Source organism: Giraffa tippelskirchi, chromosome 9 (genome assembly GCF_054371585.1).
Source record: "Giraffa tippelskirchi isolate mGirTip1 chromosome 9, T2T-mGirTip1v1.2.pri, whole genome shotgun sequence".
Taxonomy (NCBI): Eukaryota; Metazoa; Chordata; class Mammalia; order Artiodactyla; family Giraffidae; genus Giraffa; species Giraffa tippelskirchi.
The window spans coordinates 52,373,957-52,658,626 of record NC_137283.1 but is presented as its reverse complement, the minus strand read 5'-3'; the positions used below and the strand labels follow the sequence as shown (position 1 = coordinate 52,658,626).

The following is a 284,670-nucleotide window of genomic DNA, read 5'->3' as shown; positions in this document are numbered from 1 at the left end:
CCACAGAATTGTGCTGCATGAACAAAGCCATCCCAGAAGGTCACATATAGCTTGCTTCCGTTTATAGACATCTTTGAAGAAACAACATTATACAGATTCATGACTGCCAGGAGTTAAGGGTGCAGGGGGCTTGCCTGGTGGCTCAGTGCTGAAGCTGAAACTCCAACACTGTGACCACCTAGCGTTAGGAGCCGATTCATTGGCAAAGACCCTGATGCTGGGAAAGACTGAAGGCAAAAGAAGGGGACGACAGAGGATAAGATAGTTAGACAGTATCACCTACTCAGTGGACTTGAATTTGAGCAAACTCCAGGACTGCAGTCCACGGGGTTGCAAAAAGTCAGACACGACTCAGCAACTGAACAACAACAAGGGTTGCAGGTGGGTGGGGTGGCTTCAATGGGGCGGCCCAAGGAAGCTTATGGTGACAGAACAGTTCTGTATCTTGATTGTGACTGTGCTTACATAACACTACACGTGATAAAACTGCTCACATACATTGCCCATGTACATGAGTGCACATAAAAATAGGTATTATTATCTCTGTCCTGCAGATGGGGAAACAGAGGCTTGGAAAGGTCCAGCTACCAGCCCCAGGGCCTCTGTCCTTCTCCTGAGCACAGGCCTATGACCACTCTGCCTCACTTCCTCTGCCCTCGCAGGCCATACCAGCCATCAGACAGAGGACAGGGAGACCTCACCCTAACACTCCCCTGGCGGGTAGACCGGTTCCCCCGAGATGGGGCCTGGGAGGGGGTGAAGCCCACTCAAGTGAGTCTTGATGGAGAAGGCAGGAGTGGAGTCCTCCTGCTTCTCTCCCATCTCCACCCCCCTGCCCCTGCTGCTAGCCCAGTGCCAGCACATAGGGACACGCCCCACCACTGTTCCCTTCCCACTCCTTCCTGACTTGAGTCCCTGTGGGGTCACCCATCCCTAACCGATGCCTTCTCCCCTTTTCCAGAGCTGAACTTCATCACCCAGTCCCCAGAGGCGGCAAGACATGGGCCCCATTTTCCAAACCCTGACACCTTTCATTTAACCAGAAGACATGGACGGGTGAGTTGGAGACGGGTTTTGCGGGAGCTGGAGGTGGGGAAGACCTGGGAGGACAGCACTGGTGCAGGGTGCTGACAGAGGGTCCGCCAAGCGGGAAAGCAGTGGTTGACAGCAGCCGCCTTCCCTCTGCTGCTCTGGTGGGGGCGCGTAAATTATTTATGCACCATGGTGCAGGTGTGGGAAACTCCCCCTCGCGTCTTTGCGTTTGAACAGAGAGCATAGTGAGAAGGCATCATGGAAGGAAGGCAGGATCTCTGCACAGAGTGAACTGAGTCTTGGGTCCCTCGACAGTGAAATGGGGTGGCAGCAGCGTCTCTTTCTTGTCAAGGTCAAGCAGAGATGATCCGTGTAAAGTGCTTAGCGAGTAGCTGGAAGATGGGAGGTGCTCGGTTGAATAAATAGATGCCTGGTTGTCTAGTGCATGTTAGTTAAATGGGCAGCTGTCTCTCCAGGGTCACGATGGCATCCGGCCTCCAGAGCCAGCCCCTGTGGGAGCTCTGTGAGATTTCTCTGGCTCCTAGCTGGGATTAACCACATCTTCTGTTCTCCCAAATCCCTTTCTTTGGGCTTCTGTTAATGCCTTGCTCGATCCACCTTGCATTGTATACCTGTGGACCTCAAAGTCCGTGCCTGCTCCCCGAGATCCACACCTGTCAGGGACCAGAGGTCACGGTACTCATCTTCTAGCATCAGACCCAACTTACTTTCCAAAAGGACAGCCTCTGAGCCAGAGCTCAAGTCAGCATCTTCTCTGACCTCAGAAGGTGTCATCAGTCCCTTCCACAGGTGAGAACACTGAGACCCAGAGAGAAGTAACTGCCAGCCAGGAGCTGGGAGATCAGGGTGCAAGTCGGAGATTCTGAGCTCACTTCGTACTTACCCCACCCTGCCTGCACCAAGGAAGATGAGAGAGTCCAGAACCAAATAGGGGAAGGAGACAGGCAAACGGGCCACGTGCCTCTGTCCTCAACCCTTGGAGATCACCCAGATGTCTCGCCTCGCTGAAGTTCTGTTTCTTGCCCAAGCACTTTGGGACCAACCAGATTGTTTCCAAACACATTACATAATCATGCACATATTTATTTAATGCCATCTCTTGAATATTAAACAATCGATAATGCGGAACAGAAACATGGGTGTTTAAACCCGGCAGCTTTTGACAGGCGTGGGTGCAGAAGGAGGTTGAGGAGAGCCATCTATGAGCCATCCACAGGAACAGGAGGTGACACCCACCTCTCCTCCTCTTCTCAAGACGGGTTGAAAAGCTTCCAAGGCTCACAGGGTTGGCAAAGATTTAGTGTTTTCACCACTGGGGCTCAACCTCTTTTATTACATAATACCAAAGATGCATGAGCTCTTCATTGGAAAAGACCCTGATGTGGGATAAAGACCTAGGAAAGATTGAGGGCAAGAGGAGAAGGGGATGACAGAGGGTGAGATGGTTGGATGGCGTCACCGACTCAGTGGACCTGAGTTTGAGCAAATTCTGGAAGATGGTGAAGAACAGGGAAGCCTGGCATGCTGCAGTCCATGGGGTCGCAGAATCAGACACAACTTAACGACCCAACAACAACAAAGGGTACTTGGGGGCAGGGCTTGCTCATCTACCTCTTTATCTGTTTATGAGTGTTTATTGAGCATCTTCTATGTGCAGTCTCTGTTATGCTCTGATTCACCTTGGGGTACCCTTGAGAATGAAATACATGAGACCCACTCCTCATACAGTTGACCAAATAAATACAAAAGATGGCTTCTGGACATGGCCAGCACTGAATAAAACAAAGTAGAGCAGAAGGGTGGGAGTGGTGGGCAGCCCCTAAGGAGGGGACTTCTGCCCGGAGGTCCCTATGGTGGAAGCAGCCAGCCATGCAGAGGTCTGGGGCAAGGCACGGGGGTGGTGAGGGGGGCAGGTTTGGGGAGAGTGTTCTGAGCAGATGGGGGTGGGGGCAAGGGGCAAGTGGCCCTGATGGAGCTAAGGAAGAATGAGGAAGGTAGTGGGCTGGGGAGGGGTGAGTGAGGCCCCCAAGTAGGCTATGCAGGCAGGGGGATACCTCCTCAGCAGGGCTCTTGGGGCCAGGCCTAGAGGACCCCCAAGAGGAGTTTGAATTGCAGTCTACATGCAGTGGCTAAGCTGTTGGAAGGCTCTAGCAATCTGATGAGTGTTAGGAAAACAACCCTCGGCAGCTAGGAGAGGACTGGGGAGTGGTGGCATGCTGGGAAGGGCTGGGTCAAATTTCTAGGTCTGGAGTGCTGGGGGTGGGCAGAGAGAATCCAAGGAGGGGCTGAGGGGACCCCAAGTGCTAGTGGATCTGTCCAAGGTGATGGTGAGTTCCTCCCAGGGCAGCTGTGGAGGGCCTGGCCTGACCTGGCAGAAGTCATGGTAACTCAGATATCGATGATAATAATAGTACCTAGGATTCACTAGGCACTTGCTGTGAGCCAGGCACTGGTCTGAGCCTCTTATCTTCACCACCAGCCTGTTATACATGTATGTTCATTATCTCCATTTCACAAAAGAGGGAGGGGACCAAGGCACAGAGCAGTTAAGTGAAATGCCCAGGGTCACTCAGCGAGTTAATAGCAAAACTGGGATTTGAACCCCATCCATCTGACTCCATAATATGGCCCTCCATCCACAGTGGGTGAGTGAAATGGTAACAGTAGCAATGCTAACAATGATGAAAGCAGTTGCTTAATATAGTGCTGGCTACATGCCAGGCCCTATTCTAAATGCTTTAACAAATGCTAACTGGGGACTTCCCTAGTGGTCCAGTGGTTAAGACCTCGCCTTCCAGTGAAGAAGGTGGGAGTTTGATCCCTCATTGGTGAGCTAAGATCATACATGCCTTGAGGCCAAAAAAAACAAAGCATAAAACAGAAACAAGGTTGTAACAAATTCAGTAAAGACCTTTAAAGTAATCCTCATTTAAAAAAAAAAAAATTCTAATTATTTAGTCTTCACAACAGCCTATAAGGCAGGCACGAACTTTATTCCCATTTTACAGAAGGAGAAACTGAAGCAGAGAGCTTTCCCTAGCCAAGATTTGAACCCAGGAGTTCTGGCTCCAGAGCCCAGGCTTTTAGCAAAATGCAGTGTAGGTTGGGGAGAAGTCGACCACCTACAATCCAACCTGGCTCCATCTGCATTTCCAAGTCTGGGGCCAAGCCTTGGCTGGGTCAGAGTCCCAGCCATGCTGGGGAGTGGGGCAGGCACTCCAGGAGCCGTGGGAAACCACAAAGGGCTGGACTGTCCTCCCAGAGCCTGCTGGCTCTTCAGTGGCCAAAGCAGAGGGCCTCCCAGAGCCTGACCCACCTGCAGAAGCAGAGACGAGCCAGTATGCACAGCCTCAGCTCCTTGACACCACTGTGGAGACATCCCACCACCCTCTCTGCTGACAAGAGCATCCAGAGAGAAGTGAACCAAGAGGTAGGGGTTCCTCAAGTCAGATAACATCCATGAGAAATGTCTATCCCAGGTCTGTTCAGGAACAACCCCCCAAACAGTCCCAATGGAACCTGTTTTAAGCAAAAACTACAGGCATCCTTCTCTATAAATAAATCCAACTGGCAGGCTTTCCACACCAGAGCAATGTATTAGGCCATAGGAACTAACACTAGTTTACAAAGCAAGTCAGCCCTTCTACAGAGGTAGATGGTAGTTCCTATCTGAGGGGCAGTGCTGACACCAGGGGACAATGTGGGCAGAAGTGCCATGTGATACATGAAAACTTGTGCACATGAGGGCTTTAACAGTACTCAAAATGTTTCTATAAGTCCTTTGCCTCTCTTTTGTTGTTAGGTTGTTTGTCTTATTGGTTGGACTTCCCGGGTGGCTCAGTGGTGAAGAGTCCACCTGCAATGCAGGAGATGTGGGTTCGATCCCTGGGTCAGGAAGATTCCCTGGAGAAGGAAGTGGCAACCCACTCCAGTATTCTCGCCTGAAAAACCTCATGGACAGAGGAGCCTGACAGGCTCCAGTCCATGGGGTTGCAAAGAGTTGGACATGACTTAGCAACTAAACACCAGAATTGTCTTATTGAGCTCTTTATAGTATATGTTTTATATGAATGCATCCTTTGTTATCTTAAAAGTGTAAGCATTAGTCTCTCAGTCAAGTCCAACTCTTTGTGACCCCATAGACTGTAGCCTGCCAGGCTCCTCTGTCCATGGAATTCCCCAGGCCTGAATGCTGGAGTGGATAGCCATTCCTTTCTCTGGGGATTTTCCTGACCCAGACATTGAACCTGGGTCTCCTGCATTGCAGACAGATTCTTTACTTTCTAAGCCACCTCTTCATAGTATATATTGTCTATGAATATATCCTTTGTTATCCATATGATTGCAAGTATTTTCTCCTAGTTCGTGACTTGTCTTCCTCTGGCCAGGCAGTCTGAGAGTCTGGAATGCCAGGGATGGAGCAAAGAGGTTGGGGCCGCGCACCCTACACCCCAAGGCTGCTCAGCACAAGTTCTGTCTGGGGAGGCGGGCGTGGCGGGAACTGCACAGTTCTCCCGCTGGTGGTTTTAGGTCCCAGTCGTGCAGTCTTTAGCAAGATGTTTACATTTCTGCCACCTCAGTTTTATATCTTTAAAATGGGAGTAAGAAGCCCTCCGTCTTGAGACTGTTGAAAGAATTGGGTGGGAGAGGACATTTCAGGGCATGGAGTGTCACCAGCTGCTCAGTGGGTCTCTGGTCCCAGTGGCCCCAGGGGGAACAATTGCCCGCTCTCAGCCTGGGGTTGAGGGCGCCCTTCCCCAGAGTCAGTGGGAGATCTAAGAAGGGACCCACCTTCCCTTCACTAGGAAAGAATAATAAAACTCATAACATCTTATTACTAGAAGGAACCAAAGAACTCCTCAACAACCCCACCCAGTGACCGGTGCCTTTTCAAAATGTCTTGCTGGTTACTTCCAGGGACAGGGACCTCACTACCTGTTGTGTGGCCAAGAGCAGAGATGACCCTCAGTTCATGCACCTCGTTCTCAGGCATTTTACGCATAAATAAACCCAGGGCTCCTCACTCAGGGCATCATGGCTCTTACTTTACACACAGTTTTAACCACACGAGTTATGTGGTTTCTTAAGCTTGAGAATGGAAGACCCTTCTCACGTTTCACCTCTCCTGGAACCATCCACCATGGAAATCAATTACTCTCCTTGTCGGTCTTTGCAGCTCTTCAGCTATGCCTCTTCTGTCGTAGAAGGTATTCTGTTGTGTTTTATTTGGTTGTTCAGTTAGAGCTCTCTCACTAGACTAAATTCTCCAAGAGTTGGGGGCAGTGGAAAGAGCTTGCTTGGGCCTGAGAGTCAAATAGGTATGACTTTCATGCCTTATTCCCTGCTGGCTGTGTGACCCGGAGGAAGTGATCCAACCTCTCTGAGCACATGGATTACGTCAGAGTCTTCATGATCCTCCCTCCCTGTATGTGCGTGCATACTTAGTCACTCAGTCGTGTCCGACGCTCTGTGACCCCATGGACTGTAGCCTGCCAGGCTCCTCTGTCCATGAGATATCCCAGGCAAGAATACTGGAGTGGCTTGCCATTTCCTTCTTCAGGGGATCTTCCTGACCCAGGGATCAAACCCAGGTCTCCTGCATTGCAGGCAGATTCTTTACCATCTGAGCCACCAGGGAAGTCCCTCCCTGAGCAGAGTCCACGTCTGCTTATCCGTGTATCCCTAGTCCCTGACCCACAGACGGTGCTGAGCCCTGGTGGAGTAGAGGAAGTGCCAGGAGGCCGTGAGTGCCGTAAGTTATTAGGTTGCAGGGGAGGAGTTTGCTGCTAGAAGTGTGCAGCCCTGAAGCCAAGAGACAAAACAGGAAAATAAGATCCAAGGACCGGCCACGGGCAGTGGTCCAGGGCTCCTGAGGGAAGGGGCAGCGGAGGGAAGCACGGTAACGCCACCACCCAGGAGCCAGCCCATGGGAACTGCCTGCACCGCGGTCCCTGCGCCAGGGAAGTGCTCATCTAGGACCTGTGCGACTTAAACTGTGCTTTAAAAAGCAAAAGCCTGGGAAGCAAAGGAAGTCGCTGGGTTGACTAAATAATATGTTTGCCACATAGACGTTCTACTGTTTGTCAAATAGGAGCTGTTGCGATTAGCAAAATATCAATTCACGTAAGAAGAGAAAAACAGAGTCAAGGGCAAGTTCCTTACACCTGAAATGTTTAAAATAAAAGAGACTGTCAGCACAGAAGGGGAGGATGACAGGAGCTGGGTAGGCCCTCAAGTGGAAGTGTTCCTTCTCCAGAGACGCTGGTGAAAGTCTGTCTCTCTGCCCAACAGGAAACACGTGTGTTTTCTTCCTGCTCTCTGTCAACAGACAGAAAGGAATCGGGCACATTATAAGGGGACAAGCAAGGAGTACCATGGAGATATGAGACAGGATGAGCAAGGGGCTGTGTCATCTTTTTTTCCCTTTAATCGAGAAAGGCTTCCTGGAGGAGGCAAGATCCGGGCTGTTTGGTCCAGGCCCTCCCCACCACCTGGCCTCTCCTCAGCGCTCACACTCACGTGGCCGCTTCATTGGCAGCCTCTGTGCTCAGGGTCCAGCCAGATGCACAGATGGTGGCCGCCCTTTCCTCATGATCCCAGGGCCACTCGACACCAGCCGATCGTACAGGGAGTCCTCAGAACAAAAGGACTTCCAGGTAACAGGACTGGAGCCAGCACACCGCTGATAGGATCAGAAGCCTCAAGTGAACAGTGGCCCAGGAGGAAGCCGGGGCCACAGAGAAGCACCCACCACCCACACTGCTTTTGGCAGAGGCACTGCTTTGCCAAGCATAGGCACTAGGGAGGCCAGCCATGCTCTCCTGCCCCTCCTCACCCTGGCCTCCTCCTCGATGGTCCTGAGAGAGACCAGAAAGGGAGGTGGCCCTGCTGGCAGCTGGACTGGCCACCTCGTAGGGTGTAGCCACAGGCTGGAGACTTCTACAGTGGGGACCGTCCATGCTGAAGCCAAGAGGTCAGGGTGGGGGTTTGTGTCCATGGCCTGATATGCAAGGGGGGACCCTTGGGGATTCTCCACCATCTCCAGCCCAAGTATGGGTGGGTGGTTCACCAGCACTGCCCACAGTCCTGCACTGGCTAGGCCCCTCGAGAGTCTGGGTCCCCAGGGCCAGGGGGCGCTGAGAGGGAGGCGGCTCAGTGTGGAGGAGGGACCTTAAGCCTGCGAGTCCTGGGCCAGGAGGGAGGCTGGAAGGCAGGTACGCCCTTTGGAAGTTGATGAGGAGCCCCGAGGGGCTCACTCAACTCTCTGGGCACCTTTCCTGCAGAGAACAGCTGACTCGAGCAAGAGTGTGAGAGATAGCCCAGGTTCAAATCCAGGTCCCTGTGAGACTCTGCATGTTTACTAGTGCCTCAGTTTCCCACCCTGTACAATGGGGATGTGACAGCAGGACCGATTTCATAAGGCTGTTGTGAAGATCAAGCAAGACGGCAGATGCAGCTCCACAGCTCTGAGCATCTCTGCTGCCCACCCCCTGATACTCCCCGAGCATGGGGCACACCTTCAGAGCCCATAGGGTCAGCGCTGGAGGGAAAATGAAGAGTCTGTAGGCTACTTGCCCATTTCACAGGTGCAACTGCAAAGGAGATGATCTAGGTCATGGCCCCGGACTCCAAATCAGACAGACCATGGATGGAATCCTGTGTCTGCAGACCTTTCATCTGGAAGCTATAGACAAGTTCTTGACCCTCTGACCCCCATTTTTCAATATGTGAAGTGGAGATGATTGTAGTGGATATGCTTCATGGGGGTGTCTGTGAGGATTGAAGTCATGCCTCACACATAAAAGGCGTATCCTGTGCTTCATACTAAAATTGGGAGCCAGCACCAGCACCAGCACCACCATCGCTGTGGTTACTATTATTGTTGTTGTGGGAAACGATGTTGTTGTGAGGAAAGGGAGACTCAGAGAGGGAAAGGGACTTGCTGGCAGTCGCACAGCAAGTCAGAGGGCAAGACAGGTCCAGCCCTGGCCTCCTAACCCCCAGTGCCCATTCTTTCTGCTTCCCTCATCATCTCATTGGTCTTTGCTGCCTCTCAGTCCATCCTGCCTAGAGCTTGGTTTCCCCATGCAAGAGGTCACCCTGAAGCATCTGAGACCTGTCTCTTACTGACCTGGTTGCTTCTGGGCACAGATTTGGGGTCACCACACAGGGGAAGCTGACATCCCCCGAGACAAGATGCTGGGCCATCAGCATGCTGGTAAGGCTACCTTCTCCCTGTGGTTTCCGCAGTGCCCTTCCAAAAGCCCACAGCTTCCCTGCTGTCCTCAGGGGTCCTTGGCCAGGGGGACCCCTGAGGGGATCAGGATGCAGCTTTTGAGGGCTGACTCCTTTATTCCCCAAGAGCCTTCTTAGGGAGGGGAGGATTGGGATCCCAACTTCCACCAAGGTTTCCCTGGGTGTTGGGATCAGATCCAGGGTCATCCTCAGGGGGTTCCTGATTCCTTAGCCAATAGGCCACCTCTGCAGGCTTGCGTCTGTCTCTTTACCTTCCAGCCATCAGAGCTTGGGCTTTCCTGGCAGGAAGGGACAGAGACACAAGAGGAGGCTGAGGAGGGAGAGGATGGAATTTGCTTTAAGGAGAAAAAGGAGTTTTCTACTTGTTTTAATAATATAAATATTACATGAACAATAATAATTATTATGATTCCCACATATTGAACACTTACTATGCACCAGATGGGCTTCCCAGGTAGCACTAGTGGTAAAGATCCCACCTGCTAATGCAGGGAATGTAAGAGATGTGGGTTCGATCCCTGGGTCAGGAAGATCCCCTGGAAGAGGGTATGGCAACCCACTCCAGTATTCTTGCCTGGAGCATCCCCATGGACAGAGGAGCCTGGCGGGCTCCAGTCCGTAGGGTCGCAAAAAATCAGACACGAGTGAAGTGACTTAGCTTGCGCATGTGCACCAGGCACCCTGCTGAGAACTTTATATATGTATCATTTCAGTTAATCCTGACTACAACCATATCAGGTAGAAAATATCATGACACCCATTTTATAGATGAGTAAACTGGAAGAGACTTATTTATATGCCGTATAGTAGCTATAGATGGCAAGCAGATGAAATAAAGAAGGATAGACTCAGTGGGATCCTAGTGGCTAAGGACTTCAGTTGGAGACAACTGAAAAATGCAGTTGTTTTTTTAACTGGCGCATGATACACAAAAGGGCTTCCCAGGTGGCGCTAGAGGTAAAGAACCTGCCTGCCAGTGCAAGAGACGTAAGAGACACGGGTTCAATCCCCAGGGAATCTCCCCTGGAGAATCCCACAGACAGAGAAGCCTGGCGGGCTACAGTCCATGGGGTCGCAAAGAGTCAGACATGACTGAGCGACTGAGCAGGTACACACACACACAGACATTAAAGTAGGCAGAGACCACTCATCTTAATTGTACCATCTGATGATTTTTACACTTATTTATACCATCCAAATAAAAATACGTGTAGAATATTTCTAGTACCCCAAACATTGCTTCTCAGGCGTACAATTTTTTTTTTAATTCTGCAAAGCTATCACAGCCAAGAGCCACCTAAGGAAACATGATGATTAAAATATACTGTGATATTCTGGATGGGATCCTGGAAAAGAAACAGGACTGGAGGTGAAAACTAAAGAAATGTGAAACAAGCATGGGCTTTAGTTAATATTAGCATATCAATATTGATCCATTAATTGTGAAAAATGCACGATACTAATGTAAACTGTTAATAATAAGGAAAACTGGAAGTGGGGTAGGTGAGAACTCCCTGTACTATTCTTAGCAATTTTTTGGTAAACCTAAAACTGTTCTAAAACAAAAAGTTTATTTAAAATTTAAAAAAAAAAAAGAAAAAAAGGTGTTCTGTAGATACTTAAGCAAAAAACATCCATGGACTGGGTCTGGCTGCGTTTGAGCTGCCCGTTTGTGACCTCCAGTGGTCTAATGCCCTTACTTTACGGATGAGGAACCTGGGGCCCCCATGAGCGAGAGTGCTCGTACAGGGCCCCACAGGGGGCCAGTGGCAGAGGCTGGTCCAGGCTCCAGCTGTAAGGGAGGGGCTTGGGGCACGGGTGCAGGGCGGCCGGGGTCTCCCTGGGTCCTGGGTCCTGGCCGAGGGCCTGCCCCGCTGGAAGCTGCCCGGTGCCGCCGGCTTCCCTCCGCGGCTTCCTCCCAGGCTCTCCAGGGCTGTCAGTTGGAAACCAGTTTTCCCACTGGCCTCGGCCCCAGAGGGAGTGGTCACGAGCAGTTCCTGTTCTGGGAGCAGGGTGCCGTCTTCCCACTCCCGCCCGTCTCCACGCACCTGAGAGGTGTCCCCATGGCCAGCCCGGGGCCTCGGTTGAGTGTTGGACGGATGGGTGAGTGAAGACATGAAGGAGGGAAGAAATGAACGGCAAGAGTGGGTGGGTGTTTGGGAGCGGGCGGGGGGGAGAAGGAGCCAGGAGTGCAAACGCTGCAGCCAGATGGCCTGGGTCAGACGCTGGCCCGGCCACTGCAGCCACAACACCTTGGACAAGTCACTTAACCTGTCTGTGCCTCAAACTTCTCATCAGATGGCGGAGCTGATGGTAGCTCCTGCGCCCTACAGGAGTGTGGAGAGGGTTAAAGGAGTCGACTGACATACCAGGGGAGGGAGGGACATGATAAATAGAGGCCAGGAGAGAAGGAGGGTTGGGGGAGGGGTGATGAGTTCGTTTTCATATTGAGATGTGGAAACCTGGACGAAGCCACAGGACTGGCCGCTGACCCAGAGAAGAGGTTGGGTAGCTTCACACGGTGATCAGAGCACAGATTCGCGAGCCAGTCTGCTGGGAGTCCAGGCCCAAGGCCCCCCCTTACTATTATAGCCATGTAACCTTGGGCAAGAGCGTTGACCTCTGTGTGCGCCCGTGTCTTCCTCTGTAAAACAGGTGCGATTACTGCAGTACTTGTTTCATGAGACTGTCATGAGAATTAAGGAGCTGTCTGGTTATGTGTGCATCCCCTGGGACTGTACCTGCTGTGTTTAAAACAACCTCTGGTGTATAGTGTTAGTTGCTTGGTCGTGTCCGATTCTTTGTGACCCCATGGGCTGTAGCTCCCCCAGGCTCCTCTGTCCCTGTGATTCTCCAGGCAAGTGTACTGGAGTGGGTTGTACTTCCCTTCTCCGGGGGATCTTCCCGACACAGGTATCGAACCCAGGTCTCCTGCATTGCAAGCGAATTCTTTACCATCTGAGCCACCAAAGAAGCCCATGGCATATGACCAGCATTTGTTAAATAACTGGGAGAGGTTTTATGCCGGAAACCCACTCCCTTCTCTAGAGGGCATTGACTCACGTGAGAGATGGAGCCCCCGGCGTTGTGAATTCTCTTACCTTCTGAATCCAGGTAGGCAACTGCCCTTCACAAAGCCAGACAGGGTGAGGGCCGAACTGCTGACCAGCTTCCCATTGCTATGGCCTCCAACCCCTCCGGCCAATCCCAGGGTGAGCAACACTTGCCATATTTTCAGAGAAGCCAGAAATCTGGATTCTACACACAAGTCCCCAATTTTTAAACATTGGCACTTGGTTCAACTTTATTTTAAGCTCTGAGCCAAACAAACAAATGTATTTTAAGCTGGCTGCTCTCCTGAGCGGTTGGTTTGCAGCTTCCACCCCAGTCTAGCCCTGCCAACTGGCTTTCTTCTATTATTTTTGCCCTGCGTTTTAGAGAAAAGGAAACTGAGGCACAGAGAGACACACCTGGACTTGTGTATCTGACTACTCAGGGGAGGCCACAGGCAGTCTCTTCGCTCCCTTCTCCTGGCTGCAAGCGACACGGGACTCCCCAGGGAATCTACCAGGCCTTGCAGCAGGTGAGGGAATGAGACTCCGGAGGGAATTTTCCCCCAGCCTGGGCTCTTCCAGGGGCATATTTGAACTCTGATGTCTGCTGACCACATGCCATCTGGGCCATGCCTTCGGAAGTAGCTGATATGAAGCAGTTTCCCGACTTCCAAAGCCATCGCAAAAATTAGGGAGGCCAGGACCCTCATCTTTGCTTCCAGCACTGGCCCAACAAATGGAAGGCTGTGATTACAAGGGGTTCCTGACCCTCAGGCTTTGGGAAAGAGCTAGCAATATACTCTGTAGTAAAGGAAGTCGCTCAGTGAGAACTCAAGGGGTTAAGGAAAGAGATGAGGCATGTTCTAAAGCCTTGGAGGGGTATTTTTGTTTGTTTGTTTTTGCAATTGATTTGCAGGCCTGTCATACTCTGAGCTTGAGTCATTTTTTTTTTCTTCTCTGTTAAAAAGCTGCTCTTTGGTTCCCACTTACTTAACTTGTCTGCACCTCCGTTCCCTCGTCTGTAAAATGGGGATAAACATTGTCCTGACCTCCTGCAGCTTGTGATGAGAATCCAACGAGACAGCACCTGCCGAGGATTAAGCAGTAGAAGCCAGTGAGGTTGTTGCTGTCAGCCATGGCCCGCCAGCCTATCTGCACAGGTGGTGGCCGGAGGAGCTGTCAATCTCGGCCTTCCTTCACCCCAACCCTCGACACGTTTGTGGTCTTAGCTGTGTCTGGAGAGTTAAATGCACCCACCAGCTGTGGAGCGCCTCTTGTGGGTCAGCTTCTATGCCAGACCCTCCCCCCTGTTTTGTCTTCCTTACGCCTCAGAGCAGCCCTGGGAAGCCAACAGTACCACCATCTTTGCAGATGAAGAACCTGAGGCTCTGGGAAGTCACCCCCACGTGGGGACCTGATCCTGAGCACGCCCTGTTACCTGCCTGAGCCTCCAGCTTCCTCGTCTGTAAAAGGAAGTTCAGGACACCCATCCCAGGGCTGCTGTGAGGATCGGTGAGGTCACGGCTTGGAGGGTGCTCTGTCAGCTGCGAATTCCAAGCAGATGGGCAGCAGTGGTGTGAGTCCTGCAGAGGCCTGATCCCATTCAGGATTCAGGGCGTTTGGGCAGCAAGAGCTTCGGAGGAGAGTTATTCCAAGTGTCTTTTCCTTGGGTGGGTTCTAAAACGCGTCTTCTCTCTCCGTCTGACAAGTGCAGAGCTGGCCTCAGCAGAGGCTACGCCTAAAGGAAGCAGTTTCCAGTGCAGTGACCTGGGAGGTGGAGGGAGGTGGGCATGATGGCCTCAGGGTGAACAGGGTCATGCAGAAGGTCTCAGGACTATGGCTTCAGATGGACGTGGGATCAAATCCTGGCTCTTTCACTTCCTAGCTGGGCGACCTTGAACCTGCTAGCTAAGCTCTCTGAGCCTCACACAGGATGGTTACGATGGGGTAGCTGAGCCTGGGTGCTGACAAGCACAGCGTGAGGATCCACTGACATCCGATGAGACAAGTACCAGGTCCAAGGCTGGGGCAGCAGACCTTATGGGGGAAGGAGTGGGGAGCAGGATAGAAATCAGCCACAGGGCCAGGGGGGAGAAGGGTCGCTCCTGAACCCAGGAAGGGAAGACGGCTGAAGCAGGATTTAGCAGGACACACACTCTGGGAAGGAACGCCAGCCAAGTAGGGCTTAGCAGGGCATGCACACTGGCCCATGAGTAGCTGCAGGGCAGGCGCTCTTCGTCCCGGTGGCCTGGCTCCCAACCAGGGCACAGACTAGATTTTACAAACTGAATTACGCATCCAGTTTCCTTTCTACCTCAAACCCACCCATTTAATTCTCCTAGTCCTGCCATCTCCAACCCCATCACCCGCCTCTGTGAAGTGTGGAAGCACATGGGCTCTGGTATCAGACAAATGGGGGTTCAGATCCACACTCTGCTCCTTCTGGCTGAGTAGCCTCGGGCAGGTTACCTCCCTTCTCTGACCCTCCGTTTCCTCTTCTATAAATGGGCTGGTCCTGCCCTTCCCCCCAGCAGGGTTCACATAGGAGAGGTTGTGTATCAAAGCACCTCGCATGGTCCCTGACACACAGTCAGCATTACGACAGTGGCAATGGGCAATGCTGCTGTTCCTTCCCAGCGTAGCACGTGGCTACTCTGTTTTTACACAGAGTAAGAACAGAGCCCCAGGGCATTCGCGATTTGGCTTTACATCTCAGTTGACACAGCACAAGCACCTAGGCTGGACAGGTCAGTGAAGAAGAAGTGTCACCCCTGTTCCCACCATCTCTTTACACAATTTCCACACTGCTCCGATGTCGACTGGACATGGTGGGCTTAACAAGGTCCATAAAACACCTCGAAAATGAATGTCAGAGAGCAAATCACTGGAGACCAAGAGATAAACCACCCTTGGGGTCTGAAACACACATCTGCAAGGGCCAACAGCATCCTCTGGCCGTGGTAATGTGAGAATTCATCAGTGTCTGTGAACGTCCTCAGGCTGAGAGTTCATGAGTATGGGCTTTGTGGTCCCAGACCCAATGTCTTACTCTTGAGGATGGTCTGGAAACCCCACAGCGTTGCTCAGCTGACTCTTGATGGGTGCTTCTCTGGCACATCCTGGTCAGGCTGCATTCCTGAAAGGTGGCGCTGGCTCTGATCCCCGAGGCAGGAAGCCCACAGAGCTGCAGCCAGTGGGGGGTGGACCCAGAGAGGGGTCTCCTACCCGTTTGGGATGCATGTGCCCTCAAAGCCTGAAGCTGGCGAGGGTTTCAGGCCAGACCCTGTGCGTGCCTGGCTTGCACTTACCCTACATGCAGTGCAGACCCTGTTCTACAAGCCTCCCCCTCAGAACTGGGAACAGGGTTCACCCTGTTACTAGCTGGGAAATCTTGGTTTAATACCCGGCATTGTTGGAGGAGCCCCGTGGCCACCGGCAAGGGCTTCGAAGAGACTATCTGCAGCCCCTGGGCCTTGCTGCCACCCCCTGAGCACATGGTGATGTGTTACTTGGAAAGGTCACCACACAGTTTGGTCCAATGTAATCACAGCATAGATGGTATCAGGTTCCATCAGTTCAGTTCAGCTCAGTCGTGTCTGACTCTTTGCGACCCCATGAACTGCAGCACGCCAGGCCTCCCTGTCCATCACCAACTCCCGGAGCTTGCTCAAACTCATGTTCATTGAGTTGGTGATGCCATCCAACCATCTCATCCTCTGCCATCCCCTTCTCCTCCTGCTTTCAATCTTTCCCAGCATCAGGGTCTTTTCCAGTGAGTCAGCTCTTCACATCAGGTGGCCAAAGGATTGGAGCTTCAGCTTCAGCATCAGTCATAGGCGATAATCATTCTGCAACCATCATTTTTGGGCTTCCCTGGTGGCTCAGACAGGAAAGAATCTGCCTGCAGTATGGGAGACCAGAGTTTGATCCCTGGGTCGAGAAGATCCCCTGGAGATCAACCCACTCCAGTATTCTTGCTGGGGGGATTCCATGGACAGAGGAGCCTGATGGGCTAGAGTCCATGGGGTTGCAAAAGAGACACGACTGAGGAACTAACACTTTCCACTTCCCTTTCAATCTCAACATAAAGGCACAATCCCTACCCCACTCTTGGCCCCTCCTGCCCGTCTCTTTCTGTGTGTTACTTAGGGTTTCTTGCCACTCACCTCCCACGGGCATCTGGGGGTTCACCCAACCTCCACCACCTGCACAACTAGGCATCCGAGCTTACAGCCAGCCCCCACCCTGTCCTCACTTCCTGCTCTAGCCCTGGCTTCCACACCCAGCCTCTCCCTCTGGGCCCCCAAGCTAATTACAGGCTTCCCTCAATCATTCTAAGGAAAAGCTAATTAAATCAGGGTCGGCCATCAATTTCCTGGCTAAGGACAGGCAACCTGAGCCCTCTCCTCCCTTCCAGGATTCTGCAGACTCTGATTCTGATCTGACTCCATTCCATGGCAGTGGCTTTAGCTTGGGTCTGAGAACAGGGTTCATCTCTCAGGGCTGATGTGAGAATGAGCTGCAGGACAAGGCAACTCCCACTTTGCTCCTCTGCCCCAGGTCAGGGCGCCATGGCGGGAGCAGGTGGGGGGGCCTGAAGAACTGGGGTGCACCAGAGCTGAGGAGGCGAGTCGAGTGACACAAAGCAGCCATTGTGGAGCAGGGGCTGAGCCAATGTCTGTTGAATGAAGGAGTGACTACAGAGCGCCTGGCCCCGTGCCGCATATAGAGCAAACACCAAATGAGAGTCGTCCTCTTGTCCTTCCTGGAAAATCCTCATTTGTAACTATACATACTCATGGGAAAAGGTGGCTAGGTTTCTAAAACCTTGGTGTGAATACGCTTATTGCGCATGTTCCCCCTTTGACTTGACAGGGTGAGAGAGGTTGGGGTGGGTAGTGGCTGTAGGGATGGAACCGAGGGGTCCTCTCCCATCACCGGAGCTTCCTGTATCTGGGCCTCAGCATATCCCCTCTGTAGAGAGGGCCCCTGGACTCGAGTCCCACCTGTGATCCCCAGCCCCCTCCTGCTTTGTCCCCTAGTTAGCCGTGTCCTCCTAACCTCTCAGGGCCCCGCTATCCGGGACCAGCACGTGGCCGTCATTATTTGTTTACTCAGTGGCCACTTGACTGCAGACAGTGAAGGACACACTCAGCTAACTAAGGAGACCCCAAAGGCCAGTAACGCATGGGGGCTAAGGACCCACGTCATATGCCAAGCTCAGCAGAGCACTGGAGGACACAGGCTCTAGAGTCTGGTTTGAATCCCAGTGAGCTGTGTGACCTCGGGCAAGTTACCTAACCTTTCTGTGCCTCCGTTTCCTCCTCTGCAAAATGGGCATGATAGTCAGAGTAACGTCCCTCATGGGGTTGTCATAAAGACTTTAGGTGAGTTCGCTGAATCCTCATCAAAGCCCAGCCTGGCCCTTATGATGGCTCCCATTTTACAGATGAGGTTCGGGGAGGAGGAACTCCCTGGCCCCTGGTCGCCCACAGTGAGGTCCCAGCTCCATGGCTCTGTCCAAAAGGGGAAGGTCTGACAGCGCCTGTTGGGACGAGCAGGGCTGGGGGAGGACAGAGGTGCTGAGAGAGGAGCCGGGCCTCCCTCAGAGGCGCAAGCCGCGTCCAGAGGTGGCTATAAATATGAGAGGCGAGGGGCTTTCTAACTAGGCCAAGAATGTGTGCTAATCATTGAGGTCACCCGGGCCGCGGCAGCTCTCTTCTGGAAAAAGGTGTTTCGAGGAGTGAGTTGTCCCCGAGAGTGGAGCTGAGGAGAGGGAGGGCAACAAGTATGCCCAGCGAGGGGCTTGCTGGCACCCGGCTTTTGTTGTGCAGCGGGGCCGACCCCAGGAACACCTCTCCTCCCCCTTGTGATCCCCCAAAACTCTCCTGTAACTCAGATCAGATCGACTGCCTCAAACCCACCCACCGGCTGCGGCCACAGCTGTGGTTCACCAAGGGCTGACCCAGGCCGCTTTCTGGGGAGTGAGCACTTATTTTATTGTGTTTGGGGAAAAACACAGTGGCAAAGCAAAGTCATGATCCCGTGGCTGTGAATGCCTAAGGTTATAGTGAGAAGGTGTGTGTATGTGTGTGTCAGTTGTGTTGACTCTTTGTGACCCCGTGAGCTGTAGCCCACCAGGCTCCTCTGTCCTGGGATTCTCCAGGCAAGAACAGTGGAGCTGATTGCCATTCCTTTCTCCAGGGGATCTTCCTGACCCAGGGATCAAACCCAGGTCTCCTGCACTGCAGGAAGATTCTTTCCCATTTGATCCACCAGGGAAGTCCAAGAAGTTATATACTTTTTTAAAAGGTTATATACTTTTATATACTTTTTTAAAAGTTATATACTTTTTTAAGAAGAATGTGAAGGGTGTGCTCACCCATGGAGCTGGCAAGCATCATTCCTGGCAGGTGTGGGCTTCTGGTCCTCAGGCAGAATGCTAACCTCCCCCACCCCGCCCGCTGTAGGGTTCCAGTGGCCTCTGCCACTCTCACCCCACAGCCCGGCCCCGCCCTCCCCAAACAGCCCAGGCAAGTTGCACCCGGCCCCACCTCCAGTCTCACTATACCCGTTGCCCGGAGTGCCTCGCCCACCCACTTTTCCTGGCAAGGACCAGGAGAAATGAGGTCTTCCCTGGCACCTCCCCCAGGCTGCTGTAGGCCCTTGTCCATCCACAGCCATTCCCTGCCTGTGTGAGAGTCACCGTAGCTGGGACCATGGCTCCCCCAGTGATGGGGAAAGCAGACTCTACGGGGTTTCTGTCCTACCTGCTCTGCCCAGCTGACTGCCTGGAGCCGACTCCCACCCAGGAGGGAGACACAGGTCACATCCTGCAGCCATCAGGGCCTGGTGCCCATCCATGCATGTGCACCCTCACCCTCAGGTCTCCCTCCCCGCCCTCATCTGTCAGGTGGGGACAACAACTTTCCTTCTCCCTCTGGGTGGCGGATAGGACATGGAGTCAGTGAGTTCCCTCCATCTAAGGGCACATGCCTGCCACATCGTCACCACTCCACAAACACTGTCCTGATTATCAGCATCCTCAGCACAACTGACATCATCAGGGGCCGATGGATCTTCGGTAAGGCAGTCCACGGTGGTACAGGGTGGAAGGAAAGGAAACAGGAAGAGGGTATATTTGCACTTAGGATTGGGGCTTCCCAGGTGGCATTAGTGGTAAAGAACCCACCTGCCAATGCAGGTAGACGTAAGAGATGTGGGTTCGATCCTTGGGTTGCAAAGATCCTCTGGAGGAGGGCATGGCAATGCACTCCAGTATTCTTGCCTTGGAGAATCCTATGGACAGAGAAGCCTAGCAGGTTTCGGTCCTTACGTTCGTACAGAGTCGGACCTGAATGAAGTGACTTAGCATGCATGCACTTAGGATCAGGAGAAAGTTCTCAGCACCTACTGACTCCGCCCCTCTTGTTTTGAACATGGGCAAACTGAGACCCTGGAATCGGGGCCCAATCTCCTGCTGTTCCATCGCCATCTCCCTCCCCAGGTCTGGGGAAGGCAGTGACTGCTGCCGGGTGGGCTCACCTGCCCAGTGAAACACTGCAGGCCTCCCAAGCTGCCCAGCAAGACCCAGGGAGGAATTCCAGGGTCTGCGGCAGCATGATATTCACTTCACCCGGGCAGTGAATCGAAAGCCTCGGTCTTTGAAGACTCCTCCAATAGGTAGGAGCAGATGTGACCTTTGTCGTTTGTTATTTTTAGCCGAGCAGGCAGGGAATGATAAAAACCTGTATGGGAGCTGACTATAAATAACCTGCCTGTGACGTGTTTTTTGTTTTTTCCTTAACACATCTAAAAATTGTAGATCTCAACAAGCATTGCCCTTCAAAGCAGAATCACAGTGTTAACATGGCGCTTTACAACCAGGGCCGGCCTCGCCCCAGCTATGGCTGGGGATCACAGCGAAAGTTCCCAGGGCAGACACTTCTCTCCTTCCCATCCTGCAGGTGAGGGGACAAGGATGAGCCTGGCCGGTGGAGCCGTGGGCATGTGCCTGACCCACGACGAGAGCCTGCTTTGTATCACCGCCCTCACCGAGGGGTCTCCAAGAGGCTGAGTAGCTTGTCTGTGGTCACAGGGGGAAAAGGGTCAGGGCCAGAACCACGTCGGGGCCACCTGGCTCCAGACGCAGTAGTTCACTGGCTGCTAGTGGGCCTCACGGGGCTGGAGGAAGAAGAAGTGGTCGTGCAGGGATCAGAGGAGTGAGTGCTGGGTGTCGTGGAATGAAAATTCTGAGCGAGAAGGTGGTGGCTGGGGTGCTGGAGGCTGAGAAGAGGGCTGTGAAGGTTCAGAAAAGGTGGTGAGGAAGAGAGAAGGTAATTAGCCGCCCGCCCCGTAGGGCTGGACCTCACCAGGCTCCCCTCATCTGCCACTGAGTTCCTCTTGGGCGGAGCGGCTGTCCTCGGCCAGCCTCGCAGCAGAGAGTGAGAGATCCAAGAGCGGGTTGCCAGCGCTGGGGTGCGCGAGGGCGGCTGGGTGGCGGGGGAGGAGCAGGTGGGAGGGAACCGGGGCAGAAGAGGGGCCCGAGACCCCGAAGGAACACACTAAAGGCAAGCAGTGCGGCATCCTGGCCTGGGCTTGGGGGTGTACTGGGGAACGTTCTAGACCGGCTCACAGGGAGGCAGATGCCCTGCTGTGCAGAGTTCACTGGCGTCTGTAGGGCAGATGCACATTGCAGGCCACCAGCGCGAGGTGGCCATACACACGCTCGGTCTCACGATCCAGTCCCAGCGACTCCAGAGCACCCCGGGCAAGACTGCGCCGTGCCAGCCCGCAGGGTGGGATACGTATGCCCCGCTTGCTTCAGGGAAAGAGAGGGGGCCTTGTGCACCCTTTTAAGCTACTGTTAACTCTGGACGGGTGACGTGTTTTACACGCAGTATCTCGGTGAATTCTCAGCACAATCCTCTGAGCTCAACATTATCTTTATCCTCCTGATGAAGAAACCGGGGCTCAGAGAGGTGAAGTGACTTGCCCAAGGTCACACAGCCAGTGACTTATGGCATCTGGGTTTGAACCCAGGGGTGTGTGAGTTCAGAGCCCACACCCCAGCCAGAAACCGCTCGGCCTCCAGCCCCCAGGGTAGTTCTGGGAGCTGAGTGGGGGCTGTATTTTCAGGCAGGAGGTTATGGGGTTCCTGTGTGGGGCTGTCAGCTGAGAGTCCTAACCAAGGCCCAGAGAAGATGGTTACTACCCTTGGGGTAGTGTCCTGGGACAGGACCACCCCTTGGGGGAGGTCCTGAGAGGTTGGAAACACCCCCACATGGGTGGGGCACTAATAACCCTCCCTAAGACAGAGGTACCACTCAGCACCCCAGGACTCCCCAGACCCTCCCTCTCCGCTTCCTTCCTTCCCATCTGCCCCGGAAGGCAGTCATCATACCAGCAGACACATGGTATGTGCTCAATTCGTGCTGAAGAAGTAAACCAATGATACCTTCAGGTTCTCTCTCATTTTGTTTGAAATCAAACACCAGATTTCCTGTGGCCTAAAATTGTTATCACCTTGCAGGAAAGAGACAGAGAAGCAAGCCAGGCTTTGCTGAGCACCTACTGTGTGCCACAAGCATACATGTTAGTCATTCATGCTTCCTGACACTCTCACAATTGCAAGAATTAGTATTCCTATTTCACAGGTGTAGAAACAGGTTCAGATTGGTCAAATGACTAGCTCAAAGCTACCCACCAGTTAGTGGAAGTGCTGGGGTTCAATCCTATGTCTTTGACCCCCAAGCCTCTGATCCACTCTTCTCTGCTGTGCTGTGACCCACCTCCCCCATCCCCCGCCCAGAAAGAAACAGCATCCCTTGTCCAAGAAGTTGCTTACAGTTTGTCAAGACTGGTCTATTTTCTTCTTGTATTATTCTTCATGGCAAACTGGCCCCTGGGGTTAGCAGGGCAGGAGGCTGGGGAAGAGGAAGGTGGGCTCAGGAGATCGGAATGCCCCCTGGCCCAAGGCAGTTAGTCCCACCTCGGCCAGCTCCTGGTCCAGGGCTCACTGCACCTCCCGGGGAAGCCTGTCGGTGGCCCAGCCTTGAGGGCAGTCCCGTCCACAGAGGCCCACAGACGCAGGTTGTCCAGGGAGGGCGGCCTGGCCCCTGTGCAATGCTCTTGGACCCCTATCTGATGAACGCGAGTGTGGATCAGGTGGCCCTACGAGATGACAGGAGAGATTTCTTACAGGGTTAGAGGCTGCCCCGGAGCCAGCACGGGCTCAGCTGCAGGGTGTCCGAGGCAGCCAGCTGCCTGCTTAGGCCTGCAGCTCCCCTCCTGTAAAATGAAACGGTTGGCTGATGGAGGGGTGGGGCACCACCTCCCAGCCCCGACAGGCCCCGATTCCACATGAACCAGCTCCACAGGCAGGTCCCAAAGAGAACTCCCTCTGGGAGAAAGCAGGATGCCCCTGTGGGGACAACTTTGGAGGCCATCAGCCCACCTCCCTTTTCATCCCACCTCTGCCTCCACACAGCTCACTTCCACCTTGCTCCCTTGGGCCACTTGCTGGACACGCCTAGCTGTGCCCAAGCATTCCCCAGACCTGTAGCAGGGTAGGAAGACATCAAATCCCAACGCCACTTACTGAACAACCTTGGCCAAGGTCCCTGACCTCTCTGTGCCTCAGTTTGTATCATCTGTAAAATGGGGATAATAGTCAGAACTACCTTAAAGAGTGAGAATTAAATGAGCCCAAACATGAACATTTCTTAGAACAAACATACCCGGTATTTAGTAATCATTGTTTGGCCAATGCCACCTCATTACTACAATTTATGACTCATAGTAATACTGTCTCTTCTGCCCAGCAGGGCAACCATCAGAGCCCCAGAGGGAGCACTGGACTGAGAGGACTGAGCCCACAGCTCCCATCTCAGTTGCCCATGACCCCAGGGATGAGAGCCCCCCCTTCTCCTCTCCTGGTCTGTTTCTCCTCCTGGCGGGTGGCTCCCCTCCCCTCCCAGCACATGTGGGAGTCTGCACATGTCTGTTGGATGTGTGTGTCCTCCCGGTCGACACTAGTGTGTCCCTGGCCCAGGGTCTGCCCCAGTCCTGGTTTGTTGAATAAACACGTTCCCTGGGGAAGGTGGGTGATGTGCGGTGTGGCTGTCCCAGGACACTGTGCAGTTACCTCCGGCGTCAGGCCCTTGCCATGGGCCTGATGTTCCTCATCCCATTTAATTACTTCTTCAAACCTAGGGTCCCTCCTACTCCCAGCTTCTAAGATGGGAAGGGGCTTATCTGCTTCAGTCCCCCTTTGCATCCAAAGGCAGCGAGGAAGTGCCAGAATACTGGAGTGGGTAGCCTTTCCCTTCTCCAGGGGATCTTCCCGACCCAGGAATCAAACCCAGGTGTCTCACATTGCAGGTGGATTCTTTACCAGCTGAGCCACAAGGGAAGTCCCTTTCAAAGGTCCCTTCTATTCCCAGCATTCTATAACTGGTCCACAAGCCCTACCCCCACCCCAAGCCCCTTGCCTACTCTCCCCTACTAGTCATCCAGCTGCCTTTGTACCCCTTGAGAATGGCTAAACTCTTTCCAGCCTCAGGGCCTTTGCACATGCCATTCCCCTTGCCAGAACACCACTTTTTACCTAGTGAACTCCTACTCAGTCACCACTACCTCGGGGAGACCTTCTCCTTTTACCTAGTGAGCTTCTGCTCAGTCACCACCCCCTCAGGGAGACCTTTTCCAGCTCCTCCCTCACTCCTACCAGAGACATTCCTGCCTAAGGTGCTCATAGCCTCTGCTCCTTCATCGCAGACCCCTTTGTAAATGCAGGTCAGTTTGTGTGGTCCTTTCATTTCACAGCTGTCTCTAAACCCTCCTGAGAGTGGATACCATGGGCTTTTCTGTTCACCGCTGTATCCTCAGCACCTAGCAAGGAGCCTGACAAGTGGGAGGCATCAGCAGATCTTTTTTGAACAAATGAGCAGTCAGAGAGGCAGGAAGCAGATAGTGCTGTGTGCCTGTTTTACAGATGAGGAGCCTGAGGTCAGAGAGATGGGGGGGCAGGATTTTCCCAAAGTCACAAAGCCCATCAGGGTGGAGCAGGATTGGGGCTAGTCCATCGGGCTCAAGCGCCCAAACTCGATGTACCCACCCCTACTTCCTCGCCGCCTTTGGATGCAAAGGGGGACTGAAGCAGATGAGCCCCTTCACATCTTAGAAGCTGGGGGCTTGAGTGACAGGTCAAGAGAGGGGCTTCCATTCTGCTGAAAGCCCTGGAAGCTTGGAAATCTCCTAAGGGATGAACCCCCAGGCCCACCACCCTTCCACGAGCCTTCCGGAAGAGATCTGAGTTCTGACTCTGGCTCCAGCTGTTTAGTCCTGGATTTGTCCCCACCCTTCCCATTGTCCAGCTCTTAGTGTCCTCATCAGTAAAACCAGAGCGATTCTGTCCACATAGTAGGTTAGCTGTGGGTACCTAGGTGTGCGCATTGGCACAAAGGAGAACACTCGGCACAGCCCACGTGGCCCCTGCAGCCGTCCTTTCATTCTGACGAGCCACAGGCACGGCCACATTCACGGCCAAACTTCTCATTGGTCATAACCCCAGCCGTGTGTCCAGTTCCCCTGCCCCTCAGCAGGCAGGCCTCTCAGCTTGGAGCACCTCAGTTGTCACCCCTCTGACCTTGTCCTTTTTCCCTGCTGGGTCCCTGTAGCCTCCTGGGTGGGAGGACGTCCATAGAGGTCGCAGACTGCGGGCAAACCGTGCTCAGTTCGAATGCTCAATCCTGTGTCCCCTTAAGTGAGCTACTCACCCCCTCTGGGCTGCTTCTTCTCCTCTAAACTGAGGCCTGAGAACACTAAATTCTCCTGGGGCAGCGATGAGGCGTAAAATGGTAGCGCTTGTGTTAAGTGCCTGGCACATAGTAGGAGCTCAGCCAATAACAGATTTTCTTCCCTCTTCTCCTGACATTCCTGGATTCACCGTCCCCACTCTCTCTGGTTTTCTCCTTTCTCCTCCTCCTCTTCTTCCTCCAGGGAGTCAGTCTTCCAGTATATATATACATACACACAAATGTTAAATAGGGACCCCAGCACAGTACCTCACATTCAGTGAAGGCCGAATACATATTTGATGACTGAATAATCAAAAGAAATGAATTATTAATGGTGAAATGTCAGGCTGTGGTTATCTAGGAGAGAGCATTTAGGGACAGGGGCTCTTCCCTGGGGGGGTCCATGGGATTCTCCAGGCAAGAATACTTCACCTTGAGTCCAGCCCTGGGCTCAGGCATCCCAAGCCTGTTGACACATCTCTAGACAGGGTATCTGAGGGAAGCTGGGGGTCTTCCTTTGCCCTTCCCAAGGTGGGCAGGTAGAGGGAGTCCCATTCACTGACCCATTCAGGACATAGCAACCTTTAAATCAGGACCTCCAAGCAAGCCCAAAGAATATTTCCAAAGCCATAGAGAGATACCAGTTTAAAACCACCAGGGGAATTGCATTTTCATTCAACAAACCTGTATTCATCAGTTCAATCAATATTTATTAAGGCTGTGTGCCCAGTGCTAGGGATACAATAGGCAAACGAGACTCATTCCCCATCCCCAAGTAACCCGCGCCCCCCACCCCCACCAAGCCTGATGAACAAGACAGATGTACATAAAAAAATTAATTACAATGACTCTGTTGGTGGGGGAGAGGGGGGAGGCAGAGATGATGGAGAAGAAATCAGGGAAGGCTTCCTGGAAGAGGAATTGCTGGAACTGAGTTTGAAGGATGAGTAGAAGTTCTCCTGGCAGAGAAGTGGGGAGGCAAGGCAAACCTGGCAGATCACACGGCGCATGCGGAGACATAGAGGCATGGAAATGCAGGGGTTTGTTTCAGAAGCAAGAAGGGCTTGATGTGCAGAAGATAAGAGGAGGGGTCTGGGACAGTCATCCAGGCCTCATGAGCTGAGATAAGGAATTTGGGGTTTATGCTGAAGGCACAGGGAAGCCAAAGAGAGGTTTAGAGGAATTGAGGAAGGGCCTTAGGGTGCAGGGGGTGGGTAAACCAGAGGAAGAGAGCAGGGGGAGACCAAGGTGAGGAGGCAGGATGGGCAGGTGGGAGTGGGCAGTGTGTAAATATTTGTGCATTAACAAGGTCATGTTAACCTGAAGGATGAACACGGATGAGACCGTGGTTTCCCAAGTCCGGAAAAGGCTGCCTCCCCCAGGGAGTCTTCCCAGAGTAGCTCTTGACTCACCAGGCTCTGTTCTGCCAGGTGGGAAAGTCTCCACTCCCTAATTAGCCCCTGTTCCTGGCATCGAAGAGGCAGGGTGGGGTCGGTCATGACTGCATACCTGCCCCACCCTGCTGGAGGGTTAGAGTAGGTCCTCTGAGGTGTTCAGACCTGTGGGAAATTCAGGTCCCACGTGGGTTCCTGGGTCAGGTTTACACTCACCTCCCACAGACCCTGGGCTCAGCATGGGGCCTCACGCAGCCCTGTTTCCAGCCCAAGTTCCCCCACTCATTCTATGACCTAGAACATAATTTCACCTCTCTGAACCTCAGTTTCCTCATCTGTAAAATGGGGGAAGGGGGATAAAAATAGGATCTACCTCCCAGAAAGGGCTTCCTAGGTAGGACTAGTGGCAAAGAACCCGCCTGCCAAAGCAGAAGACGTTAAGAGACACGGGTTCGATCCCTGGGTCAGGAAGATCCCCTAGAGGAGGGCATGGCAACCCACTCCAATCTTCTTGCCTGGAGAATCCCGTAGACAGAGGAGCCTGGCAGACTATGGTCCATAGAGTCACAAACAGTCAGACATGACTGAAATTTGGTTAGCCCTCAGGATTTGGCAAATCTCACAACGCATGAGACACACAGGAGGATGTCAGTATGAATGGCAGCTGGAGTGGCCAGGAGTCAAGCCTGCACCCTCCTTACTGAGGGGACCCGGGTTTGCGACTCAGCAGGGCTGACTGGGCTTTCAGAGTCCTGGAGACCGGCCCTGCCCAGCACCATGGGTGGCATCTGAGGACCATCTGGGACGAAGGGCTACATGAGGCCCATTCCCCCAACCTTTCCTGGTTGGGAAAAGAAGCTCACCCTTGTGTTTTTGCTATGAATAACAGCTGCCATTCTCTCTAGCTTGCAGACTTGCCAAATAGGTATTACTATCCCCATTGTGCCGATGAGAAAACTGGGACTCAGGGAGATTGAGTCACTTGCCCAGAGTCACAAAGCTGGTAAATGAAGGAGCCCAGGATCTGAACTCAGCTCTGTCTGACCACAAAGCCTCAGCCCAAGACCAGGTTGTCTCGAGGGACTTTTGGACCTTGGTGGGAGTGGATGGAGGACTCCAATGTGGTGGAGGGAAGAGTTAGGCCAAGCTGGGCCACGAGGCCCCCTAACATTCTGTGGCCCCTTAAAGACCACAGGCCTTGGAGAGTCTGAGGCACGGGACTCAGAGCTGGGTGGCTTGAGGCAAGGACAGATGGACGGGCCTAAACCTTGAGTGGCACAGATCTGGGTTCGAATCTCAGTTCTGGCCCTCCCTGGCCCTGTAACTCCTAAGCAAGTCATTCAAAATCTCCAGGCCTCAATTTTCTCCTGTAAAATGGGAAGAAGCCCAAACTCTCCCTGAGTGATTAGTGGAAGTCAGACAAGGCAGAGATGGCAGGGGCCTTTGGAAGTAGCTTCTCATCCCCCGAGGGGCCCAGCCAGTAGCTCCTTGTGATGGCAGCTGCCCCAGGACCCCAGCCCAGGCTTCAGGAGACCCTGAGCTGGGCAAGGCCAGGACAAGCGTAGTTCTCATTTCTGCTTCCCCTCAAGGGGAGAAAGCCACAGAGAGCCTGTTACCTTCCAGAAGGGACACAGCAGGCCTCAGACTGCATCCCACTCTGCCTCCCCCAGACCTCTCTGGATCCACCTTGTCAGTCTCCCCTGTGCAAAATGCTCAATCAGCCTGGGCCAGGCTCCCACCTTCATCCCTGGGTGGACGGACCCTCTCTACTTCCTCTCTCTTTTTGGCCCTGGGATCTACCCCCGGGGAGAAAACTGGCCACCTAAACACCAGTTGAAATCCCACTGGAACAGCTCTCCCCTGACCCCTACCCTGTTTCTCAGATTTTCCAACTCTGACCTCAAGCCGTGTCCCCAACAAGCCAGATCATGCTGGAGGCAGAAGCTACGGGCGATCCTCCTGGCTGGCCCCTGCCTCTCTCTCCCTCTTCCCTGTAGGTGACCCTGACCTGTCATTTCCAACCTTCCCAGAGTTGCAACACTAGTGCCATTGTTTGTCTGATTTCACAATGCCTCTGCCTGTCCAGTACCTCCTACCCCCAACGTATCCTGGAAGGACAGGCCAGATGCCCCAGGTGTGTCTGCTGTGGGAGGGGGAGGCAAAGGGGGCCAGGGATGAAGGTCTGTGGCCAAATTCCACCCTCAGAAATGACCTTGGCGAGCCCCAGACACCTTTTTTCTTGAGGCTTCAGTTTGCTCAGCTATAAAATGGGAGAGCTGGATAAGTGTCTTTCTCGTTTTGGTATTTGATAACGCAAAACCACACAACAGCAGATTCACTCGAGCCTTTCCTGTGGCACCTACCGCGTGCTGAGAGCTGGAACTTGGAGACAGAGCTGATGTGGTCACAAGCCAGGGAGGGAGACAGATGTGAAAACATCACTGTATGTTGTGATCAGAGCTGGGCCAGAGTTATGGACCAATTCTGTTGCTGGAATCAGAGTTGATTCCAGGGGATGGGTAAGATAGGGGCATTTGAATTGGACCTTGAAGGATGAGTAGGAGTTTGTGGGCCTAACATAAGGAAAACTTCCAAACTCTGCCATTTAACACTTGGACTGCCTCAAAAGTTAGGGAGTATCCTGTACTTGGGGCATGGATGCAGAGGCTGAAGTACACAGGCCTGAAATGCCAAAGAGATGGGAGCTTAGGCAGATGCCATACTAGGCTTAGATCCTGAGAACCAAGACCCGTGAGCTCCCGAGAGTTTGGTGTCCCTTAGTGAAGGCCCAGCCCAGCCCTCACAGGGGCCAGGGAACAGGCAGGACTTAGGACAACCAAGTGGATGAATGTGGGCCCTCAGGTGGCCTGTGTCTGCTGGCCTTCACGTGTAGGGAGCCCTGGGCTTGTAGTCCTCAGGCTTGGAGCACGGGTTCCGTCTGCCTCCTTCTCAACTGAGGGACCTTGTCCTGGCCACTGCAACGCCTCGGGGCCACACAGATTCCCCATCTGTAATATGGGTGCTCTCAGCGGCCTCTCCAGCATACTTGTGAGAAGCAAGCAATTTACTGTTTTGCAGGTGGACTCTGCGAACTAAAACGCACTGGACACAGGAGGGATTATTATTTCTGGATGGTGGCTTGTAACCGGCCCCTTGTGGGGGCATTTGTTTTGTAATCACAGAGAGAGAGCTGTGCCCCCAGTTATCTCACAGTCATAAAGGTGGGATTCCTGGCCCAGACACAGGTGTTCCCACCAGACGGGAGCTGAAGTGGGCCTCTCCCCTCTGCCGTCCTGTGCTCGCCCTCACCCCAGCGCCTCCAACACTTTTACTTGGCCTCGTGTTGGGGGGCAGAGGCTTCCCCCACCCTGGGCCCTGGAGAAGGGGGTACTCCTGGTATGGCCCCTCCTGAAGTAGAGTATGTCTTAGGAATCTGACTGGAGGGGGACCAGTGGAGTACCCCCGTCCGCACCCCCCGAGAAGGGGCAGAGGTGGGAGGTCCCTATCTCAGCCTCCCTGAGCCACATTCAGGGCTGCTCCTTCGGAATGCAGCCCGGTGCCTCCACTGCCGGCCCCACGGGAGCCCAGGCCACCCCGCGCATAGCACCCTCAGCTTCTCACCAGCCTCCCTGCATCTCACTCGGCCCGGCCCAGAGGCAGAAGGGGACCCCGGGCGCAGTTGGGGCGATGAAGGGCAAGGGGTTATCTGCATGGCCACTGGTGCTCCCAGCTCTCTGCCTCTCGCGGCCCCTCTGCCCAGGCCGGGTTCTGATTTTGGTGCAGTGCAGACTTTCAGCTTAACGAGACAAATTGATATTCTGTGCCAGCCCAGGGATGGAGCGGCAGCTCGGGACGCTCGGGCGGGCAGCTCAGAAGTGGGCTGGGACTGGGGGCAGGGGAAGGAGGCAGCTGGAGTCTGGAGCGGCCTCCTGGGGCACCCCCAGCCCTCACCCTGCCCCTACAGTACCCCTTCCACGCAGACAGGTGCCCCGAGACACTGTCCTAAAGGTTCTTCCGCCTTCAGTGCCCTCCTGCCAAGCAGAGTGCCCCTGCTGGAGGGGGCAGGCCGGTGGAGGGGGAGGCTCCGGAATCTAAGAGAAGCCCCTGCATGCACTGTGACCTCCTACCCTTGCTCCAGGGCTGGCCGCCTCACCCATCAGGAGGTAAACAGGCAGCAGGTCTGTAGAGAAGAGGTGGGAAGAAGCTGGCCACTGGCTGGGGGAATCCCATTCCTGCAGAGTCCTTGTTGGGGGTCCCTGGGGTCCTCTGGACACCATCAGCCCCCCAGCTCATCACAGAGATGTCCCTGCAAATTCTGGAGAGGTGCAAGGCATACGCAGCCCTTTGCCAGGGGGCACTTGTGAGTGGAGAAATGGCCCGTGGAGAGTGTCCTCTGCAGACCTGCAGCCCCCAGGCAGGTGGGGATGCGCCCATCCCGGCAGTGGGGCTGCGGGGGATCCAGGGGCTGTGGGGGTCCAGGGGCTGTGTTCCCATGGCAGCAGGGAGCTCACTGCCGGCTTGGTTCCATTGGTCCTACGACCACAGTTGTGTTTAGTCTGTGTTGAGCTCACCTGCTCGCTCCCCGTGTGACCTTTGCCCCCCAGGTCTGGGGGTGTCCTGCTCAAAAAGAGGGGGCACGAGAGCCCCTGCCTAGCTGAATGGGTCCCTCGGAAAGTAAGGGAAAGTAGGGCCGTATGGACAAAATCCTCCCCTCTCTATCAGTCTCCCCCGCACCTTCACCACTCACCCGAAGGACCCCCTCCCCTCAGCGCAGCCCGGAGCCTACCCTCACCATGCCCTTGACATTCCCTCCTGCTTGGGGGAGCAGGCATATTCCTGGGACTCCGCCAGCTTCAGTTCCTCATGATCCCACGGGAAGGAATTAAAACCGCAAACAACACCGTGGTGGTGGTGGTGGTTCGGTCCACGCACCGCCGCCCCCCACCCGCCTCCCCCAGCCCCCCCATCAGAACGCTCCCTCCCCGCGCCCCTCCCTCGTCCTCCTGTGCCCCCTCCCCCAGCCTGGGCGGCAGCGCAGCGACAGAGGCGGCCTCCACCTCCCCAGAGATCTTGCGTTTTGCCGGCGAGATGCTCTCCTAGAAGCCGGCGCCGGCGCCTTCCCACCCCCCGTCCGCCCCCCCACCTGCTCGGGCAGGATGGTACAGTCTGCAGAGGGACCCGGGCACGCCGGCTGGGCTCAGCCGCGGGACCAGCTGCCGCACCGCGATTCCGGGGCTGCCCGCCTGGAAACCGTGCCGGATTTGTGGCGATTTTCGTAGCCAAGTAAGTACCGGCATCCCCCAGCATGAGAAATAAAAAATAAAAAGCGCCCCATTTCGCTCTCCCCTTCCTCCCTCATCCATTTTATTTTGTTTCATTTCATTTAATTTTTTTTTTTTTTTCAGTGCTGATGGTGGTGGCGGTGGCAGCGTTGGTGGGGGCTGGGGGTGGGTGGGTAAGAGCCGGGCTTGTTTATCTGACAGCAGCTCCGGCTGCACTGGGAGCCGGCCCGCTGAGGGAGACACTAGTGTGAGGGTCCATGTGTTGTGGGGGGAGGGCTGGGGCGCTGGGAACATGGGCAGGGGGGCCTCGGACAGGCGGATGCCCGGGATCTCAGGCAAATTCTGGCCGCCTCTGGGCAGCAAATGCACCTAATGGATGTTACGCAAGGGCCAGCCGGCCAGCAGTGGGGGGCAAGGTTCTTTTCCTTCTGAGCTTCGTCCCAGGGAGACGCAGAGGACCAGAGGGTGCCCTCTGCCGCGGCCAGAGTCCCGGGAAGGAGGCAGAGGGAGGCCCCCGTGGAGAGTCCCCTCGGTGGGGTGGGCTGCTGCGGAGCCCCCCAGGTCAGGCCAGCCCGCGTGTGGTGGCAGGGGCGAGTCCCCCAGGTTCCTGAGACGGCCTGGAGGGGAGCAGGAGTGGGCTGGCCGTTTTGCAGCAGTCATGCTGGGTGGTAGAGTTGGCACTTTCGCCCCAAAGCCCCGGCCAGCCTCGGTGGCCTCTGGCTGAGCCCTAGGCATGGGGCAGAGGGGCTCCTCCCTGCCCCCAGGCAGGGTCAAGATTGGGAAATCCAGCAGGGGACTTCTGCACGCCCCAAGAGTGGGCTGCCGTGGGCAGCCACCCGTTCTAGCCCAGTGGCCGTTCCACGCCACAGCTGTCCTCTGCTCACCCAGGTCATGTGGGGAGGGGTCGGCCCAGCCTGGCTCGACCTTCAGAAGGGTAAGTGAGCAGGCAGGCTCGACCAGCAGAGGGTCTCGGTGTGACGCTGAAGCCCCCTTGCCCAGCATGGAGCGGGCTCCTCTCCTTGCCTGCATTGCTCTCCAGGTCACTGGGAGGAGGCAGAGCTGACGTTTGGGGCATCTCCAGGAGCGGCGGGCGCCATCCGGAGAAATTCTCCTTTGACGTGTGCAGGAGGAGGGGGCTTGGAGCACAGTCCCCGGGGCCCTTCGCCTGTTAACTTCGCTGGAGGAGCAGAGGCAGGGAGGGGGCTGAGTCTCTGGGGGAACCCTGCTGGTGAGGGGGGGTGGTGTCCAGGAAAGAGGCTGGTGGCCCATATTATTCAGCCACCTTCATACTCCCCTCAGTCCCATTCTCATCAGGGCACACATACATCCTCAGATCTGCACAGATGCACATATACAAATATAGTACACAGAGTAGTGCATCGTATGTGTTCAAATTATACACACACATATGGCATGCTGGTGCCCCCAGATACATCCCCAGCACATGTGAATACAGTTCACAGCCCTGAATACCACCTGCTCACCTGCAGAATACAGCATGTACACGACTGCAGCATGCATGTGCTTGCACACGCACACACACACACACATATTCACACCTGTGAGGGCAGCATGCCCTCACATGCATGCAAGTAGCACCAACACAGAAACACCGTAGGCTGCCCACGGGTGAATCGGCCTGCACGCCGCGAGGCCCCATAGCAGCTGTGACTGTGGCTTGTGCCCCAGTGAGGGCTGACCCCTGTGAAAGTAACAGGCACACACATGTGGCATCCTCAGTGCCATAGGCATGCCTGTCCATGCTTTGGCAGGTGCAGGGCCTGCTGGAATGTGCCCACAGGTGAATGTGGGTTGCATGGGTTCCAAGATGGCCCAGGCAGAGATGTAGCACACTCTCACCCCTCAACAGCCAGGCATCCTTCGTGGGAGTGAAGGTACCTCCCTGGGCTCTGGGGAAAGGACTGCCCCTCAGGGGACTGCTTGTGGGGACAGAGGGACACCTGCTCTCACACAGGCCTGAGGGGAGGGCCAGCCCACATTCCCAGGAAGCTGTGATTGTGCTCAGCAAGGCCATCTTGGGTTCTTGGTGCTCTGGAGAAGTGCCTGGAATTGGAAAGGAAACAGAGGAGGAGGCGGCGGTGGCCTCTGCCCATGACACAGACCACCAGGAGCCCAGACTAGCCTTGCCACCCCCTTCTCTGGGCACCCGAAAACCAGCACGCTGGTGTGGGGTCTTTGAGAGCTGGGGCGTGGGACGCCTCCAGCAGCCTCCAAAGTCCTCTTCAAACCGAAAGTCAGAAAAGCTGCCTGTGGCTGGTCCTCTCCCTCTGTTTTCCCACTGACCGCTGCCCCCCCATCACCATCTCTCTGCCCAGGACAGGTGCGGGTCAAGGACACCGGGGCAGATGATAATAAGCCTGCTAGCCTTCACTGAGCTAATGACTCCATGGTTGGCCCTTCAGTGAGGCCTCCCATCGCCTTATTATCCTCACATCCCAGATGAAGAAGCTGCACAGAGAAGTGAAGGCACTTACCCAAGGTCACACAGCTGGAACATGGCAGAGATGGGGGGTAGGCTAGGCTGCCAGGCTCCCTGCCTGCCCCCTTAGACCCCCTCCTCCTCTCCCCTCCTGTGCAAGGCCAGCTCCAATTTGGGGTACCAACCTCTTGAGCGCCAGCCAGCCAAGATCTTAGGGTCTGGGGGTGAGGCTCCAAGAAAGGGTCCAGAGGGTCTCCTGTGGGTGAAGGAGGAACCCTCCCCAGGCAGGTGTGGCCCTGCCCTGGGCAGCCGGATACCTCTGCCACCCCGCTACCCCATGGAATTGACACCTACGCCCAGCCAAGGGAAGGGACTTGTCCAAGGTCATACTGTGTTCAGTGGAGAGTGGGGAGTCTTGCCAGCCCCCCTCTGGTCCCAGGCACCCAGCAGCAGAGGCCTGTTTGGGCCCCTGGTTTCCCCCAGATGTTTGAGTCTAAGGTAAAAGGCTGCTCATGCCAGGCCCAGGGTCTGCTCCCAGCCAGCTGTGTGACCTTGGGCAAGTCGCTCTGTCTCGGCGTCTCAGTGTCCTCATGTGTGGCCAGGGCAGACCTGTCCCTGTCCCACCTTGCCCGCAGCTGGCCGGGGCCCTGGATTCCTGTAGAGGGCTGTGCACAGAGCCACGCCTGGAGTCAGGGCCGGGACTCGGAGCAGGAGAGCACTTTGCTGCTGTGATCGGCCAAGGTCAGGAGCGGAGACAAGGATGGGAACCTAAAGGATCAACTGTGGGGGCAGATCTTTGGGTCCCTCAGTACGTCAGGAGGTCCTGGGGACTGCCTCTTCATGGGAGCCCCCATGTTCTCATCTCTACGGCTCTGAGCCCCCGGGGAGAGCCGAGGGGCGTGAGAATGAGCTTTTGGAGCTCACAGACTCTCGGAGCTGGGGGTACGCTGCCATCAGGCAGCTCCCTGGCTGCCGCCACCTCTCGGGAAACTGGGGGTGCCTGGCAAGTTGGTGGCAGAAGGAGACTGAAACTTGGCTCTCCAGCCCTCCAGTCCTCTGTCCAACCCCCAGCCCCTGACTTCCACGTGCACAGTTAAATCAGGCTGTTGTGGGAGCCAGGCAAGCTTCAGGTCCAGTGTGGCTGGGAGGAGGTCTCCAAGGAGACTCCCTGGGCCTTGGCCCTGAGCCCTGGGGATGCCTCACCCCAGCCGTGTCCTGACAGTGGCGGTGTGGCTCCTCTCTGTAACTTCACTCTGTCCTTCTCTAGAACGGGGATAGTTTTAAAGTAGGGCTGCTTAACTCAGGGCTTCCCGGATGGCTCAGAGGTAGAGAACCCGCCTGCCAGTGCAGGAGACGCAGGTTCAATCCCTGGGTTGGAAAGATCCCCTGGAAGAGGAAATGGCAATCCACTCCAGTATGCCTGCCCAGGGAATCCCAGGGACAGAGGAACCTGCCGGTCTGCAGTCCATGGGGTGGCAAAGAGTTGGACACAACTGAGCACGCACGCTTTATTCAGATTAATATTAAGAAGCAGCTGGCGCATAGTAGGTGCACAGTCAAGGCTGGGGCCGTAGGGGAGCCTGGGGCACGAATGTGGCTCCTCTCAGCCTCCTTAGCTCCCAAACGGCTGCAGTAGGGGTGTCTGGGGTACAGGATCTGGGTGCCGCCTGCCCACACACGATGTAGGGGTGGACAGCTGCCTCCCCCAGCCCTGCCTGGAGCACACAGCGCAGAGTGGGAGGCCAGGGAGGGTCTCACACCTGGAATCTCGACCCCCACTCCCCACCAGCCCAGCCTGCTCTCTCCAGAGTCTGAACATTAAACCTGCAATAGTTCATCCCTCCCTCCCTGAAGGAGCCTGAAACAAAATATTTAGGGAGGATGTTCTCCTGGGTGGAGACAACTGGGTGTCTGGCTTTACCTCATTGAGAGGCTTCCCTGGTGACTCAGAGGGTAAATCATCTGCCTGCAATGCAGGAGACCTAGATTCGATCCCTGGGTGGGAAAGGTCCCCTGGAGAAGGAAATGGCAACCCACTCCAGTATTCTTGCCTGGGAAACCCCATGGACGACGAAGCCTGGTAGGCTACAGTCCACGGGGTCACAAAAAGTCAGACACGACTGAGCAACTTCACTTGGTCACTTTTTGAGAGCTGAAAGTAGGTGGAGATGGTGTGTCCTGGCATTCCAGGTGGGTGGGTGACCACCATGCCACAGTTCACCTATCTGTGGAATGGATGACAATGGTACCCACATCCCAGGCTGTGGTAAAGCGCAAGTGAAAGAGTGTTGGGCTCAGGATGTGGCTTGTAGTCATGGCTTAATGAATGGAAATTGTGGAGATTGAGAACCAGAAGGTGTGAGCTTAAAACCTACCTCCGCTGCTTTCGAGTGCCCTTGGGTCAGCCCTGCCACCTCTTGGAGCCTTGGTTTTGGATCTGTAAAGTGGGACTGTGTTTCCCGGTCTGCCCACTTACTAGGACTGCAGGGTGACAGCAGTTAAAAAAAACAAAAAAAAAAGGTGATGATTTCAACATCTCCTGAGAATCTGCCACATGCCAGGTAACGTGTTGAGGGCTTGACCCTGCCCTCCAGCCCTTGGGAGCATCTTGCACAACTCAGAAAGCCTCTACAGGGTTCCATGCAGGGCAAGATGGCCGGGCCAGATGTGGTCAGGGGAAGGGACACCAGGACTGAGGTCCCTGAGGCTACAGAGGTCCCTGGGTGTGGGGGAGACGACCTTGGTCTGAGGATTGAGTGGCCGGGTTTCCAGGCCCACCTCTGGCATGGATTGATGACCTTGGGCAAGTTGTGACTGCACCCTGGCCCCATGCTCCCCCTAGAAGGCGGGGACCGTGATCCTGCCAGCTTCGTGTCCTCCGTGGGAGCAGATTCTCCTGCCAGCCGGCCCTCGGGGTGAAGAGGCTGAGCCAGTGCGAGTCGGAGGCGTGACCAACCGCAGCAGTTACAACTGCTGTGTGTGTTTGCTGTGGCCACTGTTGCAAATTAAACCACAAACTGTTTAATGGCTTAAAACAATAAAAGTTATTTTCTCACAGTCCTGGAGGCTGGAAGTCTGAAATCAAGGTGTTGGCAGGGCCGGTTCCCCCTAGAGGCCCCGAGGGAGGCGATACAAGGCAGTCCTTGGCTTGTAGCCACATCACTCCATCTCAAATCCACCTTCATCTCACCCTGCGTCTTCTCCTCTTTTTATCTCCTCTTTATAGTCGTTGGATACAGGGCCCACCTAAATCTAGGATGACTGAGATTTACAAAGACCCCCTTTCCAAATAAGGGCACCTTCTGAGGTGCCGAGTAGGCTTGAATTTGTGTAGACACGAAGCAACCCATTGGAGTCAGCCGCTGTACCTGCAGATGTGTGGCCCACAAATGCAGAGAGCCTCCTGGAAGGGACTTGGGCATCCCGAATTTCTGTGTTTGCTGGGGGTCTTGGGATGACTATATTTGTTGAGCATTTATTGCCGTGTGTGTGTTAGTCGCTCAGTTGTGTCCAACTCTTTGTGACCCCATGGACTGTAGCTCGCCAGGCTCCTCTGTCCATGAGATTCTCCAGGCAAGAATACTGGAGTGGGTTGCCATTTCCTTCTCCAGGGGAATCTTCCCAACCCAGGAATCGAATCCAGGTCTGCATTGCAGGCAGATGCTTTACCGTCTGAGCTACTAGAAAGCCCCTTTACTGCCAGTGAATCCAACGCACATTGCTGCATTTCCTCACTGTCACCCATTTTACAGACAAAGAGACTGAGGCCTGGGGAGTTCAGAAGTGCCCATGTCACCCAGCAAATGAGGGGCAGAGCTGAGAATGTACCCAGGTCTCCGGTGCACTTTCTTCTTGGCATAGCTCCTGAACGAGGGCTCCACGTAGCCAGGAACCCACAGGGCAAGATCTCCAGCCAGCCCTGTGTTCACCCAGAGCCTGCAGGGCCCTGGGGAGAGAAGAGCTGAGGGTGGGCAGGGTAGCTGGCGGGTGTGTGTGAGCCCTGCTGGCCCCCGAAGACCATTGCAGGGCAGAAGGTTGAGAGCCCACAGTCCATTCCAATCTGCCAGGACTCTCTGTGAACCTCAGTGTTCTCTTCTGGAGAATGGGTCAGCAGCCACTCAGTTTGTGGGATCGTAGCCAAGTTCTAAAATGCTAATTCTAATAGTCATTTCTACTAGTTAAAATGTATCCTCAAGCACTTTACAAATATTTTTTTTAATTTAATGTGTGAGAGGGTAATTGCTTAATCCAAGCCATATGCTAACAAGTGGCTCAACCATGAAATAGCTGTACGTGGTTGAACCAGTGACTTAACCTCAGTTTACCCCTCCATTAAGTGGGGGTAACATCAGTAGCCACCTTCTCAGTTGTTGTGAGAGGCAAATGGATTTCAAATCAAGTGCCTGCCTAGGGTTGTGTTGCAATTGAGGGCCCAGAGGATGTTTCTTCATCTGTAAGATGGGGAGTATTAAAGTGTTGTTATTATTGTACTATTGCTTGTGGGAGAATCTGGGGAAGTAATGCAAAGGAAGCACTCAGCTCAGGGCCTGCCCAGAGGTCGATGTTAAAGTGATCTCCTCTCGTGCCATCAGATAGACTTGAATTGAAATCCCAATGCCAGCGTTTACTGCTGTGTGACCTTGAGTCACTAGCTTTGCCTCTCTGAGCTTGAAGAACCTTATCTCACAAATGTATCTGTCTGTGATGTGATGGACAGAAAACTGTCACAGGTGGAGCCCCTACCGCGTCAGATGTTTGAAAGACATTGCATTTCTGTCCCGCTTTTGGGGAAGGACCCCCAGAGGACTTCCTTAAAGATGTCTGCAGAAGGAGCAAATCCTAGTCCCAGGGCTGGAGTGGATTTGATTTTCAAAGACCCAGAGACTTTGTGCTGTAGTGAAGCCTGGGGTTGGAAGAGCTTGTGGGAGGAAGCTGTGAGTGGATGACCCTGTTTGGGGTCTAGGAGCCTTGTAGCTCCCAGGGAAGCAAGCAGGTCTCTCCAGGCTTCTCCTGCCACCACAAGGAAAGTTGTCTACAAAGGTCTGGCCTTCTCCACGCCAGCCCAGGCCGCTTCACCCGTCCACGCCTGGCTGCCCAGGGCCCATGCTGCAGGAGCCATGGGGAGTTTGGTCCAGAGGAACTGCTGCAGCCTGGCCTCACTAGACTGAGTGCCAGCTCCAGGGTAGCTTGGGAGCTGAGCTGTCACCACTTCCTGTCGAGGCCGGGCAGGAGAGGAGGATCCTGGGGAAGCTGTTGGGGAAGCAAGGGGCTCTGGGCTCCAGCTGACGGAGTCTGCTTCTTGACCTGATGTGCTGGGTGGGAGGGGAGGGGGTGCAGGGGGAGGTCCCCCATGGCCTGGCTGAGCGGTGATGTGGACGGTGGTTCAGGACCAAGTGTGGGCCCAGCCGGCCCAGCCTCTGACCTGAGGCCCAGGTGCAGAGTGACCTTCACCTCTGGGCCTCAGTTCCCTCAGCTCTCAAATGGGGGCAGTGCCTCCCTTGTAGGGCATGGTGGTGAAAGCTGAGTCTCATGGGGATGGCGTGATGCACATTTTGACATCTCTGAATCAGGGCATACAGTAAACCCAGCCATGCCTCTCTTTTTCTGAAGTATACATAAAGTAGCGATGCTTCTTCCAGCAGATGCATCTTAGCCTCAGTGAAATACGGTAAATAAGATAACCTATAAAGGACTTGGACAGGGCCACCAGGCTGGGAGAACAGAGCCATCTCCCATCTGCATGCCCAGCTCAGTCACAGTGGAATCTTAGGTGTTTCTGTACATCTCATGGGAGCCCTTGTTTCCTCTTCTGAAATGATGGACATGAGGATCCCAGCCTCCCAGAGCTGTCGTGAGAAGTTAGCAAGTTCCTGTGTGTACCACGTGCCCAGCAGAGTACCCATGTGCAGTAGGTGCCTAATAATTGCCAGTTCAAAGCAAACAATGAAGGTGGTAGTACAGGGAGAAGCTTAAAGACCAGACTCTAGGATTTCAACTCCTGCTCCACCACTTCCTTGCTGTGTGACTCTGTGCCAGCTTCTTAGCTTCTCTGTGCCTTAGTCCTACCATCTTAAAATGAATGTAACGGAAGTATCCAATTCATTCGATTGCTGTGAGAATTAAATAGAATTAAAATGCCTGGGGGCAGTGCTTGACGGAAGTGTAAGCAATTATTATTTAATGAGCTTCTAATGAGTCTCTTCTAGTTCCATAAATGGTAGCGAAAATGGACACGGGGCTCAATAAAATAATAGCAAGATAGACTGCATCCATTTTACAGATGAAACGGCTGAGGCCCAAGTTTTACGTCAGTTTGCCCAAGGTCACACAGCTGGCCCTCCGCAGGGCAGGAACCTGACCCCAGCTCCAGAAACCAGACTGATGTCTCCTCCTGGCCCGTGTCAGTCTGGGACTCTGTGATTCTCATGGAGAACGAGGTTCTTGCCCGGGAGAGGGTGGGTTTCAAGCAGAAACAGCAGCCAGATGCCGTGTCTTCCAGGTTGGGGTTCCCATCAGAAGTGGTTTCTTCTTCCTTTATGCCTCTGCCTGTTCCCCACGGTGCAGGGGATGGGGCTGAGCTGGGCCAAGCCCAAGGTCCGCAGAGCCTGCCATCCCCATCACCCTGCGGGTCTACCTGCCAGCCCTGCTGGTCTCCAAGAGCCTTCTCGGGGACTGCTGCAGAGTTGACACAGCAAAGCTCCCTCCTGGAGGGAGCTAAAGCCCCGCTGGCCAGCTGGTCCAGATGCCGGGTTGTGCCAGGGTCACAGAATGGATTGGGATGAGACAGGGAGAGCAGAGATCAGAGTGCAGCTGGGCCTTGACAGACACTCCAAGTAACCCTGGACTCGTCACGATCCCTCCCTGGGCACCAGTTTCCCATCTTTGAAACGAGGACTTTGGAGCCAGATGGGCCCCCTGGGACTTTAAATGTCTAAGATTCGAAATTTCCCAGACATTGCTGATAGTCAAGGTCACAGGGAAGGGCCAGGGCTGGAAGAGAAGGGGCTTGTGGCTCTGTGAGCACATCCTTGGGGATCTGAGGTTGGGCTTCCTGGGAGCAAACTTGAGACAGCAGTCACTCCTGTTCACCCTAGGATGATTCCAGAGGAGGAGGCAGGCCAAAGGTCTAACAGCCCAGCAACTGGGGTGCAGGTGCAAAAGCTGGGGAGCAGGGTCTGCTGGCGGAGAGGGGGGACACCAACCGTGACCCTGCGGCCCTGTGTATTTGCAATGCGGAGGTCGCTGAGAACCAGCCTCTTTCTAGCAACTATCTGAAGGCAGGAGATTAAGAGCTCTTTAGGCCACTTCTAAATTTATCAACTTACATGACTCACTTCAAATTAAAACGAGGCTCTTCTCCCCATTCCCACCTCCAGCCATTTCAAGTTTCCAAGCTCAGAGGAAGGATCTTGAAAAGGGAAGAGAATAGAAATCAATAAAACCAATATTGGCTGAGGACTTATCGTGTGTCAGGCCGTGTGCAGCCCCAGGTAGAAGGTGGTAGGTGAGAGCAGACGCCCAGCTGTTGGCTGGACCATGAGTGACTTCTACGCCCAAGGTGTGGCCTCGCCAACCATGGTCCTTGCACCTCACTGGGCCTCAGTTTCCTCATGTATGAAATGGGGCCAGTGTTGAGAGGAGCCGTGGCCGTAGCCACCCCACACTCAGTCAGTGGGAATAGAATATAGAGTGACTGAGGGTTAGGGTCCAGGCTGGTGTGGGTGTTTCTTTGCCTTCTCGGAGGCCAGGGTCTGCCCAGACATCTGCAGGCAGAGGGAATTCCAACAGCTTCCCTCACCCTGGGACCTCCAGAGGCTTCTCCAGGAATCGCTGAGCTCCAGGGTCAGAGCTGGACAGTGGGACCATAGCAGGTAAAGGTGAATGGAGGCTGGTGCTGACCAGTGGCCTGAGAGCTTTCCCCTGGGGACCTCCTCGAGCCTCACTGAAGCCCCCATGGTAACCAGATTACCAATAACAGCATCATTGACCAAGGGCTTCCGTGCACAGCACCGTCCACGCATGTGTCCTTTCACCCCTGTATAAGGGAGGACACCCAGGCTGGGGAAGTGTGGCAGCTCCAGCCAGCTCTCCCAGCTGAGAAGGGCACCCCTGGGAGGAAGCCAGTCTCCCCACCCCCATCATCCTACTGTGTGCATTGGACTCAGGGAGGACCGAGGCCCAGAGCAGAGTCACCCAAGTTTGCCCAGTGAGAGCCAGAACACCAGGACTCTGTCCATGGTACTGGCCACCACCCCCAAAGCTCATAATACCGCCCCAACCCTCCAGGGAAAAGGGTGAGGCCTCAGGCCAGACATCAAGCCAGGAAGAGGATCATTTACACACAGTCTGTGTGCCCAACACAGCCGCCCACTGGCGCAGAGGACGTTCAGGAGACCCTGAATGCTGACACCTCAGCAATGCCAGGCCTGGGCCCCAGGAGTCGAATACGGCCTGGTCTTCATTCTCACCCCCTAGACACCTGGGTGACCCTGGTAGGGTCGGAGCCACACTGGATCCACCTTTGGGCGAGAGCGGTGACTATTTTTCTTAAGTGCCTACTGGGCACTGTTGAGGGACCTGCAGTTCAGACCCCGCTTTGCCACTGACAGACTGTGTCCCCCAGGGGGGTTGTTCCTTTCTGAGCCTCATGGTTTTCGCCTCTAAAACAGGGAAGTGACCACAGCCTTTGTGGAGATGAGGGTAGGCATGAGTCGCATGCCCTGTGCCTCTTCTGCCAGGTGCCTCCTTGCTAGCGTGGGTATCACCCCGGCTCGAAACACACGGTTCTCCTGTCCATCCTGTGAAGAAGGCGTTCTCGTCCTCACATTACAGACCAGACACAGGTGTCCCTCAGAGATGTCCAGGGACTCACTCTGGTCTCACAGATCAGCAATAGAGCTGTGAGCGGGAGCTGGTCAGTTCTCGTGCTTTGAGGGGCTCGCTGGCGTATTCTCGAGGCCTCAGCAGGCAGGCAGGGGCATTGTGTGGGGGTTTTCTCTGCCCAAATGTAGGGTTATGGGATCCTAGGTGGAGGAGACAGCCAAGGGCAGTGGTTAAGAGTGGGCTTGCTTCCCAGCCCGAGTGCTTCCTCGCTGTGTGATCTTGAGCAAGTGACTTAACCTCTCTGTGCCTCAGTTGCCTTCCCTGCAAAACGGAGTACATTGTAGCACCAACTTCCCTAGAGTCCTTCTGCTGGTTCATTGAGTTAATAGGTATAAAGAGCTTAGAACAGTGCCGGACTCTTAGGAAGTTCTATAAAGTGTCAGCTATTTATTATTATTAATCATATCATCAGAATGGAACGCAGGGGGCCCGGCTTTGCCCTCTCTCGCTCAGTCTTGCCTCCAGCCTCCTCCCTGGCCCCGCATGGCCACCAGGGGGCCCTGCTGAGAATGTTCATCTGGCCAAGGGCTTCAGTGCTCCTGGTTGCCAAGCAGACGGAGCTCAGGCTCGTTGTTCAAACTGACCTTTCCCCACCTCTGAGCCTTTGCCCGGATGGTGTCCATCCCTGAACACCCTTCAGCCATCCTTCAAGGCCTCCTTAGATGCAGGAAGTCTTTCTGCCTCTGCGTTTGTTGTACTTCTACTGTAAGCTCCTGGACCCCTGGAGTCAGGCCCCAGCTAATGAGTCTTTTTTGTTTCCATTTGTGTGTTTGTCTGAGATTTCGTCAGAACCTTGTTGAGTAAACACGTGTGGAACAAGTAAAAGGATGACCTGCCTCCCTGGTCCCGCATATCCTCTCTTGCTCCTGCCCACCCCCCGCCGCCCCAAATCATCTGTTCTCCCTAAGTGGCCAGATGGATCCTTTTAATCATACAAACCAGATTGTGATGCTTTCTGCTTCAGTCTCCACAGTCCTCCGCTATGCTGCACAAGATAAAACCCAGACTCCTCCCATGGCCTGTGGGCCCCTCATCACACCCCTCGCTCCTCACTGGTCTCCTCTGGCTTACTGGTCGTCTTTCCAGTCCTCAAACTCATCAGCTTCTTCCCCCCACCCCCGCCCAGGGCCTTTGCACATGTTGTTTCTCAGATCTAGACTGCTCAGCCCCCTTCTCTTTCTATTATAGGCTCCATCTCATGGCCTCCCCCCCTGCCCCGTCCCAGGTCCTCCCTGATCTATTAAAGGGAGCTTTCCCTGTCACGGCCCTTGTCTTTTAGTAGCATTGGTCACAATTCATAGTCTTTTCAGAGTTTATTCTCTTGTTTGTTGTCTACCTCCCCTGCAGATGGGAAGTGTATCCATCCCATTCAGTGGGGGAGGGTTTCTGTTTCCATCGGCTGTTTCGAATGGGAAAGCAGTGTCCTTACTTAGCTTCACTCTTGACCCTTTATATACTAGATGGGGAGACATGATTGTGGGGGTTGCCTGGGAACCTCATGCTCACCCTACCTGCCTTTAGTAGATCGAACAGGGAAGGGGCGGAGAGAGAGAGAGAGAGAGAGAGCGAGGGGTGCAGCCCCAAATGAGACCAGTGAAATGTGTGGCCTCCTTCTGTTTGCGTTCTAGCTGGAGAGAGGGCAGTAAACAGACCACCAGGACTTTGAATGGTCTCATGCCAGGTAGCACTGATGGTGTGAGGTGGACACGGCAGAGGACGGTGTGGGAGGAAGAGCCCCCGGCGGCCCCGTTCTCTGAGAAATTAGGCTTTGTCGCATTGTTTGTGGCTCCACCATGTACATTCAGACTTGAAGAGCCTTTATTGATGGGTTTGGGGGCCAGGCCTTAATAAAGGGAAATTTCTGCTGATTAGACCAGCCTAAGACAAGCTCTGGAAAGTGCGTGCCTGATGCTCACCTGCCCCCTTCCAACCTTCTCCCCCAGCAGGGAACCCAGAGCTGCCAATTAATGTGTCCCCAACCCATGAGGTGCCCGGAAAAGAAACCAGGCGGCAACTGCTCCGAAAACCAGTTTCCTTTCTTTAAACTGCAGTCGTTTGCATTACAAAAATAATGGTTTGCTTACTGAAACAGACAGAACTATACAGAGGGGTCTATATCTACACGACATTCTCCTCTCCCCACATCCCACAGTCACCAGATGTAACCACTGTCCATACCCTGTTTTGTAGCTTTTAGGATGCATAGTTTCACGGCCCTGAGAAAGGGATACATGTTGTACATATAGAGTTGATAACACATTACAGTTTTGTTGTTGTTTTTCAAGTATAGTTTATTTACAATATTGTGCTAATTTCAGGTATACACCATAACCTGCGGAAAAAAAAAAAAAAAAAAAAAACCTAAATCGTGGTATAGTTTTATGCTGGAAGTTCTTTTACTGTCTTTGTAGCTATTTAGTCACTAAGTCCCATCCGACTCTTTGCAACCCTATGGACTGTAGCCCTCCAGACTCTTCTGTCCATGGGATTTCCCAGGCAAGAATACTGGAGTGAGTTGACATTTCCTTCTCCAGAGGGATCTTCCCGATCCAGGTATTGAACCTGCCTCTCCTGCATTGGCAGGTGGATTCGTTACTGCTGAGCTACCTGGGAAGCCCCCTTTAATAGTACATAAGATTGTGGTGCAGCTTACAATTTGACTTGCATGTGTGTGCTCAGTCTTTCAGTCTATCTAACTCTTTGGGACCCTATGGACTATAGCCCTCCAGGCTCCTCTGTCCATGGGATTCTCCAAGCAAGGATATTGGAGTGGGTTGCCACGTCCTCCTCCAGGGCATTTCCCTGCCCCAGGGATCGGACCTGCATCTCCTGCACTGGCAGGCAGATTCTTTACTGCTGAGCCACCTGGAAACCCCCCCTCCTTAGTGGTACATAAGAATGGGGTGCACCTTACAATTTGACTTAGGTTTGAGGAAATCTGGCAATTTGCTACTTCCCTCCCTTGCTTATATATTCACATACTGGTAGATATAAATTCAGAGGGAGTTTGCTTCTTTTCTTTGGAATCGTTTTGTTTGTACCGTGGCTTTGCTGTGTCCCTTGGGGCACTGTGGCCATCCTGGTGGTCAGGCAGTCTCTGAGGGGCACAGAGGCTAGTGCAGGTGACAAGGGCTTGGCAGCTGCTAGCCCTGCCACCCACCTGCTGTGGTGCACCATCTCTGTGCCCCCAGCACCTCACACACACAGTGCCCAGCACAAGGTGGCACCAAGTGTGCGCCCGGGGTCCATGCTTCCCCCTCCCCTTCCCCTATGACGTGGACAGTGTAGACTGGCATCATTGCCCCTGCCCCAACCAGAGACACCGTTGCCCTGAGACCCAGAGGAGTGGCAGGGAGCCTGAGCTCAAATAAAAGGGTTGGATGCAAAAGGTCGGCTAAAAAAAGCCACATGCAAACAAAGGCAGGAGGTGAAATCAGAATAACAGGCACAAAGGTCAGAAGGAGAGAAAAATGAAGGGCATTAACCACAAACCTGAAAAGACACTTCTCACCCCCAAAGCAAATAAGACACGTTTTTAAAAATCAGCTGAAGCAAGTAGAGGCTTCTTAGTAAGAAGAAGGTGATCCTCTGAGGGCACGTACAGGTCAAGGTGATCCTCTGGTCCCATCCCAGCCCCCACCCGCAGCAGCCAGGTGCCAGGGCCTTGGGCTCCTTCCCTCCTCTGGTTTCTCCATCTGAATGCTGTCAACTGACTTGCATATAGACTCTGCTCTAAGTGCTGTGGGGGATTTGCTGAATACAGCATCCTTCTGGCAATCATTACCCCCACTTTACAAAACAGGGAGTGCAGTCCCCAGACACACAGTGACCTGCCCAAGGGCACCCAGCCAGCAGGCTGGCTCCAGAGCTCCTAGCCTAACCGTGAGGACAGTGGCCTCCAGTCCCCAAGTGCTCGGTCTTGCAGGGACACCAGTCATTGCAGACCAGTCAGTGTGCTCACAGCCCAGCGAGGGGGCAGCACAGGGATGCGGGGCCCAGGGAAGGCAGCCGCTCGCCGGTGCTGTGAGGGAACAGGCCTGAGAGGGCCCCACGCGGCCGGCCGCAGCCAAGCGGAAGGGTAATCGAGAGCCAGCCAGCTGGAAGGAAGGTAGGAGGTGGGGAGGGTGCCCCAGGCAAAGGCACAGCCTGAGCCGGCAGAGACGCCAGCAGCGGCCAGAGCAGAAGGCGGCGGGTGCGGTGGGGAGAGCGGCCGAGAGGTGGCAGGGCCAAGCTGAGGGCAGGTGTTAAGCTGGGGGGTGATGTGGCCAGATGGGCCCCTTTGGAGAATCCCATGGCCCTAGTGAGGATAACGGGTTGCAGAGAGGAGGCTGGAGGCCCAGGAGGCTGGAGGCCGGACAGGCATTTGGGCGAATAAGGAACAGGTTCTAGGGGGAGGAGGCAGGGTGAGCTGACAAGGTTTGGGGACTTCAGGGGGCAGCAAATGGGAGGTCACACTGGGTCCCCGCTGACAGCGGGGTCACTGGGGCCAATGGTGAGAGGGCAAGCAGGTCAGGGAGGATCTGTGGATCTGTTTAATGAGAGCTGAGAGGGTTGGTTACGAACAGAGACTATCATCAGATTATGATCACTGATGACAAGAATGCGAAAGTCCTTCATAAAGTGGAAGTCACCACCCGTACCTAAAGGTGGGCTTTCCTTCCGTCCACAAACACCATGCAGGGCCCGCTGTGTGCCAGGCACTGCAGAGGCCACATTGGGAAAAAATGGACCCGTTCACTGCCTTGTGGCTTATATTCGAGGGGGCAGAGATAGATGGTAAACAAAGATGCGAGTGGGCGGCGTGTCGGGGACTGCTCCATGGATGGAGAGAAATAAGGCAAAGGGAGGAAGATGAAGAGGATGGTTTCAAGGATGGGGCCAGGGAAGGCCTCCCTGAGAAGGTGGCATTTGGGCAGAGACATGAGGGAGCCCTGTGGCTGTCTGGGGAAGCGGGAGTAGCCAGTGAAAAGGCCCTGAGGTGGGTGCATGCTCAGTGGATTCAGAGACAGGGAGGTAGCCGGTGGTGTGGAGGGGAGTGAGCAAGGGGGCGTGGGGGGATGTGGTTGGAGAAGTAATGGGTCGGGGAGGGGTACAGATCACATAGGGCCTCGTGGGCCATTCAGGGACTTTGGCTTTTCCTTGGAGAGTGGCAGGAAGGTTCTGAATACAAGAGGACTTGATTCATCTCTGACCCTGTGTTTAGAACAGGCTGGGGTGGGATTGGGGGATGAGAGGCAGGGAGATCAGGGAGGAGTCCTCCACAGTGAGCACTCTGCAAGAAGACGGTGGCTCAGCCCAGGGTAGAGACCGTGACGGTGATGAGATGTGGTCACATTTGGGGTGCGTTTTGAAGGTAGAGCAGATAGGATCTCTAGATTGAGATTTGGTGAAATAGTTTTATTAAAGAACCACTTAGTCAATGTTGCATGAAAGGATGGATGGGTGGATGGATGTCGGTGGAGGAATGGAGATAGGGAGGGAAGAGTACAGGTAGGCGGGTGGGTAGGTGGAAGGACAGAGGGATGGATGGATGGACAGTCAGGCAGATGGGTAGATGGGCAGCTAGAAGGGAAGGATGGATGGATGGATGGATGCAAGCAGGGAGAGAGGAAAGGAGGCAGGCCTCTAACACCAGACTAAGAAATCCAAACTTTCTCCGACGCAGTGGGAGCCACTGCAGGTTCTTGAGCAAGGGCATGACGGAGCATGAGGACTGCTGGAGACACTATCAGATGGCGGCAGTGTCACTGGGCAGTGTCTGGCACCTTGTCCCAAGCTGGTAACCTCTGTGGACACTGACTTATCAATCCTTTCTATCTCCTGCTGTCCAATCCTCCGCCTTCATTCATTTATACTTACAAGTGTTCTATGTGCATTTGCTCCATGAGGGCACTGGGGATCTGGTGTGAATGAACTGGATACAGTCTCCGCCCGCAGGACACATTTTCACCCTGCACTGGGGGGTGGAGGGAGTGTCTCAGAACCAGAGAGAGGATGCAGTTACTCTTGGGGCTCAGTGGCCCCCCAGCTTCATGCTGAGAAGGAAAGGGCTGCTCTCTGCTCTTTCCAGAGACCTGGACTTCCTGCAGCCTCAGTGGGGACCCTCCAGTAAGCCAGGCAAGACCTTAACATCCTCCTTCCAGCTCAGAGTTTTCTTGTTTGAGAGTTGTGTTCTTTGGTTTCATCTGGATATTTATTTGGGATTGGGGGGTTGTGTCCAACTGTTAGAGACCCCATGGACTGCAGCACACCAGAGAGGTGTGTTGTGGCTGAATGACACATGTGCACTTGCCTGGGAGGAAAGGCTATGCTGGGAATGGGTAAAGGGAAGGGAACCAGCATGCATTTAATGCCCACGGTGTTTCAGGCTCATTACATATTCATTTACTTAACAAGTATTTCTTGAACTTTTGCTCCATGCCAGGCACTGTTGGAGGCAGTGGGAATACAGTGGTGAATAACACACGGCAGGTCGCACTAATAAATAAGTAATTCCAGACAGTGATGAGTGTTACAAAGAAAATTAACAGGGCAGTTGAAGGGGCCACGTGGGCAGCTTGAGCAGGATGGTTAGGGAGACCTTCACTGAGGAGCTGACGTTTGAGATGATAAATACCTGGCTGTGCCACCATCCGGGGGAGGAGCAATCCCAACAAAGGAGCCAGCACATGCAAAGGCCGTGAGGCAGGAAGGAGCGAGGTGTGTTCAGAGATTGAGGCCAGGTGGCTGCAGTAGAGTGTTCAGAGGGGAAAGAGGTGGATGAGGCAGAAGAAAAAGTAAGGGACTGGATCATGGGGGCTTTATAGGTCATGGAACGGGGTTTGAATTTGACCCTTGTCCTGAAAGCAAAGAGGAACTAAAGAGCCTCTTGATGATGGTGAAAGAGGAGAGTGAAAAACCTGGCTTAAAACTCAACACTCAGAAAACTAAGATCATGGCATCTGATCTCATCACTCCATGGCAAATAGGTAAGGAAACAATGGAAACAGTGAGAGACTGTTTTCTTGGGGTCCAGAATCACTGTAGATGGTGACTGTAGCCATGAAATTTGCTTGCTCCTTGAAAGAAAAGCTATGATCAACATAGACAGCGTATTAAAAAGCAGAGACATTACTTTGCCGACAAAGGTCCTTATAGTCAAAGCTATGATTTTTCCAGTAGTCGTGTATGGATGTGAGAGTTGGACCATAAAGAAAGCTGAGTGCCAAAGAATGGATGCTTTTGAACTGTAGTGTTGGAGAAGACTCTTTAGAGTCCCTTGGAGAGCAAGGAGATCAAACCTGTCAATCCTAAAGAAAATCGGTCCTGAATATTCATTGGAAGGACTGATGCTGAAGCTACAATACTTTGGCCACATGATGCAAAGAGCCAACTCACTGGAAAAGACCCTAATGCCGGGAAAGATAGAGGGCAGGAGAAGAGGGCAGCAGAGGATGAGATGGTTGGATGGCATCACTGATTCAGTGGACATGAGTTTGAGCAAACTCCAGGAGATGGTGAAGGACAGGGAAGCCTGGCGTACTGCAGTCCTTGGAGTCACAGTCAGACACAACTTAGCGACTAAACGACAACTGACGGGTCTTAAGCAGGGGTGAGACACATACATAGCCCCCTTTGGCTGCCTTATGGGAAGAGGTTCTCATTCAATCCTTGCAACAGTTCTGAGCAGTTGTTGAGGAAATTCCTATTTCACAGATAGAGAGACTGAGTTGCACAGCTAGTAAGTAACAGAGCAGGTTTCGAACCCACATCTGCATGACCGAGTCCTGCATGTGATCAGTGGGCACCCACAGAAGGACCCAGATGGGGAAATGGTGGGATGTAGGTGGGGTTGCAGAGTGCCCTGTGCATCTTTGTGCCCGCCTCATCTCATTCACCACCTCTCAGCCCCATTTCCAGAGGCAGGGGATTCTGCCAGAAGCTTCTGCAAAGGCCTTCCCCTGCCATTGGCACACAGCACCCTTGCAGACTGACCTCCCAACTCCCAGGCTCTGAGAGCTGATCCTGGGCTAAGGGACTGGCCCAGGGACCAGGGGAGCAAGCAGACCAAGACAAGGGGTCCACAGCCTGGCCTCTGTGACTCTGTGGAGTGGGCAGTGGGGATGGGCAAGCCTCCTCTCCCCAACCCCGCTCCACCTTCATCCTTGTCCACCCCTGGAGAAAATGAGACAGGCAGAGTAAACTTGGTTTCTTTGCTGTAATCACAAGGGCCTGCATTAGACACGAGGAGACGAGCTGAAAGCAAAGGGGCTGGAGGCAGGAGAGGAGCCTGTTGAGGGTTCACCCAGCCAAGAGGGGCCTGTGCCAGGTGTGCTCAGCTTGCCCTGAGCAGCCGCTGGGGAAGGGGCACAAAACCATCACCTGCCTCCTCTTTTAAGCCCCTCATCACCCCACTGCTCCCCACCTGCACCCTCACCAGTGCACAGCTCAGGGGTAAAGGTCCTGGCTGTGTCACCCACCAGCCAGGTGGCCTCACCACTCTGAGCCTAGTTTCAGCAGCTGTAAAATGAGCTGATAAACATTTCCAGGCAAGACTTTAGTGAGGGAGCTGTGAGAAGCCCTAAACTCAGTGCCTGGCATGTGTGCAGCCCCGTGGACTGCAGCCCGCCAGGCTCCTCTGTCCATGGGATTCTCCAGGCAAGAACACTGGAGTGGGGAGCCATCTCCTCCTCCAGAGGATCTTCCTGACCCAGAGATCGAACCTGCGTCTCTTGCATCTCCCGCATTGGCAGGCAGGTTCTTTACCACTACCACCACCTGGGAAGCCCAGCACATACTAAGTGCTCAGTTTAAAAAGCAGACAGTGCTTCTATGATGGCAGGGATGACAATGGCCACCCAGCCTCCTAATACCTCCCCCCTCTCACCTCACCGCCCCACCGCCTCGTCTAACTGGGTCCTGACCCAGGCACTTTCACAGAGGGGGTCCACCCAGGTCAGGTCTGCCTCGGGTCCGCTCCAGGCCAGCCTCTGGGCCCAGCGCTGCTAGCTCATTCTCATTCCCACCCTCAGGACGACAGTGAAAGGGCCGGGGCCGCGCCCCCACGTCAGAGCTGAGGAAATAGACTCTGAGCTGTGAAGGCGTCTGCCTGGTGGCAGGGGACAGAAACCCAGGTCTGCTCAGGAAGTTGCCACTGTCCCTAACCTGCAGGGTTTCTTCCTAGGCTGTTCATGGAGGCTGTGGTCCCTGATGGGCCTTGACGTGTAAGGGGGTTTCCTGTGTTGGGAGGAGAGGTTGCAGGCAGGGGGAGGGAGAGGTGATCCTCTGGGTCATTGCCCCCTGTTCTACCATACGTAGCAGGGAGGTGGGGCCCTGGGAGCCTCTGCAGGACAGGGTGAGGGCCTGGTCAGCCCAGCAGGGGAGTCAGGGCAGAGCGGGGAGTGGGGCACCTGGGGACAGCGGGCAGGAACCACCAAGGCAGCAGCAGGTAGCGGCTGCAGTGGGTGGGTGTGTAGAGCTCAGAATGCCACCGAGACCCCCAGGGATGGCTGTGGAGGGGGGCACATCCTCAAGTTCCTCACCTTTGTCCAGACTCCCGTCTGTCCCTTCCTTTCACAGAAGGCAGCTGGGCGAACCGCGTGCCCGTAGAAGAGGCAGAGAGTGGCTGGGCGGTGAGGACGTTGCAATCTCACCCACCAGCTCCCACCCTCCAGGACCTGTGGGTCCTTTTTCTCCCCCTGGGCCCTTTAGATTGCTCAAGAGTTCCCATAGGCTCAGTCTCTCTGCTCCCTTCCTGGCCTCAGAACTCAGGAGACCTAGTGTCAGAGCCACGCATCACCATGTGTTTCAGACCTTAAAGAGCTGCCCACCCCCTGCCTGCTTTCCCAGGGGAGGAACTGGGCTCAGAGAGGTCTAGTAACTGCTCAAGGTCACACAGTGAGTGGGAGGCAGGGAAAATGGACTCCAGGCTTGTGACTGGCTCCTGGGGGAGTGACGGCTTTGTTCTTCCACAAATCCCTCCAAGAGAGGAAAAGGTCCCCATTTTTCCTTGAGCCCTGGGCCTCTGGTGCCCAGCTCCAAGCTAGGGGGCCGATGCCCACACGCTGGCCCGGGGCCCTACCGTGGGTGGCTCCAGCATCTGCCAGGACTGCAGCAGGCCCAGTCCAGCCATTTGGTTTTGGAAGTTTTTTCAAGAGAGGTGTTTGGAAAGTGGCCAGCAGGTCTTTTCCACCGCCGTGGAAATTTCCAACGATGAAATTATGAAATGAAATTATGAAAACCTCCCGTGACCCTTCTCCCGCTCCACTTTGTTATGAAAAAAACAACTCCTTGGCAGCCAGGCAGGGGGAGAGCAGATTAGATCCCAGACTGCAGAACTCCCTAGCGAGAGACTCCCAAGTAGATCACTGGGAGGATCCAGGAGATCGTGGTTCGAAGTCTGGGCAGCCTCTCTGGAAGGGGTTTCCAGCTGTTCTGGGCCAGGAGCCAGGACAGCCGCTGCAGCTCAGGGATCCTTCTGCACCGTGCTGGGGTTGGTGTCGACATCACTGTCAGTCAGTGAATGCTGAGTGGTGGTGAGACAGGTGCATAGGTGGGTGAGTAGGGCGAAAGGAAAGGAGGGAGGGAAGCCATTCGGTAATCCAGGCTTCACTAGGAAACATCCTGACCGTGGGACCTTGGTCAATCCCTTCACTCCTGTGCTGTCCGACATCCAAAACATGGACACGATTATACCTACCACTCCTGGAGAATTGGATCATACCAACCCACTCCAGTACTCTTGCCTGGAGGATTCCATGGACAGAGGAGTCTGCGGGCTACAGTCCATGGGGTCGCAAAGAGTCAGACACAACTGAGCGACTAAATAGCAGACATACCTACCGCGCAAAGTTGAAATGAGAACTAGCGTGTGGGAAATGCCTGGCTCTGTCAACAGCAGAGGCTCAGCTCATCTCCATCATAGAATAGATAGGTAACGCGTGAGCTTGGGAGACAGCCCTGACTCTGTCTCTCTGAGCTGTGTCGCCGGGGGCAGGCAACTTTGCCTCTCTGGGACTCAGTTTCTTCATCCATGAAATGGGGATGAGAAAGAGCACCTGTCACCAGGGTTGCCTGTAGGGATCAGATGAGAGTTTCGGTGGCCTGGGGAAAGCATTGCCCCACCCCTCAGTGTTGTTCCCCTGATTCTGATGGCGAGTTGGGGGTCAGGGAGGGCAGCAAGTCTGTGATGGCAGAGGGGCCTTTCTATTAACTGTGGTGGGCTGCTTTAGTTAGGCCCCGGTGGGTGGGCAGAAGACAGGCTTTCCTCCAGCTCAGTTATAGGGCTGAGGACCAGCAGCAAAAGGCAGCTGTGATTGACAGGCCCCCAGGAAGACCCGGAGCCAGTAGGGTCTGGAGCCGAAGTGCCTGGGGACACACAGGTCGGGGCAGCGGTCACCACACGCTGGGGTTCTGGCCTCAGCGCAGCTTGACTCCAGCGCCTGCACTGCCCCCTGTCTCCTTCCTCTCACCACCAGCCTGGCCGAGAGCAGATTGCCCTTGGGTTAGTTCTCACCCACCTGGGTAGGGTGAGGTGAGGGGTAAGCTGCTCTGAGCCCAGACACGGCTGTTTGGGTGACAGGGGCTGAGGGTCAGGCGGTGACTGGGGGTTGTGCACAGCTGTACAGTGCTTGACTTCCAGATGGATTCCAGTCCTGCTTCCCCAGCTGTGTGGCCTGGGCAAGCTGCCCACGCCTCAGGCTCCTTGTCCGTAAAATGGGGATAATAGAGCCCACCTCCCAGGCTACTCATGAGGATGAAACAAAACAGTGCACATAAATACAGCGTGGCACGGCCTGGCCCAGGGCTGGCATTCATTTACCCACTCAACTGTGTACTGATTATCTACTGTGTACCAGCCCTGGTCTGAGAAGTGGGGTTTTATAGTAAACGAACAGAGCAGTCAAGGGTGATCAAATTGTCCAGGACATTCTGGCCTTAGAACTAGAAGTCCTGCATCTCAGAAACCAACCCCCACTCCAACCCCATTCTCAAGCTAATCAGGACAGTGGGACATCCTAACACAGTCTGTACCCTCATGGAGTTTAAAGCTTAGTGGAGGGAGACAGACAGTGAGTAAACACATAATATTCATGGTGGTTGAAACAATTATTTTTTAAAATAATCCAGAGTAAGGGAGTAGGGGGTGATGGTCAGGCTTGTCACTGTTGATGGGGTGGGCAGAGCAGGCCTCTCTAAGGAGGTGACATTTGAGCAGGGAGCTGGGGGGTAAGACATCTGGGAGAACAGGGAACTTACATGAGCAAAAGCCCTGAGGTGGGAGCACGCTGGCATGTCGGAGGAACAGAAGAGGAGATGGGGGGGTGGAGTGAGGAAGGGCTGGCCAGTTGAATTAATTGGGGCTCCTTTCAGAAACAAGTAATATAAATGTTAACTCAAGTTAACTTAAGGAAAAAAAAGACGTGTCGCCTTCAGGTATGGCTGTATCCTGGTGCTCAGACGACTTTTCTCATTCGTCATCTCTGCTTGCGTCTGTGTTATCGTCATTCTCAAGAAGGTCACAGCAGCCCCAGCTAGATGACCTATGTGTCTGTAACTGCAAAAAAAAAAAAAAAGATGCTCTGCTGTAAGATCCAGCATGGCAGATGGGAGCAGGCTGGGTGGAGATCATGGGAGAGAAGTATGTGGGAGGGGAAGGGAGCCATCTGCAGAGCCAGAGCACCTGGGCACAGCCTTGTAGAGTCTGGACTTTGGACTTCATTCTGAGTGTACTGGAAGCCATAGAAGGTTTTAAACAGGGAAGTGACCTGATCCAGTTTATGTTTTAGGAATTGTCAGTCTGGTTGTGGTGTGGTGAAGGAATTGTCGGAGCAAGGGATTAGCAGGGAAATCAATGAGGAGGCTAGCGTGGTCACCCAGGTGGGCCTTCGTGATGGATGTAGAGGTGGAAGGAAGGGGATGGACTGGAAGTTGGGGAGGGGAGCACTTGGAAGAAAGCCTGGACAAGCCTGGGGTTGAGATGAGAGTAGGGTCACTGGGAGAGACTTGCAAGAGTCTCAGCCCTGAAGGGACTGGGGTATGGGAGGGAGCTCTGTGTCAGGGACGAGGCAGCAGGCAGCCCCTAGAGGTAGGGCCTGTTTTCCCAGATGGCATGAGCCCCCTGAGCATGAAGAGTCCTTCTGGACTCCTCTCCCAGTTGGGGGCCCACTGAGCCTGGAGCCTGGGGCCCCCTTCCTCAGCTTGAGGAAAGGAGAGTTGAGGGGACAGGCAGCCCACCCAGCAGACAGCAGGAGGCCCAGAATTGAGTAGGCCCCTACTTCAGCCATGGCCATTCATTGCCCCTTCCTTCACTGCTGGCTCCATGGCAGAACATATCCCCTGTGGGCAACATCAGGGTCTTAGGTAAGCCCCAGAGCTTCTCAGGACCTGGCCTGGCTTTCTCTTGGTGCCTAAGGGCAGCTCAGGGAGTCTGCCCTGTCAACCAGGGAGACTTACTCAAGTTACATGCAAGAGAAGAGTTGCCCAGCATTTAGGCTTGTAGTGGGCAGTGGGCCCAGTGTGGGCCCACCCACCTCTGACTCACTAGGCTAGAGTAAGCCTCATGCCATTTCCAAACTTGCAAAAACAACAAAAAAACAAATGTTCAAGCAGATGAGTCATGAGCATTTTTCTAAGGTTTCTGCTCTTACTGGGCTTCAGGCATGGCTAGATCAAAGTGTATCTGAGTTAAGCCTCCCAGGCATGTACCCGAGGCAGTTTCCAAAGACTGCATGCCTCAAAAGGGGCTTGGGTCTCCATGTATCATTCTAGGGATGTGTCCATGCCCAAATATGGCAACTAATGAAGAGAAGACTAAGGCACAGAGAACCTAGGAGAGTGGCTGGATCTGGGAGCATGGCTGGGCTCAAGGTCATCTATGGAGCACTTGTTTGGGGCTCAGCACTTCCACATACGTCATCTCTTCTAATTCAGTCCTAGAAGGGAATGTTGTAATCCCCACTCAATGGATGAGGAAACTGAGGCTGAGAAAGGGCCAGCATGTGTTTGTCATGCATGTGTTCAAAGTGAGCGCTCCTCTCTGCCCTCTGGAAATGATGAGTATCATAGCTTCCCATCTTAGAAAGAATCTTGTAAAGCAAGGCAGTCAATCTTTTCACTCCAAACATCCACCCTCCCTCCCTCCCTCCCTTCCTTCTTTCTTTCCTTTATTCCTAAATGATTTACAGATGATCTACTACTCACACTGTGCGAGGCCTTAGGAATGTGTGACAGTGATTAAAAAACAGACACAGGCCCTGCTGTCAGTGGTCTAGTGTCGAGCATTAATCCAGCAGTCACACAAATACGTATAAAACACAACCAGAGTACATGGTAGGTGAGTCCGGGAAGGGCTCCACGAGGAGGTGGGAATGAGCACAGAATAGGAGGATGAGTAGGAGTTTGCCAGCGCTCCTGGGGCGGGAACAGCATTTGCATTCAGGCCAGGGAACAGAACAGACAAAGGCCTGGTGGGGAGAGTGAGCGGTGTGGCTGGAGCAGAGACAGAGAGAATGGGGTGTTGGGTGAGGCTGGTGGACCTGGGGTGGGCCACCTGGGGCTTCGAAGAGCACAGTGAGGACTTTTGTCTTTATCCTAAGAACGAGATGAGGAGGATGTGGTATAAACAGACTTGCTTTTCCAAGTGGAAGGAGAGAGGCCAGTTAAGAGGCTCCTGCAGTCACACAAGCAAGAGATGAGAAAGACTTAGAGCAGGGGCTGTGGAGACACGGTGAGTGGCTTCAAGGAAATGTGCATGCTAAGTTGCTTCAGTTGTGTCTGACTCTTTGCGACTCCATGGACTGTAGACCCCCAAGCTTCTCTGTCCAAGGGATTCTCCAGGCAAGAATACTGGAAGGGGCAAAACCAACAGGACTTGGGTGATGGAGAGGAAAGTGACAGGGTGACTCTTGCGTTCTGAGCTGCCCACCTGGAGAGAAGAGGAGGCCTTTCATGGGGACAGTGAACCCTACGGGAGAATGAGGTGGGGGTGGAGAAGTTTAAGGCTTGGATTTCCGATAGGAACTCCCATCTCACACCGTGCACACACTGAACTGAGGGAGAAGAAAACAGAGTAGGGGGGAGGTTTGGGGCAAGTATTTCTTAGTTCCGAAACAAGAGGATAAGCAACAAAAGAAAAAACTGGTTAAACTGGACTTCACCAAAGTCAGAAAGTTTTATGCAGCAAAGGATACTATCAACAGAGTGACAGGATGATCCATGGAGTAAGAGAAGATACCTGCAAATCATATCTGTGATAAGGGACTTATATCCAGAATATATTAAGAACTCCTGCAACTCAACCAGAAAAAAAAAAAGCCAACAACCCAAATCAAAAATGAGCAAAGGACTTGAATAGACATTTCTCCAAAGATGATATGCGAATGGCCAATAAACACATGAAAAGATGCTCAACATCACTAATCATTAGGGAAACGCAAATCAAAACCACCGTGAGATTTCACTTCGCACCCATTAGGATGGCTATTAAAACAAAACAGAAAATAACAAATATTGGCAAGGATGTAGAGAAACTGGGACCCTTGTGCACTGTTGGTGGAAATGTAAAGTTGTATAACTGCTATAAGAACTTGTGTGGTGGTTCCTCAAAAAATTAAACAGAGTAACCATACAATCCAGCAATTCTGCTCCTGGATATATACGCAAAAGAACTGAAAACTGATATTTTCACATCCATGTCCATAGCAGCATTATTCACAATAGCCAAAAGGGGGGAGCTGCCCAAGTGTCCACCAACAGAAGAAAGGATAGACAAAATATTGTTTATACATATGATGGAACATTATTCAGCCTTAAAAAGGAAGGAAGGTCTGACACATGCTGGAACATGGATGAACCTTGAAGACGTCAAGCCAAGTGGAATACAGCACAAAAGGACAAATACTGTGTGATTCCACATGCATGAGGTCCCTAGAGTAGTCAAAACTGTAGAGACAGAAAGTTGAATGGTGGTGCCAGCGGCTGGTGGGGAGGAGGGAAAGGGAGATAGTGTTTGATGGGCACAGAGTTGCAGTTGGGGAAGATGAAAAAGTTCTAGAGATGGATGGTGGTGATGATTGTACAACAGTGTAAATGTACTTAATGCCCTAACCTGTACACTTCAAAATGGTTAAAATGAAAAATTTCGTGTTATGTAGATTTAACCTCAATGGGAGGAAAAGTAGATGAGAAACATTGAGATGACACATAGATCTGAATGTAAAAGCTACAACTCTAAAACCTCTAGAAGAAGACATAGGAGAACATCTTCACCTCGGAATAAGAAATAATTTTCAGAAAAGAAAAGGACACAGAAAAATGTTTATCATAAAAGGAGAAACTGACAGGTTGGACTTGAGAAGGGTTGAGTGTGAGGTGTGGGGACGTCGGGGTAGCGGGGCCAGGTACGAAGCTGGTTGTCGTTCGTAATGAGACCTGGGCGGGAGGAACCACATGTGAGACCCCACAGTCAGCTGATATTTCCAGCTACAGTCTGCCCTTGGGGGCCCCTGTGGGGTCACCCACGTTATGACCCACCAGTCTAGAATAGTGCCTTTGGGCCACTTCTAGAATGGGTCTAGCTGTGGATATCCAAGCAGATGAACCCTTGATCATTTTCTCAAGGTATCTTCTCTGAGTGCCATCTCACTGGGGTGTGGCTTATACCATCCGTCTGCTTCTCTGGCCAAATTTGGGGTGCACCTGTGACAAGAGCTCTCTGCACTGCACTGCCGCCTTCATGCCCATCCCCGGGGCTAATGGAGGAGTCAGATGAAATCTCATTTCCTCTGATCTAGAAGCTGATCAATTAAGGTGACAGGAACCTGCTGATCTGGAAGAATTAGCTTTGTGTCTTGCTTGGGTAAGACCAGTATCTGAGCTCTTTCTGCTCAGTCCACACTGGTGTGATTCTCAAATAGCCTTGCCTTGCTGAGGGCCCCCAAACCTGGGGTCCCAGCCTCAAACCTTGCTCTCTCTAACCATGCTCAGGCCCCTGGATTTCCTGGCTCTGCCATCTTGTTACTATTTCTACATGGCATTCATTGGCAAAGCAGGGAGTTGACTTGGTCCTGCCACGTAGTGATTCCAGCTGGTCTTTGTGGGACAGAGGGGTCAGCGACTGCTTTGAGAAGCTGGTGAAAGCCGCAGGCTTCCTCTTCGGAAAAAGTGTAAATCTACACAGACCTTTACAAAGGACCTTTACATGGACCTCAGCTAAAGGCAGCCTGATTAGGGCTCCCTGCAAGGGTGCCAAGGCTACCCAAATGCTTTTCTGCTTTACCCTCTGGTTATCTTCAGGGGAAGACATAATTTAAGCCAGTTTTGCAGATGGAGAAACTGAGATTCAGAGGAGCAACCCTAACTGCTTGCCTGGTCCTGGAAGGAATAACTGGGCTTGTCAGCTGGGAATTCCCGAACTATTTCTCCCCCTGTATGGTTGAGAGTTCCTATCCCACCCTCACTCCCCCCGTTTCTCTGAGCGGGAGGAAGGGATATGAAGTAGTTGATGGTGAGAGGCTTGACCCCCAGAGGGTGGAGCTTTTGCCTGAATCACCTTTGAGTCCCCAGCACCCAACTCGCAGCCCCAGAATCTACCGACTGAATGACAAGTAAGAGAATGCATGGGGCATTGCAGAGGGAGGGGCCTTTGGCCTTGGAGACAGAGATGCTCCTAGTCATCAGCGCTGTCCATCCTAGCTCTGTGATCTGGGCCTCTCTCAGCCTCCGTTTCTCTGTCTGTAAAATGGGAGCATCGACACTCCTCTGACAGCTATTGGGAAGATGAAAGGAGACAGTTGTGGGGCAGGGAGTCCGCTCGATGTGTCACAACCATTGTCACATGTCACCTCCCCCAAAGCCTGGGCACACACATGGAAATGTCCCCACCTTGCGGATGAAGAAACTGAGGCCCAGAGCAAGGCAATGATGTGCCCAAGGCCATGTAGAAGTAGCTGATCTCGAATCAGAGTCCAGGTCTGTGCCCTTGAACAAACGCGTGGTGCCTGACACCTACTAGGTGGTCATTAAATGGCCAAGGTGCCTCCCCCCGACCCCAGCCCACTAGCTAGAGGGGCTTTCTGCAGGAGTCTGTGGGTGGTAACATCAGACACAAGTGGCCTCGGAGCATGCAGGGGACTTCCCTAGTGGCTCAGCGGTAATGAATCCGCCTGCAATGCAGGAGATTCAGGAGACTCAGGTTCGATCCCTGGGTCAGGAAAATCCCCTAGAAGAGGGCATGGCAACTCCAGAATACCATTCCAGTATTCTTGCCTGGAGAATCCCACAGCCAGAGGAGCCTGGCGGCTACAGTCCACAGGGTTGCAAAGTGGTGGACTTGACTACACGATAGCACGGGAATGTACGGAAGCTTTGTCGTGACCCCTCCAGACCACCCCCCGCCCCCAGGGCCTCTCTGATTTCCTGCACAGTCAAGCCTCTAGTCCTGAGCTGGGGCGGCAGGGAGGACAGTGAACTTGATTGCTCCTCGTTCCCTGATTTTGTCTTTTCACTTTTTCTCTTTGCTGCTGCAACGGCAGGTGGGAGGCCCGGCGAGTGCCCAGCGGCCGCCCCTCATTCTCACACCCACTCACCTCCTCCCTGTGTGCAGCTTCCTTCCTGTGAGTCTGTTCAGAGCCGCAGTCCAGGCTCAGGGTGGAAAGGATGGGATGAAGTCCACGTTCTCAGGGTGCCCCTCCCCATCTCCACCGCCGCAGCTCAGATGGCACTCCTCCGACTCATGGGTGACGCGGGGATGGGTGCTTAGTGCAGGGAGGCTCTCTGTGAGCCTCGGGCGTGCTGGGCCCAGGAGACACAAGATGAACCAGCCCCCGCCCCCTCCCCCAAGGGGCTCCCAGAAAGACAGTGATAATGTAGCGTGTCCAGAAGGCCACAGAAGCACAGAAGCGGGGTTGCAAAGAAGTCTGCCCGGGAGGTTAGAGAACGCTTTAGAAGAGCAAGAGTTAGAATTAGCCTTTGCCCAAAGGAGGACACTTAGGCAGAGGAGTTGCCAGGCTAAAGCCTGGAGGTGTGAAACTTCGCAAGGTGCTTCTTATGATTGGGAGGAAGGATCTGAGTGAGGGGCCGAAGGACATGAGACCGTAGAAGTTGGCAGGACCCGTGTGTGTCAAGCTACAGATGACGAACCTTGTCCTGAGGGCAGTAAGGACCCACTGACAGCTTTGAACAGGGGGTCACCTGACAGGTCAGCCAGCAGGCTGCATGGCTCTGTCCTCCTCCCTTGATGATCTCATCCAGCCCCATGGCTTTAAATACCATCTTTAAGCTGCTGATGCCCATATTTCTATCTTCAGCCCGCGTCTCTCTTCTGCACTCCCAGCTCATCATCCAACTGGCCACTTGGCACCTCTACTTGGACGTCTCACAAGCATCTCAAAGTTAACAAGTCCAAAAAGAATTCTTGATCGTGCCCACTCACCCCCCACCCCGAGAAAAAAACTCGCTCCTTCCCCAGCTTCCCATCCCAGTAAATGGCACTGTCACCCAGCCTCCTGCCGCAGGCAGAGCCCTTATCGGCCAGGCTCCTCCGCCTCCGTCTCCCCAGCTCATCCTCTTGGTTCTGCTTCCTATCTGCCACCTGCCCACGTGTCCTCAGCACCTCTGCCGCCCCTGCAGCCAGCGCCCCATCCCCGCTCGCCTGGATGACGCAGTAGCTGCTCTTTCTTCCTGCTCTCACCCCAACCTTGTCTCCTCCAAAGGATGATGGGTTTTTTAAAAAGCAAAGCTTGTGCTAACCTGCCACCTAAAAGTCTTCAGAGGTATCCCGCTGCACCTGGAATAAAATCCAGCCTCTTCACCATAGCTGTGAAGCTTCACACAGACTGGCCCCCGCCCTTTTCTGAACTCACCCCCCCACCCCGTCTCACTCACAAGTCTCAGCCATGCTTTGGGTTATTAAAAGCCCGTCCCACCCCACTTGCTGCCTCAGGGTCTTTGCTTCAGCCGTCCCCTCTGCCTGGCACCCACTGGCCTCAGCCCTTTGCCTGTCTACTTGGCAAAATAAGTTCCCCCAGCAGTTGGTCATAACGCCGTCGTCACTTCATGGTGCTTTTCGCAACCTGTCTTTTCCTACAGAAGCAAGTTATGATGTGCCTGGCACACAGTAGGTGCTCATTAAATAAGTCTTGAGTTAGTAAATCAGAAAAGGCCAGAGCAGAAGCAGGCCTTGAAGCTGGAGATCAGGGGAGAGAGAACCTCAAAGGATGGTTAAAGGACAAATAGAGGAAAGGAACTAGCATCAGACGGGACGTTTAGATTTGATCTGAGAGGTACTGGGGAGCCATGGAAGGATCCGGAGCTGAACCCTGGGAGTGAAAGTGATCCCTGGAGCAGGGGAGGCTGTGTGCCAGGTGGCCACGTAACTGAGTTCTGAAGTCAGACTGCCTGGGCTCAGACCTTGGTTCTGCAACTTCCAGAAGTGAAACTGCAGCAAACCCCTCAGCCTCTCTTTGCCTCGGTTTCTTCCTCTATAAACCAGGGCCTCTTCCTGAAGCCTCTGTGTAGAGCAGCCAAGAGGCTCCATGGGAGGGTGTGTGTACAGTTCTTGCTCAGTAAACATGGAGCTCACAGTCTAATGGGGGAGACTGGCAGATGCACCCCGACCGTGGGTCCCCAGGATGAGCACTGGACCGGATGGACAAGCTGGGGCCTGTGCGAGCAGAGAATTTAATCTGGGAGGTCAGGGAAGGCCTCCCGGCAGAAGTGACATTGGATTTGGGGGAGACAGTTTTCTTGAGAGAATATTTTTGAGTCAGCAGCCACTGGCCCGTGAACAAGGGAGGAGGGGGTGGGTTCTGGCTCCTCAGCCCCAAAATAACCCGGATCCGAGGGCGGACAGCCCGGCAAGCCCTGGGAGCCGCTACCATGCCTCTCCTGGCTGGGTTCCGGCGACCTTGGAGCAGTCCTTGCCCTGCCCTGTGCCCCCAGGTGGCCAGGAGGCTGGAGGAGGGATGCCCATGCCGGAGACGGGGGCCCCAGGCCGAGGGGGCTGGGCAGTCAGTGCGGGCACATGGCCCAGGCCCTCTCTCCTCGATACAGGACACGGAGCTGCCCCGTGAGAGCAGTCATGTTTGCGTTTCGGCTTCCGGACCAGCCGCTCAGCCACCGGGGCGAGGAGGACGCACTCCCCGTCCTCCCTCTCCTTCCTCGCTGTGTCACCCGTCGTCCCAGTTTCTCTGTGTCTCTGCGTCAGTCCTTTTGGCTGTGTGTCCGTCTGTCCGTGTCCCTCCCTCTCTCTCTCTCCCCTACAGCTCTGTCTCTCCCTCTCTTCCTTCCTCCTTCTGGCCACCTCCTTGCCCCCTCCTTCGTCTCTCTCTCACTCCCTCTCCTTCGCTACATCTCACTTTATCTGCTCTGAAGTCCACCTCTGCTCCTCTCACCTCCCCCACCCCCCCTCCTCCCCGGTCCCTCCTATCCTGGCCTCTCAAGTTCCTCTCTGCCTTACAGCTTCTCTTTCTCCCCTTTCTTCCCCCTCCACCCCACCCCCTCCTCCCCCTCCAGTGGGAGGCATCCTGGAACACGCACACACACACGCACACACGCACACATGCTCTTGAGCCCAGCACTCTCCCGCAGTCTCCCATGCTGGCCAAGCCTGGTGCAACACACAGAGATGGGGCAGGGCTGGGCAGAGGGGTGGGTGTTGAGGCTAACGGAGGCCGTAGGGGAGGGGTCCCAGCCTCCCCCACTTCCCTCAGCCCTGCGCTCAGGGCTGGGGGCCCGGAGGTGGGGTAGTGGGGTGGAAGTTCCTGAGCTATTTCCTCCCCTCTGTGCAGCTGTGGGCTTCCTGGCCCTTGGACGGCGGGTCAAGTCATTGGGCCCATTCAGCAGAATTATAAATAGCAGCGTGTGCCCAGACAGGCCCACAGAGCAGCCCTGGCCGCCACAGGGTCCCCGGGCCCCCCGTCCTCCGCCCTCCAGCCAGCCCTCTGAGGCCAGGCCTGCCCCCTCAGTGCGCTGCCGGCGGGTCCCCAGGTCAGTATCCGATGTGCTGTCGCCATGGCAACCTGCCTGTCTCTGTCCAGCCCAGGCTCAGGTTGCTGGAGGTGAGGGTGTGGGCCACTGAAAAAGAGGTCTGCTGGCCTGGAATCGAAGGTCACGGCTCAGTGCTGGGGCTTTCTGGCTCTCTTGGGGGCTGGGAAATGGGGTCCTGTCCCCAAGAAATCTCACACTGCTGGGGAGGGGTGGGGCAGAGATGCCTGAGACTGAGAGGCCTGGCAGCTGGGAGCTGTCAGTGAACTGGGCAAAGTGGGTCAGCCAGGACCTTGAAGCCAGAGAGATGTGTGTTCAAATCCTGCATGTCCACCTACTACTTAGGTCACCTAGGGACCATCACTTAATCCTCTGAGTTCAGCATCCTCAGACTTGGGTCAGGAAGAGTATTACGCCTCTCTCTCCGGGGTCTGCTGAAGAGATCAGAGACCACCAGCTGGAGGCGGGTCCTTCAGTCCTCACCTATCCTCTCCTTAGTCCTCCTTAGCACCAGTGGGCGCAAAGCCTGCAGACTTTAGAGTCACTCTGACTGGCCTCTGTCATTCTCCAGCTTGATGGTTTCCAGTAGGCTGCACAGTCTCTCTGAGCCGCATTTTCTCCATCTGCAAAATGGGCACGAAAACAAGCATCTGCTCCTCCCTGTTGTGTTTAGGTTGAGTTGGGCTGCGGTGGGAGAAGCCGCTGGCATGGTGCCAGGCCCACAGTCAATGCCCGGCAGCTGCATTTGCCATCACTTTCTGAATTGTTGCTTGTCTTCCAGCCTTCTCAGTGAGATGATCCTGCCTTCTTCACTAACTCACTGGTCACTTCAGACAACTCCCTTTCCCTCCCAGGGCTCAGTCTCTCCACCTGTACAATGGCCACAGGACCACCCCGGTCCTGCCCAGGTCTGAGATTTGTGTATCTCAAGCGGCCCCACTGGGCTGGGCCATATCTATTATTATTAACTGACGCCCTCACCCGAGCCCTGTCCTCAGCCCCTGAAACCTAAGCTGCCTAGTTGCCTGGCAACAAGGTGTGAGCCAGGGAGGCTTGGGTGTCAGGGTGTCCAGCTGCAGCCCCCTGAGGGACTGGAGCCCCGTCACTGCGGTCAGTGTGTGGCCAGGAAGCAGGAGGACTCAGGACCGGGACCTTGGACCAGGGCAGTCTGGGAGTGGCCTCCTGTTCCTCTCATACCTGCCCAGGCCCAGCCTGTCTCAGAGCCCACTTTTCTCAGGGTAAAAGGGGCCATGGGCCTGGGATATTTTTATAGGCGGGGCACATGGTCAGACTCAGAGAGGGAGAAATCGGAGCTTCCTTGCACTGCTAACTGATACAGTGGCTGTCACTGTCACCCTCTTGGAAGCCTGTGGCCCAAGTTTGCCCGAAAGCACAGATGATTCCCTGACCTACTCCTAGCACCACCCTCGGGAGGCCTGATGCTGCCCCTGGAGCTCTGAGGGCACTTTGCACAGTCACGTTTAACCCATCACATCACCCGTCTGTTGTCCAGACCTCCTGCAGGACCTCCCCTGTGTCTTCATTCATTCACCCACCAAACATTTTATTGAACTTGCATCCCAGCTCCTCTGTGTTCTGCCCCAGTGACCTTGGGCAAGTTACTTTACCTCTCTTTGCTTCATTTTTCTTTTCTGCAAAATGGGGTAATGAGACTACCTGCCTCAGAGTTGTGATGGGGATCCAATGAGATGTTGTTAAGTCACTAAGTTGTGTCCAACTGTTTGCGACCTCATGGATGGCAGCACACCAGGCTTCCTAGTCCTCCACCATCTCCCAGAGTTTGCTCAAACTCATGTCCATTGAGTCAATGATGCCATCCAACCATCTCATCCTCTGTCGTCCCCTTCTCCTCCTGCCCTCAGTCTTTCCCAGCATCAGATCTATTCCAATGAGAATAGATCTGTTCTTCATGTCAGGTGGCCAAAGTATTGGAGCTTCAGCTTCAGCATCAGTCCTTCCAATAAATATTCAGGGCTAATTTCCTTTAGCATTGACTGGTTTGATCTCCTTGCTGTCCAAGGGACTCTCAAGAGTCTTCTGAAGCACCACAATTCAAAAGCATCAATTCTTTGGTGCTCACGCTTCTTTATGGTCCAACTCTTACATCCGTACATGACTACTGGAAAAGCCGTCGTTTTGACTATACGGACCTTTGTCAACAAAGTGATGCCACTGCTTTTTAATACACTGTCTAGGTTTGTCGTAGCTTTGCTTCCAAGTAGCAAGCGTCTTTGGATTTCGTGGCTGCAGTCACCATCCACAGTGATTTTGGAGCCCAATGAGATGACATGTATAAAATACTTAGCATAGAGCATGGCACATAGAAAATGCTGAGTAAATGTTAGTTTATCATGATTATTTGTAAGAAATTGTCATAATGTGCAGGCCCCATGCCACACAGGGAGGGAACACCACCAACCTTTCTGAGAACAGAGCTGTGTCCTATTCCTCACCATCCACATCACATCCCACAGGTCCAGGCACGTAGCGGACCCAAAGCAAAAGTTTGCCAAATGAGTGGAAGTGAGAAATGAACTGTTTGCCCCGAAATCCCCTGCTGCTCAGGGAACTGATTTCTGAGACATTGGTTTTAAACTTCTTCTATAATTTTGGGTACTTCTTAGAATCTGTTATGTTTCGCTGCATCATTCACAAAGTTACTGAAGTGGGTTTGCAGTCTCTCTGTAGATCTTCAGTGTCTGCCCTGTGTTTTCTGTGGGGGTGCGGCAGGGAGATGCACGACTAATTCAGGTGGACTTGAACTGCAGGGCAGACAGCTAGCGGAGCAGCGGGAACCTGAGAGCAAGCACTGCCTTGAGTTTTGCACCCTGGGGGCCTCCCCTGCCTCGCCGCCACCCCAGCACTGTGTCTCAGGGACCTGTGTCTAGAAACTTGCTTGTCTTCTTGAGCCTCAGTCTCCTCATCTTTAAAATGGGCACCCTGCTTCCTCTGCCCCAGGGTCACAGGCGAGACCAAGGAGGTTGTACCATGAAGAACTCTTTCCAGCAACAGTCCTGAATTATAAGATAGCGATGCTATCCATGGAAAAGGGCTGGACTGGTGCCTCCCCAGGCCTCTCATTCATCAGCAGAGCCATGTTTGGTGGCCGCCAGCCCCCTGGCCCAGGGGCCATTTCTAACAGCAAGTGACGCGGCCAAGCTGGCGGCTCCAGGATTTCACCCTTGACTTCTTCCAAACACAGGAAGGGGCTGCCATCTGCTTCCCAGCCCCTCACACCCAGCCTGCTGGGTCAGCCAAAGACCCTGCCTTGCACCTGTCAGCAATGGAACGGACCAGAATCCCACTGGGGGTTTCCTTATGGATGCTGAAGTTGGCAAAGCCTAGGGGCCTCCTCCCAGCCCCCAGCCCACAGCCCACCTAGAGACCAGGCACTGTATCCTCCTCCTCGAGGCAGGGGAACAGGGTGGCCCTGGCTTTCTCTCTCCCTGCAGAACAACACATTCCGTGCCTGTGACGTCCACTGGGTCCAGGTCTGGGAATCTGTTGCATGCCACAGTCAAAGCCATAGCTTTGGGAGTCAGACCCTAGTGCAGAACCCAATGTGACCTCAGTCAGTCACCCCACCATCTGAACCTCAGGGTCCTCCTCTATAAAGTAAAGAAAATCAGAATTTTGACCTTGGAGGCTGTTGTGGGTGTGAGCAAGGTTGTGCATAGAAAAAATTAAATACAAGGAACAGCACTCACTAGTAATAAAATTAGGCTTCCCTGGTGGCTCAGAGGGTAAAGAATCCTCCTGCAATGCAGGAGACCCGGGTTCAATCCCTGGGTCAGGAAGATCCCCTGGAGGAAGAAATGGCAACCCAATCCAGTATTCTTGCCTTGAGAGTTCCATGGATGGGCTACAGGCCATGGGGTCACAAAGAGTCAGACATGACTGACACACACATGATTCTTTTCATTGCTGTTACTGCTACTCTGATGCCATGATTACTGTGACCACCTCCCTACCAGGGAGGTGATCTCATTTCCTCTAGTTAGGCTGCAGGAGCCATCCTTCCTGGAACCATCCTTCCTGGAGGCACCATCCAGTGCCAGGCACACAGTAGGTTCTCAGTGCATGCTCTCTGCCTTTGTATTCAAAAGCAAGCACCTGTGGAAGGAGTGGATGAGCCCCAGTCCCAGGCAATCTTGTTCTCCCTGTTTCTGAGGTCAAGCCATGGGTTTCTGTGGTCAGTCAGCAAGCCTCTGTTAGACAATGACACTGTCAGATACCCTGGGGACTCGGAGAGGGATGGACATAGTCCCCTGCCCTCGATGGTGTGAATGATCAAGCCTGGTGGAGGGATCAACTGATTCTGCCTGGAGAGTGGGCTCAGCATAGTGTTCACTGAGGAAGGGGCTCTCTCGAGTGGGGCCCTGCAGGGTGAATAGGAGTCTAACAGACATAGAAGAAGCAAGTGGGAGGGAAGAGCTTGTGCTAAACCAGGACGGATTTTTCACAAGGCAGCATTAAGTTGATTTTTTAATTTTTTTCCCCGCCCCCATAAATGTCCCAGCGTCCAGAGATGGCTCTAGCCAACCTGAAGGCAAACATGCCCACTGGGGAGGGGATTCCAGAACCACAGAGGGCCCCCTCCCTGGGCCTGATCCCATGTCCAAGACTTAGCACAAGCTGGTACGCGAGGGTCTCTTAGAAGCCATCTAGTCTGACCTCCTCATTTTACAGATGGAGAAGCTCAGGTTCAAAGAGATAAGACCAGTGGCACAGTTACAGCTAAGGGCAGACCTCCCAAGGTCCATCCACCATGGCTGGGGTGACCAGCCCTGGAGTTGTATGCTCTGTGCAGGATTCTGAGCCCCTAGGTTCCCCCCAGAGACATCACTCTCTGCCGGGCCCCCCACCACAGGCTCCTATGTCTTTCTCGTCTTTACTCATGAAATATAAATAATCAGTGGATTCTTTGCGAACTTCGAGCTGAAAAGCATTTTATGACCACTCTTATATAAATGGTATTCTGTTGTCACTGTCATTTTGTTCAGGGCAAGCCCTAATGGCAGAGTACCCTGAGAGATAAAGTCATCTGGTGACGTGGTGTGGGGTTCAGAGGTTCAGGGCCACCTTGCAGTTGGCCATGGAGGCAGTGACAAGGCCTCTGCTACAGTTTGGCCTTCTGTTCTGTTCTGGAGCCTTTATGGGTACCCCCTCTCACCACCCACCCATCTCCCAGACTCTTACTATCTCAAGGTAGTAATAAAATTCTTTGCCATGAATCATGACTCCCTAACAGCCCCCTTTATCTAAAGTCTTATTTTTTCCAAAATATATACATTTCTGCACATCCCAGCACAGCCCGCACTCATATTCAGGCAAGTTTATACACACCCTTGTGCAACCTACCTGTGTGCTCCCATGCCCTGACATACACGGACACACACCTGTCTGTATATTCAGGATTGCACAGCCATTCATGCATTTCTGCCCTGGCACATACACCTGTATGTGCCCATGGTTATGAATGTCCAGAGGAGAAGAGGGAGCAGGGTTATCATGTGTGAGTCCATTAACCGTAAAATAGACAAACAAAAAATGTTAGCAACATTTCAGCTCAACCAAAAGAATTTAGGAATTACCAGCATTGGTTGTTGTTTAGTCACTAAATCGAATCAGTCTCTTTGCAACCCCCATGGACTGCAGCCCACCGGGCTTCTCTGTCCATGGGATTTCCCAGTCAAGAATACTGGAGTGGGTTGCCATTTCCTCCTGCAGGGAATTTTTCCTGACCCAAGGATCAAACCTGGCTGTCCTGGTTGGCAGGTGGGTTCTCTCCTACTGTGCCATGTGGGAAGCCCCAGGTGGAAGGAGAGAGTGAAACCCCTGTCAAGGGAAGCATGCAAGCACAAGCAGGACTTTACACAGGTGCTATGAAGGGGCTTGAACGTCACAGAGATTTTCTGAGGGCCCTCCTGGTCTCTGGACTCAAGTAAGCTTGGGGAATCAGAGCCTCTTCTGGCTTTCACTCAGATTTCACAAACAGTGGCTTCCCAGCTGGCTCAGTGGTAAGGAATCCGCCTGCAATGCAGGAGACACGGGTTCTGCAGGTTTGACCCCTGGGTTGGGAAGATCCCCTGGAGAAGGGTATGTCAACCCACTCCAGTATTCTTGCCTGGGAAATCCCATGGACAGAGGAGCCTGGCGGGCTGTAGTCCACGGGGTCACAAAGAGTCAGACACAACTGAGCTGCTAAACAACAACTGCTTCTGGGGAGGGGCTTCCTGGAGTGCCCCTGGAGTCCAGGATGTGGTGGACAAGGACCAGCTCTGAGCAGGCCTGATGTCATTGGGATCCATGGCCACCCTCTAAAGATGCACACGTAGGAGCACCCCCCCCCAAACCCGGCACCCGTTTCATGCCAGGCCTGACCCTGGAGAGGGAGAGAGAGGTGGCAGCTCTGGCCTGGTCAGTTGGTTGTAACAAGGAGTCTGGGGAAATGAAGGCCCTGATTAGCAGTAGGTGGCAGGGACTCAAGTGTCTAGAGAGGCTGGGAGTGAGTGAGGGGGCCTGGAGAAAGCTTCCGGGACTTGGAGTTGCACGAGATTTGAGGGTGGCTTCTGACTGCATCTGAGACCCCAAAAGTAAACTCCTCTGCAATACACCCCACATAAAGCAGGCCCTAGAGGCAGTGTGACATGAGGCCTGGAATCTAGAAGACATCAGTACCTCCAGGAGTCCCTGTACCCCTCCTTTTCTGTGAGGCTTCCAGAGCCATGGGGAACCCCAGAAGAGAGGGGAAGGGCAGCCATGGCTGGAGGAGGACCTTTGAAAGGCAGATTCATGGTGATGGGAGTGCTGGGCCATGCCCAGGGAAAAGGGAGTCAACAGAGCCCCTCACCCTCGCCACTCCAGGCAGCTGCATCACCAGACTTGGGAGGGGGAGGAGAGCCGCTGCAAGGCTGGGGAATCAGAGGAGGCAGAGCCTTTGGGGCCATCGTGAGGGGTCTCCCTGTGTGGGTACCTCCAGGGTCCAAGGATCAGGGTCTCCTGGGGCCTTGGGAGCACTTTGGATTTTGAGCTCTTAAACTTTCTGACAGGACTTGAACTTCCTTGAGAAGCTGAAAGGGTCAGGCTGGGCTTCAGAGCCAGTTCTTCATAAGACACGGGGAGGAGGTATTTTCAAGGAGTCCCTTAGGCCTCTTGGCCAGCTCCTGGGACTGGAGAGGTACTAGCACTCAGGGAAAATCCTGCCCAAGCATGAAGGTGAGACACATCCTTGGAACATTAGAGAGGGCTGTCTCGGGGGGTGAAAGCTCTGGCAGAGGCCTTGGGCCTGAACCTGGCTCTGCCAACACCTGCTCTGTGGCCTTGGGCCATTGTCTTCCGTTCAGGGTCTCTGTTTCCTCATCTAGAAATCAGTATCATTCCTGTTGATCGTGTGTCTCTTGCTGGCCAAGCCCTGGCCTGAACCTTGTACCCTGCATCAACTCATGCTATCTCCTCAGTCGCCCTGCAAGGTAGGGACGATTATTGTCTCCATTTTACAGATGTGGACTGAGGCCAGAGAGCTGCCCTGATTTACCCACGATCACTCAGGGCTGGAAGATTGAGGGTTCTCACCCAGATCTCTCTCACTCTCTTGTTTAGTGACAAGGGGCTGGGAAAAGAGTAGTTGCCGTTCAGTTGCTCAGTCGTGCCCAACTCTTTGCTACCCCATGGACTGCAGCACACCAGGCTTCCCTGTCCTTCACTCTCTCCCAGACTTTGCTCAAACTCATGTCCATCGAGTCGGTGATGCCATCCAACCATCTCATCCTCTGTCGTCCCCTTCTCCTCCTGCCCCAATCTTTCCCAGCATCAAGGTGTTTGCCAATGAGTCAGCTCTTTGGATCACGTGGCCAAAGTATTGTAGCTTCAGCTTCAGCATCAGTACTTCCAATGAATATTCAGGGTTGAGTTCCTTTAGCATTGCCTGGTTGGATCTCCTTGCAGTTCAAAGGACTCTCAAGAGTCTTCTCCAGCACCACAGTTCAAAAGCATCAACTCTTGGGTGCTCAGCCTCAAACAAAGGGGTTCTGACCTGGCTAGGTTGTGAGTCCAGTGGACAGTGGTTAAAGACTCTATGGATGGAGGAAGAAGCTTCCTGGGAGTGGAAGGAAATTCCCTAGAGAAGATGGCACTAGGGATTGTGGGCATAGGGACCCAGACATGGGGTCGAAGGTGACAGGCGAAGAAGAGCCGGTGTTCCTAGTGGGAATGCCAGGCTGCACACCCCCGCCTCACCTCCTTACGTTCACTTCAGGGCCGCACCTCGGCAGCAGGCCCGTGGCTCTGCACAGCTTCTGTGAGGCTGGGGTCCCCTGGGCCCGCGTCCCTCGGGAGGCTGCCTTCGCATCTGTCTCTGTGCAGATGGCTGGTGAGCGCAGCTCGCAGCCCCCCCACCCCCTCACCCCCTTCTGTCGCCGGGACTGGCTGCGCAGGGGAGCGTTATTTTTAGAAGCAGCACCATCTGTTCAAGGTGCCGGGCAGATTCTGTTTGTCTCCGCAGTGGCCGGGACAGCCAGGCCATGTCAGGGGAAGGGCTGCAGGGCCGGCCTGCCAGGCGCGGGAGCCAAAGAGATGCTGCGGGCCCACAAGGCGCGGGATTCTGGGGTCTGGGGTCTGAAGCCTCCAGGGCTGTGGCTCTGGGGCCAGGACAGTCAGCATGGAGGACAGGCTAGGTGTGGGGGGTGCCCTGTGCTCCCAGCACCCCACCAGGTCCCTGGGCCTGAGCCTGGATCTACCTCTTGACAGATTCTGAGTGCCCTGCCCTGCCCTTACCCCTGCCCTCCAGCTTTGGGTAGAGAACAGAGATGCGTGGGGTGGAGGACAGTATGCGGGCCAGACCACGAGGATCCTTGGTGGGATGTGACACTGGGTGTGGCAGAAGATGCGGACCTGACCCGTGTACTCCCCATGGGTGGAGGCATCTCCCTGCTGGACCCAAGATGCCCCAGTGTGTCCCACTGCTTTCGCCACCACCATCTTCCAGGCTTCTGAGTCATCTCAGGAGGGACTTAGGCAGGGCTTCTGATGGCAGATTGCTTGGATTCAAATCCAACAGTGATGTGACCCTGGGCAACTTCCTTAACCTGGCAAAGCCTCCATTTGCCCGTCTGTGAAATGGAATACTGGAGCATCTGCTTCCCAAGTCTTAGGTGCCAATTTGCCAACTTGCTGGCTGTAACACTTGCCCCCAACCCCCAGCTGCATTCAGCATCTGCTTGTGCGGATCTGCAGACTGCACCCCAGATCTGTTGTCTTTCCACAGTCAGGTTGTCTCCTCAGCCATGGAACCAGTACTGGTGGAAACCAGTCCTGTGCTGGGGGCTGGGGAAGCTCTCTCCTCAGGGAGTTTAATCTAGTGGAGGAGGAGGCAAGCTGGCAGAACCCACCCCAAGACTGAGGGTGGAAGGTGCAAAGTCAAGGAATGAACCACATGTGATGGGCTGGAAGAGGGAAGGGGGTTCAAATGTATAACAGAGGAATTAGAGAATGCCTGACAATGCAGGAGCCTCAGAAAACGTGGGTTCAATCCCTGGGTTGGGAAGATCTCCTGGAAAAGGAAATGGCAACCCACTCTCTATTCTTGCCTGGGAAATCCCATGGACAAAGGAACATGGGGGGCTACAGTCAATGGGGTTGCAGAGAGTCGGACATGACTTAGCAACTGAACAACAACAGTAATACATCACAGCAAAGTGAGCGTTGAGACTGGATCTTAGAAAGGAAGGGATGTTTTTGTTATTGTTGTCCTTTTTTAAAAATTATTTCTTGATGTGGACCATTTTTTAAGTCTTTATTGAATTTGTTACACTACTGCTTCTGTTTTATGTTTTGGGTGTTTTGGCCACAAGGCATATGGGATCTTAACTCCCTGACCAAGGATTGAACCCACACTCCCTGCGCTGGAAGGCAAAGTCTTAACCACCAGACTGTCAGGGAAGTCCCTGCAAGGAAGGTTTTGAATAGTGGCAAAGTGGGTGTAGATAATCCTGGAGAGAGGAAACAGTGTATACAGAGGGTGGAGGGCTGGGGAGGAGGAGCATGTGTTTGTTGTTTAGGAAACACAAGGAGTTCCCTCACACCAGAGCCCAGGGAGGTTGGCTCTGAGCCAGTGAAGCAGGATCTTGGATGCAGTGGTCGTGAATATGTTTAAAAAAAAAAACACAGGCACCAAGGAGCCAGTGATGTTTTTAATGCAAAGTGTGGCATGCGCAAATCTGAGAGGTTTTAGAGTCAGACAGGTCCCAACTCTACTCCTGGCTCAGCCGCTCATTAACTATGTGACCTGGACATGATGTTATTTCACCTCTTTGATTCTTAGTTTCCTCATCTGTAAAATAGGCATAAGAATGCCTACCTCATGGGGTTATCGTGGAATCAGATGTTTTCAGAGCCACTTAGTAAGTAGGAGTCCCTGTCAGCATCACACTGGGGACAGTGAAGGGGGGTGAGGAGCCAGTCGAGAGGTTGTGAATGAAGAACCTGAGCAGGGTCAGGGGCCCAGGGCAGTGAGGAAGACGATGGAGCCTTAGCTCTTACCCTACTGCCCCCTGGGCTCGGGCACCTGATTGAGTACAAAGAGGGAACACAACCAAGAGCGACCCTAATGGTCCAACTCCTAACTCGATGGACAGGAGTTTGAGCCAGCTTCGGGAGCTGGTGATAGACAGGGAAGCCTGGTGTGCTGCAGTCCATGGGGTCGCAAAGAGTCAGACACGACTGAGTGACTGAAATGAACTGAACTGAATGGTCCAACCCTGGGGGGATGCTTTAGATGCCATAATTGACGCAGAGGTCACAGAAGGATGGGGACATTTGGGAGAGTCTGAGAGCCTGAATGACCTTCAGAGGTGACATTTGGTAGTCATGGGGAGTTTGGTTCTAGAGCTTAGGAGAAAGGGCAGGGTGGAAATGTCAGTTTGGGAACCACTCACATTAGGATGCAAGTTGATGTCAGGTGGGTGGCTTTGCCAAGGAGGGGTGAGACATTAAGAAGGTCAAGGGCATGACTGTAGGAAAAGCCCAGAGTTGGCCCAGAACAGAGAAGCAGTGCAGACCCCTGGGCAGAATTGTTCAGAGAAGCCATCAGAGAGTGGGAAGAAGGGATGGGGTCATCAGGTGTGGGCAAGAGTGTAAAGACAGAAGGACCCTGGAGCGGTTGGTGGGAGACATTCCCAGAAGATCCTATGGCCTAACCCAGGAGGAAGTGGCATTTGAGAAAGCAGGAGCTGGAGGTGATTTTGAGCTATAGACTGGGTTACAAGAGCAAGACAGGAGTCTAGAACCCACAGCTGGTGGAATGTTGGCTATAAGAGGAAGAAAGCCCAAAAGAAGGACTGCAATGGAAGCCCCACGAACTCTAGGGCAGTGGTTCTGCTTCTTTAAAAATTCCCAGCCCCAGTACCAGAGGTTGACTCATTTCTGCAGGCCTGGGCCTGGAAATCTATGATTCAGCCAGTCCCCAGGTGCTGCCTGGGGAACCACACTTTGAGCAGCCCTGCTCTGGGGTCCTGAGCTCCACTCAGAGAAGTGTTTATCAAGAGAGGAAGGAGAGGAAACGTTAGCCTTGGAGGCTGCTCCTGCTTTTGGCTCCTCCTCTGGCTTCCAGGCCTTCTCCTTCCTCTAGATTCACTGCCTTTAGGTCTGAGGCCAAGTCAGCATCCAGACAGAGATCGCTAGCTATCCACCAAGGAGTCACTGAGGGAGGTGACCTGGGATGCGGCACGAAAGGCAGTGAGTGCACAGTCACCAACCAGGGATAGTTCTTCTTGAGCCCAGAAGACTCGCTTCAGTAGTAAGAAATAGAATCTGAAAAACACTGCCCAACACATACAAATACTGCCTCCTGCCAGTGCCCGCGTCAGTCCGACTCCCCTCCTGCTCTGAATCTGGGAATCCTGCTTTTCGGCCTTTTCCTCTTTTTTATTGAGTTCTATTTCTTGGCCTCTGTGTGCTCAGGCCACATACAATGACTTTTCCTCAAGCCTTAGCTTCCTGCTTCTCTGATTTGGACCCCAAAGAACTTACCGATTCAAAAGTAGTCTCCCAACTTAAACTCATTCTTTGGCACTTCTGTGGGTGAATTTTCCTTCCCCATTCCTTGGAGGAAAGAATTTTATAAACTCAGACACACTGAGATGCAGCCACTTAAATACAGTCCCAGCAGGAACCAGAGGGAAAGGATAAAGCACAACACAAAAGTATGGATCATTAATGGTGGGATTTCTGGCATTGGTGACAGATGGTACTGATGGGTCAAAGTGAGTCTTCTCTAAGTCATGCAATTGGCCCCAAATGACCTTTTGCTTAGTCTCATTTTCTTGGCTCAAGCCTGCTCACAGGGATACCCCATTGCCTGACAACCTAGCTTTGAGCGACAGCACCAAATAACCTGAGGTCCGCTACCCATGCATGATCACAGAACTCATGAAAAATGCCCCGTGCCCTCCCTATTCCACCCACACCCAACTCCTCAGATTTCCCGAACCTGTACTCCGTCAGTCAGCACTGCTATCCTCTATAGCTCTAGGGGCACTTATGCCCTATATCAGCACCACAGAACATGGACAGCTCCTTGACACGCGGTCCCTGTACCCACCCCAGATCCCAAATCAGTACTGTAGCCTTAGGGACAGCTCCCGTGGAGACAGTTCCCCATTGCCTGTTTGTTGGTCCTCCCCAGGGGAGCTGTCAGTCAGCACCACAACCTCATGGACAGCACTCGCGCCCAGCCTCTGCTGGTCAGCCTGCAAGGGGAGAGAGGGGGCCCTATGGTTATCAGGTTCCCTGGCCTTAGCTGCCCAGTCCCTCCCTAGCACCCACCTCCATGCATCCATCAGCACTTCATCCCTGGAGACAGCTCACTGAGCCCCAAGGAGCCAGGGACCTGTTGTTTATGGTCAGAACACTAGCATGGCAGAACCCGTGTATCATTACAGAGATCAGAAAAAAGGGCAGGAACCTGGTCTGGTGGAACGAAGGATGTGACTGGGCCCTTAAGAGTTTTTGTGTGCGTGTGTTTGAGAGCTGACTCTGCCACCACCGCCCCCCCCCCAAACCAAAGACCTCATGCAGTCCCTGCACTGTCTTCCTGCTTTCTCCTCTGTAAAATAAGAGTGTGGCAGTACCTGTGTCATAGGGTTGTTGTGAAGGATTAAATGAGATAACAAATGTGGAGTGCACAGAATGGTACTGGACACATATGATCCAAGTGTTGCCCTTATTGGGGTTTTTTTTTTGTTTTTTTTTTTTTGTCCTTTCAACCCTCTGTTTGTAATCTGTGAAGACAAGGCTGGGGGTAGGAGAGAAGGAGACAGATGAAGACTGAAGGGGATGGTGTCAACATAGCTAGTTAAGATCTGGAGGCTGGGGACAGCCAGGGAAGTCAGTGAATCTGTAGGGAGAGTTGGGCAGGGTGAGAAATGAGACTGGGAAAGTGGCTGAGACATTTGACTGAAAACAGAGGACACTGTGGGCTTACCAGGTGGTCCTAGTGGTAAAGAACTCTCCTGCCAATGCAGGAGACGTAAGAGACTCAGGTTTGATCCCTGTGTCAGGAAGATCCCCTGGAGGAGGGCACAGCAACCCACTCCAGTATTCTTGCCTGGAGAATCCCAAGGACAGAGGAGCCTGAAAGGCTACAGTCCATGGGGTCATGAAGAGTTGAACATGACTGAGTGACTTAGTATGCACACACACACACAGAGGACGCTGAACAGGGCAGCGGATCCATCTTAGGCAGAGCCACTGTCCCCAGCCCTCGAACCGCATGTCTCCTCTCTTACAGATTAAGATGAAGTCTCCCCCGACACTTTTCTTCCTCAGCTAAGCTTTCTTGCCTCTGTCTGCTGATGACTTTACTGTTTTTCCTTCATCAGAAAACCCTCCCAAGTCTTTTTTTCAACTTTACTGTTTTTCTTTCATCAGAAAACCCTCCAAGTTTTTTTTTTTTTTTTTTTTTTTAAGGAAAGGTGTATAACAGGGAGCACATAAAGTGTGCAGATCTTGGAAGGCAGGCACTTCCATGCAGAGGCCAGAGGGGAAGGGCCAGTGAGTGTCAAAGGCACCAGGTAAATTCTTGTCAGCTTGTGCTTCCTAGGTTCTAGGATGGTTCTCCTTCCTCCAGCCTCCAGCCAAGCAGGATTCGGCTTGCAACTCGGATGGTGTTCCTGCTGGGGACGGCAGAGCAGCAAGGAGGCTCAGGAAGCACATGTGTCCTGAGCAGCAAGTATCAGGTGATGGGAGAATCCTTGAGGATGGTGCCACAGTGGCTCTCTAAGACTATCTGTCCAATCCTCCCTCACTTTTTAGGGAAGGAAACTGAGGCACAGGGAAGAAGACAGTGGTCTGAGGCTATTCTGAGAGTTGGTGAAAGGTAATGGGACACAGAGGCTTTGGACTCAAGCAGGCACCCATCTGTAAGGCTTTGGCTGTCTGTAACCCTCTGAGCCCAGCTTTCTTTCCTGTAAGGTGGGAACAGTGATACCACATAGCCCATGCAAGCATGTGCTAAGCAATCCATGTTAATAGTGGAGGAAAAGCCGAGATTGGAACTCCGCAGATCTGGTTCCCAGGCAAGTGCCATTTGGATTGAAAGTGAAAGTCGCTCAGTTGTGTCTGACTCTTTGCGACCCCATGGACTATACAGTCCATGGAATTCTCCAGGCCAGAATACAGGAGTGGGTAGCCTTTGCCTTCTCCAGGGGATCTTTCCAACCCAGGGATCGAACTCAGGTCTCCCACATTGCAGGCAGATTATTTACCAGCTGAGCCACAAGGGAAGCCCAAGAATACTGGAGTGGGTAGCCTATCCCTTCTCCAGGGGATCTTCCCAACCCAGGAATCAAACCGGGGTCTCCTGCATTACAGGCAGATTCTTTACCAACTGAGCTATCAGGGAAGCCATTTGGATTACATTGCCCCAGAACCTGACTCAAGAGTGTTGCAGGAATCATTCAATTTGGTCATCAGATCCTGACCATGGGGTTTGGGGGAGCTCTCTGTGGCAGAGTAAGCAGACCGTCAACAGCTAGAAAGGGGCTCTGTGCACCTCCCTTGCTCTCTCCAGAATCCCAATGCCTGAGGCAGGGCTTGAGATGCAGCTTTTTATTGAATAGGTAGCTGGATGGATGGATGGATCGATGGATGAATAGATAGATGGATGAGTGACTGGAAGAATGGGTATGTGAGGTACCTAGAGGACCAGACGTGTGGGGGTTTCCTACCATCCAACACTGGAAGCTCCTGTGGAGAACAAGGGGCAGTGGAGAGAGCTGACACTGGTGGTCAGGGGACCCACACTCCTTCAATTCAGGCAGGAGGCTGGGAAGCTATGTGAGAAACTCCAAGTCCCTAACAACCCACCCCCTGTCCCTGCTTCTGCCATCTGTGCCTTTGAGGCCAATGCGTGGCTGTTTCTGTGGGTTTTTTTTTTTTTTAGATTTTCCTTTTCTGGTTAACAGGATAAGAGTTTTCTAAAAATAGCACTAAACTTGCTTCTGAGGTATTCATTTTCAGTTCCCTTCCTCTTTCCCCGTTCTCTCTCCTTGACCGTGAGAATTCAAAGCCAAGATTGTCATTGTGAGCTTTGATGCGCACGCACACACACAAAGGACCTTCCCTCTCTCAGAGAGGAGCAGCTAAGGCAATAACTACACCCCCTCCCCCGACTGTCCAGAGAGGCTGAGGGAGGAGCAGTGTCCAGCTATCCCCAGCTGCCAGCCGAGTTCCCCTGTCTCACCCTGGTCAGCACCCAGCAGGAGGGTCCCCTTGGCTGGAGTGGGGTGTGCAGAGGGGCTACCAAAAGGCCAGAATTTGCATCCAGGAAAGGAAAGAAAATGTCCTGCCTGTGGGGATTAGTCAAGACCAGAGCAGAGGGGAGACTAGCCCTGCGAGCTGTGCCTACAAGCGAGGACCCTCCCCAGCCTTCTGAGCTGTGCTGGGGGCCTTGTGGGGATGGACACCGTCGGCCTGAGACCTGTGTTAAGGACAGCAGCGTGGGGACAGTCTGGTTGAGCAGATAGAAGAAGGGAGTGAGTTAAGTTAGCATCGTCAGAACAGTCACTGTTTAACGAGTCTCCCTCTCACCGGGCCAAGTTCCATCTCAGTTGAGTCCTCACCCGGCCCTAAGAGGGAGGCTGTGGGGCTGGCTCTGTTCCAGGAAAATGAGACGGATGCACAGGGAGGGGTTAGAAGCCTTGCCCCCTACCCCACCCCAAATCTCAGAACCCCCATCTGTCAGCGTCAGGCCTCGTCATCAGGGATCTCCACATGGGGTCTGTGTCCCCACATCTCTCATTCACTGGTGCCGGGGAAGATTCAAACTAAAGAGTGACTTTATAAATACATATTAAGGTGGCATTTAAATTCAGCACATCTGAAAACAGAAGGATTTGGCATCCAAAAGTTATTTTTAGCGCCTAATTCATTTGCAGTGTCCCAGCTACCATCCTTCAGTTAGGGTTTGAAAAGCTGTTGGTTTAGGTTTGGGGTTGTTTTTTTAAAAACATAAAATCCTTCCTTTGAAAGATGGATTTCTTTTTTCTTAAATTAACTACCCCCCCCCAAAAAAAAAACAAAACATTGCTCTTTCCTCTGCCAGTCTCTCCTGGCAAAGACTTTTTATTAAGGTGCCCCTAACCTACTCTTGAATCATTGAAGTATAACAGTACAGAGCCATTTAAATGCTAATAAGATGAAACTGAAATGCACAAACCCAATATTGTCAGAACGTTCTCCTGGAGTCCAAAGGGGCTATTGTATCAGAGCCAGAAGGGACCCCAGAGAACACTACTCCAGTCTCTTCACTTTCCACATGGGAAACAGGCCCAGGCAGGAACTGAGGCTTGGTCAAGGTCACACAGCAGGAGCTTGGAAAACAGGGAGGAGCTTTTCAATGGGCTGTGGCCCCAGTTGGCTGTGTGACCCCTAGTGTGTTGCTTAACCTCTCTGGGCCCAGGACTGGCTCTCTGCCCTGCCCAGGCCCATGCCTTAGCTCGGGTTGCTATATAACAAAATGTCATAGACTGAGCAGCTTAAACAACAGAAATTTTTTTTCTCATAGTGCTGGAGGCTGGGAAGTCCAAGATCAAGTTACTGGCAGATTCAGTTCCTGGTGAGAACCCACTTCCTGACTTACAGATGGCCATCTCCTCACTGTCCTCACACAGTCAAGAAAGATCGTCTCTCTCATGTCTCTTTTTATAAGAAGGCTAGTCCCATTCATGAGGGCTCCACCCTCATGACCTAATTACCTCCCAAATGCCCCCTTCCAAACACCATCACACTGGGGATTAAGACCTTCAACATATGAACTTGGGGCAGGGGGACACATTCAGTCCATAGCAGCCTGTGTGCCCATTAATTAGGACAGGGGTGACTGTCAGTATGTGGTTGAGATCTGGCTGCAAATGAACCTCATTGCAACCTTGAGGGAGGTGCACTTGCCAATAACAGGAGGGGTAGATAGGAGGGAGGTGGGAGGAGGCACAGAAGCCAGTTTACTGCAGAGTGGCTGCTCCAGGGGCCAGGAGCTGCAGAGAGACCCATATACCGGGTCTCAGTGGATTCTTACAGCAGCTTGTAAGGCAGATGGGCCACCCTCACTAGGCAGATGAGCCCCAGAGAGGTTAGGTGACTTCTCCAAAGTTACACAGCCCATCCTCCTACAGGGGAAGAATATTCCCTACTCATATTAAGAGAAAAGTCTTCCCTGATACCCTGGCCCGGTCACATCTTCCTGCTCTAGATATCCACAGCATCTGGGACTGACTCCCTGTTGTGGCAAACCCATCATGTTATAACCGGTCTTTTGATTGTCTCTCTTGTCCCTTGTCAGCTTCTGGAGGGCAGGACCTATGTCTGGATTATCCTCTGCCTGGCACAAAGTAGGTGCCCACAGCACAGTTAATGAATGGATGATTGGATGGATGGATGGATGGATGGGAGGGTGGATGCATAAATGGTTGAAGATCATTGTTCATCTTCACACAACAGCCATTAAAATCACCAGTCGCCCATTAACTGATGCCTACTGTTGTCATCACAGATATAATTACTGCTAACGGTTCTCATAGCTCATGGTGTCAGAGATGTAATTATCGGTGCCTGTAAGCCATGCCGCAGGTAGCAAGAGGACAGATAGAAAACAGCACCTCAGGGTTAGAGAGTCCCTTGTGGTTTGCGAAGCACTTTCGTTCACATATGGCACTTCATTTAAGCATTGTAAGAGCCCCATGAGGGAGATACTACCAGAGAAGGCAGCAACGCCTCCTGATTAAGAATATGTCTCTGGATCCAGATCACCTGGGTTCAAATCCCAGCTCTGCCACTTGCTAAATCTGTGACCTTGGACAAGTGACTTCACCTCTCTTGGTCTCGGTTGCCGTGCGTGTTCTAGGGAATAATAAGACTATCTATCTCAAAAAGTGCTTGTGTGGATTGGTGATAGTCACAAGAATTAGTGCTTACCATGTGCTTGTCTTGATTCTAAATATTCTGCATGAAATAATGCATTTAAGCCTCATAATAACTATGAGGTAGATACTATTACTCTCCCTGTTGTTTTTTTTTAAGATAATGAAACTGAAGTTAATTTGCCTCCCATTCTGCTGAGAGGTGGCAGAACTTGAGCCCAGAGGCTGTGTCTTCCAGAGCCCCTCCAGTTAACCTCCACAGCATCTCTGCACATAGCCCTGGTTGGTCCTTGCCTCACCTGCTCCTCTCAGAGATGTACCATTGGGGTCCAAACTTATGGGTTCTGGGAGCAGTGTGTGTTGGAGTGGCCGATGACCCTGAGTGTTCCTGCAGGACTGTGAGTGGGAGCCCCAAGCACACACTTTCTTTGGTGTCTCGTGCCTCTGCTTAAGGCATCAGGTCCATTGTAAGTTCTACTCCAAACGATACGGGTTGGCCCCAGTGTGAAAACCAGGCTTCCTACTGCATCCTTGAGTGAAGGGCCCTCCTCTGAGGTATGACAGGCTTCTCCTGTGGCTCCAGCACCCCCTGCCCCAGGCTGGGAAGCCCTGTACCCCGAGTGGACACACACTGGATTTGAACAAGGTTCATAATTAGTTTCCAGTAAACTGAGAGGTCAAAGGGGGCCAGGGGAGACTGACTTCTTTTATAGACGAAGAAACCGAGCCTCGCAAAAGTGAAGGGACTCGCCCAAGACCCCACAGCAAGGACTTGAGAGAGCTCAGATTTGAACCCGGATTGCTGTGATTTAGAATCCTGTGTTGTTCCTCTGCCGTCGATCCTGGTCTTCAGCGAGAAAGGAGGGAGCGCCCCCTAGTGGGAGGGGAGAGAGCAACGGGCTGGGAGTCGGGAGATCCAGGCGTCTCTGGGCTCCGACCACCTTTGCTCTGTGTGTCCCTGGACAAGTTCTTTTCCCTCTCTGAGCTTCAAGTTCCTCCCTGGGAAAATGAGAGGAACCCTGAAATTACCTCCAGCTCTAAAATTCTGTGCAACAGGAAAGGATTGTGAAGGAAAGAGAAGGGGCAGGGGAGGGGACACATGGGAGGGGTTAGGGCCGGGGTGGGGGCTCAGTTCCATCTGCCTGCCCACACCCCTTCCCTCTCATGGTCCTGGACCTCGGATGGCCAGCTGTTCATGCCTGCTGGGCGGGGCCAGTCCCCGTGCCAGGCCTGGCCGAGCTCAGCAGAGGCCCTTTGTCACCCAACGCTTGCCGGGGCCTTGGCCACCGGTGTTGGGTGTCTGGGTGGATTGGGTTCTCTCCTGGCAGCCTCACAGATGCCACACTCCTGCAAGGGTGGCCGGGCGGGCCGGGAGAAGCTGCCGGTGCGCAGTGCTCCCCAAGGGACGTGGCAGCCGCTGTCCGTGGTGCTGGACTGCAGGGCCCCCAGGTGAGGGTTCTGTGGAGCCCAGCTCATGCTGACGGCCACGGTAACATCCTGTTGAATGTACATGAGCTGGATCCTCTGGCCAGGACACAAGGGCCTTGATCAGTGTGCTTGCAGGCTGCACGTGGAGGCGGGGGGCTTTCTTCCATCCCCATGCCTATGGGGAAAACAATGTGTATCAGCAGACACAGGAGACCTGGATGGGGGAAGCATCTGTGCTGCGGGGGGGAGCCTGGGAGCTGTGAGCTTTGGGGGAGGGGGTTGTGCCCCGATTGTGTGGGCATGGCATGTGTGTAAACAGGGTTGTGAGCACGGGTGTTTCTGAGGGGAGGAAGTGGGGCTGTTAAGATGACACCTGTAAATGTGACTATGTGTGACAGTGTGCATGGTGGGAAGGGGTGTCCACCAGGGTGTGTGTGAAGGGGAGCCCTGTGTTGGGAGGGGTGTGTGGCTTTCATTAAGCCCTAAAGTAGGAATGTTGGGTGTTGCACCCTTGGCTGTGTGTCAGAGAGTGTGTGCACACCGGGGTTCGTGTCATGAGGTCAGTGTGTGCACAGTGCGCTCTTAGGGTTAGAGTGTGTTATGAGGATGCATCGGGCTGTACCTGGGGGAGGGATAGCATGGAGCGCCCGGTGGGTGTCAGTACGTTTGGGTTTACAGCGTGTGCTGGCGCATGATGGGCTGTTATCTGAACATCAGCATCCAGGTGTGTGTATGTGTAGTGGGTGTTATTTGGAGTAGGGTGTGTGTGTGTGTGTGGTGCCTGAGTACCTTCCTGAGCACCTGTCCCCTGAGGCCTCTGGCGCCTGACCCTTGTCACCACTGTGCTTGTCCCTGCAGGAGCCCCCACCCCTGACCATGTAGATGCCAGCTCCTGGAAGCAGCATGGGCCCCACTGAATGGAGACTCCTGGGTCTGCAGCCCTGAGCCCCTCCGGCCCCTGGACATCGCCCCACACCTGGGGACACCCCTCGGAGCCCACCGCCACTGTTGCCAGCCCATCTCGGCCGCCCCCTGGAGCCGGCTGCCAGGAGCCACCACTGTCCAGTGAGGTTGTGCCGGGGACAGCCACGCGGAGCCATCGGCCAGCGGCCTCCTGCCCATCGCTGACCCTCGGGCCCATCCCAAGCTGGGACTGCGGCAGACATGGGTGACATGACCAACAGCGACTTTTACTCCAAAAACCAAAGAAATGAGTCGAGCCATGGGGGCGAGTTCGGGTGCACGATGGAGGAGCTGCGCTCCCTCATGGAGCTGCGGGGCACCGAGGCCGTGGTCAAGATCAAGGAGACCTACGGGGACACTGACGCCATCTGCCGGCGCCTCAAAACCTCCCCTGTCGAAGGTAGGTGCGGGAGGCTCCAACCTGGGGTCTGGGTTCAGGGGTCAATGAGACCCTGGGCTCCCTTCTCCAGGCCCCAGGAATCTCCGCATCCAGGCTCCAGCATGGAACCAATGCGCCGATTCCAAGTCCCTGGCTCCCCGCCACTGGGCTTGGTCATGTCCGACTCTCACAAGTCCAGACTCTGACTGGGGATGCCTCAGTCTGGAGTAGCCATGAAGCTTCTAGGATGACAGATAGGCAGGAAGTTGGGCCATCATGGGAAAGGTGACAGACGCCCATGTGTGTCATACCTTGAAGATGGCATGGGGCTTTCTTGTGTATGCATGTTAAGTTGCTTTAGTCATGTGCAACTCTCTGCAACACTATGGACTGTAGCCTGCCAGGCTCCTCTGTCCATGAGATTTCCCAGGCATGAATACTGGAGCGGATTGCCTTTTCCTTCTCCAGGAGATCTTCCCAACCCAGGGATTGAACCCTCATCTTTTATGTCTCCTGCATTGCCAAATCGTTCTTTACCACTAGTGCCACCAATGAGTAGGCCTGTGATCTCCAGAGAGGGGAGGTTTCAGCCTCCTGGGGGCTCCCCTGGAGGAGACCAAGGCCAGGTTGTCTGCTGCAGGGCAGAGAGGAAAGACAGCAGCGTACCCTGAGCACCAGAGCTCAGAGTTTGGGTCCCCTCCCCATAGTCACCTTCCCCTCACCGCGAGAGAGAAGCATTCCTTACATACACCCCTCAGGCTCAGGTGTGAGGCACTCTGCCCTGGCGCCTCAGTTTCTTCCTCTGGAAAATGGGGCTAATGCTTTTCTCACAGTGCCTAGAGGAAGCCCAAGCATACATATAGTAGGTGCTCAATGTGTGGCAGGCATTATTATTCTAAAGAGAGTGAATGACAATCCTCCTCCAGGGATAGATCACAATCTAGGAGGCAGGCAGTGTCTGAAATCTCACCCCCACTGACAGGCGACAAATTTGAGGCCGAAGATCCCAGCCATACCATCTCGCGACTCCAGCCCCCACGCCCTGGGCACTGCCGGGCACTAACCCTGAACGCACTCCCTGCAGAGGCTGCCCGTGGGCCTCGCCATTCGGCTGGGGCCAGGCGGTCCCTCACTGAGCCAGCACCCACGTGCCCAGCAGCACTGGGGGTCAGTGTCCCTCTAGGTCTGGGGCCCACCTCTCTCGGGTCAGGAGGAAAAGCTAAGATGAGTCCTTCTTCCCAGCTTGACTCCTGTCTCTGACGTTTTGCCCATGTTGCTGAGTCTAGACAGAAGTTTAAAAACATCTTGTTCTTCTTTGATGTTGTTTGGTTCTGTTTTGGTGGGGAGAGTGGAAATAGAGGAAGCATCCTTTCTTCGCTGTGTGACTCTAGCTCAGGGCTTGAGAGCAGGCTCGGCCTGGAGGCCTCCTGGCCCCAGTCTCCTGTGAACACCTACCCATGTCAGAATGGTCTGCACTGTCCTCCACCATCAGGTTGGCACAACTAGCCTGCTAGGAGACAGGGTTGTCCCAGTGGTCTTTGCCTTTTGAGTGGGACCAGAAGATTCTCGTGAGTCAGGAATTCTTAAGTGTCTCTGGACCCCCCGACTCTGTAGAAAACCTGATGGAAGCTACGGCCCCTCCCCTACTCAGAAAAACAGCCAACTGCGTGCAAAAGTGTGGTCTACACTGCCAGCAGGTTCGCAGAGCTCTTCAAAGCTGGGCCCTGGATCCCAAGTTAAGAAACCCACCCTCCCCTCCCACCTGAGCCCCATCCTGCTCCTCTCTGAACACCCCGCTCCCAGCCTGGTGCCTGACATAGAGAAGGGTGGATAACTGTCCCATAAAACCCGGAGATGTGGCCACTGAGTCCCTGGTCCACAGAGATCAGCTTTCAAGTGGCTGAGCAGCTGCAACAGCAAATCCCAGACCTAGTGCAGCCAAGGGCCCCAGGGATCAGAGAAGTGAGGTCGGTGGACTTCCTGGAGGAGGCAGTATTTGAACTTGGCCATGGAGGAAAGATAAGGGAAAGCACGTGATGTGGCACAGAGCAGCGTTTCTTAGATGGAATTCCCCAGACTGCTGGTGCGCTGCAAGAAGTGAGGCATTATGTGAAAAGAAAAATAAAGGAGACTTTGTTTTCTCATCTGTAAAATGGAAGTGATAAAGACTATAGCTCTGCCACCTGTCATTTGTACGCCTTTGAGACTTTTGTCTGACCTCACTGGACCTTGGTTTCCTAATATTTCATGAGCATCAAGTGAGATGTCTGATGGGAAAGGTCCCTGAGGAGGGGACCATAGCGGGATTAACCAGAGCCTCTGCTGCGTTGCTGCCCTGAGGGATCCCCCAGGTTGCAGGCGGAGCTGGCAGAGGTTTGAGGAAGGACCGACAGGTGTAATGCTACCCTTGGACTTGGACTTGGACGACTGGAATTCGAATCCCAGCCGGGCTGTTTGACAACTGTGTGTTTCTAGGCAAGTTACTCAGCCTCTCTGTGCCTCAGTTTTATCATCTCAGAAGTGGGAAAATACTGGTGACTACCTCATTGGGCTGTGATGGGGATAAAGTGAAATAGCTTAACAGAGCATCTACCAGGCTCATGGACAGCGCCGCGTGTCAGGGTTCAGCCCCAGAGACTGAACACCTCCATTTCCCCATCAGTTACACAGATTTTGAACACCGAGTGAGATGGGGCACATGAGTGAGGCCCAGTATGTGCGTCCTTCTCAGTCAGCGCCAGCTCTTGTTTCCAGTATGATCGTCACTACTTTGGAAGAAGTAGCGATGATTTCCAGAAAGGCTGGAATCCGACTCTTCCGGGACACTGGCCCATGTCCCAGCTGGTGCTACACTCATTTTCCTAGGCTCTTCTGCATCCTTATGACCCACCTTCCTGCATGCAGGTGGTGTTACCCATTTCACAGATGGGAAGCAGGAGGGCTCAAAGTCACCACCACGGCTCACATCAGAGCAGACTTTGAACACAACTGTGTGAGACAGCATGCCCAGCCATGCCCTCAGCCCGAAGCCATGCGCACGTAACCTGGGAACAGTCCTGCAAAGGTGCCCTCTGTCTGCCAGGGGGAGCCTGGGGCCACCAGGGCACTTTCTGTCTTCTCTCTCCCCTTCAGCCTTTGTCCTGCCCTGTTTGACCCTCTTTTGACTCAGAAAATGCTTGGCCTCCCGCCCCAGCCCGTGGCTCCAAAGCCCTGTGGTCTGGGGCTGTTCTGGCTCCAGACAGAGGCCCAGGTGGGCCATTCCCAACACCCTCTGCCCTCATCTGCTGATGTCAGCAGGGAGTGGCCTCTGAGACACACTCTGGCAAAGTGCCCCAGGCCTCCCATAAGTCCAGCTACTTTTAGGCAAAAAGATTGCTGAGGGTGATCGAGGGGGTTTGAAGCCATAGAGGTCAGCCCCCAGCCAGGGCACCACCTGCCGCCCACCCTGACCACGAACTCAGCACCCACAGCCTAGCAATACTGGATATTTCACTGGGCCACTGAGTACCACTGCTCTCCTCTCCCACCGTGGGTTCTCTTCCATCCTGGTGGTGCCCCTCCCTTGGTGCCCTCCACTGTCCCCCTCCTTCCACACCCATCCAGCCTAGGGCAGTAGAGCCCCTGATGCCCCAGTTTGACTCCTGACTGACTTACTCTTTGAGAGACACTGGGAGAGCTCAGTGAAGCCTCTCTGAGCCTCAGTTGTCATGTCTGTGAAATGGGCATAATAACACTACCTTCCTTATAGAATGTGTGAGAATTAAATCAGATCACCTACCTGAAGCGTTTAGCCCTGTGTGTGGCAGCCCCTAGACACAAAATCATGATCATTGTCATTGTTATTATCATACCCAAATAGTCTCTTTTTTAAAAAAACAACATGCTCCGGCCCCATCCCTGTGCGAGAATTAGACAATTAAATGAGATGGTGCCCAACAGAGAGTCAACATGCTATCAGAGGAGGCTTCCCAGAGGATGTGGCTTCGCATGATCCAGAAAGATGGGTGGTGGGTGTTGAGGTGGCCTGTGAGCCCTGAGGCGCAAGAGCTGTTTGTCATTCTCCACTGTGTCCCCAGCACCTGCTGCAGCACTTGGAGGCTCAAAAATATTGGCAGAATGAAGGGAGGGAGGAAGAAGCAGTGGAGATGTTCTGTGTCCCTCTCTGTGGGGTATGGAAGGCTGCAGACTGGGGACAGGACGTCACGAGGGAACACGCGGCTTCAGTCCCCAGAGCCCTGAGTGGCAGTGCCCTGAGCCACTCAGCTCGCCCGGCACTCTCCCTCACTCCGGACCCTGCACCACCGGCGGTCAGCTGGGGTGGGCAGAGAGGCCCCGCGGGGTGCTCCCCGCGTTGCATATTTCATGGTGGGGGAGAAAGGGGACAGAGGAGACAGGGCAGCCACAGGGTGCGGCGGGAACCGGATCCGGCGGGGTGCTGTGAAACGGAACCTCCAGTTAATTTTGTATGAATCCTGCGGCCCTGCCCGAGTGGGGGAGAGAGGGCAGACGGTGAGGGATGGAGCCCCACGTGGACTGAACGCGGTGATGGACAAGGTGCCCACAGGGCCGCCGCCCACTGGGCACGGGGGAGAGCATGAAGGCAGCGACGGGGAGAGGGTCTCCTGTTTGCCACCGTGACGCTCTGTCTCCCAAGGGACCCCAGGGAACCTGAGGCGGACCCAGCTGCAGCAGTGTCCCAGGCAGGGTGGGGCTGGGGGGCCACTCAGACACAGGATCCACTCGGGGAACTCATAGCCTGGCCAGAGAGAAGGGGGAACATCTCCTTGCCCGCACCCCCTAATGCCCCTTCACTCCCCCACCTCCACCCCTGGTCTTCAGGCAAAGCTGCCCCAGGCTCTGTCAGCTGCAAGGCCTGGAGGAGCAGAGCTCACCCAAGTACTTAAGAGGCTGAGGAAATGTAACCACCTTCTAAATACCTGCAGAGGCCGAGGAGAGGCCCGGCATGACACCCAGGGAGGTGTTCCGGCCTCACTGTTGTTGCTCAGCAGGTTCATGACTTCGGGCAAGATATTTAGACTCTCTGGACCTCAGTTTTCTCACCTGTAAAATGGGACTGTGTTACTTCCCTCTCCTACCATTTGGAGACAGTGAGTTGAAAGTGCTTTGAAGGTTTTCTACCAAAAAAATCATCATCTTTCAGTATTTACTGAGTACTTCTATCTATTAGGATTCTATTTGGGGCTTTCCCAGTGGCTCAGCCATGAAAGAATCCACCTGCAATGCAGGAGACGCAGGAGACCCAGGTTCGATTCCTGGGTTGGGAAGATTCCCCTGGAGGAGGGAACGGCAACCCACTCCTGTGTTCTTGCCTGGAGAATCCCACGGATAGAGGATTCTATTTAATAGAAATGCATTTCAAACTGGCTTATGCAAAAAAAGAATTTTTTTCTGGCTTGTGCAACTGAAAAGTCCAGGGATTGTCCTGGCCTCAGGCATGGGTGGATCCAGGACCTCTGATGCTGAGAAGGGCTTGTTCATCCCTCTCCTGCTGTCTTCCGCCTCCGCTGTCCTCTGTGTTGGCTTCCTGGGCTCCAGCAGCCAAAGTCACCTCCTTCTCAGGGCCCCCCTGCCCCTCCATGAAGTATCAGAACAGACTCCCCTGGGGGCCACCTGGAGCTGCTCTTGAACCAATCCCTGTGGCTGGAGGTTGGAATATTCTGATTGGTCAGACCCGGTCACACGCTCACCCCAGAAGGGTGCAGTCCTACTGTGTGCGGGGGAGGTATAGAGGAGCGGCAGGTATGCTCCATGCCCTGGAGGATGGGGAGAAAGGATAGACTTAAGGAGGCAGCTGAGGAGTGAAGGCAGGATTTGGGAGCACCGATTAGGGACTGATCATAGCCAAACCCCACACTGTTTGTAATTACACCAGGGAAGCAGGCGGAAGCTGGGTGCATCCAGGTTGGGGGGCGGGCAGTCTCTGGCTAGTGTCCCAGAAGTGAAGGGGCTGACTCAGTGTCATGGTCAAGTCCCAGCTCCACTTTCATCCAGCTGTGGAACACTGGGCCATTCGCTAACCTCTCTGTGCCTCCGTTTCTTCATCTTTGACAGGAGATAATAACAGGGCCTCTTTCACAGGGTTGCTGGGAGGATCAGAGCATTGTTGTTGTTCAGTTGCTAAGTTGTGTCTGACTCTTTGCGACTGCATAGACTGCAGCATGCCAGGCTTCCCTGTCCTTCACTATCTCCCAGAGTTTAACTCAAACTCATGCCCATTGAGTCGGTGATGCCATCCAGCCATCTCATCCTCTGCCACTCCTTCTCCTTTTGCTTCAGCCTTTCCCAGCATCAGGGTAAAGTGTGTCAAGTGCCAAATGCCTGGCACATGGCAGGTGCGATCTCAGTGTCAGCCTGGGACTCTGGGTGACTTTAAGGGACAGGTTGAGTTTACATGGGCGGAGAAAAGAGGGGCAGCTTTTCTGGGCAGATAAGGGGCTTAAGCAACACATGTGAGTCTGTGGGTTTCCAAAAATGAGCCCTGTATTTGACTTGCAATGCTTCTGTCCCCTCCCCTCACTCCCAGCACCATCAGGAAAAACAAGTCCCCTAGAAGCACAGCTTTCCGTGAAAGTCCGATGACTCACGTGTAGACGCCTTCCAGAATGCCACCCTTACATCCTTCTGAATCATCAGTGAGATAAACCCACGTGTTGATTGATACGTGGTGCTCTCTGTCTTTCAGGCTGGGGCAGCAGAGTCGATGCTGGACAGACAATTGTACAGGCTCAGGGGAGGCCAGGAGAGTGCAGAAAGGTTAGAGAAGGGCCCTGACCTGTCACTCATGGGGGCTCCTGGCCGGGGTGGTGAATGGGGGGATGGGGGCGTGAGGGGGCGTGTTTCCAGGAACTGCATGTTCCTTGGCCTTGACCAGTACTGCTTGGCCTGGTCAGTGCTTCGTAATCAGGCAAAGAGAAGGGGTATGGAGGATACGGGGTAGGGGTCGCATTTCAGGTGGGCCTCTCACCAGGCGGGCCCACCATCCAAAAAGCCTGCGTCCCCAAGCCAGCCAGGAGCTGTAATGTACTGGGTGCAGACTTATCAGGGCCAGTCCTTCTTATTTGGGCCTCCCAGCAGCCCTGTGTGCAGGAAACCGCAGCATACAGAGGAAGGTGATCCTGACTTGTACTTTGAAGGCACCTTTGGTTTACAGAATGAATACGCCCTAAACACTGAGCGCCTACTCTGTGCTCAGAAAAGAGAAGGAAGGGGAAAAGCTCCACCCCGGGGGCCCTTGAACCAGGGCCAAAGTTTTCCCATCTGTAAATGATGTGATAAGAACACTCACCTTCCAGAACCAATGGATACAGGTATTATTCAAGATTGTCCAAGTCTTACCCTGCATCTGTCGCACTGAGCAGATATGGAAGCTAACACACAGTCATGCATTGAAAAGATGTGTGTTGTGCACCTACTATGTGCAGACCTGGGCCACATGGCTCCTCTGGGTTCTGACTGCTCCTCGGGCAGTATCTGTATCATGTGGCTGAACGTGAGACAGGTGGGCGGGGCTGGGATGGGGCCGCCTTCCATTCCCTGTTGGTACAGTGTCTGGGATGGAGGAGCCCCTTCCTGACCTCCTTCTGCTCCAGAGCTGCCCGAAGATTCCCTGGAAAGGGAGGTGCAGAGCTGGGTTGTTAATCCCCCTGCCTTAAAGACTCTTCCAGTCTAGCTATGATAGGACTGCCAGCTGAGGTTCCAGTTCCAGCTGGAATTCCAGGTCCAGCTGTGATACAGCTGTGATTCCAGATTCAGCTGTGGTCCCAGGTACAGCTGTGGTTTCAGTTCCAGCTGTGATTCCAGTTCCAGCTGTGATTCCAGTTCCAGCTGTGATACAGGTGTGATTTCAGGTATAGTTGTAGTCCCAGGTACAGCTGTGATTCCAGGTACAGCTGTGGTCCCGGGTATAGCTGTGATTCCATTTTCAAATGTGATTCCAGTTCCAGCTGTGATTTCAGGTATAGTTGTAGTCCCAGGTACAGCTATGATTCCAGGTACAGCTGTGGTCCCGGGTATAGCTGTGATTCCATTTTCAAATGTGATTCCAGTTCCAGCTGTGATTCCAGGTACAACTGCAGTCTCAGGTACAGCTGTGGTCCCAGTTCCAACTGTAATCCCAGGTCCAGCTATGATACATGGTTCAGCTGTGGCCCCAGAGACTCCTTAATGTGTATTGAGTGCTCACAGAGGGCCAACCCATCTGCTGAGGCTTCGTGACATCATATTCATTAATCCTCTCAAACCCATGTGAAGCAGGAACTATTTTTATCCCCAGCTTTCCAATGAGAAAGCTGGGGCTCAGGGCCCCACCGCCAGCAAGGGGCCCACCGAACGTACCCAGGTAGCCCCCTTCATCTTCTACCTGCTGTTGACAAGAATAACTCTACGGCAAGAGGGAGAGCACTTCCGGACAAAGGAGGGGGCCATCCCTGCCCCACCGGAGACAAGTGAGGAAAGGCGTCCTTTGAGCCAGATCTCCTCCCAGGCAGGGCTGGGAGGAGTTGAGCACGTGGTGACCAGACAGGAAGCGTGTTCTCAGTGAGAGGAGCTGCTTGAGCAAAGGGCCTGGAGTAAGAGCCAGAACATGCCCAGGGAGCAGTGAGGGGTTCATCCCGGCTGGGACCTAGCATGTATTTCAAGGGGAGAGGGCTCCAGCCCATGGGCTATGGATTGATCTCTGTAGACTGGGCTTTAGCTGGTGTGTTCATGCAGTGCATGCAGAATTTCAGCCTGCTGATTGTGCTTATGTTTGTCTATGCTGTACTGTCCACATGAATGTGAAATGGACCATGAGCTCCATGAGAGATGCCTGAGAACAGCTCCTCTCCAGGGGCCTGGGATGCCAAAAAGCTCGCTAAAGGCAGAGGGACTGAGGTTTGGGTGAGGTGGTTCTTATACTAGTTTCCCTGGGGTTCCATGGAGGTGCCCCAGGGGACAGGTAGATGCTGAGTGGATGGGGCTCTGGCCTTCCTGTCCCATTGTGTACCAGAGCAGCTTCTTTTTATCTATTTTGCATTGTGAAGCATCTAGTAAGTTTTCTTTTTTTTTTTTAAAGGACTTTTTAAAAAGAAAGAAAAAAATTGAAAACCTCTAATATTATAGAAAGATACTAAACTGTAGTATCTTAAAGCCTGGATGGGAGCTCTGGTTCTATAAATTTTCAGTGCCTTGGTTTTTACATCTGTTAAGTGGAGTGGGTAATCTCCAGCCCCCAGAATCCATATTGGTCTCTGGATTGAATGAGAAAATGCACGGAGAGACCCTGGCCCACAGTGGGACCTTAGGAGGTTCATCTTGCACCCGCCCCACTGACCACAGTCTGGCCTCCTGTGTGTAGCCCACCCACCTGTGTTAGAAGACTCACGGAGCTGGAAAGCCTGGAGTGGGGACCAACCTCACTCTGGCCCCTGTTGACTGAGACAACCAATTGACAAAGCCCCAGCGCCAATGAAGAGAGCAAGTCTAGGGCTCTCAGGTTCTTCCAGGTCCTTGGGACCACCATCTACCCCCAGTGGTGCAGACATCACACTGGCCAAAGGGTGACTAACTCAGAGCCAGTCCCCAGATCCCTCTTCCTTTGAAAGACTGTAACTTCACTTCCTTAGGGTGTGACTGAGGCCCCACCACAGCCCTGGCCAGGGCAGTGCCCTTGGCCCCTTGCACCAAGCCTTCACCCAGCTTCTCTACCAGGCAGTTTCAGAGTCCTGCTCACACTGGTTTCCAAAGGTCCACAGGCATTCCCAGGCAGTCTGTCTCTGGCTTCAGAAGCCCAGAGCCCTGGACACCAGTCTCTGATTACTTTGCCTTCCTGAGCCTCAGTTTCCTTATCTGTCAAGTGGGCTGAGGGACGAGAGATGCTGCTCAGAAACTACAGGCTGGACTGTCTTAGTGTTAGGGCAATGTCAGTTGTCCACCAGCCTGGGTCCCACAAAACTCAGGAGGTCTAAGGCCACCTGTCCCTCTAGGCCTGCCTATCACAGGAGAGGCCTCAGTGGGGCAGGTGAGTTACTTACACAGCCTCCCCTTCACCCCACAATGATTATCTTACTCCTCTTGGCACAGCGCAGGCCCTGCTGTGGTTTCAGATCCGTAGTTATTTATAGTCAGTGGAAATTAGGGCCTCCACAGATGGTTCTCTCATACCCACCTGCCAGCATCAGCCTCCACCCCAAAGGGAGGCCCCTTACAAATTTCTGTGGTCCCAGAAAATGTTCCAAGGGACTGTTTCTGAGCAGAGAAGACTCTGCTCTTCCTCTAGGATAGCTTTGAACAAGATGCCAGAGAATTGATAAGCAGAAGTGAACCCTTCCAGTGGGGGGATCTTGGAGGGCTGCATGGAGGAGGCGGTATTTGAGCAAGACATTGAAGGATAGGCAGGGTTTGCAGTGGAGAAGGACACTCCATATGGAGGGAAAAGTGTGGACAGAGGCACAGAGGCAGAGAAGAAGGCTATGTAAAAAGAAGAGCCAATTATTCTGTTTTGGTTGGGGCTTAGAGGAGAGAACCACAGCAACAGTGATAATAATTAAGAGTAACAGAGCAGCGTAGATGCTCCAGACACTCTTCTAAGAGCTTTGCACACATTGTCACCTCATTTGATCCTCCCAACAACCCTACAGAGTAGGCACTAGTAGTAGCCCCATTTTCATAAGACACTGAAGCACAGAGACATCAAATCACTTGCCCATGGTCACGCAGCTAGTGAGTGGAGGAATCCAAACCAGGAGTGAGAGTCAAACCCAGGCAGGCAATTCCAGAGTCCATGCCAGGACTCCAAATACTCAGCCACAAAGTCTGTGCCTAAATGAAGAGGCAGGAGGGAGTCCGTGATGGTCCTCAAGCAGAGGAACAGTGCAGCTGGGACAGCTGGCAGCCGTGGGTTTGGATTGGATGGGGAGATACCCCATGAAATAAAGCCAGTGGGGAGGGAGGGAAAGGCATCTGTAAGAGAGGTGATAGCTGGACCTGGCCGGGAGTGGTGATAGAGAGAAGGGCCCAGCCTGCGCTAGACAGTCAAGGGCGAGGGAGGGTCGTGCAGACTCGGTTTTCAAGACAGAGCTGGCCGCTTGTGGTGGAGACGGGCCAGTGAGGAGAGGAACAAGACTGTGATGAAATGAGAGGTCTCTGCTGGGCCCTGAGGGATGGGATGGCAGGCCAGGAGACGGAGCATCTAGTTGACAAAGATGCCTACAGAGAATCCTGGGACTACAGAGAAGTTTGGAACTCTGCTAACAAGTCCCAAACCTGCATGGATGGAGGGGAGCAGAGATCTGGGCCTGTGTTGTTCACTGCTGTATTCCAGTGCCTGGAACAGTGCTGGGCACAGAGTACACTCCATGAACATACAGGAATGAACTCACCTGGGGTGCCCATCAAGTACAGGTCCAGCTGGTAAGGGAGCAGGCAACCGGCAAAGCAGAAGTCAGAGAGGTAGGAGGAGAGGTCACCTGCAGGCAGGGTGTGATCAAGGTGTCTGACACTGGATAGGCAATCAGACATAAGAGCTGCCAGGAAGGGTCCACAGAGGACAGTGAAGGAGTAACAGTCCCGGGGACGGGCTGCTGCACGTGCTCTTGGGAAACGTCTGCTGGACAAAACAGCAGAATGGTGTGTTCCCTGGGGCTGCCCCCACACACACCAGCTCAATCGGGTCAGGGTGGTTGGGACAAGAGCCAGAGGGACTCACAGACTTGTGGGGACCACAGATCTGGAGCGGCTCTCAGGGACCATCTCATCCAGCAATCCCAGAATGCACTGAGGCCCAGGAGGGAAGGGACCTGCCCAGGTGTGCGGTGGGTGAGGACCTCACCCAGGACCAGGGGCCCCGGGTCATCCCTACACGTGGTGAAGGGGGCAGACGTTCCTCTTGCCTGCCCCCTGCCTCGTGCAGGCTCCCCACCTTCCTGCCAAACCTCAGCTTTCATCCCTCCCTGCCCTGCTGCAGGGGTGTGTACATTTCCAGGGTCCGCCATAACCAAGGACCACAAACTGAGTGGCTTAAACAACAGAAACGTATTGTCTCACCTTTCTAGAGGTTAGAAGTCTGAGATCAAGGTGTTGGCAGAGCCGGTTCCTTCTGAGGGCTGTGAGGGGAGGATCTGTCCCAGGTCTCTCTCTCCTTAACCTTGTTGGTGAAGAAGACATGACAATTGTAAATATCTATGCACCCAACATATGAGTACCTCAATCCATAAGGCAAATGGTAGCAGACATAAAAGGGAATATCGACAGTAACACAATAATAGTAGGGGACTTGAACACCCCACTTCTACCAGCGGACAGATCATCCAGGTGGAAAGTTAATAAGGAAGCACAAGCTTTAAATGACACAGTAGACCAGTCGGACCTAGTTGGTATTTACCTTGTAGGTGGCCATCCTCTCCATATCTTCACACAATCTTCCTTCTGTGTGCGTCTGTCTCTGACTGCAGATTTCCTCCACGTAAGGACACAGGTCATCCTGGAGTAGGGCCCACCCTCAAGACCTCATCCTAACTTAGCAACTGCTCACCTCTGTGGTGGCTCTATAGAGTCACATCCTGGGTTTCCAGGCCTTACGACTTCAGCATATGGACGAGGGCAGGGGCATAATCCACCCAGAACATTCTCACTTGAGACAATCCTTTCTGTGCTTGGAGCCCCAGTTTCTCTCCTGTAAAGTGGGGATACACAGGGGGACAGATGAGGACTGTGGTTAGAGCTGACGAGCTCTCTTCCATGTGGATGTGTGCGTCTCTGAGCGCCCATCACAGTGGGCATTAGGAAGCAGTGATGCAGCCTACGCGTTAAGCAGCAGGTGTCCTGGGTCTGATCCCAGCTGTGCCACTTACTTACTCACTGTGTTGTGCCAAGCAAATGACTTCACCTCTCAGAACCTGTTTACTCATCTGTGAAAAAGTACTTGTTCGTGATCCGTGGTAAGGAATAAATGAGCTGGTGTAAGAACACACAGCTCAGTACAGGAAGCCTGCAGGGAACGGAAACTGCCGTTACTCTTATTACTATTATCACTATCATCATCATTATTTACATATTATGGGTTTAAGATGCTGAGGCCCAGAGAGGGAAAGATCTTGCCCCAAACTCACACAGCCTTCTGGCACAAAACCAAGTGAGAACTCTGTTCTCCTGACCCAAAGTCCCACTTTTTTTTTTTTTCTTCTTAACTGTTTCCCTGTGTGATGTTAAGTAATTCCTAAATGCCTAACATTAGGAGAGCAATTAAGCCGCCTTCAGCTTCTCCACATGCCTGATGGAACATCGTGGGAAACTGTTGTTGCACAGAACATGAAGCAACGTGGATGAGGCTCGTGGTACAGCGCAGTGTGAAAAAGCAGGGTTTAGCACATACATGGCAGCAACCCCATGGAAACAGATGGGAGGCAAGTGCCAGTGTTGGGGTTATGGGTAAGATTCGGGGTGATGGCTTTTCTCTCCACTTGTCTTTCTGCGTTGGTGGGGACGTTGTCCTAAGGTGGGTCCGCTGAGGCGCGTTGGTGATGAGCAGCAGGAGCAGCAGGGCAGATCCGAGGGAAGGATGGGTGTGGTCCCCCCAAGTCAGGCCAGAGGCTGGAAAACTGAGCTCGGTTTTCCGGAGGGAAACTGAGATGCATGGAGCTGAGTGACAGGACTGACAGAACAGATGCCCCTTGGGGGCACACAGGATGGGAAAAATCCACTCCCGCTGTTTTGCATCTTTGTGTTGCTCCAGATTTCAGGCAGTGAATGTTTAACACACAGCTCTCTGGGTTGGAAGGGAGTCCCCGTTTGTAATGTATGCTGATTTCCGTGGTGGAAGTGTTCCTACCGCGTCACTAACACGATGGCATGAAGTGTGAAGTTGGGAGACGATGTGCAGTACACACCATTATATGGCATTTTCAGCAGGTAGACTCGATGGACTCCAGAGAACAGAGCATAGTGACAGGCAGTAAAATAGTTAGGAAGAGACAAGCATGGCCCATTTGTTCTCTTTTTAAATATAATTTATATAAATTGTAGGTCTGTATCATTTAATTCTAATGATGGCTGCATCTAACAACCAACTCACAAAAATGCCTGAATACTTAGCAACAGGGTCTCACAAGATGTGAGCTGATTCCACTGCATTGCTGACTCCAGGTCCAAGGAGAGAGCATGTGAGTGGCCTGGCTAGGTCACATACCCACCTTAGGCCAGGAAGGGGGTGTGTCTTGATGGGCAGCCACCAAGACTCCTCTCAGTGGGGGTGAAAGAACTTCCCAGAGGGAAAGAAGAATGCCACCAGGTGGCCAAGACCCAACACCTGCTTTTGTTTCACTTTTGATAAATTTCTTTACATTGTTTGTTTTTTTTTATCTTATAATATCTTCCCATTTTTTAAATGTCATCATTGCTTAAAGTCCCACAGTTTTTACAGAGAAAGTGAAAGTGCTAGTCACTTGTCGTGTCTGACTCTTGGTGACCCCATGCACTGTAGCCCGGCTCCTCCGTCCATGGGATTTCCCAGGCAAGAATACTGGAGTGGGTTCCCAGTCCCTTCTCCAAGGGGTCTTCCCAACCCAAGGATCAAACCTGCGTCTCTTACATTGCAGGCAGATTCTGTACCATCTGAGCCACCAGGGAAACCCTTTAAAGAGAATTCAGGGCTTACTTCTGAGAGCAGTGAATGAAAGGAGCCAACCAGGAGAGATATGGGGGCTTAAAACAGTTACACCATGTACACCAGCTGGCCCCTGCCTTCTCCAGGGAGGGAGGGAAATGAACTCAACTCCCCGTCACCCTGCTGAGCCCACCCTAGAGATTCTCCCAAGAGGACAGAAATCCCAGTGGGAGAGTATCTCGGGGCAGAGTCTTCTCAAGCAGCCCTGCAGGAAGAAGAGGCTGTATGGGGACCCTCAGGAGTCTGGAGTGGCCGCCTATGAATTGGTTGCCAAGATTGGCTAAGGGTGAGTTCTGGTAGGACTCTGGCTCTCTGGAGTTTCCGGATCCCCTGTGTCCATTTCTGGCTTCCCAGATGGCTCAGTGGTAAAGAATCCACCTGGCAATGCAGAGACACAGGAGACGCGGGTTCAATCCCTGATTTGGGAAGATCCCCTGTAGGGAGAAATGGCAACCCACTCCAGTATTCTTACGTGGGAAATCCTATGGACAAAGGAGCCTGGCAGGCTACAGTCCATGGGGTCACAAAGAGTTGGACACAATTTAGCAACTAAACAACAACAACATGGTTGCTTTACAATGTTGTATTAGTTTCTACTGTACAGCAAAGTAAATCCACTACACACATACATATATCCTCTCATTTTTGGATTTCCTTCCCGTTTGGGTCAATGCAGAGCACTGAGTAGGGCTCCCTACTCTATACAGTAGGGAATACTGTATACAGAGCCATACAGCAGGCTCTCATTAGTTATCTAGACTTTTGGATTTTATGCTTCCTGAGGACAAGGGCAGTCTCCTGTGCCTCTGAAAAGTTAGCACCGAACAAGGATTCTACATAAATGAAAATATGAGTGATGATGATATGTGTGGACGTGCTGAGGGCTCCCTAGTCCACTTGCCCCCAAACAGAACCCACAGCCCGCTCAGCTTAGTACCTGGGGGGAGGGGGCCAGACCAAGAGGGGCTGCGATCTAACAGAGACACATGCCCTACTGCCCCCTTGCCAGCCTCAAGGACATGTGAGCTGGCATGAAGCCACCAGCATCCTCTTGAAGTCCTGGGAGATCTAATTACCCAGGCAAGGAGAAAGTGTCGAGTGAGTGAACGCCAGGGTTTGGAATAATCCATTTTCTGACTGCCGCAGTTAATATGAGGCCAGGCTGCAAAACTATCCCTCTGATGTTCTGACAACGGGCTCCCGGGAAAGCTGGCTGTTTGATCTGGAACTGCCAACTTCTCTGTCTCCCCCAGAGGTTTCCTAAATTGTCCTAACAATTACCACCTTAGGGAGCCAGCCGTGTTTCCGGCCTCGGCACAGTAGCAAAGAAAATGCAGCTGCCATGTGGGAGGCTGATGGAGACCACCCATGGGGCTGCAATGAGTCCCAGTCTCAAGGTTTAATTCTGAGCATTGGAGGGTGGTTGGGGGGGACTTGCCTTTTATATATGGCATCTCTTTTCAGTATTATCACCGTTTCACAAACGAAAAAACTGAGACACAGTGTCAAGGCCAAGGTCACTCGCCAACAGGTTGCAGAATCAACATCTGAACCCAAGCCAGCCTGGCCCAAGTCCCCACTCTCCAGTGTGTTCTAGATGCCGGCAAATCTTAGATGTTATTTCCTCTCCCTGTTTTGTGTATTTAAATTTCAGAGTCCTTCATGACACGTCCTGAAGTTTTGTCCCTGCAAAGTGCGCAGAATGATGATTTCATGCTAGCGTGTTTCTTGGTTAATGGATATTTTTACCTTTTGCTCTAAATATCTAAGAAAGAATTGCCTCCAGTAGATGCAGGGCCAGGCATACAGGGTTTAAGGGTGTTGGCCAACCCTCTTTGTAGAAAAGCCTAAAGTGAAACAAAAGGCAAGAAGGTCCCAAGCACCTACTAAGTGCCAGGTATCGGAACCATTCCTTCATTTGTTCATCGATTCAGGCACTAGATGTTCCTTGAGCACCTATCATGTGCTAGACATAGTTCTAGGCCCCAGGGATAGGTGCAGCAGTGAACGGAATAAAAAATGTCACCGCTCTTGTGGGGCTTGTGTTTGAGTGTGGGTGGCAAGAAAAAAAAGCAAAGAAAATGGAGAAATAATTGAGATTGTCCATTGTCATTATGGCTCTGGGGGAAATAAGCAAGGGCCAGGTGAGGAAGAACAGAACAGTCATTGGAGATCCTGAGATCAGGAGGCAGAGAGGACCTGCAGAATGAAAGGGAAGTTGCCCCGTGGAATGAGGGTGAAGCATGGACAAAGGCTTGGAGGTGGGGCCTGAGGGGAAGTCAGCAGGGTCTGGACGACCAGGGGAGCACCAGGAGGACTGTGGCGTTTCCTCCCTAGTGGGGTGGATGCTGGAGAGCTGAGAACAGGAGAGGGATGTAGTGTTTTATCTCGTCCATTCTCACCACGCCCTGCAGAGCAGATACCAAATCCGAACTCCAGCAGGTGAGGAGACACCGGGGCACTGCGTGGGTATGGCTCAGCCAGTGAGGAGGTGACAGGGCCACTTTTTGAACCTGGACCTGGATGAGGCTCTCGGTATCACCCAGCCAACCAGGGGTCGACATGGCCGGAAGCCCAGCCCCGGTCTCCTAGCACGGTGCTCCGTCCCTCAAAGGTCTTGCTGCTTTGTTCTGTTCCTATGGCTCTGTTGCTGAGCCTCAGGCTGAACAGAATTTAATGGTATGTGATTTGAGGGTTCATCCGGAACATTTTGTTTCTCCATATAATTGCGAGCCGAGGCAGAGATGTGCGTTGCTGGTTGCTAGGCAGCCAGGTGTGACCCAGTGAGTGCTTGAGGTGAAGATTCTTCCCAGAGAGAAGTGGCAGGTCGACCCACCCTCCCCCTTCTGCAGCCTCCCCTAAATCTAGACCCTCTCAGCCAGGCAAGTGAACCCCAGGGACTCAACGATGAGCGGGACAGAATGCAAAGTAAGTGCAAACAGGAGAGGGTGATGATTCCAAACAAACATTAAATGGGTTCAGGCCTAAAGGAAAACTAAAGTGGAGGACCTATCCCAATATGTAGGGAAGGTCCTTTATGACCGTAATAATAGCCCTCACTCTTACCATGTACCAAACACTGTTTTAAGCACATTAGTGTAGTGTTAGTCATTCAGTTGTGTGTGACTCTTTGCGACCCCATGGACTGTAGCCCACTGGGCTCCTCTGTCCATGGAATTCTCCAGGCAAGAATACTGGAGTGGGTTGCCAATCCCTTCTCCATTCTTGCCATTCTTCCTTCTCTAAGCACATTGTTGTTGTTGTTGTTCAGTCACTCAGTTGTGGCCGATTCTTTGTGATTCCATGGACTGCAGCACGCCAGGCTTCCCTGTCCATCACCAACTCCCAGAGCTTGCTCAAACTCATGTCTGAGTCGGTGATGCCATCCAACCATCTCATCCTCTGTCGTCCCCTTCTCCTCATGCCTCCAGTCTTTCTCAGTATCAGGGTCTTTTCTAATGAGTTGGCTCTTTGCATCAGATGGCCAAAGTATTGAAACCTCAGCTTCAAAATCAGTCCTTCCAATGAATATTCAGGATTGATTTCCTTTAGGATTGACTGGTTTGATCTCCTTGCAGTTTAAGGTACTCTTAAGAGTCTTCTCCAACACCACAGTTCAAAACCGTCAATCCTTTGGCACTCAGCCTTCTTTATGGTCCAACTCTCACATCCATACATGACTAGTGGAAAAACCATAGCTTTGACTAGATGAACCTTTGTTGGCAAAGTAATTTCTCTACTTTTTAATATGCTGTCTAGGTTTATTATAGTTTTTCTTCCAAGAAGCAAGCATCTTTTAATTTCATGGCTGCAGTCACCATCTGCAGTGATTTTGGAACACAAGAAAATAAAGTGTCTCACTGTTTCCATTGTTTCCCCATCTATTTGCCATGAAGTGATGGGACCAGATGACATGATCTTAGTTTTTAGGATGTTGAGTTTTAAGCCAGCTTTTTCACTCTCCTCTTTTCACTTTCATCAAGAGGCCTTTTAGTTCCTCTTTGCTTTCTGCCATAAGGGTAGTGTCATCTGCATATCTGAAGTTATTGATATTTCTCCCGGCAAGCTTGATTCCAGCTTGTGCTTCATCCAGACTGGCATTTCACGTGATGTACTCTGCATATAAGTTAAATAACCAGAGTGACAATATACAACCTTGACGTAAGCACATTAACAAGTATCAACTCATTGTATCTTCATAGCAAGCCTAGGAGGGAGGTATTGTCAAAATTCCCATTTTAGAGATAGGAAAACTGAAGCACCTGGGGGTTATGTCCAACCTGTAAGTGGCAGAACCCCTTCATGGATCAATGCAAAGAGATGACTTGTTGGAAAAGACCTTGATGCTGGGAAAGATTGAAGGCAAGAGGAGAAGAGGGCAGCAGAGGATAAGATGGTTAGATAGCATCACCAACTCAATGGCAAACTCCAGGAGATAGTGAAGGATGGAGGAGCCTGGCATGCTGCAATCCGTGGGGTTGCAAAGAGTCGGACACGACTTAGCATGACTCAGCAACAACAACAAAAAGTGGCAGAAGCAGGTGGTCTGGCCCCAAGTCCACCACCAAAACAAATGGGTAGATGGCCCGTCTGAGACCTGATTGGGGGTCAGCAAGAAGAAATGGAACACAGGAGAGATATACTCAAAAACTGGAGTTGAATCAATTCAGTTCTTATTGTGGCCCTACTGTGTGCTGGACAGTTTGCCTTATACAGAAATGAGGTGAATAACTGGAGGAAAAGGAGTGGAGGCAGATGGACCCAAGCCAGCCATCGGACTATTTACCAGGGTGTCGTGGCTACTGTGAGAGAAAAGAAAGATACTGGGAGAGGATGGTGTTGAGGCCAAGCCCAGAGGAAAGGAGACAGACCCAGACCTGGAAAAGGAACCAAAGTTGGAAGGAGAGGCATTTCAGGTGGTATTTTATCACTTGAGATTAGAATGAATTTTTTAGGCATCTGTCTCCACCCCAAACTGCAAGCTCCTCAAAGCAGGAATAACATGCATTAATGGAATTAATAACATGGGAAGGGTTGTGAATTTCACATACCTTGGACTGGACTTATTTCTCACAGGAAAGCAGGACTATTTCAGCACCTGCAGGATTTGAAGTGGAGGGGAAGTATTCATCTCTGTGTCCTTAGGAGACAATACCTATCTGACATTTTGGTTGCAGCAATCATGAAATGTTTAACAAATATGTGAACAGAGAAGAAAAGGGAATCAAAGAATGAATGGATTAGTGAGTGAGAGAGAGGGATTGGTTTTAATTGTTGAAGAGGGGATATTAGACACTGTTTGTTGAGCATTTAGAGCCAATGCATCTTCCATAGTGGGGACATAAGGGTCTGAGGGGCACTTAGGAGAGATCAGAGCCTCTTGACATCCTGAGCCAGGGGTTGAAAGAGAAAGAGTTCAGGACTGCAAATTCCTGAAACATAAGCCCTTACTTCCGGACCCAAATCTGGGGCAGACATCACTAATCAATCCCGATACACAGACTCTTCAAACTCAACTCCAGGTAGCCCTTGCTAATCAGTCATGGTTGACTTGCAAGATGAAATTTATTTGTGGCTCCTGTCCTAGAGGTGGCAAGTGTAGCCCTGAGATTTGACTATTCTCTGAAAGCCAAAATAGAAGAGGGAAAGGGGTAATGAGGGAGCAGTGATGGGAGCAGTGAGGCCTCAAAGTTAAGATCAGATATAAGCCACCCGAGGTCCAGGTAAGAATTATGACATTTTCCCTCTGTAAGAAAGACTTTGAAGGCTTACAGAGTTTAAACACTAAACTCTCAAAGAGGTTTCTTTTCTTTTTTTTTTTTTTAAGGAACTTTGTTTTGTTTTTTATATTTAGTTATTTTTAATTGATGATTGCATTACAATAGGTTTGATTTCTGCCATACATCAACATAAATTAGCCATAGGTGTACATAGTCCCCTCCCTCCTGAACATCCCTCCCACCTCCCTCCCCACCCCACCCCACCAGGTTGTTACAGAGCCCCGGTTTGAGTTCCCTGAGTCATACAGCAGATTTCCATTGACGATCTATTTTACACATGGTAGTGTGTATGCCTCCATGTTACTCTCTCCATTCATCTCACCCTCTCCTTCCTCTCCCTCGCCCTTGTCCATAAGTCTGTTCTCTGTATCTCCACTGCTGCCCTGCAAATAGGTTCATCAGCACCATCTTTCTAGATTCCACATATATGCATTAATATACGATATTTGTTTTTCTCTTTCTGGCTTACCTCACTCTGTATAATAGGCTCTAGGTTCATCTACCTCGCTAGAACTGACTCAAATGCGTTCCTTTTTATGGTTGAGTAGTATTCTGTTGTATATATGTACCATAGTTTCTTTATCCATTCATCTATCGATGGACATCTAGGTTGCTTCCATGTTCTAGCTATTGTAAGTAAGAGTTGCAGTAAACGTTGGGGTACATGTAGCTTTTTCAGTTTGGACTTCCTCAGAGTATATGCCTAGAAGTGGTAGTGCTGGGTTGAATGGTGGTTTTACTAAGAGTCAGACATGACTGGGTGACTGAACAACAATGACATTTTATTATTGTTCCTAGTTTTTTAAAGAATATCCATATTGTCTTCCATAGTGGTTATATCGATTTACATTCCCACCAGCAGTGCGGGAGGGTACCCTTTTCTCTGTTCTCTTTCCAAAACTTGTTTGTGGATTTTTTGATGATGACCATTCTGACCAGTGTGAGGTGATATCTCATTGTAATTTTGATTTGCATTTCCCTAATAATGAGCAATGTTGAGCATCTTTTCATGTGTTTATTAGCCATCTGTATTGAAGGAACTCTTTTTTTAAGCAAAATCACCCAGCTGTTGGGCTTCCCAGATGGCACTAGTGGTAAAGAATCTGCCTGCCAGTGCAGGGGACTTAAGAGACACGGGTTCAACCCCTGGTTTGGGAAGATCTCCTGAATGAGGGCATGGCAACCCACTCCAGTATTCTTACCTGGAGAATCCCATGGACAGAGGAGCTTAGCGGGCTACAGTCCATGGGTCACAGAGTTGGTTACGACTGAAACAACTTAGCATGAATGCACACACCCAGCTATTATTATTCATTTGTCCCAAGTAGTGAAAATGCATCCATTCTTATGAAGAATAATATTCTGAAGGTACAACTTGACAACTTTCCTGAGAAGCCTACCTAGTCTCAACTGACTTCAGTTTTATTGTTTGGCAAGTGTCCTAAGGAACATACTTTTCTCCTACTGTGGACTCTGTAGCCTGCCAGCCTTTCATGCCATGCCTGTTTCATGAGCACCTACCATGTGCTGGGCTCTGTTCGAGGAACAGGACAGTCTTCACCATGGAGCTCCCAGCAAATTAGGGCAAGAGCCAGCCTCAGAGCCAGCTGTGGTCTCACCAGTGACCGGCCCTGGTGACCCTTCCTCTTTCACAGCCAGCTTAACAGCTGGAAAAAGAGTGTGTTCTGTCATCTTCCAAGAAAGCATTGTAGTCAGCCGGCCAGCATGCCTGCTCCTGAGCCGGCTGGAGCGGGGGCATGACCAGTCAGCAAAGTAACCGTCCCTTCTCCACCAAAGGAGGGCGGACTCACCCCCCAGCAGGACAGTCACGGCGGGGCTGGCCGAGGACCTGGCAGCCCTCAAGCATCACAGGAAGGAGGTTCCCAAAAGCAGACACAAGTGACTTCTCCAGGGCTCGGGGTTAGCACAACTGCAGAAAGGCTTGCTAAACGAAGCACATGCTCCCCAAACAACACACTTCTAAATAAGAACACACTACAGGAGAACATGGCACATGTCTTGAGAGAAACTTCACTGGGTTTTGCCAGGAATCAGTACATGGTGTGATGATCACCATGGCTGCTCCAGTTGGAGTCACTGAGTGTGTTTTCCCAGCCGTCCCCATGCTCTCAGTATTAGCTTGAGCCTTGGTCAGTCCAGCGTGGGCTTTCCTAGTAGCTCAGACAGTAAACATTCTGCCTGCAATGCAGGAAACCCAGGTTCAATTCCTGGGTGTGGAAGATCCCCTGGAGAAGGGCATGGCAACTCACTCCAGTATTCTTGCCTGGAGAATCCCATGGACAGAGGAGCCTGACTGGCCACAATCCATGGGATCACAGAGTCGGACACAACCGAGCAACTAACACTTGGTCAGTCCAGCATTTTTATCAAGCTCGAGGCTGCGCCCAGGACCACACCAGTCCCCTGAGCAAAGGGACAGGACGTACCCAGCCCCAAAGCAATGGTGATGCTGATCCTTCTTCTGTTGCACGGGCAATGACAGAGGTGGCTTTTGTCAAGTTATTGGAGAGACACACAGAACATTTAAAGTATAAAAGAATGCCCGACAGTGTGTGGTGAAGCAACAACATCAATGATAGGTTCCTGGTGCAAATGCTTAGCCTGTCCTGAAAGAGCCTGTGCCACAGAGCAACAGGGGCATAGGGTCTTGGCGTCTCAGGACTGGGGTTCTAGTCCTACTTATGCCACTAATGGCTACACGTACTCAATCAAGTCACTTCAGCTCCCTCCTCCATGGGGTGTCACAAGACTATCAGCTTCTGCAGTTGAAGTCCTTTAACCCGTACACGTGTGTATATGTGTGTGTGTGTGTGTATGCTCAGTCATGTCCGACTGTAGCCCAGAACTGTAGCCTGCCAGGCTGCTCTGTCCATGGAATTTTCCAGGCAAGAGTACTGGAGTGGGTTGCCATTTCCTACCCCAGGGGATCTTTCCGACCCAGGGACCAGGCCCACGTCTCTTGTGCCTCCTGCACTGGCAGGCAGATTCTTTACCACTGTGTCACCAATGCCTACTTTATGCCAAGCCCTGTGGGCCAGGCATTGCCTTACATAGCCCTCTGATCAGGTCTCTGGGGTCTGTAGGATCTCCCTATTTTATAGCCCAAGTGGCCCAGAGAAGGTGAGTGACTTGTCCCAGGTCACACAGCTGTGGAAAGTGGAACAGCTGGAGCCACCATTAGTTATTGGAGGCCGTGACCACACAACTCAGTGACCAGAGGATCAAGATAAATAAGTGCATGTCTCACTCGCTACCAGAAGAGCTTGAGTCCGTATGTGGCAACAGCATTGCACGGTTAGACATCCAAGTGGGTATAGAAAAGCCAGGGAGGGTGGGAAGTGCCTTTTCTGCTCATTTGTGTGTGACCAGTGCTTGCTGAGATGCCAGTGCAGGCGGGTGCACGGTCACCATTCACCGAGTGAAGGAATGAAGCCACACACGCACTAGTTCAGGACGGGAATCAGGCCAGTTTCCCTGGGTTCGCTTCTAGCTCTGCCGCTTCCTAGTTGTGTATAAGATGGGATGATAATAGTGTCCCCTTCAAGGAGCCACACTGGGGATTAAGTGAGTCTGTGCATGTGAATGCCGTTAGCCTAGAACCTGGCATGGAGTAAGCACTAATGTTGCCTGTGAGGATGGTGAGGACCAGTGGTTTAGCCAGAGGGTTGCATGCCTGTGTTGTTAATTAGCATTAGAGCTGTTTCTCTCTGCTGTTTGCTCTCTGCTAGCACCAAGTGTGGGTCCAGCCGGGGACCCCTCCCCCTCCCTCTCCCTCCTCCCCCTTCCTCCCCCTCTTCCCCCTCCCTCTCCCTCCTCCCCCCTCTGTCTTTCCTCCTCCACAGGCACACAGTGAGTGGTTCCTGCCTGCCAGCCATAACCAAGGACACAAAATGAAATGATGCAGATCTTGCCTTTCAGGAGCTCAGAATTAAGTAATCCCAGGAGTCAGTTGAAATACCACTTAATAACTTCCGTAAAGGGGGGCTGGGGGGGTGAGCGGCATGGAAGGGCCATTAGATGAGTGTAAGGCTGGCCAGGGGCGGCTTCCTGAGGAAAGTGTTGTGACCCGTCCCGGGAGGGTGAGGGCCAGAAAGGCAGCCAGGCGTGCAGACGGCCAGGCCGAGGGAACGCGGGCACACTGAAGGCAGCAAGGAGAGATGAGAGGTTTGCCATCAAAATGGTGTCCTCAGTGGGCTGCCCAGTAGCTGTCCTGTCCCCTCACGCAGGGCAGGCTCGCCCCCTCCGTCACTGGGCAGCACCTCCGCTGGGTGCGGGCCACAGGCTGACCCAGCAGCCTCAGGAGGCCCCTCATGGAAGCTTAATGGCTTTATGAGTGAATGATACAATTACAAGAGAAGTGGATCTCAGAATTTCTGAGCAACAAGGGCCCTTAGAGGACTAGTCCAAGCTCCTCAGTCGAGAGGAAGCAGAGGCCCAGCGGGGTCACACGGCCAGTGAGTGATTAGAGGAAGATCAAGATGGGGCGCCAGGCCCCAGCCTCACACACTGACTCCTCACAATCTGATTTTGTGTGTGTATTAATCACTGTTGAGTCCGACTCTTTACGACCCCATGGACTGTAGCCTTCCAGGCTCCTCCATCCATGGGGATTCTCTAGGCAAGAATACTGGAGTGGGTTGCCATGCCCTCCTCCAGGGGATCTTCCCAACCCAGGGAGTAAACCCAGGTCTCCTGCATCACAGGTGGATTCTTTGCCATCTGAGCCACCAGGGAAAGTTTTTAGTTTGGGTTCCCCCAAAGCAGAGTGTGAGCCAAGGGTGGGGTGCAGGTGGTATGTTTGGGAGTCATCTCAGGAGTGAGAGAGCAAGAAAAGAAAGCAGGGAAGAGAGAAATGCCATTGGGGGTGTGCTGGTGACCTGGTTACACTGCAGGGGACCAGGGCTATTTCCCACTTGACCTTGGCAGAGAGCATGTGGGAAGCACCTGAGAATTGTCCCTCCAAGGGTGCAGCGCTGGAACGTCTATCCTGACTCACAGCTCCCACTGGGTGTGGTTTGAGGTAATTCTCGGCCCTTCTGGGCCCCCTGCTTAGTGGCACCCAGTGAACCCCCAGATGCAGGAAGAGCCCTAAAGCTGAAGACAGATGTGGAAGGCACATGAGGGGTGCGCCCAGCGTGCTCTGGAGCTGCCCACCGTGGCTGCAGTGTGGGGTCACGGAGGACCGAGGGGCTGGGGCACAAAAACTCTTGCCACAGTTCCTTATGAGATAATAATAGTACCAATGATGGTTTTCATTCATCGAGGTGTTTCCCTGCACCAAGTGCAATGCTGCGTCCATTATGTTCATCACCTGAGGAAATAGGGACCAGTTATCCCCTTGGGGGACTTCCCAGGGGGCTCAGCGGTAAAGAATCTGCCTGCAGTGCAGGAGACGCAGGTTTGGTTCGATCCCTGGATCAGGAAGATTCCCTGGAGGAGGGAATGGCAACTGACTCCAGTATTCTTGCCTGGAGAATACTATGGACAGAGGAGCCCAGCGGGCTACAGTCCATAGTGTTGCAAAGGTCAGGCACAATTGAAGTGACTTAGCACACAATTACGCTATTAATGGGGCTTCCCTGGTATCTGAGTTGGTAAAGAATCTGCCTGCAACGCAGGAGACCCCAGTTCAATTCCTGGGTCAGGAAGATCCACTGGAGAAGGGAAATGCTACCCACTCAAGTATTCTGGCCTAGAGAATTCCTTTGATTGTATAGTTCATGGGGTTGCAGAGTCAGACATGACTTAGCAACTTTCACTTTCACCTTATTAATGATTAAAATAATAAAAATGAAAGGGATGTTCAGTGAGCTATGAGAACATTCAAAAACGGGTCCAATCTGAAGGGGACAGAGACAGGTTCAGCCAAGTTCAATGTGAATGAGAGGGAAGAGCAGTCCAAGCAACAGGAACAGCATGTGCAAAGGCCCTGAGGCAGGAGAGCACTTGTATTGAAGCTATACTAGAGAGGCTGGTGGCGCTGGAGTGCATTGGCAGGGTGGGGGAATAAGACTTAAGAAGAAAGCAGGGGTCACACTGTCCAGGGCCTTCCAGATCTTGGCAAGGAGAGTAGATTTCTCTCTGTGCAACAGAAGCCCCTGGAGCATCTTCAACAAGGACCTGACATTCACACAGTGCACTTCATGCTTTTAAAACATCCCTCTGCATAGAACAATTTTATGGACTCTGAGGGAGAAGGTGAGGGTGGGACGTTCTGGGAGAATAGCATTGAAACATGTATATTATCATATGTGAAACAGAACACCATTCCATGTTCGATGCATGAGACAAGGGCTCAGGGCCGGGGCAATGGGATGACCCAGAGGGATGGGATGGGGAGGGAGGTGGGTGGGGGGTCCAGGAAGGGGAACACATGTAAACCCATGGCTGATTCATGTCAATGTATGGCAAAAACTACTACAATATTGTAAAGTAATTAGTCCCCAACTAAAATAAATAAATTTATAAAAAAAAAAAAAAAAAAAAAACCATCCCTCTGACCACTAGGTGGAGAATGGGTTGAGGGTGGCTAACAAGTCCTCCTGGACTGATGTGCAGGCAGTGAAGGGGAGTGGTCGGATCTAAGTTAAGTATTCCTTTGAGTGGAGGGACACACAGGTAGTAAGTGATGAAGCCAAGTTTTTAACCCAGGAATATTTGTCTCCAAGTTCATGTCTAAAAGGAGGGCCATTTCCTCCTCCAGGGGATCTTCTTGGCCCAGGGGTCAAACTGTGTTTCCTGCATTGCGAGGGTATTCTTTACCACTAGCACCACCTGGGAAGCCCCTCATATGAAAAGGCTATATGGAAATAAGCGTACATGTTCTTACAGTACATATTGATTTCCCCCTTTAAATTAAACTTTAACTCATTCAAATAAAACATGAATACATTCTCCTGGGTTAAAATAAAAATATTTTAGTCCAAGTTAGAGTCCCAACCACTGCAACCAATCAGATTGCCCTTTTCCTCCCCAGAGGTTCCACCATCATGGGTTTGGAGCAGATCCTTACGGAACCTTTGCTACATATTTACATATATATGTACCTGTAGGAAATATAAACTAGGCTTTATTGAGTTTTCTGTTTTGCATAAATGGAATCAAACTGTACACATTGCTCTGCAACTTGCCTTTTTCACTCAATTTGTGCTAAATTAGTACATATAAATGGATTGCATTTTCTAATTGTTGCATAATATTTTATGGACTGGATGCACCACAGTGGATTTAGCCCACTCACTTTCCAAAGACGGAAATGCATTTTTCTATAAATGTTATAGCTTTTGAAGGGCTTGTGTTTTTTTTTTTTCATTCAAAATGTAAGACTTTTATTTATGCTAATGGAGGTACCCACACTGCAGTGACAACACAAATATTTAGCAACTCTGAGCCTGGTGACTAAATTTTCCCATTTTCTTCAGGTGCCTGGAATCCCTGGGAGTTAGCTCTTGTCTGTTGCCAAGTCTGTGTTTATAGCTCAAGGCTGTCTCCGGAACAGGGGAAATGGTGGAATTATTGACTTTTAGGTGCTGGGCCCTGAAATAGGCACCCTGGCATAATATAGAAATAGTACAGCTGTGGATTCTCAAAGACCTGGGGTCCAATCCCAGCTGTAGCTGTGTGACCTTGAGCGAGTCACTTGACCTCTCTGAGCCTCAGTTTTCCCATCCACAAAATGGAGTTTATAATCCTCGTCTTATAGAATGGCCAGAGGTGAATGCAAGCTACATGTGTTAAGTGATGATCACCTGAGAGCACAGACGTGTGCATTTAGTGCCCCTCTGTCTGTAGCCCCAGCATACTGAAGAGAATGGGGTGATGGTGTGGGGTGGACCAGAGGAGTTCGTCCTGCATGTCTAAAGGGGTCACTCAAGGTCACGGACAATGAAAAGACGTGAATACTCTGTCACTGCTGTCAATGCCAGGTGAGGTCACATTTGAGCTCAGAGATTTTCTGCCCAGATTCTGGGCACCTACTCTGTGCCAGGCACTTCTCATATTGTTGTACGCCTTTCATTTGCACCCCAGCAGGCAAAACAGCGAGTCTCCCCTCTGCTCCAATTCACAGATGAAGAGACTGAGGTTCTGAGAGGGAGTGTCACTTGCCCAAGTGGCAGGTTGAGACTAGAATTTGGTCCCTCTGTTTCTGGAAGTTTCCCTGAGGCTGCAGGCAGCCACTCAGCAGAGTGCCCTGTCCTGGAGCAACAGGGATGTTGCACCTCTTGTGATGGCATCACGGATGTCTGTGTTCAACCGTCAAGACCCCTTCACAGAAGGAGAGAAAAGTGGCTTTTCTGGTCTCCTATTTCCCAAAAGGATGAGATAAAGGCTACTCAGAGGTCACCAAAGGACAGTTTGAATCAAACCTCTTAAACAATGCTGATGGAGAGAGAATATGAAATGTCCATAATTTTGTGTGTGCATTAAGGCTCAGTTTTTTTTTAAGCTGATGAGCAAGATGAGAGAACCTCTTGGTGAAAAGGGCCTGAGCCAGGAAGGAGTCCAACCCCGGCTATGCAGCTGAATCACTGTATCTGAGCCAAGATACTTCCGCATCTCTGGGCCTCACTTTTCCTGCCTGTCAAATGGAAGAGTGAGACTGGCTGACCACAGGACTGACTGCTCCAACAATGGGGGAACCTGGGGCAGGGGACAGGGGTGCTTCTGGGATAGGGTTGTCAGATTTAACAAAGAAAAGTACAGGATATCCAGTAAAACTTGAATTCCAGATAAAAAATAATTTTTATTAGTTTGTCCCCAATATTATAGGAGACATAACTTAAAAATTATTTGCTGTTTATCTGAAATTCAAATTTAACTGGTCATCCTGTATTTTGTCGGGCAACCCTATTCAGCGCCTTCACCTCCACCAGACCCCTCAATTCTTTGATGTGGATAATTGATATCTTCACAGCTTCTAGATGAACTCCTGGCCACCTACCTTCCCACCAGATCCTCACCACCCACTCCCACCCTCCCCACCAACACTCACTTTCCTGTTCACATAGAAATTCTAGAGCTGTGAGCTGAGAGGTTTCATAGGTCTAGGAATTCCTACAGTGGAGATAGGTGTGGAGACGCAGCTAAACTTGGGGACTTAAATCGGTGAAGAGATATATGTCCGTGTGTGTCACAAAGGCTGGAGGGACACAGTGTCTATGGGTGCTCACAAGTGGCTGATCTCATCATGTACCACGCCTACGTGTGCGCACACAAACTAGTGGCACTGTGTCCGTGTGTAACCAAGAAACTGGCCTGGGCTGTGGTTAGGCACGTTCACACCAGCGCTGAATGCCACATCTGTGGCTGTACACCGCATCTGCCTGAACCGCGTGGGGCTGGACGCCAGGTCTGTGTGTGAGCCTGTGAGCCGATAATCTATGCCTCTGTGTCATCATCGGTTATTATTAGAGACCCTGGATCCACAGGAAACCCCGCCAGGGGCCATGACATATCACAAAGACACTTCCCCCCACTCAGGGCCCATCGACACCATGATACAATGGTGAGACAGCCTGCGTGCCCCTAGAGAGGGTGAGTGAGCTACTCAAGGTCACACAGCAAGTGAAAATGCATCCAGCCCAGGTCTTTGACAGAATGTAAGACGGTGGTGACGCCAACAGAAATATCCAGGAGGCACATCCCAGGCCCAGAGTAATAGTAGTAGAGGCGGTGTGGTAGTTATTAATAGTGGTGTGGTCATTAGCAGTAGTGATGGTCACAAGTGGCAATGTGATTGTTAGTGGTAGTGGTGGGAGTTAGTAGTCATGGCTGTGTCTATCAGGGCCAATATGTACCAGGCACTATTTACACACATCATGGTCCTGATCCTCCGTCAACCCTACAAGACACTTGGAATCTTCCTGGACCAGGAATGTGGAATCTTCCTGGACCAGGGATAGAACCCGTGTCCCCTGCATTGGCAGATGAACTTCCAGCCACTGAAGCACCAGGAAAGTCCAATAAGACCTCTCCGATATCCTGAAGGCTGCCATTTGCAATACTCAGGACTGAGCCTGAAATGGCTAAGAAGAGCAAGTAGAGGGATGGGAACTGGGCAGGGCAAAGGCTCCGAGCCTAGGGGGAAAGCCGGTGTGTGTCCAGTACAGCTGGACAGAGATGCACCGTGGGGCAAAGCTTCCTCAGGTATCCAATGACACAAGCGGCCTTTATAACAAGTAATTCCTGTTCAGCGGAAGAACACACATTCTGCACTCAGCTCTCTTCTTGTACGCAATTAATAGAATACAAATTCTGACTCTAGCAGAAGACATGAGCCACATGCTGGGGCATTTTTTAATTTTTTTACCATGAGGACACACTTCCCTCACCTAAACTGTTCACAGAGAGCTTTCACACCCCTTCCTCTGTGGTGTACAGCTTACCACAGCCTTGGGCTTATTTTGCTCCCATTTTATTGATGGGAACACTGAGTTTCCAGGGGATGAAACAACCAGCCCAAGTTCATCGGCAAACCTGACTCCTCACCCAGCGCTCTGTCCTCTGCCTTTTGTACAAAAAGAAACTCAGGTTCGAAAATCTATGGTTCCACACAGTGTCTGCTATCAACTGCCAGGCATTTGTGTCTCTGAGTTTTCCAGGCCTTCCTGGCTTTGTCCAGTGGATATTTGACACAGTATTTTAATTTTTAATATACTAAACGGTGAGATGCCCTTTAATCTAAATTGAATCTCCAGCACCATTCATCTCTCACACCAGCCTGGTAGTTTTGCTCCCAAAATAGGCACTGTTAATTTTCAGCCTGAGGGTGAGGAGACTTTAAATTTCTGCCCCTGGGAAGGGCATGATCGGTGGCCTGGACCAGGTGGACTATCCTACCTGTAGGTCTCCATAACAACTATCTTTGGATATAAGGTGCCACAGCCACCAGTCCCCCACCTTCAGCCCTTCAGCCAAGTCCATCCTTCATGCCGTGTGTGAGGAAACGGAGGTCCAGAGAGAAGTGGATTGTCTGCAGTCACATCGCTCTTCCCCTGTGCCTGTCCTCTCTTTGACCACCCGCCTCTCCATCTCACTGAAAACCCATCTCTTCAGTCTTACTCCTCCAGAAGGTTGTGATTTATGACCCCACTGTCTTAACTGAACAATAATGACCCAATATCCTCACCTGGGGGTTTCCCTAGGGGCTCAGTGGTAAAGAACCCACCTGCAGTGCAAGAGATACAGTTTTGATCCCTGGGTCGGGAAGATCCCCTAGAGAAGGAAATGGCAAACCACTCCGGTATTCATGCCTGGAGAATCCCATGGACAGAGGAGCCTGCCAGGCTACAGTCCATGGGGTCACAAAAGAGCTGGACATGACTGACAGACTAACACTTTTCACTTTGAACACGTATTAGCCACTCCAGCTTGGGAGGCTTGGGGCAACATTTCCATGTGCTTAAAACAGGGCCAGCCTGGGTCCTCAGGTCCTAAGAGCTGTGCCACAGCCACAGCTGGGTCTCACAAAGGCCTCTGTCTCCCCATCTATGAAAGGGGCATAACCCAGCCCAGGCTCCCTTCCTCCCACTGCACAGGCAGGACAGTGGATCTCCAGCTCTACCTGTACTGATAGGCAAGGCCAGTGGAAGGGGAGGGGGAGGTCTCCTGGGGAACAGTACACCCTCAGGCTCTTCTGCAGGGTCTCAGCCAGTCTGGCTCTTGGAGGCAGTAGGTGGGCATCTTACTATGAACATCAGAAGAGGCTCAGCACCCAGAATCCCATTTCAGAGGCATGTCCATCTCCTGTACCCTTGAACCACAGACTGTGGGATGCCAGGACCACCAAGCTCCTATATCCCTGAGCAAGGGGCTCTTCCCTTCGCAGGACTCCCCCAGCACCCACATGGGGCAGGCATGCAGAGAACACGGGTTGAATGAATAACTGGATGAACGAAAGACTATTGGAGTCCTAGACCCTGTGATGTGATAGCTTGTCTATGATAGTAGATATTGGACTCCAGGTCCTCCGCAACTGGAACAGCAGAACGCCCCAGTCCTCCAACTCCAGCATGCTAGTGATGCCGTTCAGGGGATCTTCCGGGTTGAAGCTAGCATTGGGCACAGGCTCCTGGTGGGTTCCTGCTGGTTTCCTGCCTTGTTTTTGCCTCTCCCCCTTCTCGCCTCCCCCCCCCCCGCCACGCGGCCGCCCCCCTCGGAGTGATTCCTGGGCATGTGTGTCTCCCCAGGACTCCCAGGCCAACCTCTCTGCACTCTGTCTGCAGGTTTGCCGGGTACCGCTCCAGACCTGGAGAAGAGAAAGCAGATTTTTGGGCAAAACTTTATACCTCCAAAGAAGCCAAAAACCTTCCTGCAGCTCGTGTGGGAGGCCCTGCAGGACGTGACCCTTATCATTCTGGAAATTGCTGCCATCATCTCCCTGGGGCTCTCCTTCTACCACCCACCCGGCGAGAACAACGAAGGTAAGACGATGCCTGGGACCTCCCGCTCCTGGCCTGCAGCATGCATGCCCGGCCGCACCTCGAGGCACCTGGGGCTCAAGGCCACCGTTCCCTCCAGGCTGGGAAACTGAGGCCCAAGGGGCAGTAGGTGGCTGAGCCAGACCCAGGGCTGAGAGCGCCTGGCCCCCCTTCTCCCATATGGGAGACGCAGGGGTTGGACCAACCATGGTCACGTTAGAGTGAGTGTTTGTTGAGCTCTTAGGGTGCCGAGCCCCAGGCCGAGATACCAGCCTCCTAACAACCCCATGACGTAGGGGCCATGATTATGCCCATTTTAAAGATGAGGAAACCAAGGCACAGGGAAGTGCATTAACTTGCTCCAAGTCACCCAGCTAAGAAAGAGCCCCCAGGTTTTGTGGTGGGGCTTGTGAAAGACACCACTGCCCAGACCACACTCTTGTTGTTCAGTTGCTCAGTTGTGTCCCACTCTTTGCCACCCCATGGACTGCAGCACGCCAGGATTCCCTGTCCTTCACCATCTCCCAGAGTTTGCTCAAACTCATGTCCATTGAGTCAGTGATGCCATCCAACTATCTCATCCTCTGTCGTCCCCTTCTCCTCCTGCCTTCAGTCTTTCCCAGCATCAGGGTCTTTTCCAATGAGTCAGCTCTTCACATCAGGTGGTTAAAGTATTGGAGCTTCAACTTCAGTCCTTCCAATGAATATTCAGGATTGATTTCCTTTAGGATGGACTGGTTTGATCTCCTTACTGTCCAAGGAACTCAAGAGTCTTCCCCAGAACCACAGTTCGAAAGCATCAATTCTTTGGCGCACAGCCTTCTTTATGGCCACTCTCTGGTTATGTTGAATGGAGTCCAAGGGAGAGTGACCCCAAACTTCTATCCAGCTGCTCTCTGCGGGCTCCTCACTCACAGCTGAGGACAGACCCTCCGAATCGCCCACCTATGGGCGGCGTCCATGCTTGATCGGACATGGTGTCAGCCTCAGGCCCCTTGCCCTCTGGATGCTCTAGTTTCTGAGTGATCCTGTTTTGGCTCCAACACTGGGCTTCTTGAGGCCCCCAACTATAAAAAAGCCCATGATGATGTCAGAGCCCTGTACACCTGATATTCTAGAACAGGGATCGCAAACTTCAGCCTACGGCCAAATCTGGCTCACCTCCTGTTTTTGTATGGCCCTTAAGCAAGTCACTTTCCTTCTGTGAATCTCAGTTTCCCCATCTGCTAAACAGGGCAACAGACCTCACCCGGAGGGGTTATAACAAGGAGGTGGTGGAGGGGCACGTGGACAGCCTGGCATACAGAGGGCGCCCAGAGGTGCTGGACCTGCCGCCGCCATCAAACGTCCGCCCTGGGCTTCCTTCCCTGCCCCGTGTCAGGGACATCACACTTGGTGCCTTGCGGAAGGAGGACTCTCAGTCCCGATCCTGTGCTTGGTTCAGGGTCAGCACACTCTGGTGGGGCTGATGCTGAGCACACTTTGCCACGTGACGAGTCTCGGGCTTGAGAGGGCGTCCTGAAATATGCCCTGGGTTCTGAATGGGGCCATTGCTTGGTGAGTGGAGGAAGTACTGTCCCACTCACCCAGGGAGGGTTCTGGAGCAAACCCACTTTCTCAGTCAGGACTTGGGAGCCCTAATGGAGAACCTCATAAATAAGTGAGGAGGTTGGGATTAACATATACAGACGAATATACATTAAAATAGGTAACCAACAAGGACCTACTATACAGCACAGGGAACTCCACTCAATATTTTGTAATAACACATAAGGAAAAAGAATCTGAAAAAGAATAGATATGTACGTATAACTGAATCACTATGCTATACACCTGAAACTAACACGGCATTGTAAATCAACTAAACTTCTATTTTAAGAAAAGAAAACCTCAACCTCCATTCTTCCTTTCATTCCAAATACTGAGCACCTGCCAAGGGCTAGGCTTCACCAACTCCATGACAGCTTCCCTTTATCATGGCAAAGTTTTTTAAGCCTGAATACCTCTACACATCTATACGTAAATAGAAAGATAGGCAGACTGATAAATATATACACATGAACCATGGGCTATGTAGGATTACATAAGATATATTGTTTTGTTGTTAGATTTTTATAATCTGATTTGGCATTAGTAGAAAAGTATAAATACTTTGTTACTAATTATTATTAGGCATCTTAATGTGCTTCATAAATAGATCATCCTTCTAGGTTCACTGCTTCAGGCAAGCAAATAAAAAGTGAAAACCAAATATAAGAAATAATCTTTATGGGCCTCATTTGCCCAAATGAGGAGGTGGTTTCTGAGGTTCCTTGTACAGCTGCTACCCCATTCCCTCCCACACCAAAATTTCCTGAGAAACTGGATAACCAAGTCTATCTGGTCAGCTACCTCGATTTTTTTTTTGCCTAATATTACTAGTTGATTCCTTTTTTCTGCATCACCTCTTTCCAAAGACAGTTTAAAGCAAATAAGGTTGCTCCCTTGATTGAGATATACATTTGACTTTCAACTTCCTGGCAACCAAAGCAGAAAGTGAATTAGGATGATTTGCATAGCTCAAGTTATCAGTTAGGAGGAAAGGTAGTTCTTTAAGAAGATAGCATATCCCCTGACAATGAACTTACATATAGGACCTTATGTGCAAGCATGCTGTGTTGTTTGAGTCGTGTCCGACACTTTGCGAGCCTGGGGACTGCAGCCCACCAGGTTCCTCTGTCCATGGAATTCTCCAGGCAAGAATACTGGAGTGGGTTGACATGTCCTTCTCCAGGGGATCTTCCCCATCCAGGGGATCGAACTGGCATCTCCTACGTCTCCTGAATTGGCAGCTGGATTCTTTACCATTAGCGCCACCTGGGAAGCCCAGGGATTATGAGAGATGCATAATGGGCAGCATTCTTTGCAGAAATTTTGTAGAAAATAGAGAAGAAGATGGTACACTGCTTCTTGCATAAGCCTCGAACAAAGCTAAGGGCACAACACAAAAACATAATAAGGAGGATAATTCCTACTATTTTTAGAGCCACCGCTAGTTGGAAGCTTTTAGGGTAAAAGTTCATTTGACACTCACTTGACCCTCACAACAGCCCTGTGGGCAGGTACTCTTATTACCCAGAAAACCGAGGCCCTGAGATGCTAAATGACTTGCAAGGTCAGACTCCGGAAACCAGCAGAACCGTGACTCAGACCAAGGCGTTCTGGGTTCTGAGCCCGCGTGCCTGTCCATCGGCTGCCTTTCCTCAGAAAGGGACCAGGTTGAGTCAGTGTCACCCGGATAAGTGACCTCAGGTGACCCAGTGAAGTGCAAGCTTAGAAACTCAGTGGGCAGGGGGTAGAGGGGGCTCAGTGGGAACACAGATCAGGCTCCCGGAGTGGTGCCCCACAGCCGTGCTCTCAGATGTCTGGGGTCACCTCCATCTTAGAGAGGTGGGAGCCAAGGCCCAGAGAGGGGAAGGACTTGCCTAAGGTCACATAGCTTTGAGGTAGGAGGGCTGGATTTGGAACTCCAAACTTCTGGTTCTTTCTACTGCCCTTCACTTCTTCCAGCTGAGACACCAGCTCAGGCCACACTGGGTTGATAAGGGCAGCTGAACACACTCTTTTCCTGCAGAATGGAGTTCTTGAACTTTGTGACTTACTCCTCCCTGACACCCAGGCCCCAGCCTGTGCTCTGAATCTTCCATGGTGCCTGGACCACCCCCACCATGGCAGATTTAGGCTGCATCAGTTACGTATAAAATGATGCTGTGTACTAAGTTGCTCAGTCCTATCCAACTCTGTGCAACCCTATGGACTGTAGCCCCCCCAGGCTCCTCTGTCCATGGGATTCTCCAGGCAAGAATACTGGAGTGGGTTGCCATGCCCTTCTCCAGTGGATCTTCCCAACCCAGGAATCAAACCTGCATCTCTTACGTCTCCTGCATTAGCAGGCAGGTTCCTGACCACTGGTGCCACCTGGGAAGCCATAAAATGGTGCTGGACGAACTAACAGCAGACTGCCTTGCAGTACCCAGAACCCCTCCCTGTTTACTTTCTTGGCTCAGAGACCTCTAGACACTTGTTGGAGGTCACAGAGCACTTTCATGGCAGGGCTAGGATAGGCATAACCCCTGTTCCCAACTCCCTGCCCGTGACAGCTCCCTTAGTGCCAGAGAGCCAGCAGAGTGACCAGCACATAATAGGTGCTTAGAAAATGTTTGTGACTTGACCAGTTTTGAGAGTCCTTATTTGATGCTGGGCCCTGGTAACCACCTTGGAAGTAGTTTCTCCATTTTACTGATGAACAATTAGAGGGAAGCCTAGAAAGGCCAAGTGGGTTCCCCAAAGTCACACAGACAGGGAGCAGACGCACCTTAGAAAACCCTGGGTCCAAGGAGGGCAGTTGCAGTTTCCCCAGATCCTGTCCCTGCCCCAGTCCAAGGGAGCCCCAGAGGTGACCTCAGCAGGGCCCACCCACACCCCTTTCTTCCCCTTCCTCATCTCTTTCCCCTGATTGCCCCAGAGCAGCAGGAGGTGTTCTCAGGGTCTGGTGGCTCCCAGCGGTAGAAGGAACCCACACCTCTACTTTCTTGCCCTTGTAGGTACTATGTAGTCATCAGACTGGAGGTCACACAAGTAGCTCAGGGTATCAGTATCCTCACTGTGTATTGGAGGCTCAGATCCAGTGAGGGCCGTGTAAGACCCTCCTGTGTGCCGAGCGCTGCCCGGAGCTTTTATCTTCCTCTCCTGGAGCCTGGTCTCAGCGACTCCCATTTTGCAGACAAGCACACCGCAGCTCAGGGAGGGCAGTGACTTACCCAGGACCAGAGAGGGGCAGCAGCAGGGCTCGGACCCAGCTTGTGGGAGAGCAGGCCTCGCCCCAGCCTAGAGGCCTGCCTCACAGTTGCTGGAAGAATGGAAGGAAAGGATGTCAGCAAAACTGCCTTTTAGACCCTAAAGTGCCTGCACTGTGGATTACCACGAGGTCCCTTCTGCCTGGCTGACCCACCCTGCCTGCTTCCTTCCTCTCTGCGCAGGATGTGCGACGGCCCAGGGCGGGGCAGAGGATGAAGGGGAGGCAGAGGCGGGCTGGATCGAGGGGGCCGCCATCCTCCTGTCGGTCATCTGCGTGGTCCTGGTCACAGCCTTCAATGACTGGAGCAAAGAGAAACAGTTCCGGGGCCTGCAGAGCCGCATTGAGCAGGAGCAGAAATTCACTGTGGTCCGGGCCGGCCAGGTGGTCCAGATCCCTGTGGCGGAGATCGTGGTTGGGGACATCGCCCAGGTCAAATATGGTAAGTGACCCCACTGTCAGGCTGGATGCTAGAACTGGAGTCCAGGCAGGAATGGGAATGGGCCAGGCAGACCCAGAGAAGCGGGCCCAGGGCAGAGGGTGGATTCCTGAAGGCTGACCCCCAAGCTAAGATATCTTCTGAACTTCTTAGAGAGGTGGAAGGCTCATTTCTGGAGGAGGTAGGATTCCAGAATGCATTTAAATTAAAAAAAAAAGGTCAAATGCATGACACATGTACCACCAGTCTCCAAACATCTACCCTTAGCAGACATTACTAATCAATCTCAGCTCAAAGCCAAGGTAACATCATCAGATGACTTCTCAACCCAGCACTCCAAGGACCACTAACACTCAGGGTGGGTTGATGAAGTGAAATCCCTTTCCCTTCTCTGATTTGGCTGTTAATGGACGATTGTTGTGCTAGAGAAGGTGTTATAGGGAGTGGACACGAATGAGCAAACATTCCAGGCCTGTGATCCTGCCATGGAGAAAGTGAGCAGGCTCGTGTCAAAGGGGGATTTAGTCGAGGTATGTCCTAGGTAAGTAGAGGTAAGAGACGGCGGAAAGATTGGAGGACCCCTTCCCACTAGCCATATTATCCTCCAATAACATTCCTGTCTTGGAGTCTATTCAGCCTAGTCAAGACAAGTTAGTCCCCTCCCAAAGAATTTCCCCAAACCATAGTTGAGGCCGGAGAAGAATGAATCATTGAGAAAACTGGGCCCCAAATCCCTGCCATGCCAAGCGAAACACTTTAGAAACTAAAGGACATGCCCACTCGAGCTCAGACAGAGGCAGGACCCAACCTCGGCGCTCCAGGCCCCCTGCCCTTCACCCGGGCCCCAGGCTTCAGCTGCCCATTGGCCTGTGATGCACGCCACCTTGTTTCCCCTACCCTGGGAGCGCTAGGCAGCCTGTTCCAGAAGGCGACTCTTCCTTGCAATCATGCTTGAAGGGAATATTCCAGCCCCTCCAGCCCCTGAGACCCTGCTGACTGACCCCCTTGCCCTTCCTCCCACCAGGCGACCTCCTCCCTGCCGACGGCCTCTTCATCCAGGGCAACGACCTCAAGATCGATGAGAGCTCCCTGACGGGGGAGTCTGACCAAGTGCGCAAGTCGGTGGACAAGGACCCCATGCTGCTGTCAGGTGAGCTGCGGCCTGCAATGGGCTCACTCCCATTGCTGGTTCCTGCCCCCATGCCCAGGGGGTGCCCGTGTCCCCTTTAGGAGGCTGGAGGGTCTCAGAGCCTTTGGTCTTTGGCTCCAAATCTCTGGCCAGCTCAGCCCCAATCAAGAACTCCCTCCTTTTCCCCAGCAGACATACATTAAGTCTACCATGTACTCAGTACTTCTCCAGGCCCTGGGGTGAGCCCAGTGAATAAAACTGATGATGAATTCCTGCCCCCCATGGAACTTACCTTCTAGTGAATTGGTTCTCTGAAAGTTGAACACGGAAGTCTATTCTCATTAGGGACAAGAAAGAATCAGTCTGGTGACCGTTGTTTTAGAGGCGTACTGTGTGCCAGGCACTGGTCTGGGGACTGGGGCCTAAGACAGAGGAGGCCCCAGCCTTGAGGAGCTTGTGGTGTCGTGAGGAGTCAGACAGTGTGAAAATTCCAGAGAGTAATAGATATACTCTTGAGAGTCCCTTGGACTGCAAGGATATTCAACCAGCCAATCCTAAAGAAAATCAACCCTGAATATTCATTGGAAGGACTGATGCTGAAGCTGAAGCTCCAATACTTTGGCCACCTGATGTGAAGAGCTGACTCATTGGAAAAGACCCTAATGCTGGGAGAGATTGAAGGCAGGAGGAGATGGGGACGACAGAGGATGAGATAGTTGGATGGCATCACTGACTCAATGACATGAGTTTGAGCAAACTCCGGTGGATGGTGAAGGATAGGGAAGTCTGGAGTGGTGCAGTACATGGGGTAGCAAAGAGTCAGACGTGACTGATCAACTGAATAACAGCAACAATAGATGCACAATGAAAATAAAGCAGGACAATGGAGTGGAGCTGGTTGGGGAGGTTGAGGAGGCCTGTAAGCTGAGGTGTGAATGATGACACAGAGCTGGTCTTGCAGTTTTCCAGAGGATGAGTATACCAGCAGCAGGAATGGCAAGTGCAAAGGCCCTGAGGCAGGACTGGGAGCAAGATGGAGGGGTCAGATGTCAGGCCTGGTGTGCCATGCTCAGGAGTTTATAAATGTTCTGAGTGTGATGAGTACTCTCTGGAATCAGCAGTAAGCTGATCCCATTTACATTTTTAAGATCTCGGTCTGACTGCTGCAGGGGTGGGGGGCAAAAGAGGAGGAGGTGACCTGCAGAAGTGAGGCACCAGTCAGGTGAAATACCTTCTCCGAGCAGGACATCAAAAAGTCATTCCTGTCCAGCAGTGCTCAGCAAACATAGTCTGAGCAGCTGCTCTGGGCCAGGCTGAGCAGTGGGACACCTCCCCCCAACCCCACGATGATACAGACTCACCCCCTGCCCTTGGAAACCTCCAACCTGAGTAAGCAGAAGCAGGGGTCAGGGAGCAGATTTGCAAACAGCTAAGTCCATGGAAGAGGAGTGAGGAAGGTGTGAGAAAACCAAGGGAACAGAACTATGTAGAAGAGGTAGAATTGAGCGGGGTTTTAAAGGATCAGTAGAAGCCCACCAAGCAGAGTTTTGGGGAAAGGGTCCTCCTAGCAGAGGCGCAGAGGTCTAAAGGAGGGTGGAATTTCCTAGAAATATTACAAAGAGGAGGAGGGGCATGTCTACAGGGTATGATGGTGAAAAGAACTGAGAATTGGGTCTGGGGCGTTTATTTATCAAGAATTTATTCAATTATTCATTTATTAAGCACCTACTGTGTGCCAGTGGTTCATGGATCAAGCAAGGTGCTTGCTCTCCTGGAGCTTGGAATCTGGTAAAAGACTGACAAGAAAGGAACAAACAGGCAGTTATGTACCACAGTTTCAGATAGGGATAAGTCAGGTGAAGACATTACATCACTGTAGTGAGGAAGAGACCCTGAGGAAGGGATGGGAATCTTAGTTCATCAGGGAAAAGCGTGTGTGAAGAGGTTGCATTTGAGCTAAAGGCAGAGCAGCAAGAGAAAGAGCATTCCAGGAAGAGGGGCAGTAAGTGCAAAGGGCCGGGGGTCTGACCGAGTGATCATGGAAAGCCATAAATGCCCTCTGGGAACTCAGAGCCACGTGGGAGCTCAGTAAATGGTCATCGCTCTGTGGCCTTGGTTCTGACCTCTGGGCCAAAGTGATTGTCAGAGAGGCGAGCATCCTTAAGAGAAGCGACTAGGTGGGTTATAAGGCTCAGTGCAAGTCAAGGGGAGGTGCTGGGCCTGAGTGGATGGGAGATGAAGGTTCCAGACAGTTTGGAGGAGAGGAGAGGTAGTTCCCTCGCAGGAGGCTGGGGAGAGAAAATGACCCGAACAGAGCATCACCACGCAGCCGTGAGGGTGGGCACAAATGTGAAGACCCTGGAAAAGAGCGATAGGGTTGAGATGGACAGGAAGTCAGCTGGCCAGCCCAAGTAGAGTCCACCACTCAGTCTCAATCTACCCACCTGGCGGGAAGTCAGGACAAATTGGAGGAGACCCTGGGCCTCTGGGTGTGGGGAAACAGGAGCCAGGGTCTCCTGTGATGTCTTCTGTGAGCAGGACAGAGAAGGATGTGCCGAGGCCAGGGGATCTCGGTCAGTTTGTACTGACGCTTGCATTGCTGACGTTCTGGTGGGAGGTTTCTAGCAGGCTTCCCTGGAGCTCTGTCCTGTTGCAGTATGGAAAGTGTGCCCATCAAGTTTGCAGAGCCCACACACCCAGGGAGGGTGGCGAAAAAGAAAGTGAGAGTCAGGACCCATAAAAGGTGGCCAGAGTGCAGGGTGAACTAGACTCGAGAAAATGAAACTGGACTCTGAGCTGCAGTGCCGACATTCTGAAATGTGAGGGGGAGGGAGGGTGGTGGCTTAGCCCAAGCTCTGGGGGGAAAGACAGTGAGAAAGGGGCGTAGTCAGCCTGATGGAAAGCAATCTGATTAGAAGGAGAATTCTGTGACAGTCAGAACCATTCTAGGAACAAGAGGCTGCCTGTGTGGTAGTGAGTTCCCCGTCACTGATCGTATGTAAGTAGGGCCTGGATAGACTTGGAGTGAGGTGGTTGTAGAGGAAGCCGGAGCACTGAGCAGACACTGCATTCAATGCCCCTCCCTGTGGTGACAGTCACAGATTCAGTACACCCATCCTCACCCACACCTGTGCTATAGACCTGCCTTGCTTCCTTTCCTCTGCCCTGCCTCTGCTGAGACCATTCACTCCTCCCAGATGGCCCTTTTCCTTCCTCATTGCACATTTAACTCCTGCCTATCTGCTCAGTGCCACCTCCTCCATGAAGTCTTCCCTGACCACCATTTGGCCTGCACCCTGGCACCGCCTGGGACCCTTGTGTTAGCCTGTGACATCACACTACACTCGGCCATTCAGGCACAGCCTGTCATGCTGATTGAGTTTTTTTTTGCGCAGAGCATCTCAGGTAAAGAGCAAAACTATCCACAGTCCTGCCACCCAAAAATATCTAGCAGGTCTCACTTTTATGGGCCCTTCCATCCTTGGCCGGTCCAAGTGGGTGGGAGCACAGGCCTGAGGCTGCCAGGAAGTCAGCCCAGCTCCATCCCGGGCCCTGCACCCCTTAGAGTTCAGGCAGTGTCTGCCAGAGTGAGGAGGGAGGCTGCACTGCGTAGGAGAAAGAGCAGAGTTCAGCTAGGCCGAGCCAGATCTGGGCACTGGAATGAACTCACTGTGTGGCCTTGGGCATGCCGCTTCACTTCTCTGAGCCTCGGTTTACCTGTGAGGATGATAGCGATGTCCTGGTGTGTGATGTAGGTGAGGCCCCTACCTAGCACGGTGCTGCCAGAAGGATGCTCACGGTGGGCTGGGTCCCTTCCCTGCTCCTCCTGAGGAGCCTGGACTTGAGAGTGACATAGGCCTGGGTTCAAATCCTGTCTCTGCCCCTTCATTGGCTGGGAGACCCTGGACAAGCTTCTTTCTGAGCCTGTGTTCCTTCACTTGTAAAATGGGAGAACAACTCCAGCTTATATGTCCTTTTCCCACCTCTTCCTTCATCTTGAATGTGTCGCCATTCCCTCTCTCTGGGCTGGCCCTGTCTCTCCATCATGTAACTCCTCCCTACCTACAGCCTGCATGAGCCTGCTTCTTCCAGGGAATCCCCCTGGATTGCTGCTATCTTCCCCAATGCTCTCAACTCTGCATAACTGTCATTTGGACACTTTTTTTCTTTTTTTTTTTTTTTTTGCACATGACTAGACTCCTCATACCCTTCCCCTATGCTAGAGGCTTTTCTGGGCCTTCTGGTCAGATGACCCTCAGAAAATACAGAGAGACCAGCCTGGGGGCACCTGCAGGGTCCTCTTAGTAGTTGAGAACCCCCCCCACACACACACACACACATCGCATCGGGCACATTGGCTTAGCCTAGAGGAAGGCAAATAATGCTCGGTTCTGAGTCCAGTGGCCCAGCCTGTGACTCTAGACAGGTTGCTTCATCTCTGAGCCTTCACATCCATGTCTGTGTTGCAGGGGAGGGTGGGTGGCTGGTGAGGGGCCCTTCCCCACCTGCCTACCCCACATGGCTATTTTGGGGACCACATGCCTAAACTGATGGGACTATCCTTTGTGAATGGTGTGCTTGTGTGACGCTGCATGATGTGGATCAAACACAGAGGCAGAACCCCCCAGTTCCTGCTCTGCATCAGCTCCCGCTATGACCGCTGCTCCTTGGGCCCTCAGTCTCCCCATCTGACAAATGGGGGCAGACCAGCCTTCAGGAAGATTCAGCTATCTCTCTAGCACTCACGGCAGAAAGGAAATCCTAAAGGCCTGGAGCATATCCCCGAGAACAGACAGAAGGACGCAGGCCCGTGTCTGCAGTGTCTTCAACCTGGGCAGAGGAGACGTGCAGGAATCTCAGGGCGATCCTATGTCCACGGGGCTGGGCAAGGGGGGCAGGGTGGGCAACAAACCCAGTGTCACCTTCTCCCCCTGCCGCCTGCCCACATGCCACCAGTGTGGCTGTGATGTCCACTTTGCAAGGGGACCCAGAGGTTCAGATACTTCACATACAATTGGTTAAGATGTTGGGAAGAAATTTCAATTCTTTAAAAGTCTCTGTGGGTCAGACAGCATATGGATGGGCCCTGGAGTGCAGGGGCCCCTGAACTCGGCCTATTTTTTTCTAGTTTTGTATTTTAAAATAATTTCAAACTTTCACAAAAGTTTCAGGAGTAGCACAATGAATGCCTGTATGCCCTCCCTCTGATAAAACCGCTATGGCCGTCGCGCCACGCTCGCTCTCGGGAGCCGTACGCTCTCCCTTGTCAGGATTCCTTCCTCCTTCAGGTGTGTCTCCTGAGAAAAGGTATTTTCATGAGTAACCACAGCGCAGCTGTCAACTCAGGAAGCACAGGTGCACTGCTGTCACCTGACGTACCATCCACGTTCACATGCACCGCCAGTCCCACAGCATCCCCCAGGCTGGGACCCAGTGCAGTTGCCCTGCGGCATTTAGACGTCCTGCCTCTTCAGACTCCCTTAACACAGAGCGGATCCTCAGCCTTGCTTTGCCTTTCCTGGAAGGTCAGTGGTTTTTAGCCCTTCTGGGTCATGAACCCCATGAGAGCCCCATGAAAGCAGAGATCCGTCCTGTTAGAAGTAAATGCCCAGACTTGCCACTTTGCAGCCTGGCTTGCCAGGTGGAGCTAGTGGTAAAGAACCCGCCTGCCAGTGTAAGAGACGTAAGAGACGCAGGTTCAATCTCTGGGTCAGGAAGGTCCCCTGGAGAAGGAAATGGCAACCCACTCCAGTATCCTTGCCAGGAAAATTCCACGGACAGAGGAGTCTGGGGGGCTACAGTCCATGGGGTCGCAAAGAGTCAGACACGACTGAAACAGCTAAGCACGCATGCACACACAGGAGACCTGCAGATCCCTAGAGAGCCCTACTCTGGTCTCCATTTGCAGCAGGGGAAAGGTGAGGCCCTTCAGGCACGTAGGACCCTCAGAGGACAGGGCCAGAACACCACCCCTCCAGCCTCTCAGCTCCCCTGCAGCCCCCACTCACGAGCTTGCCTCCGGGGACCCTGTGACTTTATTACCCAGCAACGTGGCCCATTTGAAGCATCTTATAGTGAATTCCGGGGATGGTTCAGTGAGTGAAGGATCTGCCTGCAATGCAGGAGACACGGGAGACGTGGGTTCAATCCCTGGGTCTGAAAGATCCCTGGGAGGAGGGCATGGAAATGCACTGCAGTATTCTTGCCTGGAAAATCCCATGGACAGAAGAGCCTGGTGGGCTACAGTCCATGGGGTCACAAAGGGTCAGAAAGGACTGAAAGGACTGATGAACACACACACACACACACACACACACACACACACAGTGAATTCCACAGGGAAACCAAAGACTAGGCCCCATCACTGTGGCTGTGAAACGGGCAGGAACCAGCACGCTGTCCTTACAAGCTGCAGGACCCACCCCCAGCAGACCCTCTGGCTCAGCCCCCTGCAGGACCCCCTCCTCCTCCTCCTTCACCCCTGGAACCAGAGCCCGAACAGCACGAGGTAACCCAAGACCTCAACAGCCCTCTGGGGCCCGCTGCCCACCCAGCCTGCCGAGCGCAAGGCCAGGCACGGGGAGCCGGACCTGCCGCCACTGCCGCCGCCACCGGGGAGCCTAGAACAACACCGTGACCGTGGGGAGGCCCCGTCTGCCACTCGGCCCGCGCTCTCTCCATTACACTACCCTGCCTCTTCTCCACGAGAGGCAGCGGGGTGTAGCGGATAGAGCACGGGTTCAAGTCCCGGCTCCACCTCTCACAGCTGTGTGACCCTGGGCCATCGCTCAACCTCTCTGAGCCAGAGAGGCCGCAGGTGGGCAGAGGGGCCTGGGGTGGTACCCATACCAAGGCCTACCTCACTGGGTTGTTGTGAGGGGGACAGGCTCGTGGGTGCTGAAACGCTCTGCCGACTTTGAGTGCTCGTGGGCGTGCGTTATTGCTGTTGTTAACCCCATTGATAACAATAATGATGACAGCATCGCGTCTGGGCTGGGAACCGCATGGACTTGGCCTGGTGCTCATGCTCAAGGCAGGTGATAACCCCCAGAGAGGGCCTCCGTCCCTTCTTCACGACTCTACTCTCAGGAAAAGGCCTCTGAGACGGTCCAACCTCCTCACTCTCCCTGTCCGGAGAGAGGCTTCAGAAGTCGAAACCTGGAGAGTGAGGAGCTCTGGGCTTAAGCCCCAGTCTGTGTCTCGTGTGCTGTGCAGCCTCAGTCAGCCATTGGACCTCTCTGTGCTCAGAAGCTTCATTTCGTAAAGCTAGGCTTCACGAGGCCTGCCCACAGGGACTCGGTGCACCCCCACTTGTCGTCGCCAGAGGCTGTGGCCCTGAGATGCCATCTGGTCCAGGTCTGGAGCAAGTCCGAGGCAGAGATGGGCTTTGAGCCTACAGTCGGGTAGGTTTTGGCCCACACTCTGCTGCCAGCTCAGAGGCCGCAGAAATCACCTCCAGGGGGACGAGATGAAGGTTCAGGTGGGGGACCTGGACAGGCCATCCTGTTGGCTGGAGCCTGCAGAATTCCCGGGGCCCAAGCTCCTTTCTGACTCACGGATGGACGGACAGACAGGTGCTGACACGGCTCCCCCACCACTCACCTGCCTCCCTCTCACTCCTCGGGGCCGTGTCCCCAAACAGCCCTGCCTCGGACTTGGCGCACAAGCCCCCCCTGCAAGGGGGAGAGGATAGGAGCCGGAGCTGCCCCAGCAGCTCCAGCAGTGTGCTTTGAAACGCGGGTGATGACGGTGACCTCACCAGGGACCATAGCCACAGAGTGTGGGGCACAGAGGGAATCTCTGTACATACTAGTTCTCTATTTCCCTCCCCCAGAATACTTCTGGTGGCTCCCCACTGGACCCCGAACAGACATTCAAGTCTGCAGCCCTCTGCTCAGGCCGCTTCTCCCTTCATGAGCCCTGAACTTCAGCCCAGCTGATCCGTGGCCGTCACGTGGCCGTCTCCTGCCTTTGCCTGGACTGTGCCCCAGCCCCTCCCTGTTCCCGCTGGTCTAGGGGCCCTTGGGTCTCTGTTGTCTTGTGTTGTTGCTCATCCATGTGCCAGTCTGCTCCCCTCAGCCCCATCTAGACTTTGAGCCCCTGGAGGGCAGGGACCACCGAGAGCCCCTTGGCACAGAGCGAGACCCCACCGCACCCGTCCATTGTGTGAACAAGTGCGGCCCGGACAGGGAGCAACTCGTGGTCAGTCTGTCTGGTCAGCCTCCGCCCACCCCTCCAGAGTCCCCAAGATGCTGCCTTTAATAGAGGCTGCCCTCCCCCACCTGGGAGGGGCCCTCATCTCCGGGAGTCTGGATTCCCAGACTTCACTGCCGAGAGGCGATGACTGAAGCCAGACCTCTAACAGAGGACAAAACAGAGGTCCACAGAGGAGAGGGCTGGCCTCAGGTCGCTCAGCACATCAGAAGCAGACCCCAGACTGATTCCCAGGTCCCTCCCTCCTCAGCCCAGGGCCCTCTCTATCGACCATCCCCTAGGCAGTGTATTCTGAGGGGCTCCATGGGGCCTTAGAGGAGGTGGGGACCGCAGGATGGTGTCCAAAGAGCCTGGTGCACAGCCTAGTCAGGGCACCCCTCCCTAAAAGGTTCTCACCTCTGTCCACACCCACAGACCCGTGGTTTATATGCCTGTGGTTCTACTGTTGGAGCTTCAGCCCTTGGGCTTAAATCTTGTCCCCTGCAGGGGATCCTGGAGCTGGGTGACCCGGTCTACTCGGTTCTTGCTCTGGCAGGAAGGGGCAGCCAGGCTGTGAGGTTCTCGTAGTGGAGGGGGGCAGTCCAGGGAGCTGTGGGGAGGAAGGCTGGGCTAGATGAATTTGACCCTTTGTAAAACCAATAAAGATGGCTTATGGGGGTGGGGTGTGGATCCTCCATTATAAATGTAACACATGCCCACCAAGAAAAATACACAAAGTGAGGTAGCAGTGACAGCAGTGCTGTGGGAGGCAGAGAGGAAATGCACTCAGATCCTGCCCTGCAGGGGCTCAGGGGCCAGGAGGCACCCCCTGGGGAAACTGCTGGCAGAGGAGACCAGAGGAGAGGTGACATCTTTTTATGGGGGTCAAGGAAGTCACCTAAGAGGAGGGGCGTTTGTCCTAAGCCTTGAAGAGGAGGTTTTGGACAAGAAGTGGAAGAAGGACATTCAGGTGGTGATAACTCTCTGAGCAGAGATGGGTGTGGGGCTGGGGATGGCGGCTGGACAGATGGGTCCAGTGAGCCATGCTGCTCCCAGGCAGAGGGCGCGTGGCAGGAGTCAGTGGGCTAGGGCTCAGAGGAGGTTGAGAGCTGACCCAGGGGTTGCTGATAAATGCGTCTGGACTTTGGGGAGCTGTGGAGGCTGTCTGAGCTTGGGGACGGTAGTCAGTGCCGAGGCTGGGCGTGCTGCTGGGGTGTGGCGGGAGAGGGGGCCAGTGGGGGAGGTGATGCCCCCAGCTCCTCTGGCCCCTCTAATGCTGAGGCCTGGAGGACATCCGGGGCTCCTCGGTGCTGGGTGGGAGGCATGCCGGCCCTTCTCCCCCACCTCCCCGTGTCCCTGTGTCCCTGTGTCCCCGTGTCCCCATGTCCAGAGGCCACCTGTCTGGCTTCCTCTTCCTTCCCCCCCTCCTCCCTACCTCCTGGTGCAGAGCTGCCAGCTCCCTGCTGAGATGGGAGTGATTAGATCAGAAGGTGATTTGGGGTCTGATTATCTTGGGTGGAAATTGGCCCCCGGTGTCTTTTTCCATCCGGCCCAGGGCCGGGGAGGTGGGGAGCGGCCTCTCTGTCGACACCCAGGCTGAGCCAACTTTTCACAAACGTGTTTGGGACCAGCGTGTGGCCTCGTTTCCTGAGGAGGTGCAGCATCTGACCAACCGGGCAGGGGCCTCTGTCCCTCACCAGCCAGGGACCCTGGACAGGCCACTCCTCCCAGAGTGCCAGGTTTCTCCTCTGCCAGCTGAGGGCCAGCGTGAGAGCTGATGAGATGCTTGCGCGTGAAGGGTCAGGCTTAAGGTTGGAGTTAGGATCGGGGTGAGGGCACCAGGCCTGGTGCGGAGTAGGTGTCCTGCGGAAGGTCGTGCTGATTACTGTCCCTGCCGTCTACACCCTGTGAGTGCGCTGAAGTGTGTTCACCCTTCACCTTTAAAGATCTGCAGTGACCTCACCCCGCCCACAGGTGACCTCTCTGCACCTTAGTCCCTCATCTGTGTAATATTGCTGATAGTTAACAGTCCATCCTGCCAGCCCTCACACAAGCTGAGCCTGCGCTTGAGAAAGCATTTTGTCAGCAAGTGACTGTAGTTCCCAAAGCCCCATAATGGGGCCCAGGTTGTGCTTCTGCCCCTTGTGAGGATCGCTTCGGGGTCTTCCTGTGATGGGAGGACACCAGGCCTGGGCCTTCCAGCCTGGAGTCAGTGTTTGAGCGCTTTCTGTGGTGCCCACTGTTCCTGCCTGGGGATGGGCACGGAGCCAGCCGCAGAGCGCGTCACCTGAGAGCCTGGGTTCTGGTACAGCCTGCTAGGCTCCAGGCTGCCTCTGGGAGCCTTCATGACTTAGTTTACCCTTCATGGATGGACAGACCGACCTTTACCACCTCAAAGGAACTTACTGGAGGATATCTGTCTGTCTGTGAAGCACTTTAAGAACCTGACATCCTAGAGGCCAAAACGGCTGGAGCACCACAAACGCACACACACACAACCAGAAGTGTGTGCAAACACACACACGCAGACACACGATCTCAAAATATGGCTCAGGGCCTAGAAGAAAAAGGAAAGGAGTGGACAAAACCTCCTGAAACGTGAAAATAGATTCCTTGCTTTAAGGAAAGTGCTTTCTGCTCTGACTTAGAACCTGTTGACTCTTATTTTAGATGCAATTCTAATGAGTCTGTCCACCTAGACTTCACGTCTGAAGAAAACTGGGAGACCAGGAGAAGGCCATTAGTGACAAATGATCCTGAAAACAGGAAGAAATGACCATCGATCTTGAGGGGAAAGAAGGAAAATCTGAAAACAGCAGGAGTTTGAGAAATAAGTATTCAGGGGTGTTTGGTGTCTGGGCTCAGTGGCCATGGCCGCCTGTCTGATAGACCAGATATAATTCTTTCTGTGGGACCTGGGGATGGCTGGAGACCCTACATCATGCGGAACTGGATTCTCACCTCTCTGCTGAAGGAGGAGCTATGTGCTAGTATAGAGAATTTTCTAGCCAGAGCAGTAAAAATGAAAAATCACACACAAAAAAACAAGCGCCTGACAGGCCAAACTTCACTTCCCTAGATTCCTTACTAAGCAGAGTGCCCTCTTGTCAAGAAGAAGTTGACAACAAAGACCCCAAAGATGAGTAAAAGTGGAGCTGCTCTGCTCAAAGGCCTCCCTTCCCCCTCCCCCACAGCTCCCCTCAGGCCCCTGGAAGAATTCCAGGACCCTTTTGAACCCAGTTTGAGAAATCTAAAATTCTTGAAAGGGAGTTTGCAACTTTTCTTGTACCGTGGACCCCTGGGAAGGTCCGAGGTCATCATGGGCCACCCCTATTTAGAATAAAGCTTTGAAACACATGAAATACCTTGGATCACAAAGGAAGTCAATTCTATTGAAATAGTTAAAGTAATTAAAAAAGAATAAGTGTGTGGTGTAGTAACATATGCGTTTCTTTATTAGTATACGGAATAACGAGATCCAGCAATCAGTATAACAGCCTTAGTTGTAAAATAAGCATAAGCCTAAAAAGTATCTTATCTTGGGGGCATCCCTGATAGCTCAGCTGGTGATGAATCCACCTGCAATGCAGGAGACCTCGGTTTGATCCCTGGGTTGGGAAGATCGAAGATCCACTGAAGAAGGGAGAGGCTACCCACTCCAGTATTTTGGCCTGGAGAATTCCATGGACTGTGTAGTCCATGGGGTCGCAAAGAGTCGGACATGACTGAGTGAACAACTTTCACTTTCACTTTCAAAAAGTATCTACAGCAGTTATAAAGAAATATTAAAAAAAAAAACTGTGATTTTTGTAACGTGTAATGGTGTTGTGGGCACCGCTGACACTCCTGGAGTTTATTGCCTTTGTTCTTAATGAAGGAAAAATGCTAAATTTCAGCTTGATGTCTGTGGAAATAAAGATTTCATTGTTTCCTCACCCAAGTTCACTGAGCCCTGAATTCTTTCCTCAGATCTTTGAGAAGGAAGTGGACTTCATTTTAAGTAGTCCTGCCCAGGGCTTAGTTGGCATTTTTCTTGCCAGTTGCAAAATTAAATAGAATGAGGTGTGGTTCTAGATATATCAGTACAGGAAAAGACAGAATGGTCCCTGCTTGACCTGTAAGGCAGGGAAAGGGGGAATGGGGAGAGAGAAGAGAGAGTAAGGAGCTCTTCAGGAATGGGTAGGAGATGGTAAAGCCTGAGCTCTCCGGGGGCCTAAGAGCTGAGTATAGCAGTGTTTGAGCACCTGGCTCATCATAGCATTGTCCCAAGGTATAGTCATCTTTAAAGTCATCTTCTGCAATGATACACATTAAACCTTCACTGCAGGAGGTGCCCCAGGACCTTGACAGGCAAATTTCCAGGAGCAGACTGGGACCAGATTCCTTCCACTCCTTGGGGGAGGGAGGTCTGGGCTGTGCAATGGTAACTTGGCTTTCATCCCCATCCCTAGGTACCCATGTGATGGAGGGCTCTGGACGGATGGTGGTGACCGCCGTAGGTGTGAACTCTCAGACTGGCATTATCTTTACCCTGCTGGGGGCCGGTGGTGAAGAGGAAGAGAAGAAAGACAAGAAAGGTAAGCCCAGCCCCCTCATGGACCAGGAGAGGAACTCTTAAGGCCACATTTTTTTTGTTGATTCTTTCACTCAACAAGAGAGTTATTGAGTGCCTTTGATGTCCACACCCTGTGCCAACGGTCGCCTCCTGCATCCTTGAGGCCCTGCTTGGGCCAGAAGGGTCTGTTTGTTCCATCTCCAGGGTCTTGTCCCAGTCTCTGTCTTGTCCAGTCATGTCATGGGGGGTTCCCCTTCCCCCACCACCACCCGAGCCAGGCCAAGAGTGCTGAGCCTTTTCTTCAATCTCCAGCCTCAAGTGTGACCTGGTCCCATCATCAGCCCTGATACTGAGCAGAAAACCCCACCTGGGCATATTTCTTCACTATTCTCAATTCCACTGGACAGAGCTGCACACTCAGTGGAGACTCTACCCAGAGGTGATAGGGGAGCTTCTGGGGAAGGTGCCTCCAAATCAACTGTTGTGAGCCCCTCTCTGATGCCCCTGGAGCTGCCATCTCAGCTGAGTTCTGTCTCCTCCTCCCCAGAAGCAAGTGCCCTCACTCCATGGGCTCCCCTTGGTGCAGCAGGTTGGCAGCTTGGGCTGCAAGTGCCTCTTAGAGCATAGGAGAGCTGGTTGGAAGACATGAGCCCCAATCCCATCAGACCAGGCCCAGATCTAACTTCCAGCCTCTGGTCCAAAACAGCTGGCTACTTACCCGACACTCACATTTGGTCTTGAAGACCCTCCCCCTCTCACATCTTCAGTCCTTTGTCTCCTTCTCCAAGCTCCAGAGGAGAGTCCCCAACATCCAGACTTTCTGGAACCCAGGGGAAGGAGATGAGATAGTAGATGACCCCTCTTTTGGTTTTAGAGACAACAGGGCTACCCTCCAGCTCTCAGAGTTCAGCCAGTCACTGGGCCTGGGTCACAGTCAAAGGTTACTTGTTCCCAGGGCCAAAACCTGTTTCCTCCTGAGGTTATGGCTGCCACAGCAGCAGGAACAGTGGCAGTAAGCTGTGATCTGTGTGAGCTGAGGTTGAAACTGAGGACAAGTCTTGGCCATGAGGCGCAGAGCGTGTCGGAACAGTGTCCACACAGTGACGTAGCAGCTATGGCCACCAGTGGCCCCAGGTGCAGGCAGTTGGGCAGGATGTAGCAGTTCTGCCCACTTCCTTGGCCTCGTTGGGGTGAGGGGCAGAAGCACCCAGAAGCTCCCATGGGCCAGACTGGTGTTTTTTAAAATGCCGATAAGAAAACAGGCCTCTTCTGCCCGGCATGGGTCAGAGTCCCTTGCTGAATGTTTACCTGCCCGTCACCGAGATGGGGGCAGCAGTGCAGAAGGAAGAGGTGGGATGTGGAGGGGGCATGGCAGAGGAAGATGGGGGGCAGCCCAACCTCTCAGGCCCCTGAGAGCAGACCCGGGGAGTTCCCAGGGCTGGACCCCCTTAGCCCTTCCATCCCATCACCTCCACCAGGGACGCTGCTTACAACCCTCCATTTCAGGATGACTCTGGGCGTACCGGAGTGTGCGTGTGTGTGTGCATGTGCGGGCGCGCGTGTATGTGGCTGTATGTGCTTCTCCTTCATTAACATGTCTCAAAAATCATCACACAGGTGTGAAGAAGGGGGATGGCCTTCAGCTACCAGGTACAGTAAGACACCCCCCAGGGTAGAAGGGGCTTTGAGAAGTAGCAGCAGCCACTGACCCCTGAGCCCTGGCCCCAGATCCCCAGCACACAGCTAGAAGGGTACCCGATGGCTGGGGGCTCTGCCCCTCACCCCAGAACTCCTCTCTGGCCCCATGCGCTGCCAGCCCCACAGGACAAGCCAGCACCCCATGCTGCCCTTCCAGTGCTTCCAGGGCAGATGGCACCCCCACTGCCTCTAAATCCCAGCCAGCGGCACACCGCGTCCGCTCAGCCCCACGTGACCCCACAGAGCCCCTCGCCTCACGGCACCACCAACTCACCAGCATCTATTCCCTCTCCCTCCCACAGAACCTGTCCCCCCACCCCAAGAAAAAAACAGCCAGAGTGAATTTGAGCATCTCATATCATTTTTGATTTCTAAATTAAGGAAAACTCACTAGTACCCTCTCTGTCTCGTGTATAAGATGCAACATGCCTGATGTCAACTTTTAAGTGGTGGGGCATCTCCTATGGGCAAGACCAAGGCAGCCTTTTGAGCGTCAGTCAGGAAAGGAGGAGTTGGCCATGGGCAGTGGCCCGAGTCAAACGCACGAATCTGAGGTCACTGCAGTGAGCAAATGTCCTTCCAGGACACAGCAACCGTCACAACAAACGCCCATTCAGAATGGCTGATGCTATTACTGCACCCCTTGCTGAATCGACTCCTGGCCGTAGGTCCCTCTGGCCATGATGGTCAGCCAGCACCCCTCACCTTCATAGAACCCTCACTGACAGAGAGACCTGCCCTGTTGGCTGGGCCAACGGGATGCCTGGGTCCACACCTTACACCGACCATCCCTCCTACCCACATTGATCATCCTCCATATTTTATTTCAAAGACCCTCCATGTCTGAGTTTCTCCCCTCCAACTTGTGTGTCATCTCCATGGGAACATTTCACCCCATCCCCCACCCCCAGATTTGAGTTTCTTGATTTCCGGCGGAGATGTGTGTTTCCGACCATAGTCACATCACTTCCCGCAAGTGGGTTCGCGTCTACGGTTGCTGCCGTCTGCACTGTTGCTTTCCTCCATTTTGACCACTGCATTTTTCATCCCTCCCACCCCCACAGCGGCCGATGGTGCGGCAGGTTCAAATGCTGCAGATAGTGCAAATACCAGCCTAGTCAATGGTACGTCTCCCACCCCGCCCCCGGTGAGCTCTCGGTTCTGGGCGATGGACGCCTCCCCACCCCCAGCTCTGGGCTTTCCTCTCCCTCTTCGGGGTGGCCCAGACTTGGATGTGCATGGGAAGCTAGGGGACGGTCGTCCTCTCACACACGGGGCATGTGCTTAAGAGAGAAGCCACCCACAGGCACCCAGCTCCACTCCCACTGGCGGTGGTCACCGTCGGGCCCTTGACCCCCGGTGGAGCCCAGAAGAGCGACGTGACCTTGGCTTCAGATCTGGGCCCCCCTCCCTCCCTGGAAGCAGCGTCCCTCCCCGCGTGGCCCTCTCCTAAGCACATTCCTGGTCCCGGCTTGGGGGAAGAAGGCCTGGGATCAGGACCCGGGCGGAGGCTGGCCTCTGGGTCCCCAGCGCAGGCTCCCACCCTCGAGGCAGGGGGACCCAGGCCGGTGTTCAGCTCCTGGGCCCCACCCTGTAGCATGGCTGAGCCACCAGTAGACGTTCATTCTCTTCTTTCGTGGAGTGAACGGGCAGGGGTTTCACTTGGGCTCGGGCCCAGTTCTGTCCCTTGGGTGTGGACTGGTGTTTCTTGCTGTTGCCTGTGCTGGAGCATCTGTCCTGAATCTCTGCATTCTTACTGGCCCTCTCAGGGCTGGGCGATGAGGGTAAGGGCTGCCACTGTACCTTGGGTCTGCATCTCACCCTTCTTACACACAGGCAGGAAGGAATTCCGTCCTCCACACCTTTAGAAGATTTCTCACCTCTATACCGTCCCATCTTCTCTGGTCATCCACGTCCCCAAGTCAGGTGACATAAAGTCACCCGGTCTGCTCCTAAGAGCTTTTAGGGCTCGGTCACGAAAACATTGCCCCCGAGAATTGGAGGGAAAGGAAAGCTTTTTCTTTCCCCAGCATCGCTCATCCCAGGAACTGAGCAGCGGGTTTGTCATCCATCATGTCATTTACTCCTCACCACTCCCAGAAAACATGGAGCTGTGGTTCTGCCTCCTCCTCCCCTCCCCTGTCCCAGACCTCTGGCTGAGCCACTCAGATTCAAAGTGACCCAAGATGGAAGCAGCTAGCAGAAGTCAGGGGCTGGGCAACACGCTTCTGTGAGCAGTGCCTGGCCAGGAAGGGCTAATTCGGGTGTGGGTCTATTTCAGGCACAGGAAGAGAAAAGAGGACAGCCTGGGGCGTGAGAGGTGTCACTTGTGAGGGAGGGGTGGTGGTGGTGGTTTAGCTGCTCAGTCGTGTCTGACTCTTGCCGCCCCATGGACTGAAGCCCGCCAGGCTTCTCTGTCCATGAGATTTTCCAGGCGAGAATGCTGGAGTGGGTTACCATTCCCGTCTCCAGGGAATCTTTTTGACCCAGGGATCAAACCCGGGTCTCCTGCATTGCAGGCAGATTCTTTACAGACTGAGCCACCAGGGAAGCCCTAACAGGGAGAAATGATGTAGGCAAATCCACATGGGGGAGGGAGAGGGAAAGGAGGAAACAGGAAGTGACATCCTGCTTCCCCCACTCCTCCCGGATGATGAACCTGCTGGGACCCCATCCAGACTGGTGGGTCTCAAAAAGGCAGCAGCCTCACTTCCAGTTCAAGCAAAAAACTTCCAAGTATTCCCAAGAAAAACTGTAGGAAAAGATGGGGAAACATCATTTCTTACCCACTTTCTGTGCACCAGGCACTTTGCAAGCGTCTCATTTAATCCTCATGATAACCCTATGGGTCAGTTTTTTGTCCCCACTTTAAAATGAGGAAACTGAGTCTCATGGAGATCAAGATGCTAGTCCAAGGTCACAGAGCTAGACAGTAGCAAAGCTGGGACGTGAAGCCAGGCCTACCTGGTGTAAATTTCACCATGATGTAGGGACTTTCCCTGGCGGTCCAGGGGTGAAGGTTTCATCTTCCAGTGCAGGGGGTGTGAGTCCAATCACACCTGGTCAGAAAGCTAAGATTCCCACATGCCTCGCAGCCAAAAAAAACCAAAACAGAAGGAGTATTGTTCCAGATTTAATAAGGACTTTAAAAATGGTCCACATCCTCAAAAAAAGAAATGCTTTAAAAAATAAATAAACTTCACAAGCACTTTAAGAAGTCTTCCCTGCAAGGAAAGGATCCAGTGGTCAAAACTGTTTAAGAACCACTGGGTAGAATTGGTTTCCTCCTTGTTGGAGAAAGACAACCTCGATCGTGCTGTGAGGTAGAGTTAGAGTCACACAGGGCTTCCCAGACTGACGTGGCCACGACACCCTTCCTGGCTGAATGTCGTGGGATTGGTAGACCCCCAAATATACTTTGGAGCCAGTGCTACTGCTGCTGCTACTCGAATTGTGACTGGAGGACCGCATGCTCCTGGGCATCTCCTAGGAGCTCATTAGAAACGCAGACTCTCAGGCCCCACCAAGACCTAGCGAGTGAGAACCTGCCTTCTGACGCACTCTCCAGGCTCCAGGCAGAGTGCATTGAAGGCTGAGGGTGCTAAGTTGAGTCTTGTGAGTAAGAGAATGAACCAGTCCTTTCCACTTCTTGACCTGAGCCGAATCAGGATGAGCTGGATGTGGAAGACACACTCGGGTGGCAGGATGCCCTCTCCTCACTCCACTCCCCCCCAAGCCCCTCCTAGCTGAGTGCTAAGGAGTGTTCCGTTCATTTTGGAGGCATTATAATTGCCATTTTAATTTTATTATTCCTTTTATATTTATTGACACGCGTGCATACATGCTAAGTCGCTTCAGTCGTGTCTGACTCTTTGCAACCCCGTGGACTGCAGCCCATCAGTCTCCTCTGTCCATGGGATTCTCCAGGCAAGAATACTGGAGTGGGTTGCCATGCCCTCCTCCAGGGGATCTTCCTGACCCAGGGACAGAACGTGCATCTCTGGTGTCTCCTGCATTGGCAGGTGGGTCTTTACCATTAGCGCACCTGGGAAACCCATTTATTGATATATCACTATTGAATACATCACTTTTAATCACGATTTTAAGTGATACGTTGCTCTTAATTCTGGACACTTACAGTGTACTTTGCAGTGCTTTTCATAAGCATCACCTTGGTTGAAATTGTTGCATTTCACAGAGGGACAAATGTAGGCACAGGTAAGAGAAGTGACGTCTCCCAGTTCTCCTAGTTAGCAGTCTGTCTCCTCAAAGCTTGTTTATGGGGTCTCCTCACCATGGACCCTCCAGGTCCAGGCTTTCCGCGCCCATGACCCTCGCAGTGCAGAGAGGACTGATCCATTTGGCAAAAATGCATCTGGCATCTGATGCAGAGAGGCCTCTGGGTCTCCACCCCAGTCCCCTATCCTGGGTCCTGTCCTCCATCCCAGCTCCCCTGAATCAGCCCATCTTCTAGGTCCTGTGGGGGACCAGAGCAGCACCCCACCACCATTCCAGGACCAGGTGAGCACCGGTTTGGGTAAGGAGAGCCCCAAATGAGTCCCTCGCTTCCAAGAAACTGGGCCATCTGCGCCCAAGTACCCCCAGGACACAGCTCCTTCCCTCAAACATATGCATTGTTGATTATTTTTCTGGCCACGTGACCGCTATGGAAATAAAAGGAAATTGCTAGCTTGGTTAATGGGCACACGTGGGCTATTGCATCTAATAATGTGTGATGCAAACAAAGTCCCTCTGTGTCCTCTCACACCAGCTACTGAAGCTGAGTCTTCTGGTGCTTTTTAGCCCAGTTAGTAAAATATTTTTAAAAATAAAAATAACTGTTGTAGTTCATTCCTATTGGCTCCAAGAAGCTGTTTCTGTGTTGTTTCTTAATCTGGAAGAAAGAGTTTTAGAATAGAGGGATGGGGGCCTTTCTCTTTCAGCCCCAGGGCAGGTCACTGACCCTTTGCTGGGGGGCTCAGTGGGAACAACCCTGCGCTGTTGCAGAGATGGTATGGAGCTGGCACCCAGGAGGCCACTGCTCCCCTCTGAGGCAGGCAGTGGAACATGGATGTGATGTGGGGACGACAGTGTTTACAGAGGGTCGTCAGGATGCTCTGTAAATGGCGGCTGCCTCTGAACCTCCCTCAGCCCCAGTTTCCTCCTTGTAAAATGAGAGGGATGAAAGCCCCTCCCGCCCCGCCTTGCAGGGTACCAGGAAAACTGACAAGAGCGAGACACTTACGAACTGCCAAGCACTGCTGGGCGAGTGGTTATCACTAAAAGGTAACTTCTAGGTGCTCCGGGAGGCAAGATGACCACCTCTTGTTACAGAGGTGGAAGCCAAGCTGGGAGCAGTGAAGTCACAGGGCTGGTTGGTGTTGAAACAGCAGCTTCAGGAGCCCGGTCCCACCAGTGCTGCCTCAGTGCCCACCCCACCGCAGGCTCAAGGGATGGGGGGGTAGCTGCTTTCTCCCAAGGAGGGCCAAAAATGTGCAACACTTTGGGGCCAGCTGTCCACTCACCTGCGGAGAGCTGGCAGAGCCCCTGCTGAGTGTCTGTCCCCGAGCCGCAACTCTTTATCTGCCTGTGGATATGATCCTGGAACGCCCCAGTAGGGATGCGGTGAGGACCAGCTGAAACCATGCAGGTCATCTATGGGCCTGGCCCACGAACTGTGAGGATGTCCTTCACGGTGATTATCCAGGAGTGGTGAGGGGTTCAGTGACCTTCTCAGAGTCCTTCTGGGGTGGCGAGCCATTGGGCAAAGCCTAGTGTGAGCCCAGGGGACAGGAGGATGCCCCCATCCCTGCAGGGCCAGCAGGTGCAGGTAGGTGTCTAGCTACCAGGTAGCAGTCACCAATACCTACCACCCTGTGAATGCAGCCCACAGGCTCTGGGCCGAGCCTGGGGAGGCAGACCCCACATGGCCCCATTAAAGGGGTAGGGAGCCCCAGACCCAGCACTAGACAGCATCTGACTCTGATAGACAGAGCTGGGGGAAGTGGGGAGGGGGCACTCGGGTTCCCACCAAGCCAGCTTCGCCTCTCTGCTGTGGCCCAAACTAGGCAACCTAGAGTGAGGAGCACACACTTTAGTGGAGGGGAAGGGAGGGGGTGGCTTCCCCTTGGGCACCACGGCATGGCCACACCAAACACCTGTGGGTGCCTCCGAGCCCACTGCTGAGGAGCCTCTGCACACCCTTTGCCTGAATCACTCTCAGTGAGGCTGGGGCGGGGGGGAGGGTTGTCCATGCCGTGGCTTTGTCCTCCACCACCAGGAGGAAGAGGAACTGGAACTGTCTCTCCTGGAGCCAGAAACTAAGGAGCACATTGACCAAACGCCTCCCCCTTCTAGAATCAACCTCTCTCTCTCTCTCTCTGTTTCCCTTTGCCTCTTCTCAGCCCACATAAAGCACCAGCCACATTCCAAATTCATCACTGGGGACCTGAGATCTCTCATTCCCTCTGCTTGTGCAGTCCCTTTACCCTAAAGGCTGCTGTTCAATCTGTAAAATGCTCACGGCCAACATAACCCCCACGGAAGCCCCCTCTCTGCGCCCTCAGAGAATCAAGAGAGACCCTGAAGCCCCCGCGGGTTTGCTCTTGCCTGGGGGCCTCCCCGGCATCCCTGTACTGAGGGCAGAGCCGACTGGGCCCTCCCCCCATCTGACATGAACGTCCGTGGCCCTGTTGCGTCTTCATGGTGACCGATGTGTGTCGTCTGTTCTCTGTTGTCTGTTCAAACTCTTTGTCGTGTAGGTAAAACGCAGGATGGCACTGTGGACGCCAGCCAGAGCAAAGGTAACCCTTTTGTACTAACCTGGTCCCCGCGGCCCCGCCCTGCTGGTTCTAGGGGCCACATCAGAGGCAGACGTCCATGCCTACGGGTGCCTGACGTCTCTGGGCGGGGAGGGGGTAGCTGTGATCTCATGGCACCAGGACAAATGGAGGCGGCACCTGTGTGGACAGTCCACCCACAAGCCAGCATCTCCTCTGCTTTGAGCTATATCCCCACTCAGCTGAAGGCTTGAAGCTGGTTCTTTGGGATCTTTAGGGGCCAAGGGGTCGGGCTCCAGGCCCACCAGTCAGGGCTGCGCTGAAGGAGCAGGGTCTTGGCACCCGTGGATGAGGACACACTCTTCCACTTTTTAACCCCGCTTTTGTCCCTTCTGTCTAGTGACTACTTAATATTCCAGCAACATGGCCCAAGGACCAACTGGGCAGAGCCCAAGCCCGTGTCTTTCCTGAATGTGAAAAAGCTGAAGAGCCCTTTGGGGAAGGGCTGGTGGACTTGCTCAGGCCCAGATGCGCCCCCAGCCCATTCATGCTGCAAATCCAGGGTGGAGCCGTGTCACTCTGTGCTGTGTCCTGTGGCCCTGGCTCCAGGGTCTCCAGCAGGGAGAGGCCGACCCCCTCATCACAGGGAATCTGTGCCGGCCATGCGGAGGGGGCTCAGGCCAGAGAGTGAGAGTCTCACCGTGCTCCCCTGGGCAGGGGGCTGGGTGCCGACACCCACACCCTGCAGGCTAACCTGTGGGTGTGCATGTCTGTGTGTGTGCACGTGTCTGTGTGTGTGTGTATGTCTGTACATGTGTGTGCTCTGCCCCCTGCAGCCAAACAGCAGGACGGGGCAGCCGCCATGGAGATGCAACCCCTCAAGAGTGCCGAGGGGGGAGACGCTGACGACAAGAAGAAGGCCAATATGCACAAGAAGGAGAAGTCAGTGCTGCAGGGCAAGCTCACCAAGCTGGCCGTGCAGATCGGCAAGGCAGGTGAGCGTGCAGCCCTGGTGGACGGCACGGGGTTGAGGGGACGCGGGGCACACAGGGGGATCCCCGGGGCAGAGCCCTGCCCCTGGCTGGGCCTTGGTTACCTCATCTGCAAAGAGAGGGCTTGCATGAGACCCACCCTTGTCTACCGTGGCAACCAGTCTGAGTCCTGATGCAGCAGGCACCTCAGCTGGCACTCAGACAGGTGCAGGAGTGAAGCGCGTGCTCTGGGGGCAGCCTGCTGCATTCTCGTTGAGCTCCGGCTCTGAGGTCTTGAGCAAGTACCTTCACCAAGCTCTGAACCTCCGCTCCCGGCCCGTGGACTTGGGCTCCTGTAGCCCCCACTTCACAGGTTGCTGTGAGGAGTAAAGGAGATTATTTACATGTACAGGCAAGGGTGGAGGCTGGACGTGGGCAGACCCTGTAGGAGTTGGCCATGCAGGCTTTATCCTGAGGACGTTGGGAGCCCTGGAGGAGGTGTGAGCAAGGATGGAGTTGAGCTCTACAGTGACCACCCCAGCCGCCATGCACAGGAAAGACTGAGGAGATGGAGGGCAGCGCTAGGAGCCTAGGGAGAAGCCTGTTTGTCTGAGCCCCAGCATGAGATGGTTGGATGGCATCGCCGACTCAACAGACATGAGTTTGAGCAAACTCTGGGAGGTAGTGAAGGACAGGGGAGCCCGGCATGCTGCAGTCCGTGGGGTCGCAAAGACCCGGACACGACTGAACAACAACAACTCGAGCCAGGTTTCCCAACCGAGTTGTAGCTACAGGTGACGGCTGATGACGGCCTCTCTGGCCCCCAAAGCCGAGCCCGGCTGCCCGGTGAGCCCTGCCCGCCCGACACGGTCTTGGCCTCCCCTCCTGGGTAAGGATGAGGCAAACACCACGGCCTCCCCACCCAGCTCCCTGCTCCTCCATGGCTGTCTCCCAGCTCTAATTATAGGCACCACAGTGTGGAGAAGAGAGGCAAATTGCAGGCTTGGCTGTCTATATTTAAACTCAGGGGCCTGGTGACAGCTCCCGGCTGCTGGGAACTTGGCTTCCCGCCCCTGCGACTGTCAGACGGGGCTCGAGCTGGCTCTTCGGCTCCACATCTGGCAGTGGGGGCGGGCGGCAATGGGTCCGGGGATTTCCTCCATCCCCACCACAAGGAAGGCTCCACAGCAGCGTGGTGCTGGAGGGCAGGGAGCAGAGCCGTGAGAAGCATCCCACGGCTTTCACTGTCCTGGCTCATCCCCTCCACCACTCAGTCAGTCCTGCCAGACGTGGGGCGCAGAATCGAACCCTTCTGGTTCACTTCCCACCTCTGGCTTCTCTCCTGGGATGGATTCCCTGTAAGCAGACCCTGAGATGGGTGGGCACAGGATTTGGGGAGGGGTGCTCTCAGGGGGAGACCTGGAAAGGGTCCGGGATGCCACAGAGCCTCGGAAGAAGCAGACAGAGCCGAAGTTTCCGGAGAAATCCCAGTCACAACCTGATCCCACAGGGAGATCTGGAGCATGAACACCTCTACAGGGTCCAACCCGCGCTGCATCAAGGTGGCTGGGCTTCTGGACCCCCACGTCAGCCCTTGGATATTGGCCATCAGATTGGGGTGGGTGGAACTGCCAGGCACTTTTTGACAAGGAGACGCTAGTCTCCTCTGGCAGAGCCTGCAGGTGTGAGCAGCTTTAGCTATACCCGCACAGCACTGAGGTGGATGGGGGTGGTTGGGCACATGGGGCTGGCAAGAGGGATCCGGGCAGGTAGCTACCTGCAGGTGCTAATTCTATAGTACCTCTCTGGCCTGTGGCCTCGGGCACATCACTTCCTCTCCCTGTTGTTGTTCAGTCACCCAGTTGTGTCCGACTCTGTGACCCCATGGCCTGCAGCACGCCAGGCTTCCCTGTCCTTCACTATCTCCTGGAGTTTGCTCAGACTCATGTCCATTGAGTCAGTGATGCCATCCAATCATCTCATCCTCTGTTGCCCCCTTCTCCTCCCGCCTTCAATCTTTCCCAGCATAGGGGTCTTTTCCAATCAGTTGGCTCTTCGCGTCAGGTTACCAAATTATTGGAGCTTCAGCTTCAGCATCAGTCCTTCCAACCTTCAGGGTTGATTTCCTTTAGGATGGACTGGTTTGATCTCCTTGCTGTCCAACGGACTCTCAAGAATCTTCTCCAGCACCACAATTTGAAAGTGTCACCCCTTCGGCGCTCGGCCTTCTTTATGGTCCAGCTGTCACATCCATACGTGACCACTGGACTTACCCTCTTAGTGTGTGTGTTTGTTTATTGTTTGCTTCCTCCTCTAGAATCTCAGCTTCCCAAGGGCAGGGACTCTGTCTCTTTACTGCTGTGTCCCTTGTTCCTAGAATAGGAAAGTGTGTGCCTGAATGAAGGAGGAAATAAGTGGTAGTCTCTGTGCATCCTATAGTGTGAGAGCACCATGCTAGCAGTTACTTATTCACATGATCACTCAGCACCTATTGTATGTCCGGCAATTTACATGCATTCATTGCATTTGGTTCTTATAAAACCACATGGAATAAATACACATCCCCATTATACAGAGGAGAAAACTGAGGCTCTTTGAGGATCAAGCACTTGCCCCAAGGCCACCAAGCTGAGCTGGCACGTGAGCTAGGGCCTGCCTGACCCCAGAGTCCTTGGAGCCAAGGGTTGGTTGGGTCCACATCTCCCTTCCCGGGGCCCCTTGCCCCCAGGAGGCCCCCTGACAGGCTTCCTCCCACCCATGTCGCAGGCCTGGTGATGTCAGCCATCACGGTGATCATCCTGGTGCTCTACTTCACCGTGGACACCTTCGTGGTCAACAAGAAGCCGTGGCTCCCCGAGTGCACACCCGTCTACGTGCAGTACTTCGTCAAGTTCTTCATAATCGGTGTGACGGTGCTGGTGGTCGCCGTGCCCGAGGGGCTCCCTCTGGCCGTCACCATCTCCCTGGCCTACTCGGTAAAGGTGAGGAGTAGGAAGCAGGACAGCCCGGCTGATGCCCCCGAGCTGGGGGTCTGAGGGGTGGCTGGCGGGGCCAGTGCCAGGACTGCAAGGAGAGCTAAGTAGAAAGGAGTGGGCATGTTGGAAGCTCAGAGAGAGAGGTTGCATGCGGGAGCCCCAAGCTCACAGACCTCCAGGAGAGCCACACCCTGGCCAAGGGGACAGCCATTATTCAGCCCAGCCAAGTGTCCCCTTGTAGTGATGGGGTCCAGTGTTGCCAGATTTTGACATTTTTCTAAGAGAAGCCAGAAACCTGGACTTCATATGAGCTCTCCTGATTTTTAAACATTGACAGTCAACTCAACTCTGAACAGTTGAATAGTCATGTCCAACTCATTGCGACCCTATGAACTGTAGCCTGCCAGGCTCCTCTGTCTATATGGGATTTTCCAGGCAAGAATACTGCAGTGGGTAGCCATTTCCTTCTCCAGGGGAGCTTCCCCACCCAGAGATGGAACCCGGGTCTCCTGCATTGCAGGCAGAGTCTTTACCATCTGAGCCACCAGGGAAGCCAGACCCAAACCCATCCTGTCCCAGCAAATGTTGGCAGAAGTGTGGTCATCACACAGCCATAAGCCCCACTTAGCCTCAGTACTTGTGGGACTAACCTTGGAGTTTGCTTCGTAAAGTTCTAAACAGATAAGCCTAAAATAAAAAGGATGTCTGGTTTTAGGAAAGCCCCCTCCTCTCAAGAGATGGGCTAAAAATAGGAGGTCTGAAAAGCATTTCAATAAAGGGCTTGTGCTTAGTCGCTCAATCGTGTCCAAGTCTTTTGCAGCCCCCTGGACTGTAGCCCGCCTGTCTCCTCTGTCCATGGGATTTCCTAGAGAAGAACACTGGAGTGGGTTGCCATTTCCTACTCCAGAGGATCTTCCCAACCCAGGGATTGGACTCATGTCTCCTGTGTCTCCTGTACTGGCAGGCGAATTCTTTACCACTGAGCCAGCAGGGAAGCTGATAAAGGGCAAGTGGGCCCAGGAGTGCCTTGGGTCTGGGGTGCTCCTGAGTGCCACCCTGATGACACAGCCCCACCTCCCCCTGCTCCCAGGCCCATGGCCATTGGCGGAGCCCAAACACGGGGGTGTGGGGGCTGGCACCATCTCATGAGCACGGGCTTCTGACCCTCTTGGGGGCACTTCCAAGCCGGGCTCATCCCCAGATCCCCACACCCTGGGCTCCTCATCTTGCCTCAGCCCAGTGATTGCCCCACCTCGGCAGGCAGGGCCCTGTGCTCCCGTTTCCCAGGGTCCCTAGGCCAGGATGTGCCTGCGAGAGCAGAGGCCAGGGCTGTTTATAAACAAGGCATTCGCTCCAACTCGTTGGCAGAACTGACCGAGGGCACGGTCAGTTTCCACGCTGGAATTTGGGCTGGGCTGGCCGATGCAATTTCATACAGAACAGAGATCTCAGGGCAGTGCCAGAAAGTGGCAGGTCTGTGTAAAAAGACACCGCCCTTATCGTCTCCTTGTTTTGGGGTTCTCTAAGAAACTCCATCCCACAAACCAAAGCCCAAACAGATCACAACACAGGCTGATCAGGGGGCCTGAGGATGGAGACCTCTTGCTGCTCTGAGTCTGGACCCCGCAGCTACCCAGTGGAGCTCAAGTTCCCCTTAAAGGTCATAAATGGTATCGGGGGTTCACTTACAGACCTGGTTGCCTCTACACCTGTAGTCTTTGTTTCTGGCACCTGTGCATTCAGCTGCCTTAGGTAGTGTTACTTATACAGTCACTTGATAGACTGAGTACGGCCCCCACCCGCCCCCCAGGAGAGAGGCAAACTCTCCACTTGCTGAGCCTGGACCTACCCTTTGGCCGTGCGTGCTCAGTCGTGTCTGACTCTTCATGACCCCATGGACTGTAGCCCACCAGGCACCTCTGTCCATGGGATGTCTCAGACAAGAATACAGGGGGTCTTCCTTATCCAGGGAGATGGATTCTTTACCGCTGAGCCACCAGGGAAGCCCCACAAAAGCAAGTGCCAGAACAAGGACTTGAACCCTGGACCCTCAGATTAAAAGTCTGATGCTCTACCGACTGAGCTATCCAGGGTCCACCATCCAAAGAATAGAGGTGACACTTAGGTCATCACTGTCCAATAGAGACGTGACATATGTATGATGTTAAATTTCCTAGCAGCCGCATGAAAAAGACAAAACAGAAAGAAACAGGTGGAAATAATTTTAATAATGTACATTATTGAACCTAATATGTCCAAGTCATTATCAAGCCAACATGTAATATTTAATAATACACAAATGGTTAGTGAGATTTTTACATTTCTTTTCATAATCAGCCTTCAAACCTGGATGTGAAATATACTCTTGTAGCACATTTCATGGGCTTCCCTGGTAGCTCAGATGGTAAAGAATCTGCCCACAATGCAGAGGGCCAGGGTGCGATTCCTGGGTTGGGAAGATACCCTGGATAAGGGAATGGCAACCCACTCCACTATTCTCACCTGGAAAATCCCATGGACAGGGGAGCCTGATGGGCTACAGTCAGTGGGGTCGCAGAGTCGGATACAACTTAGCAACAACAAATGATAAGAGAAGCTGCAGGAACACATAATTCTACCAATATTCATTGTTTAGTAACATGACCTGCTATTAAAATTATTCTAGGGACTTCCCTGGCAGCTCAGTGGTTAAGACTCCATGCTTCCAATGCAGGGGGCGAAGGTTCAATCCTTGGTCAGGGGAATAAGATCCCACATGTCACATAGCCAAAAAAAATTTTTTTTAATTATTCTAATTGCACTCCTTTTTTACCCTTTTTATAAAGAGTTATAATGAGGAGCAAGAAAAAGGAAATCAGATTCCTAGGCTCAGACTAGAACATCTGACTCAGCCTTTAGCTAAATCCACTTTTTCACATGTGTTCTTGCCAGTAGCAGAGAAGGCAATGGCACCCCACTCCAGTACTCTTGCCTGGAAAATCCCATGGATGGAGGAGCCTGGTAGGCTGCAATCCGTGGGGTCGCTAAGAGTCAGACACGACTGAGCGACTTCACTTTCACTTTTCACTTTCACTTTTCACTTTCGTGCATTGGAGAAGGAAATGGCAACCCACTCCAGTGTTCTTGCCTGGAGAATCCCAGGGACGGGGAAGCCTGATGGGCTGCCGTCTATGGGGTCACACAGAGTTGGACACAACTGAAGCGACTTAGCAGCAGCAGCAGCTTGCCAGTAGGGTCACTGTGTCAGGAGGACCTGCAGTTAAGAGTGGTGGTTCCTTAAGAATCACTTTATTTGCATTATTTGCTTGAGAACCTGGAAGAAGCTAGGAGTGTGATGCTGGGAGGAGAGAAAAGAAGGTGACTATAAGACAATTAATAATTGTAGAGCAGGATTTCGTTTTTGTTATAAACTTGAAAAGGTATTGTTATGTAAGATACACCAGTGCTCAGTGGTAGAATTATGACTGACTTGTTTTTTCATGCATATCTATATTTAAAAGAAATTTGTGATTTTTACTATGCAAGTTATAGTATATAATCATTGTAGGAAAATGGAAGCTATAGATTTTTAAAAAGGAGGCAATAACAATCTCCTATAAATGTATCACTCAGAAACAATGACACTAATATTTTGGTTTTTCCCACATAGTCTCCTATGTCTATTAATACATATATAACTTACTCTTCTTCACTTCTCATGAAACCAAAGTGACCGTGAAAACCAGGCACCAGTGAAAGACGGTACCTTCGGAAAAGAAAAAGCCCATAATCAAATAAAGAACTTATTTCTGTTAGGATGTAAAAGGAAAGTATCTGAAGTACTCAAAGAGGACCCAGCCTTCACTTACCATCCTTTTTGCTATCTTTTCCATAAAGAATACAGATTACTTCCGTAATTCAAATTAATAAAGTCAATTAATCAACTCTTTTAAATGGCTCAAGTAATTTGAAAGAAGAAAGAGAAAGTGCTGTACACAAAAAAGGAACCCAGATGACAGAAGCTCTTGAAACCCAGATCCTTTGCACGGGCGTGAAGCAGAGGGGCAGTTCTGCCTCATTTACTGCGTGTTTACACGGTGCCCTCACCCCCAGCCCCCAGCTCCCTCTCCTCACTGTCCCCTCTCCCCGGCCCCTCCTGCAGAAAATGATGAAGGACAACAACCTGGTCCGCCACCTGGATGCCTGCGAGACCATGGGCAATGCCACGGCCATCTGCTCAGACAAGACGGGCACCCTCACCACCAATCGCATGACGGTGGTGCAGGCCTACGTGGGCGATGTCCACTACAAGGAGATCCCTGACCCCAGCTCTATCAACGCCAAGACCATGGAGCTGCTGGTCCACGCCATCGCCATCAACAGCGCCTACACCACCAAGATCCTGGTGAGTGGGGCAGCCTCTGCCAGAGGGAGAGGCGTCCAGGGGGTGGTGCAGGAGCACCTGGCTGGCGAAGCAGAGCGATTCGTAACTTTAAATCCTGCTGATGTATTTCGGGTCGTCAAATAGTAAGCAGTTGTTTCTCTTTGACCCAGCTATGATGCTTGCGTGTGTGCGTGCTAAGTCGCTTTAGTCATGTCTGACTCTTTGCAACCCCATGGACTGTAGCCTACCAGGCTCCTCAGTCCATGGAATTCTCCAGGCAAGAATGCTGGAGTGGGTTGCCATGCCCTCCTCCAGGGGATCTTCCTGAGCCAGGGATCAAATCCACGTCTCTTACGTCTCCTACATTGACAGGCGAGTTCTTTACCACTAACACCACCTGAGAAGCCCCCAAAGTGAAAGTGTTGGTCACTCACTGGTGTCTGACTCTTTGTGGCCCCATAGACTCTTAACCCACCAGGATCCCCAGTCCATGGGATTCTCCAGGCAAGAATGCTGGAGTGGGTAGCCATTGCCTTCTTCAGGGGATCTTCCTGACCCAGGGATCAAACCCAAGTCTCCTTCATTACAAGCAGGATTCATTACCATCTGAGCCACCCATGAGGGAAAAAAAAAAAAGATTACTGTTAATTGTGTTTTTTAGATCCTATCATTCCCCTCCCTACAAAAAAAAAAAATCTTTTTATTAGTTAGTTTCTGCTATATAATTACTCCAAAACGTAGTGGCTCAAAAGCAAACTGTGTCTTTAGCTCACAGTTCTGTGAGCCGGGAGCTCAGCTGACAGACGCATTCCCTCGCGCATCCACCGTGGGTCACGCGCACAGCTCAGCTGATCTTGGCAGGACTGTAGGCTGATCTGGGATGACCTCAGCTGGCATGGCTCGTCTCTGCTCTGTGTGGTCCCACTTCCTCCGGCAGGCTCGGCTGGGCACTTCACGTCATTTTGCCCCGTCCTATTGGCCAATACACGTCGAGAGGCCTGTCCAGATTCAAGGAGCAGGGAAATAGACCCCATCTCTAATGCGAGGGACTTCAAAGTCACATTGCAAAGGGCATGGATTCAGAGAGGGGACTCACTGTGGCCATTTACAGAGCCTACCACCAGCGACAATGTAGTTATTAGTAATAGTAGGGGCATTACTAGTTTTAATAAGAAAAAAAAGCACTCATATTCCTGTCTCAGCCACCTAGAGTCATCATGCTAGAATCCCTGTTTGGTTCAGAAGCACAGGTTGCCATTTTATAATTAACCAGCATTTGAGTGAAGAGAAATACAGACTGGTCCATCCAGAGCTCTGTCAGCTCCCAGATGCAGGACATTCCTACAGAGCGAGTGTCTGAGAGGACAGCTGAGCTTTTCTGCCTGCCCTGCCAATGTGCCCTGGCCCTGACCTCTCCTTCTGCCCCTGAGCCAGCCTGAACTTTCGGGATCAGACTGGGTTGGGGAGCACCAGAGCCTGAGTCAGTGGCCCAGGACAGAGGGCTGTGGGGTCCAGGGGGGGTGGGGGGCGTTTGCTGGGGGGAGGCAGATTCTGCCTCCAGACACTGGGACTGCAAGAACTGTCCCGTCCACTGTGGCCAAGCAACTGCCCCATCAGCCCAGAGCTGCAGAGCTGGTAAGGCAGCCCTGACAGGAGGAGAAAGTAGGTCGAGAGAAAGCATGCAGATGGGTGATAGAGAACGCTGGGGGTGGGAGTGGGGGTGGGGGCGGGGAGGGGGATGCCAGAGATGACGCATGTTTGTCTCCTTCTACCCCTCCCCCCACCTCCCAGCCCCGATCTAGGAATCAAGGGAGGTGGGGCAAGGCTTTATTCTGTTCCTCAGGCCTTCCTAAAATAACCGAGATGCCCTTAATGATCTCGTCCTGTAGATGTTGCAGAGAAGGGAACGGGGCAATTCCCAGAGCAGTCTTCGGGTAGTGGGGGCGGCCGTGTTGGCAGAGCCCTGCAAGATGGGCTTGGATGAAGATGTATGTTATGCAATTACAGTTAAAAAAGGAGTTCTGGGATCTGCCCGGAGGGGCCACGGAACATCTCTGCAGCGAGAAGGCTCTATTAGGCAGTGTTTCACAGCGCCAGTGGCAGAGCCACAGTTCATTTCCAGATGTGGTTAACTAGACGGTATCCAGTGGCCTCAAGGACAGGGGTCCTCAAGCCCATCTGGGGGAAAGGGGTAACTGCCAAGACTGGAGAGAGCTCAGGGACCTGGGAACTGGGATTCGTGGTTTGTAAACAGACCAAGTCTCTGACCTCTCAAGCACCAGTGTCCCCTCCTGTGCCTTGAACCCTGGCATCCTGGGACCCTTGCGCCTCTCTTTCTGGGGCTTCCTTGAAAGAACCCTGGCCACATGGTTCTCCTTTCTGTGAGCTGATAGCCATCAGTGTGGAAGGGACAGCAGAGGCACCTGGCATGACTGGGTGCTGGTTAAAGCCAACACCCTGGAGCCAGACACCCTGGGTTCAAATCCCTCACTAGCTGTGTGACTGTGAACAAGTTACTAAGCCTCTCTGTGCCTCAGTTTCCTGGGGGAAATGATAGGATTATTGTGAGGATGAAATGAGGTACCAAGTGGAAAGTGCTTAGCACATATTCAGCACTCCGGGTGATTAGCATTGTTGTTTGTTAGCAGTAAAATCACCCATTTGTAGCCATGCAGAGGCTAATCAATAAATGAATAGACAGCAGAGACATCCGGGTTACAGAAGAAAAGATTTTGCTCAAAGTTGGTGGCAGAGCCAACTTACAGATACCCTAAAACCAGCTATTGAGTAAGATGCCCAGATTAGGTTCTTGGTCCTTGAAACCAGTCCTGCAGCATCTTTAGTACTAGTTGGTCTCAGGAAGGAAGGCCTGGAGCCCAGAGCATCAGATTCACAGCCAGAACTTAGCCATATGAAGAGAAGGGGCTCCCAGGGACTGCTCTTCTGGTCCTAAAGGAATTTTGAGAAGCATCATGGGCTGCTTGGTCCAAAGTGGAAGTCCAACCACCTTCCAGACCAGGCTGGGAAATCTAGATGTGGGTCATCTTTACCATGCAAGAAGAGATGGACAGGAAAGGTGCACAATGTCCCCACAATATCCACCAGCTTTGGCTGGGAAATGAGCCTGGCCTGGGAAACAGATCCTGGCCAAGGCTGTGTTTCCCTCTATAGGAAGGTGCCAATTCTTCTGTCTTCACATGGTCTGATTGCAGGCTGTGTTCTCTGAGACACAGCTGAGTTACCTCCGCTCCCTCCAGCATAGGCTCTTGGGAAGTACTAGTTGGGTGGGTGACATATGTGAATTGACTGGTGAATAGATATAGAGATATGTAATCAGTGACATGGGGACTAGGTAGGGAGAGGGATGGATGGACAGATGGAAGATGGATGGATGGATGGTTGATGGATGAGTAGGCAGATGGATGAATGTGTGGGTGGTGAATGGACGAGTCTGAATTGATAAGAGGCTCAGGATAGAGCTATCTCCATGTTCTACTTTCCTATTCTTGTGGCAGCAAGAAGTAGGAGTTGGCCCTGGCCCTAGTCTAAGGCTAATACCCAGGCTCTCTTGGTACCTCCAGCATGCCAAGGAAATCTTTTCTGAAGGTGCCCTCAACTCTCTAATCTCCATTGATCCAGAGACTTCCAAATTAATGAATGCCTGTTATCCTAAAAAATTAAAAAAAAAACAAACCTAGATGCATATTTGCAAGGATAGTTTGTGTAGGTGTAATCTGCATGGATTTGCAGACCTTAGGGACCACCTGGTCCAGCCCCCTCACTTTACTCTGAGGCCCAGAAATGGGAAAGGACTTGGACCAAGTCATCCTGTGGGTCTACGGAGTTAGAATCCATATGTCCTGACATCCATCCAGTAAGCAACGGTTAGGAGCTTCGGCTCTGAAGTCCAACAGACCAACGTTCAAACTTCAGCTCCAGCACTTACCACCCATGTGACCTTGAACAAGTTACCTAACCTCTCGAAGCCTTTGCTTTCCAATCTGTTAAATGAGTGTACAGTTAATCATAATCACTAGTATTCACTTAGCCAGACAGAGTGCTGAGTGCTTAACCCATGTTGGCTTGTATGAAGACCCCATGAAGTAGGCGATGTCACGTCTCCAACTCATAGATAAGGACAACGAAGCTGGGAGGAGTTAAAGAGCATGTCCAGAGAAGTTAAAGAACAGAGTCCCAGAGAAGATGAGAGGCTGAGCCAGGTTTCAAATCCACGTCTGTCCAGTCCAGAGCCTGCGCAGCTCACCACCACCACCACTCCATGTCCAGCTCCTCTGGCTGCATACGTGCCTTGAGGCAGTTCCCAGGGCTGCTGCAAGAAGTTCCAGGGCTGCTGTGGGATCAGATAAGAGGATGTATGTGTGGCTCCCAGTGTAGTGCTTGACTTGTAGCAACTACTCAGTCCATGTCAGTTTTTGATCTTATTACCTCCTTTATTATTTCTGAGCCTTAGCCTCCATAGCTTGCTCTTCCGGCCACTGTCTAGCTTGACCCTGCACATCCCTTCCAGGTATTCAAGGCAAATATGACCATTTTCATCTTGCAGCTGAGACGACAGAGCTGCAGAAACATCAGGTGTCTTGACCAAGGTTGCTCCTGACACCAGGTGGCAGAGTTGAGTCCAGAGAATCGTGGAGGAGTTTACCAGGAGGGTGAGGAGGTGCTCTGGGCAGGGCCACACAGCCTTGCCAAGGACCAGAGACCTTTTAGAGATGAGACAGTCTGTGGCCCAGGCATTTCCCAGGGCCAGAATGATGAGAGGTGAGGCTGGGAAGGCTGAGGGCGAGTTGGGACAGCAGCAGATATGCCGTTAGTGACTTTCTCCTCACGATGCTCAGAATCACCCAGGCACTGGTGGAGGATGGTGTGAGAGCAGAGGCTGCCGGGGGGAGACCAGGAAATGTGACCAGGAGATCCCTCTCAGGGGGCCAGCCTCAACCACATGCCCCATCCCTTCTGAGGACAGCGGAATTCTCTTCTTTCCACTCCTGTTTCTAATCACTGGCAACTAAACTTGCCCTCTGAGGGAAGCGACATAAATCATCTTTTAGTCAGAAATTGCTTCCCTGCCTCAGAAATCCTGGCACACTCTCAGATTGGCTTTGTCGCCTCTAACTCTCTGAGCATCGAGACTTCTAGTAGCTGCTTCTTCCTGTCTCCCTGCTGCTTCCCAGAGCCACAGCTGAGCTCTCAGATGGAAATAGCTCCTTCCTCAGACTTTAGAGGCACCGCGCTTTCTTTTAAGAGAACGTTCTTCTTTTCCGCCCACATTTATTCTGTGCTCTGAAACCACCCAAGTGGACTTTAGTTTTTTTATTTTATGAGACCTCTTTTAAAGTAGGTTGACATTACAGTTAACATTTGAATTATTAAAATGAAGATGGGCACTTGCGGAGTCAAACTGTTGGAAGTTTATGGCATATATTCTGGTAACATAAACTATTGAAAGCAGAACAAATCTCCTTGGAGTCCCTGAAGTGATTTTGGAGGAAGGAGCAGGAAGGATTTTCCTGGCAGGATGGTTTTCCTGAATTAATAAGGCAAACTTCACCGAGTAGAGGCTTCCTAGGTGGCGCAGTGGTAGAGAATCCGCCTGCCAATGCAGGAGACCTGGGCTTGATCCCTGGATCGGGAAGATTCCCTGGAGAAGGGAATGGCTACCTACTCCAATATTCTTGCCTGGAGAATCCCTCGGACAGAGGAGCCTGGAGGCTATAGGGGTCGCAAGATTCGGACACAACTGAACATGCACTCACCTAGTTAGAAATTCCAGGTTCCACCCCGTTACCGAACTGAGGTGCCTCCATACCTCCAAGAGCCCCAGTAAAACCTGAAAGGCAGAAAGGATCTGCTTGATAGCATTTCTCATGAATCTTAGGACTAGAGCTCCTGGGAGGAGGGTGAAGTGGGGCGCTAACTCTAGGAAGCAGAGAGTCAGCCCTTGAACTCAGATCTGGCTCCAAACCCAGGGTGCAACTGAATATTTCAAGGAGCCTCAAACCCCCTGAGTCAAGTCAGTTCTGCGAGGGACTCTGGCCAGGACAGTAGTTCCAGAAGGCGCAGAAGCCCCTGGAAGTGACTTAGCAGGGCATTCAGACGGGGAGGTGGGACTGCCCTTCATCCTGGTCTGTGAAGTGACAGCACCTTTGCGTTGAATTCAACAGCTGTTCTGGTTTTGTTTTTGTTCTTTTTGAAAACGCTATCCCTAGGAGAACAGTTTAAAACAAGTAACCCTGAACAGGGGAGTCTGATTTTTAACAGATCTGTTAATCCATGTTTCCTACCTTCTTACTGTATGTGTACACACACACATACCACACAGCACGTACACCATACCCACACAGGTGCCTGCACACAAAAACACACACACACACACCACATGCACATATACTGCCCTACACACAGTGCATGCACAGCATGTACACACAGAAAACACGTGCGTGTGTATACACGTGCACCACATCCATGCATGCCCACACACCCACATGCACACATACACACAGTGCAATGGCGAGCTCAAGAGGGTCCAGGGAGTCTGCTTTCACGAGTGTGTCTCCCCAGGGCGGTTCAGCCTGTCCAGCTGTCATCCAGGACACGCACACTGACCTGGGCCTCTGTAGCCTTCGGGACGGTCCTGGCTCTACCCTCCTGCCCCTCAAGGCCTAGCTCCTGAGAGGCTCCTGGGGAGGCAGAACCTCAGATAACAATTCTGGAGGCCAACATTCTGACAAAATCCCATCCCATCTGGCCTCCCGTTGGCAGCACTCCACACCCACAAACACCAAATTATTCATTTATTCATTCAACACATATTCATTGGTTACCCACAGTGGGAAGCAGAGATAAGCAAGACAGCCCTTCCCACCGCCTCCACCATGGGCTCTAAACCAGTCACCCACCAGTTACCTCGTTAACCAACCATCTGAAATGCTAGTGAAGGCAAGCGGGGCTGCCGGGAAAGTGTTCTCTGTGGACACAGAGCTGAGACCAGCCAGGGTCAAATCCTACCAGCTCAGCCACTCACGAGCCACGAGACCTGGTCTCTCCAGGCCTCCCCATGCACCTGGGAATAATAACAGTCTGCCCCCTAGGAAGCCATGAGGATGTAACTGAAGATGCATGCTTAGTGAAGAGCTTAGCAAAGGGCAAGCAGAGCTGGCATCCTGCACATAGTCCTTGCTGCAGCTGCCAAGGCTCCTGCTGGTCCGTCCAGGCCTCAGGGAGGCTCCTCTGCCAGTGCCCGTCCTCAAGGGGTGAGGAGAGTGGGCGAGACTGCCAGAGACCGCCAGCGAGTGAAAAGTCATTTTCTAATGTGCTTTCACGAGTGTCGTCCTGTGGCTGTGGCTGCAGTTTACCGTGGTATGTCTGTTGGGTTTTGAGGGACAGAGAGGGGGTGTTGAGAGTATTTTAATATTGCAGTAAAAGACACATAACTTAAAATTGATCACCTTAACCGTTTTGGTGTACACATCAGTGTCATTAAGTACAGTCACATTGTACAACCGTCCCCACCACCCACATCCAGAACTTACCATCTTCCCCAACTGCAACTCTGTTCCCTTTAAACTCTCCCCTTCCCCCTCCCCCTGCCCCTGGGACCCACCCTGCTACTTTCTGTCTCGATGAATTTGACGGCTCTGGGGACCTCGAATAAGAGGAATCACACAGTATCTGTCCTTTTGTGTCTGGTTTATTTCACTTAGCATAATGTCCTTAAGGTTCATCCATGTTGTAACATGTATCAGAGTTTCCTTCGTTTTTAAGGCTGAATAACATTCCACTGTATGTGTAGATCACATCTTCCTTACCTATTCATCTGTTAACGGACAGATGGGTTGCTTCCATCTTTTGGCTACTGTGAACAATGCTGCTGTGAACGTGGGTATACAAATATCTTCTCAAGTCTCTGCTTTCAATTCTTTTGGGTATATACCCAGAAGTAAAATTGCTGGATGGTATGGTAATTCCGCGCTTAATTTTTGAGGAGCCTCCATGCTGGTTTCCACAGTGGCTGCACCATCTACATTCCCACCAGCAGTGCACAAGGTTTCCAATTTCTCCACATCCTTGCCAACACTTGTTTCCTGTTTTGTTTTTGATAACGGTGTCCTCATGGGTGTGAGGTGGTATCTGCTCGCTATATTTTTTTTAATCTCCTTTTTGAAGATGTTATTTATAACTTGCTGCTCTTCGGGCCATCATTCCTTGTTTCGGAGCTCCAGTCACTTCCAAGCATCCCAAAACAGGAGCATGGATTGCCCTCTCAAAGTTATGCTCACCCAGCTCACCCACAGTTAGCTGCACCCAGCACTCCCAACGGGCTTAGTGCTCATACAGGGACATGTGCAGTAAACAGCACTGCACTGGGAATCAAAGGAATTGGAGGCAGCCCCAGGCCTTTGACCAGTCTTTGCAGCAGGTAGCAAAGCACTTCCCCCCAGGCCTGCCCGCTGCCCCTCAAAACCAATACCTAACTCTCTTACAGACTTAGAGCCCTGGAGAGCAAAGGCTGTTGGGAAGTCTACAGTAGAACAAAACCTATGGGTTTGTTGAGATTAAAAAAAAAAAAGCCAAAAGAAAAAAGGGGTGAGTCCCTACTTCTTAATAATACATGTAGGCGATTTCAGAGCTCAAGTTCACAGGAACAAATTGAATTACGGAGGAGCCAGCTCTGCCTTTTGCAGCCATGGATTGTTTGAAATCTTTTTAGGGGAAAATTAAAATATTTCACAGAGGGTAATAAAATGCCGTGTGTTTGCAGGCATAACAGCTCAGCTCTCTTGGGCAAATAAGTAATTAGCCATTTTTATTTCAGTCCTCCGTGTCATCATCTTCTTTCATAAGCAGAGGGGGGGAATAAACCGTTGTGGAAGACACATAAAACTCTGGAAATCACCAGAAGGTTAATTATAAAATTGTAAAAAAAAAAAAAATTAAGTCAATAAATCTGTAAATTTTCTAAGCACACATAAGCGCATGCTGCAGAGAGTAAGAGGGGTGCTTAATGTCTCTTCTCCCAAACATCAGAAAGAGGGAGCGGTCAGATTCTTCTGCTTTCAAATCAGATCCACAGAGTGTGGGAGTGGGGAGCCTTCTGAGGCCCGCAGTGCTGGGACCTAGTCGGATGTGGCATGGAGCAGGGAGGGTATTCTCAGGCTGGACCCGCGGCCCCCAGACCCCTCGGAGGACCCCGCAGCTCTGCCTTGTTCTACCATCCTTCACTACGGCCCACTATGCACTTGAAGGAGTGGGCTGATTTTTTTTCTCAGCTGGAAATCATTTGCTCCAGCCTTTCCGTGTTACAGGTGGGGACCCTGAGGATGATGGCTTAGGGTCCACGGCTATGTATGGCGAGGTCAATGCCCGTGACCCGCCGTGCCTCAGGTCTGCTCCCGGGGCCTGAGCCCTGACTGGGGTTGGGGGGGCGGCCAGGGGCAGGTCCTATTGCCACCCGTCCCCTCGCACAGCCAGCCCATCCGTGCCAGCATCCTCTAGGGTCTGCCTTCCTCTTACCTGGGCTGCTGGTACAAACAACACCAAGGAGGCTGAGGGTGTGGGTTCGGAGGGCTCCTGTGTGAGGCTGGTCTGAGACCCACAAAGACCTACCCATGGGGTGGGAGGGGGACACAGAATGTTCATAGATACTGTTCCTCTTCAGTTTCTCTGTGGGGTCTGCGTTAATCCATGGTGGCTCTTACCGCTCCCAAAGCCACCTCCACCTGGGTCACTGCATGCTGATTTTATACAAGCGGTCTGCACGTGTGGCAGGCGGGGTGGGGGGCAGCTGTGGGAGGTGAGTCCACCTGCCATGTGAACGTCCCACAGCCACCTGCTAATCCTACCATCAGTGCTCATATGGAGCACCTTGTGCTTACCTGTTCACCTGTGCCTCTCACCCCCGGCCCCTAAGACTGGTCTGCATTGAGCCATCTTGCAAACAATGAGTAAATACCTACTGTGTGCCGGGCTCTGTCCTGGCCCTGAGGACCTGGACAGGGGATGGAAGAATACAGCTCCTACTCAGGGGGTGACAGGCCCACAAAGTCATTTTCAAACACAAGGAGATATCTGTGCTGGTCCTTAAAGGGCGAAGAGAGTTTGCCTGGCAGAGAAAGGAGGCAGGAACGGCAGGGGTGAAGGGACAGGGTGGAGAAACAGCAGCCGGTATCCAGCAGCCACAAGAGGAAGTGAGAGGCACTGGGGTGGTGGGGTCGGTGGTTTCATTAAGGTTCAGGGCAGAGGCTGTGGTGTCCATGCAGCCCAGTTAGAAAGGAACAGACCCCCAATTCATCCCACCCTCCTCTTCCCCCGCTGGGTCTACATGTCTGTTCTCGACGTCTGTGTCTCTATTCCTGCCCTGCAAATAACTTCATTGGTACCATTTTTCTAGATTCCACGTACATGCGTTAATATACAATACTTGTTTTTCTCTTCTGACTTACTTCACCCTGTATGGCAGGCTCCAGATCTATCCACGTGTGTCCACTGCTACATGTAGAACAAATAGCTAGTGAGAAGCTGCTATTAGCATGGGGCACTCAGCTCGGTGCTCCGTGATGACCAAGAGGGGTGGGATGGGAGTGTGGGAGGGAAGTTCAAGAGAGTGGGGATATATGTATGCATATAGCTGATTCAGTTCATGTATGGCAGAAACTAACACAACATTGTAAAGCAATTATATTCCAGTCTTTAAAAAAGAACAAACTAGTGCCCTAAATGGGGAAAACTCAAAAACTGAATGTTTATGAGAATGAAGCAAGTAACAGAAGAACGTGTACAGCCTCCTTACATGACCTTTACAACATGAAAAACAGCACCGCACATATATACAGTAAGTTAAACTACAGGAAATTGCCAATTATTGGCCACTGTGACACATTAGCAGTTGCATTTGGTTCAACCTCAGTTGAAGTCACAAAGGATGTTACATTCAGAGGATAGAATACCACCCAGCTGTGAGAAGGAACACACTGCTGATGCATGCAACAACTTGCCTGGATAACCAGGGGACTGTGCTGAGTGAAAAGAAGTCAGTCTCTGAATTTACATACTGTACAATCCATTTGTATAACCTGCACAACATGGCAGAATTATGGAGCTGGAGCACAGATTAGGAGCTGCCAGCGGAAACTAACACAGCATTGTTAAGCAATTATACTCCAATAAAAATTAACTATAATAAATTAGGAAAACAAACCATAGACAGTAAAATTAAAATTTTTTAAAATTTATATCCACATAGAAAAAGACACTAAATTTTTTACAGTGGTTATCTCAAAAAAAAAAAACACACAATGGCACAGGGGAGTGTTGTGATGAACAGTTGTGTACCTTGATGATGGTTGTCACAGGAATCTACACGTGATGCCATTGTTCAGACCTAAACACACATAGAAGTGCTTTAAAACTGGTGAGACCTGAATCCGGCAGGGTCAGTTGTATCATCGTCAACACCTTGGTTGTGTTCTTGTGGTCCAGTCGCTCAGGAAGTGAGCACTTGGGGAAACAGGGTGAAGGGCATATGACACCGCTCTATATTATTTCTTGTCGCCTGTGAATCTAGGATGAATCTCGAAACAAAAAGTTAAAACACAGAGGGCAAGGATGAATACCAAATTTAAGTGAGAGTTTCTTTGTGGGACAAGGAGTGGGTTATACAGATGCAGAGGGGTACATGGGGGATTCAACTTTATCTGTTAGGCCTGACTTCTTAAAAAAAAAAGAAAGAAAAATCTGAAGTGAACAAGGCCTCAAGTTCTGCAGAGCTGGGTGGTCTGCGCACAATTTTTTTTTTTTATTCTGTCACCAGTTTATGTTTGAAATCATGTCTTAAAAAGGCGATCTTGGTTAATTCCCATCATCCAAGAGCCCAGACTGGGTCTGGGATGCAGAGGCCCGAGAGTGCAGGAGCGGGTGGGAGCAGCCCCACCCAGCCCCGCCGCCCTGTAGCGCCCAGGTGGCAGTCCCAGTGAGGCCCCCCTGCCTCTACCCGCAGCCCCCGGAGAAGGAGGGCGCCCTGCCCCGGCAAGTGGGCAACAAGACGGAGTGCGGCCTGCTGGGCTTCGTGCTGGACCTGAAGCAAGACTACGAGCCGGTGCGCACTCAGATGCCTGAGGAGAAGCTATACAAAGTCTACACCTTCAACTCCGTGCGAAAGTCCATGAGCACAGTCATCAAGCTGCCAGACGAGAGCTTCCGCATGTACAGCAAGGGCGCTTCAGAGATCGTGCTCAAGAAGTGAGTAAGGGAGCCGCGGTCTACGCAGGGGGCTGGCGCAGGCCGGGGGCAGGGCTGTGGGCTGGGCCGGGGCGCCCAGGGTCTCGGGAGGGCCCTGCCCAACATCCCAGCAGCAAGACCACCTGCCCAATCCCTTGCCCAGGGCTTTTGCTGCTTTTCCTCTTAAATAGAAAAAGACACTGGTGCTGGGAAAGATGGAGGGCGGGAGGAGAAGAGGGCGACAGAGGATGAGAGGGTTGGATGGTATCACTGACTCAATGGACATGGGTTTGAGCAAGCTCCAGGAGACGGTGGGGCACAGGGAAGCCTGGCCTGCTGCAGCCCATGGGGTTGCAAAGAGTTGGACAGGACTGAGAGACTGGACAGCCTCTTAAATATTCCTGCAGGGAGTCCTCCCTCTTCCCCCTCAAAGTCACTATCTCATCAGGACATTCACCCTACTATCACCGTTGGAGCCCCCTCCTGTCACTTCTCTGAGCGCGGAGTTGGTTGGCAACACGATTTTCATTGTTAGCCAGTCTCTTCTGACTCCAGATGCCAGAAATAAACTCGGAGAACTAAGCAAGTCAGGCCCCCTCACTGCACCACAGTTTTCCCATTTGTACCTTGAAGGGGAATCAACCCTTGTTACACATTGGAATAGACCCAAGGAGATTTCTAAAAAAACAAGCAAACGAATGCTGATTCCTGGACTCGCCCCAGACAAACTGAATTGGAACCTCTGACCTGAGGCTCATAGGTAGGGATTTGATTAGTGTTCCCCCGAGCCATGTTGATGTGACAGGTGGGGTCAGAAACCCCTGGCCTAGGTTTTATGCCCTCGGAAAACCATTTTAGCTGTGAAACTATCTTTTCAGATGAAATCTTATGAGGATGAAACAAAGTAGATAGGCCCTTGGTGGATGGCTTGAGGGCAGATACAGCTACCAGGCCGCTTGATTTCTTTTTAGTTGGTCCTGATTTCAAGTTCTTCCCTGGTAACTCAGCTGGTAAAGAATCTGCCTGCAATGCAGGAGACCTCAGTTCAATTCTTGGGTCGGGAAGTTCCCCTGGAGGAAGGCATGGCAACCCACTCCAGTATTCTTGCCTGAAGAATCCCATGGACAGAGGAGCCTCACGGGCTACAGTCGATAGGGTCGCACAGAGTCAAACACGACTGAAGCAGCAAGCAGTAGCAGCTGATTTCAAACCTGCCTGGGGCCCAGTGGCCAGGACCATCCCAAGCGTTATGGGAGACGGACTGGACAGGCCCTGGATGACCGACCCCGGCCAGTGCGGGGCATCACTCGGGATGTGGGGGTGAGCTCCGAGCCCATCGGAGGGAGGGTCCTCGGGCCCTTGACTGCGCCTTACCGACTCCCCCTCCCGCCTCCTCCAGGTGCTGCAAAATCCTCAGCGGGGCAGGTGAGCCTCGGGTCTTCCGGCCCCGTGACCGGGACGAGATGGTGAAGAAGGTGATCGAGCCCATGGCCTGCGACGGGCTCCGCACCATCTGCGTGGCTTACCGCGACTTCCCCAGCAGCCCCGAGCCCGACTGGGACAACGAGAACGACATCCTCAACGAGCTCACCTGCATCTGCGTGGTGGGCATCGAGGATCCCGTGCGGCCCGAGGTAGGTGCCCCACTGTGGCGCCCCAGGGAGGGGGCGAGGCTGGGTATCCAGCCTGCTGCCGGGTGCCTGGCATACGCCATCTCACCCCTCTGAGCCTTGATGTCCCCGCAAGGCCCGCTGGGTCTCCTCTGTACCTTCTCCTAAACATTTAGACTGCTGAGACCAGCAAAGCCACACTTGTCTGCTCAGGCCCCGGAGTAGAGCCCGCAGCCTGGCAGGCAGCATTGCTCTGCCATGGGGTCTGTCCTGGAACAGTCCACTCGATCACCCAGAGCCTTCTCTCTGGGGATCCGGGGACAGGTGTGGGGCCCACCCTGCCCTAGAAGCCTTAGCGGAGTCAGGATTTCCTGTCAAAAATCCACAGGCCCCAATTCCAGGGTCCCTGCAAAGGAGACGCCCACTAACGAAAGTCACTGCACTGAAGAAGATCCCAAATGTGGTCATCCCCGTCAGCAGTTCTCTGCATGCAGACCAAGGTTCCCAGTTAGTTTTCCCTAGCGGTGCAGCGGGCAGTCTGCCTTCGTCAGGTTTCCAGGGCAACAGAGCGGGAAAGTTAACTGAAGGTCACATTCTCAAGCCGAAGGGAAGGCGGGGGATGACAGTGTCCCCTCCCCACAAAGGCCCAGGGAAGTGACGTAGCATGTGTACCTTTTGGCGTGCTCGGCTGACAGTGGGTCTTCAGTCTCCTTTAGCTGAATCTGAATTCAGCTGGGGATTTGCAGGGTTGGGGGAAGATGGAACATGTGTGATCAGTTGGGCTGCTCAGGCTGGAAAGGGGGTGTGAGAAGAAGAGAGAGCAGCCCTGAATCAGTAGCACACCACTATGGGCAGACAGAGCGCGCACACTCACTCACCCTGGGATCTGGAAGTGGGGGCAGGACACAGGACGGTGCGGCCTCTGCTTCCTTGAGGACTAACAAGGACTAACACTGCCACTGGGCCCAGACGGGCTTTGATTGTGGGATTTGGTGATGGCCCCTTGGGAGTGTTACAGACCAGGGTTCTCAGCCCCCTTAATCAATAGAAATTTATATGAGGCCAGACAAGACGTTCAGGCAAGGCTTTACTGGGGCCCCTGCTATAGCAGAGGGGAGCAAGAACAAGTAACAGGTTCCCTTAGTGGGGTATCTGCCCACCTTTTTGGTGGTATTGTGAACAGGGGCCATGCACAGTACCCTGCTTTTGCTCCCAACTCTTCCAAGTGGCAACAGGGTTCTTTTGGTCTTTTTTGTATCTTGTTGTCTATAATTTGCCCCAACTGGGCATGCATGCAGTCATTTGTTGTCCATTATAGTTTCTTTTTAATTTGTTTTATTTATTTTTGGCTGCGCTGGATCTCCACTGCTACGTGCAGGCTTTTCTCTAGTTGTGGCAAGCAGGGGTTACTCTCTACTTGTGGTGTGCAGGCTTCTCATCGTGGTGGCTTCTCTTGTTGTGGAGCACGGGCTCTAGGCACGTGTGTTCAGTGGTTTTGGCAAACAGGCTTAGTGGTCCCATGGCATGTGGAATCTTCCTGGACCAGGGATACCACTGGACCACCAGGGAAGTCCCCTTATGGTTTCTTTATATTCTGTTGCTTGAGGAGATGACTGCCCAGGTGCTAGCCCTGCAGCAAGGGGTCCCAGGCTCCAGCCTGTCTTGGGACCACCTTCCTCCACCGAGGGCAACTTCAGGGTGCCTCACTTACCCTGTCACTATCCTCGGGGGGCCTTTGGCTGTTCCCTGCTCTTCTTGGAGCCTCCAAGTCCACTTCTTTCAAGTGAAAGGGAACAAAGAAGACGCCCTCCAAGCTCCTGGCCTCAGTGTTGTAAGACTCTGCATTCCAAAGACCAAGTGAAACCTGAAGGTCACAGACGTGGGCTTTCACATTTAGGCGACAGGGAGATGGGTCAAAACTGTGAGTTTGGGCATCAGACAGACCTGGGATTCTGAGTCCCTCAGCTGTGTGACCTTGGTCCAGTTACATAACCTCTCTGAGCCTCCATTTCCTCATCCAAAGACTGGGGATAATAATAGTATTCTAAACACACACACACATGCCTCCTCCCTCCCACCCAGCACCTAAAACAGCAAAGGCAGTTAGTGCCTCTGGAGCTTGGCACCAGAGCCATACGTGTTTGCCTGCAGCCTGTACCTCTCCCTGGACACACGGCCATTTACCAGTCTCCCTGGGGGAATACCCATTCATTACCAGCTACTAATGGGATTGGGCTTTGCTGTGATGTGTTATACCCTTACAGGCGACTGAAATACACAGTGCACGAAGCTGGCCTGCGGCTCCCCGGGCCTTCCTGTCCCCAGAGGTCCCTCTGGCCCCCATGCCCAAGCTCCTGCCTCATCACACTGAAGTGGGGTGGAAAGCAGCATTGCATACACAATATGCTGTTTTCTGGTCATGACCCCCAGTGATGAGAAATGTATTTTATGTCAGGACTCAGCAAACACACACTCTAAACCAAAACACGACTCTCACAAAGTAATGTGATGCACTAAAGTATTGTCTATTCTCTTCTATCTCTTCCTTTCTTTTTTTAAACACTGGTCACCACCCACAAAACTGATTTCACAATCCACTAAAGGGGCAAGACTCAAGGTCTGAACAGCTGATCTAGTCCAAACACCTTCCCACACTCCCAGTTTGCAGAAGAAAACACGGAGGCCCAAGCAGGACCGGTGAGGTGCCCACAGCCTTGCTGAGTGAATCCAGGGTTTCTTCCTTCCTGCCTGGAGCCTCCTCCTGGGGGCCACAAAAATGAGAGGGCAGGTAGCTGTGTGTCAGGGGGGTGAGAAGAGGAGAGAGGGTCTGAGAGGGCTGAGCTGGGTCCCTGCTGTTTTCTGTTGACACGAAGAATATCCAGAGAAGCCAGCTTCAGGCACAGACTCTGGGAGTGGGTGTGGGCTTCCCAGGTTGACGCCAGTGGTAAAGAACCCACCTGCCAATGCAGGAGGCATAAGAGACTCAGGTTCGACCTAGGTTTGAGAAGATCCCCTGGAGGAGGGCATGGCAACCCACTCCAGTATTCTTGCCTGGGAAATCCCATGGACAGAGGAGCCTGGCGGGCTACAGTCCATGTCGCAAAAAGTCGAATGCAACTGAAGCTACTTAGCATGCACGCGTGCATGCTGTCCACTCACCTGGGCTAGGAGCACGTTCAGCCCACACTGGAGAAAAGGGGGCTGATCCCAACCCCAGCTCTGCCACTAGCAAGCCACTTCTCCTCTTCATGCCTCAGTCCCCTCATCTGTAAAATGGGTGGTTGGCCTGGGAGCTCCCCAGGTCCCCTTCTGAGCCAGCAGCCTGGGAGGCTTACCCTCAGTCAACACATCCTGTGGGCGACCTTCTGTCTCCCCCGGGCTCACCCTGGGATGTGGATTTAGAAGCTGGAACTGTGCTGGAAGGAGGGGGCTTCCTGGAGGGACGTGGGTTCTCCTCCCGCCCCTGCTGCTCCTTCCCTTAAGACCTCCTGTACATCGCTGCCTCGGGCCTCAATTTCCCCATCTGAACAATGAGGAAGTTAGACATCCACATGTGAGGGGCACAGTGGGGTTACTGGTGATGCTAGTGAAAGTGTTGAAGCTCTCACCTATTGTCTCAGCATCTCCTGTGGGGAGGGGATGGGACGCAGGGCCTGAGACCGGCAAGTCCCAGACCCACAGTCCCCACCACAAAGGCAGCCACGGTCACCAGTTTCTGAGGTCAGGGTCACATGCAGGCATGCTGTCACTGCAGTCATCTCCAACTCTTTGCGACCCCATGGACTGTAGCCTGCCAGGCTCCCCTGTCCATAGGATTCTCTAGGCAAGAATACTGGAGTGGGCTGTTGTGCCCTCCTCCGGGGGATCTTCCCCACCCAGGGATCAAACTCACGTCTCTTATGCCTCCTGCATTGGCAGGTGGGTTCTTTACCACTAGCTCCACCTGGGAAGCCCTCACCCTAACCTTTGGGAAGAGTGTCTCTGCCTATAGTAAGAATGTTTGTGAAAGTTCCCAGGACAACCGTGAGGCTGGCCGGAGTGAAGGGACCCATCTGGACCACATTTAGGGTCCCAGAAGCCTGGTCAGATTTGTTTGCATCTGCTGCAGGAAAAGAAACTCTGTGTCCCTCAGTTTCCCCATCTGTCAGGGGGAGAAACTCTCATTGTCCTTGAAAAGACAAAGGACAGAACAGATTAAAACAGGCTTGCCAACCACCCCACCCCCACCCCCAAGACACAACCGCAGTACATTTTCCAAGGCTGATGGGAGCCAGTGAGGATAAAGCCGTCAGGAGAGCCACGGCTGGAGATTTGCCGCGTTATCCGGGGGTGTTTGGAGCCCTTGAAGTCACAGATGACTGCTGTCACCAGAAAGAACAGATGTTTTAAAGCCTTTATTTAATGAAAACAGGAAGCGCCATTTCCTGGCTGGTTTTCCTCAGCGAGAAATATCGAGGATAATTTTAGTGAAAGAAGGATTTTTTTTTTTTACAGCTATTGTATCTAAGGGGAAAGCACATTTCAATCAGATTGATGCCTCTGGGGCTTGAGTCTTTATCCTCTCTGCATCCTCCCTGCCCAGAACAGTTAGATGTTCCTTAGCTGTGCATCGCAGTATAAATGAACTAGTGAGGTGATAAAAGGAAGGGGTAAGCAGCTGGAGGAGGCGTCCCATTGAGTTGGAAGGGCCAGGGATGGCTCCTGAGTGGAGAACGTTTCATGTGCAGGATGGAAAAGATCTGTGGGCACAGAGATTCAGGGAGAGAGGGCGTCCCTGGTGGAGGGGACCACACAGGCAAAGGCGAGGAGGTGGGACAGGATGCTGGGTGTTTGGAGACTCTTGAAAACCCAAGACAGGTTGCTTTTCCTTTTTTAAAAAAAAAAAATTCTTTTTTAGGTAGACCATTTTTAAGGTCTTTATTGAATGTTACAATATTGGTTCTGTTTTATGATTGGGGTTTTTTTTTTTTTGGCCACAAGGCATGTGGGATCCTAGCTCCCCAACCAGAGATTGAACCCACACCCCCTGTGTTGGAAGGCCAAGTCTTAACCACTGGACCACCATGGAAGGCCCCCTCAGGTTGAATTTATGAGAGAACAGGTTGAGAAGGGAGCTTGGAGCTGAATTGGAGGGTTTGCACGTGCCTGTCCATATCCTCTCACGTGGGTCAGCCTTCAAAGGACTTGAGTGCAGAGGTGTTTCATGATAACTCTCACTGACTGAGCGCCTGGCCTGTGCCCAGGCCTCTGTGAGGGTTCTGAGTGGCCTGCAGCCCCCACCTGCAGACCCACGGCCTAGTGACATGAAGGGTGAGGCAAAGTGTAGATGCTTGCTTGGTGCACGAGAGCCTGAAACCAGACAGGACTGAACACGGCAAGGATGTCCAGTGTGGGGGGCACTGCTCAAAAAGGAAGCAGAGTATATCTCGCGGTGGCCAGGGGTTTCCAGATCTGTCCCCAGTCCCCTCCCTCAGTCAAGGCAGGTCAAAGACTCCTAATATACCTGACCCAAGAGCCATGGTGCGGCACCCACCCCATCCCACCACCCCAAGCATCTGTTCCCCTGCGTGCTCCAGGTGCCTGTGGCACCCCATCCCCACATCTGCACCCTCGCTCTGCATCCCCTTCACCCCTCTGGAGCAGAAAGAGCAGACAAGGACGCCTGGGGTGAGGCGTCTCGCCAGCCTCCCCCACCCCCTCATCACCAGCATGTGCTGGCCCTGAGCTTGGTGCCGTTTGTGGTCACAGATTTCTGCAGCTGCAGTGAAGGGTGAAAACTATGGTCCCATTTTATAGGTGAGGAAACCAAGGCTCAGTGGGGAGCCTGGGGCAAAGCCCAGCCCAAAACAGAGATGCTTCCACTGCACAGAGAAAATTGTGGGGGCCATAAGAATTAACCTCCTCCTTTTTTCCCAGTCTGGCTTGTTGGGGTGAAGCCCAGATGGTAGGGATTCCACAAAGGCAAATTTCAGCTCCCTGAGACCATCTTGAAAGCAGAAGTCCTTCTAAAACGTGGTACCCATCACCTCATTCCCAATTCAGAACTTGCCATGGCTCCCAGGCCTGAAGGAGCGAGGCCCTGGTTCCCAGACCTTTGGGCCTCCAGCCCGTCTCCAGCTCCATGGCCACTGGCCGGCCCCTACCTCTCATCCTCCCTTGGTGTCAGCCCCCCTAGATCACTTCCAGCACTGTCTGCAGCACCCTGCCTTTCTCTGCCTGTGCACCTCATGGACAGTTCTCTGCAGCCAGGACCACAATGAAGTGATAGTCTCTCCAGCCCCAGCATGGGCACAGAGCCAGGCATCCAAGCCTTAGTTAGTGTTGGCTGAAAAGAAGCAGTTTGAGCATCCCCTCCTCCAGGAAGCTCTCCCAGGTTTTGCCTCCCCACACACTTCTTTCTTAAGTAACAGTGCCCTCCTCTGTGCTCCCAGAGCCCTCTGTACAGATCTTTACTAGAGATTCTATCTCTGTACAAGAGAATGGGTCTGACTCAGAGTTGTTATTTAGTCACTCAGTTGTATCTGACTCTTTTGTGACCCCATGGACTGTAGCCCACCAGGCTTCTCTGTCCATGAGATTTCCCAGGCAAGAATACTGGAGTGTGTAACTGCTCTTTTATCTGAAAACAGGATTATGTGAAAGGATACAATAGACTTGCTCTACCGTGGGGCAGTCAGCCTTAGAAGGGGTGAGCACCCTGTCAACAGAGGCATGTAAGCAGAGAGGATGCCTGGGAGGGGATCTAGGGAATTAACAGAGGGTCAGAGTCACCACCTAGAGTCCCTTCCAACTCCAAGTGCCTCTGAAACAACGAAACCTAAATTACTCCTTTCGGGGCAGGAAACAGATAAAGGTATGTTTTCCCAAAAGAACAGTGGCTCTTTCATGTCCTCTGGGGCAGGGGACAGCCGGGGGCTGCAGCTGGGTTACAGCCATCACGAGGACATCGGTAAATTATGTAAACGGGATCTCGGACCTTCCACATCCCCACTCCCTCCAGCTCTGTAAAAAGAGGTCACGTCTGCTCACTTGAGCAGCCGCCATGGCACAAAGCAGAGGCCTTGCTCACGTGGCCCCAAGCCCTGAGTGGGCACCAAAAGGCTCCTCCCCATACCCTAGACATACACCCAGAGGCGGCCCATGGTCAGCGTGTCCCGCTTCAGCCCTTCAAAGGACAGAGAGAGCACTACCTGTCACCACGGAACTGGCTTCTTAGAGAACTCAGGGAGCTGGAGAGGCCTCCCCAACCTTGGCCTGGGCCCCACCTCTCCCTGATGTTTGTTCCTCCCTCCAGTGCAGGATGGGGGCTTCCCAGGTGGCTCAGCGGTTAAGAATCCGCCTGCCCATGCCAGAGACACAGGTTCTGTCCCTGTGTCGGGAAGATCCCCTGGAGGAGAAAATGGCCGTCCACTCTAGATTCCTTGCCTGGGAAACCCCATGGACAGAGGAGCCTGGTGGGCTACAGTCCATGGAGTTGCAGAGAGTCACACATGACTGAGCGACTGAACAGCAACAGCAACATCTTTGAATTCTCTCAGCAGTGACTTGTCAGGGTAGGCAGGGCTGAAAGTGAGTTCTCAGACTCAGGATGTGCAAGAGGAGGGGCCGTGGGATTCAATCGCCAGGTCTGAGATTCGAAAGTACTTCAGTCTTTCAGTAGAACTAGATTTTCTGCCCTCGACAAGTCCTCTCCCACTGAAGGATGTTTGGCAGCAAATATTGCCTTACTGTTATGTGATTTGTCAATGCCCATGGATAAGAATCACTTGTTCAGTTGATCTGTGCTGTGTATAAAGGGCCACAGCAGCTCCAGGCTGGTTTTTAAAAATATTTATGTATTTATTTTATTTTTGCCTGCACTGGGTCTTCACTGCTGCTTGCTTTTCTAGTTGTGGCGAGTGAGGGCTACTCTCTTGTTGCAGTGTCCTGGCTTCTCATTGCGGTGGCTTCTCTTGTTGCAGAGCATGGGTTCTAGGTGTGTGGGTTCAGTAGTTGAGACTCAAGGGCTCTAGCTCTAGAGTGCTGGCTCAGTAGCTGTGGTGCAGGGGTTTAGTTGCTCCATGGCATGTGGAATCTTACTGAACCAGGGACTGAACCCACATCCCCTGCATTACAAGGCAGATTCTTAACCACTGGACCACCGCGGAGGCTCCCGGGCTGGCCTTTGCATCCTAATTGCTGGACAGATCCAGAGCTCTGCATAGGTGGGGTGGAGAGTGGGGGTGGAGTGGGGATTAGAGGGCAGAGTTGGGGGACTTGCTGGCTTCTGGTTGGCTGGGTCTGCTCTGGCCTAATTGGCCCAGATGTCAATCTATCATTACAACAAGGGCAGTAGGCAGTCTTTATTCTCCCAGGAAGATGTCATGTTTTACATGAAGCCTAATCGTTTGCATTTATCTAAACCAGTGTCACACTATGTAAATAATATGCCCTAAAATGCAATGTTCTTCCCTTGCCCCCCCAAAAAAAACCCCAAAAGTACACAAACATATTTAACATTGCATTTGCAGGAAATGTGCATGTGGATAAAGCAGGGACAATATCCTGTGCAGGAGTGCGGTGTTCTGTACTCCTGCCTTGGACCATATCCAAGAGTGTGTTTAGTGCAGTCTTTCTTAAAGTTCTTGTCCAGGTCGGAATAGTCAATGGTTTCATCTTAGGATGCACTATTACTGTTGATAGGTGATAGCCGTCAGGGACACTGCAGAAAAGAATTGTGAGACCACATCAGGGTTTAATCAGAGTGGGCTGGGATCAATTAACAATGCCTGCCATGGGCATAGGAAGGGAGGAGATGGTCTGCGTGCCATCAGTATCTCCCGGTCATCTAGACCCCTTATCATGGTGCTGCCTGTGAACAGGCTCTGGAATCCATGAAGGCAGGGAGGACCTTCACGGGTTGCCATCCACTCCATGGCTCTTGCCCTCCCTCCCAGGTCCCGGAAGCCATCCGCAAGTGCCAGCGAGCAGGCATCACTGTCCGCATGGTCACTGGTGACAATATCAACACGGCGCGGGCCATCGCCATCAAGTGTGGCATCATCCATCCCGGGGAGGACTTCCTGTGCCTTGAGGGCAAGGAGTTCAACCGAAGGATCCGCAACGAGAAAGGGGAGGTACATGGCCCAGCGCAAAGGGTCCTCGGAGGGTTGGGCTTGGACGGAGGGGTGGGGGGGCCAGGAGGCACGGGCGTGCATGGCGCTCCAGCAGCCAGCCAGTGTGCTGCTCAGAGCCCCGTGGTCTAGGCAAGCTCCCTCCCTTATCTGGGCCTCGGTTTCTCTCCTTAACCCCACCAACCTGCCCCTGCCCCTGCCCCATCCCTTTCCAGATTGAGCAGGAGCGAATTGATAAGATCTGGCCAAAGCTGCGGGTGCTGGCTCGCTCCTCGCCCACGGACAAGCATACCCTGGTCAAAGGTAAGACTTGGGTGGTCCTGAGCAGTTCTGAGGTCCAGGCACCAGGCCTCTGGGGCCTTCCTGTCCTAGCGCCTTCAGCTTCTTTCCAGGATGACAGAGGCTCCTGCCTGGGGCTCCTCATACCTGGGGATGCCCTAGGAGGCCTGCCAAGGGCCACACCGGCATGAGGAGGTGGTGGGCCTTTGCCCTAGGTCCCACCTCCCATGGGCAGCAATGGGACTGAGGGCTGAGGAGCCCACCGACGAGTTACTTTGGGTGGTATATCTTTGTTGATGTTCAGTTTGAATGACTGGATACAGACCCCGCTGTTCCCATTTGATGCTGTCTTAACCACTGGGTCTGACACTTGGCCCACTTCCTTTGCATATGTTCCCAGTCTGGCCCCACACCTTGTGAGTCTGAGAGCCTTGGTCTGCCTGGTCTCTAAGGACACTGTCCCATGTGTGTGACCAGGACCCTGGGCATGGGCTGCCCTGGGAACAGTGATCTGAGACATGAGGCCCAAAGCCAGTGTCCTTCTTCCCTGACTCCCTCCAGGGGGAGGACACACCCCTCACTGAGCCCATCTGGCTGGCTAGATGCGGGGCACTTTCAGAGTCACACAGGCCTGAGTTAAAACCCTGGCTCTGCCCTTGTCCTGCTCTGTGGCCTTTGGCAAGTGTCCAACCCCGGGACTCAATTTTTCCATCTGCTGAATGGCCATAAGGGGAAGTTTTCTGAGTGAGGTCAGCCGTAGGGCATCTTAGATTCGTCTTCCAAAGGTGCTGCCCAAAGACTTCAATGGAGGCAGACCTGGCCTTGGAAACACTGAGCCCCTGAACTACAGGAGATTCCCCCAACCCAGCTCCATTTTTTATTCAATCACTTATTCATTCATTCATTCTCTTGACAAATGTTTACTGAGTATCTACTGTATGTTGGGCCCATCTCTTGGCCAACGTGGCCCTTCCCTCTTGGAATTCATGGTCCAGGTCTCACCCAGTAGACGTTGAATAGGTGGTTTCCCTGCACGGAGTTAAAGACCACACCAGTGGAAGAGGAGGCTGACCAGGGCCCCCTCCTGGCCTCTCGCTCTACCTGGGGATGGTGTCAGATCGCAGGCTGTGGAAGGTGGGATGGGGTCCAGGGGGACGGACCTGTGCTTCAGGCAGGACAGGGAACCACACTGTGAAAGTCCAGAGGCGAAGATTTCCAGGAGCTTTCAAGGGGTGGGAAGAAGTTCAGTTGGCTAGGCCGGGGCCTCCAGTGAGAGAGGGAGGTGAGAGGAAGAGGCTGGAGAAGGGAGTCCCAGCCTCAGATCGCACAGGGCCTTGAACACGCGGTGGTGATCTGCACAGCTAGCTCAGGTGGTGAGCTGCAGAAGGGCCTTGATGGAGGAGCGGTGTTTTAGACATCTCCCTCCCTGCTGCTGAGTGGAGAGTGGCCTGGAAACGGAGGGACCGCTGGGTGGTCCAGCTGTGAGAAGGGATGCTGGGGGCGGGCTGGTGATGGTGCAGGTCTGCTGGGAGTGGGCAGGGGAGGGGAGGGGACGGGCCCGGCCCGGATGGGGTGGAGGCAGAGGGGAGATGGGAGTCCAGGACTCCTCAGTGTGTACTTGCCTGAGAGCCTGCTGTGTAGTTTACAAGAGGGCAGCTCAGTGTCGGGAGTTGCACAAGAAGGGACAGATTTGAGGGGAAACGGATGCACGTGGTTTAGGAGGCTGGGCTGGAGGCCCTCTGACATCCCAGGGGAGGTGTCCACGGAGTCAGGGATCAGGAGAGAGGACTGGCCCCGCTGAAGGCAAAGGTGGTGTCTGTATGCCTCGTGGTGGTGGAAATAGAGGAGCCGCAGAACCCAGGTAACTCCCACCTGAGCGGTGGGCAGAAGTGGTTTCTTTCACTGGTCCTGTTCCTCTGGCCCTCACTCACTCAGTGACGCAAGCCACATGTCATCTGTTCACTGCTACTTGCTGAAGATTTTATTAAGGATGAGTATCTAGGGAGCGGTCAACAGCAAATGGCAGAACCCAGGCCTCCTCAGGTGTGACCGGCTCCCCACCCCAAGCAGAAGATGCTGGGGGAGAGATGGGTAGGCCCCGGCCAAACCTGGCTCCCCTGGAGAACAGAGAGGTCCCTGGGGTTCGGACAGGGGAGGTGAGTTCGGCCAGGGTGGTCACTGCTGTGGCTGTGGGCTGCAAAGAGCAAAGAGGATGCTGGAGAGGCAGCAGGACCCGATGAGGGAGTGTTGGTTGCAGCCAGCACTGGGCTAAGGGGCCCCACGTCCCCTGCAGGTGCTGGGAGCTGGGATGAAGCTTGACGGAGTCGGGGTGGGGGGGGTGGCAGGGCAGGGGCCAGAGAGGAGGCTGTGCCAGCCTGGGGCCCTCCCCGGGGGGTCCCAGGGCCCTGAGCACACGCCCGCCCCGCCCACAGGCATCATCGACAGCACACACACGGAGCAGCGGCAGGTGGTGGCCGTGACAGGGGACGGTACCAACGATGGGCCTGCACTCAAGAAGGCCGACGTGGGCTTTGCCATGGTAGGAGCACCGGGGGCTGGGGCGGAGGGGGACGCGCGGACTACCAGCCTCCAGCGGGGGGATGCAGGAACCCCGGTGCTCACTCCGCCCACCCTCTGTCCACCTGATGCTCCCAGAGGTCTTGAGGCTCAACTTGGCCTCAAGAAGGGAGGAGAGAGCTTCCTGTAGTGATGGGTCTGGGGGAGGGAAGGGGATAGAGTGGAAGGGTCCCCTTCCTGAAGGCAGAGGTTGGCCTCAAGGCTGGGTCTTGAGGAGTAGGGGTGGGGTGGGGGTGGGGGTGTGTGTGTGTGTGTGTGTGTGCATGCACACATGCATGTCCTGTGTGGCGCCTGGGTTCCTGGGCCAGCTGGACTCTGTCACTGGGAGAGGCAGCCTCCTGTCTCCCCGCGGCCAAGGGCTGACCAGCCTCGCTTGGGGAGGAGAGGGCAGGTGTTCCGAGGCCTGGCCTCTCCCAGCAACCATGTTGGCAGACACACTCCCGTGTGGTCTGCAGTGCTGGGGATTCGTGTGTGTGTGTGTGTGAGCAGTGGTTGGGTGGTGAGGATGGTGCTGCTAGAGCCGCTCGCCTCTCCGGTCGCCCCACCCAGGCTCCTGTCCCCATCCCTGCAGGGCATCGCAGGCACAGACGTGGCCAAGGAGGCCTCGGACATCATCCTAACGGACGACAACTTCAGCAGCATCGTCAAGGCGGTGATGTGGGGCCGCAACGTCTACGACAGCATCTCCAAGTTCCTGCAGTTCCAGCTGACCGTCAACGTAGTGGCCGTGATTGTGGCCTTCACGGGCGCCTGCATCACGCAGGTGGGTCCTCCAGGGGTGGGCGGGGTGGGGCAGCTGAAGCCTGGAGGAGGACGGGCACCCACAGGGGATGTCCCAGATTGTCATAGCTCCATGCTGAGGGCCAGGGGCCGCATCACAGAGCCACCTATGTAGGCACCAGCTGCAGAGTGCAGGAAACGAGGCTCAGAGAGGTGGCAGGACTAGCCCAAGGTCAGCCAGCCAGTGGAGATACCAGCCCTTGTTCCAGGAGGCAGGAGAGGTGATCCTCCAGGAAGGCAGGGCCCCTGGCCACGTAAAGGGGCAGAGAGAGGCTGGGACCAGACAGGCGGCCAGCTGGGATCACAGAGCTGGCGTGGCCCTGGGAGCCCCAGCTCTGGTGTGGAGTGCATCAGGGAAGGCTCGGGTGCCTGGGTTCCTGGGATGAGTGGACTCCGTTACTGGGAGAGCAGGAGTCAGCCCCACCTTTACAGCCAGGTCTCTAGCAGCCCCCTGTCCTGGGCCCCGTGGAGCTGACAGACAGGTCCCAGCCCCTGCAGCCTCATTGCTTCCTCACCCACCTTGTGCAATGGGAACTGTGTTGATCCCCATTTTACAGAGGTAGAATCTAAGGCTCAGAGGATGGGCCAGCCAGATGCCTGCCATCGCTCCCGCAGCCTCCTGCCTCCCTGCGGCCAAGGGCTGACCAGCCTCCCTTGGGGAGGAGAGGGAAGGCCTCTCCCAGCAACCATGTGGGCAGACAAGCTCCTGCCCACAGGAGCCCCCAGAAGCCCAGAGGCTCTGGAGGACAGAGGGGCCCATGGGGTACCTGTTCAGTTCAGTTCAGTTACTCAATCGTGTCCAACTCTTTGCAACCCCATGGACTGCAGCACGCCAAGCCTCCCTGTCCATCACCAACTCCAGGAGTTTACTCAAACTCATGTCCATTGAGTCAGTGATGCCATCCAACCATCTCATCCTCTGTCGTCCCCTTCTCCTGCCTTCAATCTTTCCCAGCATCAGGGTCTTTTCTAATGAGTCAGTTCTTTGCATCTGGTGGCCAAAGTATTGGAGTTTCAGCTTCAGCATCAGTCCTTCCAGTGAATATTCAGGACTGATTTCCTTTAGGATGGACTGGTTGTATCTCCTGGCAGTCCAAGGGACTCTCAAGAGTCTTCTCCAACACTACAGTTCAAAAGCATCGATTCTTCAGCACTCAGCTTTCTTTATAGTCCAACTCTCACATCCATACATGACTACTGGAAAACTGGAAAAACCATAGCTTTGACTAGACGGACCTTTGTTGGTACCTGTACCTCTGTCCTAAAGAGCTGTGTGGCCCTGGGAATGCTGTTCCCTCTGTTATATTCTGAGCCCTTGAGGATGCACATGGCAGCTCCCAACACCCCAGCCCTGAGAGTGAGAGCCCTGGATGGAGGGTGGCTGGAGTGGAGGTGGGGAGGGGGTGTCCCTTCTGCTCACCAGGCCGTTCTCTCCTGCTTTGTGGACAAGAGGCTCCCTCTAGTGATAGCTTAGGGAGGAACAGCCACTCACGCCAAGTTTCTTGGAGACCTCTTGGAGACCAGCTGGTGCCACATGGGGAAACTGAGGTGCCAAAGGGACTGTGTTTGCCTGAGGTCTTGGATTGAGTTGGTGGCAGGGCTGTGAAGGCCTTGGTGAGGATAGAGGGGCCCTGACCCCAAGGTGCATGTAATCAGAGGAGGCTGATGGGCAGGAAGAAGCTGAGGGGAGTGGGGAGCATGACTGAGCTGGGCTGGAGGTGGGAGGGGTAGCCTGGGGAAGGGGAGGTGATACATATCTAGGAGGTGAATGAGCGTGTACGGTGTAGGTGGTGAGGCCTCCGGAGCCACACTGAGAGGACCAGGGGGCAAGGAACAGCCCACCGCAGGCTGTTAGGTGTATAGGGCCTGTGAGCTTCCTGGAGGAGGTGTCCCACCCGTGGGCAAGGCTGAAGCCACAGGGCCAGACCTGGGCTGGAGGGAGGGTGATGTGGGGAGAGGTGGGCTACTGCAGCAGGGGGGCAGGGCTGAGAAATGGGCCACAGGGAACACAAATTTAAAAGGTAGGGGAAGAGGGAGCTGGAGAAGGAGGAGTCGGAGAAAAGGGTGCCCAGAGAGGGGTCAGGGTGCAAAGTGGAGGCTGCAGTCAGATACCTCGAGGTCAGTGAGACAAGCCTGGAAAATTATGCCTCAGTCTGTGACAAGAAAGGTGCTGCTGCCCTTGGAGAAAGGCATTTTGGGGGTGTGGAGGTGTGAGGAAGGATGGGGCTCAAAGGATGGGGTCTACACACCTTCAGGCAGCATAGACCACATGGTAGGACTGTGCACAGAACTACATGAATATGTGATCCCGGTCTCAGCCAGGGAGACATGTGGAAGGATCCACCCCAGAATGTGGATGGCAGGAAACCCGTAAGTGGTGAGATCCTTGATGAGGTTTGGCTTCCTCTGTTCCTTACTTGCCCAACGTTTCTACCAGGAAAACATTTTTTTGTGGAGTTACCGAGACATACAGTACTTGCTTCAAGTAAAGGTAAAAGGTGAAGAGAAACTGGGTGGTGGTAAAGAGAAATTGGATGGTAGTGAAAAGGGGACCAGGTGTCAGGCATTGTTTGTGAGACAGGAAAGGCCTGAGTCATTGATTCGTTGATGGTTGAGGGGAAAGAGGCAGCAGGAAGCAGGGGAGCTGGGGTCTGTGTGGAAGATGCTTGTGGGGGCGCTTGATCTTAGCCTGGAAGAGAGACTTGGCCAATGGGGGCTGGAGGGGAGGAGGGAAGATGGTGGGGATGTGGCTATATTTACAGACCACAGGGTGTGGAAGTGGTGGCTGTGATGTCTGGGGCTTGATTTTCTCCCTGGGAGGAGAAGACAGTGCTGAGGTGGGTAGGGCTGGGTGGTTCTCCACAGAAGGCCTAGCAAACCTACTCAGCACGCGCTCTGGAACCCTGGGGTGGGCCGGCCAGCCAAGGGAGACACACAGGCAGAGCTGGCCTCAAGGGGAGCTGCTTACACCCTGGCGATGAGCCCCACGCCAGGCACATCAGGGCAGTGGGCGGCCAGCCTCCCATAACCACCCTCTCGCCCACGGTCCCCAGGACTCCCCCCTGAAGGCCGTACAGATGCTCTGGGTGAACCTCATCATGGACACGTTTGCCTCCCTGGCGCTGGCCACTGAGCCACCCACTGAGACGCTGCTCCTGAGGAAGCCGTATGGCCGCAACAAGCCCCTCATCTCTCGGACCATGATGAAGAACATCCTGGGCCATGCCGTCTACCAGCTCACCCTCATCTTCACCCTGCTCTTCGTCGGTGAGTCCCCTGCCTTGCCCACCCAGGACTCCATGGCCCAGACCCGGCCGCTGTGGACTCCCAGTCGCCTGCCTGTTTGCTGAGGAGGTAATGGAGGCCCAGAGAGGTGAAGTTAGTGGCTTGGGGTCACACAGCGAATCTTGGGTACAGCCAGGCCCTGCCCCACGTCTGGCAACCCCAAAGCCTGGGCTTTTTCCACTGATGACAGCTGCAGACACTGTGCATACTCTATGCAAGGCGGGGCTTCATGCCAGCCCCCTGAGACACTAGGGGGAGTGACTGGCCCCTGCTTTCATTGCTCCCACACTTGACCCTTACCCAGTAGAAGGCTCCTCACCAAGGCCTCTCTGGAAAAGAGCCACACACCTGCCTACAAGCCAGCTGTTTCCACACTTTTCTTGGGTACCTGTGCCACTACCCCCATGACAATGAGGCACCAGGGACAGAGAGGGGAGGTGACTTGCCTGAGGACATGCAGCCAGCCTGAGGGGGCACCTGGGCTGAGAAGAGACCTGGCTGGAACTCAGACTGGCCTGGCTTCCAGGGTGCTTCCAAGGTGATCCAGGCAAAGTCGACCCCTGGCACCTGGAGAGGCACAGAGGCAGGCAGATGGCGGCCCAGGGTCACACAACAAGTTGGGGCCAGTGGGACTCCCCAGATCCCTGAGCTGGGCTTTCAACACCAGCAAGCCTGGATGGGGTTGGGGCGTGAGCCTATTTCTCAAAGGGCAGTTCTTGTCTGTTGTGCTGGCAGGATGGTTGTAAAGATGATCATGAGAAGCCTTAGAGGATGTTTGGGAATGCAGAGCTACAAGAGACTCACAGAGAAAGCTGTCAGGTGGGGAAGAAAGGAGGAAAAGACCCCTGGTTTACTCGCTGGCTTCCCCACTTGAGCATCTGCTCTGGGCGCTTCTGGATTCAGCTAGACTCTCACCCTCAGAAAACCCCACAAGCCCTCCCAGCACCAGCTTGTGCAGCTTTGCAAAAGGACACAGGATGGCATCAGGCATGCCATGGGTGGTGTCCGCAGAGCAGCTGGGAGCTGTGTCGCCCCCACCATGTGACAGCCCCCGTGTCAAAGAATGAGGCCACCTGGGTGGGTCCGGAGCCAGCCTGGCCTAGAAGGCTCAGCATCCATATAGGAACTGGCCTCTCTTGTAACAGCCCCTTGAGCTCCCAGAGGTCTCCGCAAGGACATCCTCAGTTACAGGCAGCTGCACTTTGGGGGGGAACCCAAAGCTATGGCTTCCGTGGTGGCTCAGACAATAAAGAATTGGCCTGCAATGCAGGAGATCTGGGTTTGACCCCTGGGTCGGGAAGATCCCCTGGAGAAGGGAATGGCTACCCACTCCAGTTTTCTTGCCTGGAGAATTTCAAAGACAGAGGAGCCTGGCGGGCTACAGTCCATGGGGTCTCAGAGAGTCAGCCACGACTGAGTGAGCACAAGACAAGCACAGGAAGCCACGGCCTCCCGCCAAATGTTCTGAGGTCACTCCCTGTCCTCCTGTCCAGATGAGTTTGCCAACCAGGGGTTGCTTTTTATAAGCCCTGTTGCCTGGAAGCACAGCTGGCCTCCCACCTTTATCAGATTTCCTCCAACAAGTGGAAGAAAGTTCACTCAAGGTGCTTGGCCCCTCGAGGAGAAAGGGCACTGTTACCCCTTCACTTACACCCCGTGGCACAGGCCCACCTGGCCCCCCAGTGTCCGGAGAGCACCTCCCGCATCTGGGTGACCCTCCTGGCTGTTCAGAGGAGGCCCCCACACAAGGCCAGGCGTCCCCCCGGGTCCCGACCCTCAGCCCGGCTCCCGCTCTCTCTCAACTTGGCAGGCGAGAAGATGTTCCAGATCGACAGCGGGAGGAATGCACCCCTGCACTCGCCACCCTCTGAGCACTACACCATCATCTTCAACACCTTCGTCATGATGCAGCTCTTCAATGAGATCAACGCCCGCAAGATCCACGGTGAGCGCAACGTCTTCGACGGCATCTTCCGGAACCCCATCTTCTGCACCATCGTGCTGGGCACCTTCGCCATCCAGGTACAAGGCCCCCACGCTGGCCTGGCTGGTGGGGGGCGGCAGCAGTGGGCAGCCAGAGCTCCTCAGCAGTGCCCTGGGAGCCCAGACCTCTGAGCTGGCCCCTGATGGCCTCTCTGTCTCTCTCTCGCCCCTCCCTTTCATCTCCAGATAGTGATCGTGCAGTTTGGGGGGAAGCCATTCAGCTGCTCCCCACTGCAGCTGGACCAGTGGATGTGGTGCATATTCATTGGGTTAGGAGAGCTTGTCTGGGGCCAGGTGAGTGCTGGGGGTGGGTGGTGCAGGAGGGGCCTCTTGGCAGGGGAGAGCACTGGCTGGGGAAATCCAGGATCCTCACCCATACATAGGTCTTGGCTCCTGCAAGGATTAGCTGTCTGGCCCCCATTTCTGGGGGCTGGAGCAATGAGGGTTGACCCTGGTCTCACATGATGGTCATATGGATATCACCAGTATGATTTTTGCTTCCACCTATATACCGCTGAGGGGCTTCCCAGGTGGTGCTAGTGGTAAAGAACACTTCTGCCAATATAGATAGATTCCAGAGACAAGGGTTCAGTCTCTGGGTCGGGAAGATCTCCTGGAGGAGGGCATGGCAACCCATTCTAGTATTCTTGCTTGGAGAATCCCATGCACAGAGAAACCTGGCTGGTGGGCTACATACAGTCCATGCGGTCACAAAGAGTCAGACACAACTAAAGTGGCTGAGCATACATGCACGCACACATATACCGCTGATCTTGTTATTTGATATTTTCTTTTAATCCTGTCTGTTTTTTTTAACTGAAATTCATTTCAAAAAGCAACTTGTATTACTAAAATGATTGGAAAAATAAGTATCATTTGTCATAAACAGAAGCTGACCAAAAAAAAAATGTAACAAGACCAATGTTATTAAAACTGTAACTAGATGTCATGGCCAGCCAAGGCTCAGAGCCTGAGGCGGCTAGTTGTCACAGGGGTTGTGACACCCAGCAGAAGCTCCTGCAGAGAGCTGCGAGGGAATGTAAGAGGGGTGACCTCTGCGGCATCGTGGTGCTGTGTCTGCAGCCAGCCGTGACCCTCCGAGGCTCTGGGGGACCCTGGGCTGGATCCTCTCCAGACCGTTCCCCCACCAGCCACACACACACGCACACATGCACCATCATGAACTCACAGCTTGCAGCTCAGAGGACATGGTATCTGGAGCTGGATCTACGCAGAGGGGCCCCAGCAGACCTAAGACATTGGTCTTGCCTTCAAGCTCTTTCCAGGCTAAAGTGGGAAATTCCAGTGACAGAAATTAACTACAAAGTCAAGAAGAAGTTCAGTTTCACTCAAAATAATCTTCTTTAAACTTCAGAGTGTCTTCGGAGAGTTGATAAACTAGATTTGACTTAGCAAGCCCATTCCCGGCGCACCCTTGAGCCTGGACATCTTTGTCTTGTGGGGGCCCGCTACCTCAGGGAGCCCTTGGCGTCTGGACGACCTGGTTCCTAATCCCTAAGGACGATGCCACCTCAGACTCCCAGGGAACCCCTGAGAGTGTCCAGGCCAGCCCCTCTCTGTCCCTAGAGGAGATGTAAGGGGCCTCTGACCCCAGCCACCTCAGTTACCCCATAGGGCCTGCCACTCAGGCCTCAGCCCCACGGACAAGCCCTTTGGAGGAAGAGTAAGAACAGACATAGCCCCCCTTGCCTTCCCTTCCAGGAGGGCAGACATTCCAAGAGTCCCAGCATTGACTGCCCCCAAGCACCTAAGCTCTGAGCCCGTTACCCAGAATTGGGCACCCCAGGGACCTAATAATCTAGCAACTTAGACACACCATGTCCAACTCTGAGAACTGCCCCCCAGCTTTTCAGAAGGGAAAGCTAGAGCTCAGAGAGGTTACATGACTTGCCCAAGGTCGCGTGACTGGTGAAGTCTGGGGTAGTCAAAGTCACACGTGTGTCCCACTCCCAAGATTTCCCACCATATCCCGCTGACTCTGGACGAGGGAGGGAATTAGAAAGATATCTAAAGATTGGGTTAGGGAATGGGGGAGGTGAGTTAAGGAGCGAGTTGACGGTAACTAGGTGAGTGAGTGGCAGGAGCCGGAGGGAGGGGAGAGAGGGGCCGGCCCCCTCCACTAATGCTGACGCTGACGGCTGGGCGCCCCCGCAGGTCATCGCCACCATCCCGACCAGCAGGCTCAAGTTCCTCAAGGAGGCAGGCAGGCTCACGCAGAAGGAGGAGATCCCCGAGGAGGAGCTCAACGAGGACGTGGAGGAGATAGACCACGCCGAGCGCGAGCTGCGGCGGGGCCAGATCCTGTGGTTCCGAGGCCTGAACCGGATCCAGACCCAGGTACCGGCGGCTCCCGGGCCAGGGGGCGGTGACGGAGATGAGGGGGCGGGCCCTGACCCCACCCTCTGACCAGCCTCGTGTGCACACACGTTCTCAGCCTGCACTCTGCCTGGCTGTGCGAGGGAATGTCCTACCTCCCCGTCCACTGGGAGAGGGGGTCACACCAGGGTCATGGCCACTGTGGACTTCGGGGTGAGGGGTGCCCCTACAGTGGGGGAGGGGTGGCTCTGAGGGCCCAGGTGAGTGGGGGCTCCTTTCAGGGCTGTTGGGGGACGGTGGATCAGGGCTGCCGGGCGGCCACCAGGAGGATCGAGCCCCGTGAGGCCAGGATGGCAGCTTGAGGCCAGAGCGGGCCCCAGATTCTCCCAGCCAGGTGGTCAGCCCTGAGGCCCAGCTCTTCTGCACATGCACACACAGCTTCCTCCTGGGGCTGGGGTGTGGGGGGGGCACTTCAGGCACTCCCTCAGCCCCCACTGGGGTGTTGAGTCAGTTTGGGGGAACAAAATTCGGTTTTAAAACACAGACTGCAAGGACACCCATGCAGAGCACTAGTGCGGGATGTGTGTCCAGCCAAGAGCAGATTTCTTCCCCAGAACAGAGCCTGCCACCAGGTGACACACGTCAAGAAGGCGCGGCCCCCACACTCTCACAGGGTCCCTCTCCCTGGGTCAGCGTTGCAGTTCCCAGGGTGCCTTCACAGCCCTGCGGGGCGAAGAACAAAGGGACCAAGAGACCAAGAGTGGGGCAGTCTCCTGCCCAGCTGGCCTGGGAAGGTCATGGCACCCCACCCCACCCCCTCACACTCTGGGGAGCGTTGTCAGGGGCCCCCACCTCAGGCCCGCAGCCCCGCATGGCTGACCACTGCGTTTCCACACATTTGCAACACAAACAGATCACCTGGGCTGCTTCACCCTGCACAGGGTGCTGACCCAAACATCTCCTGGGCCTTTCCAGCCCCCCACCTAGCTTTCGGGGTAACTGACACTTGGGAGACAGCCCTTTGTGAGCACTGGGTGCAGGGAGCAGCTTGCAGACTCAGAGCCTCCTGACTGCCAGCATTGCGGGCTCTGGAACTAGCCCTCCTGGTGGCCCCCGGCCCCCACTGCCCATGAGGGCTGGCAGCTGTCATACAGAGCCCTGGTGCTGACAACCAGCCTGGCCGCCAGGCCCTTCAGGAGGACTCCAAGGACTGTAGTTTCTTGAGTGGGCACAAGTCCCGTCCAGCCTGACTCTTATGGACCACTAAGTGGGTCAGTGCTTTGTCCCTCGCAGCTAGCCCTGCCAGGTAGGTTGGTGGCATTGCCCCTTCTGAAGGACAAGAAACTGCCTCCGGGCAGTGATTTGTCCAAGGTCACCTAGCTCGACTGTGACAGAGCGGGTATCTGGGCCAAGGTCGGTCCTCCCCGGAGCCCCCTCCACACCACTCTGGCTCCACGCCTGGTCCCAGGGGCTGAGCACCCCCTCTGCCTCCAAACCCCACGTTTAACATCCCCCCCAGCCCCGCCCCCAGCCCACCAGCCCCCAAGCCGCTAGAGCGGTACTGCTGCCGGGTCCTGTGTCTCCCCGCTCTCCCCGGGCCCCCGGGAAGCCCAGGTGCCCGACTGAGCAGACGTCTCTCAGAGCCTTGGATGTGTCTGGTAGTGTCGTCTTGGTGTCAGTGGCGTGTCGTCTTGCCGTGGCTGCGGCTGTCCTCGTGGCGTGGCGCCTGTCAGTCATGACGCTGTCGTGTCCGTTCTCTCCGCAACTTGTCTCGTTCTCTCCTCCGTTGCAGATTGAAGTAGTCAATACTTTCAAGAGCGGGGCCTCCTTTCAGGGAGCCCTGCGGAGACAATCCTCCGTCACCAGCCAGAGCCAGGACGTAGCCAATCTCTCTAGCCCTAGTCGCGTGTCGTTGTCCAATGCTCTTTCCTCTCCGACCAGCCTTCCTCCTGCTGCAGCTGGGCGTGAGTGTGACCCCCTTACCGCCTTGGGAGCTGCCACCGCCAGCGCTGCGCGGGCAGGCGGGCAGGGGCCGGGGGCGGGCAGCCGCTCGTGGTTAGGCCCAGGGAGCTGAGGGGCCCCGGTCGTTGAGGAGAAGGGTCCCCCAGATGATCAGCCGACCACAGCCAGGCACGGGGTGGCAGTCCCTTGGCGGGTCAGGGTCAGGGGTTACGGACCAGGCAGTCGTGGGGTCGGGAGGGTCACGAGTGGTCAGAAAGTCTGGGTCAGTCAAAGGATCACCATCACTAAGGGAGGTTTCAGTGATCGAATGGTCACAGTCCCCCACAGGGTCACGGAGGCCAAGCGGGGGTGCAGTCAGCTGGGGGAGTACGAGGCGTCCCAATCAGTGTAGGGTCAGGAAAAGCCTGGCTTAGGAGGACCAGGGTCAGAGTTGGCCAGGAGATGACAGTCTTGCAGTCGAAGTCAGGCCGAGGGTCACTGTCGATCAAGGGAGACAAGGCTCTCGGGGTCACAGTCGGACACAGCGAGGTCCACCCCAGAGGGAGCACTGTCGGTCAGGGGACCCGGGCCCCCACGGGGATTGCAGCCCGAGGCCCTGTGCCCCGTCGTGCAGCCCCTCCGTCCTCTCCCCCGGTTCATCTGACAGCACCCCCTGCCTCGTACACTCTTCTCCCTGCAGCAGGGCTTCGAGCACAGTGAAGGCCTGAGCCCTCCCTGGAAGGGACAAGGCTCCTGACCCCATTCCACCTGACCTCAGTCGAGAACGGTGGGGGTCTCATCCGGGCTGGCTGCCAGCAGGCTCGTGGACCTGGTCTGATCCTTGGCTTCCTCCTTCCTCATCAGAGGGGCAGCTTGGGACTCTGAGCCCCTTCCACGAGCTCATCTCCTTATACCACAGCTTCTGCCCAAGGTCACTCATCTCTGGCCTTGCCTAGATCTTTCTGAACACCCCAACGGCCTCGGGCCCCAGAGGGCAGGAGAAGATTCTGTTTACCACCTGCCTCCCCTCCCTGGTCTCTAGTCAGCACCTCCCAAACCACGAGGGAGCTGCAGTCTGGTCCTCCTGGGCTGTGTACTCACTCCCAGCCCTCGCACTTCCTTCATGAGGCTCCAGGCCTCATCTCTTGTACTTTGTAAGGGGCCTCTATCCTCTGCTAAGCACCGAACACCCAAAACACACATCCTCTGCCACCAGGCAAGAGAGGACCGCATGCTGGGTGGGCACGACACTGTCCGAGCCCTCAGGCAGGAGGCGCAAGTCACGGGGTGCTGTTGGCGGTGTGTCCCACAACCCCTTCCGTGAGTGCAGTCCCGCCAGGTACGCGAGATGACAGGAGGCATGCAGAAACAGGCAAAACCCTGTGCTGGTTCATCAGCACGAAAAGGCAGCGATGGGGAAACCAGAGGAGCCAAGGTGAAGTGGGGCCGTTTGAGCAGATGGTGCCTGAGCCTCGTTTCCAGGAGCTCTTGTCACCGGAAGTCAGTGCCAGGCTCTCTCAGGGCAGGAGGCACTTTGAACCCACGCTCTCTCCCTTCACACCACAGAGGGCCCGCACCCATCGGCCCTACTCCCGCCATCAGCCAAGCCATGGCCTTGCTCAGTGGTGCCTCCTGTCTCCAAGCATGGAGACCAGAAGTGCTCAGGGCTGGACAGCCAGTGGGGAAGAGTCCCTTTCTTTCCATTCGCACGTCCCTCCTGCGTCCCTCCAGCGGATCTGACTGCCAGGGGGTGGCCTCCGGGTCCAGTCCTTTGTCCCTTTCTTAAAGCGTGGTGCCCCGCTCGTTCTGGCAAGCACGGAGCACCCAGCGCTCTTGGCCACCCCGCAGCCTCTCCTCTGTTCGGCCTCGCATCTTAGCTCTCACGGTCTCGAGGAAAGAGCGCGGTCATCTCGGGTCCTTTCTTGTTTATAAAACCACTCAGCAAGGCCAGTCCTGGGCCAATTGGTTCTCAACACTCTTCCTTCAGAGAAATGCCCATCTCCACCTGCCCTTCACCCCCCTTCTCTAAGCCAGTTTCCTTTCAGGCCAGGTTGATCCATTTACCCTGTGAGGTGACCCAGCTTTGGAACAGCATTTGAGAAAGAGCCTACAGGTCTTGCCCATGACCCATCATTTTCTCAAAGGACCGTAAGGGGGCTACTCAAGCACGACTGCCTCTCCCAAGCACGATCCTGCATCTCTCCGGGCAGCTCACCTCCTTAGAGGCCTTGCCTTCCTACCTGTGATTGCAGAATCCAGCCTGTGACTCTGGGTCCCTGCTGGGACCTTTTCTTGGGCATCAGATCTCCAAAAAGAGCCCGGCCATCCCCCTGCACGAGGGTACTCATTCCAAAAAGGATCAAAGCCTCTGTGGTCTCAACACACAGATTTGGGTCAACACAGTCAGGACGTGAACTCTAAATATATACCCCTTAGTTTCTCCTTCGCTTGAATCGTTTCTATAGCCATGTCATCTCCTCTGGTCTCCAGGGACTCCAGGAGCCCTCTGGGTACCAGGCAGGTCCTTCCAGAAGCCCAGAGGCTTTCTTCGCACAGGGTGTGAAGCAGGTGGCCAGGAAGCAGGGCCTCACATTGGGTAGATGGGCAGATGGGTTGCCCCTACCTCCTCCAAGCAAAGGATCTTCCTCCCAGGATTCTGGGTAAAGGAGGGTGTCTGCTGAGTCAAAAACACCTGGGCTTTCTGTATCTTTGTTGTTGTTCAATCGCTCAGTCGTGTCTGACTCTTTGCTACCCCGTGGGCTGCAGCACCCCAGGCTTCCCTGTCCTTCACCATCTCCTGGAGTTTGCTCAGACTCATGTCCATTGAGTCGGTGATGCCATCCAACCTTGGAAGGAGTCCAACCATGGTCCCCTGGGCTATCAGAAGTGACCACAGAGGCCTAGGGCAGGGCTGTGTGTGCGAGGCTGATTTCTGGAACACCCCCAGCAAGTCACACGCCCCTCCCCCAGTACCACTGTGAGATGGAGGGGCCCCAGCAGATGGATGCCCTGTGGTGACTGGACAGTGTGGTCAGACTGACATTCGAATGATCAGGAGGAAACTCTGGCCCATGACCTCGCTTTCCTCTTCCGACTCACCCAAGAGCAAGTTTTTCACCCAGAAACTTAATGGCACGCCCTAATACTTGAGCCTCACCCACCATTTTCCAAAGCACTTGCCCACATCCTCCACTCCACATGTACCTCACAACTGAAATGCAAAGAGGGAAGATCTGCCAATACCTCCATTTAAGTGAGCAAGTCTCTGAGGCTCAGAGAAGTGGCCTGACTTAGCCAAGATCACACAGCACGTAGGTGACAAGAGATCTGACTCCAGAGTCCCCCATTTTCCCCACCACCCACACCAGTCGCCAGACAAGCCCACAGAGGTTGAATTTCCACTGTGGAACCAGTGCCCACGCCCGCAGCCATATCCAGTGAAAAGGAGCCAGTGCTCTGGGGCCCAGGGGGCCAGGGAAGCCGTATCTCCTCTTGAGATTTCCACCAGCCTGGCAGCGACTGGGGCCGGGGCGTCCTCCTATCAGTGATCAGGAACAGAGTTAGCATTCAGCTCTACGATCCAAGGCCAACCTCCATGGCTCCTCTCTCTCTTATTCCCACAAATTCCTAACCCATCTCAGGCTGTCTTCATATTTAGCAAGTTCGTAGCATGCTCCACATTCATGAGTGAAGGTCCTGTTCCTTCGAACCAACCAGGCCCAGAGCATCAGACTCCAAACCCCAGACCGGCCACTTTCCCCATGCCTTCCCAGGCTAGAGAGGGCATGCCCCCTCCCAGCCCCCTTCAGATTCCAGGTTCTGAGGACTGCTAGGATGAGGAGTCTGTGTCTCTTAGGCGGGAGATGAAGGAGAAGGGAAGGGAAGGAAGCTGGAGCTCTCATTATCATCCTGGTAACTAGTGCAACCTTGGGTTGGCGAGAAAATGGCTTGCTTCTGGTTGGTGGGGGGGGGGAGCCCAGACCTTTCCGCTGTCTGAATATTCCATGTGTTTGTTTCCCTAGAGGGCTAGAGAACCCTGGACACAGAGTTCAGCAAGAGAGAGTGAAATTAAAAGAGGTTGTGAGTCTTTAACCTTGAGCCTGAAATGAATGTGAATCAACCCCAGACTCTTGGCTTCCTTGAAGCCGGGTAAACATTCGAGTATGTCCAACCCACCCCAGACCGGGGCCTATGCATTTCCTTTAGAGCACCCCCCCCACCCCACCCCACCCCGTCCCCTTTGTGCTGATGAAACCAAAACAGCTGAAGACCTCAGACCCTTCCTCTCTTCCCCCCTCACCCCACGTCCCAGGGCGGCTCACACCAGCAAAGGCCCATCCCCAGGGCAGGCAGGGAAGGGGAGACGGAAGAGCTTTTTTTCTTCCCATACTGTTTTCCATTTCAGCCGCGAGAGATCCGCAGTGGAGACTTGAAACGGCCGTGGCGGGGTGTCCCGGAAAGTCTTGTCCCCACAGTCTTTGTCCAGAGCAGTTCATTCTTTCTGTCGTCTCCATTCCAGGGGGAGGGCGAGGGGCCTGCATCTCATTGTGTGTCGTCCCCTCCGCGTTGTCAGTCACACGATAGGGTCCTACCACCATCCCTCCTCCTCCACCAGGTGCTCCCCAGCTGGCGTCTCATTGCAGCTCAGCCTCTGAACACACAGGGCTGAGCAGCTACAGTGCTCATTAGTGTCCCCATTATACAGTTAGGAAGACTGAGGCCTGCAACCTCTTTTTTGTTGTTTTCACTTAACCAAGGGAGTAAGGACCCAGTTATCAGGAGGTCAGAATACTGCATAATCTCTACAGAGCCACAGATAGGGTATCCAGGGAGAAAGACATCTCTGAAGAGCCACATGGCCATCACAGAGGGCCAGCACTAATGCATGGTGTCTGGCTGGCTCTTGCTTAGCCCCCAGTGCCTCTTATTGAAAGCAGGATCCCACCAGGCAGGTTTCCCCAGAATCCCCAGCCCAACAGCACATAAGAAGGACTAGGGACAGAGGTGGTTTTGAGAAGATGAGGAAGAGTCAGAACTAGTATGTGATGGCTGGCAGCAGAGGAGAAAAATTTTTTTAAAAAAATCAAAACTTTGGAGTCTTACACAATACCAAGAGCGCTCACTGACAAACTTAAATTCTCTGTGTTCTCTAAATTAGAAGGCAGAGGAGCTTATGATGTGCTTTGCAGAGACTCTTCTCTGAAATAGTCGAGTAAACCCTGAGCTATGACACTTAAAACCATCAGCCACAGTCATCATGAAAATTCACTTCCATGGACAGGGCTTTCCCACCACGCACCCCACCAACCTGGGTTTAGTGCCACAAATCCCGGGACCGCGAGGGCCTTCCCACACACACCTTGTCCAGTCCTCTGCCCGCCCCCAGGCCTGTGATGTGGGGGCAGGAAAGCCGAGCTCTCCGGGTTAGCACCCCACCTACTCTGTTGAGGGTCGGCTCCCCTGAGGCATTATCATGCCTGTTTCTCCCCGCCTGCTGGCTCCGCTCTGAGTGGGGGCTGGGAAGAGAGGAGGAGGCGCTTCTGTCCCATCGGCCTCTCACGATGGCAGGCAGGGCTCCCCTCCCAGGAGTTCAGAGATGGGACGCCTCTCTTCAAAGCCAGGGTCCCGTTCCTATGCCCACTGTGAGGCGGGACAGGGGGCGGCCAGCCTGGTGGCGTGGCTCGCCTGCAGTCAAGGCGCCAGAAGTGGCAGAGCTCGGACGCCTCCGTGTCCGGCCTCCCTCCATTCTGCAGGGAACCCAGCTTCCAACTGAGACCCAGACAATGAAAGAACTTGGCTGTCCTGTGGCTTAGTTCTGAACCCTCTTAGAATCCTACCCAGGGGCTGAGTTGGCCCCTCTGATTCTGGCCTCATTTTTTGGTTTTGTGTTTTCAAAGCACAAAGAAAGAAAGAAAGAAAGGAAAAAAAAAAACCCGCAGGAAATAAGGGACCCCCAAAGCCAACTCCAATGACTGGCCAGGGCTTTGAGTCTATACTCGAGTGTTTACCTCCCAAATGCATGAAGGAAAGAAGCGTTGGGTACAAACGACCTCCGTTCACATTGTGCAGGCTTCCAAGTGTAGCTGTGTGTCCGTCTGTGTGTGCCGTGTGGTTCCCGTCCCCCCACCGCAGCATGCTCCCGAGCCCTGAATGTCATCGGCCGCCGGCTCCTCCGCGCTTTCTGGCTGCCTCTGCTGCACCCCAGAAAGCCCTGAGTTGGCTTCGGTTTGCTTTGCTGCTTTGGTTCGATGTCCCCCTTCTCTGTTTGGCCCTCATGTGTTCCCCTCTCTCATCCCGGCTCACCCAGCCATCTCTCCCCTCTGTTCCTTGTGTGTGTGTGATGCGTTATCTGTTCCATGTCGTGTGGTTCCTTAACTGTGTGTGGTTTTTCTAAGATGAATTCTTTTTTTTTTACAAATAGCCTCTCCTCCTTCCTCCTTGATTCCCACCTGGCCCCGCTACCCTTCTGCATGGTCGGTCGAAGCTCTGCTTTCCAGTTAACAAGGCTCAGTCTCTCACTAGGTCTGGGTGCCCACTGGAGTGGACTAAGCTTCCTCTAACCACTGTTCCCCATCTCTCTACGGCGGGACTTCCTTCCTTCTGTCCTAATACTGTAGTCTGTCCCCAAACCGAGCAATTAAAAACAAACAAAAAGACCTCTCAGATGCACATAACCTGAGCCCCCTCCCTCTTCCGCTCTTCCCGCTCCTGTCCGCGCTCATGACACCCGTGGATTCCAGCCGCCCACTGTGCCCCATCCCCCTTCCTCCCCACCCCCCTCCCCAGCCCACCCCCCACCCCCGGAGCTTGGCCACCGCCCTGGTGGTGCTCCTCACCCCCGCCCTTCCCTTGCAGATCCGCGTCGTGAAGGCGTTTCGTAGCTCTCTCTATGAAGGTCTAGAAAAGCCTGAGTCTCGAACCTCCATCCATAACTTCATGGCTCATCCTGAGTTCCGGATCGAAGATTCGCAGCCCCACATCCCCCTCATCGACGACACCGACCTGGAAGAAGATGCCGCGCTCAAGCAGAACTCGAGCCCGCCGTCGTCGCTCAACAAGAACAACAGCGCCATTGACAGCGGGATCAACCTGACGACCGACACAAGCAAATCAGCTACCTCTTCAAGTCCAGGGAGCCCCATCCACAGCCTGGAGACGTCGCTTTAGCTGAGGAACCCCCCTTCCGACCCCGCCGCCACACACCCACCACTCGGGCAGCCACCCATCCAGGCACCTGACTGACCCAAGCAGCAGCGAGCAACAGCAGGAAAAAACAAATACTGGCGAGAAAACCGATTCCACCCAGCAGACCCTTTTTTTTCTGGCTGCGATGCTGTTTGAACTCTTTTTCACCTTGAGGCAAGGGCAGGATCTCCTGGGGAGCGCGCTTAAGGGAGTGAGCGGGTTTTCACCGAACTAGCCCTTCCTGGCTCCCGCCAGACATGGACCAGCCATGCCCCTGCCCAGCGCCAGCCACATCCCTGCATGAATGTACTGCATACTTCCTGTCCTCCCCTGGTTTGGTTTTTGGGGGATTGGGGAGGGGTTTTGTTTTTTGTTTTGTTTCTTTTCTTAGGCGGGAACTGCGAAACAGACTCTTTTTTGAGACTATTTATCCAATCCACTGGTCTGTGAAGTTTTTGAGATGCTTGCATAGCATGGTCTCAGTTGTACAGGTTAATTTCACAACTTTTTGAAATTGCAGAGCTTAACTCGCCTGGTAAATTTGCACCAATGGAACCGAAGAACTTCAGACACTCACAAGGTTATATCCATTTCTTTGTATCTATATCAACGTATACTTCTCTGAGACTGTATACGTCCATATAGATAGGTAGATATATATATATATATATAAATATATATACATGGATATATAAAATTTTTTTGCCGGCATGTTGCCTTGTTTCCGCTTAAATTGCTCTATTTTAACTTATTTATGTCCTAAAAGAAGAATGTAATTTGTTTACAAACCTGTAGATAACGTCTTCGGCTATATGTATGGTTTAAGAACACTGGTGGCTGAGATGCTATAAAAACAGCTCAGCCTGGCAGACACCTCCCTGGATTGCATCCTCGACGTTTTACGATAGCCATGCTCTGATTTTTATTTTTTGCTTGCTATTTCCTTTCGATAATGTCACTACCATGGGAGGCAGGAGTCAAATGTGAGCGGGTATCCATCCCGAGGTGTCCAACGGCACGCTCTGTAGACAAAGGGGGAGGAGGAGAAAAGTCTTCGTGGGCTCGAAGCACTGATGGCCAGCCAGCCCCAGGGCCACGGGGTCTGCAAAGCACTGAGTGAAGACTTTTCTCTCAAGGAAACTCACTTGAGTTTACTAAGAGCACTTCCAACAGAGGTTCTCTCTGGCACTGTCCGTGCAGAGACTGAGGTAGTGCGGCAATATTATAAATGCTGTTGATTTTTTTTTCCAGTAATTTAGAGGCTTATTTCCTCATAGATTGCAGCAAATGCGCTGTTGGCATATTGGATGAGGATCATTAAGGCTTGCTGCTTTTATTTTTATTTTTGAAGAATAGCCTTTTTCTCTGCACTACTTAGATCCGAACGAACCTTATGATGTGTATATTGAGATGTATTCAGTGTGATTTTTTTTAAACCAAATTGTCTTCCTGTAGTCGCAATATCTACTGTAGCCTTTGAACAGCAAGTCTTGCTTTCCCAGACAGAAAGCCATTCTGAAACCCTGCAGTATCACAGGTGAGAAAAGGTGGTTATTTCTCCCCCGCCCCGAGACAATAACAGCACTAGTAATCCCACTTAATAAGAGCTTATTTAATTGTATGTCAGCCTCTTAACTGCTAAGCACTTTGTGGGTATCAGCTTTTTTCATAAAAGAACTTTTGTATTGAATACAAAGTTTGCTTTGAGACTTTTCAGCATACGACCTTTTTCCATAAACTTGTACAGTGCAAAAGACATTTTGAATACCATGACCGATGATGTCCCATGCTTCAAGGAAAACCAAAATGCTTCCCGCCTCGCTTGCAAAACGCATTCTTCATACTGACCCTTCCCACGGTTGCTCTGTGTCAGCCCGGGCCCTTCCCTTCTCCAGGCCCAGAGAATTCTTCCACAAACAAGCTTGAGAGCCACTTGGGAAAAGAGCCATAGTCAGCTGGGAGGGCGTGCGTCTGGACGGCTGTGGAGAAACCCAAGGGTTGGGGATCCCGAGACAGCCCATCTCACCTGGCAAGACCTTCCTGGAAGGAGGACCTTTTTTGAGCAAGAGCATCTCCTGAATGTCGAGAAGAAGCATCTCTGAATGTAGCCAGCAGAGGGAACTGCATCCCCCAAAGGGGTGACCAGCCCTCAGACGTGTTTATTGGATTCCAAGACCAACACCGCCCACACCGCCCACTGCTCTCCTTCGAGAAAGATCTGCTCCTGTAGAACCTGGGGCAGCTTTGGAACGTGGTGTGTTTTTCGTTTTTGTTGTTTTTTGTAGTTTCCTTTTTCGAGGTTCTCCATCTCTCTCTGTGTTCCGACCGTGTGTCCATGACCTCATTCCATGACACCAGGAAAGCCCAGCTTGCACATGAGGCCTCCTGCTCATTTGCAGCCAGGACGCAAGGGAAGCAGGAGGAGTCTCCCAGAGTGGGGCTCAGCTCCAGGGAGAATAGGGAGCCACGGAAGCTAGAATGCCCCCACGTCAGTGCTGGTCTTTTCTTGTCAGGAATGATGGATGCCCACACACACATACACACTCATACCCTCGCCCTCACACTTGCACACACACACACACACAGAGGAAATGACTGGTTTGTCAGAACTCACTGTAGTACATTAAGCTTGCACTTGGCATCCTATATCTAGCAGCATGGGGTATGTTTGGCAGTTCACCCCATTAGGGGGTAAATAATTTATGACCATTCATCTGTTTTTATGAATTTTTTTAATCTAGACAATAATTGTAAATAAAGAACTCACCATCTCTGTTCATTTAATACTATGCAATGGTGATGCTTTCAATTGCTGACTCTTCTTACTTCTGCAGTTGTGGTTCTGAAATGACTGTGGTCTTAAAAGAAAAAAAAAATGGCAAAAAACAACATCAAACAGAACACAGTGACTATATACTCTGTAATATATACTTTTTTTTTACTGGTCAGGGACTGCACCATCCTCTTAAGAGTCCTGTCTGCCCTCTGGACATGGGTTCCAGGAGGAGGTAGCAGACTCAGATCTGAGGTCTAAGCTCACCGATCTGTCTCCCCCTCCACAGATGAGGGCCAAGCAGGGGCCCATTCAGTGAGCCACCCACCTTTGGAGGTAGACAGGGAGGAGACTGAAGACTTTCCTTCCTAACTCAGCAGCAGCCTGGGTTGCTCCCACCAGCTCCCCCCCCCGCCCTCCCCCCTGCCATGGCCCCTTCTGCCCATGTCCCAACCAGAGCAGAGAGCGGACAAGAAAGAGGGGTCCCTGCTTCTGAGCACAGACCAAGGGTGGTGACTACACTGGGGTGAGGATCCTGGACCTATCTCAGCCCAGGCAACCCAGTGATTGAACAGCCACCCTTCCTCCACCATGTTGAAATTCCCCCTTTATAACACCCTGACAGCTTAGAGAGACTTGCATCTATTTCTGGAATTTCCCCTCTGTTCCCTTATCAGGATGTCTTATCTGACCAGCCACCTAGTTTTAATTATTGTCACTTTATATGATGTTTTTATTATGTGGTGGGACAAATACCCTTCATGCATTTTTTTTTTAAACAAAATTTCCTGGTTATTCTCTCACATCTATTCTTCCAAGTAAACTTAAAATGTTGCCAAGTCTTCCACCCTCCTGCCCTCCTCTCACCCAAAATATTGGGCCCTTTCATCATAGGTGCAAAAACTTCATGCCAACATTGTAAGCACTGTCCACTCCAGCTCACTAAGTAGAGAGCCCTATAAGGAGAAATAAGAAGGGCATCCTAGATCTTGAGGGAAGCCTGATACTCCTCTCATCATCTCACCTGTCCCCTGAGCCAGGGTGTTGCCAGGAGAGGCCACTGAGCCCCCACCCAATATCAGTGTGGGCCCCCAAATCACCCACCTTGGCTGTGATGGGGTGGACCCTCCATCCGCCCCGGTCCAGGCGAGAAAGAAGGTTTTCTCCCACACTCAGAGCTACCAGAATGTGTGTCCCACTTGCCAATTCTCCTCATGGAGAAATGTTTATTCCTAGCTCCTTTTCCTGAGCTGTTTTTGTGGGGAGGGGGTCACCCCTTGTTCTTTATTGACAGTTTTCAGCAGGTCCGTGATAGGTCCTCCGGGATGTAGCCGTTTCTTGCCTGGACCTTCTCACCACCCTGACTCCCCCTAGTGGTTCTTGCTCTACTTGCAGGAGGCTGTCAAACAAATGCACTGTGACATGCCTCCCAACCCAAAACTCTCTCCAATGGGCCCCAGGATCCCACCATTAAAAGGTGTGGGGAGGGGGTAGGGCACGGGCTGCATTTCTCTGAAGGTTTTTGGGTCCTCCAGAGCCAAGGCCAAAATCAAATAATAGCAGAAAATTCCCAGGTCTTTCTCAAGTTCCAAAGCGAGCTCTCCTGATTTTGACATAAAGATCCTGTCCGCCCAAGTAGGGGGAGGGGGAATCCCAAGCCCTGGGCATCAGCCATCACCCCCTCCAACGAAAACGAGATATTTAAGGCTGCTTTGGGACCGCCCTTCTCGGCTCCCCCAAGTCTTGTAATGCCTGTGGTGCTCTCCCTCCCGACCTTTCCTCTCGGGAGGGTCGGTTGCCACATTTTGCTAACTCTTGTGTGCACATATTTTATACCAGAGTAAGCAAGGAAATGGTGCCGCCTCCAGCTTCCTGAGCTGCCCGGGCTCTGGGGGGCTCTGGGACAATCGGGGCTGGGAAGTGACTGTGCTCTTATTGTACACTCTTGATTTCTCTGTATCTCTGGCTTGTGCTCTTTGTAACTAATGGGATTTGTCTGCCTTTTCAACACTATACTGAGCAATAACAATAAATGCACACGTGGAAATGTAGACACGGTACACATCACAAGGCCTTTTTCCGCGGGATGGCTGGGTCCCCGCCCTCCGTGGACTTGAACTCAGAGGGAAACCAAATGCCTGGAAAGGAAAGGCAGTTTGCTGAGGTTGTGCAGGGCAGGGGTGGTCTCTCTCCTTCCACTGAGTCCCGCCTTCCTGTACCATTTGAGGGAGGCTAGTTCAGTGTTCCGTGAGTCATTAACCCTCCATGAGGAATAGCTGGCAATCCCAGATGGCCAGACTTTTGAGGGAAGAGACCTCGGGAGGACAAACAGGTGAAGATTCAGGATCTAGGGGGTCAGGGCACCAAGTAGGGAAAGCTAACTGTGGCCTGATTTGGGGGCTGGGATTAACCAGAGGGAGGTGATGGGAGATATGGACAAAGGATGTAGGTGTCATCCCCTCCTGGGAACAGGGGGATGCAGAAGGGAGCCTGGCACACTAACAGTCTGAGCTTTGCACACCTCTGGTGAATATTAGCAAAGAAGGGGAACGTGCCCAGATTAAGAGACAGTCCCAGGGTTGGTTCAAAGGCTGAGGGTCGCACGTACACACATACGCACACACAATCCCAGCTCTTCTCAGGGAAGACTGACTTCCAGAACAAGCACCACAGGCCCAGTCAGCTTCCAAACCCAAACCCAGTTTCACATCCAAAGGTCCATTTACTCCCTACATCAACCTTCTAGAGAAGGTTTTATTACAATTTCCACCTAACAGAAGAGACAGCAGCTCAGAAAGGTGAAGGGTGTGCCCACCTAGTAAGCAGGAGATACAGTATTGATACCTAGCAGTCTTGATGCCAGGGTCGGTACTCAAAACTTTTCAGTTCCACCAGCAGATACCTTAAGGAATAGGATACAGTTGCATTGTTTCTCCCAAATCCTCAATCTCTCCAACTTCAATGCCAAACCAGGGAATTCCTTAAACAACGACACCAGGGAATTCCTTATGCCCCATGCATTGTGTTTATGTTATATCTAGTGTGTCCTTGTCCTCATCTTATACTTAAGAAAAGTCGGGCTCAGAAAGAAGCGATATGATTTTATCACTCAGAGAATCAGTAGTACATCTACAGATCTGAGATCAGGGCCTGTCCCTAGAAGAACAGGAGACCCAAGAGCCCCTCCCCCTTTGTTCTCTGCAACATTTTTTTCCATCATAAACACCCCTCAAACCCCTGGAATATTTCTCCATTAGAGGGAAATTGCAGATCTTGAAAGCTGGGGTGGGAGTGGAGGGTGAGTTGCAATCTGGAGGTCCAGCCCTGAGTTCTGTAAGACTCCACTCTCCAAGCTCCTTGATGGCTTGGGTCTGTCACACCCTCTGAATCTTAACATCATCCCTCCGCAGGGACTATCTTCTGCTAGGACACTTCCCTTCAGTTTCAAGAGAGGAAACAGGGATTCTGACTCACCCAAGGGGAGTATCGGTTCCATCCTGGGTCACTGAATTCCTAAAAAGCCATGAGAAGCCCAGGGCTGCCAGACCATGTGTGGCTGAGGGGAACCCCCGGGAGCACCCCCCCTCCCCCCAGGGGCTCTGTCCACCTACAGCATTCTCGCTGAGCAGGTGAGAAGCCAGGGACCTAGGGGCTGGGGAACTGGCGATTGGATCCTGGGCTCTAGCTGCAGGAGTCGGGCTGAGATCCCTCCTTGCCTGGGGCATCTAGCCGGTGGGCCAGATTCACAGGATCCCAGAGCCGTGATGGAAAAGGCAGTTGCGGAGGCATGGATCCTCCGGCTTGGAGAGGGCAGGAAGGGAGACAGGCTCAGCTTCTGGCCAAGGGGCTTATTTGCTGGGTTTCTGTGCCCCTGGTCCCAGCTTGGGTCCTGAGGAGACACGAACAAGGAAGAACAAGAACCAGTCTGGCCACTACCCCCCAAATTAATCATTCTAAAATGTTCATCGTAAGGCCCGTCACACCCAGAACCGCAGGGACGTTCTGTAGGAGTCCCTTTTTTCCTGTGTGAATCTCAGGAAAAGGCAGGGGCTGGGTCGCGAGGGAAGACCCCCTAAAGCTTCAGATTACAAGTCCCGGGTATGGGTCGCCATGGAAACGAGAGTCCCACCCCCGCTTTGGTCTCGCGCTCTACGCACGGAGAAGGGGAGGGGCCGTGGCGCTCAGGAGAGGGCGGAACGTTTGTGCGAGCGGAGCTCGCTGCTGCCCGGAGGCTCCGGCGTCCAGACCCGACGGGCTTCCAGCCCGACGCCGGAAGTGAGCTGTTCCGAGGCGACGCCGGGTCCTGCCACGTCTGAGTCCTGAAGCCGCTGCTGCCGCTACAACCATGGTGAGTGTTGGGGTCGGGGTCGCGGCCCTCTCGGATCCTCGCCGCGCTGAAGTTCAAGTCCCATTCTGGGGCCGTACAGTTCTCCCGCACCGCTTCGGGTTTGAGGGAGGGTGGCTTTGGCGGGGTGGCCAGAGGGAGGCCGCGGAACCTCTTAGAACTCCGCGGACAGCGCTGCCGCCGCGTCTCCTGCTCCTTCCTTTCCTTCTCTTCCAGCAACAATTGAAAACAAAATCCTAAACACCGTAGGAGCTGCTGTATTCTGAGCCCTTAGCAGGTTTCAAGCATTGTTCTTAATCTCAGCCTGCCCACAGCCCCGTGAAGTCGATTCAGTTAAGCCAGTGTTCTTGGGGAAATGGCTGCGCCGAGGTTTTTGAGGAAAGCTGGGTGAGCCCACAAGTCAGGACGCTGGGTTTGGTCCTTGCTCTGCAGGAGACTGGGTTTTAAGTTTCTTGGGGTTTTTTCTTGGCCTCTTAAGGTACTGAGTAGAGTTGGGGTCGCTTATGCCCGTGACATTCAGCTTTTTTAAAAGTGAGTTTTTAACTCAGTAGTTCTGAAGAGGTGAATTGTTTTGAGGGCTGTCTTTTACTACCCAGTGAAGACCAGACAACTTGAGGTGCTCTGGAGAATGAACTTTTTTTTTTTAAAGTAGCTTAAAAAACCCCCCAAAACCACGCACTTATTCATCAGTCCTGGTTGGTGAGTGAGAGTGGTTCAAAATAAATGACGGTAATCTGCAAGGTCCTCTGATGAACTACTGTGAAACTACCAGTAAGTTTTCTTCTGCGTCTACTTAGCATTGGGCCATTAACTTAGGCAATTGGATGTAACAGCTGGATAGGCAGCCTAGTAGGGTGGAAAGCTTTGAGGGCTGGGAATTATTAACAGCAGGTGGGGGCTCTTCTCCCAGCGCCACGTTTGACTAGCCCTGGAGCAGGTGTTTTCTCTCCTCTGGGCTTCATCTCCTTAGTCATCTAGCTGTGAACTCTACCCTTTGGCTTTCCTAGTGCACACGTGAAAGCACTTGATAACCCGAGCAGCTTGGCTCAGGTAGGAGATGCTTCTCTTTATCTTCCTTTCTTGCCTTTGCGGATCTCGGGGGCCTGCTTTGTAGGGCATCTAGACTTTGATGAGAGAATTTGTGTTTACTTGATGTGCCCCTTTTGCGCTGCTTTGCAACCATCCTCTTCGAGTGTCCTCCCTTCTGAAAAGTCGGGTCAGGTTTTAAACCTGCAGGACTCGTGCTGGGAAAAGATGAAATGGGGGAGATGGGAAGAAGTATCATTTCCAGTCTGAAACCTCCTTTTCAAGTCTCTCTTCTGTCCCAAGAGTTTTGAGAGACTGGTGGAACAAAGTCAAATTGTCCATTTTTGTTCATTGACTTATTCATTCAGCAGATAGTCACTGAGTTCCTTCTGGTTGCAAAACACTGTGCTGGGTGATTTGAGAGGATTCAGAACTGTCAATGACACTAACCCTGGCTCTGGGGAGCTCGCTTTCTAGTTGGGAAAAGGAAGCGTCTAAAGTGTTGTAGACATTCAGTGTTGACATTCAGAGGAGTTTGGCCAGTCGGGAAATCTGGGAGTCTTCAAGACCTGGTGTTGGGGGGCAGGATGTGGTCATAATTTGAGCTGAACGTCAGAGAATGAAGACATATGAAGGTGATGACCTTGGTAACTACTCCAGCCCTGCGAACTGGACTCTGTCACAGGTGGTGGACCAGGGAGCAGCCTCAAGAGAATCAATTGAATCAACTAATCAAAGTCTTTAGGTGGAAATCCTGTTTTGCAAAACACTGCCTGGAACATCTGAGGACCTGTCCTCGAGGAAGGATGCTCCATAGTCCAGCTGTAGCTCCCTCGGGGTCCCTCTTCACCCTCAGACGTAGCCAGGACCTCCTGTGCCACCATCCCTGATCTTTGCTCATGTTATTTCCTCTGCTTGGACTGTACTTTTTTTTCCTGTGTGTTAGTCACTCAGGTCGTGTCCAACTCTTTGCAACCCTGTCGACTATAGGCCGCAAGTGCCTCTGTGGAATTCTCCAGGCTGGAATACTGGAGTGGGTTGCCATGCTCTTCTCCGGGGTATCTTCCCTGGTCCAGGGATCGAACCCGGGTCTCCCACATTGCAGGCAGATTCTTTACCATCTGAGCCACCAGGGAAGCCACCTGCCAAATTCCTCCTCGTCTGAGCCCGAGTTTATGTACACCACCACCAGCCCCTCAGTTTGTAAGCACATGCTAACGTCATTAAAGTATGCATTCTGCCTTGTTGGGGTTACTTCCATATAGGCTTCTCAGGGGCAGGAGGTACCTCTTTTCTATGTCTATGTCTTCAGTCCCTTGCACAGTGCTTGGCGCAACAAAGGCACTTAGCGTGAATGTTTACTGAAGGAATGAATGAACAGATGCTGTCAAGAACTTTAAAAGTAATCAGTGGATTTAATGAGATGATTGCATTCTAACTACCGTCAGTTGATTTACCAACCATATCTTTGGTTTTAGGTGTCAGTAATTAACACTGTGGACACTTCCCATGAGGACATGATTGTAAGTATTCCTTTAGCCCTTCTTCATATGCTGAGGACATGGGCATCTCTGTTGATGATTTATGAATCCAGTGTGGCCTTGCAGCCTTTGCCAGTCAGGCTGTAACCTCAGGGGTATGGTATGGTCAGTCTCCATGCAGGCCTTCTGAATTGACAGGGCTGTGACAGTCTGGTTACTCTATGTCAGAAGAAACCCAGGAACAGTTTGCAGCTCAGGGTACTTAGTCTCCTGGCCAAAAAAGTAACTGGCTCTGGGATGGGATGGAAGTGGGTGCAGAGGTTTGAAATAGTCTTCCCACCTGTCTTCCTGCTGTCACTTCTTGGCCCCTATGGAAAGGGGATTAAAGAAGAAAAAATAAGGACTTCTCTTGTGGTCAGACTTATGCTTATTGGAAGCATAAGACTACTTCCAATGCAGGGAGCACAGGTTTGACTCCTAGTTGGGAAAGTTCTGCCTGCTGCGTGATGTGACAAAAAAAAAAAAGAAGGAAAGAAATAGGAAGATGATTCAATACAAAGGCAGTGCCAGGTAGGACCACCACAGACGGTGGGCTCTTTGAACCAGAAGTCATTAACTCAAGGTGTGTCCTGAGAGGTGAACACCTGGCTTAGTGTAAGAGGACAGGACTGTGTGAGAAGGTCCAGAGGTTAAAGTCTCTAGCAAAGATACAGACTGCTTCATGCAGGGCAAGGAGTCCAGGAAGCCTTGAACAAGACCCAGGTCAGTCAGCCTACAGCATTTCATCCCAGGCGTCCTGCCTTCACAGCCTCCCTCCAGCTGTTGCTTTTGGGTTTCTGAGTGGTTGCCTGGACGTGGCCGTCCTTGGAGACAGCGTGGCACCTGGGTAAGACCATCATATCTGAGGTCCCTAGTCAGTCTGTTAACTTTAAGACGATCCAGTCTGAGGTCCCTCTTCAGTCTGTTGTTAACTTTTCTGAGCCATCCTTGATTTCCTCATAGCTGAGATGGGAAATGCCATGGAAGTGCCACCTCCCTGGGCGGGTTCACCTTGGGTAACAGATGAGACAGGGTAGTAATGGGGAACGTCTGCGTGCTCATGGCACATCACCCCCCTGCTGAATACTGCTGCTTCAGTGTCTCATTTAACCTTTGTGAAGTTGAGGCCATTATTAGCTCCATTTAAAGACAAGGAAACTAAGGTTCCAGGGCATCAGGACATTTTCCCAAGGTTGCACAGCAGATAACTTGAGATAGGATTGAAGTCTCGGTTCTGTGCCCTGCTTCTTTCAAAGTGTGTGACAGCACTCTTCAGGAACAGTGCTTCAAAAGTACACTTACAGAAAAGATCTATCTTAGCCTCTCCCTTGCCTGCCTTCCAAGAAGCCAAGACCTGGAGTGGTGGAGAGGTTGACTTCCCAAGATGAATCAGGATGTCTTCCTTGGGTAAGGAGATGAGGAAAAAATGTCTAAGCAGACAGAATGATTGCTTCCCTTTGAAAGGATATAATTGCTCCTGATGACCACAGTGTGACCGTTGATAGTTTCTGAAACCCCAAAGGTACAATAATGAAGACATGTCATCTGTTGGAATAGCAGGGCCAGCAAACGGGAGACCCAGTAAGTTCAGTGAGGCAGCAGGCAGATGGACTCAGAGGAGCCATTGCCCAAATGGACAAGGAGCTGTGGGCAGGGCCTAGCCCTGGAGAGCAGCCTTGATGAAGTCGGTTCATCAGTGGTGGGACCAACAACGTTGAAGTGCTGGGTGGAGAGTTCGGGGTCCTGGGCACACTGCCAGGGAAAAGGTCAGGTAGAAACCCAGGAACAAAGATCCACGGAGGATCCAGGGCCATGGGTGGAGGAAGGAGCCTAAATGTCTGAATGGAATCCTGTGTCCTGGCCAGACGTGCGTTGTGGAGGACCTGACTGGGGCCCGCCGCAGTCAGAGGCCTGCTTCTCTAAGTCAGCATTAGCCCCGGGTTCTGGCACTCAGCTGAACCTCCCTGGTAGCATATGGAGCCTCAACACAGTGGGGCGGGAGGAAGGAGAGAGAAGCTGCACGAGCTCCTTTCCTCCCAAACCCCCCCTGCAGAACAGGATTGGAAGGACTTTGCCCATGCTGGGAAGGGTCTGAAAGCAGCTGAGGGGTGGTTTCTCTTGTCCCTTTCAGAAGGAAGTTGCCTGTGAGAGAAGTGAGAATGTTACCAAGCTAGCTTCCTGCCGGATAGTGATGATTCTCTGAGGTTCCGTTAATCTCAGGTCCTGTCCTCCCTCTGCAGCACGACGCCCAGATGGACTACTACGGCACCCGCCTGGCAACCTGCTCGTCAGACAGGTCCGTCAAGATCTTCGACGTGCGCAACGGGGGGCAGATACTCATCGCCGACCTCAGAGGGTAAGCGCCCCTGACCCTGGACAAGGCCTCAGAGAGTGTTTGGGTTTCTCGGATGTGGCAGGGAGGGCTGAGAGCCCAGATCAGCGCAGCCCCCAGTGTGGTTAGCGGAGAGGATACCTGGTCCCGGACAGCCGACTGCCTCAGCAGGCGTCTCGGGCTAATGGAGCCAGGAGCCAATCCCACCTCCGCCGCCCAGTTGCCTACAGACAGCCCTGGGGTGAGAGTCAGGTTACCCCTCCGTCTTCACCCGCTCACCCCCGACACGGGCCAAGGCAGCCTCCACCCGGGCAGTGCCTGCTCACAGGTCTTCGGGGGCTACTGCTGTGTTCAAAAGTGGGAAACTACCTTTTCTTTTCCTTTTTGAATACGTTCAGCGCACATGATCTAAGGTGACTCAGAACATAATAGTAATTATGTGGATCCCACGGTTCAGCCTGTTTGCCACTGGCAGGTATTCAGTGAATATTTACAAACATTTGGTTTATCTTTCTCCCTGTGGAGATTCTTGAGATCCTGGTTTTCTTTTTTGTGGCCATGCTCTGGTGTTTTCCCTCTCAGCTCACTACTTCAGGTGGATAGGGTTCTTAAACAGGGTTCCATGAATCTCTATGGGTTCTGTGGGTAGAATTCAGGGGATGGTGAACTCAGAAAGGGAAAAAAATCACGTCTTTATTTTCAGTGATTCTGATATGTATCATTTCCTTCAATTATGGCTATAGGCCAAGGACCACAGTAGTTTTCGTGGTACCTGTCACTTTTTTTTTTTTTTTTAATATTTATTTGTTTTCACTGGATCTTAGTTGCGCCACTTGAGATCTTCTAGTTTGTTTAGACATGCAGATCTTTAGTTGGGGCATGTGGGATCTAGTTCCCTGACCAGGGATTGAACCCATGCCCCCTGCAGTGGGAGCTGGGAGTCTTAGCCACGAGACCACCAGAAGAGTCCCCGACACCTGTCACTTTGTTTACTAGTAGAAGTCACAGATGTTTTCTATATCACATTGCAGTTGTAGCTTTCTCGAAACAGCGCTTAATGCTCATCACTGCTGTGAAATTAGAATGGTTATTAGACTTGCCACTGGAGTTTGTTACCTAATATATTAACAAAGAAGCACATATATCACTGATAACATAAATTGTTCTTTAACCTTTTGATGACTATTTCAGTATAACTGGGTTTCGTTTATAATCCTCACTGTTTTATTCATTATCTTGAGAAGAGACCATAGCCTTCACCAGACTACACAGGAGAGGTTAAGAATCCCTGACAAGTGGGTACTCACTACATGTTTGTGAAGGGATTAAAGAAAACATGGCTAAGTCAGTAGCCATTTAGGAAGACAGGCCAAAAAGTCCCCTCTTCCTGGGTGTCAGGAGTCGAGTGACTGAGGAGCCCAGGGCCACCTTCCCCGCGCAGTAGCCCCTGGCTGAGCAGAGAGCTCACAGGGCAAGGCCTGGCTGCCAGCACTGGCTGGGACACACCGTCTACTGTCACTCGGCCCTTTCTGCTCAAAGTACGTAAAAGGTTGGAGGGTAAAAAGTTCATGCCCCCATTCTTTGCTCCGTCAGTTAAAACTGTGCTCGTTGTAGGACGATTGAGTCTCTGCGAGTTTCATTAGCAGCTCCTTTGTGGAGACCGGGGCTGGACTCTTGAGTGTCCACAGCCCTGGGCGAATGGTAAGCAGGGAGCAGCTCTCAGAGCTCACAGGCGTCAAACTTGTGTGTTTTCCTTTTCTTAGACCAAGCACTGTTCCAGGCTCTTAATTGAGTTATCACAGACATTTCCCTTATGACCACCATGTGAAATAAGTCACGCTGACATCTCTGTTAAGAGACAAAGCCAAAGAGAGGGTACAGCGCTAACCTGAAGTCAGGCAGCTAGTGAGTGGAGAATGGGTGTGAAAGAGCCCATCCCATCTGCTCTGTGCCATCCCCCTCTTGTGTGCTGGGTGCCCCCTCTTCTGAGGGATGGACCTAGTACAGAGCCTGGCACAGGGCACAGAGATGGGAAGAGAAGAGAGAGACCTGCCTTGTGAAAAAGTTAAGAGTAGTGGAAAATACTGGGATAAAACACTTACTGCCCGCTCAAGAGCACAGCCTCCTCGAGGGCTCTGCTGGCTCTGGAAAGAGGGGCTGACTTGCTTTCAGCCTCAGGGTCCTCCCTGTCCAGTGAAAGTCCCTTCTGGAATGACGTTATTCAACTTTATCCCTTTTGAAATTCTTTGGCAGTTCTCTCCTGAGAAGCCATTCAGTTCTGTCCAAAGTAGTGGCTGGCAGAGTGCCCTGCGTTCCTTTTGCCCATTTGAACAGCCTCTGACCCTCTCGCCTGCAGCCATGAGGGTCCCGTGTGGCAGGTGGCCTGGGCCCACCCTATGTATGGCAATATACTGGCATCCTGCTCCTACGACCGGAAGGTCATTATTTGGAAAGAGGAGAATGGCACCTGGGAGAAGACACACGAGCACACCGGACACGACTCCTCAGGTACAGTGCGGGCGAGGGCGAGGGCAGGGGGCCCGGGGGCGGGGATCTGTCCTGGCTGAGGCGTGCGGGGAGAGGGCGAGGGCAGGGGGCCCGGGGGCGGGGATCTGTCCCGGCTAAGGTGTGTGGGGCGAGGGTGAGGGCAGGGGGCCCGGGTGGGGGGATGGGTCCTGGCTGAGGCTCCCCGTTTGTCCCTTGGGCTTCGACTGCCTTTCTGTTAGTCTGTCCACAGCAGAGGTAAGGTCCTAAGACCTAAAGCCAATGCAAAGCAAAACAAGAAAAGCAAAGACAACATAGTTTGGTTTGTTATTTCCTTTAAGGTGTATTCATTTTAAGTACTGGTCTTTGTTCTGAGATTATAAGATAGGCTTTAGTTTATGATGATGATATTAGTAGATGATGGGTTTTTTAAATCTCAGTTGACAAAATTACAACTTTCCCTATGGTTATCCCTACGTTTTTGTTTTTGTTTTGTTTTTTTAAGAAATTTAGTTAAACAGTAAGTCTCAGAAATGAAAGTCTGCTCACTGTGCCTGCTTCCTTCCTGCAGTAAACTCCGTATGCTGGGCTCCCCATGACTACGGCCTCATCCTGGCCTGTGGCAGCTCCGATGGGGCCATCTCCTTGCTGACCTACACCGGGCTGGGCCAGTGGGAAGTAAAGAAGATCAACAATGCTCACACTGTAAGTCCACACCCTGCCTGCGGGTAGGGGCTGCTCTGCGGCCTCACCACGTGTCCGCCTTCACTCCTTAGAGATTGGCAGGAGCGGTGTCTCTGCTGTGCAGTGGGCCGTGGGAGGGGTGCTGAGCAGACACAGTTGAGAGAGCAGGTCTGAGCCTCTTTGCGCCGAAGCCAGACAGAGGTTACATCCAGGGAGGCCAGGCTGCACCTGCCTCATTCAGCCCAGGGCAGCGCTGGCACTGGTTCCTTCAAGTCAGGGAGGGCCAGGGCACTGGCAGGAGTAGCCTGCCTACCTGCCACCCTTGCTGTGCACACTGCAAGTTGACATGGCCTGCAGTGACCTTTGGGACTCCTGGAACTGAGTGGTGTTACAAAAAGCATCATAGGAAGTTAGTTCTCTGCTTCCTGTGTAAGGTTGAAACAGTCAAGAAAGCACTGTGAACAATGGTGGGAGGGACTCATATTTCTTAAGCCTCTAGTGTACGTCATGTAATCCTCACAGATGTTTGTGAATCAAAGGAAAAACTAACAAATGTACAGATGCATGAGGTCACCAGTCCTGTTCTCATTTTATGAATAGATAAGTGAGGCTCAGATAACTGACTTAGAGGAGGTACTGTGCTGGGGTTAGAACACTGGAATCCGTGTACGTCTTGTCTACACAGCTGTCCAGCCTGGATGGCCCCAGCACTTCTGAAAGCTACCCAGACGGGAAGTCAGCAGCCCCAAGTCTAACCTATACTTTCGCAGTTCTCAGATCCTGGGAATCCACAGCCTGCCCAGCCTTCAAGGCCCCAAGAGCCTGTCTGTGGCTCTTGTTACTTGGGACCCTGTGACCCCCCATCTGCTGACTAACTTATAAGATTGAATAGGCCTAAAGGCTTCTGGAAAGATGGCAGGGAATGACATCATAGCACTTGAGTCTCTTCTACATCTCTGCATAGAAACCAACAGAGCAACTAAGGTAGCAAAACCAAAACTTTCTGAGCAGCAGTTGACAACAGAACTGGATAAAAAGGTATTTCCATGAACTCCAAAATACAAGTGAAGAGGGATGGACCATCTACAACACCAAGACTGTGTGGTATTGGCATGCAAGCCAGAGGAGGAACTAAGCGGTGAGCAATGCCTTCCAGTGACCCTGTGGAGTACCCACAAAGAGCAGGAGGTGTTCACTGAAAAGCGTAGCTAGCCACTTGGCCCACAGCCACTGTTTGAAAACAGGGATTTTGTACTTTTATCTGTAACATTTTAAACTCATAAAATTCACCCTTTTAAAAAATACCGAGTTCTGTAGTTTTTAGTATACTCACAAAGTTGTACAGCTCTCAGCATCTAATACCCAGATCATTCTCATCACCCCAATAAGAAACCCCATTAGCAGTCACTCTCCACCCTACTCCTAGCCCTAAGCAACCTTAGTCTACCTTCTAACTCTATGAATTTGCCCATTGGACATTGCTGATGGGCACCACATATTGCCTATGGACATTGCCTGTAAATGGAATTATGCAGTCAGTCCACAGAAGACTGACTTCTCTCACTTAGCATGTTTTCAAGGTTTATCCAGGTTTCACCCAGATCATAGCATATATCACTGCTTCGTTCCTTTTTTATGACTGAATAATATTCCATTGTGTGAATATATTTTATTTTGCATTTATTTCATTTTTATTCATCAGTTTGCAGTCATTATGAATAACACTCTTACAAACATTTGTGTATAAGTTTGTGGTTTTAATTTTTGGGGGTAACTACCTGGGTGTGGAACTGCCTAGTAAGGGAAGCTCTGTTTAATTTTTTGAAGTACAGCTAAACTGTTATCCCAATTAACTGCACCATTTTACATTCCTGCCAGCAGTGTCTGAGGGTGTCAGTTTCTCCACATCCTTGCCAACATTCCTTTTCTTTCTGATGATAGCTGTCCCAGTGGGTGTAAAGTAGTACCTCCTTACGGTTTTGATTTGCATTTCTCCAATGACTAATGACGGAGAGGGCAATGGCACCCCACTCCAGTACTCTTGCCTGGAAAATCCCATGGATGGAGGAGCCTGGTAGGCTGCAGTCCATGGGGTAGCTGAGAGTCGGACACGACTGAGTGACTTCACTTTCACTTTTCACTTTCATGCATTGGAGAAGAAAATGGCAACCCACTCCAGTGTTCTTGCCTGGAGAATCCCAGGGACAGCGGAGCCTGGTGGGCTGCCCTCTATGGGGTCGCACAGAGTCGGACACGACTGAGGTGACTTAGCAGTAGCAGTGACTAATGATGTTGGGCATCTTTTCACATGCTTACCGGCCATTTGTATATCTTCTTTGGAGAACTGACTGGGGGAGTGGGCTTGCACTGTCTCATTCCAGGTGAGTGCAGGCGACCCACCATAAGAAAGACTAAAAAAGGGGCTTGGGAAATCTGGCCCTTATGACCTGCTGGGCTTGCTTCCACGGCAGTGCCCGTCATGAGCAGAGGGACGCAGAGCCAGAGAGAGACAGAATGAAGGATGTAGACCAAAGTGAACGAGAGGAACACAGCTTTGAAATCCCCAAAGCAAGTGTCACGTTTGTTAACACTAAACAAAAACAGACTTCTGAACTTAGGAAGGCTTTCCTGAACCTCACCATCAGGAAAACTAATTTCACATAAAAATACCAGAAAAGTATTTGGAGTGAAATCACCTACAGAATTTTCCTTTAAGAAACAAAGAATATGTAGAATAGCACTCTAACAGACAGTGAAAAAAAGAGATGCCCACAAAAATTGAATCAGTTGTCATCTATTTCAAATCAAGCTAAAAAGACTTTTTTTTAAATGACAAAAGACATAAAAAAAATAGCATAAATCAAAATTAGAAAAATTCAGAAAAAATGAAGTGACAGGACTCAAGAAAGAAATTTAAAATTATAAATAAAGACTAAATTTAGAAGGAGTATAAGAGCAAATAAATAACAGATAATGCCTTAAGATAAATAGTGTGAAAAGAAGGGGAAATCCCCCCAAGATGAAGATATAAATAGATTTTGACAAAAAGTGAAGACAGGCAAAGATCAAATTTGAATATTAGGAGTCCAGAAGAAATCAGAACAAATACTAAAAATTGATTAAAGAAAAACTACGTTAAAATTCAAAAACTCTCTTTGAAACTACATATTGAGAGAGAATACCTTATACTTAAGAATATCAACCCAGAATCACAAGCCAAAAGACCTAAGTGTAGTGAAATTATTGGCTTTTAAAACATATCCTTCAGGCATCTAGGCAAAAGGAGCCATGTGATTTTCAGGGGAAACAGATTACCATCAGACTTTTCAACAGCAATGATCAGTGCAAGAGAAAATGCAGAACACATTTACAACACTCAAGGAAAGAATGTGTGAGCCAAGGATTTAACTTGGTGAAATTGACTTTCAAGTTCACACAAAGACTTACATACAAAAGTTAATAGCAGCTTTAATAGCCAAATATCTAGGAAATAATCCAAATGTGAATCAGCAGGTGAATGGGCCAACAAACTGTGATGCAGTAGAAATGTTACCTAGCAATAAAAAGAAATGACTATTGACACAAGATAAATGAATTTTAAAATAACTGTGCTGAGTGGAAAAAAATCAGTCAGAAGGTACATACTCTGATTCCATAGTATGGAAAAGCAAACTCTAGTGACAGCAGGTTGGTGGTTGCTGAGCTTGAGGGTGGGGGGCAGAGGTAGATTGTAAACTTGGAGATGATAGATGTGTTCATTCTCTTTTTTACCAAAAACTTACTATTTTCTTTAATTACTTTTTTTTTTTGAATGGAGGTATTAACTAGTCACCAAGCTGTGTATCACATCCCCGTCAGATACTTATTTTACAACTGAAAATTTGTATCCATTCAGCCAGTCTGTCTTTTGGTTGGAGCATTTAATCTGTTTATGTTTATGGGAATTGTTGATTTGTATGTTCTTACTGCCATTTTGCTAATTGTTGTGGACTTGTTTTTGTAGGTCTTTTTTTCTCCTCTTCCTCTTTTGTTCTCTTGTGATTTGATGACTAACTTTAGTGCTGTGTTTGCATTCCTTTTTCTTATTTATATTGTGTATCTATTGTAGATTTTCAGTTTGTGGTTACGATAAGGTTTTGATATAGTGGTCTATGTATAAATAAGATTGTTTTAAATTGCTGTTCTTTTAATTTTAGATGCATTTCCAATATTTTGCATTTGTACTCTCCTCACAATTGTTGATTTTGATACCGTAATTCTGGGGATGATTTCCTACCTTTACTGTATGTTTCCCTTTATCAGTGAACCAGTGGTTTCCCTTTACCAGTGATTCATAATTTTCTTGTTTCCAATTGTGACCTTTTTTCGCCCTGCCTAGAGAAATTCCTTTAATATTTGTTGCAAAGCTGGTCTGATGGTGCTGAATTCTCTCAGCTTTTGCTTGTCTGTAAAGCTTTTGATTTCTCCTTTGAATCTAAATGAGAGCCTTGCTGGTTAGCATGTTCTTGGATGCAGGTTCTTCCCTTCCATCACTTTAAATATATTGTGCCGCTCCCTTCTGGTCTGTAGAGTTTCTGCTGAGAAACCAGCTGCTAACCTTGTGGGAATTCCATTGTACGCTATTTGTTGCTTTTCCCTTGTTGCTTTTGATATTTTCTCTTTGTCTTTACTCATTGTCAATTTGATTGCTATGTGTCTCAGTATTTTCCCCCTTGGGTTATACTACCTGGGATTCTGCTTCCAGCACTTCAGTGACTATTTCCTTTCCCATATTAGGGAAGTTTTCAACTATTATCTTTTCAAATATTTTCTCAGGTCCCTTCTCTTTTCCTTCTGGGACCCCTATAATGTGAATGTTGTGTGTTTAATGTTATGACAAAGGTCTTCCTTTCTTTTCATTCTTTTTTCTTTATTCTTTTTCATGCAGTGATTTCCACCATTCCATCTTGCAGCTCACTTATCCAGTCTTCCACATTCCTTATTCTGCTACTGAGTCCTGCTAGTGTCTTTTTCACTTTGGTTATTCTATTTTTCATCTCTCTTTGTTCTTTATAGATTCTCTAGCTTTTTATTAGTTTAACATTTCTTGTGTCTTCTTAGTCTGTGCCTCCATTCTTTTTCCAAGATCTTGAAACATTTTTACTATGATGACCCTGAATTCTTGGAGTAGATTGCCTGTCTCTACTTCACTTAGTTGTTGTTCTGGGGATTTATCGTGTTTGTCTGGAACGTATCCTGCTGTCTCATTCTGCCTAACTTTCTGTAGTTGTGGTTTCTGTGCTGCAGGGGGGTAGTTCTTGCTTCTGCTCTCTGCCCCTGGTGGATGAGGCTGGTCTAACAGACTTTTGCCGGCCTCTTGGTGGGAGGGACTGGTTCCTACCCACTGGTGGGTGGAGCTGGGTCTTGTCCCCTTGGTGGGCACAGCTGGCTGTGGGCTCAGGAAGGCTTGAGGCAACCTGTCTGCTGATCTGCTGATAGGTGGGGCTGTATTCCTGCCCTGCTGCTTGTTTGGCCTCAGATGTCCCAACATTGGAGCCTGCGGGCTGTTACAAGTGAAAATTTGTACCTTTCGACCTCTTTTCACCCATTTTGCTAATCCCTCATCACCACCTCTGGAAACCACCAATCTGTTCTTTGTATCTATGAGCTTGGGGTTTTTTTATTAGTGTCACATTTAAGTGAGATCATACAGGATTTGTCTCTTTCTTACTTACTTTACTTAGCATGATGCCCTCAAGGTCCATCCATGTTGCTGAAGATGGAAAGATTTCATTCTTGTTTTATGGCTGAATAATATCCTTCTATGTGTGTGTGTGTGTGTGTACATACCCCACCTGTTTATCCATTCATCTGTTGATGGCCTCTTTGCTTGCCTACATTTCTTGGCTATTATAAATGTTACAGTGAGCATGAGGGGTGCAGATATATTTCAAATTAATGGAGGATTTCCTTGTTTTTTGGTATAAATAGCCAGAAGTGGAACTGCTGTATCTATCTAGGTAGTTTTATTTTTAACTTTTTGAGGATCCTCCATACTGTGTTCCATAGTGGCTACACCAGTTTACATTGTCACTGACTGTGCACAAAGGGGTTCCCTTTTCTCTGCATGCTCACCAACACTTGTCTGTTTGATAATGTCTCTATTGACAGGTGTGAGGTGCTCTCCCATTGTGGTTTTGATTTGCATTTCCCTGATGACTAGTGATGTTGAGCGTCTTTTCATGTACTTGTTGACCCATCTGTGTATCTTCTTTGGAAAACCATATATTCACACCCTCTGCCATTTTTGAGTTGAATTACTTGCTTTGTACTGTGAGTTGTGGAGTTATTTTATATTTTGGATACTGACCGCTTATTAGGCACATGATTTGCAAATATTTTTTCCCATTATGTATATTGCCTTTTCACTTTGTCGATGATTTCTCTTGCTGTACTTTTTGTTTGATGTAGTCCCTCTTGTTCACATCTTCTTATGTTGCCTTTGCTTTTGGAGTCAGGTGCAGAAAGTCAGCGTCAAGGAGCTTAGCACCTAAGTTTTTCTCTAGGAGTTTTATGGCTTCATGTCGCACATTCTTTAATACATTTTGAGGTAGTTTTTATGTATGGTGTAAGGTGGTGGTTCAGTTCCATTCTGACATAGCCGTCAAGTTTTCCCAACACTGTCTATTGGAGAGACTGTCCTTTTCCCATTGTATAGTCCTGGCTCCTTTGTCATAAATTAATTGCCCACATAGGCATGGATTTATTTCTGGGTTCTCAGTTCTGCTCCATTGACTTATGTGTCAGGTTGGGTTTTATTTATTTATTTTGAGTTTATATCTTAGGAAGTATAGAAAATAACAAGGACATAAGTAAATGTAGATAGTAACAGTGTTATAAATAATGTCTGTCTGTTTTTAATGCCAGTACCAACTGTTTTGGAGAAGTAAATGGCAGCTGACTCCAGCGTTCTTGCCTGGAGGATCCCATGGACAGAGGAGCCTGGTGGGCTACAGTCCATGGGATCGCAAGGAGTTAGACATGACTGAAGTGACTGAGCACACTGTTTTGATCACTGCATTTTTGAATTAAGGGGTCTTTTGTGATTCCATACAGATTTTAGGATTGTTCTGTTTCTGTGAAAAATGGCATTGGAATTTTGATAGGAATTGCATCGGATCCATAGATTGCTGAGCAGAATTGACACTCCATCAGTATTCTTCCAATCCATCTGCACAGATATCTTTCATTTGTGTTTCACTCATCATTGTTCTCAGTGTACCAGTCTTTCACCTCATTGGTTAAATGGTTCCTAGGTATTTTCTTCTTTTTGATGTGCTTGTGAATGGATTGTTTTCATAATTTCTTTTCTGATAGTTCATTATTGGTGTATGGAAATGTAAGAGATTTTTGTATCTTGATTTTTTATCCTTCAGCTTTACTAAATTCTATTATTATTGCTAACAGTTTTTTGGTGGATCTTAAGGATTTTCTGTATATAATATATCATTTCCAAATACAGTTCTGCTGTTTTCTTTCCAATTTGGATGCCTTTTCTTTTTCTTGTCTGATTGCTCTCACTGGGACTTCTAATACTTTGATGCATAAAAGTGGCAAGCATGGGCATCTTTGTCTTGTTCCTGATCTTAAAAGCTTTGAGCTTTTCACTATTGAGAATAATGTTAGCTATAGGCTTGTATGGCCTTTATTATGTTGAGGGACATGCCTTCCATACCCATTTTGTTGGAAGTTTTATCATAAATGGGTGCTGAATTTTATCTAATGCTTCTGCATCTATTGAGATGATTAAGTGATTTTTTTTTCCCCTTCATTTTGTTAATATGGTGTAAACACTTGGATTGATTTGTGGCTGTTAAACCAGCCTTGAATCCCTGGAATAAATCTCACCTCATCCTGTGTGTAATCCTTTATTGTTGAACTTGGGTTGCTGATTATTTTGTTGAGGATTTTATCATCTATGTTCATAGGTGATGGTCTAATTAGATTTTCTATTTCTCCATGATTCAGTCTTGAAATGTTCTGTGTTTCTAGGAATGTATCCATTACTTCTGTTGCCATTTGTTTGCATATTATTTTTCTTAGTATACTCTGGTGAGCTTTTGTATTTCTATGGTGTCAGTTACCCCTCTTTCATTTATCAAATGAAATTTGAGCTCTTTTTTTTTTCTTGGTGAGTATAGCTAAAGGTTTGTCTATTTTATTTATAGTTTCAAAGAGCCACCTCTTAGTTTCATTTATCTTTTTATCAGCTTTTTAATCTGTACTTCATTTATTTCTACTCTGATTCTTGTTACTTCCTTCCTTCCACTAACTTTGGTCTTCATTTGCTGTTCTTTTCCTGGTACCTTGACGTATAAAGTTAGGGGGTTTTTGAGATTTTTTTTTTCCTTTAGCTATTTATTGCTGTGAACATCCCTCTTAAAACTGCTTTTAATGCATTCCATAAATTTTGGTGTGTTGTATTTCTCTTTTCATTTGTCTGATGGTATTTTTGTTACTACTCTTTTGATATCTTTGTTAACCCATTGGCAGTTCAGTAGCATGTTGTTTATTCTTCACACATTTGTGGATTTTCCAGTTTTCTTGTTAATTAATTTTTAGTTTCATATCATTGTGGTCAGAAAAGATGCTTAATAGGACGTCAGTTCAGTCGCTAAATAGTGTCTGGCTCTTTGCGACCCCCTGGCCTGCAGCATGCCAGGCTTCCCTGCCCTTCACCAACTCCGGGAGCTTGCTCAAACTCATGTGCATTGAGTCAGTGATGCCATCCAACCATCTCATCCTCTGCTGTCCCCTTCTCCTCCTGCCTTCAGCCTTTCCCAATGAGTCATTTCCAGTGAGTCAGCTCTTCGCATCAGGTGGCCAAAGCATTGGAACTTCAGCATCAGTCCTTCCAATGAATATTCGGGAGTTATTTCCTTTAGGATTGACTGATTTGATCTCCGTGCAGTCCAAGGGACTCTCAAGAGTCTTCTCCAATACCACAGTTCAAAAGCATCAATTTTTCGGCGCTCAGTTTTCTTTATGGTCCAACTCTTACATCCATACATGACTACTGGAAAAAACATAGCTTTGACTAGACAGACCTTTGTTGGCAAAGTAATGTCTCTGCTTCTTAATATGCTGTCTGGATTTGTCATAGCTTTTCTTCCATGGAGCAAACGTCTTTTAATCTCATGGCTACAGTCACCATCTGCAGTGATTTTGGAGCCCAAGAAAAGACAGTCTGTCACTGTTTCCATTGTTTCCCCATCAGTTTGCTGTGAAGTGATGGGACAGGATGCCATGATCTTCGTTATTTTGAATTTTGAGTTTTAAGCCAGCTTTTTCACTCTCCTCTTTCACTTTCATCAAGAGGCTCTTTAGTTCCTCTTCGCTTTCTGCCATAAAGGTGGTGTCATCTCCATGTCTGAGGTTATTGCTATTTCTCCTGGCAAACTTGATTCCAGCTTGTACTTCATCAAGCCCAGCATTTTGCATGATGTACTCTGCATATAAGTTAAATAAGCAGGGTGACAATATACAGCCTTGACGTACTCCTTTCCCAATTTGGAACCAATCCATTGTTCCATGTCAGGTTCTAACTGTTGCTTCTTGACCTGCATACAGATTTCTCAGGAGGCAAGTACGGTGGTCTGGTATTCCCATCTCTTGAAGAATTTACCAGTTTGTTGTGATCCACACAGTCAAAGGCTTTGGCGTAGTGAATAAAGCAGAGGTTTTTCTGGAATTCTCTTGCTTTTTCTGTGATCCAGCAGATGTTGGCAATTTGATCTCTGGTTCCTCTGCCTTTTGTAAATCCAGTTTGAACATCTGGAAGTTCTCATTTTGTATACTTTTGAAGTCTGGCTTGGAGAATTTTGAGCATTACTTGGATAGCATGTGAGATGAGTGCAATTGTACGATAGTTTGAACATTCTTTGGCATTGCCTTTCTTTGGGATTGGAATGAAAACTGCCCTTTTCCAGTCCTGTGGCCACTGCTGAGTTTTCCAACTGTGCTGGCATATTGAGTGCAGCACTTTTCACAGCATCATCTTTTAGGATTTGAAATAGCTCAGCTGGAATTGCATCACCTCCACTAGCTTTGTTCGTAGTGATGATTCCTAAGGCCCACTTGACTTCACACTCCAGGATGTCTGGCTCTAGGTGAGTGATCATACCATCATGGTTATCTGGGTCATTAAGATCTTTTTGGTTTAGTTCTTGTGTATTCTTGCCTCCTCTACTTAATATCTTCTGCTTCTGTTAGGTCCATACTATTTCTGTCCTTAACTGTGCCCATCTTTGCATGAAATTTTCCTTTGGTATTTCGAATTTTCTTGAAGAGATCTCTAGTCTTTCCCATTCTATTGTTTTCCTCTATTTCTTTGCATTGTTCACTTAGGAAGGTTTTCTTATTTCTCCATGCTGTTCTTTGGAACTCTGCATTCAGATGGGCATCTTTCCTTTTCTCCTTTCCCTTTCACTTCTCTACTTTTCTCAGCTTTTGTAAGGCCTCCTTAGACAACCATTTTGCCGTTTTGCTTTTCTTTTTCTTGGGGATGATTTTGATCACTGCCTCCTATACAGTGTCACGAACCTCCGTCCATAGTTCTTCAGGTACTCTTATCTATCAGATCTAATCCCTTGAATCTATTTGTCACTTCCACTGTATAATCATAAGGGATTTGATTTAGGTCGTACTTGAATGGTCTAGCTTAACTTTCTTGAAGTTAAGCTGGAATTTTGCAATCAAGAGTTCATGATCTGAGCCACATTCAGCTCCCGGTCTTGTTTTTGCTGAGTATAGAGAGCTTCTCCATCTTTGGCTGCAAAGAATATAATCAGTCTGATTTTGGTATTGATACCATCTGGTGATGTCCATGTGTAGAGTCATCTCTTGTGCTGTTGGAAGAGGGTGTTTGGCATGACCAGTGCTTTCTCTTGGCAAAACTCTGTAGCCTTTGCCCTGCTTTATTTTGTACTTCAAGGCCAAACTTGCCTGTTACTCTGGGTATCTCTTGACTTCCTACTTTTGCATTCCACTCCCCTATGATGAAAAGGACATCTTTTTTTGGTGTCAGTTCTAGAAGGTCTTGTAGGTCATCATAGAACCTTCAGCTTCTTCAGCATTAGTGGTTGGAGCATAGACTTGGATTATTGTGATACTGAATGGTTTGCCTTGGAAATGAACAGAGATCATTCTGTTATTTTTGAGATTGCACCCAAGTACTTCATTTTCAGACTCCTTTGTTGACTGTGAGAGCTACTCCATTGCTTCTAGGGGATCCTTGCCCACAGTAGTAAACATAATGGTCATCTGAATTAAATTTGCCCATTCCAGTCCATTTCAGTTCACTGATTCGTAAAATGTCAGTGGTCACTCTTGTCATCTTCTATTTGATGACTTCCAATTGACCTTGATTTATGGACCTAATATTCCAGGTTCCTATGCAATATTGTTCTTTACAGCATTGGACTTTACTTCCATCACCAGTCACATCCACAACTGGGCGTTGTTTTCGCTTTGACTCTGTCTCTTCATTCTTTCTGAAGCTATTTCTCCACTCTTGTCCAGTAGTATATTGGGCACCTACTGACCTGGGGAGTTCATCTTTCAGTGTCAAATCTTTTTGCCTTTTATTCTATTCATGGGGTTCACAAGGCAAGGATACTGAAGTGGTTTGCCATTACCTTCTCCAGTCTATCACATTTTGTCAGAACTCCATTATGACTTATCTGTTTTGGGCAGCCCTACACGGCATGGCTCATAGTTTCATTGAGTTAGACAAGGCTGCCATCTTTGTGATCAGTTTGGTTAGTTTTCTGTGATTGTGGTTTTCATTCTGTCTCCCTTCTGATGGATAAGGATAGGAGGCTTGCGGGAGCTTCCTGATGGGAGGGACTGGCTGTGGGGGAATCTGGGTCTAGTTCTGATGGGTGGGACTGTGCTCAGTATATCTTTAATCCAGTTTTCTGTTGATGGGTGGGGCTGTGTTCCCTCCCTGTTGTTTGGACTGAGGCCAAACTGTGGTGACAAACAGTGGTGATAATGGCAACCTCCTTCAAAAGGACTTATGCCAGCACTGTTGTATTCAGTGCCCCTGACCCCATGGCAGGCCACTGTCAACCCATGCCTCCACTGGAGACTCCTGGACTTCAGTTATCTTAAATTTATTAAGACTTTTTTGTGGCCTAACATAAGATCTGTCCTGGGTAATGTTCCATGTGCACTTGAGAAGACTGTATCCAGGCATACCAGAGAGATAGTGTGAGTTTGGTTCCAGACCACGACAATAAAGCAAATAACACAATAAAGGAGTCACATGAATTTTTGGATTCCCAGTGCACATAAAAGTTATATGTAAACTATACTAGTCTACTAAATATGCAATAATAGCATTATGTCTAAAACAGTGTATACTTTAAAAAACACTTCATTGCTAAAAAAGCTAACCATCATATGAGCCTTTAGCAAGTCATAAATAACATTAGCATTAGTAACATCAAAGATCACTCAGCACAGATCACCAAGACCGATGTAATAATGAAAAGTTTGAAATATTGCAAGAATTACCAAAGTGTGCCACATAGATGGGAAGTGAGTAAATGCTATTGGAAAAATGGCGCCAATTGAATTGCTTTGCTAAGGGTTGCCACAGCCTTCAGTTTGTGAAGAACTCAACGTAAGTATTAAGCACAATGAAACAAGATACAATAAAGTGAGACATGCCTGTATTCTGCTGCTTTGGGTGGAACATTCTCTATATCTCTGCAAGGTTCCTCTGGTCTAATGTGTCCCGTAAGGCCGTTTTCTGTCTGAATGATCTAGCCATTGACATAACCCTACTGTTACTGTATTGCTGCCTATATTGCCCTTCAAGTCTGTTAATATTTGCTTTATATATTTTGGTTCTCCTATATTGAGTGTGTAAATGTTTACAAATGTTATATCCTCTTTTTTTTTTAATTTATTTATCTGTTTTTTTTTACTTTACAATATTGTAGTGGTTTTGCCATACATTGACATGAATCCGCCATGGGTGTACATGTGTTCCCCTTCCAGAACCCCCTTCCCACCTCCCTCCCCATCCCATCCCTCTGGGTCATCCCAGTGCACCAGCCCCGGGCACCCTGTATCATGCATTGAACATGGACTGGTGATTCGTTTCACATATGATAATTTACATGCTTCAATGCCATTCTCCCATATCATCCCGCCCTCGCCCTCTCCCATAGAGTCCAAACTACAGTTCTATACATCTGAGTCTCTTTTGCTGTCTCACATACAGGGTTATCTTTACCGATTTACTAAATTCCATATATATGCGTTAGTATACTGTATTGGTGTTTTTCTTTCTGGCTTACTTCACTCTGTATAATAGGCTCCAGTTTCATCCACCTCATTAGAACTGATTCGAATGTATTCTTTTTAATGGCTGAGTAATATTCCATTGTGTATATGTACCACAGCTTCCTTATCCGTTCGTCTGCTGATAAACATCTAGGTTGCTTCCATATCCTGGCTATTATAAACAGTGTTGCGATGAATATTGGGGTACACATGTCTCTTTCAATTCTGGTTTCCTCGGTGTGTATGCCCAGAAGTGGGATTGCTGGGTCATATGGCAGTTCTATTTCCAGTTTTTTGAGGAATCTCCACACTGTTCTCCATAGTGGCTGTACTAGTTTGCATTCCCACCAACAGTGTAAGAGGGTTCCCTTTTGTCCACACTCTCTCCAGCATTTATTGCTTGTAAACTTTTGGATAGCAGCCATTCTGACTGGTGTGAAATGGTACCTCATTGTGGTTTTGATTTGCATTTCTCTGATAATGAGTGATGTTGAGCATCTTTTCATGTGTTTGTTAGCCATCTGTATGTCTTCTTTGGAGAAATGTCTGTTTAGTTCTTTGTCCCAATTTTTGATTGGGTCGTTTATTTTTCTGGAATTGAGCTGCAGGAGTTGCTTGTATATTTTTGAGATTAATTCTTTATCCGTTGCTTCATTTGCTATTATTTTCTCCCATTCCAAAGGCTGTCTTTTCACCTTGCTTATAGTTTCCTTTGTGGTGCAGAAGCTTTTAATTTTAATTAGGTCCCATTTGTTTATTTTTGCTTTTATTTCCAATATTCTGGGAGGTGGGTCATAGAGGATCCTGCTGTGGTTTATGTCAGAGAGTGCTTTGCCTATATTTCCTCTAGGAGTTTTATAGTTTCTGGTCTTACGTTTAGATCTTTAATCCATTTTCAGTTTATTTTTGTGTATGGTGTTAAAAATTTTTCTAGTTTCATTCTTCTACAAGTGGTTGACCGATTTTCCCCACACAACTTGTTAGAGAGTGTCTTTTCTCCATTGTATATTCTTGCCTCCTTTGTCAAAGATAAGGTGTGCATAGGTGCATGGATTTATCTCTGGGCTTTCTATTTTGTTCCATTGATCTATATTTCTGTCCTGTGCCAGTACCATACTGTCTTGATGACTATGGCTTTGTAGTAGAGCCTGAAGTCAGGCAGGTTGATTCCTCCACTTCCATTCTTCTTTCTCAAGATTGCTTTGGCTATTCGAGTTTTTTTGTATTTCTATACAAATCGTGAAATTATTTGTTCTAGTTCTCTGAAAAATACCATTGGTAGCTTGATAGGGATTGCACTGAATCTATAGATTGCTTTGGGTAGTATACTCATTTTCACTATATTGATTCTTCCGATCCATGAACTCTGTATATTTCTCCATCTATTTGTGTCCTCTTTTATTTCTTTCACCAGTGTTTTATAGTTTTCTATATATAAATATTTTGTTTCTTTAGGTAGATATATTCCTAAGTGTTTTGTTCTTTTTGTTGCAATGGTGAATGGTATTGTTTCCTTAATTTTTCTTTCTGTTTTCTCATTGTTAGTGTATAGGAATGCAAGGGATTTCTGCTGGTTGATTTTATGTCCTGCAACTTTACTATATTCATTGATTAGCTCTAGTAATTTTCTGGTGGAGTCTTTAGGGTTTTCTATGTAGAGGATCATGTCATCTGCAAACAGTGAGAGTTTTACTTCTTCTTTTCCAATCTGGATTCCTTTTATTTCTTTTTCTCCTCTGATTGCTGTGGCCAAAACTTCCAAAACTATGTTGAATAGTAGTGGTAAGAGTGGGCACCCTTGTCTTCTTCCTGACTTTAGGGGAAATGCTTTCAATTTTTCACCATTTAGGATAATGTTTGCTCTGGATTTGTCATATATAGCATCTATTATGTTGAGGTATGTTCCTTCTATTCCTGATTTTTGGAGGGTTTTTATCATAAATGGATGTTGAATTTTGTCAAAGGCTTTCTCTGCATCATTGAAATAATCATATGGTTTTTATTTTTCAATTTGTTAATGTGGTGCATTACATTGAGTGATTTGTGGATATTGAAGAATCCTTGCATCCTTGGGATAAAGCCCACTTGGTCATGATGTATGATCTTTTTAATATGTTGTTGGATTCTGTTTGCTAGGATTTTGTTAAGGATTTTTGCATCTATATTCATCAGTGATACTGGCCTGTAGTTTTCTTTTTTTGTGGCATCTTTGTCAGGTTTTGGTATTAGGGTGATGGTGGCCTCATAGAAGGAGTTTTGGAAGTTTACCTTCCTCTGCAGTTTTCTGGAAGAGTTTGAGTAGGATAGGTGTTAGCTCTTCTGTAAATTTTTGGTAGAATTCAGCTGTGAAGCCATCTGGTCCTGAGCTTTTGTTTGCTGGAAGATTTCTGATTACAGTTTCAATTTCCGTGCCTGTGATGGGTCTGTTGAGATTTTCTGTTTCTTCCTGGTTCAGTTTTGGGAAGTTGTACTTTTCTAAGAATTTATCCATTTCTTCCAAGTTGTCCATTTTATTTGCAAATAGTTGCTGATAATAGTCTCTTATGATCTTTGTATTCCTTTGTGTTGTCTGTTGTGATCGCCCCATTTTCGTTTCTAATTTTGTTGATTTGATTCTTCTCCCTTTGTTTCTTGAAGAGTCTGGCTAATGGCTTGTCAATTTTATTTATCTTCTCAAAGAAACCAGCTTTTGGCTTTGTTGATTTTTCCTATGGTCTCTTTTGTTTCTTTTGCATTTATTTCTGCCCTAATTTTTAAGATTTCTTTACATCTACTAACCCTGGGACTCTTCATTTCTTCCTTTTCTAGTTGCTTTAGTAGGTGTTCAGTTCAGTCGCTCAGTCGTGTCCGACTCTTTGCGACCCCATGAATTGCAGCACGCCAGGCCTCTCTGTCCATCACCAACTCCCGGAGTCTACCCAAACCCCTGTCCATCGAGTCGGTTATGCCATCCAACCATCTCATTCTCTGTCGTCCCCTTCTCCTCCCGCCCCCAATCCTACCCAGCATTAGGGTCTTTTCCAATGAGTCAACCCTTCGCATGAGGTGGCCAAAGTATTGGAGTTTCAGCTTCAACATCAGACCTTCCAGTGAACACCCAGGATTGATCTCTTTTAGGATGGATTGATTGGATCTCCTTGCAGTCCAAGGGACTCTCAAGAGTCTTCTCCAACACCACAGTTCAAAAGCATCAATTCTGTGGCGCTCAGCTTTCTTCACCGTCCAACTCTCACATCCATACATGACCACTGGAAAAACCATAGCCTTGACTAGATGTACTTTTGTTGGCAAAGTAATGTCTCTGCTTTTAAACATGCTATCTAGGTTGGCCATAACCTTCCTTCCAAGGAGTAAGCGTCTTTTAATTTCATGGCTGCAGTCACCATCAGCAGTGATTTTGGAGCCCCAAAAAATAAAGTCTGACACTGTTTCCACTGCTTCCCCATCTATTTCCCATGAAGTGATGGGACCAGATACCATGATCTTAGTTTTCTGAACGTTGAGCTTTAAGCCAACTTTTTCACTCTCCTCTTTCACCTTCATCAAGAGGCTCTTTAGTTCTTCTTCACTCTCTGCCATAAGGGTGGTGTCATCCGCATATCTGAGGTTATTGAGGTTATCTGAGGTTATTTCTCCTGGCAATCTTGATTCCAGCTTGTGTTTCTTCCAGCCCAGCGTTTCTCATGATGTACTCTGCATATAAGTTAAATAAGCAGAGTGACAATATACATCCTTGACGGACTCCTTTTCCTATTTGGAACCAGTCTGTTGTTCCATGTCCAGTTCTAACTGTTACTTCCTGACCTGCATACAGGTTTCTCAAGAGACAGGTCAGATGGTCTGATAGTCCCATCTCTTTCAGAATTTTCCACAGTTTATTGTGATCCACATAGTCAAAGGCTTTGGCATAGTCAATAAAGCAGAAATAGATGTTTTTCTGGAACTCTCTTGCTTTTTCGATGATCCAGCGGATATTGGCAATTTGATCTCTGGTTCCTCTGCCTTTTCTAAAACCAGCTTGAACATCTGGAAGTTCACGGTTCACATATTGCTGAAGCCTGGCTTGGAGAATTTTGAGCATTACTTTACTAGCATGTGAGATGAGTGCAATTGTGCGGTAGTTTGAGCATTCTTTGGCATTGCCTTTCTTTGGGATTAGTAGGTGTAGAGTTAGGTTATTTATTTGGCTTTTTTCTTGTTTCTTGAGGTGAGCCTATATTGCTGTGAATCTTCACCTTAGCACTGCTTTTACAGTGTCCCATAGGTTTTGGGTTGTTGTGTTTTCATTTTTGTTCGTTTCTATGCATATTTTGATTTCTTTTTTGATTTCTTCTGTGATTTGTTGGTTATTCAGCAGTGTGTTGTTCAGCCTCCATATGTTGGAGTTTTTAATTGTTTTTCTCCTGTAATTGACATCTAATCTTACTGCATTGTGGTCAGAAAAGATGTTTGGAATGATTTCAGTTTTTTTGAATTTACCAAGGCTAGATTTATGGCCCAGGATGTGATCTGTTCTGGAGACGGTTCCGTGTGCACTTGAGAAAAAGGTGAAATTCATTGTTCTGGGGTGAAATGTCCTATAGATATCAATTAGGAATAACTGGTCTATTGTATCATTTAAAGTTTGTGTATCCTTGTTAATTTTCTGTTTAGTTGATCTATCCATAGGTGTGAGTGGGGTATTAAAGTCTCCCACTATTATTGTGTAATTGTTAATTTCCCCTTTCATACTTGTTAGCAATTGTCTTACATATTGTGGTGCTCCTATGTCAGGTGCATATATATCTATAATTGTTACATCTTCTTCTTGTATTGATCCTTTGATCATTATGTAGTGTCCATCTTTGTCTCTTTTCACAGCCTTTGTTTTGAAGTCTATTTTATCTGATATGAGTATTGCTACTCCTGCTTTCTTTTGGTCTCTGCATGAAATATCTTTTTCCAGCCCTTCACTTTCAGTCTGTATGTGTGCCTTGTTTCAAGGTGGGTCTCTTGTAGACAACATATATATGGGTCTTGTTTTTGTATCCATTCAGCGAGTCTTTGTCTTTTGGTTGGGGCATTCAACCCATTTACATTTAAGGTAATTATTGATAAGTATGATCCTGTTGCCATTTACTTTGTTGTTTTGAGTTCGTGTTTATACACCCTTTCTATGTTTCCTGTCTAGAGAAAATCCTTTAGCATTTGTTGGAGAGCTGGTTTGGTGGTGCTGAATTCTCTCAGCTTTTGCTTGTCTGTAAAGCTTTTGATTTCTCCTTCATATTTGAATGAGATCTTTGCTGGGTACAGTAATCTGTAGATTATTTTGTTTCATCACTTTAAGTATGTCCTGCCATTCCCTTCTGGCTTGAAGAGTTTCTGTTGAAAGATCAGCTGTTATCCTTATGGGAATCCCCTTGTGTGTTATTTGTTGCTTTTCCCTGTTGCTTTTAATATTTGTTCTTTGTGTTTGATCTTTGTTAATTTGATTAATATGTGTCTTGGGGTGTTTCACCTTGGGTTTATCCTGTTTGGGACTCTCTGGGTTTCTTGGACTTGGGTGATTATTTCCTTCCCCATTTTAGGGAAGTTTTCAACTGTTATCTCCTCGAGTATTTTCTCATGGTCTTTCTTTTTGTCTTCTTCTTCTGGGACTCCTATGATTCAAATGTTGGTGCATTTAACATTGTCCCAGAGGTGTCTGAGGTTGTCCTCACTTCTTTTAATTCTTTGTTCCTCTCTGTTTCATTTGTTTCTATCATTCTATCTTCTACCTCACTTATCCTATCTTCTGCCTCTGTTATTCTACTGTTGGTTCCCTCCAGAGTGTTTTTGATCTCATTTATTGCATTATTCATTATATATTGACTCTTTTTTATTTCTTCTAAGTCCTTGTTAAACCTTTCTTGCATCTTCTCAATCCTTATCTCCAGGTTATTTATCTGTAACTCCAATTTGTTTTCAAGATTTTGGATCATTTTCACTATCATTATTCGGAATTCTTTATTAGGTAGATTCCCTATCTCTTCCTCTTTTGTTTAGTTTGGAGGGCATTTATCCTGTTCCTTTACCTGCTGGGTATTTCTCTGTCTTTTCATCTTGTTTACATTGCTGTGTTTGGAGTGGCCTTTCTGTATTCTGGCAGTTTGTGGTTCCTCTTTATTGTGGAGGTTCCTCGCTGTGGGTGGGGTTGGACGGGTTGCTTGTCAAGGTTTCCTGGTTGGGGAAGCTTGTGTTCTGGTGGGTGGAACTGGATTTCTTCTCTCTGGAGTGCAATGAAGTGTCCAGTAACGAGTTTTGAGATGTCAGTGGGTTTGGTGTGACTTTGGGCAGCCTGTATATTGAAGCTCAGGGCTATGTTCCTGTGTTGCTGGAGAATTGGCATGGTATGTCTTACTCTGGAGCTTGTTGGCCCTTGGGTGGTGCTTGGTTTCAGTGTAGGTATGGAGGCGTTTGATGAGCTCCTATCAATTAATGCTTCCTGGATTCAGGAGCTCTCTGGTGTTCTCAGGATTTGGACTTAAGCCTCCTGCCTCTGGTTTTCAGTCTTATTCTTACAGTAGCCTCAAGACTTCTCCATCTATACAGCACCGATGATAAAACATCTAGGTTAATGATGAAAAGTTTTTCCACAGTGAGGGACACCCGGAGAGGTACAGAGAGTTACATGGCGAAGAGAAGAGGGAGGAGGGAGATAGAGGTGACCAGGAGGAGAAGAGGGGAATCAAAATGGAGAGAGCAAGCTAGCCAGTAATCACTTCCCTATGTGTTCTCCATAGTCTGGATCCCTCAGAGATGTTCATGGACTTACACAGAGAAGAGAAGGAGGGAGGAAGAAGACAGAGGTGGCCAGGAGGAGAAAAGGGGGAATCAAAAGGGGAGAGACAGATCCAGCCGGTAATCAGTTCCCTAAGTGTTCTCCACAGGCCGGAACACGCAAAGAGATTCACAGAGTTGTGTCAAGAAGGAAAGGGGGAGGGGGGAGATAGAGGCGACCTGGTGGAGAAAAAGGAGAGTCGAAAGGGGGAGAGAGCAATCAAGCTAGTGATCTTGCTCCCAAGTAAAAATGGGTACTGAAGATTGGATTCTTAAAGATACAAAGTTGATAACAAATACCAAAAAGCAAAGATTAAAAATCTAGAGTAGAGGTTAAATTCTCAAAAATACAATATTTAAAAAAAAAAAAAGAAAAAACCAGAGTCACAAAAATTATAATATATATATATGTGAAATTTGCTTTAAAAATAGGATCTTTTTGGTTTTGGGTTTTTTTTTTTGTGCAAGGTAGTAGTAGTTTATAAAAATGAAAATTGAAGGAGTAATAGGGGACTTAAAAATAAAAAAATATTAAAAGTTTTAAAAATTTAAAAAATGATAATAGTAAAAATATATCTAGGACTTTCTCTGGAGCTGTTGCAGACAGTGTGGGGTCAGTTCATTTTCAGATAGTTCTTTGGTCCGGCTTGTACTTCTCAAGATCTATAGGCCCCTTCCTACGTAGTCAGTGCTAACTGCTGCTGCTGCGGCTAAGTCGCTTCAGTCGTGTCCAACTCTGTGCGACCCCATAGACGGCAGCCCACCAGGCTCCGCCGTCCCTGGGATTCTCCAGGCAAGAATACTGGAGTGGGTTGCCAGTTCCTTCTCCAGTGCTAACTACAGGGTTTTAATCTATTGTACCCGTCACTTCCAAAGCGGTTCCCTCTGTTTATTTTAGCTTCTTCTGTTTGCTGGTCTCTTCAGTGTCTAATTTCCACCCTGACACAAGGAGGGTGGTAGTGGTCACTTTTTTTAGTCTCACTTGTTCAGTCATGCTGTGGGGAGGGAGGAACACTGCAAACAAATATCACTGGCGTGTGCTTAGTTATTCAGCCACATTGGGTTTGCCCTGCTCATGGCGTGTGTGCTTTCCCAGTCTACACTGCTCAGGCTCTAGCTTGCTCTGCCAGGAACCATCTGAGGCAAGCCCCTGGGGTTGCCTGTACTTCCCAGGTCTAAGCTGTTCAGGTTCTCGGGTACTCCACAAAGGCGCAGACTTGGTTGAGCCTGCGTTTTGTGCCCTTCCCAGGTCCGAGCAGCTCAGGTGACCAGGTGCTTGGGAGTGTGGTCGGGGACTGTGACTTTTCCCTTCCCCCATCCCAGCCGCTTGGTTTTCTGGGTGTACAACGGGCACAGCTTCCCACGTGTGCCGTGTGTCTCTTCTGGGGAGCTGATCTCTGGCTGTGACCCTCCCAGCAGGTGTCGACCTTCTAGAATCCCAAGAAGTCATGGTTAGCAATGAGGTCTGCTTGCAGTTTGGTATAGGATGCCTCTCTGGGGCCGCAGTTGCACCCTTCGGGCTCTGGCTGCCCTCGCCTGCCCTTCTCTGGCGGCGGATGGGCCGGTCCGCAGCTGGCTAGCTCTGCTCAGTCCTTTGTTCTGTGAGCGGGCCTGGTGGTGTCTTAGGTTAAGGCTTTTTGGGCCATAGCTATCCCACAGTCTGGGTTGCTATCTCCAGCTAGTTCCCTCAGATTGCCCTCGAGGCATTCAGGCCCAGTCCTTACCCAAAGCAGTGCAGCCCACCCCTCCCTGTCCAGCCCCCACTTGCTACGGGGGGATGCGCGTGTCTGGGCTGCTGCTCCGCTGGGAGTTGCTGTTAGGTACTAATCTGTGGGGTTTAATTATTTATTTATTTTTCCTCCCAGTTATTTTGCCCTCTGAGATGCCAAGTCTCACCACAGACCCACCAGAGAGAGTGTTCCTGGTTTTTGAAAACTTCTCTCTTTTTAAAGACTCCCTTCCCAGGACAGATCTCCATCCCTACCTCTTTTGTCTCTCTTTTTATCTTTTATATTTTGTCCTACCTCCTTTCGAAGACAATGGGCTGCCTTTTTGGGTGCCTGATGTCCTCTGCCAGCATTCAGAAGTTGTTTTGTGGAATTTGCTCGGTATCCAAATGTTCTTTCGATGAATTTGTCGGGGAGAAAGTGGTCTCTGCATCCTATTCCTCTGCTATCTTAGGACCGCCTCCTATATCCTCTTTTTGGATTGACTTCCTTTGTCATTATCTAATGCCCTTCTTTGTCTTTTAGTTCAGCCTCTGTATTAAAGTCTGTTTTGTCTGATACAGATAGCACTACCCCAGCTCTTTTGGTTTCCATTTGCATGGGACATCTTTTTCCATCCCTTCTTTTTCAGTCTGTGTGTGTCCTTAAGTCTGGAATGAGTCTCTTATAGGTAGCAAACAGATGATCTTGTTTTTTTCTCCTGTCAGCCATCCTTCCATGTCTTTTAATTGGAGAATTTAGTCCATTTACATTGAAAGTAATTATCAATAGGTATGTACTTAATGCTGTGTTACTGTTTTTTTGTGGCTTTTATACTTCTTTAGTTCTCTTACTTTGTAGTTTGATGACCTTTATCCTTGAGCTTCCATGGTGACTCAGGCGGTAAAGAATCCACCCGCAATGCAGGAGACCCAGGTTTGATCCCTGGGTCAGGAAGATCCCCTGGAGAAGGGGATAGCTACCCACTCCAGTTTTCTTGCCTGGAGAATTCCATGAACAGAGGAGCCTGGCGGGCTACAGTCCATGGAGTCACAAAGAGTTGGACACAACTGAGTGATTAACACTGTCACTTTCATGTTCAGATTCCTTTATCATTATCAAATCTACTATATAGATTTTTGCTTTTTGTCATTACTGTGAAGTTTACATATAACAGCTCATATTAATAACAGTCTATTTTAAGTTGATAACTTAAATTTGTACCCATTCTAAAGCTCTATATTTTTACCTTCCCCCACCCACTTTTTGTTTGATGTCACATTTTACATCTTTTTATTTTTGTATCCTTTTAACTAATTACTGTAGTCACAGATTTTTATTACTTTTTTAACCTTCATAATAGCATCATAAGCAATTAATCCACTGCCTTTAACATATATTTATATTTTGAGCATCAAACATGGAAGATTTATACTTTTATATGTTTTCTTGTTACTAATTAGCACCCTTTTCAGCTTAAAAAAGTCCCTTTAACATTTCTTGTAAGGCTGGTTTAGTGGTGATGAAATCCTTTCACTTTTGCTTGTGTGGAAAACCGTCTTTTCTTTAATTCTGAACAGTAACTTTGCAAGGTAGAGTATTCTTGGTTGGAAGGGTTTTTTTTTTTCAGCACTTTGAGATTCATTTGATATCTTGATTGTAGTGATGGCTTTACAGGATATGCTGGTGTCAAAGTTAATCAGCTTGTGCAGTTTATCTCAAAGCTGTCTTTACAGAATGCAAATTGTTACCAGTTAGATCTCAAAGCTGTCTTTACAGAATGCAAATTGTTACCAGTATGCAAAAACTCAAGGACTATTGTTTCCATGAGCCCTTCCTGAGGTATCTACTAGAGAACAAGTTTTAGACAACAAAAATGGCTAGAAAGACATCCATGTAAATATACAGTTAGTTGTAAGGAACTTAAGACTGAATGAGTCCTGGTCATGTGCTCAGCTAAGATAGATAGAATATAACTATTAAAAAATGGTGTGTAGCACAAGCAGCTGTAGATTTAGACTTCTTAATGTTGGTACCATCCATACAAAAACAACCCCCCCCCAAAAAAAAAATATGGGAGAACGGAGTCATTAAGTTGCTGAGTCATGTCTGACTCTTTGCAACCCCATGGACTGATGAAAATACTACTAGTTATCATATTGATGATATTATTATTCTGAGACTATTCTGTGTGTGAAATGAAGTAAAATGAATAATCATCTATCAGTGAACATCCTTAGCACCAGAAGTACACTTGAAATAGTTTCTCACTGAAAGAATCCAGAGCTCTTCAGGAAATGGCTGATCCCAGGTTTTGAGGCAGGAAAGGTACAAACATCTTGTTATACCAGATAGAAAAGAAATCCATGACAGACATACTAAGGTTATGTCAAAGGAGCCACCTTGAACAGGCTCACAGTGCCAAGGACGAGCAGTTTGAGTGTAAAAAATTAGAATGATTGCAGTGAACTGAAACCCATCAAATACGCTTAAATTCATGCCTTCATCCTGATATTTATTTAATAAAAAAGAATCAGTCATCTTTGAAGAATAACAAGAAACTGGTTCAGAAGGGATTCAGTGTTTATCCTGCCTTTCCTACCTGATCTGTAGCCCCGTGGAGAAGCAAATATTAATGAATGAAATTGCCCCTGTGTAGAGTATTCCATGTAATAAATGACAAAGAAAGGAATAGAATGACAGTATCACCATTTTGTAATGCCCAGTGAATTAAAAGAGGCATAAATTATTGATGTGGTAATAACATATAAAGAGAGACAGTCTGAGATCGTATGCCTCCTACTGAAGGAATACACCATACTCTGTAGTCTTGACAAAAGGAACAAACCCGAATCTGATCAGTAAGATCGTAGGGAGAATCTATAAATGAGAGATGCAAGAAACATCAAAAAAATGTTTTTACTCACACTGGTCAGAATAAACATCATCAAAAAGTCTACAAAAAAATAAATGCTAGGGAGGATGTGGAGAAAAGGAAAGAAACATCCTACACTGTTGGTGGGAATGCAAATTGATGCAGCCAGTATGGAAAACGATGTGGAGACTCCTTTAAAAATAGAGCTACCATATGTGGGATACGTATATGGGATATATGTCCCATTCCTGGGCATATATCCAGAACAAGTGAAAACTCTAATCTGAAGAGATAGGGATACATGCACTTCATTGTTCATCGCAGCTCTACGTCAGCCAAGACATGGAAACAGCCTAATGCCCATCAAGAGAGGAATGGATAAAGATGATGTGGTGCATGCATATATATACATGTACAGTGGGATATTACTCAGCCATAAAAAGAACGAAATGATGCCATTTGCTGCAGCATGGATGGACCTAGAGATTGTTATAAAGTCAGAGAAAGACAAACATTATTTGATATTTCTTATATGTGGAATCTTAAAAATTGATGTAAAACACAGTCTCACAGACATAGAAAGCAAGCTTATGGGACTTCTCTGGCGGTCCATTGGTTAAGACTCTGTGCTCCCAGTGCAGGGGGCGTGGGTTTGATCCCTGGTTGGGGAACTAAGATCCCATATGTGGCACAGCGTTACCAAAAAAAGGAAAACAAACTTATGTTTACTAAAGGGAAAAGGGGGGAGGATAAATTAGGAATTTGTGATTAACATGTACACACTACTATATAAAAATAATAACAAGCAAGTACTATATAGCACAGGGAACTCTATTCAGTATCTTGTAATATTAATAACTTACAATGGACAAAAATCTGAAAAAACATATATATGTAACTATCCCTTGACTGTACACCTGAAACTAACACGTCTTGCAAATCAACTATATTTCAATCAAAAAGAGAATACTGCAATATATGTATTTTTTAGTGGCACAACTAAACTGGTGCCTCGGAATGTGCATTTGGGTGAGAGATGTGCTAAAATAAATGAGAATCACGTTTACTTACAGGGAAGAGGAGCTGCGATTCAAGCAGGACATAAACCACAGGGCTTCTGCGGTCAATGGTCGTTTTATTTTTTGACCTGGGAGTGATTACAGGAGTACTTCACAGTAATTCATGAATCCATGTATTTACTTTGTGTGGTTTTCTGAAATCTGTGCCCTCCCTTCGTATATTTGGAATATGTCCTGTTTTTTAAATTCCTGAGAGTCCCTGCTTCCTACTTTAAATGCATGTTACTGAAAAAGATACTCACTGTAAGGAATCCTTGCAGGCGAGTTCTGGGTGGCTAATCCTTAGTTCATTAAAAGAGCTGTCCTTTTAATGGATGTTCATTCATCCAACTGAGATGAATGAAACTGGAGCCCATTATACAGAGTGAAGTAAGCCAGAAAGAAAAACAACAATACAGTATACTAATGCATATATATGGAATTTGAAAGATGGTAACGATAACCCTATATGCGAGACAGAATAAGAGACACAGATGCATAGAACAATTTTATGGACTCTGAGGGAGAAGGTGAGGGTGGGACGTTCTGGGAGAATAGCATTGAAACATGTATATTATCATATGTGAAACAGAACACCATTCCATGTTCGATGCATGAGACAAGGGCTCAGGGCCGGGGCAATGGGATGACCCAGAGGGATGGGATGGGGAGGGAGGTGGGTGGGGGGTCCAGGAAGGGGAACACATGTAAACCCATGGCTGATTCATGTCAATGTATGGCAAAAACTATTACAATATTGTAAAGTAATTAGCCCCCAACTAAAATAAATAAATTTATAAAAAATAAAAAAATAAAAAATAAAATAAAAAGACACATTAATTTTGAGTTGTCAGCACAATAACCTAAATATGTCCACCAAACAATAAAGTCATTATCATAGAAAAAATAAAAAATAAAAGAGCTGTCCTGCATAATCCATTCCTGAGAACTGGAGAGGACATAAGCGCCAACCTTGGGTCTGCAGAAGCAGTGTCCTATTGCCGGGCCAAGGGGCAGAGTCAGCGTGAGTCCCTCTCCTCACAGATTGGCTGCAATGCTGTCAGCTGGGCCCCTGCTGTCATACCTGGAAGCCTCATAGACCAGCCATCCGGGCAGAAGCCCAACTACATCAAGAGGTTTGCGTCAGGCGGCTGTGACAACCTCATCAAACTGTGGAAGTAAGCGGGGTTGGTGACCTCAAGGGGAATCTTCTACCCTGTCTACTGTCTACCCTGTCTACCCTGACTCAGCCTCAGTTCACCAGAAACAGAATCACCTTTTCCCCTTCTGCCCATTGAATACTATCTTCAGTTTGTCAGAGGACATCTTTTATTTAAAAAAAGAAAGCCAGAAACTTGCCCTTTCTTCAGGCGCTTTGACGCTTCCTAAATGCTATCATTTGACTCAACAAATGCTATCAGAAAGATGGAGTAGCTTCTCCACCCCTGTGGAGCCTTTGGGGCAGGGGAGGAAGGGAGGTGAGGGAATGGCGCCTGGACTCTGCCTGCTGGATTCTCCCTCCCGTCTCTCTTGCTAGGGAGGAGGAGGACGGCCAATGGAAGGAAGAGCAGAAGTTGGAAGCCCACAGTGACTGGGTTCGAGATGTGGCCTGGGCCCCCTCCATCGGCCTGCCTACCAGCACCATCGCCAGCTGCTCTCAGGTCAGCTCAGACCCACGCAGGCGTCCTGCGTTAATCTCAGGAAGTCCCATCAGCCCTTACAGTCCCCTGGGGGAAGTCCTTGGAAGGGCAGGAGGCAGGAACCTGTGGACCACTGCAAATAAGAGAGCTTCTGGAGCCTGCTCATCTCTCAGTGAGGTCTTGACCAGAAGCCACAGTGGCTTTCTTCCACTGAGCCAAGAGCAAGACCAGACTTAGGATTAGTTCCCCTCCTGACCCTTTTAGGATAGGGATTGGAGCTACCCGGGCATCATTTTAAGAGTGTTCCCAAGCAAGGACCAGGATCAGTGGGAAATCCTAAGACCTTGGGCCCATCTGCCTGCTCACGCTTCCTAAACAGAAAACAAAAAGACCCAGGACAAGCCTTTAATTATATGCAGCCACCCAAGATGAGGCTTCCCTGATAGCCCAGCTGGTAAAGAATCCGCCTGCAATGCGGGAGACCTGGGTTTGATCCCTGGGTTGGGAATATCCCCTAGAGAAGGGAAAGGCTACCCACTCCAGTATTCTGGCCTAGAGAATTCCATGGACTATACATATAGTCCATGGGGTCACAAAAAGTTAAACACACCTGAGTGACTTTCACTTCACTCATCCAAGATGAGGGGGCTTCCCTGGTGCTCAGATGGTAAAGAAGCAGCCTGCAATACGAGAGACCCTGAGTTCGATCCCTGGGTCAGGAAGATGCCTTGGAGAAGGGCATCGCAACCCACTCCAGTCTTCTTGCCTGGAGAATCCCAAAGACAGAGGAGCCTGGGGGGCTACAGTCCATGGAGTCGCAGAGTCAGACACGACTGAAGTGACTAACACTTTCACCGAAGATGCAAGTTAAGCCAGGCCTTTTACATCATTTGAGCCTGTTCTTGTGGATGCATGTGTTCTAAGTTGCTTCAGTTGTGTCCTACTCTGGTGTGACCCTGTGGACTGCAATGTGCCAGGCTCCTCTGTCCATGGGATTATCCAGGCAAGAAGGCTGGAGTGGGTTTGCCGTGCCCTCCTCCAAGCCTGTTCTACTTGGTGCTAAATTTGAGAGGACCAAGTATAAGAGATTCAAATGACTTAAAAGATAATTTTGTTTTGATTTGTTTTGTGTGGGTGTGTGTATTTTTGTGTGCTTTTTTGGTCCCTTCTCATTCTCTGAGCTTGGCTTTTTAAACACCTATACCTGTTCTGTTGAGAAAGTACAGGGCTACTGGAAACCAAAACCAGGAGGTGACTTGGCACATGTGGGAAAGTCCGAGGGAAAATTTGAGAAGTAGCAATGCTGACAAAGTCCATACCTGAAACCAGTATGAGGAAAGGGACCTGGGAGGCTCCTCACCAACCTGAAGTGTGTTCCTGGGCTGAAGGGATACAGGCAAGGATGCTGGGCTGGAAATTGGTTGTCAAAGCTGTAAACACCCAGGAGGTCGTTAGCTGTGGTTTGCCCTGATTCCCTCACCCTATTCCTGCAGAGGTCCAGTACAGATCCAGATGGAGAAGATGTCACCAGGGGGGATTGTGCCCCCATATCCTGACCCTAACCTTCTTTTCCCAGGATGGTCGAGTGTTCATTTGGACCTGTGACGATGCCTCGGGCAATACGTGGTCTCCCAAACTGCTACACAAGTTCAACGATGTTGTATGGCATGTCAGCTGGTCCATCACAGCCAACATCCTGGCAGTCTCAGGTGGAGACAATAAGGTCAGTTCAGTTGCTCAGTCGTGTCCAACTCTTTGTGACCCCATGGTCCGCAGCACATCAGGCTTCCCTGTCCATCACCAACTCCCGGAGTGCGCTCAAACTCAATGTCCATTGAGTCAGTGATGCCATCCACCCATCTCATCCTCTGTCATCCCCTTCTCCTGCCTTCAATCTTTGCCAGCGTCAGGGTCTTTTCCAGTGAATCAGTTCTTCGCATCAGGTGGCCAAAGTATTGGAGTTTCAGTGTTAGTCCTTCCAGTGAATATTCAGGACTGATTTCCTTTAGGATTGACTGGTTTGATCTCTTTGCAGTCCAAGGACAGTAAGGTACAGGCACCCTATCTCTGTGACTTGGCACACATGGCCCTGTTTTTACTTTGCCCACTAGAGGGCGCACTGGAGTCTTCCATCTAACTGCAGGCTTGGGAGGAGCCTGAATGAAGACTTTTGAGCATGTCTATTATTGACATCATCGATTGTAACGACCTCTGCACCCAACCACGAGGGATGATATATCCCCCTTATACAGGCAGGAAAGAAGCTGACACAGGCGATCTGGCTTGCATAGAGGTCATGAGGCTGTCTGTTGGTGTAGCCAGTGATCAGCCCCAGGGTCAACCCAGAGCCACTGCCCAGGCGGATCATGGCCCTGATTTGACAACCTCATCTCCTTGTTAACGTCTAGTTATGTGTGAAATACATTTAACAGAATACACCACTTTAACCATTTTTAAGTGTACAGTTCAGTGGTGTTAAGTATATATGTGTTGCTGGGAGGGGAGCTTGGGGGAGAATGGATACAGGTTTATGTATGGCAGAGTCCCTTGCTGTTTACCTGAAGCTGTTGCAACATTGTTAATGGGCTCTACCTCAATATAAGCAAAAAAAGGTTTTTTTAAAAGAGAGTATGTCCATGTTGTGCAGTTGCCACTGTCATCAATGCGGGGATGCTTCATCCCAAACTGAAATTCGGTGGTATTCAAACCCACCACCTCTCCGCCAGCACCTAGCAACCCTCATTTTGCTCTTTGTCTCTATGAGTGGACTGTTCTAGGGACCTCCTAGAAGTAGAATTATAAAGGATTTGATTTTTTGTGAGTGGCTTGTTTCTCTTAGCATAGTGTCGTCGTTGTTGTTGTTAATTAAGGTATATAGCTGATATACAATGTTGTGTTAATTTTTGCTGTACAGCAGAGTCATTCAGTAATACATATTTCTTTCATGTTCCTTTCCATTATGGTTTATTACAAAATACTGAATGTAGTTCCCTCTGTTCTGTGATAGGATCTTGTTGTTAATCCATTCTCTGTATAATAGCTTCCATCTGCTAACCCTAAATTCCCAATCCATCCCTCATATAGACCTCATCCATCTTGGCAACCAGGAGTGTATTCTTCATCTCTGGGGTCTGCTGCATAGATGAGGCAGTAGTCGTGCACATGCCTTTTTCAGTTATACTTTTCTGTGTCTATTTGCCAAAGACTGAAATGGCCCAATAATATATCTGTCTTTATTTTGAGGAACCACATTCTATTCTCAGTAGAGGCTGTTACCACATTGCACTGCTATCAGCACCTTACAAGGGTTCCATTTTCTCTAAACACTCTTCCTGTATTTGTTATTTCTACACCTTGATTTAAATTTCTGATATTAGGTTGAACATCTTTAAAGTGACTTTTTTTCCCACACTGTGAGTAAAATGTATCTTTTGAAATTGCCCTGTTAAAAGTGGGCCCTGTTTTCACGGTTATTACATTACCTACCCAAAGTCATTAATTGATAGCAGGTATCATTTAGAACCGAACACCTCGTTGGAATATGCCCCTTCCTTAAGCACCAGATTTAAAGTTCTTGTTACAGAAAATGGCAACAAGGAAGCAACGTCTCTTCCTGACCACCTGTGGTTAACTGCAGCTTCCAGAAGCTTAGGAAATCCATATTCCTGGGCTGTCGAGGGGACAGTGTGCGCCAGCGCACGCACCGAAGGGCTTCCTTCTCCTTTCTTCCTCCTCACCCTTCAGCACCCAAAATGCCAACCCCTGCAGAACCCCAATACATAGGTGGCTGACCGATGTGGGTGGGGTTGAGTCTCTGGACAGACGCTAGAGATGGGAAGCCCCCCACCAAGAGCTGTGGAGACCCGGGACTTTACAGACCTCTTCCCGCCCAGAGAACGCACCTCTTTTGGGTGCACTCGGTGCGCTTAACGCTCTGCACGTCCCACTGACATCTGGGGACTGTGGTGCCTTCAGAGGGACCAGGCACTCAGATCCAAGAGGGCAGCCTTGCGGGTCCCTCCCTCCCAGCTCCCGCGGACCCTCGCCGCCCCAGCCTTGTTTCCCAGCCAGCTTGGGCTCCAGGGATGGACACTACCCCAGGTTTCAGAGGCCTCATCGCAACACAGTAATAATACTCTCTCAGGTTCCTCTTTTTTCCTCTTTATTTTATCTGGATGTTTTGTTGATTTACAGTGTCATGTCAGTTTCAGAATGCTGGGTTCTGATCACCTATACATATGCACATACCTCTTCTTGAATTCTTTACCTGGATAGCTTAGGACACAGTGTTCACTGGAGTTCTCTCTGCACTGCAGTAGATTCTTGTTGATTATCTCTTTTAGTAATGGGAGTTTGTATATGTGAATCCCAACCTTCTCATTTATCCGCCCACTGTACCCTGCACTAACACTTCCTTTTTTTTCTTTCTTCTTCACTGAGACACTCGTTCAAGTTCACCTATAACAGTGTTTAGATTCCACCTATTATTGAAATCATAAAATATTTGTGTGTCTGTGTCTGGATTAGATCATTGGTGGGATCATCTCTGCATTTATCCACATTGTTGCAATTGGCATTATTCGTTTGTTCCTAGATGAGTAGTTATTCCAGTGTATATCTGTACCACGTTTATTCTTTACTAGTTCATCTGTCATCGGTATTTGTCATTTTTCTGTTTGTAAATAATGGTGCAGTGAATCCTTTCACGTTTGGTGTCTACAGGCCCTGTGACAGCAGGTCTTTTTCTGAGTTGACTGTAGTAGATCTCTCTCTGAATTCTTGACCAACCTCCATCGTGCTCTGCCGAGTAGGTCTACCAATTACGTTTCCCCCGACAGAGCAGGCAGGTTCCCTTCATTCCAGGTGCTCTCTGGGATTGTCTCACACTGTGTAAGGATTGTCCTTATGTAGGGTGTAACAGGATTCCAGGTTGGTGTTCCAGGTGACTTCTTTCTACTAATTGGGAATGCAGACCATGTCTTTCTGTGCTAAGGTTGACAGCAGTGGAGGAAATCTTTCTCTGCAGCCCACTTCTGGAAGATGGGTTGTTTGGAACTCTTTGTCCATGAGATGCTGGGGCGGTATCTCTCGAGGGCAACTGTCTTTGACAGCTCCAAGGGCCTGGTGAATTGGTACTGCCCTGAAACCACGGTTTTAATGATTATTTTGGGAAATGGCCACAAGGTGGCAGCGTTTCTTTGCCTGGTTGTAGTTAATGTAGCCTCCAGAACCCTAGGGGACGACACGTTCCTGGGTTGTCAGGAGACTGAAGGGTTCCTGTCTCCTTCCTTCCTCCCCCTTACCCTTCACTCCAAGAGGTGCCGACCCCGGGAAACTGTGGTGCACTGGTGCTGCCTGACGTATGTGGGGTTGAGTCCCTGGACAGAGGCTAGAGAAAGGGAGCCCTCCACGGAAGCCGTCTGTGGAGGCTCGGGTTCTTTTCATACCTGTCCGGCCCAGAGGACTCACCTCTTGGGTGAACTGGGTGTGCTTTAGCCTCTGCATGACCCACCCGTGTCTGATGATTGTGGTGCCTTCCAGAGGGAACAGGCACTCCAGGTCCAAGAGTGGATCATTGCTGGTCCCTCCCTCCCAGCTCCTTCAGCCCCTAGACACTCCAGCCTTGTATTCCAGCCAGCTCGGGCTTTAGGAATGGACATTAGCCCCTGTTTCAGAGGCCTCACAACGCACTAGATAATACTCTCTTAGGTTTTCCTTTTTTCCTCTTTATCTGGAAGTTCTCTTGGTGTACAGTGTGGTGTCAGTGTCAGCGTATTGGGTGCTGGTCACCTACACACACGCACAGCCTGTGGTTTCTCGGGGTCTCTAGCGGGATAGCTTAGGGGACAGTGTTCGCTGGCATTCTCTCACTGGCTGCGGTAGGTTCTTGTTGATTCTCTCTTTTATTAATAGTTTATGTATGTGAATGCCAACTTTGTCATTTACCCACCCACTATACTGCGCTACACTTCCTTTTGGTTTCTTTCTTCCTCACTGAGCCTGTTTCTCTTTAAAGTTCACATTTCACACTATTTAGATTACACATATTATGATCACACTATTTAGATTACACATATTGTGAAAATCATGAAATATTTGTCGGTCTGTATTAGATGGTTCGGGGGATCCTCTCTAGGTCCATCCACATAGCTGCATTTAACATTTTTCCTTTGTTTCCATGGATGAGGAAGTAATTTCATTATATGTGTACCACAATTTTTACCAGTTCATCTGTCTTTGGTATTTATCATTTTTCTGTTTAGAAATAATGATGCAGAGGAGTTGGAGGTACAGTTATGTTCTGAGTTCGGTTGTCTGCAGGTCCTGTGCTCAAAGGGCTCTTTCTCAGTTGACTATGCTACCTTACTTTCTCAATTTTTGACCAACCTCCACAATGTTCTGCGTAGTAGGTCTACCAAGTTACATTTCCACCAACAGACTAGGAGGGTTCCCTTCTTTCCAGGTTCCCGCTGGGACGGATTCTTTCACATTGTGTAAGGATGGCCCTTCTGTTTGGTGTCAGTTGGAGTTTCCTGTTGATTCTTTCTACTAATTGGGGATTTAGAGTATGTGTTTGGCTACTAAGGTTGAAAGCCGTGTGGGGAAAATGTTATCTCTGCAGCTTGCTTCGGGAAAGTGGCCTCTGTTTTGGATTATTATCCATGAGCTACAAGGGCATATTTCTTAGAGGCAGTGCCTTTTACAGCCCAGCAGGCCTGGTGAGTGTGAGTGCCCTGAGCGGCGGGTTTAGTATCGTTTGGGGCAACGGCCACCAGGCGGACTGTATTTTATTAACAGGAGTTTATGTAACTGAATCCAAACCTTCTCTTTCATCTGCCCCCTAACGCTGCACTTTTTCTTCTTCTTCACTGAGCCTCCTTTTTCTTTTAAGCTAAGTTCACATCTAACAGTGTTTAGATTCCACATATTATTGAAATCATGAAATATTTGTCGGTCTGCATCTGTATTAGTTGGTTCATGGGCTCATCATCTCTGGATCCATTCACATAGCTGCTGCTGGCATTTTTCTTTGGCTTTCATTGCTGAGGAGTTAATTCCACTATATCTGTACCACGATTTTTAGCAGTTCATCTGTCATCAGTATTTATCATTTTTCTCATTTAGCAGTTCATCTGTCATCAGTATTTATCATTTTTCTCATTGAACATAGTAGTGCAGTGGATGTTGGGGTGCCAGGTATCTTTTGAAGTTCAGGCGTCTGCAGCCGTGTGCCCGCTGGGCTCTTTCTCAGTCACCTCTGATAGCTCCCTTTCTGAATTTTTGACCAACCTCCTTAGTGTTCTGCCTAGTAGCGCTCAGTATACATCTACCCCAACAGTGTAGGAGGGTTCTCTGCTTTCACACTGTGTAAGGGTGGCCCTTGTGTTCAGTGTCAGGGGATTCCCTGTTGATCCTCTCTACTAATTGGGCAGGAAGACCATGTCTTTCTGTGCTAAGGTTGAGAGCAGTGTGTGGAGAATGTATCTCTGCAGCCCACTCTAGGAAAGTGGTTTCTGTTTTGAATTCTTAAGAGTCCATGAGACGCTGGGCCCTGTTTCTTGAAAGGACGTGCCTTCACAGCCCCACAGTTCTGGTGAGTTTGAAGTCGCCGGGGTTTTAATGTTGTTGTGTGCAGTGGCCACAGGCGGCAGCATTTGTTGCTGTCCTCCTGTGGTTCATGGAGCCTCCCGAACTGTTGGGAACGATGTGTTTCTGGGTTGTCAGTGAGACTGAAGAGTACAGCACAGAACACCTCAGGGTTCCTGTCTCCTTCCTTCCTCCCCTCTACCCTTCACCTCGAGGTGTGAACCCCAGAAACAAGCAGTGAGCAGGTGCTTCCTCGTGTACGTGGAGTTGCTCTGGAGAAAGGCTAGAGATGGGAAGCCCTCTTTTCAGAGCTGTCTGCACAGAGCACTAAACTCTTTTGGGAGCACTGGGTGTGCCTCTGCATTACCCACCCATGTTTGATGATTATGGTCCCTCCCTGCCAGCTACCTCAGCCCCTAGACTCTCCAGCCTTTTTTCTAAGCCACCTCCAGGCTCCAGGGATGTGACATTCTCACAGGTTTCACAGGCCTCATCGCAGCATAGTAGACAATAGTCTCTTAGGTTTTTCTTTTCTCCTCTTTATCTGGGAGTGTTCTTGGTTTACAGTGCTGTAGCAGTTTCAGAACACTGTGTGTTGACCACCCATACATATACACATCGCTGTTGTTGCTCAGACTCTTTACCTCGATAGCTTAGGACACAGTGTTCTCTGGAGTTCTCTGCGGTGTGGTAGGTTCTTGTTAGATTATCTGTCTTATTATCAGGAGTTTGTATATGTTAATCCTAACCTTCTCATTTATCTGCCCACTATACCCTGCACTAACACTTCCTTTTGTTTTTTTTCTTCTACTCAGACTCTTGAAGTTCACATCTAACACAGTTTAGGTTCCACCTATTACTTAAATCACGAAATATTTGCCTTCTGAATCTGTATTAGTTGGTTCATGGGGTCATCTCTGCGTCCACCCATGGAGCTGCACTGGCATTTTTCCTTTGTTTCCATGGCTTTTGTTTCCATGGCTGAAGAATTAACTTCATGATATCGTACCACAGTTTTTTCCAGTTCATCTGTTGTTGGTATTTATCATTTTTCTCATTGTTAATAATGTTCCAGTGGATGCTGGGGCGCAGGTATCTTTTGAAATTCAGGCGTCTGCAGACCCTGTGCCGGCAGGACTCCTCCTGACTGAACTGTGATACCTCCCTTTCTGAATTTTCCACCAGCCTCTGTGGTGTTCTGTCTAGTAGGTCTACCAATTTACATCTCCCTCAACAGTGTAGGCGTTTTCCCTTCTTTCCAGGTTCTGCCCTGGATTGCTTCTTTCACACTGTGTAAGGGTGGCCCTTGTGTTCGGTGTCGGGATTTCTAGTGGTGGTTCCTGTTGATCTACTAATTGGGCAGGAAAACCATGTCTTTCTGTTCTAAGGTTGAGAGCAGTGCGTGGAAAAAGCACCCTGCAACCTGCTATTGGAAAGTGGCTTCTGTTTTGAATTCTCATCCATGAGATACTGGGGCCCTATTTCTTGAAAACAGGTGCCTTTTACAGCCCCACAGGCCTGGTAAGCTTGAAGTGTCCCGAAACCATGGTTTTAATATTGTTGATTTGGGAAATGGCCACAAGGCGTCAGCATTTCTTTCTGCCCGTGGTGGTTGGTGCAGCCTGCAAAACCGTTGGGAACCATGTGTTCCTGGGTTGTCCTGAGACTGATGGGTACAGCACAGACATCCCAGAGTTTCTACCTCCTTTCTTCCTCAACCATCAACCCACTACATTCCAAACCCGGGTAACCGTGGTGCACAGCTGCTGACCGATGTGGGTGGGGTTGAGCCCCTGGACAGAGGCTGGAGAAAGGGGGCCCTCCGTGGAAGTCGGCCATGGAGACTCAGGTCTTTCCAGATCTCCCGCCCGGAGGACTCACCTCTTGGGTGTGCTGGGTGTGCTTTATCCTCTGCGTGGCCCAGGCGTGTCTGCTGATTGTGGGGCCTTCCAGAGGCAACAGGCAGTCCAGGTCCAAGAGTGCATCACTGCTGGCCCCTCCCTGCCACCTCCCTACAGCCCTCGCCTCTCCAGCCTTGTTTCCCAGGTAGCTCAGGCTCCAGGGATGAACGTCAGCCCTGGTTTCAGAGCCCTCATCGCAATGCAGTAGACAAGTCTCTTAGGTTTTACTTTTTTGCTCTTTATTTTACCTGGTAATATTGCAGGTTTACAGTGTTGTGTCAGTTTCAGAATACTGTGTGCTGGTCACCTAGCCATGTACACTCACCTGTTCTTTCTTGGATTCTTTACCTGGTTAGCTCAGGGGACTGTATTCAGTCGAGTTCTGCTGAGCTACAGTAGAGTCTTTTTGATGATCTGTTTTATTAATAGACATTTGTCTACGTGAATCCCAACCTCCTGATTTATTCTCCCAGGATACTTTTGAGATTGTTTTTTCACATTGTGTTACAATTGCCCTTTTTATTAATGTCAAGGGATTCTCCCTGAATTTCCTGTTTCTTTTCCCCTTTAATTTGGATTAGACCATGTATTTCTGTGCTATATCTGATAACATCTGGATTCAGTTCTAGCATTCATTGCTTCAGGTCCTGTACCTGGGAGACTCTCAACATAGTGGTGTTCATGGATAGTACCTTCTATTTAAATCTTTTTTCTGTTGAAGCAGTTCCTTGTGGCACAGTTTTAGAGCATCTGGATAGCACTGCCCATCTGGTCCTTCCCCCAGCTCACCCTGAAACGTGTCACCGTCCCTGTCCTGGCAGTACAGCAGGCTAGGGTCCAAAGGATGCTTGGCTCTCGCTTTGGTGAGCTTCTGAGCAAGAGTATGCACTGAATTCTTGGTAAGTGAGGCTACTCAATTTTTTTCTACAGAACGCTAGTGTAGTTTGTTTGGGTGGTCGGAAGTGGTTTCCTGGCCTGGGAAGCAGCTCCAAGGTTTCTTACTAAGTCATGTCCAACCAGCCAACTCTTTGCGAACCCTTTGCGAACCCACGGACTATATGTAGCCTGCCACACTTCTGTGATCGTGGGATTTTCCTCACCCAGGGATCAAAGTTGCATCTCCTGCATTGCAGGCAGGTTCTTTACCAACTGAGCCATCAGGCAAGTCAGGCTGTAAGGTTACTAATGATACTGATGACTTGTTTGTGATCTTATCTCTAGCCTTGAGTGTCCCCACATTCCTTGTCGGAACAGACTCCTGCCTGGGCTCTGCAAGTGCTAACTCATGCCCCAAGATCCGGGCACTGGCTGTGGGCAGTCCTTACCCTGCACAGCTAGTGTCTCAGCAGCAGAGCCTCAGATTCACCTGCGATCTCTGTGGAGCCAGTCTGCAAAGTGATAACTTGTTTGCAAGCAGAGTGCTCTCTTCTCACTCCAGTGCCAGAGCCTCAGGAGAAGCCTCTCTTTGTGGTGCTCCGCCAGCCCTGGAAAGAGGCCCTGGGCTAAACACTGGCCACACCTCTTACCTTCTCATGGAGTCAGTCTCAGTCTTTGCTGTAGGGGCACTTCAGCCTCAGTGCTGTGCTGTAGGATTTGTTCGGCCATGTCATGTCCATGAAAAGTTCTCAGTTCTTCATCTGAGGGACATGAAGCCAGCAGCTGGAGTCACCCTCTTCTTGACATCACTCTCCCCACCCCTTCCTCTGTGTGGGTTTTTATTCCTTTACTTACCTTGGTTCCTCCACTGAAACCTCCAAAATGTAAGTGCTCGATTTGCCCCTTGACGGTGAGCTGTGGTCTCTGATGGAGGTGGAGTGTGCGCCCCTCCCGAGGACGCAGGGAGAGGAGGGCAGGGTGCCGCCTCCAGTGGCTGCTTGTGTTCTGTTTGCAGGTGACCCTGTGGAAGGAGTCGGTCGACGGGCAGTGGGTGTGCATCAGTGACGTCAACAAGGGCCAGGGATCCGTGTCCACGTCTGTCACAGAGGGACAGCAGAACGAGCAGTGAGCACGCAGGGCGCTGGTTCTCCACCGGCTGCAGCTCCTGGGCCACAGCCCAGACGGCAGAGAGGAAGAGCGCCCAGCTCCCGCGCCACCCCCTTTGGGAGAGTCACACAGACACAACAGGATTGTCATCTGCCTTAACACGATCTGATGTGGTTTGTAACTTACTGTCCAGCTGAACACACACTTGTTCTGAGGGAAAAAACTATGAAAAGATCTGAAGGTCGTTATTTTAAGATATTTTGGTCATTTTTACGTACCTTTTACGTTCAGGCGTCATTTGTGGGGTTTGTTTCCAGAGTAATTAAATAAAGACGTATTGCTTATAATTCTTCCTGCATTTTCCTCACCCACTACAAACAGAGCTCATTTTCACTGTAGTTGTCCTAGAAGAGCACAGATGCAAACCAGGTCCTGTGGGCCTGGCTGAGCCTCACATACACACCTGTCAGGCACTGTCCCTTCGGGGCTGCAGCTCTCTCCCCTGCACTGGACTTCCTTACCCTGAGTATACACCGTGTTACAGGCGGGCTGATCAAGCCTGCCCTGCCCCCTTATGCCTGTTTGCAGGCAGAGGGCCTTACTCACCCTAACAGAGGAGCACTTTAAAGCACCTGTGACCATAGCTGGACTGAGCGTTCACACCACTCACTGCGATGACTGAGATCTCTGCAGATGCCGAGCCTCTGGAGGCAGAAAATCCAGAATTACCATGGAGGGAATTAGCAGGAAGGTGAGAAACTGCCCTGTGCTATGTACAACCTGTAACTACTAAAAATCCAAGGGAAGAAAAAATCCTGAGCATGAAGAGGGTCACTGTCCCCAAGGCCAGGCCCAGCTGACCCCAGGCTGCTGTAAGGTTTTGGCTTAAACCTTCCTCCCCTGGACGTCTAGTGCCTCCTCGCTTCCAGACTGGGCCTCACCTTAACCCAGGAGGCCTACCCTGAATACTAATCTCAGCCAGAAGGACCCAAGAGACACTGCATTAACGGGAGAAAAGCGCTGGAAACTTGCATACGGCCTCCACAGGCTCCCTGGAGGTGGGGTTCTATCCGCAGCCCCTTAGCTTCAAGCCCTCTAACTTCCCAAGGACAAGCCTGCAGCACAGCAGTTTGCAGGGCGTCTGAATATCTGCAGGTCAGCGGTGAAGCAGGAGGAATAGGACACAGCCCTTTGGGGTTTGTGCTTCCGTGTTCCACAGACAGTGACCACCCAAAGCCCCTATTTTCCAAAGGCTCTGGTCTCCCTACTGACCTGGGTTGGGCATGGAAGTGTGGTGCCACCTTGTGGCCATCTCCTCCTCTTAACAGTGTACAAACTGGTGCTTCAAGGCACTGCATGATCAAAGGGCTGCGGGGCCTTAAATAAGGAACACATGATGAAATCAGTCCTGAATATTCATTGGAAGGACTGAGCTGAAGCTGAAACTCCACTTTGGCCACCTGATGCGAAGAACCGACTCATTAGAAAAAGACCCCAGTGCTGGGAAAGATTGAAGGCAGGAGGAGAAGGCGTCGACAGAGGATGAGATCGTTAGATGGCATCACCAACTCGATGGACATGAATTTGAGTAAGCTCCGGGAGTTGGTGAAGAACAGAAGCCTGGCGTGCTGCAGTCCACGGGGTCACAAAGAGTCAGACTGGACTGAGCAACTCAACTGACTGACCGTAGAAACACCCTGGCACAGGGCAGCGAGTAAACCCATAAACAGGAGGACTTCCAACAAGCCCTATTCGAAAGGAAATTTTCCTGAAAGCATTTACAAGAAACAAACAAGGCACATTAAATACTGCACCAGATCCCTCAAACTCAGACAGGACCATCAAAACTACATCCTGCACCATCTGCTGTGAGTCAGAATGTCCAGCACAAGTGTCTATAAACGGTAAATGCTACAGACTGAGGACAGAGGGAACCCTCCAGTGCTGATGCTGGCACTGCAAACAGGCACGGGCCACCCTGGAAAATACTCGGGCTTCTGAAAGGGAAATCACAGCTCCACGTGAGTACAGTACATGCTCCCAGACACAAAATATAAAGCAACTGGAAACTGAAATGGCCCAGGCATCAAAATGCTTGCTGCAGGAATATGAACAACCTCAAGATTGGGAATCAAACCAAATGACCAGGACCACTGGCATGCCAAAGAAAATCCACCTGGGACATGCATGCACTAGACTACTGAAATAGCCATGAAATAAGAAAACAATACCTTTGAAACGCAACGAGGATGGACCTAGAGCTCTCTGGACTCAGGACTAAGGTAGACAGCAGCCATAGCATTTGGTGTCGTGATGTCATCTCAACCTGAATAGAAATGAACCCTCTGAGAAAACAGAAACAAACCTAGAGTCCTGGGAGCAAAATGTGTGTGTAGCAGGGGCAGAAGCTGGGGGAAAGGCTATAAAGGAACACTGGGGAACAAGCAGTTGACACTACACATAAAACATCGACCCTCCATCACTAGACAGCACATGCAGTCTACCCAGCACCGTGTAAGAGTCTCCAAGAGAAGAGAGTCCACAAACAGCTGTGCAGATGTGTACAACTGAACAATGGTGCTGCCCATCTACATCATGCACGTGGAGGAAATCAGGCCCTTATACACTCAAACACTTGAAGTATGTTTCAGACTATTATACTCCCCACAGCCCGGGTCCCCTGGCAGGTGTGCCAGCCTTAAGCAAGCTTGGTTCCCAAGGCCAGACCCACCTGAGCTCAGGCTGCTCTAGAGATTTTGGCATAAATGTTCCTCCCTTGGAGTCCTAGTGCCTCCTCATTTCCCGACTAGGCCTCAATCTGAGACCCAGGTGGCCTACCCTGAATGCTAACCTCAGTCCAGAGGACCCAAGCCGCACTCCACTATTGGGGAGAAAAGCACTACAAGCTTTTCATACGGCCTGCACAGGCTCTGGTGGTGGGGTCTCACCTGCAGTCCCTTACCTTCAAGCCCCCTAACTTCCAAACGACGAAATTTCAGCGTAGCAGTTTGGGGTCTGAATATCTACAGGTCAAGGGTGAAGTAGGAGGAGGAATAGAATGCGAGCCTTTGTGGTTTGTGCTGGCATGTTCCACAGACGTTGGCCACCCAAAGCCCACACTTTCCTAAGGCACTGGTCTCCCCACTGACCTGGGTTGGGCATGGAAATGGAATGCCGCCTTGTGGCCATTTCCTGTTACTACAACGTACAAACTGGTGCTTCAAGACACTGCATAATCAAAGGGCTGCGGGGCCTTAAATAAGGAACACTTACCCTAGAAATGGGCTTCCCTTGCGGCTCAACTGGTAAAGAATCCGCCTGCGACGTGGGAGACTTGGGTTCAATCCCTGGGTTGGGAAGATCCCTTGGAAAAGGGAAAGGCTACTCACTACAGTATCCTGCCTGAAGAATGCCATGGACGTTGCACAGAGTCGGACATGACGGAGTGATTTTCACTTTCACTGCCCTAGAAATACCCTGGCACAGGTCAGTGAGTAAAACTTCAAACCCCATAAAGAAGATGACTTTCAAAAAGCCCTATTCAAAATGAAATCTTCCTCAAAGTATTTACAAAAAACAAACAAGGCACATTAAATGCTACACCAGATCCCTCACACTCGAGTGGACCAGCCATCAACACTACACCCTGCACTGCCTGCCATGAGTCAGAATGTCCAGCATCAAATTTCTAAAACTGTACATATGCAGATCCAAGAGAAAAGGGAAACCTCCATGCCGATGCTGGCAATGCAAACAGGCACGGGCCACTCTGGAAAACAATCCTCAGGCTTCTGAAAGGGAAATCACAGCTCCATGTGAGCCGAGTACACACTCCCAGACACAAAAAGAAACAGAAATTGAAACGCCATGGGCATCACAATGCATGCTGCAGCAATATGGACAGTAGTCAAGACGGAATCAAACCAAGTGATGGGACACTTGCATGCCGAGAAAAATCCAGCTGGGACATGCATGTGCTAGACTACTGAAATAACCATGAAAAGAAGAAAACAATACCTGTCTCCGCAAGAAGGACGGACTTAGAGATCTCTGGACTCAGGGAACTTAGGTAAAGGCAGCAGACGTAGGATTTGCTGTACTGGTGTAATCTCAAACTGGATAGAAATGAACCCTCTGAGAAAAAAGAAACAGACTTAGAGTCCTGGAAGCAAAATGTGTGTGCAGCAGGGGCAGAAGCTGGGGGAAAGGCTATAAAGGATGCTGGGGAAGGAGCAGTTCACACTGCTACATAAAAATCGACCCTCCATCACTGCACAGCCCATGCACTCCACCCAGCACCATGTGGAGCCTCCTTGGGAAGAGAGTCCACAAAAGGAGAGCTGTGCAGACGTGTATAACTGAACAATGGTGCTGCCCATCTACATCCTGCGTGACGAGGGAATCAGTCATGCCCGCATACACCTGAACACTTGAAGTATGTTTCAGACTATTATACTCCCCACAGCCCGGGTCCCCTGGCAGGTGTGCCAGGCTTAAGCAGGCTTGGTTCCCAGGGCCAGACCCACCTGAGCTTAGGCTGCTTTAGAGGTTTTGGCATAAATGTTCCTCCCTTGGAGTCCTAGTGCCTCCTCATTTCCCGACTGGGCCTCAATCTGAGACCCAGGTGATGTACCCTGAATGCTAATCTCAGCCAAAAGGACCCGAGACACTGCACTATCAGGGAGAAAAGCACTTCAAACTTTCATACAGCCTGCACAGGCTCTGGTGGTGGGGTCTCACCTGCAGCCCCTTAGCTTCAAGCCCCCTAACTTCCAAAGGACAAGAATGCAGCATAGCAGTTTCCCAGAGCTTTCTGAATATCCGCGGGTCACGGGTGAAACAGGAGGAATGAATGACACAAGCCTTTGTGGTTTGTGCTGGCATGTTCCAAGGACATGGACCACCCAAAGCCCCCATTTTCCTAAGGCTCTGGCCTCCCCACTGACCTGAGTGTGGCCACCTTGTGGCCATCTCCTGTTATTACAATGTACAAACGGGTGCTTCAAGGTGCCGCATAGTCAAAGGGCTGCCAGGCCTTAAATAAGGAACACTTACCCTAGAAACACCCTGGCACAGGTCAGTGAGTAAAACTTCAAAACCCATAAACAGGCCTTTCAACAGCCCTATTCAAAAGGAAACTTTCCTCAAATATTTACAAGAAAAACAAGGCACATTAAATGCTGCACCAGATCCCTCAAATTCAGACAGGACCATCACAACTACACCCTGCACTGCCTGCCGTGAGTCAGAACGTCCAGCACAAATGTCTGCAAACAGTAAATGCTGCAGATCGAGGACAGAGGGAACGCTCCAGCTCCGATGCTGGCACTGCACATAGGTGCGGGCCACTGTGGGCAAGAACACTCAGGCTTCTGAAAGGGGACTCACAGCTCCATGTGAGCACAGAACACGCTCCCGGATAAAGTAATAAGAAACTAGGGATTGAAATGACATGGTTATCAACATGTGTGCTGCAGGAATATGTACAATACTCAAGAGAGGGAGTCGAAGCAAAGGACCAGGACCACCTGCTCACCGAGAAAATCTACCTGGACATGCATGTGGCAGTGACTGACTCGGCTGTGAAACAAGGACCTAGAGACCTCTGGACTCAGGGAACTTACGTAAAGGCTGCAGCCAAAGGGTTTGGTGTAGTGGTGTCATCTCAAACTGGCTAGCAGTGAACACTCTGAGAAAACAGAGTCCTGGAAACAAAATGTTGTGTGTAGCAGGGGCTAAAGCTGGGGGAAAGGATATAAAGGAACACTCGGGAACGAGCAGTTGACACTACACATAAAACTCGACCCTCCATCACTGTACAGCACATGCAGTCCACCCAGCACTGTAAGATCCTCCACGGGAAAAAATCCACAAAAGGAGAGCTGTGCAGACGTGTACAGCTGAATAATGGTGCTGCCCATCTAAATCATGCACATGGAGGAAATCAGTTATGTCTTTATACACCTGAAAAGTTAAGTATTTTTAAAAGTGTCTATTATATTCCCCACAGCCTGGGTCCCCTGGCTTGGTGTCCCAGGCCTAAGCAGGCTTAGTTCCCTAGCCTAGACTGTCCTGGATCCAAGCGTGCTCTAGAGGTTTTGGCAGAAATGATCCCTCCTTGCACCCTAGTGCCTCCCACTTCTGGTTCAGTCTTCTGTTTTAGACCCACATGCCCACTCTCTTAACTGTAATCCCAGCCTCAAGATAAGTGACCATCCACGAGAAATGGTTTCAAAGTGTAATGGCCTCAGCATTCTCTGGTGTTGGGCTTCCTACCTCCATTCTCTAAGCTCAGAGTCACCCTCTTTAGTAGTCTGTTTGGGTTCAGATACATCTGGATGTGTTTATGGTGAGGAGGAACTTCAAAATAAGCGAAACAAAAACTCACAGACGTGAAGAGAAGTCTTTTCCAATTCCAGCTGGCTATCTCAACACTCGTCCTTCAGCAGTAGAACACGTAGACCCCTGAAAAACAGTCAAGTGATGGAATACCCAGAGAAATCTATCAATTTGACCTAACTGGCATTCATAGAACATTCTTCCTAACAACACTTAAACATATTCAAGTGCATCTAGAACACTCATCAAAATGGACTAATTTCTGGACCCCAAAACAACTGTCTCGCTGTCTAGCTTTGTAAAAGCTTTCCTTCCCAGGAGCAAGCACTTTTCATTTCACAGCTGAAGTGGCATAAAATGGCACTTCACCATCAGAATTGATTTTTGGAGGCCAAGAAAATAAAATCTTTCACTGCTTCCACTTTTTCCCCTCTATTTGCCCTGAAACAAAATTGTTGAAGCTGAAGTCACAATTCTTTTGCCACCTCATGGAAAGAGCTGACTCACTGGAAAAGACCCTGATGCTGGTAGAGATCAAAGGCAAAAAGAGAAGGGGCGGCAGAGGATGAGATGGTTAGATAGCACCAGTGACTCAACGGACATGAATCTGAGCAAACTCCAGGAGATAGTGAAGGACAGGGAAGCCTGGACATGACTTAGCAGCTAAACAACAACGACAACAGAAGGGGGCTGTGGTGGACTGAGAGTGTGTTTCATCTGTGAAAGATACAAACTGAAGGGTTTAAGACTGAAATCACGTGATTGCTGAGATTTGCTCTTACAATATCCCCCTCAAATGAAAAACAGTATGAGGGATAAGTACACGAAAGAAGATGCTAATACAAGTTGAAACTGATGATGGGTGCTTGGAGACTCATGGAATTACTCTCTCTGCTTTCTTTGTAAGTTTGAAATTTTCTAGAAGTTCAAATATATCCGGAGAGAGAGTTTAGCTTACACAGGTTTCCATTGGAAACATTACTTTGTAATCGGAAAGGAAGTACCTGAGACCCTTGTGGAAATATGGATTCTCGGCCCCACGGCAGACTTACTGGATCAGAGTCGGAAGATGAAACATAAGGAAGTCGGCTTTCTTACGGCTTCCCCTGTGAATCCACTGCAGCGCAGCACAAGCAGTTTCGGTCAGGTGGCCCCATGGGCCTCACCCTGAGGTCCCACGGCTCTTAGTGACCCCGAGACTAAGCCTGCGCTACCTGCAGCTCCGAGAGCCGTTTCAGCACAGTGGTGGAGTGGGCGTCGAGCTAGACAGTTTGAAGGGGCCAGTATCCAGTGAGGAACGGGATACAGGGAAAGGAAATTCTGCCTGGACACAGCAGCACGAGGGCAAGGGGGCATCGACAGACCTTCCCAGGATGAGAGACCTGGGCGTGTCTGAAGGCTGAGGGCGGAAGCTGCTCGACAGGAAGACTGAAGATAGAAGACTGGTATCTGGGGCTCCAGCCCCACGATGGCAGGAGAACAGGGATGCCCCAGTGGGAAAGGAGGGGTGAGAGCACTTGGCTAAGGTGATGCCCGTGGTGCCTCCAGTTCTTAAATGACTACTAAGCTGTTCCTGTTAAGTGCCCATCTTGTTTCTAAAAAGGAAAAAAAAAAAGGTTTCATATGATTATCATGTTAGAAACGGTCATTTTATTGTTAAATAAAACTTCATTGTAGAAGATTAATCTTGAGTTCCTGGTGCCCACATATTTTTATCTAGCACCGTGTACCCCACTTTTTAAAAAAGTGTCCACTTATGTAAACATACCATTTTCTTAGGTGATTTTACTATTCATGAGGGAAGTTTTTGTTACGGATATATTTGAATATTGAATTTTTCCTATCATGTTGCATTCTGCTGCCCTTGGCAAAATGTACAGTCGATTTTCATGAAAAGTGAAAGCCACTCAGTCGTGTCCGACTCTTTGCAACCCCATGGGCTATACAGTCCATGGAATTGTCCAAGCCAGAATACTGGAGTGGGCTGCCTTTCCTTTCTCTAGGGGATCTTCCCAACCCAGGGATTGAACCCTGGTCTCCCGCATTGCAGGCGGATTCTTTACCAGCTGAGCCACAAGGGAAGCCCAAGAATACTGGAGTGGGTAGCCTGTCCCTTCTCCAGCGGATCTTCCTGACCCAGGAATCAAACCGGGGTCTCCTGCATCGCAGGCAGATTTTTTACCAACTGAGCTATTGGGGAATCCTGTAGATTTTCAATCATCGTCTATTTTTTGTCATCCAGATGTATCTTCTGTTTTTTTAAATGCATTTATTTTACAGCTGTGACTTTATTATGGACTTGAAATAAAGAAACAGAAATAAAAAATGAAGAAAAAAAAAAACCAGTGACACCCATGTTGATCTAGTACTCACCCTATGCAGTAGCTGGGAGCCATGGGTCCCTACTAAGCACTGGAAAGGCAGCAGGTCTGAACTGAAACATGCTGCAGAAATACAATACCCACCAGACTGTGAGGATTTAGTAAAAAGAAAACCAGTGCCAAACATGTAAATCATTTTTCATACTGATTGTGTGCCAAATTGATAGTGTTTTGGATACATTAAAGTGTATTATTAAAATTGATTTTACCTCTTTCTTTCTGCATTCTTTGATGTGACTTCTAAGGAATTTTTCATCACATGGCTGGCATGATACTTCTGTTTCGGAAGCCAGAAGGAGAGAAAGAAGCCGGACCAAAGAGCCCTGTCTCGCAAAATAAAACCTGTTTCTATAACCCCAAACTCTGCCTCGGTCATACCAAGGTTTTGGCTAAATTGATGAAAAAAGTGCCTAACAAGCCAACTAATCATTGGTACAAACAAAAGGGCAGTGGACCATGTACATAGTTTGTGTTCTCAGACACCATTTACACACGGCAGTGACGCTGCATCCCTGTCCGTTCCCGCGGCCGGGCCCTCGAGGCCGTGTGGCGGGACGGGAACCACCACCCAGCAGGCAAGGAACATCCCCAGGTGCAGGCTGGGCTCGCGCTATCCACACTCCGACGGAAATCAGGAGCTGGGGAAGGTCGGTCCTTCCCCGAAGACACAGTCCTCCTCCAGAGAACTCTGGGGTCAGGTCTGCGTGTGCCCCCCACAGTCCGCACCCGCTTCCACAGCCTCCCCGGCCCTCGCCGGCCCTGACGTCCCTCAGCCCACCCTTCCTTCCCCAGCTCGCCTGGGCTCTGCAGGATGTGCCCGGGTGGTTTCCCACCCGAAGGCCTCCTTGCTGCATTTTTCTGTTCCCAGGATCAGAGGGCGAGGGAACCAGGGAGCACGGGTGTTCTGTGTTTGCTCGTGGGGGCGGTTATCTAAGATCAACACCCGCAGCTCCCGTCTCCACGGTGGAGGGAGGCCTCGTGTCGCAGGAGGGGCCTGGTCACCATCGATGGTTTGGGTTTTCTTGGTTTTTTTGCTGGACTTGGCAAGGAGAGGCTCTCAAAAAGCTGCCGGCCATCTCGAACATCTCCCCACCCCACTCCACTTTCAGCCCTTCTGGGCTCCCAAGGCCAGAAGCCCTACGCTCAGGGGGTCCACAAGGGGAAGGACTCCAGGGGACATGCTTACCCTCTCCTGGGACTGATGGACCTCCTGGTGGAAAGAAGTTTTCCAGCAGAAGTTACTTAGTCCCTACACTGCACTGTGGGGCTCAGTCCAGCCCCTCCCAGGTCCCCCATCCCTAGACTCTCCACAAGGTCCATCTCCCTGAGGTCTGCCTACGTCAGGCCAGCATCTGACGCCCAGAGGTCTGCTGGCTGCCCCAGTCCCTTCCTGATCGGGAGCCCAACTGGCAGCCCACATGGCCACTGTGGGCGGCGTGGCTTTGGGGAAAGGGTGGCCTCTTTTTAAAGAGTCAGTTTTTCTCCCCGTGAAACAAGAGGTGCAGCCTCCCAAGTCTTCAGGGTCAGTCAATCATTCCACTGCTCACGAGACTTCAAAGTCTTCCCTCCTCCAGATCAAAGCCCAGATGCCTGGTGCCAGGAGCTTCCCAAGGGTGCTCATCCTCACCCTGCCCCTCCTGGGCTCCACGCAGTCTACACCTGCGCCTGCCACTCACCTCCGCTCCTGCCCTCTTCCTGCAGCAGAGCCTCCCTTCAAAGCCCGGCCCCACTGCTGCGCGGCCTTCCCATCCCTCCAGCCCGAGCATGGCCAGAAGCGAGTTCCTCCTCTGAGATGCTAGAACATCTATGCAGACAACTCACCAAGACCTCAGCAGTCACCGCCTGGGCATCTGGTGGGACGAAGGGCTCCAGGCAGGTTAGGAATCCCCTACGTGGTTGACCAGCTCTTCATCTGGGAACATGTGATGTGGCTGAGGCTGGCCAAGGTACGAAGAACAGCTACCATGTGACACTTGACGGCTTACAAAGGATGTCACAGCCATCACCTCGGTCCATCCTCAAAGCCGCTCTGAGAGGCAGCCGTGTGCAGGGGACACTCAGTGACTTCACTGAGGCCAGCATGCACATGGTCAGCCGTGGCAGCACCGGGTCCCGGCTCTCCCGCCCCCAGGGCCACTCTGCTGCCTCTCAGGGCCTGGCTGGGGAGGGGAGACAAGCCCATGTGTTAAGAAAGACCATGCAGAGCGGAGCCATTGCCCCCTTCCTCCCAGAGGCAAAGACAGGCCTTCAGCCCCTGCTGCAGACAGTCCCTGCCCTGCTCCTCCCGTTTCCTCATCTGAAAAACGGCTTCTCTCCAGGCAGCCTGGGAATGCCAGGAAGCGGGCTCTCACGTGCTCGAGGCCGTGGGAGCCAGAGCAGCGTCCCTCACGAGGCCCGAGGCAGCACAAGCCCCTGAGATTGAGCGATGAAGCCTGGTTTGTCACCGGTTCAGTGGACGTGAACTTGGACAAACTCTGGGAGAGGATGAGGGACAGGGACGCCTGGCCATCACAGTCCCTGGGGTCGCAAAGAATCGGACACAACTTGGCAACTGAACAACAGCAACCAACCTGGTTCTATCCCAGGAGGAGGAGTGGAGCAGCAACGCCAGGCTGGGCCCAGGGCACACTCTGCTCCCTCCCGCCTAAGCCGAGGCGGGCACGTCTGGGCACAGGAGGAGCAGGTGGCCCCACGGGGCCGCCCCAGGCCAACTCTCAGGGCATTTGATCTCTGCTATTGACGTCTCCCTGGTGGGTGATGCGAGCATTTTTAGTTCCCAAGGAATGGCACTCAGCCCCCGGATGCCAGGCTGCCCTGAGATACAGCTGCTGGTTTCAAACACAGGCTGCCCTATATAAGGACCAGACGGCCACCAGGCGCCACCTCCACCCAGAACCCCAGGTAGGCACTCTGGGGACGCTCGCGTGCAGGGGTCTGTTTACGGGTCTAACTCACGGCAATGGCCGCACACCCGCAGGCCCATCTGAAGACGAGGAGGTTGCAGGACCACGGGCCACCCGGCTGCTCCCAGCTGGACTTGGGAGCTGCCCCGGTGCCCCCTGGGACCTGGCCAGTTTGCCTTCCTCATCCCTCCTCCAGAAACTTGGCGCAAGGTTCTCAGGGCGGAGGACAAAGCATGTGGACAGTCCCACTGCCAAGCATCCGCCCCTGAGAGAACAGTCTTGGGAAGGAGCCCGCTTGCTCCAACCGGGGGGAGGAGGGCAGACGGCGCTCCTGGGGGAGAGCTGCTCCGGACAGCAGTCACGGGCCCCGGGTCCAGGGTCCAGCTTGGAGCCCCGCCCCGCCGCCATCTCTCTGCCCAGCCATGAGACCCTCTCTCCTCCAGGTCCGTCTGCCTCCAGCCAGGGAAGCCATGCCCGCCCCGCGGACCGTCTGCTGCCTGCTGCTGCTCAGCGTGCTCTGGCTGGACTTGGCCATGGCGGGCTCCAGCTTTCTGAGCCCCGAACACCAGAAACTGCAGGTGAGGCGTCACCCCAGGAGCCCCGCATCCTGAATGCCCCGAGCTGTGTGAGCTGGGCAGTGGCTCGCCCTCTCTGAGCTTCAGCCTTCTCCCCGAGCCCGAAGGAGGGCTCTGGGTCTGATCGTGGGCCCACACCTCACTCTGCTTCTTGGAGGACGGGGGGCGGCGCAGGGCCTAAGGGGAGTACCTCCTCCTTCGTGCAGAGAAAGGAACTTAAGAAGCCATCGGCCAAACTGAAGCCCCGGGCCCTGGAAGGCCAGCTTGACCCGGAAGTGGGAGGTCAGGCGGAAGGTGCAGAGGACGAGCTGGAAATCCGGGTGGGTCCCTCTGCAGTCGGGGGGCGGGGGGGGGGCGGGCAGGGGAAGGAAGCCACCCGCAGACACCCACTTAGCAGCTACTCAAGGGACATCAAATAGCAGGAAAACAGCAGACTCTGCACCCCTGGCTCTGCAAGGTCTTTGCCATCAACAGGCAAACGTCTAAGGAACTTTGCTGCAACAGGATGAGCCCCAGCAGAGGGGAGAGGGGAGCCAGCAACTGTTCACAGACACTCAGGAAGGAGGAGCTGCTCACAGACTACAGGTGTCTCCCCGCAGAAAACCTTCTGATGGGCTCAGGGCCCTCTCGGACCTGACCTCACCCTATCTCGGCAGGGCGGCACCCTGGAGGGGTGAACCTCACCTGCAGGCTAGGATGGAGCCCAGCCAGCTTGCTTGGGCTCTAAGGAATCCTGCATGGGGCAAGGGCACCATCTAGAGAGAATGGGAAGACCAGGAGAGACAGGGCATGAAGGCGTTTTACGGGCCCCTGCCGTGTGACCTTCCTGCCGGGCGGCCTGGCCACGGTCCCAGGAAAGGACTGACAGGGTTTAGGTGGAGATGGGCATCTCTGTGCAGGGCGACCAGGGTCTCCCGAGGTGCCCGGTCGCCACTGAGCTACTGCCCCCACCTCGGCCTCACTTTCCACGGCTCCGCTCTCCTGCACGCGTGCGTGTTCAGTCACTTCAGTTGTGTCCGACTCCTTGTGACCCCATGGACTGTAGCCCCCCAGCCTCCTCTTTCCCTGGTGATTCTCCAGGCAAGAATCCTGGAGTGGGTTGCCATGCTCTCCTCCAGTGGATCTTCCCCACCCAGGGATCAAACCCGTGTCTCTTACATCGCCTGCACTAGCAGGCAGGTTCTTTACCATTAGCACCACTTGGGAAGCCCTTCTACCCTCCTGCTTGGCATTGAACCTCTACAACCGCCTGTGAGGTCAGTACGGCTGGTCTCCGGGCCCTCGTTTAGAGACGAGGGACAGAGGTTCAGCCAGGGGAACCCGCTGGCCTGGGGGGCCACTGCCTGCAGGCGCCGTGGTGGGACCACGGTCTGGGGGACTCGGGTCCCCAAGCCCTCGATCTCCACTGCCAGTCTGGCAGAGAGAGCAGGTGCCCGGGAAGTCTCCTCTGTCCGCCTCTGCTCCCGTCAGGGGTCAAATCCCCAGCCCCTGAATCTCGCCAGGCGCCTCCTCCGCCACGTGTGAGAACCCACCCGTCATGTTCCCACTTGACGATGGCCCACAGATCCTTAGACTAAAACCAGGGAACTTTCCCAATGAGACTGCCAGGCCCAGCGGGGCAGGGGAAGCCCTGGGACCGCTCAGATGGGGAAGAAATCTTTGCTGAGACTTTCCAGTTTCCATAGAGGCAACAGCAGGCCCTGCCTCAGCCAGAACCAGGAGTCTGTGATGTCCAGAGGTGGGAGGGGGGGTGGCCCACCAGATGTGGGGGAAGCCTAAGACGTGGGCCGCAGAGCGTGGGCTGTGCGCCCCCAACCCTCCAGTCCTGGGGTCTCGCCTCGGGCATCACAGGCCCCTCCACTCCCTCCAAACGTTTTCCTAAAATGGAATCTCAGAGCGGGACGCTTTATAGACCAAGTCCTGTCCCACCCCACCCGTCACCCACGGACCAGTGAGACACTGGGGCCAAGGGGGCCGTTTCCAGTCCCTCGAAGCCGCGCTCTCTCCCATCCGACAGCTATCTCACCTCCCGTCAGGTGCCCCTCGCCCGGTTCCAGGGTGCAGACCAGCCCGGCCTGTCCCCAGCTCAATGTCCACGGAGGCCCAAAGTCTGCTGGCGTCACCTGACCACCCGCATCGGCCACGGGGCTGGAGGGGAAATGAGTATTTACTGAAGGGAGGGAAGGAAGGGGCCTCAGTTCCCCCCAGATCGATTACATCATCTCCATAGCTCCATCTTCACGGTGGAGACAAGAGGGGGAGGTAAATTTTAAAAGCGGAACCCACATTTTATCCATTGTTTTAATAACACCTCGGAGCATCCCTGCTCATCTGTGAAATGGGAGGCAGAGGGAAAGGCGCTCAGCCCAGGCCTGAGCAGTGTTAGGGCTGCACCCGTGCCGGGGGCAGGAGGACCAAGGGCTCCCTTTTGGCCCCAAGATCGTTTTGTGGACTCACCCAGGAGCTCTGTCACCAACACAGCCAGGAACCCAGGCAGGTACTGGATGAGCAGAGGTGAACGTGGTCTCTGCTTCCCCAGAGAGAAACAATGATGTGGCCGCAAACAGAGTTCCTTCCTGGTCGCCCAAAACTTTGGGCTTCAACAAGTCATCTCATAGGCTGCCGAGAAACTAGGAGATGTGGGATGATCCCCCTGTAGAAGGGAAGAGACAGAGGCACAGAAAGAACAGACTTGGCTCAGAGCATCATGCTAGGAGGAGGTCAACATCCTATCTGGTCCAACACGGAACAAGGAAGGGCCTGTGCCGTCAGGAGGAAGAGCTCCTGGGAAGGGAGAAGCTGGGGGTGCAGAGCGTCCCCCAGGCCAGTGCTGTGTCCACCAGGGAAGCCCGGATCCCACATCACGCTGCCAGGGCCTGTAACTCCGTCGCTGGCCATTCCGTTTGATGTCTTCCGAAGCTGAAAGGTGGGGGGAAACCTGATCTAGGGGACCCCACAGCTTTTATCAGTAACCTCCTCAGAGCCAGGTAAAGCGGGTACAAGGTGAGCCTCCTAAGGATCGTGGAGTGGTAATACCAGGCCAGGGACAGAGGGTGACCTGGCTAAGCCACCTCTCAGGGGGCCTGTCGGACCCCAGGCCCTTCCCTCTCTCCCTCCAGAGAGCCCAGGGCCTCTTCTGGGGTGGGAGTGCAGGGGCAGGGGTGGGAGGGTGGGGGTGACCTCTAACAATTCCTGGGTGGTCCTCCTCCTAGTTCAACGTCCCCTTTGACATTGGGATCAAGCTCTCAGGGGCTCAGCCCCTCCAGCACGGCCCGACGCTGGGGAAGTTTCTTCAGGACATCCTTTGGGAAGAAGCCGACAGTAAGTCCTTGCCCGGCTCTGCTCAATTCCAAGCTTCACCGGAGTCCCAGGGCGAGCCCACCCAGGGGTAACAAAACAGAGGTTCCATTCCCCACTCTGCCTCCCAAGAGAGCTTCTAATTCCTCTTTCCCAAAGAGTCATCACTCAGTAACCATGGGGATTGGGTCCAGGGCCCCAGCTTTTAGGGGACAGGCCCAAGTCACACGGTCCAAAACTTTTAGGGGCCAGTCCTCTCGCCATTACAACACATCTCCTCCGTCCCCCTGTGGAAGGAGAGCCAAACTGGATGGCAACAGAAGGACAGCGGACACAGTAGAGGGGTTTTTGGTGGTTTTTCTTATTTTGGCTACACTGTAAGGCATGTGGATCTTAAGTTCTCCGACCAGGGATCAAACCCATGCCCCCTGTAGTGGAGGCATGCAGTCTCAACCAGTGGACCACCAGGGAAGTCCCAGACACAGCTCTTTGACTTGACCTCTTGCATTTCAGAAACCCTGGCTGACAAGTGACCAGCCCTGGGACCAACCACCTGTCCGTTCTCCCACCCTCAGAAGCTCTCACCTGGCTTCCAGGACACTTCCGAGACCGCATGCAGCTCTGAGGGGTACTAGCCTAGGAGGTGAATAAATGCTCAAATGGATGCAAAGGTTCAACATGTTTATTTCGCCAAAGACGAAAATTTCACATTTCAATGAAAAACAACCTGCCCCCGCAATTCCTGGTCTATGGTCAACAGAAAGAGAGGAGAAGGACGAGGAAAAATATATAGCAAGGAGGTGTGCATGCTTAGGAAACCAAACCAGATCCACTCCTACAAGCAGATACGGCTACTGGGGGATTGCAGAAGCGGAGGTGGGGGAGACAGGGGAACAGGAAGGGGAAAGGAGGGGAAAGATGGAGGAAAGGAAGACGACAAAGTTCCTTTAAACAGCAGAGCTTCCCAGGTGCAAAGCTGCAATGGGAGCTTCTTATTAATAACCAGCAAGGGCTGTGTGAACAGGGAAACTTCTGGTGACACCATCAGAGCCAAAGTCCTTGAACCGACATTCACGGGTGGGCAAGATGCTGGGAAAGCCTGACTTCGAGGCTGGACGTAAGTGGGGCCCTAACGGTGGCAAGAGCCACTGCCGGCCCTGGCTGCCCTCACCCCGCTCCTCGCCCACTGAAGAGGCCTAACACAGCAGACGCCACCCACCGCCTGTGGCCGAGACTGACCACTGCCTTGGTCCCTTCGTTGATCTGGGACACGAGGTTGATGTCCAAACCCACTTGCATGCCCAGCTCATGGCTGAATGAGCCTTGATCGCTAAGCTCCACCACTGAATTCCAGCGAAGACCCAGTCTTCCCAGAAGGGATGTCACTTAGCACTCACTTGCAGTTTGGTGCGAACATGTGAGCTGACTCGAGCTGGTGGTGACGGGTGGGCGGTCACGGGGGAGGAGCAGCGCCCAGCCACCCATCTGACATGTGCACACCCATCACCAACACGCAGGACGCCCCTCTGTGGAGCCAGGGCAACAGCCACACTCGGGAGAAACCTTGGTCACAGAGAACTCCCTCTGGGAGCTAAGTACCTTCTCCAGTGAAATTCTGGCCACCCGGCAATCAAGCATGCGTGCATGCCAAGTCCCTTCAGTCCTGTCTGACCCACTGCACCCCTATGGACTGTAGCCCACCAGACTCCTCTGTCCAGACTCCAGGCAAGAATACTAAGAGTAGGTTGCCATGCCTGACTCCAAGGGATCTTCCCAACCCAGGGATCGAACCCGCCTCTTACGTCTCCTGCATCGGCAGGTGAGTTCTTTACCACTAGCACCACCAGGGAAGCCCCCAGGCACTCAAGACAAAGCACTAACCACTGATCACACATGGTGGGCATCCAGAACCCCTACCACCATCCCTCAGCAAAGAGCCACTCATGGTCTGAGGAACATCACTGTGGTCAGAAAGCCTCTCAGAAACGCAGTCTGGGGCCCTACCCCTGCTCCAGGACAGATCAGGATCTGCATTCTAACAAGACCCCCAGGCACATATAAAGTGGTTTAGAGGCCACAGGGTCCTATTCAGGTAGCAGAGCCCCGTCCAAGTGTCGACTCCTGTGACAAGAAAATACAGGCCTGGCCAATGGGCCTCAACAAAACCGAGCGCCCAGGAAACAGCTGTCCTGCCTCCTCTTTCACTCGCCTCCCACACCGGCCCTCTAAGCCTCAGCTCTGGTGTCAAGGCCAGGCTTGTCCACTGGGCGGACAACACACACACTCACATCTCCATCTCTCGGGGCACCTCACACTCTTGACGATCTCACCCTCTAGTGACTTAGCTCAACGAGCCCTTGCTTCTGCAAGCATCTGCTTCTAAGTGGCGTTCACGGTTTGAAAGGCTCTGCCCCCACAAGAGGAATCTAAGGTACTGGAAAGCAGGTGAACGACCTGGGTAGGGGGAGGCAGGGAGGAAGGTGAAGCCTCCAGCCCCTCGCTCTGACGCAGAGACCAACATGCGGGCCTGGAGCTGAGTCACATCCCAGCTCTGAAGCTGAGCAGAGGTGCCACCCTAGCCCACCGCCCTCTTCTCAACACCCAGAGGAAGACCCAAGGCCTGAACATGTTCAAAGGGCCCAAGAAACCCTCTCCTGACCTGATGGACAAGCAGCCAGATGGGGCTCAGGGGAGGACGGGTGTCAGGCCCCAGGGAATGCTGGTCACCGGCTGCGCCTCCCCAGAGACAAGGCCTTACTCCTTCCTCAAGGGCCACACCAGCCTTCTCTCCCACTCGCCCAGGTCATTCACGCCACACAGATGATAAGCACCCACTCCGGCCTGGCTCTCTCACTGCCCAGGCAGCGCGGTGGGCTGGAAAGCTACAGGCTTCAGACCCAGATTTGAACATGAACGCCAGCTGCCTGATCCACCCACGACACTGAACTGTGCAGGCTCTTCCCATGTATGACACCCACCTCCTCTGGTCACTGTCAAGAGTGAACCAAGTATCTCCCACTAGGACACCTGAACATTAATTGTCTTAACAGCCACCATTTACTGCATTCTTCCTGGGCACCCCTGGTCGGTCAGATGGTAAAGAATCTGCCTGCAATGCAGGAGACCCAGGTTCGATCCCTGGGTCAGAGAAGATCCCCTGGAGAAGGGAATGGCTACCCACTCCAGTATTCTTGCCTGGAGAATCCCATGGACAGAGGAGCCTGGCGGGCTACAGTCTCTGGTCACAAAGAGTCACAAAGAGTTGGACACAACTTAGACTCAACAAGAGTCAGACACGACTGAGCGAGTAACACTTTTTCACTTTCCTGGGCACCAGGCACTGCTCAAAATACTGCTTACATGAATTTAGTGTAATTTCAGTTAATTTTCACAAAAAAAATCCACTTAAGAGGGAGAAAACTGAAGTCCAGAGGCATTAAGCGACTTCCCAAGGTCACAGAGCAACCAAGTTCTGACTCACCAGAGCTATGGGCTTAGGCCACACTCCCGCACACTCAGCTCAACAATCGGCGACCAACGTCCCTGCCTGGCCTTACCGCCTGAGGTCCCAGGGGTTCCTTTCATTTCTATTTCTCATTTTCCTTCACAATACGTGGGGTCAGCTCGGAGTGGGCTGAGGACAACTTCAAGTCAATAACTGGCAGAAAAACTGATCACAGGGGACACACTTGAGAATACACAGCACTTCTAACCTGGTCCCACGTCAGCCTGCTCACACCCGCTCCTGCACACGTCCCTTCTTGACACCACTGACTCTGGTTCTCTGAAGCTGGTGTACTCATCCCCAGGCTGAGCAAGGTATTTGCCACATGGGAGAAAACACCCTCCTTTAAAAAAAAAAAGACTTTAAAAAAACCAAACTTTTGTGTTTTATAACTAATATGCCAGGTACATTAGCATAATAGCACATGAACTTAACCTCTTACACACTGACAGGAGTGTAAGAAATTCTCTTACAATGGTGTACCGACACAACAGTAGAGACCCAAGCTTAGTTACCTCCCTTTAGTCTGAACCCATGTCCACACAGCGTTGACAGATGAGCGTTCACAGCGAGCAAGGGGACCGCCTGGCCACAGACCAGTGGCTCTTCTGCCGTCTTGGAAACTTCACTCAAGCACCACACACTTCAATGGACATTGGCCCGGATGTTACAGAAATCACTGATGCAAAAATGAAAACGCTTGATATCTTCAGGACATTCCATCCAAATGCAGAAGAATACACCTTCTTCTTAAGTGGAACATGGAACATTCTCCAGGATAGACCACATCTTGGGTCACAAATCAAACCTTAGTAAATTAAAGAAAACTGAAATCATATCAAGCATCTTCTCTGAGCACAATGCTATGAGACTAGATATCAATTACAAGAAAAAAACTGTAAAAAACACAAACACATGGAGATTAAACAACACGTTTCTAAATAACCAACAGGTTACTGAAGAAATCAAAAGGGAAATCAAAAAATTTCTAGAAACAAATGACAGTGAAAACACAACTCAAAACCTATGGAATGCAGCAAAAGCAGTTCTAAGAGGGAAGTTTATAGCAATACAATCCTACCTCAGGCAACAAGAAAAACATCAAGCAGACAAGCTAACTTTACACCTGAAACAACTGGAAAAAGAATAACGAGAAAAAAACAAAACCAAAATTGGTAGAAGGAAAGAAATCATCAAGTTCAGAGCAGAAATAATTGAAAAGGAAATGAAAGAAACAATGATAAAGATTAACAAAGCTAAAAGCTGGTTCTTTGAGAAGATAAACAAAACTGATAAACCTTTAGCCAGACTCATCACAAAAAGAAGAGGGAAGAATCAAATCAGCAAAACTAGAAATGGAAAAGGAGAGGTTACAACAGACAATGCAGAAATACAAAGGATTATAAGAGACTATTATGAACAACTATATGGCAATAACGGAGAAGGCAATGGCACCCCACTCCAGTACTCTTGCCTGGAAAACCCCATGGATGGAGGAGCCTGGTAGGCTGCAGTCCATGGGGTCGCTAGGAGTCGGACATGACTGAGCGACTTCACTTTCACTTTTCACTTTCATGCATTGGAGAAGGAAATGGCAACCCACTCCAGTATTCTTGCCTGGAGAATCTCAGGGACGGCAGAGCCTGATGGGCTTCCATCTGTGGGGTCGCACAGAGTCGGACACGACTGAAGCGACTTAGCGGCAGCAGCATATGGCAATAAAATGGATAACCTGGAGGAAATGGACAGATTCTTAAAAAAGTTCAATCTTCCAAGACTGAACCAAGGAGCAATAGAAATTGTGAACAACCCAATTACAAGCAATGGAATTGAAGCTGTGATCAAAAATCTCCCAAAAAACAAAAGCCCAGGACCAGATGGCTTCACAGGAGAATTCTATCAAACATTTAGAGAAGAGCTAATGACTATCCTTCTAAAACTCTTTTTTTTTTTTTTTTTGTAAAACTCTTTCAAAAAATTGCAGAGGAAGGAACACTTCCTAACTCATTCTACGAGGCCACCATCATCCTGATACCAAAACCAGACAAAGACAACACACAAAAAAGAAAACTACAGGCCAATATCATTGATGAATATAGATGCAAAAATCCTCAACAAAATGTTAGCAAACAGGATTCAGCAACACATCGAAAAGCTCATACACCATGATCAAGTTGGGTTTATTCCAGGGAAGCAAGGACTCTTCAACATACACAGATCAATGTGATACACCATATTAACAAATTGAAACATAAAAACCATATGATAATCTTGATATATGCAGAAAAAGCCTTTGACAATATTTGGCACTCATTTATGATATAAAACTCTTCAAAAAATGGGCATAGAAGGAACCTACCTCAACATAGTAAAGGCCGTATATGATAAGCCTACAGCAAACATTATTCTCCATGGTGAAAAACTGAAAGCATTCCCCCTAAGATCAGGAACAAGACAAGGGTGTCCACTTTCACTACTATTATTCAACATAGTTCTGGAAGTCCAAGCTACAACAATCAGAGAAGAAAAAGAAATAAAAGGAATCCAGATCGGAAAAGAAGAAGTAAAGCTCTCACTGTTTGCTGATGACATGAAACTGTACATAGAAAACCCTAAAGATAGTATCAGAAAATTACTAGAGCTAATCAGTGAATTTAGCAAAGTTGCAGGATACAAAATAAATACACAGAATCACTTGCATTTCTATATACTAACAATGAAAAATGAGAAAGAGAAATTAAGGAGTCAATCCCATTCACCATTTCAACAAAAAAGAATTAAATATCTAGGAATAAACTTACATAAAGAGACAAAAGAACTGTATACAGAAAATTATAAAACACTAATGAAATAAAGATGACATAAACAGATGGAGAGAGATTCCATGTTCCTGGGTAAGAAGAATCAATATTGTGAAAATGACTATACTACCAAATGCAATATACAGATTCAATGCGATCCCTATCAAATTAGCAATGGCATTTTTCACAGAACTAGAACATAAAGTTTCGCAATTCATATAGAAACACAGAAGACCCCGAATAGCCAAAGTAGTCTTGAGAAAGAAGAATGGAGCTGGAGGAATCAACCTTGCTGACTTCAGATTATACTACAAAGCTACAGTCATCAAGACAGTATGGTACTGGCACAAAAACAGAAATATAGATCAATGGAACAAGACAGAAAGCCCAGAAATAAACCCATACACCTATGGGTACCTTATTTTTAACAAAGGAGACAAGAATATACAATATGGCAAAGACAGCCTCTTCAATAAATGGTGCTGGGAAAACTGGACAGCTACATGTAAAAGAATGAACACTTCCTAACGCCATACAGAAAGATAAACTCAAAATGGACTAAACACCTAAATGTAAGATCAGAAACTATAAAACTCTTAGAGGAAAACATAGGCAGAACCCTCGATGACATATGACCCACCTCCTAGAGAAACAGAAATGAAAACAAAAGTAAACAAGTGGGACCTGATTAAACTTAAAAGCTTTTGCACAGCAAAGGAAACTATAAGCAATGTGAAAAGACAACCCCCAGAATGGGAGAAAATAATAGCAAATGAAACAACTGACAAAGGATTAATTTCCAAAATACACAATCTGCTCATACAACTCAATACCAGAAAAACAAACAACCCAATCAAAAAGTGGGAAAAAGACCTAAACAGACATTTCTCCAAAGAAGACATACAGATGGCTAACAAACACATGAAAAGATGCTCAATATTGCTCATTATGAGAAATGCAAATCAAAACTACAATGAGATATCACCTCACACTGGTCCAAATGGCCATCATCAAAAAGTCTACAAACAATAAATGCTGGAGAGAGTGTGGAGAAAAGGGAACCCTCCTGCACTCTTGGTGGGATGTAAATTGATACAGCCACTATGGAAGACGGTATAGATAGTCCTTAAAAAACTAGGAATAAAGCCACCATATGACCCAATGATCCCACTCCTAGGCATATACCCTGAGGAAACCAAAATTGAAAAAGACACATGTATCCCATTGCTCACTGCAACATTATTTACAATAGCTAGAACATGGAAGCAACCTAGATGTCCATCGACAGACGAATGGATAAAGAAGTTGTGGTATATATACACAATGGAATATCACTCGGCCATAAAAAGGAACACATTTGAGTCAGTTCTAATGAGGTGGATGAACCTTGAACCTATTATACAGAGTGAAGTAAGTCAGAAAGAGAAAGATAAATATTGTATTCTAACACATATATATGGAATCTAGAAAAATGGTACCGAAGAATTTATTTACAGGACAACAATAGAGAAACAGACATAGAGAATAGACTTATGGACATGGGGAGAGGGGAGGAGAGGGTGAGATGTATGGAAAGAGTAACATGGAAACTCCCATTACCATATGTAAAATAGATAGCCAATGGGAATTTGCTGTATGGCTCAGGAAACTCAAAGAGGGGCTCTGTATCAACCTAGAGGGGTGGGATGGGGAGGGAGATGGGAGGTTCAAAGGGGAGGGGATATATGTATACCTATGGCTGATCCATGTTGAGGTTTGACAGAAAACAACAAAATTCTGTAAAGCGATTATCCTTCAATTAAAAAATAAATTAATTAAAAACAAAACAAAAATGCTTGCATTACTAAGTGCCTGCAGTAGAGCTTGATTACTGCTGGTCCCAAACTTGACACAGAGAGAAAGGTGTGAAACCTCAGAAAGGCTGAGAGCAGATTTCCAGAGACGAAGAGGCTATCGCTGTGTCAGGTGGATGCAGCTGCCATGTGTGTGGCTGAGACTGAGTGAAGAACGTACTGGAAATACACAAATCAACGACTGTGCGTCCAAGAGGAGGCCTCCACAGATTCCAAATTTGTTCGCTGTTCCTGGAACAGAGCTGCCCTTCTGGCGTGTTCACTTCTGTCTTGAGCACTTGTGTCCAGGGATACCTTAGGACAGCACTGGAAGATGGGAGGAAATTCTGTTTCACGGCTTGCAGTCAGTTTGCCCAGAGGCATCAGAGCTCACAGTCCAAAGCCCACAGAACAACTGAGTCACTGATGACACCCTTGGGCACTCAATTTTCCTTCCTCCTATTGCTGTACTGCTCTGGAACAAAGAAGGGGTCTATTTTTCACGGCCAAGAAGCACAAGTATATCTGGGTGTTCCCAGGCAGTAAATTGAGAGTTAATGCTTAAAGGCAGCAGAACTTTCTTTTTAAAACAAAATTTATTTGGCTGCACTGGGTCTTTGTTGCAATGCATGGTATCTTCATCACGTCAAGCAGGATCTTTTGCGGCACTGCACAGACTCTCCTCAGTCATGGCGAGCATGCTCCAAAGCATGCAGGCTTCAGTAGTTCCAGCACATGGGCTCAGGAGTTGTGGCACATGGGCTTAGTTTCTCTGCAGCACGTGGGACCTTAGATCCCCGACCAAGAATTGAACCCGGGCCTCCTGCAACAGGAACATGGAGTCTTAGCCACTAGACCACTAGGAAAGTCCAGCCACAGAACTTTGAAGAAGGGACCAGGAATGCTTGCTTCCAGTTGAATTTTGCTAAGGCACATACATATTCAAGAATGCCTCCAGACCTTTGGATTCTTGAGCTAGGCAACAACTAAACCGTTGGTGCCACTCTGAGTAAGATACACAAACGTGGAGGCCATGGGAGGCCCATCACTTTATTTTCCAAAAGGGATGGTCAAAGGGGGCGAGGGGGCAGAGACAGAGGCATTCTGGCAGCACGGAGAAAACAATCCAGCCAGCTACACGGAAACTAGATCGGAACCAACGCCAACCGGCTTTCATGCCCACACAGGTCACGTTGCACTCTGTAACAGGAATGAGGAGCCTAAACCTGGAGACGCGAGCACGCGGCCCCGTGTGCTTTACTCTGGCGGGAAGCCTGCAGTGGCGCAGAGACCTCCACTGGAGCATCACTCTTCATCCTGGCATGCAGGCCCGGTTGGTTTTCCCTGGTCGGCTGCAGTCCTGGGGGATCTGCGAGCGGGAGCACCTTCCCTGAGGTCCTCTTGCTCAAGCAGGCTTTCCTCGGTTCCCCCAGTCTGTCAGGAGCTCCCTCGGCCAGGACGTGTCCTTGACGATGGGCGCCCCTTGGCCCCACTGAATCGACAGCAGCGGAACCAGTGAGGCCAGTGGCTGAGGTCCTTCTGCCAGTGCTGACTGGGAGCTGACATGGTAACCCGGAGGATCGGACTGAAGGGTCATCCAGGGAAACGAGGGGCTCCTTCACCGCCTGCGTGGTCTCTGGCAAACGTCCCCAGAGAAGAGTTCCACCAGGGAAGTGTGTTTAGAGTGGAGAAGTCAGGAACCATGCTACGCGCCCCCACACGCTTAGCTGAGAAGGGCTGTGACTTTATGCACAGACCACTCATACCACCCGCTGCAGAGACGCGCGCTGGTGGGTGAGCTCGCCACGTCCTCACGTCCTCCCCCTCTGCTTCGGGGGCCCTGGAGCACCGTGGCCGGGAAGCCAGCGCGCACCCCTTGCCCACCCCCACATACCACCCTCCCAACCCCCAGCCTGAAGGGGGAGCGCCCACCAAGGTCTCAGGAAGCACCCCTGGGAGTCCGGGGGGCTCTCACACCCCCTCGAGAGGGACACGCAGGCCGAGCTCACACGGGCGAGCTCACACGGCCTTCCTCTTGTCAGGCCGCTGGTCGGGGAAGAGATGGGGACAATGGTTAGACTCGAGTTCACTCAAGACACACTGGGGTCGTTGCTCTCACCCTCCGTTTACCTGCTCTCCATTTGAAATGTAGAGCCCAAGCCACTTCTGTCTCGGATTTTAAAACCTACGCAATGTGACCTCCGTCACCTTTTCTGGGAGACGCCTGATGGCACGTCTGGCTTAGAGGCTGTAGAGACGGCAGGTGTCCTCGCAGGGGGTGGCCAGGCTGTGGCTGAGCGACAGGACCTTGACCCTGGCTCTCTCGCGAACTGTGTGCAATGCCAGGCCGGGGTGGGCACACTGGCAGACGCTCCTGGGAACCTGGGAGACACCAAGCCTTCAAGACACCGCTGCACCTTCCGGGCATGACCATCACGTCCCACCCCCTGCCCGGCCCTCCCCCAGCAGGGCCCCCCTGACACTGTGTAGACGCCCCTCTGTCTGCAGTTGTAGAGAGTCCCCAGCACGGGGGTGCCAGTGAGCAGGGTCCCAGGCTTCCCTGGACGACCCTCTACAGGGTGGGTCTCTGCACCACCTGGAACAGAGTGGCTATGCTTCAGCTTCTCAGTCCCCCAGACCGATTCTGAAAAGCAACACAGAGGCGGCGTCGACACAGCCAAGATGTTGGGGCGGGGGAGGCACCTGGAAAGGTGCTGTGGCCCGGGGACCCCCTGCCTCGCGCGGCGACCGCCCGCCTCCCACCCTCTCCCCTTAGAGCCTCAGCTCAGCCTGAAGACGGCCCTACCTGTCGTGGCAGGAAATAGGGGGCGTCGCTTTCCACGACGATCCTCTCCAGCGGGATCTCTCTCACGGCCTGCTGGCTCTCCCAGGCAGAGGAGCAGGTCAGGACGGCCGTGAAGCCCACAGACATGTTGGGAAAGTGCTCCAGCGTGGGCTCGACGACCCGGAAGCTGCCAGTGAAGCAGTGCCTGCGGGAAGGACACTGCCAGGTCGGGGCTCCCTCCTAACCCGCTCTGCAGAGCCCCCGACTTTCTCCAGACGCGGCACCTCTGTTATGGGACTGCCGGTGGGTAAATCCTCGGACACAGAAAGACCGCATCCCAGGGAAGGACTCACAGTCCACGCGGTCAGGGGCAGAGTGGGCAACCCGAGTCTCTGGATCACAGCAGCAGCAGGGAAAGACGACGTCCACGTGGCCAAGCGAACAAGAAGGAAACAGAAAGCGAAACACGGGCGGCTGGCCTTGAGGTGAATCTTATTCTCTGAACTGACACCTGTCCGCACTCTTAGGACAGCAGGCGTCAGCCCCGAAGGGCCGAGGGCCCACGCCTCGTGTCTCTCGGGGAGGCTCAGCTCAGAGGCGACACTCCCCCGGCCCGAGGCCCCTGGAGGCAGGCGTCTAGTGGCCTGACAGCCCCACGCGCTTCAGCCACCTGTCATGACCTGGCCTGGGATCCAGACTCCCTGTTTTCTCAGTGAACCCATTCTCACTTCTCTTGAAAGAGCCAGCCGGGCGTCACTCCTGACCTTACTGTAGCCAGACGCGGCTAAGGGCCCCTCCTCTGGCTCCCAGGGTGCCCGGTGTCCACCTCAGCCCCACGTCCTCGGGACAGGGGCCAGCTGACCGTCTCTCACAGCTCCTCCAGGGCCCCTCCTCCTCAAGCCTGGCCCACGCCTAAAACAGGCACACGATGCGGGGGTCGGTGACTTTACCAAACTAAAGAACCCCTAGGTACCATTTAGAGAAGACGCATCCTGGACTTTAAGGAGGGAAAAGGGGGAAAGATGAGCTTTTTCAATTCAAAGGAGGAGAGAAATTTTCTTTTCAGGTGCCCTGAAGGCAGGCTCTCCCAAGATCAACAGTTCGCATCTCTGGGAACCGAGCCCCCATTTCAGCCTGCATCACGGCATGGCTCCAGTCCACGGGATCACAAAGAGTCAGACACAGTTGAGCAACGAACACTTTCCCTTTTTCACACTTTGACGGGATGGGGGTCACAATGATTTAGGGTATCAGCTCAAACCAAATGAAGCTGCCATTTTTTAGATTAAAAAAACAATCAAATACCAGAAATTTCATATGGACCAAGCTGATAGTTATTCTTGGAAAAAGATTCTATATAAAGACGTGACATTATCCATGCTCTCCTCACTTATTCTCTTCTTCCCAGCAACATGCTAGACAGAGCAGCCTGTTCACTTCACTTGCCTGCTGAAGTTCTAGGCTCTCATCTGTGAATCTTGTAGTCTGGAGGCATCCATTTTTTCATGATTTTCAGCAGATCGTCATCCGCGTCTCGGCAGTGGATCACCAACGGCTTCCTTAGAGACATGGCCAGCAGCAGCAGCCTCTCGAAAACCTGGGAGGAGACGGGGACAACGCCTGTGGGTCAGGGTCACTCTGGTTACCCCCAGAGCAGCCAGCGCGGTGGGCAACCCACACTGTGTCCAATTCTTTGTTCTTAAACTTTATAATGCATGAAAATGAAAGTCTCTCAGTCGTGTCTGACTCTTTGTGATCCCATGGCCTATACAGTCCATGGAATTCTCCAGCCCAGAATACTGGAGTGGGTAGGCTTTCCCTTCTCCAGGGGATCTTTTCAGCCCAGGGATGGAACCCAGGTCTCCCACATTGTAGGCAGAATAATAACAGCTAACACTGTGCGCTTCCTAGGTGGTGGTGATGGTGCTTTAGTCGCTAAGTCACGTCCCACTCTTGCAATCCCATGGACTGTAGCCTGCCAGGCTCCTCTGTCCATGGGATGCTCCAGGCAAGAATACTGGAGTGGGTTGCCATTTCCTTCTCCAGGGGATCTTCCCAACCCAGGGATTGAACCCAGGTCTCCTGCATTGCAGGTTGGTTCTTTACCAGCTCAGCCACAAGGGACAGCCCTCCTAGGTGGTGGCAGTATTCAGATGTATTATGATGTGCAATGCTCACGAGCACCTTAGGAGAGCTCCTGCCATTAGCCCATCCTGCAAAGAAACCGAGGCTCCAAATGAGGTTGTCTAACTTGCAGCTGGTGAGCTCCAGCACCACGATTCAAATCTGAACCCAGGCTGTGCTCATAGCAACCACTGGGCAATGTGCATCTGGGGCTCCAGGGCAGGGCAGCGCTCAGAGGCATCACTGCAAGGTAAGTGTCCTCCCCTTCACTGCCCCCTCCTCTAGCCCCACTCCCAAGAGGTAATCCTTCACCTTGCACACCTTTTCCTACACAAAACGCTGCCATACATACACACATCTGCACAGTGCCTGACTCTTGGAAGGTGCTCAAGTGTGTGTGGAAAGAAGAAATACTACAATTGGAAGAAATACTACATATATTTCCTCCAACTTGCTTTCCTAAACAAAATCAGACCTTCTTCTAGGTGGATACCTACAGATATATTTTTAAAAATTCCAGTTACTTTAAAAATCTTCAGTAGTAAAATATACAAGTTGCTAATAATTTTAATGAAAAATAGGGCTAGAATTTATTCTTTCCTTTAACAAGGTCAGTTTAGAAAAAAAAAAGAAAATACTAATTCATTTATAAACAAATTATGTCATCTTCAACTTAACGTATCCATGAATTTTTTTCAATTGTGGAATATAATTTGTGTTTGAATTACTACATCAAATAAAAAGATGCTTTGGGTAATTTGAGTCAGATGGTGTTCACCTGACAATGACATTCAGGTTTCACACTTACACTACCTCTCCTCAAAACAGTGGCAATGAGCCAATACCAACTCTGATGTAACTCACGTTGAATCTGTGATTTTCAACTGAGGGAAAGTGACCCTGGGGAACCAAGAGCATAGACTGCTTGCCAAGGACCGTAAAGACAAGCTAGATCCAGTATCTAGAGCTGGCTGGAACCCTCCCCAACAAATCCACCCTCACTGGGCCCCTCCAGAGGCAGGAGGTAGCAAGGGATTCTAATTCCAACATTTAATTTTTGCTTCTAAAAAATCTTCCCTTAAGTAATCAAACTGGTATAGCCTTGCTGCTGGTGCTGCTGCTGCTAAGTAGCTTCAGTCGTGTCCGACTCTGTGCGACCCCATGGACTGGAGCCCACCAGGCTCCCCCGTCCCTGGGATTCTCCAGGCAAGAACACTGGAGTGGGTTGCCATTTCCTTCTCCAATGCATAAAAGTGAAAGTGAAGTCAGTCAGTTGTATCCAACCCTTAGTGACCCCATGGACTGGAGCCCACCAGGCTCCTCCATCCATGGTATTTTCCAGGCAAGAGTGCTGGAGTGGGTTGCCATTTCCTTTTCTGAGTATAGCCTTGAGGTGGAATAGTACATAGATGTTAAAAAGCCTATTTTTCAAAGCATATTTAATGAAGCAGGAACACTTTCACAGTAGAAAAAGGTTCGCGACCACTACTTTCTCTTTTCCTACTTTTCAGGTGTTCGAAAGACATGCCTCCAATTGTCCCTCACAATTCTCCAAGGCACAGCAACACTAAAAATATGAATTTCAAAACACACCTGAATTTCAAAACGGTTAAGAAGGAAGAATTGTCAGGGGACAGAAACTGTGGCTGGGCCGGAGAATTTGTCCTCCCCGGGAAGCCAGCTGAAAAAGCACAGGAGTAAAGGAAGCTCACTGGGCGGAAAAGGTCTCATGATGGTCATGGTCACCATCTTGGATGGAACAGGAAATGATCTTCTGTACACATCTGTGTACTTCTCAAATATTCTGCAATGGGCACACTAACTTTAAGATCAGAATAAAAATATATTGTTTGATTAATCAACAAAATATGCTGCTTCCCAAGAAGGATCAGAAGGTTTGCCACTGGTATCATTGGCTGCAAGGGTCACTCCAGGCCTGTCCCAATTTCTTACATAATGAAGCTGAGCATGTGAAGCATGTGACCAATGACAACTAGGGGGTCGGGATAAAAGTGACAACATCCTTAGAGATGTCATCTAAATTCTAAATTCATTAGTTCCCAAGGCAGAGAAACCCTGATGTTACAACAACGAAATGATGAACTAACGCTGTAAGCAAGCCCCTCGAGGAAGACATTACCCTGTGCTGAACCGGGACGGGCGTGGAGCACTTCAGGGAGTAACCCAAGCCCATCACCCCGAACACCACGGCTTTGGGGTGCCTGAAGGCCTGCAGCTTTCTTTCTTGTCTCTCATCGTAGCAGTGGGCAAAACGGGGGTGACAGCCAAAGGCCCCCCACACCGGGTCCTCTTTCAGCAGGTCCTCCCAGAGGCCATCAGTCAGTGTGCGAGGATCGCAGAAGTTGGAGACGCAGCCCTGGAACTCCTTCGGGAAGGAGGTGCTGTAGATCCTCCTGAACCGAGCGGAGACCCCCTGGAAGGACAGCCTGGCAAAGAACGCGTCCGGGTGACAGTGGGTGTCGATGAAACCCTCCAGCCTGGGCAGGCAGCTCAATGTGGCGCTGCCACGTGGCCACACGCCCTCCCGGAATGCTCTTTCCTCCTTCGCCTGGTTAGTCTGCAGGAAACAAAAGAGACAGAAGGTTAGTGTCTTTTTGTGTGACGACAGCCTCCTGTGCACGGTCACCTGAAGAACACAAGCCCTGGCAGCTTTTATGGCTGTGATGACGGCTTTGCGTTCATGCCTTAGTCCACTCTGTCACCTGGCTTCCTTATCATTCACAGAAAGCGAGCGAGGTTACAGCTAGGAACAGGGCTAGCGGCTTCAGGGAACCAACTCAGGAGCGTGGTGCCACGTGCCATCCCCGAAAAAGAGTCTACGCCTGCACGCCCTTCCCGAAGAATCCCTCTTGGAAAAACCTGCTCACTAGAACACACAGGCAGGAGGAGCAAGGGGCGGCAGAGGGTGAGATGGGTGGATGGCATCACTGACTCAATGGACACGAGCTTGAGCAAGCTCCGGGAGATGGTGAAGGACAGGGAGGCCTGGCGTGCTGCCGTCCATGGGGTCCCAAAGAGTCGGACACGACTTAGTGACTGAACAACAACAACACACGGTGTTGGGGAGGGGAGGGGAGGGCATTTCAGAGAAAAGCAGCACGCAGCGCCCCTAACAACACGTCTCACACATTCAAAACACACCGCCATGCCCTTGTAGCGGTGTTAAGCTATGCCCACAAATTCTTTGACATCAGTCTCCACTGAAAGATGGGCTTTGTGACCCCTTCCCTTGACCCTGGGCAAACTTATATTGTCACTGACAGTAGTGGGAGCAACACTGCAGCTTCCGGGGCCAGGGCGGAAGGGCCTTGCCGTTGCCCCTGGTTCTCTCCACTAGATCCCCTGAGGGCGGTCGACCACCATGTAGCATCCGAGTGCCCACGACCACATGCTGGAGAGGGCTCACCACTGCCTACCGTGTCCAGAAGTGACTGAGCATTGTGGATGGCCAGTCTTGCCAGGAGCTGAATGCAGCTCAGGTCATGAACTCCTTATTGCAAAATTCAGACTTAAATGGAAGAAAGTAGGGAAAACCACTAGACCATTCAGGTATGACCTAAATCAAATCCCTTATGATTATACAGGGGAAGTGA

The 284,670-nt window shown here is 51.4% G+C and overlaps 3 protein-coding genes, 1 long non-coding RNA gene, 1 other non-coding gene and 1 pseudogene across 15 annotated transcripts; 3 read left to right on the top strand and 3 right to left on the bottom strand.

Annotated features, from left to right (window-relative positions):
- The first annotated feature begins 86,150 nt into the window (after positions 1–86,150).
- ATP2B2 (ATPase plasma membrane Ca2+ transporting 2) lies at positions 86,151–198,894 on the top strand. 9 transcript variants are annotated; one of them, XM_081526078.1, is made up of 23 exons: positions 86,151–86,349; positions 119,013–119,210; positions 124,226–124,483; positions 125,505–125,630; positions 138,254–138,379; positions 139,975–140,007; positions 141,120–141,179; positions 146,817–146,858; positions 147,671–147,829; positions 150,572–150,786; positions 154,922–155,164; positions 167,157–167,398; positions 168,777–169,011; positions 177,924–178,103; positions 178,316–178,403; positions 180,812–180,918; positions 181,528–181,719; positions 184,790–185,003; positions 186,832–187,043; positions 187,191–187,298; positions 189,180–189,362; positions 191,134–191,220; positions 198,138–198,894. In XM_081526078.1, the coding sequence occupies exons 1-23, from the start codon at positions 86,151–86,153 to the stop codon at positions 198,447–198,449; spliced, it is 3,819 nt and encodes a 1,272-aa protein (XP_081382204.1). In that variant the 3' UTR covers positions 198,450–198,894. The 9 variants fall into 9 exon arrangements, with proteins under 9 accessions (XP_081382204.1, XP_081382206.1, XP_081382207.1 ...); XM_081526080.1 differs by lacking the exon at positions 191,134–191,220; XM_081526081.1 differs by lacking the exons at positions 139,975–140,007; positions 141,120–141,179; positions 191,134–191,220 and adding an exon at positions 140,379–140,393.
- Positions 152,801–152,873, bottom strand: TRNAK-UUU (transfer RNA lysine (anticodon UUU)). The gene has a single exon. It is a non-coding gene; the product is annotated as a tRNA-Lys (tRNA).
- A 6,633-nt stretch (positions 198,895–205,527) lies between the features above and the next one.
- Positions 205,528–252,861, top strand: SEC13 (SEC13 homolog, nuclear pore and COPII component). 2 transcript variants are annotated; one of them, XM_081526076.1, is made up of 9 exons: positions 205,528–205,588; positions 208,090–208,134; positions 210,372–210,487; positions 212,820–212,971; positions 213,519–213,652; positions 240,448–240,581; positions 240,941–241,064; positions 242,620–242,766; positions 252,423–252,861. In XM_081526076.1, exons 1-9 carry the CDS (start codon positions 205,586–205,588, stop codon positions 252,534–252,536), a joined length of 969 nt encoding a protein of 322 aa, XP_081382202.1. In that variant the 5' UTR covers positions 205,528–205,585; the 3' UTR covers positions 252,537–252,861. The 2 variants fall into 2 exon arrangements, with proteins under 2 accessions (XP_081382202.1, XP_081382203.1); XM_081526077.1 differs by having other exon boundaries at positions 210,263–210,487.
- Positions 252,862–253,786: 925 nt separating this feature from the next.
- LOC145520195 (uncharacterized) lies at positions 253,787–264,326 on the bottom strand. The gene is made up of 6 exons (XR_014064306.1): positions 261,444–264,326; positions 261,227–261,297; positions 258,903–260,448; positions 258,139–258,219; positions 256,532–256,648; positions 253,787–253,891 (listed from the first exon to the last, which is right to left on the bottom strand). It is a non-coding gene; the product is annotated as an uncharacterized LOC145520195 (long non-coding RNA).
- A 281-nt stretch (positions 264,327–264,607) lies between these two features.
- On the top strand, positions 264,608–268,542 carry GHRL (ghrelin and obestatin prepropeptide). Its single transcript, XM_081526075.1, has 4 exons — positions 264,608–264,715; positions 264,919–265,032; positions 267,925–268,033; positions 268,523–268,542. Exons 1-4 carry the CDS (start codon positions 264,608–264,610, stop codon positions 268,540–268,542), a joined length of 351 nt encoding a protein of 116 aa, XP_081382201.1.
- A 5,126-nt stretch (positions 268,543–273,668) lies between these two features.
- Positions 273,669–284,224, bottom strand: LOC145521865 (3'-5' RNA nuclease TATDN2-like; annotated as a pseudogene). The gene is made up of 5 exons (XR_014065750.1): positions 284,219–284,224; positions 283,197–283,634; positions 280,396–280,529; positions 278,954–279,137; positions 273,669–278,529 (listed from the first exon to the last, which is right to left on the bottom strand). The product of XR_014065750.1 is annotated as a 3'-5' RNA nuclease TATDN2-like (transcript).
- Between the last annotated feature and the right edge of the window lie 446 nt (positions 284,225–284,670).

Coding starts and splice junctions, on each gene's coding strand:
- SEC13 (XM_081526076.1), top strand. Junction 212,972..213,518: donor CACCGGACACGACTCCTCAG/GTACAGTGCGGG, acceptor TCCTTCCTGCAG/TAAACTCCGTATGCTGGGCT. Junction 240,582..240,940: donor AACCTCATCAAACTGTGGAA/GTAAGCGGGGTT, acceptor CTCTCTTGCTAG/GGAGGAGGAGGACGGCCAAT.
- GHRL (XM_081526075.1), top strand. CDS start 264,608: ATGCCCGCCCCGCGGACCGTCTGCTGCCTGCTGCTGCTCAGCGTGCTC. Junction 264,716..264,918: donor CCGAACACCAGAAACTGCAG/GTGAGGCGTCAC, acceptor TCCTTCGTGCAG/AGAAAGGAACTTAAGAAGCC. Junction 268,034..268,522: donor CCTTTGGGAAGAAGCCGACA/GTAAGTCCTTGC, acceptor CTTGCATTTCAG/AAACCCTGGCTGACAAGTGA.
- ATP2B2 (XM_081526078.1), top strand. CDS start 86,151: ATGGGTGACATGACCAACAGCGACTTTTACTCCAAAAACCAAAGAAAT. Junction 155,165..167,156: donor CCTACACCACCAAGATCCTG/GTGAGTGGGGCA, acceptor CTCTACCCGCAG/CCCCCGGAGAAGGAGGGCGC. Junction 187,299..189,179: donor GAGAGCTTGTCTGGGGCCAG/GTGAGTGCTGGG, acceptor GCGCCCCCGCAG/GTCATCGCCACCATCCCGAC.